This window comes from Festucalex cinctus, chromosome 10 (assembly GCF_051991245.1).
Source record: "Festucalex cinctus isolate MCC-2025b chromosome 10, RoL_Fcin_1.0, whole genome shotgun sequence".
Classification (NCBI taxonomy): Eukaryota; Metazoa; Chordata; class Actinopteri; order Syngnathiformes; family Syngnathidae; genus Festucalex; species Festucalex cinctus.
In genome coordinates this window covers 10318867-10607224 of record NC_135420.1, presented here as the reverse complement: position 1 = coordinate 10607224, position 288358 = coordinate 10318867, and the positions used below count along the sequence as shown (strand labels likewise).

The 288358-nt window shown below is 40.5% G+C and overlaps 9 protein-coding genes and 2 long non-coding RNA genes across 28 annotated transcripts in view; 6 read left to right on the top strand and 5 right to left on the bottom strand.

The window, feature by feature from the left end:
• rfx2 (regulatory factor X, 2 (influences HLA class II expression)) overlaps positions 1-28195 on the top strand; it is a 36104-nt gene extending 7909 nt beyond the window's left edge. For 2 of the 10 annotated variants that reach the window (XM_077534922.1, XM_077534925.1), the window contains exons 2-18: positions 6628-6739; positions 7004-7093; positions 8472-8554; positions 8778-9045; positions 10030-10104; positions 12434-12615; positions 12758-12877; positions 12995-13113; positions 13192-13310; positions 24512-24624; positions 24704-24855; positions 24920-25017; positions 25086-25235; positions 25309-25517; positions 26650-26803; positions 26892-26934; positions 26999-28195. In XM_077534922.1, the coding sequence (XP_077391048.1) occupies positions 6628-6739; positions 7004-7093; positions 8472-8554; positions 8778-9045; positions 10030-10104; positions 12434-12615; positions 12758-12877; positions 12995-13113; positions 13192-13310; positions 24512-24624; positions 24704-24855; positions 24920-25017; positions 25086-25235; positions 25309-25517; positions 26650-26803; positions 26892-26934; positions 26999-27114 (2203 nt within the window). In that variant the 3' untranslated portion in view covers positions 27115-28195. The remainder of the gene's footprint in view (positions 1-6627; positions 6740-7003; positions 7094-8471; positions 8555-8777; positions 9046-10029; positions 10105-12433; positions 12616-12757; positions 12878-12994; positions 13114-13191; positions 13311-24511; positions 24625-24703; positions 24856-24919; positions 25018-25085; positions 25236-25308; positions 25518-26649; positions 26804-26891; positions 26935-26998) is intronic. The other 8 variants (XM_077534923.1, XM_077534926.1, XM_077534928.1 and 5 more) reach the window with 5 other exon arrangements.
• Positions 28196-28242: 47 nt separating this feature from the next.
• fcho1 (FCH and mu domain containing endocytic adaptor 1) lies at positions 28243-67538 on the bottom strand. Its single transcript, XM_077534932.1, has 28 exons — positions 67380-67538; positions 64344-64428; positions 58012-58061; positions 53398-53489; positions 51405-51479; positions 50659-50800; positions 50414-50566; positions 50158-50262; positions 49304-49402; positions 49059-49155; positions 48725-48842; positions 48539-48563; positions 48145-48205; positions 46316-46497; positions 46127-46151; positions 44643-44693; positions 43863-43914; positions 36622-36746; positions 35485-36546; positions 34781-34887; positions 34231-34426; positions 33978-34092; positions 33710-33865; positions 32969-33101; positions 31076-31272; positions 29063-29127; positions 28703-28870; positions 28243-28632 (listed from the first exon to the last, which is right to left on the bottom strand). Exons 2-28 carry the CDS (start codon positions 64384-64386, stop codon positions 28604-28606), a joined length of 3723 nt encoding a protein of 1240 aa, XP_077391058.1. The 5' UTR covers positions 64387-64428; positions 67380-67538; the 3' UTR covers positions 28243-28603.
• LOC144027424 (uncharacterized) lies at positions 46955-47515 on the top strand. The gene is made up of 2 exons (XR_013285461.1): positions 46955-47087; positions 47302-47515. It is a non-coding gene; the product is annotated as an uncharacterized LOC144027424 (long non-coding RNA).
• A 4954-nt stretch (positions 67539-72492) lies between the features above and the next one.
• On the top strand, positions 72493-80798 carry prg4b (proteoglycan 4b). Of its 3 annotated transcripts, XM_077533219.1 has the most exons (16): positions 72493-72602; positions 72691-72769; positions 72951-73073; positions 74373-74495; positions 74757-74840; positions 74961-75020; positions 75829-75888; positions 75964-76167; positions 76359-76991; positions 77034-77849; positions 78201-78287; positions 78688-78824; positions 78952-79108; positions 79187-79294; positions 79840-79968; positions 80325-80798. In XM_077533219.1, exons 2-16 carry the CDS (start codon positions 72703-72705, stop codon positions 80432-80434), a joined length of 2898 nt encoding a protein of 965 aa, XP_077389345.1. In that variant the 5' UTR covers positions 72493-72602; positions 72691-72702; the 3' UTR covers positions 80435-80798. The 3 variants fall into 3 exon arrangements, with proteins under 3 accessions (XP_077389345.1, XP_077389344.1, XP_077389346.1); XM_077533218.1 differs by having other exon boundaries at positions 72494-72602; positions 76359-77849; XM_077533220.1 differs by lacking the exon at positions 74757-74840 and having other exon boundaries at positions 72496-72602; positions 76359-77849.
• tprb (translocated promoter region b, nuclear basket protein) lies at positions 80470-115704 on the bottom strand. 5 transcript variants are annotated; one of them, XM_077533212.1, is made up of 51 exons: positions 115538-115704; positions 115168-115272; positions 115005-115078; positions 114828-114924; positions 114563-114666; positions 114289-114453; positions 114114-114206; positions 112886-112966; positions 112697-112784; positions 112441-112581; positions 112161-112264; positions 111705-111902; positions 110956-111063; positions 110634-110860; positions 109200-109363; positions 108912-109054; positions 108108-108256; positions 106478-106640; positions 106268-106402; positions 106051-106191; positions 105290-105455; positions 104922-105088; positions 104615-104767; positions 104379-104495; positions 104035-104238; positions 103752-103939; positions 102778-102925; positions 102471-102608; positions 100886-101017; positions 100296-100426; positions 99864-100074; positions 99651-99791; positions 99333-99522; positions 98790-99004; positions 98618-98691; positions 98292-98488; positions 97870-98160; positions 96516-96676; positions 96031-96111; positions 95593-95775; positions 87377-87526; positions 86085-86178; positions 85660-85769; positions 85337-85411; positions 85164-85255; positions 83872-83969; positions 83700-83798; positions 83476-83626; positions 82154-82281; positions 81986-82072; positions 80470-80646 (listed from the first exon to the last, which is right to left on the bottom strand). In XM_077533212.1, exons 1-51 carry the CDS (start codon positions 115686-115688, stop codon positions 80597-80599), a joined length of 7053 nt encoding a protein of 2350 aa, XP_077389338.1. In that variant the 5' UTR covers positions 115689-115704; the 3' UTR covers positions 80470-80596. The 5 variants fall into 5 exon arrangements, with proteins under 5 accessions (XP_077389338.1, XP_077389339.1, XP_077389340.1 ...); XM_077533213.1 differs by having other exon boundaries at positions 83872-83966; XM_077533214.1 differs by having other exon boundaries at positions 85164-85252.
• Positions 115705-124474: 8770 nt separating this feature from the next.
• On the bottom strand, positions 124475-128703 carry pdcb (phosducin b). The gene is made up of 4 exons (XM_077533525.1): positions 128536-128703; positions 127518-127564; positions 127111-127259; positions 124475-125592 (listed from the first exon to the last, which is right to left on the bottom strand). Exons 2-4 carry the CDS (start codon positions 127558-127560, stop codon positions 125077-125079), a joined length of 708 nt encoding a protein of 235 aa, XP_077389651.1. The 5' UTR covers positions 127561-127564; positions 128536-128703; the 3' UTR covers positions 124475-125076.
• A 13965-nt stretch (positions 128704-142668) lies between these two features.
• ptgs2b (prostaglandin-endoperoxide synthase 2b) lies at positions 142669-147392 on the bottom strand. Its single transcript, XM_077533523.1, has 10 exons — positions 147169-147392; positions 146968-147084; positions 146724-146867; positions 146506-146649; positions 145985-146166; positions 145818-145901; positions 145490-145736; positions 144544-144830; positions 144311-144458; positions 142669-143790 (listed from the first exon to the last, which is right to left on the bottom strand). Exons 1-10 carry the CDS (start codon positions 147227-147229, stop codon positions 143378-143380), a joined length of 1827 nt encoding a protein of 608 aa, XP_077389649.1. The 5' UTR covers positions 147230-147392; the 3' UTR covers positions 142669-143377.
• Positions 147393-147649: 257 nt separating this feature from the next.
• Positions 147650-173159, top strand: pla2g4ab (phospholipase A2, group IVAb (cytosolic, calcium-dependent)). Of its 3 annotated transcripts, XM_077533520.1 has the most exons (20): positions 147650-147678; positions 147756-148070; positions 150084-150185; positions 151441-151522; positions 151983-152131; positions 152287-152400; positions 152518-152555; positions 152844-152988; positions 153969-154105; positions 156238-156460; positions 156539-156653; positions 158649-158786; positions 158878-158967; positions 164682-164747; positions 165182-165312; positions 165394-165505; positions 165729-165913; positions 167427-167616; positions 169080-169237; positions 171452-173159. In XM_077533520.1, the coding sequence occupies exons 3-20, from the start codon at positions 150168-150170 to the stop codon at positions 171608-171610; spliced, it is 2250 nt and encodes a 749-aa protein (XP_077389646.1). In that variant the 5' UTR covers positions 147650-147678; positions 147756-148070; positions 150084-150167; the 3' UTR covers positions 171611-173159. The 3 variants fall into 3 exon arrangements, with proteins under 3 accessions (XP_077389646.1, XP_077389647.1, XP_077389648.1); XM_077533521.1 differs by lacking the exon at positions 147650-147678 and having other exon boundaries at positions 147751-148070; XM_077533522.1 differs by lacking the exons at positions 147650-147678; positions 147756-148070 and having other exon boundaries at positions 148714-150185.
• Positions 173160-181163: 8004 nt separating this feature from the next.
• arpc5b (actin related protein 2/3 complex, subunit 5B) lies at positions 181164-183675 on the top strand. Its single transcript, XM_077533559.1, has 4 exons — positions 181164-181437; positions 182116-182187; positions 182268-182444; positions 182527-183675. The coding sequence occupies exons 1-4, from the start codon at positions 181297-181299 to the stop codon at positions 182587-182589; spliced, it is 453 nt and encodes a 150-aa protein (XP_077389685.1). The 5' UTR covers positions 181164-181296; the 3' UTR covers positions 182590-183675.
• hmcn1 (hemicentin 1) lies at positions 182868-275551 on the bottom strand. Its single transcript, XM_077533558.1, has 107 exons — positions 275046-275551; positions 255979-256049; positions 254500-254658; positions 254290-254412; positions 253134-253305; positions 252775-252881; positions 249253-249373; positions 248894-249157; positions 248636-248780; positions 248345-248466; positions 246835-247104; positions 243697-243838; positions 243487-243614; positions 243260-243373; positions 242207-242365; positions 241425-241616; positions 241253-241348; positions 239262-239389; positions 239030-239174; positions 236331-236443; positions 235597-235756; positions 235335-235494; positions 234968-235095; positions 234407-234658; positions 234210-234305; positions 232340-232534; positions 232140-232270; positions 231600-231747; positions 231151-231277; positions 230907-231061; positions 230539-230817; positions 230075-230356; positions 229118-229226; positions 228853-229022; positions 228491-228645; positions 227919-228042; positions 227594-227695; positions 225534-225710; positions 225227-225378; positions 224848-224971; positions 221791-221966; positions 221308-221404; positions 220972-221094; positions 219460-219615; positions 218698-218979; positions 218453-218620; positions 218110-218223; positions 217935-218021; positions 216706-216897; positions 216450-216623; positions 216229-216342; positions 215070-215215; positions 214844-214994; positions 214408-214605; positions 214217-214330; positions 213951-214138; positions 212869-212965; positions 212629-212790; positions 212418-212531; positions 212118-212320; positions 211118-211199; positions 210902-211033; positions 210243-210392; positions 210003-210162; positions 209792-209916; positions 209521-209704; positions 208655-208752; positions 208298-208576; positions 208018-208214; positions 207243-207324; positions 206957-207093; positions 206729-206870; positions 206273-206417; positions 206041-206168; positions 205802-205958; positions 203766-203887; positions 203500-203664; positions 203254-203361; positions 203039-203176; positions 202358-202492; positions 200606-200875; positions 200335-200525; positions 200046-200259; positions 198030-198164; positions 197759-197949; positions 197564-197645; positions 197209-197478; positions 196962-197132; positions 196714-196884; positions 195051-195221; positions 194773-194943; positions 194524-194694; positions 194256-194426; positions 193996-194142; positions 193781-193918; positions 193528-193649; positions 191589-191826; positions 191351-191413; positions 191147-191266; positions 190928-191062; positions 190719-190832; positions 188837-188962; positions 188637-188765; positions 187532-187867; positions 185082-185201; positions 184854-184980; positions 182868-184782 (listed from the first exon to the last, which is right to left on the bottom strand). Exons 1-107 carry the CDS (start codon positions 275299-275301, stop codon positions 184416-184418), a joined length of 16836 nt encoding a protein of 5611 aa, XP_077389684.1. The 5' UTR covers positions 275302-275551; the 3' UTR covers positions 182868-184415.
• An 11743-nt stretch (positions 275552-287294) lies between these two features.
• Positions 287295-288083, top strand: LOC144027741 (uncharacterized). The gene is made up of 3 exons (XR_013285530.1): positions 287295-287415; positions 287537-287595; positions 287677-288083. It is a non-coding gene; the product is annotated as an uncharacterized LOC144027741 (long non-coding RNA).
• The last annotated feature ends 275 nt before the right edge of the window (positions 288084-288358 follow it).

Genomic DNA, 288358 nt, shown 5'->3' with positions numbered 1-288358 from the left:
TCCAAAGACATGCTTGGCAGGTTAATTGGGCGCTCCGAATTGTCCCTAGGTGTGCTTGTGAGTGTGAGTGGTTGTTCGTCTCTGTGTGCCCTGCGATTGGCTGGCAACCAGTTCAGGGTGTACTCCGCCTACTTCCCGAAGCCAGCTGGGATAGGCTCCAGCACCCCCGCGACCCTTGTAAGGAAGATGCGATTAAGAAAATGGATGGATGGATGGATGTTTTATGGGATAGGAAAATCCTCGTACACTAAAAATGCTTTGAGTAAATAGTGTGAATTTTACTCTTTTAGTAGTGGGACCAAAGAGACTGTAAAATTTATTCTACAGAATTTACTGCGTTCTGTGCGCCACTGCTAGTCTAAACAACATTCTGATTCTGAATAATATTGCATTTATGGAATATAAAATAAGCTTCAAAATCGACCTGTTTTTACTCATCTCAGGGGGCGGCCATTTTGACACTTGCTGTTGACTGAAGATGACAATGACTACGTTTGCATGTAGTCAATATTTGGCTTTGGGTCAAAATTTGTTTTCAGATCATTTGGGATAACTTGTTTACATGCGTGAGCTGACAGAGTTACATCTGTGCTCAATTGGACGGCATTACGCAAATAGACGTAATTTCCTCTTTTAACACTCTGTCTACGGTCAATAAAAGGCACTAAATTTGACACTCACCACGCTAAATAAAGTAGACAGTTTCTTCCTCGCGTCAAAACTGCTCTTCTATGCTGCGTTGGCATGTTTGTTTGCCTCTGCTTGAGTATTTCGGGTGGGTGGCACGCCAGAAGCACAGACTTTATGTACATGCACTGTACGTATGTGTGTACAGTTACACACTGTGACATTTTCACCATAGAGACGGAAAATAACCTGAAAACGCGCGGAGAAATCAATGTATTGAAGTTGCGAGTGGGACGGCACTGCACATACAAGTAATTCCTGGACTCCAAAAGCCAAGATTCCTTGCGAACAGACATGCGCCGGCAGCAAACAAATGCCCTGTTCAGTCGGGAACAAATATTCCAGTTACAAAAGGAGTATCCCAGGGATGTTATTTGTGTTTTTGCACATTAACATGGCCTTTATAAGCCGGAATATTGCCAATATTCAGGTTTTGAACGTACTCATTCATCACATTGCTTAAATTACCTGGCAATGACCGATCACGGCAAACCTGTTTTCTGGGTTTTGGTCAGTGTATAAGTATATTTTAATTATTACCCCAAAGAGCATTTCAATGGCCGACAATTATAAGTGTTTTTTTTGTAATTCGCAGGCCGGCTTGGTCTGAATCTGCCGTGACTGGTAGGGGCCCGCAAAAACTACAACTTGTAAGGGACAGGCAATTTATCAAGTGTTGGTTTCTGACTGAGAATGGATTAAAAATGTATTTGTGAGATGTGATGATTGAAATGGACAGTATGTTGACTTTTTTATCATTTTGTGCTTTTTGGCCATCTGGAACATCTGGTGAGCAGCAACATGTGGTGGTAATGTTCTGTCAATTTAATCTTGGATTCAATTTGCTTGACACAATTACATTTTCTATTGAATTATCATTCATAAGTAAGTTAGCAAGTATGTCATCAAAAATATTAGTGTGAGTTAAAAACAAGTGATTGCACTTTTTTTTTTCAGCCCACTTTCAGGTGTGCCCCTCTTCAGGCTTCATCCCAACATGCGTAGTAGTGAGAAGGAGGTGGGCGGGGTGTAGTGGCTTGACAGGGTAGTTATAGAAATCTGGAAAGGGTTAGAAGCGGTACAGCGTTGGGGGAGGAAGTTGCTCGCGTAGAGTTTGGGCAAACGCACCGTTTCCATAGCAACGGTTTGATCTGGCTGTGACTGTCAGGCCTGCAGTGTGCATGGTGATGGAGTGGACAGGTTGCTGATGACCTGAGGTGGGGAGGTGAGAGTAGAAGATTGGGGGGTGGGGGGTTTAGATCAGACTGACTCTCCCCTGCCATCTGCATCCCTTCGAGCCACTGTGATTTGATTAGCCACAAATTAATGAGACGGCTTGAAGACCAGCCTCTTTTGTGCAAATCTCCATCATCTTAATGCAGGCTTTTGTGTCAGCGTGTGCACGTGTCATTTCATGAAATCAAAGTGTTCACTTGCAAGGCCCAGCTGTAATCTGCTTGACATAGAAAGTTAGTGATTGAACACATGGAATTCCCAAATATAGAATATCCTCAGCAGCAACCTGTTGCTCATGTGCATTGTGCTTGTACTAAACGTGTCTGTCTCTTTATGTCCCCCCATTGATGTCTGTATTCAAATTCAACAAGTGTCTGTTCCTGTTTAAACAAAAACAACAAACTTCTCAAACGGTTTGACTATTCTGTCTTGGTGCAAGTCACTTTGGAGAGATCTGACTTGGCTTCAGTTAGTTTTCAGTTGGCACGAATGTAAAACAACCTCGAAGAATAGGCTGTTTTACACTTGATTACTTAAACATTCCTCCTTCCTGCCTCCGACCACCACAGAGCGCTCCTCATCCTGTCCTCTTCAATCAAGTCTAAAGCAGCACCAAGTCTACACATTTTTTAATAATAGCACCACAGGAATAGCTCCGTGTCTCCCTGTGTCTGAAATTAATAGCTTACATAGTGTTTATTGTTGTAAGTTTCTACTTAGTGTGAGATAGACGGATCAGGTGGGGGGATGGCATTGTTTGGTTTGGGAAGTATTCTGTTGGTTGCATAGCAACAGGCTCCTGGAAACGGGAGTGGACGTTGTTGCCCCTGGCAACGGTTGTTGCTCTGCAAACAATGTGAGCCAGTGCAAACACGAGCCAAGACTGTGAGCGCCTTCATTTAATTGAACATCTGTATGTGTTTTTCTCTGATTGAGTCCTGTTCAAGTTTGAACTGTCAGAGGCACATGTTTTAATCCTGCCTGCATTAGAGGCTGCAGAATTGGCGACCTTTTGTAATCCTTACAAAATACTTCTTTTTTAAAAGCAGTTTTTAAAACTCTCAAAAGGCAATTGTTTTGTTTTAATTTGTCATCTAGCATTGGCATGAACACGTCTCACAAACCTGTCATGAAAAGCTGCTGGTGTGGAAGAGAATGAAATGTGTTGGTCTGGAGGCGTTGAGGCCTCGCCCCAAACAGCAGGCAGGCCATCCACAGGAGCATTTTGCAGTCATGTTCTCCATCTCCAGCATGCAGGAGATACTAGGGGGGAAGTTTGCATGACTTTTCACCTGTGACACCCTCCCCTGTGATTTGATTTTCCTTTTTTTAAATGCAACACTTCATTCATTATACAGTACTGTACTGTACTTATTAAATCTGGCACTTTAATGAGCATGCACTTTTTAAATGCATGAAATAAGCCAATCTGCTTTTCAGGCTTTAGTGATTTTACTGTAATTTAAAATCAGTTTTGAAGATCTATAGCGGGATATTTGTTGCAAGTATAATTTAGAACCTGATTTACATTCTTTTGGAAAATTAAATTCTTTATGATTCTAAACAAGAAGTGCAGTACTGTTGAGTAAAAAAATTAGTGTAAAATTGCAAATTGACGAGTTGGACAAACTGTGTTGTTTGAAAATTAACACACATGCGCACACATGCACACACTGATATTTCAACATACTCTTTCAGTCTATTAGTCATGGCTTGTTCTTGCGGAAAAGCCAGTGGTGGCACACCCACATTATGTATTGTTTTCGATCTTGAAGACAACATACTTCCCCTCTGCTGACTCCTCACTATTGCAAAGTGCTCTGCTCCGATTCTGTGGATTATCACTGGCATGGTCACTTTGTTTTTAGGGCCACCTTGTTGATTATTATAGCTTCTACACTACAGTGTCATTAATAATAACCCCCTCCCCCAATTTAAGAGAGCAGACAATACTCTTTTTGTTTTTTTTTGTTTTTTTTTGTTTTTTTTTGTTTTTTGAATTATTTATTTATTTATTTTTTCCATATTTCACACATACCATTTCACTTTCTTTTTTTTTCATTGTATATATGTGATTTTGGCATGTCCCATACACTGCTCTGCTAATTACAGTGTAGGGCTGAGCTTGAAATAATAACCAAATAAATTAGTAACAAAGTAAATAAATAATGCTAATAATAATAATAATAATAATAATACTGTCATAATAATAATAATACTAATAATAAAATAATGGCCAGAAAAATATATAACTGCTTTTCCTGCTGTGCTCATCTTGGCCTCTTGGAGTAGTGTGTTCCCATGCATGCATGGAATACACACATTAAACAAAGAGTAGAAGAAGAAAGTTGTAAAGCTTTATTAATAAACTCAATTTTTTTCAAAGATTAATAATAAGATCAACACTATTATCAAAAATGAAATATATTAATAGCATGTATGTTGCCCATACTTAAAATAGCTTTTTTTCTGGTCATACATCTGGTTTGGAAGTGTGTGGTCCTATGTGGCCCCCGAATTTCACTGATGAGAAATTGTGGCCCCCTCCAGCATTTAAGTTGCCCATCCCTGACCTACACAAAACACATTCTCCAACCGATCTTACTGTCTTTGATACTGCTCATTAAATGAAAGCATCCCACCCCAGAGCATCTTCATTGCCTTCCTCCCCCACTCAGCTCTTTGCAGTCACACTCCAAAGTTCTTGTGCAAGAAAGGCGGAGGTTGGTTGGTGGGGGTAGGGGTGAACGGGGAGGGAGGAGAGGTTTGAGTGGGGGGTGGTTGCCATGGAGTCTTCACCATGGCAACCAAAAATACGTTTGCAAAGCATTGAGGAATTTCCTCACATCAGCTGGATTATTTGGGCCCTTTGAGAGTATTTCTGTTCCAAACAAGCACTGGATATCATCAGGACCCTCTTTGGCCCTGCAGATCCGTTGTCATTTTCATCCCTTTCATTATACTTTTTGTGAGGGAAAGTTGTTGTTTTTTTTCCCACTTCCATTTGTCATTTGGATCATCTCATAGCCCCCTTTGCTCACATTTTTTCTCACTTTTCCTTTTTTTTTTTTTCAGTGGGCATTTGTGTCACTGTGTTTTCTGTCTTTACTTTTTCTATGCAGTGCACATTATTATACAAAAGAAAGTTGAGTGGCTCCTCTTGGTTTGGTCAGCAGCCAAGTCTTTTTTTTTTTTTTTTTTTAACTTCCCTCAAGGAACTTTAATTTTTACTGTAAAATACCTGCCTGAGTGTGTACTGTCTGCAGATTAAAAAAAACAAAAAACAAAAAAACATTCTATAATAGTTGGGCTGCTTCGTTTGCTAGTGATTAAGGCTAAAGGTTAGCCTCATTATATCAGCCAAAAGTGGTGAAACGCAAACTCCCCTCAAGACGTTTTTGTTAAAGCCAAGTGTTTGTACGTGGGTTGTGTAGAGTGGATGAAGATACCTGTCAATAGGCTTCACTGATGCACGATCAGGATTTATGGGACTGACGAGCGGCTTAAAATAAATAAAATAACAGATACGATCACAAGATGGACTGATGGACCAATATTTCTATTTAAATAACTTGTTTGTTTTCTGTATAGAGGGTGTTGTTTACTGAGCATCAACAAAGGTGTTCCAAGCATTTTGGCGAATGTTTATCAATCATTGTCATTCACCAACGAAGAAAAGAAGCAAGGCAACTTTATTTATATTTTGAATTAAAAATACAACAGTGCAAGAACAAGAGTTGGGAAAGTTTTATTCTAAAAATGCTCGAAATAAGTGGTTTTGCATCGCAGTTGGTGTGTCAAAATGAGCATTTTGTGCCTCATCAAAATGCAAGGAATAGAATAGCAATACTGTGAGTAGCAACAATTTTTAAGATGTTGGACCACCCGTCCACATTTCATCAATAAATACAATAAAATCAACACAATCTTGTTAAAAAAAAAAAAGAAGAAGAAAAAAACAACCACATCACATCCATGATGAACAGTCATCTATCCTTGTTGATTTCCGTTGTTCGGATACTATCGAAATGGCAAACACAGTGCTACTTATGGCACTCCAGCTAGCAAGCAATGAGCTTTGCCTGGCTAAATGCGTTACGAAGTCGCTTCTAATTCAATAATCATCCCCTCCTTGGCAGTGAATAAGCTACACTCCTAACAAGTATCGTTTTCACAAAGTGATGACGAGACAAACAGAAGACAGAGAAGCCATCCTAATTGCTAAACTAAAATTAATGTGAATATTTATAGGCAGGGGTGAACAAGTGCACTTTTCCCAGAATTCTGGCTGGAACCATTTTAAAGTGGAGTGCGTCCAACTACGAACAGCAAAAGAGCTTCAAGTTCGATGTTGTGTTTTTTCCTCCCCAAAGAAGAAAAAAGCTCTTAGCTTTGTACTTGTAGCACATAGATTGGTGTTTTGTGCATAAAAAAAGAAACAGAATTGGGTCAAAATGACCCAAGAAACAGACCCAAGTAGTTGGACTGTTTCATTTTTGACCCAAATTGGATTACTCTTGAGCAAACTGTTTTTGGAGTGCCCCTATCAGGGGAAACACGGCTAGTGCTTGCCAGAAAGCCTGGAAAGCAATGGCTGGAGTGACTAGTCACATGTTTACAGTTGAAAATTGAATCTTTCATGAATTCTTGTTTCTCCAAATCCCTTTTCTCTTCCCTTGCTTGATCCTGGCCTCCCTACAAAAGCAGCATGCAGAGCTCCGAGGGCAGCTCCGACACTTCGCCCAGCGTGGCGGCGCTGCGGACGTCGTCATCAGCCCAGGCCCCCGTGGTACAGCCTGTCCCAGCCTCCCAACAGGTAGGATGCTCGTAGCACAAGCCGGCTGGCTGGACCTGTTTATTTTTTGCAGAATACAGTACGACATGTTGGAAGCCAGACTATAGTGCTTTTTGTTGTTGTAAATGATCTAAAAACGCCCCTCCATAAATAGGAATGTTTTGTTTTTTTTCCATAGTGTTTCCAAGTTTTAAGAAATGGAATCTGTTGGCGACAATATGGCTGTGTGTGTCATAATGCAACATGCATACTTTTGTAATGGAGATATGTCTTGTATCTACACAGAGAGCGCTGGTACAAACCACAGGCTCAGTTCAGAAGGGAGGACAAGTACAGCAGCTTTCAGTAACCAGGGCTCAACAGGTGCCTCCACAGGTACACAGTGCTGTACATACATATACAGTGCTGTGAACGTAGACATATCCACACTTAAGCTTCTGATAGCGAGCCTTATTTTCTTGCAAGGCCACAAATATATATGCATCATTTGTTGACAAAGTATTATTATTTATATCAAATTGAGGTCAGAATTTGCATTCAGGTTAAACAAGTTAGACTGTGAGGACGACATTGAGCACATATATTGTTCTGATAATGGCCTTGCAGTCAATCATTAGCTGAAAGCTGCTGATTGAAAGCTGAATGCTTACTCTAGCTTTCTTTGCTCACAAGTGTCTTTCTCTGGCTGAGCCTGGCCCACTGCCCGTGTCTTTGCACCATGCATTGGTTCTTGGGAATCTGTTGGGATAGTTGTGTTATTACGAGGGTCTTGGCATGCTGGCTGCACAATTCTATTGCTGTCATTTTTGTCCACATTACCTACACTAAGAGAGATGACATCGGGCTTAGCTGCACATATTTGCTCACGTTGTGTCAATTACAACTGTAACTGAGTTTTCTAACTTTTGTTATTAGCTTTTCACACCCGAGTGCCTAAATATTTCCCACCAGAGCTACGTACTTGCATGGACGCCGACTTACTAGCTTCACTGTCACGTCTTCTGTCTATGAGGCAACAAACAGCCTTCTTTTTCTTTTGGGAATGAACGTCATTGTTTGGACACCAATTGGAGAGCTGCTTTGAAGTTTAAATAATAACCACTTCATTTACTTTTCAATTTTAAAGTTGTTTTTTTTATTTTTATTTTTTTATTGACACTTTCATACAGAAGCGTGGAACTGCCAATGTGAAATTATTATTATTTTGACTGGCAAATAGCACTTTTCCCCATAATACTGTATCCCCCCCCGCCACCCGCATTTGTCCTACATTACCAATATGTTAGAAAATTCAGTTAAGTATTTTTTATTCAGATATTTTCTGATTTATTATTATGTCTGCAGTGCATGATTTTCTTAAAATATTTTTTCCCATAATGCCACGGGGTGGGTATCTATGGAAAAAAAAAAGTAATTTTTCGCGATTAGCCTACAAATATGTTCAAATGTACTTGCAAAAATGTTTGTAGGCTACGTATTTAAATACTTTTTCAAACGTATTTGCCAATCAAAAATGTTTACTCCACATCAACAGTTCCAAGCTTCCGTAATTTCATGCAAGAACCCAAACAAGCTTTCTTTTGGTGACAGACTATAAATTCAATAACAAAAAATGGATAGACTTTCTCACTGAATATGTTTATAATTGGCTAAAAGCACACAGCGGGTGCTTGACACTTTCCACTATAGTTTGTAAAAAAAAAAAATCCGGTGTAAAATTGCTCTGCTTTGATTTTGTGTTCATTGTTTGTAGGTGCAGCAGTCACAACATGTCTATCCATCCCAGGTGCACTATGTGGGGGAAGGTGGAGAGGCTGTTTATACAAATGGAACAATGTAAGTATTATTGCATCACTTCACATTTACAGTCAGTGCTGTTACACATCAAACAAAGTACCGTAAATGCTAGCAAGCATACATGATGGCACTGTATTGAGTATAAACATTCATTCTCATGTTAACTTGATAATCTCCACTAGAAAGAGTATCGGGTTTTACAATTTTCATTGTGAGCGGATGGATGTCCTTGCTGCATGCTAACCACAGTGATTCCTCCCAGTCGCACGGCCTACTACAACCCGGAGGCTCAGTTGTACGGACAGAGCAGCGGGGGGTCGTACTTTGACTCGCAGGCCGGCGGAGCCCACGTCGCCACGGTGGTCTCCTCCGCCAGTGGTGGGGTGCCACCTCATAGCATGGTGGGCATCGCCATGGACGTCAGCAGCAGCCATATCATCTCCAGCGGCAGCACCTATTTGATCCACGGAGGAAACATGGAAGGAAGCCGCAACCATATATCGCACTCCTCTCGTTCCTCTTCAGCCATGGTGAGCAACGTGTCATCAGCTTTCCTGCACCACTCTGTCCGTACCAGTGCGATAATAACATGAAAATGTGAGCATGTAATATGACACATTTATTATTTCTTTTTTATTTTATTTATTTTTATTTTTATTTATTATTGTTTATTTATTCATTTATTCTTACCTCTATTAGATTTGGACAGCTAGATTGAGCAATATACATTAACTCGAGAAAGTCCCCCAATGTTACAGCAGCTCGAGTTGGGCCGTCCCGCACAGCCTGTAAAATCGGGACACTGGCTTGAATAATTCAGCCATGCCTTGTTTCAGAGGTTTTCACAGGCACTTGAGCGCCCTGCGAAACAAAGCAACCCCTGGGGCTCATTACCATTTGGCCAGGAGCCCTCGGGAGCATTCTTAGGGCTTGGAACGATGCCTCCTCTTTTTTTTTTTTTTCTTTTTTTTTTTTCTTTCTTCTGTCTCCAGTTGGCTGCAGTTACGCGTCTTTTCTTCGGGACTTGATTTCTTCCTCCAGCTCAAATGAATGTCGCTATCACTTTACCAATCCAAGATAAAATCACTTCATGCACTCTGTAAATAGTTCCATACAGTATGTCAGTGTGTTTGGGGGTTCCAAAGGCATTGTTTGGTAAGTTGTGTGGTACTTGGGGGTGGCACTGCTGACCTATTGTCTCTGGGCTCAATGTGACCTGTGCCCCTGTTTGTGGGTCTTATTTGCATACATTAGAGTTTCTGACTGGCAGCCAGAGCCAACTAAACTCTTAGGTCCCTTGATTTGCATGCTTTTGTTTGGCAATAATGGTTTTGGCGGCAACACTGACTGATTTGAATGGAAATGCAGATCTCTGGCTGCTTGCTAACAGTCTTATTTCCCTGTTTTAATGTACTCCTGCTTATTTCTGACTTTTTTTTATCTTTCTCTTTTGCCTCCTCCCCCTCTTGTGTCCAACTTTCTTTTTTTTTTTTGCATGCTCCTTCTTTCTTTAGCTTGAAATGGCGATTGAAAACCTTCAAAAGTCTGACGGAATTGCAAGTCACAAAAGCAGCCTGCTCAACAGCCATGTAAGTCCATCTGGAAGTTTCTTTGAAATGGACATGAGAACTTGTGAGGGGGGTGAAATCTGTGGCTGATCCTGTAGGCGGTGTGTTTTTACTTGCGTTTGCGAAGTTGAACACGCCACCTACTGCTATGGCTTGACTGACAGCACTTTCCCCACTGACATGCGTTATTGTTCCAATATTATTCATCCCTGATTTGCTTTCATTTGCTGTCGCTTTCCAAAATCCTTTCTACTACACTCTGCATGGATTTACTGTATGTACCTAAATATTTGTGTTTGATGTGAAAGAATGATACACTCAAGCTCAGAACAAACAGCCTGTTGTGGTTCTTTATGATGAAGCATGCTTAGACAACTTGGATACGTTTAGCCGATCATTAAATGGGTGTGTTCCATTGCACCAGTTTGTCTGTCCTTTCACAGATAAATCACAATGGCAGAAATGTTGTTTTGTGATGTACTACTATGCAAGAAGAAATCTTAGCAATTAAATAAAAATACACACAATCCAGGAAATATTTTGGCTGAATAAGATAGTTACCAGAGTAGTAACTTCAGTTAAATTGAAAATGTTTTCACTCTTTTAGGGTGTTTTAATTAAACAGCCCATCAATTAACACTCAAGTGGTGTTTACATACCAAGTAACCAAAAAAAAAACCGCAAAATTTTAGCCAAACAGATTTTAATGAAACTTGGTGTACTTGTTAATAAGATGGTACAAGACTCAATTTCAAATTTGAGGTCAATTGGGGCAGGGGTTTTGGGAGCTATGGCCTGCTGAATTTTAATATTTTCATCAAAAATGGGTTCATCATTCTTTGAATCCTTTCATCTCGGGAGCTTCTGGGTCATTTAGGAGATAGGTGCATATTTTAGTCACCTTTTGACCTTTTGTTTTAGATGACCTTGTGAGGGGTTTGAAATCTGTGGCCCATCCTGTTGTCTGCAACCTGCGGCTCTGCAGACACATTTGGCTCTTTGGTCCCTCTCCTGTGGCTCCTTGTGGATCTCTCAAAATAAAACACACATATTTATCTTTATTTTTTAGATAAAATATTCTTTAAATGAAATAATTATGTAGATAAAAAAAAGTCAATAATTAAATATTCAAAAATGTCATAGTCCAAATTTTTAAGTTGTCAGAAAAAAATGAGACGAAAAAGTAGATGAAAAAGTTTTTAGAATTACCTAAAAATGTCCAAAAGGAAAGAGGAAAAGCAGAAAATTACCATAAAATGTCCATGAAATTGCCCAAACAGACTAAACATCCATCCATCCATCCATCCATCCATCCATTTTCTTGACCGCTTATTCCTCACAAGGGTCGCGGGGGGTGCTGGAGCCTATCTCAGCTGGCTTTGGGCAGTAGGCGGAGTACACCCTGGACTGGTTGCCAGCAAATCACAGCAGTCCAAACATTTATTTAAAAAAAAAAATGCAAAAAAGAAAACGTTTAAAAAGTAACAGTACAATGTCAAAAAAAGAAGAAATCCCAAAAATTACTATAAAATGTCCACAACATTGACCAAAAAAAGTCAGAAAAATTATTTAAGAAAAGGCAGGCAAGAAAATGTGTAAAATATCCAAAAACAAGAAAGAATAAAAAAAATTACCATAAAATGTCTACAAAATTGAATGTCAGAAAATTGATAGCAAAAAAGGCAGGAAAAAAAAATGTCATTAGCCATAAAAAAATACCATGTCAATAAAATTGGGAAAATGTAAATGTAAGTGGACGCTGCATATTTTTCTGTGATGGTGTATCTCAAATTAGCAGTCTTGGGCCCTCAGTTCATTAGAATAACACTAACACTGTTTCCTTCATCACAATCTTCAAATGTTTTGTGGCTCCCGGAAGATTTTTGGTTGTTTATTTGATCTAAAATGGCTCTTTTGACAATAAAAGTAGACTATACCAATTTTTTCATGAAATGTAATCTCTCATATGTTATCAAAAACATAAAAGTTGTACAGATGTAATTTTTTTTAAAGTATTCATACCCTCAGACTTTCAATCAATAGTCAATCAATATTCAACTTCCAATGCAGATTAACAATCCTTTTCCTGTTCCTGTTTTCCTGTTCTTGTTTTAATTCCTGTTTTGCGAAGATTGATCCAGAGATTGATCCTGAGAAAGGGTTAAAAGGAAGGTGGCCATGCCCCTTTATGACAAAAATGTCACAATTCTGCGACACATAACTCTCAAACGAACAGCCCCAATTCAACATGATGGCAGAAGATCGGGGTCAAAGATCTATCAATCACAAAAGAACATTTGCACATTTTGCTCCATCAGCTGATTGCGATTTTTCTCTTTTTTTCATTTAGCTCCAGTGGCTGCTGGACAACTACGAGACGGCGGAGGGTGTGAGCCTGCCCCGGTGCTCCCTCTATAACCATTACTTGCGCCATTGCCAGGAGCAGAAACTGGATCCAGTCAACGCCGCCTCCTTTGGCAAGCTCATTCGCTCCGTTTTCATGGGCCTTAGAACCCGGCGACTCGGAACCAGGTACGACTAACTTTTGATTTTGCCAAAGCTTCCGATAACAGTAATCAAGTAGCGATGTAACGATGATGCTTGTAGACATTAGTGAAGTGCTAATGACCGTGATTACGCTGATGACATGCTTTGGGGCTTTTGACTCTTCCAGAGGCAACTCCAAGTATCATTATTATGGCATCCGGGTGAAGCCAGACTCGCCACTAAACCGGCTGCAAGAGGACACCCAGTACATGGCCATGAGGCAGCAGCCTGTCCACCAGAAACAAAGGTCGCCATTCTTAGCTCCATCCTTCTCATGCAGCAGTGTCTGCTTCATTTTATTCGGGGATTCTGTTTGTTTCTGATTCTGTTCATTTCATATTAAACTGACGTCCGACCTGTGTAGGTTCAAACCTCTGCAGAAGGTGGACGGAATGCCTGACAACCTGTGCGTGAACTCTCATTGTAACAACACTCCGGAACAATCGGTTGCAGCTCAGAGCCAACACCATCAGCAGTACATAGGTCAGCGCGTGAGAAGATGTGATCATTATTAGGTTGGAAAAACAAGTGATCACATGACAGTATGTGTGCTTCATGCAGACACCGCCCACAGCTTGCCCGAGTTTCCCACTCCTGACGTGGGCACACAACCTCTGCCAGAGCGCATCAGCATGGACGACATCAAGAAGCTGCAGACCCTCTACAGAGACCATTGCGAGGTAGGTGGCAGCCAGTGGCAAGCATTAAGTCATTCATTGCCATTGACGGAAAAAGACGTCAAATGATGCATTTTTGCTGGGCTGGGCTGTTAAAAGGATACTTGACACATTGAGCCATTTTCAGCAGTAAAAAGTTCATATTTTGTCTTACTGTGGTAACGTAATTATTTTTCATGTACAATTAATACCTTTAAAAAATATTTTTTCTACATGCTGTCGACTGATGATGACATCACCTGTGTTGTGGAAGTAGTTCTATTTCGTCCCTCCCGACCGCCAGAAGGCGGTGCTTTAAGCACTGAATGTTCCTTTCGCGCATGCGCAGTTCGAGTAATGCATACCAAATTAGTCACCTGTGACCCCTGGGTGACCCTAGAAGGGTATAAGTTCCGGTGTCACCCAAGGTTCGTTTCCTCTTTTCTTCTCGCGTGGCGTATGCATACGACACATTTTCAAAGAGTGTAAGAATTGGGATTTGTATTTATCCTCTTGACCGCGCCGCTTGGAGCCTTGTGACCGGATCGGTCGGAGCTGCGTAGTTCGCCCTCCAAAGGCTGCGGCGACGGTGTTTTTCTTTCCTTCGTTCGTGACCCGACGTGGTCGCGTATTCTAACCTCCCGTGGGGTAAGGTTATTGACTACTTGTTGTCTACTTTGCCGTCTAATTTCCGCGTTTACTGCGGTGTTTTGAGTTTTTTGTGTGGCTAGCCTCGCGTTAGCGCCCTGGCTACCACGGCTCGTGGTTTACCCCATTTTTTCCTCCGCTGGCTTTGGCAGCGTTAGCGCTTCTCTCGGTTTATTAGCGCCGCTTTCTCCGACGGTGTTGCCGTTTGGTTGTTGCTTTTCTTTTTGTGCCTTTGCTGGTGAGGGCAGCGTCAGCGTCCCCGCTCCCAGCTTACGGCGTCGCGCTTCTCGCTCGATTGTTTGTCTTACTTACTTTTGTGCGTGCCCCGCCTGCGGTGCGCACCTGGCTTCAGCTGTGCAGGTGGCGTTCGCGCCCCTTCTCTCAGCTTGTCGCCGCTTTCGCGACTGCTGTCTGCCCTTCCCGCCCGTCGGCCGCTCCGTGTGCGTCTGCTGCGCAGGTGGCGTTCGCGCGCCTTCCCTCAGCTTATCGCTACTATTGACAACTGGCTGTCTGCCCCCGCCCTCCGTCGGCTGCTCGGTGTGCGTCTGCTGTGCAGGTGGCGTTCGCGCCCCCTTCCCTCGGCTTATCGCTGCTTTACCGGCTTACTGTTTGCCCCGACCCACGCGTCGGCTGCTCGGTGTGGGTCTGCTGTGCAGGTGGCGCTCGCGCCCCCTTCCCTCAGCTTCCCGCTCATCGCTGTTTGGGCCTCTTTGTGTTCACAATGGAGGACTCCCGTTGCTGCGTGGACTGTGGTATCCTCTTTGAGGCCTCCGATGTCCTGGACGATCGCTGCCCGAGGTGTCTTGTTTCTGACCGTGCCGGTGATGGCCGGGCCTGCAGTCCTGGTGTCAGTGACCCCAGTCCACTGGGTCATCTGTCGTCCTCCCAACCGAGGCGCCGGAAACGTCTCGGTGTGTCCTCTGCTGTACATGCCCCCCCCAGGAAAAGGGCGGCGCAGCGACGACTCGCTTCGGAGGTTGGGCACCTTCAGGCTGAACTGGCAGAGGTGAGATCTCTTCTGCAGGACCGTCACCCTCCCACACTTACGGGGGGGCCGGGACCACCTGCCCTGCCCATGCCGCGACCATCCACCCCGCCCATGCCAGTGCTTCCTCCTGAGGAGGACGCCATTTCCTTGGCAGCTTCGGCTTCCTTTTTTCATGACGACGACCGTGACCCGGGGTCTGTGGTTTTGGGACCAAACTCTCCAGCGTCCGCTCAGAGTTCGTCCAGTGAGGCGGGGGATGGTTCTATACGGGCTGTCCTGCGCAATGCCTTGGACCTCCTGCATTTGGAGGTGCCTCCACAGGCTCAATCGGCGTCTGAGAGCGCTTTCTTCCGGCGCAGGCACCCTTCCTCGGCCTTTTCTGTCCCCGCATCTGAGGACTATCTGAGGGAACTGCATGCTTGCTGGAGGGATCCTGGGGCTCTCTCCCGCCCTTCGGCTGATGGCCGTGATTTAGCATCGATGCACGATGCTGCTAGTGTTGGCTTGGACCGGATGCCTGCTGTGGAGCCAGCTGTCGCATCCCTCATTGTGTCCCCGGAGGAGACCCTTCGGCCATCTGTGCGATGTCCTCGACCCCAATGTCGTGTGACTGACGACCTTCTCACACGGGCCTATGGCGCTGGTGCACGTGCTGGTCGCATTGGGAACTCTTTGGCTCACCTCATGCTTGCTCTCTCTACATCCCTGCAAGCGGACAGCGTGGAGGCTGCTGTGTCCTTCAGTGATGCAGCCCTCCAGGCTTTTGCCCTCATGACTAGGGAACACGGCCGACTCATGTCCTTCCTAGTGCAGGCGCGCCGCCAGGTGTGGCTAGCGCAGTCCCCCTTGTCGGAGGCCTCTAGGAGGGCCCTCCGTGGTGTTCCTGTGGAGCCGGGGGAGCTTTTTGGTTCTGCCGCTGTGTGTGCACTGGAAAGGACGGTTAAGGCTCATGAGACCAGGAAGCAGCTTTCCAGCCTCAATAGGGCCCTGCCTCCCCAACAGGGTAGGCCTGGGGCACGCTCTGCTTTTCATCGCTTTCCTCAGCCCTGGCCTGCCGAGGCTTATGGCACCCGGCGACCCCCGCAGAGGCCCGCCGAGGACTTTTGCTCCTCCGCCCGCTTGCCTTCAGGGCAACCACGGGCTGCAGGCCCCACCCGCCGTCCCTCTCGGGCCCCTAGGGGCCGGAGGGCCAGGGACTGAGGCCTTGGGGCCGGCCGTCGGACATTTTTCCCACCAGCAGCTCAGCTACTGGGCTGCTCGTGCCTCGGACCCATGGGTGGTCTCCATCTTGACACACGGGTACGAGCTGCAGTTCCGACGCCGGCCTCCTGCTTCCTGTCGGGTCAGGGTGACTCATCGCCGACCCGGCAAAAGCCTCAGCTCTGGACCAGGAGCTGTCCGCCCTCCTGGCCAAGGACACGATCGAGGCCGTGGACCCCCTGGCACAGCCCGGGGGCTTCTACTCGACGTACTTCCTTGTCCCACAGAAGACCGGTGGATACCGACCGATACTGGACCTGAGGGGGCTCAACAGACATCTCAAGGTATTGCCATTCCACATGCTAACCACGAACGACGTCTTGCAGTCGCTCGCCCAGGGGGAGTGGTTCACGTCTATAGACATGAAGGACGCCTACTTCCACGTCCCCATCGCACCTCGACACCGTTGGGTCTGCTGACACTGCGCCCACTACAGAGGTGGCTGAACGGCTTCCACTTGGACGCCAAGTGACACCGCCACCGGAGGCTCAGGGTGTCCCGTCGGTGCCTCCTCGCCCTGGCACCTTGGAGGGAGAGGGCTTTTCTATTGAGCGGCGTCCCGCTGGGTGTGGTCCCGGCCTGCCGCGAAACAGTCACCACGGATGCCAGCCTCACGGGCTGGGGTGCTGTCTGGCAGCACAGGACGGCTCAGGGAAGTTGGTCTGTGCGCGACAGGGTCGATCACATCAATGTGCTGGAGCTTCGGGCGGTGCACTTGGCACTCATGCACTTGTTGCCATACCTGAGCGGACGGCATGTTCTCATACGGTCGGACAACACCACGACCGTGTTTCACATAAACCATCGGGGCGGCGTCAGGTCCGCCCGTCTGTTGGAGACTTCCCAGCACCTTCTCAGGTGGGCTGCTCCCCGTCTGGCCAGTCTTTTTTTTTTTTTTTTTTTTTTTGAAGAGCTCAGAATTGTTCATTCGGTAGTCTTACCGATTCAACGTCTTGTCATCATTGCTCTTTTTTTTTTTTTTTTTTTTTTTGTGTGTATGTGTGCGTGCGTTTGCGTGCGTGCGTGCGTGCGTTTGCGTGCGTTTGCGTGCGTGCGTGTGCGTGCGTGCAAATACGTATAAATTTATACTCATTCATTCACCTAAAACCTTATAAATATCCCATTACCCTTCGCCTTAACCAGGTACTTCAGAATCTTGCCAGAGTCGTGAGATTTAAATGGTCAGGAGACCAGAGAAAAGGTCAGAAAAAAAAAGAAATAAAGAGAAAAGAAAGGTAAATCAAAGTGACATCCAGCACCGACCAAACACTTCCTGCCTTCCCCATGATTACAAAATCAAAGTCTTACGCCAACCCCGGAAGCCTCTAAATTCCAGCAAATTTAGCGAGATCTCAAGAGCCCAGAGGAAAAACTAAAGAGAGGAAGGAGGGAAGGATCGATAAGGCAGAGTGAGATCAATAGAAGCCAGTACATCCAATCCATCAAAGTGAAGTCCAGCACCAACAAGACCCCTCCTGCGTGGTTACAAAACCGGAGTCTTATGCCAACCCCAGAAACCTCATACTTCTAATAAATTAAGATCTCAAGTGACCAGAGGAAAAACTAAAGAGAGGAAGAAGGGAAGGATAGATAAAGCAAAGTGAGAACCACAGACACCAGCACCAACTGATTCAAGGGGCTGTGGGAGGGAGAGGGTACTTCTGTTGAGTTTCAGTAGATGCTGGTGCGACGGATCTGGCATGCATAAGGACCACCACCAAAGAAAGAAGCCGTCAACCGCGGTCCAGCAAAGCGAGCACCCCCCCCCCCCCCCCCCCGGAATCCCCAGGCCGCGGCAGCACCAAGGCCACCCCCAAGCCACCCGAGCGGACACCGGTCGGCGAGCCGACCCAGACACCCGGAACACCCCCGCCCCAGCCCCGGCCCACACCCCCGAGCCCAAGGCCGCAGAACGAGGCCCAGCGGGCCCCCACAGCGCCCCACCGGTCCCCAGCCCCCATCCCCCCACGACCCCCCCGCACCCCACCCAAACCCGCCATCCACCACGACCCAGGCCCCACCACCCCCGACCCCCAAACCCCCGAACACACCCCGACCCCCAGCACCCAACCCCCCACCCACCCATACCTCCACCCCCCCCCCCCCCAAACAAGCCGCCCCCCCCCGACGGCCGCCACCCCCCCCCCGCGAACCCGGCCCCCCGCGAGAACCCCCCACCCCCCCCCCGGAAACCGGCACCGGGCAGCAGCGCAGAGAGGGAAGATGTGCCCACCCCACCTCCAGCCGCGCGAGATTTGCACAGCGGCGGGAGGGGGGAAGCAGAGGAGGAAGCACCAGGGGAGAAGGCGGGACACCAGAACACCGAGCCCGGTGGGGAGAGGCCCCGGTCGTCACACCAGAGTACAAGTGACACCTAACCCTGTTACTGAGTCCGCCAGCTCGCCGACTGGCGAGCTCTACCCTTACACCGTGGATGTGGCCCCACCCAGTGTATATACAAGTGTGTGCGTGTGGTGCATTAAAATTGGGAGCAGGTGAGTCGGAGCAGAGGGAAAAAATTTCCCCTACTCCGACACACCCGTATCCCCCCCCAAAAAATGAATATGTATATGTGTGGTGCATTAAAAAAGGGAATGGAGGGACAAAGTGGTGGGGCAGGGACACAAATGGGGGGGACCACAGCGCTGCCAGGCACTGCAGTCCATCCCCTCTGATGGCTCCCCGCCCCAACTCACCCCTCCCCTTGGACGTGAGGTGCATTAAAATTGGAGGGGAGTTGAAGGGTGAAGACGGTGTTTCCACCCTTCCCCACCCCACCAAGAAATGTGTTGTGTGCCCTATGTGTATATTTACAAAGTGTATAGTGCAAGCTAGTGAAGTGAGTAAGAGGAGCGACCAGCGGGGCCTCACCCAACCCGGCGGGTGTAGGTGGCACGCCCGCCCCCCAGCACCCCCACCCCCCGTCTGGCCAGTCTACGGGCCACCTATCTGCCGGGGGTTCGGAACCAGCTCGCGGACTCTCTCTCCCGTCGGGGTCCTCCTCCGGGAGAGTGGCGCCTCCACCCAGAGGTGGTGCGCATGATTTGGAGCAGCTTCGGCACGGCGGAGGTCGATCTCTTTGCCTCCGAGGACTCGACCCACTGCCCACTTTGGTTTTCCTTGAGCGAGGCCACCAGCCCTCTCGGTCTGGATGCACTGGCGCAGCCGTGGCCAGAGTGCCTTCTCTACGCCTTTCCGCCGCTCCCTCTGATATTGCTGACGCTTCAGAGAGTTCTTCAGGAGGGGCACACGCTGTTGCTGGTGGCCCCCCTTCTGGCCGGCCCGGACGTGGTTCCCCCTGCTCCGTCAACTGTGCTCCGGCGAGCCGTGGCGTCTCCCCGACAGGGAGGACCTGTTGTCTCAACAGGGAGGTCGGGTTTGGCATCCCGACCCTCGGCGCCTTCGCTGGTGTGTTTGGCCACTGAGGGGCCCCAACCGCTGCTGACCGGCTGTACAGAGTCTGTCACGCGGACCATTCTTAATGCGAGGGCACCGTCCACTCGGCTACAGTATGCCAACAGGTGGAAGTTGTTTGTGGCGTGGTGCGGAGAACGCGGGGTGGACCCTATTCGTATTCCATCCCCACCATCCTGGATTTCTTGCAGTCCCTCCTGGATAAGGGCAGGTCTCAGTCGACTCTGAAGGTGTATGTGGCAGCTATTTCTGCACGGCATGTTGGTGCTGATGGCGGCTCCGTGGGGCACCATGAGCTGGTGTCCTTGTTCCTCAGAGGGGCTCTGCGTCTTCGTCCCCGCCCGGCTCCTCGGGTTCCAGCGTGGGATCTGCAGTTGGTGCTGGACGGCCTGTGCAGGCCTCCCTTCGAGCCCCTGGCGGGGGCGGACCTTCTGTGGGTGTCGCGCAAGACTGCACTCTTGCTCGCCGTTGCCTCCGCCAAGCGCGTCAGCGACCTACACGCTTTATCGGTTAGCCCTGAATGCCTGCGATGGCACCAGGATGGCGCCGGCGTCACTCTGTGGCCGAACACTGCCTTCATTCCCAAGGTGTAGTCTGGCTCTCGTTCTAACCAGCCTCTACGGCTTAAACGTTATGTACCCACTCCTGCTGGTGGCGGGGACAGGCCGGAGCTCTTGTGTCCGGTGAGAGCCTTGCAGTGTTACATTGACGCTACGGCGGGCATTCGTACGTCTGCCCAGCTTTTTGTTTGTTATGGTGGTCCTACCAAGGGCTCCGCTCTCTCCAAGCAGCGCTTGTCTCACTGGGTCGTGGATGCCATTCGCCATTCCTACCTGCTGTCGGGCCGCCCCCTGCCGTCAGGGGTACGCTGTCACTCCACCAGGAGCGTTGCCACGTCTTGGGCTGCCCTGAGGGGTGTTTCCCTGGAGGATATCTGTGCTGCTGCCTCATGGGCGACGCCTTGCACCTTCTCCAGGTTTTATAGCGTGGATGTCGCCTCTCCCCATCCGCTTGGCGTGATCTTGGGTCCTGCTGGGGCTTCTCAGTGAGGTTTGTGTCTGAAATCCCTCGCGACTACGCCGGTATTAGTCATTCAGTGCTTAAAGCACCGCCTTCTGGCGGTCGGGAGGGACGAAATAGAACGAAAGTTACAACTGTAACTACGGTTCTATGAGTCCCGGACTACCGCCAGGGCGTCCTGTCGCTCGGAATCCTCGTGTTCACGCGAGAAGATTCCGTAGGAAACGAACCTTGGGTGACACCGGAACTTCTACCCTTCTAGGGTCACCCAGGGGTCAAAGGTGACTAATTTGGTATGCATTACTCGAACTGCGCATGCGCGAAAGGAACATTCAGTGCTTAAAGCACCGCCTTCTGGCGGTCGTCCGGGACTCATAGAACCGTAGTTACAGTTGTAACTTTCGGTAACAACCAAACATGGCTCAGTTTGCCGTACAACCCCAGAAAACAGGTCAACCATGATTGGTCGTTACCTACTTCCTCAGCACAAGTGATGTCATCATCAGTCGACAGCAACAGAAAAAAAAAGGTTTTAAAGATATTAATTGTACATGAAAAATAATGAAGTTATAAAATTAATAACCCTTTAAATATATATTTTTTATTTTTGCATTAGTAGCACTTCTGATTTTATAGTTTTTTTGTGTGTAAATAAATAACTACATAGTCATTAATTCATACCTTAACATTCCATAGCACATTCATAGGGTTCTCATTTCATCTAGATCAGTCCAGAACATTTTACATCAAGTACCATCGAGAAAAATACTATATAATATAAATATATATAAAAGAAAATTAGGTTCAAGTGCAGTATTTTTCCCTAAAAGGTGTATTTAATATAATAGTTAAAATTTTAACTATTATCACATAATGGCCGGTGTGAACATTAACACTGTGCTTTTAAATATGGAAAATAACTCTCTACTTAATTTATTAAATTAAATTAATTATTAAATTAATTAGTATTAAACACCGATCCCCTTTAAAAAATAAAATAAAATACTAATCACTGTACGAATACGAAGTATGAAAATAAACACCAATCACTGGTTAACAAACAGTAATTAGTGTAAAAAATGCTTTTATAATAAACTTTAATGCAAAATTTAAATGAATCCAATTAGTTGATTAATCAGTTGAATAATCGATAGATTGATTGATTCTAAAAATATTTGATAATGACAAGTTGACAACACTAAATTGTACCTAAATAAATATTTGAAAACACTTCTAAAAAATTAATTGCAAAAGATACAAGTTACAATGGAATTTATTTGACAAATGTACTGTACTGGATAAAAAAAAAAAAAAAAAAAAAAAGGTTAAACCATGAGCCAGGTTTACATGGCATGTATTCTCTTTAGAATGAATCCGAATGACCAAATGGAATGAAAATGTTCCATATACTGTAGATGTAATCGCCTCAATTGGAATGAAAAGGCCAAATCTGAATAGAATCATCCAATCATGGAATCACAGGAATATACAGTATGCTCTGTCTTGACATAAATGCGTTGTGAAGTCATTGTTTCTGAACTTTAAAAGTTTCTCCTGTCCCCATTTTTCGACTATAATTTTTTGGGCATTTCTTCAACTAAATCTAGAATAAATGTAAAATGATTTAGATGGTAAAATTATGACTAAATGTAAAATAAATTTGACTCAACCGATATCTGTAAACATTAACACTTAACACATGCTTGATTGAATAACACAATAAAAATGATGCTGAATTTACACTTGCAAAGGCCGATAGTAGCATTATTATATTACATATTATATTATTTAGACTGTGTTCTAGTAAATAAGTGGCCTTGACCAGGTGCTTGCTTTATTAGCTTTGTCCAACATCATATGATTGCATAATTCACTTAAGCGCTTCAATCATGAATTTGCGAATTAGCTTCCACCATAGGATGAAAAGGGAAATAATAAGAAACATTACAATCAGGGGGTCTTAACAGACAGCCGCTTGTGTGATTAAAGCAGCCAAGTGCTTTATCGCATTATCGCCGGCCTCCCTTGTCCATCCTCCCCATGCTCCCTTTGTTCCAGCCTCCTTTTCATCCACGAGCACCTTTCAAGACATGCCAATTAACCTTTCTGCGCGCTGGCTGGACATCTCGGTGTCTTTGTGGCGGCCTCCCCGCGGGCCTTTGTGTCGCCTCGTCGGCGGACGGGCTCGCGGACGGCCTTCCGCCTTTGTCTGCCACTCTCGCAGCGCCTCCGTGTGTTTATTGTTCACGCTGCTGACTTGGTTCCCTTCATTTGGAGCCAAGCGTGACCTGTTATCTCATTAGCTGAGCCTGCTCCTTATCCGCCTTGAAAGTTCCTTGCACTATAAATGCTCATTTGAAATCATATTCGAGACAGATTGACCGCAGTTGAAATGAATGACAATGAAGCGTGAAGAGTTTGAGTGACATTAGCATCTATGCAACAGGGCATATTGAATGCATGCCCATGAATGTGATCATGTGTAATTTCTCCACAGTATGATTTTTTTATTTTTTTTTTAAAGGCATGCTGTTTTTCCTGTGAGGCCAAAAACTGTGCGCTTGTTCAAATGGGGATGGGGAATTCTCCTTTTTGTTTTGGAGTTCTGTGTTTGACCTGTTGCTGGGGGCAACCATAAACAAGGTTGCCATGGCGACAGCTAAGTAGACTCGAAAACATAGCTTGTGATCGAAGCCTACACTGCTGTGTAAAAAGATCCAGCGGCAAGCAGGCACAGGGAGAGCGAGAGAGAGAGACTCTTAACAGTCATTGTACTGTTGCCAATGTCTTAACACAAGATTTGTTGTTGAACTAACAGCTCAGCAAAAAGATTGCTTTATCTATTCCTCTTTACTTGATCTATCCAAGTGTTATTTGTTTGTCCTATTTAAGCTAAGGAAACTAGCAGGGTTATTATCGCTTTGGAATTTTCATGACAATTACTTTTTATTTCATTTTTGTTTTTTAAATTCAGTTGGTTTGAAGTATTTTTCAGGGTAAAGTTTGTGTTTTCAGAAATACTGTTTTAGTATTAGTTTTCGTTTTTTTTCATTGTGTATGTCTTGAGTGTATGATTGGGAAAAAAAAAACGTATTGTGTAGGAATAACGTGTTTTTTTTTGTTTTGTTTTTTTAATTGGACATTTTTTAAAATAATCCACCCACAAATCAAATACAATGCTACAATGTAACACTTTGAATTACAAAAAGTGTGGTCCATAATACTGCTTGTTAAGGTTATTAAATTAATTAAGCTAGGATGCTTGGTGTGTCAAGTTGTCAACTTCTAAAGTGGATTTGTGGCTTCAATACGTGTTAAGAAGTATTACATCTGTTTGTAGAGTGCAGTATTTATTTGTTTTTTTTAATTTTAATCAAACACGCAAAATCGTCACCTGGGATTATCGCCATCTGGAGGCGCTTTTATTATTGGCTGCTGCTTGACGTCACTTCTGTGCGACACTTTTTAACACTTACACTGTTAATATCGAAATAAATAACATTTAAAATGTAGTTTGTTCTCGTTTTTTTTTTTTTTTACATTTAGTTAACGATGTGGTTATTTCGGTTATTTTCGTTTCATAAAAATAACCTGTACTCATTTTTGCGTTCAAGTAGCAAAAACGACACGGTTGAGATGACGTCAGTACGTCGCCATGTGGCACAGAAAAGTGCGGAAATCTATCTCAAATTTGAAGCGGAGATGAAACCTAAATGTGACCTTTTGGGGATGGTGCATATGATTGATGTGCCGCGTTCCCGCTGGCTCGCACTGGAACCAGCCGGGACCCACAGCGAGCGGGAGCTGCCTGCAGGATCTGTGTTGTGTGTCTGGTTGCCATGGCTCAACCTCTCAACGTTCCCCCCGCCCCTGCCCTCCCCTTCCCTCCCCGCAGGCAACACTGGATGTGGTGATGAACCTCCAGTTCCACTACATCGAGAAACTCTGGCAGACCTTTTGGTACTCAACAGCACCATCTAGTGACGGGAGCACCACCATTCCTAATAGGTCAGACAATAAGGCTAGTAACTAAGATGTTTTTTTTTTTTTTTGTATTATTATGATTTTTAATGTGATTTCTATGCAGTGATGATGAACTGGAAGGTGTGCTGCCCAGAGAGAAGCTGTTGAATCTTTGTAAATACGAACCAGTGCGACTATGGATGAGAAGCTGCGATCACATCCTCTACCAAGCCTTGGTGGAGATCCTCATCCCAGATGTGCTGCGCCCTGTTCCCAGTCAGTATATTCTGTCAATCAAGATGGATCTTGCACATTTACAACCCAGCTTGTTTCCCTGCAGGCACTCTCACTCAGGCCATCAGGAACTTTGCCAAGAGTCTGGAGGGATGGCTGACGAACGCCATGACCAGCTTCCCTCAAGAAATCATCCGCATCAAGGTGACGCTTTTTTACTTCCAAAAGGTGTATCCTGATACCTGTAACGTGACGACATTGTTGTCATATAGGTGGCGGTGGTGAGTGCCTTTGCGCAGACGCTGAGACGTTACACCAGCTTGAACCACCTGGCCCAGGCAGCGCGCGCCGTCCTCCAGAACACCTCGCAGATCAACCAGATGCTCTCCGACCTCAACCGGGTCGACTTCGCCAACGTCCAGGTTGCCGACGGCTCCTCGACGGGGCGGCGGGTGACGCGCGGCGGCCTCCTGCTGACCGCTCGTGTGTTAACAGGAGCAGGCGTCGTGGGTGTGCCAGTGCGACGAGAGCGTGGTGCAGCGTCTGGAGCAGGACTTCAAAGTCACCCTGCAGCAGCAGAGTTCTCTGGACCAGTGGGCCACTTGGCTGGACAACGTGGTCACGCAGGTCCTCAAGCCCCACCAGGGCAACCCAAGTTTCCCCAAGGCGGCGCGGCAATTTCTGCTCAAATGGTCCTTCTACAGGTACGCCACGCTTTTGGTTATGGAGGACCAAAAATGACAACATAAAATAAAAATGGATTTCAAAAATATAATTCAAAATTTAAATACAATAAAATATGAATGAAATGCCTAAAAAAAAAGGAAAAATAAATACAAAAATAAATGTGGAAATAAATATGAAATATATAAATATAATTAAATGTCAATCTCATTTATTTCATGCTGCAGAGAGCCTGAAATGTGTGATGTAGTGTTATTCAAATGAGGGGGCGGTCCTAAGTTTGTCTTGGGTTGAACTATTTGCCTGTTGGTTGATCGACTCGGCAAGTGGGAATTCACATACGAAAGAAACAATGGACCTTGTTTACAGGAACGTTTGTGAAGTTGTTGAGCAATTCAAGTCGCATGTTGATGACAGTGGCAGTGATCATTTCGTCGACGAAAAATATCTGTCATAATTTTTGTCACAAAAATAAAATGAAAACTGAAATAGAAGCCATTCATTGAGACTATAACGATAACTAAAATTGACTGACAATGACTAAAACCAAAAAATTAACACAGCGACGATAATTCACACAATCCAATCAGAAAGAATGAAAATGAATGAATGGTAATGCCTGGGATTGGCTGGCAACCAGTCCAGGGTGTCCCCCGCCGACTGCCCAAAGCCAGCTGAGATAGGCTCCAGCACCCCCCGCGACTCTTGTGAGGAATAAGCGGGTCAAGAAAATGGATGGATGGATGAATGATAATGTTCAGACATGTTTACATTGATTGTGCAGCTATAAGATTAATCTCAAGCAAGTATGCACTTTTTTTTTAATTTATTTGAAAGCTAAGTTATACTTTTGTCAGTTCAACATGTTTCATTGAAACTATTAATAAAGACACAGTTGTGCTAAATATGTCTTGCGTGTTAAACTAGTTACAAATAGGTGTGTTGTAATTTTCAGTATAAAAGTTGCAACTAAAATTGCTCTTTATTTCCGTCGACTAAAATTGGATTAAAACTAAGATACTAAAGATGACTAAATTATGACAAAAACTTTATCAAAAGACTGACTAAAACTAAATAATTTTTTGTCAAAGTTAACACTGGACACCAAAAATGTTAAATTATGAAATGATCAAAATGCCCCCTTCCACACAGCTCCATGGTGATTCGAGACCTGACTCTGCGCAGCGCCGCCAGTTTCGGTTCCTTCCACCTGATCCGCCTGCTGTACGACGAGTACATGTTCTACCTGGTGGAGCACCGCGTGGCGCAGGCCACCGGGGAGACGCCCATCGCAGTCATGGGGGAGGTAAAGGAAACTTGGCTCCGTCAACGACCTCACTTTCACACTCAACCGCCCTCTTTTTTTTTTTTTTTTTCTCTCTCTTCCATTTCAGTTCAGTGACTTGAGCTCTATGATGCCGTCACTCATGGAAAAAGGTAAATAAGAAAATGAAATCAAAATGCATATGATTACAATGAATCTTTTGCACTCCTCCGTCAGACGCGTCCTTCTCGGACGAGATGAGCGACCTGGGTAGCGATGCGGACGTGTCCCGGAGCGAGCCGGCTGTCAAGCGGGAGCGCATTGAAATGAGCCACCCTCTGCAGGAGATGTGAGGCCGGCCCGCAAAGAAGCTACGCCCCTTCCCGCCCGTGTACATTTGTCAGCCGTGATGTCAGTCCTCAACGTTAGCAGTGCTGCCTTTTTTTCCCCTCCTAGGAAGCAATCTCAACTCATAACATCTTTTTTTTTTTTTTTGGTTTTGTGCAACTGTGAATGAGTTTGTGCAGTCCCATTTTTTTTTAGGCCGTGTGCTGTGCTCATATGTTCTGTTTGGCTTCAATTAGCCGTGCCATGGTGTCATTTGGAGTGCCTTAGATTGCTAACTTGGAACTCATCAGTCCAGATGTCAGCTGTGCCTCGACCGCACTATGAATGTATCGTCTGCAAACCTCATTCAAACCACCCTGTATGTGTGCCTCCGCTGCACCTCGCAGCTCACACAGGAAGAAAAAAAAAAGAAAAAGAAAAAAAAAAGACTAACATGCAAACTGTCAGTTTTGGTAACCAAAGGGCGAGTTACTGTGGTTTACCTCACTAGATTTCTCGGGTGTGTTCCAGTGGCTAACGGGAATGGAATTGTGGGAGGTTGGTGGAAATAGTTATTGACCTGTCGTAGCAAACCAGCAGCCCCACAAGGAGGCCGTTCAGGATTACATTACAAGTACAGAGCACCTTTAGCAGAGGATTACCATTGGACTAAATTATATATTCACAGTATATCTTTATATGATGTAGAAGTGTGTTCTGTAACTGATTAGACTTTGCGTGTGCTTCATTTGTCCTGAGATGACCTATTCTTTGTCGATTGAAGATTCGGCCCTCCACCCTTATACTTATATAAAGCTTTTTGAGATGTGTGCCTGTCTGTCATTTGCCTTCAAGTGCATTCGAGAAAGCTCGTTTCTGAGTGTTCTTTGGAATGTTTTGGAAGACTGTTTTAGATCTTTGGCCCATTTTTTTTTTTTTTTAAACTAGATTTGGGTCCTCTTACCAATATACTGAACCGTTATTTTGTGTATTTTTAAACCACCACTTTATCTAGCCCAAGGAAAACATGGTGGTTGGTAAATGGGTTAATTGAATTGTATTTTGTACTTGGTCACAATGTGTAATAAATAACTGGCGTAAACCAAAGACTTGCACATGGATTTTTTTTCCCTTATTTTACCTCCTTTATCAAATATCGCAAATCCTTTTTTTTTATAGAGCAAACAGCACATATACAAACGTTTTTTTTAAGGTAGAGAAGATATAACAACAACCCTGTTTAATCATTAAAGATATGCCAGTGAGTCCTACTCTTTAACGTCATTCAAAACATGAATTCTTAACACTCAGTAGTTGCTTCCCTGTACACCAACAAGTCAGCTGTAACATTTAACTTAGTTTGCAGTCCAGTAGTACAAATGGAGAACACGAGAACCAACACAAATGAAAACAAAAAGACTTGGTCCGAACCATAGCAGCAGATAAACTCTCCTAACTAAGTGCTTGTGGTCCTTCAACACTGCTACATCGAAGTTGAACCTCCAACAATGGTCACTACAAAGTGCAGCCGGCCATGTACTTTCCTGTCGGGGACACAGCAAAAGCGACCAAATAAGTCCCATTAAGCGTCAAATGTAACATTGACATCATCACCTGTGGCGAATCTCTTCTTGAGGAGTGACATGCGGTAGCGGCTGCCGACCAGCTCGACGTCCATGCCCGACAGAGAGGCCCCGGAGCCCACGAACTGAACGGCCAAGCTGGGCGGGGGCCCGCGGGGGACCTCCAAACACTGCCAGCTGGCACACAGGGTCCCCGAGCCTGCGAGACAACCCGACATGGCGTGCAATACGGTCAGATATGATCAAGGGGGCTTTTTATGGATGAAATTTGAGCAGAGAAACAAAAGAAAACATGCCGATGGGCCAAATGTCAAGCTGTTGAATTTCCTCCCTTTTGGTTCCCGTCCTTGTTCAACGGCAGAGGGGAAAAATAAATAAAAGCGTCTCTGACCTTTGCTGTGGTTGGTGGGCGAGAGGTTGGCGAGCTTCCACAGCAGACGTTTTTCCTCGGCGTTCCTGCACAGGCACAAAAACACTGGCTGACTTTCTGACCTTCTGATGGCGTGGTGTCATCCGCCGACGCTTATTTTTAGCTTGCAGAGGAGCCCTCAAAACAAACACGCTCACACTTAAGGGTCAGCATGTTGACGCTTAGCGACGCCAGCTGGGATTCGGCCACTTCCTCCTCACTACTGCCAAGAATTCATTTTTAATATTTTGCAGGAATGTGCAGTTGAGTCAACCAGGGACTGCCTACCAATAAGACTGATTGGTGTTTTATTAAAGTCTGCATTTAAGTCGAATGCAGTTGATGAAAGTGGTGCAACAAACGGAATTTCGGGGTTCTAGGACACATCACAGCATGTGATGGTAATCCTGCAGATTGAATTCTGCTCTCATTCTGGTGCAGGGCAGCTGAAAGAACCACATTTCATTTTTAATGGGCCAGCTCAATTTTAATGAGGTGAGAAATGAAAAAGTAAAGTATGTGAACAAGTTACTTTTATGAATAAAATCATCACTCTTGTTTTTATCTATGATGTCATGGTAATAATCAATTAATGGAATAAAATAAATGCAAAACTGTTAATAAAAAAAAAAAATCACATTTTTAAAATGATTAATTAGTTTAATTAACCATAAAATCCTGTGTATAAATTAAAAAAAAAAAAACAAAAAAAAAAAAACAACCTTAAAAGCATTTTCCCCCCCTCTGTACTTGTGTATAATACAACATTTTATTATTATATTTTTAACATGTGCCAAACATAATTTAATAATTGGAGTAATTTTGGGCTGCTGCGTCTGAAAATGAGAGTTTCTGTGAATTGGCTCTAGTTTTACAGATATTTATTTTAAAGAGGAAGTCAACCCCCCCACCAAATTCAGAACATAATATGCGTTAGTGGAATATGAGTGAAGCAGCAAATTCAAGCAATTTTTATCAATATCAGAAGGTCGCCATTTTGCCACTTGCTGTCGCGTGAAAATGATATCAGTTGCTCAGCTTCAGAAAACCGGTGAGCTGTGATTGGTCGTTGTCTGAGCCCTGAGCAAATGTGATGTCATCTTCAGTTGACAGCAAGTGGCCAAAAATGGCCGCCCCCTGAGATAGATAAATATGGCTGAATTTTGTTGCATAACTCGTATTCCACAAATGTAATATTAATCAGAATGCCATGTTCAGACTAGTGAGGTCACATATACTTTACTGTACTGTATTTATTTTAATTTATTTAATTCAAACTCCGGTGTAATATCCTTATTGATTGATTGAATTATTATTATTATTTCAATCTCTGATGTAATAACCTTATTTATTGATTGATTGAATTGTTTTTTATTTTATTATCTGTTCTTATTGCTGCTGGAAACATAAATTTCCCAGAGGGAGCCATCCCAAAGGGGTCAATAAAGTCTAAGTCTAAGTCTAAAACATTATTGTCAAGAAATGCTTAAGGTTGACTTCCCGTTTAAGATTTAACAATTAAAATTTAATGGATATTTTAGAAATTTTGTTTTTGTTTTGTATGCCTTTTTCTACAATATATAGGCACGTATAAACATATATAAATGTATTTATTTATTTAAATTTTGATGAATCTGTGTAATGCGGTGGCATGACATATGGGAAAAAAAATGTTATCTTATTCATAGGATTTTACAGTACTTGTGAGATAAAGGTAATATTCTGCCTCCCCCTGTGTTCAATTATACTTTACCTCTCTGACAGTGTTGATGCAAAACAGATCATTATTACCTTACAAGGTTACTTTGGAAATCAGGGGTGGGCAATTAATTTACCAAAGGGGCTCCATGAGAACCTGGGAGTGCCAAAAATTATTTGACACAATTTGAATTAGTTCACACAACTTTTTTTTTTTTTTGCTAGAGCAGTTAATGGGCTCAAGCGTACGGCAGTAATCCGCTCAGAAACACACTCAGGTAGAATTTGTGGGCTCACCAGGAGGCAGGCGGTTGACACTGCAGGTCGGCCGCAGTGTGGTCCAGTTGCAGCAGCACCTGGACAGCGGTGAGCTGAGTGGACGGCGCCGTGACGGGACAGCAGTGGTAGTCCAGAGACACCCGCGTCACCGTGCCACTGCGCTGGCACTCTGCCGACAGCAGAAGAGGAGCCCGGGCTGGATCCTGAGAGGACATCTGCACGCACATTCAACACAACATTACTATTATAGGGCCTTAAAAGTACTTCATGCAAATATACTGTTTCCTCGCTTATCACAAGTGTTACGTTCCAAGAACCACCCGTGATAATGGAAATCTGCTTTAATTAAATAAAATAAAATAAAAAAAAAATCCGTTAACTATATATATATATATAATTTTTTTTTCATTTTGGTATGATTTTTACTTTATTATAAATGCTTTTTTATTCAACATATGTTCTTTTTTCATTTACATTCATTTTTTACATTAAAAGTATACACATTTTTTATTTACTTATTACAGTATACAGCACAGTACATATTTATTTCATTTATGTTTTTTTTTGTTTTGGTATGATGTTTAGTTTATTATGAATGCTTTTTCATTCACCATTTATTTTGTTTTTTCATTTATAGTATTTTTTTTCAATTAAAAGTATGTTTTTTTTTTTTTTTACTTTTATACAGCACAGTATATAATTTATTTATTATATATGTTTTTTAGTATTGGTATGATTTTTAGTTTATTATGAATGTTTTTTCATTCATCATTTGTTTTTTTTCCATTTAGTAATTTTTTCATTAAAAGTATGTTTTTTTTATTTACTTATTACAGTATACAGCACAATATATCTTTTTTTTTTATTTATGTTTTTGCATTTTTGTATGATTTTTAGTTTATTATGAATACTTTTTCATTGATCATTTGGGTTTTTTTCAATTTACAGTCATTTTTTTCCCATTAAAAGCACTGTTTTTTAATTTACTTATTATACAGCACAGTATATATAATTTTTCATTTATTATATATGTTTTTTAGTTTTGGTATAACTTTTCGTTTATGATGAATGCTTTTTCATTCATCATTTATGATTTTTTTTTCATTTAGTCCTTTTTTTCCCATTAAAAGTATGTTGCTTTTTTAAATTTACTTATACAGCACATGATATATATTTTTTCATTTATTAAATTTTTTGTGTTGGTATGATTTTTAGTTTATTAAGAATGCTTCTTCATTCATCATTTTTTTCCCCATTTACAGTCTTTTTTTTTTTTAATTAAAAGTATGTTTTGTTTTTTAATTTACATAAAGCACTTTTTTATTTATTTATTATATTTTTTGTTTTGGTATGATTTTTAGTTTATTATGAATGCTTTTTCATTCATCATTTGTTTTGTGTTTTTTTCATTTACAGTCATTTTTTTTCCATTAAAAGTAAGGTTGTTGTTTTTTTATTTACTTATACACCACATTATATATTTGTTTCAACTATTATATATTTTTTTTGTTTTGGTATGATTTTTAGTTTATTATGAATGCTTTTTCATTCAGCATTTGTTTTTTTTTCCATTTACAGTCATTTTTTTTTCCATTAAAATTATGTTTGTTTTTTTAATTTTCTATCTCTGGAATGCAATGTCATGGAGTGATGGGACAGACACCGTTGGAAAGGTCTCGTCCCCGGTTGGACGTAGGGTTCGAGAGATACGGCCGTGCAAAGACCAACAAAATAAACAAATCAAATAGCCCGTTTATACATTTAAAAAAAGTTTAAACATGAACCCGCGATAAACAAGGGAACACTGTGTACATTTAAATGCTACGAGACATGAGATAGGAACAACATGGTGGCCAATGAGTGTGCAGTACACAGTAGGATTGGATGGAATATCAGATTGCCGCTCGTGACCTGATACTTGAGCAGTCCAACGTTGTAGTAAGAGGCCTGCGGGTTGAGTTCAGCTTCCCGCTGCAAGCACACCTGCAGCGCCTGCATGTTGAACCAGAAGTCTCGGGCGTCCGGGTCACTCTGAGACGGATCACTGTGTGCAGATACAGACTGTTTGTATTGAGCTGCACGATATGACAGAAAGCAGATACTGTAATTCCTTGACTATTACGGGTTATTATTTTTGAGCTGGATTATTATTCTGTTTTGTTCATGTTTACAATATTGACAATGAAGTGATCGACCACAGGAGACTGGTTACTTGTAAAGTAGATCTTAGGTAAAAAAAAAATAAAAAATAAAAAAAAAAGGTTAGGCACCTCTACTCTAAGGAGTAGAATTGCCCTGAATGTAATATAATACTTTTGTTTAGTGACGCTCTATGAATTATGTTGAACGTGACAAAGGCTTTGATCATTCATGTCATCCTTGAAAACGTTCTATTTCATCAGATTCCGTCATGTTTCATTGTAATTACATACACCAGCAACCCATTGAAAAGAACTACAAATCTGCTGGCCATAGTTAGTGGGTGTTTTTGATTTCACAACTCATTGACCAGGCAGCGCTGAATTTAGACGTTGCACTTCCCATTGATGTATGAAAAAAAAATGTAGCTGACGCCATTTAACATTTATGGCGGCATACATCGTGATTTTACTAATCGATTTTTGTGGTCAAGGAGTTAAAACGCTAAATGACCTGAAGAGAAGCTTCTGATTGGGTAAGAAATGGTCGATTCTGGAAATGTTGACCAGTCGGAAGCTGAGCACAGGGATGTTGGGGTTTGCTGTGAAAGCACGGGTGATGCCTGCTGGGAAGGACATGGTCAGGTCGCCTGTGATCTTCACAAGACACCTAGAGGAACAACAAAATGTTTTTTTTTTTTGTTTTTTGTTTTTTTTAAATAAGTGTCAAATGTAACAGCAGAGAAGATGTAAGATTCACATCATCTTCAATGAATGCTCACTGATTGTGTTGTCCCCCCTTGAAGTACGCGTTGATGTACTCGGTGATGGCCGCTGCCACGGGCCAAGCGTCCTGGATGCTGAGGGAAAGAGGACTGGGGCCTCGGGAGAGGTGCACTTAAAATGATGTAGAGTCACATAAAGTACGTCATGGTAAAAGGAGTTTATAGGAACACTTGGCGGAATACATTTTCTTAGTGAAAGTCAAACAATAAGCATTTAATCAAACCCAAATATGGAAAGTGAACATCTTACATTGTCTTGGTGGGTGGTCCTGGAGCGGGTAGGGCAAAGGTGAGGCTTGTCCCACCCTAGCAGGGCTGGGGGCTCGGTTCTGCCCTCCCCATTCAATGTCCCTGGATTGAGGCCCCCACTCACTGGGGCTGGAGGAAGATGAGGAGGTGAGGGAGGGGCTGGGTTCCGGCAAAGGCGAGGAACACAGCGACCGTGACTGAGATGAGAGGATAAGAAAGGGTCCACATTTAGCGGGACTTGAATGCTACACGGGGCCTGTAACAATGGACTACAATATAAAGAGATCCAATGCAATAACATCAAATGTGTCGACTGCACAAGCACAATGATGAACATTGTTTTGTTACCTGTATAATTCTCTGACAGTGACAATGAAATCATTAGTATCTTTATAAATGTTTTAGAGCAATGTGAATGTCCTGTTTCAATAAATTACAGGTTTAAAAAAAATAATAATAAAAAATAATAATAAAAAAAAATAAAAAATAAAAAAAAGGATCCTGCTGTATATGACCAAAACACTTGTTCCTAAAAGACACATTACACTTACTCTGTCAGTACCGCCGAGTCGACCTGAGCTCCTTTTGGTCCTGTTTGCCCTGGAAAGGGCAGCTGTGACCACATCAGCTGATTCGTGTCTAAAGTTGTGTTTGGTACCTTACAAAGACACACAAAGAGACTGAGTCTCAATTCATACATACAATGAAATAGCAGTACATTTGTCTTTAAATGGGAAGTGAAACCCGCAAAAATGGCTTGACAGTAATATGTTGTATGCAGCATGGTATTCTGGTTAATATTGCATTAGTGGAATATGAGTTAAGCAGCAAAATCCAGTGGTTTTTATTAACATCAGAAGATGGCCATTGTGCCACTTGCTGTGAAAATGACATCACAGTTGCTCAGGTAACAACCAATCACAGCGCAGCTTCAGAAAACAGGTGATCTATGATTGGTTGTTGCCTGAGCCCTGAGCAACTGTGATGTCATCTTCAGTCAACAGCAAGTGACAAAATGGCTGCCCCGAGATGGATAAAAATGGTGGATTTAATTGATATTCCACAAATGTAATATTAAATCAGAATGTCAGAATGTTTAGACTAGTGGCATATAACATATTATTGTCAAGAAATGTTTAAGGTTGACTTCCTCTTTAAAATTGGAATTCCTTTTTTTATAGTAAAACAGTGGCTTTTTGCTTCAATTTCAGTACAATATATGTGATTTGATATAGGTCCAGGAAACCCATCATACCCTTGTGAGCGATGCTGCTGCACGGTAGTGGGGTGTTGATGTCCAGGCAGTCTTGGTCTTTGTCCGTGGAGAAGCACAGATCCTCCTGCGGGCCAGAATGTCTGGTGAGTGGGGGAGCGTTTCGACGAGGTTCGCTCTCTGACGCTCGATGTTTTCTCCTCTCTCCTACAGAATCTCCCTTTCCTACTCCTGCTTCACTTGGTTTGGAAATGCTCGGCTGTCCAGAGGAGCCCTCGCTAAACGGGTTATGAACAGAATTCCAATGCATGACTTCCTTCTTTGGCTGGGATTGGGCAAAGGATGCCGCCTTGTTATCAAATGGGAGCCTGTTGTTGTTGGTGCCGCTAGCATTGCTATGTGGGGTTACTCCTCCTGCTGCAGCCAGTGATGTCTGGTGGGTGGGGCTGCCAATCATGGTGATTGCAAAGGGGTCATCGGAAGAGACAGGCGGCGGTAGGCTTCGGTCTCGTTTTCTGTCTCTGTTTTTACGATTCGACGAGGTTGATGAGGACGAGGAGGAAGAAGGGGGCGGGAGCGTCTTGGTGTCGGCGACAGGCATGGAGAACGGATCCCCTCGCACGTCAGTAGCTCGCCCTTCCTTGGTTGGGCGTGGAGGTTGGCGTGGCCAGGCGTCCCCCAGGCTTAAGGTCTCCTTTGTGGCGCTTCCGTCGAAAGCGGCGAAGAACGGATCCTCGGGGTGATGTCGGCAGTTCCACGCTGTCGACTCCATTTCCGATGAGGGGAAGGACTGCTGGAAAGCGGGGAAGCGCACGGAGGAGGAGTCGGTGTCTGACCTGAGCCGAGAGGAACGGGACGTGCCGATGGACCAGGCGGTCACGGGGTCATCCGGACTTTGAGCAGGGGAGGGGTCACGAAAGACTGAGAGGAAAGGGTCAGTGGGTCGCCCACGTGATTGTGTTGGTTCTTTGCTTTGCGGAAGAGGAGGCCACGCTGCCCAGCCGACTGGCTCAGGGGAGGGGCCAAGTGGCTGAAGGGACGGCGAGTCTAGACCTGAGTCCTCAATGTTTTCCGGCGAGGAAGAGTCTGATGAAAAGGCAGCATCTGATGCAAAATAAATAAATAAATCCCAGCAGTTAATATAAGTAAATGACCAAAAATGTTTATTATTACACTTACATTCAGAGGCACCAAAGGAACTTTGTTGTTGGAGCTGCTCCCGACCACTAAAGCTTTTGAATTTGAAGGCTGTTTCAAGAGGCGGTCCAAACAGACTGTCGGTACCAGATGCTGTCGAACTCAACCTGTTAAAGAGAAAATCATTCAGTAACAGTTAAGACTCTGAAGTGCCTTTAAAAAGGTGAAGTTCAAGACTAAATGTTTATTTACAATAACATGTTCAATGCTTCCCCATTAACCTAAACAAGACTAGAGATCGACCGATAATCGGTCGGGCCGATAATCGGGGCCGATATTTGACATATTGGTACATATCGGTATCGGTCTGTTTTATTAATCTGACGGCCGATATGAGCGATCCATTTAAAACTCCGTCTTTTCGCTTCGAATGCAGCCCAGAGCGTCTCTGTCTGTTATGGAGTCCAACTCCAGCAATGTAACGCCCATAGCAGCATTTGATTGGTTAGCCGTGCAAGAGCCAGAACCAATCAGTAGTGTATGCCTGTATCACAGTAGCCAATCACACACGCACCCACGTACACAACGCGACAGACACATGCTTCGAAGGTAAGTTAAAAGAGAAGAGACTCCGCCGATCGTTTCACCATGATAAGCTAAACACATTGAATTATGTTGTGTATTAAATGCACTATATGAATGGAGCTGCATTGCCTTGCATTGAATCCCCGCTAGCTAACAGTGGTGTGTTCAGCTTAGCATGTAGGCTAACACCCAGTAGCTAATTCGCTACTTGAACTACTCGGGGAGGGAATCACACACATTTTCACTTAATTAAGTAAATAATGTTTGTTAGAAAGGTTCCAAATATTAACAGTTGTCATTATTATATTGTCTAGTTCCATGTTAAGAGTAGAGTAACGTCATTATATTTACCTCTCGTGACGCACACATTGCATTCTGGGTCACGTCCATTACTTGTTGCATAGCGGTTATTATGCAGTGAGATGCCACAATGACACTAAATAGCGTTTAGTTACTTTATATTGTGTTTATTTGTCGCACTGGTTTGCCATTGTGTGCCTTAAGCTTCGACGTCGATTTGATTGACAGCTCGTTGTGCACCTCGTTAAAGTCCGCTCCGTAACAAATTAAGTGTCTCAAACACCGTTTAACTACACGAACGTGTCCTCTTCCGTATGTTTGGCATTAGTAGAGAAGTGCACTAAAGTATAGTGTGCTTATTTGCTCGTTTTGTCTCTCTTTTCACGTCATGTCTGCCGTCATTTGGGACATTATCCTCTCAATGGATGCCACTAATATGTAACATCTACGGCCGTACACGGCTGCAATTAATGTTCAGTGATGTAATTTCGTTACGTGCATCATACTTTGAATAATGAGCTCATGTTTGGTGTGTTGTATAACTTTCTCGTGTGTTAGTAACTATTCATGTGGACAGCTAAGATAGTGCTTGTTAATGTGAATTAGCAATGTTGCAGCCCAGTTATTACTTAGACAAGTACATCTGTGCCATTAAGTGATACAGTACAGTACAGTAGTGAGAGAATAGTGTGCCCATATACACACACGTGTCTATAAGTGTAAAACACATTAAACAGCAGAAACTGGCAGCGGTCCACCGCAACAATGTCTGTTTAACCAAGTTATTCTTACTATTATTATAACCAAGTTATTTTACTCAACCCTTTTTCTGCGTTGATTGGGGCATCCTAAGTGGCAGTAAACTACATGATGAAGTGTCTTTTGACAGTTCTCTTGTAGAGAGGAGTAGCATGATATTGCTGTTCTCGATTTAAGATCCTCAGCTTATCAAAACTGTCTATATGGTAACAATAACAATAATCATAATAAGGTCTACAAGAACTGTATGGTGTTCAGGGATGAATAGTTTTTCTCATGGAATTTTTTTATTTATTTTTGCTGTAGTAATAAGTAATGCCACAGCTGATGCACATTTTGAATGACAGGGTTCCTCCTATTACTTCAAAATATAAAAATATAACATTTATAGAATAAAACTACAAGTATCCCAAATGCTATAAAAGGTAATGTCACATTGGCCCCCACATTTAACTCCCCCCGCCACCAACGTCTTATTGCAGATAGAAGGATGTAAAATGAAAAGTGTAGTGTGAGAATCCATTGTAAAGAACGGTTAGGGTTTGCATTATTCAAAAATTTGGTGCCAACATTTTAACTTTTACTGCAAATGAATATCGGCTTCAAATATCGGTTATCTGCCTCCTTGACTACCGATAATCGGAATCGGTATCGGCCCTGAAAAAAGCATATCGGTCGATCTCTAAACAAGACATTTATTGCGTTTGTGGATAGGTTAAATTAACGACCGCTACGGCTCACCTGTTTTCTGGGTTTGGTCATGTGATGTTTGAAAGCTGAGTCGTTAGGCACTGTGATGTCGTTTTCGGTCAACAGTAAGTTGAAAATTAAGATTGTTCAATAAAGTTTGTTTAAAAAAAAAAAAAAAAAGGGCAAAATGGCCGCCCACTGAGATGGATAAAAACAGGTGGATTTTTTTTGCTTCATTCATATTCTACATACACAATATCAATTATAATACTAGGGGTGTTAAAAAAAAATCGATTAGGCAATATATCGCGATACTACAGCACGCAATTCTCGAATCGATTCAATATGCAGCCGAATCGATTTTTTAACATCCATTTTTGATGGAAAAATATTCAACAAAATGTCTAACTTTCACACCTTAAGCATGGAAGAATGTTATATTAATGGAATGGAACATTAAGCCTGAATATTTTATTTCAACGCTGTTCAAACATGAAAAATGTCAGTGGCTTACAGTTATAAGACTGAAGTTTCAGATCAATAAATAATAAATTTTCATACAAATCTTACAGTGCCCCTCCGTGAGCCGGCACCTTAACGTGGTGGAGGGGTTTGCGTGTTCCAATGATCCTAGGAGCTATGTTGTCTGGGGCTTTATGCCCCTGGTAGGGTCACCCATGGCAAACAGGTCCTAGGTGAGGGGCCAGACTAAGAACGGCTCAGAAGACCCTTATGATGACAAATATCTTTGGAGAAGCGTTTCCCTCGCCCGGACGCGGGTCACCGGGGCCCCCCTCTGGAGCCAGGCCTGGAGGCGGGGCTCGCTGGCGAGCGCCTGGTGGCCGGGCCTGCACCCATGGGGCCCGGCCGGGCATAGCCCGAAGAGGCAACGTGGGTCCCCCTTCCCACGGGCTCACCACCGGTGGGAGGGGCCAAAGGGGTCGGGTGCAGTGTAGGCTGGGTGGCAGCCAAGGGAGGAGACCTTGGCGGACCGACCCCCGGCTACAGAAACTGGCTCTTGGGACATGGAATGTCACCTCTCTGGCAGGGAAGGAGCCCGAGCTGGTGTGCGAGGCCGAGAAGTTCCGACTAGACATAGTCGGACTCGCCTCCACACACAGCTTGGGCTCTGGTACCAGTCCTCTTGAGAGGGGTTGGACTCTCTTCCACTCTGGAGTTCCCCATGGTGTGAGGCGCAGAGCAGGTGTGGGCATACTTATTGCCCCCCGGCTCGGCGCCTGTACGTTGGGGTTTACCCCGGTGGACGAGAGGGTAGCCTCCCTCCGCCTTCGGGTGGGGGGACGGGTCCTGACTGTTGTTTGTGCATATGCACCAAACAGCAGCTCAGAGTACCCACCCTTTTTGGAGTCCTTGGAGGGTGTGCTGGAGAGCGCTCCCTCTGGGGACTCCCTCGTCCTGCTGGGGGACTTCAACGCTCACGTGGGGAATGACAGTGAGACCTGGGGGGGCGTGATTGGGAGGAACGGCCCCCCTGATCGGAACCCGAGCGGTGTTCTGTTATTGGACTTCTGTGCTCGTCACGGTTTGTCCATAACGAACACCATGTTCAAGCATAAGGGTGTCCATATGTGCACTTGGCACCAGGACACCCTAGGCCGCAGTTCGATGATCGACTTTGTAGTCGTGTCATCGGATTTGCGGCCGCATGTTTTGGACACTCGGGTGAAGAGAGGGGCGGAGCTGTCAACTGATCACCACCTGGTGGTGTGTTGGCTCCGATGGTGGGGGAAGATGCCAGTCCGACCTGGCAGACCCAAACATATTGTGAGGGTTTGCTGGGAACGTCTGGCGGAATCCCCTGTCAGAAAGAGTTTCAATGCCCACCTCCGGCAGGGCTTCTCCCTTGTTTCGGGGGAGGCGGGGGACATTGAGTCCGAATGGGCCATGTTCCGCGCCTCCATTGTTGAGGCGGCCGATCGGAGCTGTGGCCGTAAGGTGGTCGGTGCCTGTCGTGGCGGCAATCCTCGAACCCGCTGGTGGACACCAGCGGTAAGAGATGCCGTCAAGCTGAAGAAGGAGTCCTATCGGGCCTTTTTGGCCTGTCGGACTCCGGAGGCAGCTGACGGGTACCGGATGGCCAAGCGGAACGCGGCTTCGGCGGTTGCTGAGGCAAAAACTCGGACATGGGAGAAATTCGGTGAGGCCATGGAAAACGACTTCCGGACGGCTTCGAGGAAATTCTGGTCCACCATCCGGCGTCTCAGGAGGGGAAAGCAGTGCACCGTTAACACTGTGTATAGTGGCAATGGGGTGCTGCTGACCTCGACTCGGGACGTCGTGAAGCGGTGGGGGGAATACTTCGAAGACCTCCTCAATTCCACCAACACGTCTCCTCTTGAGGAAGCAGAGTCTGGGGACTCTGGGGTGGGCTCTCCTATCTCTGGGGTCGAAGTCACTGAGGTGGTTGGAAAGCTCCTCGGTGGCAGGGCCCCGGGGGTGGATGAGATCCGCCCGGAGTTCCTAAAGACTCTGGATGTTGTGGGGCTGTCGTGGTTGACACGCCTCTACAACATCGCGTGGACATCGGGGACAGTGCCTCTGGATTGGCAGACCGGGGTGGTGGTCCCCCTTTTTAAGAAGGGGGACCGGAGGGTGTGTTCCAACTACAGAGGGATCACACTCCTCAGCCTTCCTGGTAAGGTCTATTCAGGGGTGCTGGAGAGGAGGGTCCGTCGGGAGGTCGAATCTCGGATTCAGGAGGAGCAGTGTGGTTTTCGTCCTGGCCGTGGAACAGTGGACCAGCTCTACACCCTCCGCAGGATCCTCGAGGGTGCGTGGGAGTTCGCTCAACCAGTCCACATGTGTTTTGTGGATTTGGAGAAGGCGTTCGACCGTGTCCCTCGGGGAGTTCTGTGGGGGGTGCTTCGGGAGTACGGGGTGCCGGACCCCTTGATACGGGCTGTTCGGTCCCTGTACGACCGTTGCCAGAGTTTGGTCCGCATTGCCGGCAGTAAGTCGGATTCGTTTCCGGTGAGGGTTGGACTCCGCCAAGGTTGCCCTTTGTCACCGATTCTGTTCATAACTTTTATGGACAGAATTTCTAGGCGCAGCCGAGGCGTGGAGGGGTTCCGGTTTGGTGGCCTCAACATTGCATCTCTGCTCTTTGCAGATGATGTGGTGCTGTTGGCTTCATCAGGCCGGGGCCTTCAGCTCTCACTGGAGCGGTTCGCAGCCGAGTGTGAAGCGGCTGGGATGAGGATCAGCACCTCCAAATCCGAGACCATGGTCCTCAGTCGGAAAAGGGTGGAGTGTCGTCTTCAGGTCGGGGATGAGATCCTGCCCCAAGTGGAGGAGTTCAAGTATCTTGGGGTCTTGTTCACGAGTGAGGGTAGGATGGAGCGGGAGATCGACAGGCGGATCGGTGCAGCGTCTGCAGTGATGCGGACTCTGTATCGGTCCGTCGTGGTGAAGAAAGAGCTGAGCCAAAAGGCAAAGCTCTCGATTTACCGGTCGATCTACGTTCCAACCCTCACCTATGGTCACGAGCTGTGGGTCGTGACCGAAAGAACGAGATCCCGGATACAAGCGGCCGAAATGAGTTTCCTCCGCAGGGTGTCCGGGCTCTCCCTTAGAGATAGGGTGAGAAGCTCGGTCATCCGGGAGGGACTCAGAGTCGAGCCGCTGCTCCTCCGCGTTGAGAGGAGCCAGCTGAGGTGGCTCGGGCATCTGGTTCGGATGCCTCCTGGACGCCTCCCTGGGGAGGTGTTCCGGGCATGTCCCACCGGTGGGAGGCCCCGGGGACGACCCAGGACACGCTGGAGAGACTATGTCTCTCGGCTGGCCTGGGAACGCCTTGGGATCCCACCGGAGGAGCTGGTTGAAGTGGCTGGGGAGAGGGAAGTCTGGGTTTCCCTCCTGAAGCTGCTGCCCCCGCGACCCGACCCCGGATAAGCGGAAGAAGATGGATGGATGGATGGATCTTACAGTGTACATGTATAAGTTTACTGAATGATATTTTTTAAATCGGAGTAAAAAAATCGCAATAATCCACTTGTAAATTCATATCGGGATTAATCGGTTATCGAATCGAATCGTGATACGGATCGAATCGTCAGGTACTAGGCAATTCACACCCCTATATAATACAGTGTTTAGAGTACAATGAATTTATTGTAAATAAGAATTTTGATTTGAGGTCCCCTTTAGGAAACGCCGAAGGTTGAGTGTTCTTGCCAGAGATGAAAAAAGTACTGACATTCTCTGCTCGAATAAAAATACAATTACTTGTGTAAAAAACAACTTTGGTAAATGTACTCATTCAAATAATTACTCAAGTAAAAGTACAAAAGTACAGGCTGTGAAATGTATTTGGGGAAAAATAAAATGTATTTTTACCGTATGTTCCTCCTCCGTTAATTTGAAAGATATAGCTCGTGGAGCAAAAATGGGGCTACGTCGGCTAATTGCTTGCATCCTTTTTACAGGTTGTTCTAATCTAGCCAATTGTACATCATGTGACCGTGTCGTAGAGCCAATCACAAGCTGAGATGTAGGGGATTATGTGCAACGCTTCATACGACTGGCGGAGCCAGGAGACATTGACGGCTGTTTTTTTCTTCCAGGTCAAGTATTTTAATCCCGTTCATGCATTTAAAAACAAAAGTAACGACCTTGGTTTGAAAATGTATCGAGTAAAAAGTACACATACTTATGTTAATGTAACGGAAAAAAGTAAAAAGTAGTCTAAAAAATAAATACTCAGAAAAGTACAAAGTACTGAAAAAAACTACTCAAGTAAAGCAATGAAGTATGTATTGTTTAATCATGTTGTTCAAATTTGTCCATACCTACTTTGTTGATTTAAATCGTAAATAGAGTCAAATCTCGAGATTTCAGTGTGGTGTTACTATGAACACCAATTCATTGGTGACACATTTAAGAACGCCAAAACAGGTCAAGACATAAGACAGGAGACAAGAGTATCTCACCTGCCATGAACAGGACTGGAAGTTGACCTGCGAAGGCCTTCCTGATCACCATCTATAATGATAACACACTGTGTGACTCAGCTGCATACATGTTCAGAGCACTGAAGGGATGCCAGAGACGTCGACTAGTAAAACTAGACATGTTCTCCGTTAAAGAAATACCAGCAATTAGCCAGATCACTATTAACACCAACCACAGCTGTTCCCGTCATCACGATTGTCATCATTGCTTCATCATTAATCTCGTCAGTTCTTGATTTAAATGAACGCCTCGCTGCGACTGGAGTGCAGCAGCTTCATGAAATCCCAACCTGCAGCCAAATCTGTTGGCAGCTAGCGAATCGTGTTGCTCAGCAAACATATTTTGGCGCGAGAGCAGAAGGCGGCTGTGACTGTTGGAAGGTGGTCCGTGCAAGGTCAGCCAGTTGGCTGCACAAACTCATCTCTACAGTGATGCTTCAGGAGGTTTAGTGAGCACTTTAATTCGCAGTAAATCAGGGCTCAAACTAACACTGTACTTTCAATGATTATCAAAACTAAGTATGCCTTTCCTGAAAAGGTTTATTACTCTAACATTGATTGTAAAAGTAAACCAAATTTAAAAAGATGTTCCTTTACAACAAAATGGTACCAGTACATACCCTATATAGACACATATTTAATTTATTGTAGAAAGACAGAGTAGATTAATTTAGGTGTTTTTTCGCAAATATTTAGAAAGCTAACAACAAAATACATAACAGAGAAACAGACTGAAAGAAAAAATAAATAAATAAAAACCTTGAGGGGAGGTGCCTTCATCATCCGTACGTCCAGCTGTACTCGAGTTTCCTGTCAAGACAAACATGCAGATGCAAGCCTGCAGCATTCTGTTATCTAACCTCTGATACATACTGTATACAACACTCCCCTTCAAATGTGTTGGGATGGTGAGAGAAAATTATTTTTTTCTCAAGACTGGAAAAATCTGATTCATCAAGATGAATATGAAAAAATATAGCAAAATATGATGATGATGATGATAATGATGATGATAATAATAATAATATTATTATTACCAACAACAACAACAACAATAATAATAATAATACAATGAAATCAAATCTCAAAGTTCTACAATGGATACAGTACAAAAAAAATAAAATAAAACAAATTTATGAGGGTTTTTTTGCAGCTATTTGCATTTGGATCTGATACACAACTTAATAGACAGAACCTTTGATCTGTACTAGGTTGAACAATTAATCGTATTCAAACCAATGTCCCAATGTAGTAGAATGCAATTTTCAAATCAAAATTGGGCTGAAATGTAGGAAGAAAGAAAATTTGATTCATTTCAGTAAGTAACTTGGTAGTGTTTATTTTATTTATATAGTGTCTACATACGTTCAGTGATACAGACGTGCAGTCCAGATGTTTACACATTGAAGTGATAAAACCACAGATTTGTCAGCAGAATTGTTGTTATTTTAATTTAGTGACATTGTCGTAATGTACGCTTAAAAGACTGCACGTCAAAAATGTTTATTACGTTAACTCTAAATTAAGTAGATAGTTAAATTTTTACATGAACACATGCGTCAGTTGCCTTTATTTTAGCGTAAGCCTAACCTACAAAAACTGAAACATTTAGATTAAATATTTTTTATTGTAAATAAGAGATTTTTTGCTTGTGTTTGTTTTAAAAAAAAAAAAAAAAAAAAAAAGATGTACGTACATTAAAAGAGCACCTTGAAAAAATAATTGGACTTTAAATCGCAGCATTGAGCAAAAAATAAATCACAATTACAGTTTTTTTTTTTTTTTTTTTAATTGTTCAGCCCTAATTTGTACCTTTGAAATTATTGAAGGGAGAAGTATTCATCAGGCCAAGACCTAAACCCCTATAAAGAATGCATTGCACCAGCTAAAGAGGAAACTGATGGGAGTAAGCCCACAATCAGACTGCGGTAAAAACAATTTTTGGTGATATTAAATGGGTTAAATTTGCGGCAGGGCTTGCAACTAAATTTTCTGTAATTTATAATTCCAATCTCTTTAATATTAGCACAACCAGATGTTAATAATACCTGGAATTAAAAGCTGAACTGTTGCTTTGCAAACCCAATATTTTTAATCTATCACAAAAATAAAAGACTGGCTACACTGTTCCAAATCCTTTGCAGGGGACTATATCATACATTTTAACATTTTTTCAGCAGTAATGTTGGGACTGTATAAAACCAATAAAAAAAAATAAATAAAAAAATAAATAAAAACCTTACTGGAAAGATGCCTTTTGACATTTGCCTGAAAGACAAAGAGGAAAATTAGAAGTCCAGTGTTTGTATTGTTGTCAGACATAAAATCTATACATTTTGGAACATTTTATTTTAATAGTGTCATAGACTTATTCTCTTATTCAAATGCACGATATGAACTTAGACCACAAATATATACTACAGTATACCGACCCCTCTGTTTGGTGGCAGGGTAAGAGTCCCCACAGTAGCTTTTAGCTCCTTTTCGCAAGCGGCGGCACTGCTGCGGTTGCTGTTGACCACCGGTCTGATCTGGATTTGGAACTTTTTTGGCTCCTCATCATCAAAGTCTGAGTCACTGGAGTAGAAGTTGCTATCTTTCTCTTTAGAGCAACGTGACAAGAACAGTCAAGGAGAATGCTCAATAACCCATACTGTGATGTTGTTTGGTCCATGTGACGTAGACTAAATAATTAAAAAAAATTATAATCTGAAAGTATTCACAGAGTATAATGACTGTTGAGCACATAATATATTACGAAAGAGAACTTGTAGGCTCAATTTATATTGCCCATGTTACTGTATTGGTAGAGAGGCCTTGGAGAGAAGAAATAAATAACATTCTCTGCAAGTTTGATTAAAGCAGAGCACAGAGAAGATGCACAAATACAGAGAGGTCATAAAACAGGTGCAGATGAGTAATTGAGGCGATGGCACATCAGAGGGTGTGTTGGAGATTGTTTTTCTCAAAGTACCAACCACTTCCTGCCTCTATTTTCACTCCTTGTCACATGAGGCTGTAAAGTGTCTCATGAGAAAAGGGGACAGTGACAAAGGCAGCAGTTGTTATCTTGAGACTGTCAGGACAAGGGATCGCTTGCAATGGTAAACGAATGGGGACGCCCGGGCACGAGTCAGTTTGAGTACATTGTCAATGCTGGTGGGAAGCTTTTCGTTGTGAATTCCTAATCAGAGTTAACTGAAGGTAATGCACACATTCATTTGCGTTAGTTTGACTGTTGTTGATGTTTTGTTTGAATGCTAAGTAGGAATGTAATTAGGGATGTGGGAAGAAGCCAGCGTGATAATAACAACAAAAACAATAATAATGCATCAGATTTATATAGCACGGCAAAGAAACCTTCTGTTAATAAAGTAAACAATAATAATTTATGTTTTTATTTTATTTTTTTTTAAAGTGTACCAACAATTTTGGCAACGTGTATGAGGAGAAGAAACAAAGACAGGAAGACTGGAGCTGAGATTTGTCCCCTTAATCTAAGAAGATGGATACTTACTGACCACTATTCCACCGTGCTGCCAAATAGGGGAGTACAAACCACAAGTTGCAACTCTCTGTATGTGTATGCTGACATACCAAAGGAATAAATTAATAAACTACGGTACTTCCAATTAATACTGTCTATTACTTCATACTCATCATCCATCCATTCACTCTACCGCTTATCCTCAACTCGGGTCACGTGTGTGCTGGAGCCTATCCTAGCAGACTTGGGGCAAGAATCAACAAATCCCAGGGCACATAGACAACCATTCACGCTCACACTCACACCTTAGGAAAATTCAATTCAATTAACCTAGAATGCATGCTTTTGGAATGAGGGAGGAAAGCGGAGTACGTACAAAAAAAGCCACACAAGCATGGGGAGAACATACAAACACCATGTAGGTGCCAGAATTGGATTTCGTGCCAAAACCTCTGACCTGTGAAGTGGATGTACTAACCAGTCTAACCGTGCCACACGATACAGTACATACAGTGCTGTGCAGATACACACCAAGTAGCTCTGAATGGGATTTGATCATCGATTTGTAAAATACTTTCATAATGAACACGTTTGCCAAGCTGCTTAATTTCAAATGCTTTTGCAGAAAAACATTTGATTACCAAATTTACCAGCACTCATAAAATTAATTCTTGTCTCTCTCTGCCTTAAATTTTGTAAATAGAAAAAGTTCAACATCTAGTATCATTAGTTCATTCACTTCATTGCATATTATTTTGAGCAGAAAAAGGATATCATTCTGAGTGCTGTCGGCTCGAATGACAAATCCTTCGTCATCTACATCAAAGGGTGAATTCTGCAAAACAGCATGATAAAAAATATAATCAAGCACTTCATATTTATTAATGATGATTATAATTAACTGTTTCATCACATTGATATTTAATATTCACAAGATCAGAAGACGTTTCTCAGTATGTGTGTGTTTTGTTTTGTTTTTTGGTTCAAACCCTTTGGTTTTGAAGGCTGGATGTTTTATACATGCATTGAAAAATTGTATCCGCCTTCATCATTTAATCTGTCCATCCCTGCTATAAAAAGAATGAGAGTTTTAGCAGTCAGACTAGATTGATATTATTGTCAGAGGCAGCTGCTGAGGCAGCTTCTGTGAATAAGGTGGAATACTAACCGGTATCTCTGTCACAGCGGAATCCCTACAAAACAAACACACGGCCATCAATTTGCTTTAATTATTCAGTAAAACAAATTAAAGCCAGCAGCAAAAACAAGAAACCATTAAACAAGAAAAGGTCAAGTTGTGTGTGTGCGCGTGTGTGTATGTGTGCATGCGTGGGGTCCATCTGTTCATACTCACGTGGAGTCTGGCTCCTTGTCTCTCTTGCCCAGTCCGGGGATCCTGAAGGCTTTTGCCCGACTCTTCTTCCCACCCTCGGATACTATAGCAGTCAAGTACTCCTCAAAACAAGCTACAGCTGAAGCACACACACAAACATTTGTCAGCGGCCCATTTATTTGGTATTCCCATATACAGTCAACAAAGTACGACACTGCTTAAATCCTTCTTGTATATGTTAGCTACACTAAAGCTCAAGGTGTGTATTTACTCCCATTTTATTTTGCTTGTATGAATTACTCTGACATGTTAACAATGTGGTCTTGGAAGCTGAATTTGTTCATAATATTAGTACCTGGCCTCTCTTTGCCGGTGCCCTTCAGCTCAGCAAATTTCTGGATGAGGTTATTGATGCCAATGTTTTCGACATTTTGCTTGAATTCCTCATGTACCTTCAGCAAAGCAGAAAGTGATTATCATGTTGCAAAAAAAAAAAAAAAATCATGAATAATCTGCAATATTAGTTAGGAGATGTTATCAGTGTTGCAGTCCAACATAATATGTGGCTAAATATGTCTGTTAGTGACCTATCAAACATACCTGTCCAACTTGTACATGGGTGTCTTCAATGGAATGGGAATAACATTTAATTAACTGCTTCATCTGTTGCAAATGGGCCTCCTCGATTTCCTGAAACCTCTACATAAACATATATGTCACGTTAGTCTTGTTCCTACTATAATAGCTTATTCGGCGTGCAGAGATCTTATTTTGAAAAATCTTCTGATTTTCACCATTGTGTTACCATTGAAACCAAGGCCTGTTGAAATGTCTCTATTAGCCAGAAAACAGTATGTACTGCAGGAATTTCTGCAATTAGGTTACTTATTATTGATTTTCATAGCACCATGAGGTATAATAATAATAATAATAATAATACTAATAATAATAATAATAACAAAGTTTATGTTAAACTTATGTCAGCTATAATAAAATGAGAGAAAAAAAGAAAGAAAAACGTATCCACAAAGAAATGCTACGTACATACAAAACAGATTTCCCCCCGTACTGTATCAGTATTAAGCAGAAGAGAGTATAAACAATCACGTTGTATAATGATCATGCAATTGCAGCATGAAATCATTTGTAATGTAAACTAGAGAGGCAGTCATTACAGTTTGATTACTTCCATGGAGATTGGAGATAGTAGCGGTAGTTATCACAGCAGTGTGGAGGTAGTGATTAACATAACAAGGGTGCAGGATGTATGCTTATGTGGGTTTAAGTTTCGATTGTTAGAGGGAAGACACAAAGTTAACTGAAGCTAAAGGCCATATGAATCGGGAGGTATGGTCGGGACTGAGCCCAAATAGGCTGTAATGGTGAGTGGCAGCCTAAAAAATATATAAAAAACAAAAAAAAAAAAAAACAGAACTCTTGGAATCATAGTTTACCTGAGCAGAAACGTTCATCTTCTGTTCAAACTCTCCTCCCACTCGATTGTGCTTTTCAATGCACAGTGCAAATGATTCTGCTGCTTTCTTAGATTTCAGCTCAGCCTAGAGAGGGGGAAATGTTTATTTTCTTAATTATTTCAACATTAAAGTTCATTCAAAAATTAATAATGTCATCAAATGCAAATGCAAAAAAAAAATAATTCTTTCCATAATGCTTACAAGTGCTTCTAAAAAATAATTAGTATTAGCTAACTTTTTCCTGCTCCTTCTGTGGAGCTCCCTCCTTCCTAAGCCGCTCCAGCTCCAAACATTTGGCATGGTAACCCTCTTTGGACTTCTGAAGGTGGCCACTCTGGACTTGCAGCGCCTGCACCGCCTCTACAGTCCCCATCATGTCCTCTTTTATCTAAATAACATGCATGCACACACGCATGGCATGAAAGACAGAACTTCTGAATGGTGGGTACAAAATGAGACAAAATGTTCCCAAACATATACCTTGCGGTGAATTTTGACCTGCTCATCACCGTACTTGTTGATGTCCCGAATGAGATCGTTCATCTTTCTCATGAGCTCAAGATGGCAGAGAGAGAGTTTGTCAGAAGACACCCTGAACACATCCCACATAGGTGCAAACGTCCTAGGGTAAAACACACAGGCACAATCCGTTTACCGCAAGTAGAAAATTCCACTACTTCTAGTATACAACAAGAGAGGCTACTTGTAATATTTCTGAGGTCACGGGTCCCTTGATTTTTGACCAGCACATTGAAATTAGACCATTCTTGTAAAGTGTCTGCGTCACGTAATTCAAACCTATCCCACTGGACTTCCTGAGATGATGACGACAACTAATATGTGGTGGTCACAGTGACCATCACCATCACCTTTGAAATACACAATTTAAATATACAGAGCGATTACTCCTTCACTACAAAAAGGATGGACAAACATTTTCCTGCACAGAAGAAGAACATATACAGTGCAGTGTTTATATATATATATATATATATATATATATATGACAATATGTGAGTGCCTGGATTATTTAAACAGTACACAGAGAATAGAAATTATTAAAATAAATAAATAAAAAAGAACAAGCAATGAATGTGATTGTGAACATTTGGTTGCGCAGATGGTACTCATTCATATCTTATACACAGAGCCATGTCACTATTTATAATAAAGGATCAACACCCTTCCAAAGTTACGCAATTTATTGACAATCTTTATCCACTCACCCTTGTGGGCTTCCATTGCTGGCCATTTTAGCCAGTTTGCTCATAGATTTAGAGTAGGTCTCCTCGATGGCAGCTCTGGAAAAAAACAACAAACATCAGCAGAATAATACACAAAGGTTCTTAAGGTAGCCATGGAACACTGAACATGGCAGCACATTTCAGCCCTATCTATAGGAAGATCCTCAGTGACGTCATTGTTTATGTTTCACGCATTGCATCACGGGAGCTGGGTGGCAGAAACAGCGTGCTCTACATGTAGTTCGATGGTTTTGCACATTTGGAGGCGAACTAAGAGTGGTTCATTCTTGTTGTGCCATCAATGGGCTATATGCCACGGAAGAGGCGGGACTTCCGGGATTTCACACATCAGCTTTGTTTCCGGTTCACGACGAACCCGTCGATGGGTGAGAGTGTGTAGTGTGTCTGTCTCCGAAGCACTTCAGAGAGCTGATGCGGTTAGGGGGCGCAGGGATGTGGGTGCGAGTGTTGGAACGTGGCCAGCAGTGGCCGGCAAAGGCACTGATGTGTGAAACCCGAAGTCGGAAGTCCGTGGCATCTACCCCATTGTGCGCCCGTTGGGGGCCTGGCCAAAAGTTTTTTCATATTCCCACTGAAAGGGGCCGCAAAAAAAGAAATGGCTGCAAGCGAAGAGGGTAAACCTGGAGGCTCAAAGCCTGGATTACGTCTGATGTTGACAGGGTTTGTGATAGAACTGTCAAAATTAATCGATAAGTAATCAATTATCAAATTAATCAACAACTATTTTAATAATTGAGTAATCGTTTGGAAAAAAAAAAGTAATTTAAAATTGAAAAAAAAACAAAAACAAACTTAATTGAATCCAATTAATTTCAACATGCCACTCGTTTAAGCAACTCCACAAGAAGAACTCAGGTTAGTGAAGAAAGCTTTTTTTTTTCTTTTCTTTTTTTTTATATATATAAAAACCTATACTACGTGGAAAGTCACCGCGGGTGGGCACGGAACATATCAGCTGTGAAAAGTGAGGGAACACCATTTTTCAGACTTTAAATTAAAACAAAAGGCATACTCATTATTGTTAACTATCACAGAACAAAGAGGCGCAAGATCATGGACAACACTTCTAACATCAGCTATTAATTTTTATCATCAGTTGTCAAAAGGTCAAATTAATGGCTTTCTTATTTTTCAGTTGGATTTACTACAGAGCAGTCCAAAATACACCATTGTTGACAGATGGCAGCAACAACAACAGAAAATTGGTCCAGCAGGTCTTTTCTTATCTTAAATATGTGGTTCTCTTATTAGAAAAGACTTTTGGGAATGCAGAGGCAGATGAAGATGGATGTACTTTATCAGCAACACAGACTCGCTGATCCTGTGGGATCGCACACTATTCAATGCCTGACAGCTGATTTGTTGCCTGCCTCAGCAGATAAGTGAATTTACCCTTGCAAGGAATGTGTTCCGGCCCTCAGAATCAATGTCAGGATTATATCACTCGCCGTGAGAAAACATGCTGTGTTCCACCTCCTCAGAGGTTCATTACTGGTATCAATTGAATCACAGCTAACTGCTAATTGTCACATTACATTACATATTATGAATGATACACTGCTGCTTGACCTCCGTTTTGGTTTTACTTAGAACTTTTTTTTCCCCCCTCATAAAAATACTGGAAATTTAATTTAATCTGCACCAAGGTCAAACTGTCGCCATGTATTTTGTTAACTGTAAAGTGTATAATATATATCCCTGGCGTATTACATCATGTTGCTGTCTCGTGAGGTTAAGAGTGTGTGTCCGCACCACTCTCTGAACAAAGACATAAATCATGAACAACTTGTGAAGATAAAAGCATGAAATTCAGGTAGGTTTATATACAGCAGCAGAACATTTCACACAATGCTGGCAGAATCTCGTCTACCACTCTAAGTACACAAGAGCGCAGAGAACCTCATCACTCGCATCACTTACCTCACAGATATTCACAAATACGCACAAACCTTACCTCTCACGAACAAACTCAGAGAGTTCCTTGGTTGCCAGCTGGCCATGCTTCATGTTGTGGTAAAGTACATCAAAGCCGGCATTTTTTTCGCCCTGCCAAGGCACAAATAACACAAATAGCCTGTTAAAACCCTGCTAGCAATCAAGAAATCAGTATGACGCTAGAAGAGCTCATGTGCTGAACTGTACATCTGTTTATGCATTGACTGACGATGGACGAAGATGCAGTTTGAAAGCGCTATCTAAATAAAGATGACTTGACTAAAGATGTTTTATTGATGGAGTCAAAACTTGAAACTGTACAAATCAACACCTTATTTAATTTACTTGCACAATCGAGTGAAGTTCCAAAGACCTATATTAGTTTAACTAAAAGTCCCTGTAGTGTCTGAAAAGCCACATTTTCAAAAAGCTCAGTCCTCTGTGCCCGTAAGACACACAACATCTCAAGTCTTAAAATACCCTGTTGTATAAGAACAGACCAATTCCCAGGTACCAGGGGAATGCCAAGGAAGGCTTGACCACATACACACAGCCTGGGGTACTTGTTAAAACAAACAGTTGAGCACTTTTGGAAAGTCTGTGTGCAAACCAGCAGGTTTGTCACTTTGAGGAGTTATCAGCGACTGCATGAAAGAACAGGTACAGAGCAACTTCTAAGATGGTTCATTATCAGTAACCACCTCCTTACCAAACTCCTTTCAAACAATGGCTACTAATAAAAGTCCTTATAACCAATCAATTATGCGTGAACACTATTAATTAAAAAGATCGCATGGCATCGAAGCTATGCAAATGATTAGTGTCTAAAATGGGGACAATATATACTACGGTACTAAAATTACATGTTATATGAATAATGTGAATAATGCTATTTCAACTCAGTCATAATCATTAATAGCGAAGAATTAATAAAGTAAAATGGAGAAGAGATCGGTGACTAGTATTTGATTGCTAGTATTTGTCCTGTTCATACAGTTGGCAGTCTTCTGCTATTGCAACCTGAAACTCACAACAGATAGGTGAGCTGCCACTCAAACACAACGGCACACACACTCCACAGCACCTGTTCACTGCTGCTCACATCCTAATGCCTGTCAGCTGAACATTCAGAATTAATTATCATTAACAGCAAAAATATATTTTTTTAAATAAATGTGAGCACCTACGCTTTGAGTAATGCAGCACAATATTTGAAAAGGCAAATGTATTCAGATATAAACTCAAGGCGTTGTTGCTTTGCCTATTAATAACAGCCTCTTAACAGTTGATATGATCACTGCTTATTAGTAATGAATGATTTTTGTGAGAAAACAGCTTAAAGCAATTTTTTTTCCCCTGTTGTTTGGGGTAACTCCTTTCATCCTTTGTAAGTAGGCAACTTCAACTTTGCCACTGATTTCACTTTCAAATAACTTATACAGTTTAAAGGAGAAGTCAAGTCCAAATTTTTCTTTACATAATATGTTCTATGTGCCCCCACTACTCTTAACACAGCATTCTGATAAATATTGTGCGTGTAAAAATGTGACTAAAGCGACAAAATCCGCCCATTTTTATCCATCTTGGGGGACTGCCATTTTGCCACTTGGTGATGACTGAAAATGACATCAAAAAGTACCTAAGGGCTCAGGTAACGACCAATTACGGCTCACCTGCATGGTGGGATTAGTCATGACTTATGACTCATGTGACATTTGTAACTTGAGCCAAGGCACTGTAATATCATTTTCAGTTGAAAACAAGTGGCAAAATGGCTGCCCCCTGAGATGCATAAAAATGGATGGATTTTGCTGCTCAATTCAGATTCCACAAATGCAGTATTAATTACAATACTGTGCTAACTAGTGAGGGCACGTAAAATATATTATTGTAAAGAACATTGTTGACCTAACTTTCCTTTTAAGTTATTCATTTGCAGAGGGGATGCAATGTGTACATTTTTAATAGGCAAGCCAAATGGCTTGTCCATCCATCCATCTCTCCATCCATTAGTTCATCAGAATGGAAAGTTGTGATTAAGCCACTGTTTCTTCAGCACAGCTTTATTTTCAGGATTTGTTTATGACAATGAACCCAGATGCTAAATCATTCCTTGGCTAGGGGTTTAATTTAAGTGTCATGGTTCATTTGTGAGGTAGACAAAAGAGCCTGCAGTTGTGCTTCATAATATTGCTCACAATCCCAGATGGATATCTCAAAACTACACATGCTTTAAAAAAAAATAAAATAAAATAATAATAATAATAATAATAATCTTGACAATAGTTGTTAGAGCTCTAGAAAGCTCAATGTGCAGCATATCAAAAACAATCATTTAAAGGCGTCAAATTATTGCACATAGCAATATGAAGGCCAGATCCCAACCTTCAAGTGCCGCAATGCAATACTAGGGGGGGTTATGGTTCGGGCGCCATCAAAACTGACCAATCACTCAAATTATAGGTTTGACAATGACAACAGTGTTTTGTTTATATAAGAATGATAAATTACTTCCTAGTTTACTTTGATTTTCACTCAATTTGGTCTAACACAAAATTTAAAAGACACAATTATTATTGTAACAACAATGTAACAATAATTATCCATTATTGTGTGGATGTGTGAGCGCTCCTGTGTGTGGGCATGTATTATTGAATTAGTCCCTGAGGCTCAGACTCTAACAGTTAGTCAGAGTCTAACTGCTCTCAATGGTAATTAATTATTACATGAAACCTGGGGAAAACTCTGCGCCATAGAGTACATTCCCCCAATCTGTAGTTTACACACAACATGTATATAACTGGGATCCTTACAGTCACCGTGGTTTACTGTATTCAACATTTAAAATGACTAAAAATTTGAGATGGCTAAACATTGAGTCCTTGACACATGCTTGCTCTCCAATATACTCCCAAGAAATGATCTATTGACCTATGATCTACTTTTTGGTTGCATATTAATACAAAGATTGGCCAGTTCCACTTCTGAAATAACTTTTTTTTTTTTTTTTTTTTTTTTTTGGGGGGGGGGGGGGGGGGGTATCAAATCGCTAAATGGTGGTGGGTAAGAGATCCCAATTCGAAATTTCCAGGTACAATTGCAAACACTAAAACACTAATATCTAGCCACAGTCCTTTTCAAATAGTAGGGCGGGCCATGGGGGTGTGCGTGACCCCAGGGAACCTATTTATTTATTTATATATTTATTCATTTATTTTTATGTCTCAATAGATTAAAGTGTAATTGCACATAAACTACAGTAGTGGGTTAGATTAGTAGGTTATTATTTAGTTATTTACTTACTTATGATAGTGATTATTTATTTTGTTTAACCTGTCTTTATTGCATGATTGATTTTTACGCAATGTACAGCACTTTTTATACAGAAATGCTTGTTTTAAAGAGCTTTATAAATAAAATTTAGTATTAGCTCCTCTTCAGAGGTGTACTTATGGTATTAAGAGACAATTATAGTTGTGGCGGAGAGTTGGGGGCGCGAAATATTTTCTTCTTTTATAATGACAAAGATCATAGCACACAGCACACACCTCACATATCTTTGATCTGGAATGGAAGTTATACTAAGTCGTAGGTCTGCACTCGCTAAAGCCTCATTTCATTACTATGGCATGTTGGTTTCAAATATAAGTTTGATTGTGAAAAGAAGCCAAATGACAAATCACAATTTGTTGCTCAATAACAGGGGCAGAAATTCAAATTATGTAGCACTAAAAAGACAACCAAACTATAGAAAGCCAAATACAGTAAAACTGCAAAAATATGTAATGAATTCAGTATCTCTATTGCCTTACCCCGGGTTTTCACCGGATGCGGTTGCGGTGCGGTGCGTCTTGACTGCGTGCTACGGACGGGTCAATTTTTTTGTCAATCCACACCGGCTCCGCACAGCTGCGGTCAGGCAGCTCCGTCGCCGCCCACTTCCCAACGTGTCTCGCGGGACCGCGCTCGCGCGATCATGTGGCATTTCACAACGACAAACATACAGAAAGTCTGTGCTCAACAGAGAAGCAGAAAGAGAGGTGGACTTCTTTTGATTTAACCTTTTCTTCTTCTTCTGCTATGAGATTCCATGCAGCATCCTTTTTTTGGTTGTCCTTATAAAAAGGATGTGCCGTGTCATATATTATTTTGTGGTTTTCCACCTCCAATATAAACCTCTCCTCGTCCATGTTCGCTGGTGTCTAAACCGTGAATGAGCACATGGCCCGGCGACGCCCACGTCACGTTTTGCTGAAAAGCTTGCGAAATAGGAGCTGGCGAGTGTTTTATTCTGAGAGGTAACCGGAAATTTATTTTGAAACTGCGTCGGTCTTCCTGTCCCGCTCGATGTGTTTTGTGCTAGCTTGCCATTTGCCGGAGGCCTACCGCTGCGGCGTCCGGCAAAAATAGAAAATAGGTCTATCCTTGCGGAAGGCCTGCGGCACACCGCAGCTGAGACGCAGTCGACACGCAACGCACCCGCAAGCGGTGTAAACTGCACCATTCGAATGAATGGAATCTAATTGCTTGCGTCGCCGGACCGCACCGCAACCGCACCGCAACCGCATCCGGTGAAAACCCGGGGTTAGTAAATTGTGTGTATTTGGATTATTGTAGTTATTGAGACACTTACCCAGAAGTTGTTCTGAAAGGAAGCCATCGTCACTCGACAGTCACCATGGTCTGAAATAGAAACGGAAATGATGTATATTTATTAGGACTTTAGTCCATGTTTTGACAGTTCATCTTGTCTTCATTATATATGAAGATACAGTTCTTTGATTCCTTCATATTAGCTATCTGACAAAGTGCAATACATGAAACCCCGACCTAGCCAAAGTTTATTCATCGTTTGTTTTTTCCTGTGGAACTTACCACATTCTAGTAGTCACTAAAAAGTCACCTATTTGTGTGCTTTGTGCACTTTCTTTGACACTAAAATGCTACAAGATGGGACCATAGCCCTGACTAATAATGAAATAGTAACTCACATCAAGGAACTACGTTCAAGTGATACAGCTCACCTTAACATCTTTGTATGTTGGTATGAAAGTTACAGGAGCGTCTTCGCCTCACATGGATGTACACACACAGTTGTAAGAATGAGTTTCAAAATGGAACTCTTTTGGAATCATTGTTTGTGATAAGGGGACATCAATTACTGCAGCACTTTGAACAGCAGGGCTTTCCTGTGTCATAAAAGCTGTGATCTGACCAAGAAAATACAAGGCTTAGGATAGCAATATCTTCTTGAAAACACACGAGAAAGACCTGTTCAGTGTAGGAAGGATGCTCCTGGGCAGTGGGAATAACAGATTTCTAAAAGACTTCAGAAGAAAATCTCAAAGGATGACTGGGAGTGAAGGAAAAAGGCTGAGAGCAGGAGTAATTGGAGGCATGGTGGAAGAGAAAGACCCACCAAGGAGGTGACTGATGAGTGGGTAGTTACTATACTTGTGTGGTTCAAACTTTTGTAATCCTGATTGAAATTGAACATAAAAAACGTATCTTCCACCTGGTTCTGTTTATTCTATGGCTATTAAAATTCCTGATTCATCCACCGGAATGCCAAGCAACACGCAACGCTGTCCCAAACACGGCAAACTTACAAAATTAGACTTGCCCTGGCACAAAAATTAAGATTTGCCCGTTTTTACGATGAGCGCACGGGTACTTGTCTATGAAAATTGGGCCAAACATACAAATGACACTGTAGAGTGAATTTATACATAAAAACAGCACAGCCACTTACCTACTGTATTCAACATGTGCTTTGTACAAATCCGTGTATTCAGTGACATACAGTAAACAAACGAACGGAATCATCACAAAGACGTTTGATGTTTGAATTTTACAAGTTCTGTTAAGTGTGCTCAAGTATAGTGTTGTTACCTTTGTTTCTTCTTTGCTTTGTAATTAAGTTCTTCAGAAATTGACTTGCCAGGTTGTGTGGTTATTCCTCTGACATTATAGCAATATGCTGTATTATCATTTTATTTGATTATGTAAATAGTTAACGCAGTACCTCCAAAATCTCAAAGACTGTATTTTGTATGATCTTGCTCAAAATGATGCCGATCATGTGGATGATGAAACAGCTACAACAATTTTTGGATGACAAAAGTTTGTCCCTGTTGATGCAAGAGGTAGCAGATGATGTCAGAAAGGCACTGCATTGAGAAACTATATTCCATAATGCCCCCAACAACTAGGTCCTAGGGGTTACAACAAACCCCTTCAGACGGAGACATTCCAAACGATTATCTGCTGACAGAGCACAGCCAAACTTGGACTGTCTACCACCACACAGATTGCCACCATGAAAAAATTAAGTCTAGGGCAGATGGTAGAATGAATAAAATCCTCACAACCTGGAAAACACAAGTAGCCAACTGATTTACAAACAAAACACACGGAGCATCTTATCAACCCAATGTATTGTGAACACGTTTTATTTTACCCTCTCAGAAACCTGGGTACTCGCAGATGTCTCAAACAAAGAGCTGGTCAAACAAATTCACACATCCTGATCATCTACATGGTCTCCTCCTTCTGTAGGTTAACACTGCTATGAGGTTGAACAGGTGTTACTCTGGTGCTACAGAGCAAGCTCATCCTACACAAGAGAAAGAGCAAAATTGGGTTCATTCATTGCAATGACGTTGCTGAGCAAATAGTAAGCCATTAAAAGTATAAAACAAAAAAAACAAAAAAACGTGTAATAAGGATGCATATGTCCAAATAAATATGGCTAAATACGAGAGGGAGATGAAACTGTGATCGATTTTTTTTTTTTTTTTTTTTTTTTTAAAGCATCCAAAATCTTGACAGTCACATTGGTTCAGTGTAGGGGTGTTAAAAAAAAAATCGATTCGGCGATATATCGCGATACTACATCGCGCGATTCAATAATCGGCAGAATCGATTTTTTTTTTTTTTTTTTTTTTTTAGGATTCACACCTTGAGCATGGAAGAATGTTATATGAACGGAACATTAAGCCTTAATATTTTATTTTAATGCTGTTCAAACATGAAACAGATTACAACCTCTATAAGACTGAAATTTCAGATAAATAAATAATACATTTTCATATAAATCTTACACTCTACAAGCTTAGTGATTAGTATTTTCTAAATTTGAATGAAAAAAATCGCAACAATCGACTGATAAATTCGTATCGGGATTAATCGGTATCGAATCGAATCGTGACCTGTGAATCATGATACGAATCGAATCGTCAGGTACTAGGCAATTCACACCCCTAGTTCAGTGGTTTTGTTTTTAATGATGAGCCCGCAACTTCTGACATGACAGTATGCTGGCTCCTTTCTTTGATGATTTTGCATTCTCTTGTCCTGCCCAAGATAATTAAACACTACTAATTACAGTTAAGTGGAAACTTTCATTACGCATTGACTCATCTGTCATTCAAGTTGGTAAAGCATGGAGACGACACTGTATCGTGTCAGGCCTTATTTCTCAGTGAGATACAATTTTCTAACATGCATACAAGTGGAAGAGATGCTGGATTACTACAATCTCACACCTATGATGCCTCACGAAGAGTTTTGCTGGCTGCCAAGTTGGCAGTCCGGGCTTTTAGTTCAGCAATCAACATGCTCCTCTTCCAGGCCAATGGCCTGGTGACACTGTGAGTTCGAACCCTGAGTGAGTGTGTGATGGACTGCGCAGGAAGTCCACCGTTCCGCAAGAACGGAATAGCTGTGGCAGCTTTGCTACATCCACATGGCACACAGAGGTATGAATAGTTGTTGGGGAATTGCAGTTCAGTTCACTGTGTATGTTGCCTTGAAGTGTAGCCCTCACTTCCAAGTACGAGACAACTGATGTCTGGTTGGTTTGATATAATGCTCCCATTTGTTACTCAATTTAGCCCGTAACGCTGTTAGGTAGCATGTCGTGTTCTCTCCTTTTTTGGTTCACATACGAACAAAACAGTGTTGTAAGTTGCAGCGATTTTTTTTTTTTTTATTAATTAATCAAGTATCCTTCAATCCATCCATCCATCCATCCATCCATCCAACTAAATATTGAGTCTAAGAGTGCCTAATCTCTTGGTATGGAAAATTTGCACTCTGCATGGAAATGGCAAAGAGACATTATGCTAATGTAAACCATACAAATAGCTCTGTAAATATTAACAATGCTAAACAAAAATAGTAACAAGTGTGTCACTTTCCCTGTTCCCTTTCTTTAGGATAGATAGCATGATTTAAATAGTAGTTATTGTTTTAATAAGCCGCCATTATGATGTTGTAATTGGGAAATAAAAAGTGGGGGCTAAAAAACAGAGAAAAAAAAAATATTCGGTTATATTAAAATCAATGACATATCTACACATATTGATGATAAACCTTAACCAGATGTACCGTAAACCTTAGTTCATCCATGAGGTCGTGGATTGAGGGGATGGGCACCGAGGGAAAATAATGAGCACTGGGGGAAATAATGAGCACCAAACAAGAACCATGCCAAAATGTTTATATGCACCCCAGCCTATATGTTTATTTGCCAATACAATTTCCGCATAGCTGATAGAGCGTTTTTTCTTTTGAATTCCATCCATGTCCATCCTCTCTAATGCCCATTAAGATGTAATTTCTATAAGTATATGTATGTTCATAAGGTTTATATTAATGCTTAGAGTGCTTAATTAGTGTGCTGCCACCAACATTCTACATTTATTTGCAAACTAAATTTGGATGGCGGTATGATAACTTTTTCGTTTCTCCATTACGGTATTTCATGCATATACCAGTACTTATTTTACACATTAGCCTGCGTTCATCGACTGAGAAAAATAGAAATGTTGTTATTACTAACACTAAGTGTATTAATAATGTCTATTTTGGTGAATGCAGTACTGGCAATACAGCAATGCTTAACACATAAAGACAAATCAAACATTATTACCTGTATTTAATGACAAGGCAAAAATTAGCAAAGTAAAGAAAAGCCATTAAACTGGTTAAAAAATATCCAACTTTTACTGCGTAAGAGAGGAACTATGGGGGGGGTAAAAAAAAATAAAAATAAAAATCAAAGTGATTAACATAGGCCAGGCAGACTCCCCATTGTCCTAACCTGAATGTAGTTTTGTCAATACAGCACTACTGCAGTCTGTGACCATGTGCCAGGCAGGCATTGATTGCATGAGCAGCTGCATGAGAATACATTACTGTGCCACAGAAAATACTCTTCACAATCTAACAAGGAGGTCCACACAGCCTCTCAGTAAATTAAGACCATGTTCACACTCAACATTAATATAATGACTCACATTGGTTATTTTTTGTGTCTTTTGCCTGAAATATGTGTGATACTTTTAGAACTGTATAAGAAATAAGCGATTAAGAAAATGGCTGGATGGATGATTACATTAGCACTAGTGACATATGGAGATGACAGGAAATCAAAGGAGAGCGATTCAAGAAGTAGTAGACACTCATTGAACGGAGGCGAATTAATGCATGGACAAAGCTGTTTGAATGAATTATAGAAATCTACATTGAAACTTTGAAAGCCACTTGTACACAGTGTTTTCATTTCAAATATTGGCTGTATTATATTTTGTTTTTACTATTTTGTACGAGAGTGCTAACATTTGATTCTGATTTGAGATTAGCACATTAATGTTAATCTAATTCATGTGTTTGTGATTGCTATTTATTTGAATAATTTAGTTGCTCTAATCTAAGACTACTTTACTAACCAATTAAAAATTATTAATTTAACTTATTAAATTATTAATAATTAAAAATATGTTACCCTTTATTTTATATTATAATATATACCCTACTGTGAAGGGACACAATTGATACCGTGATATGAATTTTGGGCCGTATCGCCCAGCACGTGCATGCACGCCAAATATGGTCTCTTTCTGTTTAGTCAGGCAGCCAAAAAATAAAAAAATAAAATAAAAAAAAAAGTTGATTGTTGTACTCAATAGGGGTGTAAAAAAAAAATCGATTCGGCGCTATATCGCGATACTACATCGCGCGATTCTCGAATCGATTCAATAATCGGCAGAATCGATTTTTCGATTTTTTTTTTTAAGGATTCACACCTTGAGCATGGAAGAATGTTATATGAACGGAACATTAAGCCTTAATATTTTATTTTAATGCTGTTCAAACATGAAACAGATTACAACCTCTATAAGACTGAAATTTCAGATAAATAAATAATACATTTTCATATAAATCTTACACTCTACAAGCTTACTGATTAGTATTTTCTAAATTTGAATGAAAAAAATCGCAACAATCGACTTATAAATTCGTATCGGGATTAATCGGTATCGAATCGAATCGTGACCTGTGAATCGTGATACGAATCGAATCGTCAGGTACTAGGCAATTCACACCCCTAGTACTCAATGAGGCAACAAATGAACTACTAACCCAGAAACCAGAGCCAGGACCAGATTGCCCCAGGATCCTTCCATCTGTGGAGGAGAGGCACCTTGGCTGGACACATTCACAGCCTCAAGCACAGTTCATGGTCGTCTTTCATGAGGGGCTGAAACAGTATTTCTTAACAGGACCGTGTACACCAACCTGCATGTCTACACATTTGAGGGCTGCCGCACAACGGCAATTGGAAATAAACTACATTAAAGAAAACAGTCCTAAATTCATCGACTAAGGTCAATCTTCTATGCATAGCTGTAACAATAAGCATGTGCACAATCATTATTGCTTTCCGTCTATTTAGTAACCTTGCCAGCAAGCTGAATATTTGTGAGTCCACAAACTCCGGATAATACATCTTGTACCGCTCCCGGTGATACGTTTGCAGCCGACATTTTCTTTAGGTCGGACCAATCGGGCGTTGTTTAGGGCGGGACCAAACCAATAAGCGCTGATGGTGGGGGAAACAAACAAACCTAACAGACGAATGGATGCTGCAATTAATTCTATTCTCGCAGAATTACTCACCATTTCCTTGTTGAATTTGAACAGCGAGAGGCGCTTCTTGCATTTTTATCTGGTGGAGATGTTCGTGCTTTCACCTTCCCCCTCCCTAAGACGAGACGAAGACGACATTTTCATCAGTTGCCTTGATTGGTCAAAACAAATGCGCAAAGATGCCGCATTGTCCATCCATCCATCCATCCATCCATTTTCTTGACCGCTTATTCCTCACAAGGGTCGCGGGGGCTGCTGGCGCCTATCTCAGCTGGCTCTGGGCAGTAGGCGGGGGACACCCTGGACTGGTTGCCAGCCAATCGCAGGGCACACAGAGACGAACAACCATCCGCACTCACACGCACACCTAGGGACAATTCGGAGCGCCCAATTAACCTGCCATGCATGTCTTTGGAATGTGGGAGGAGACCGGAGTACCCGGAGAAGACCCACGCGGGCACGGGGAGAACATGCAAACTCCACCCAGGAAGGTCCGAGCCTGGACTCGAACCGGAGACCTCAGAACTGGGAAGCGGACGTGCTAACCACTCGACTACCGTGCCACCCGCCGCATTGTCCAATCAGCTCAAATTGTTTTACAGCAAGTCCCTCCTTTCCCGAACGGATCTGCCAAGTTAAGTCCCAGATTGATAATGTGAAGAACTCCCTTGAGTGAATCACAATTATCCATCTGTCTTGTGAGGTTATCTATTTAGATCAATTCATCAGGTGTCAACAAGTCCATTCAAATAATCTAAATGTAAAACAGGGAGATCTAAGTATTCACCTCCTCCTTTCATTTTTCTCCAAGTGCTGCTGATGCTGTGGGGACACAAATGGCTGCATGCAGTACATTGTGGAGGAAATTTGTATTTGACATGTCCTCGTTTTCTCCCCGCATCACAGTACTCCTCAGTCATCATTTTTCCTCATTTTTCTATTTGACACGTTCTTGCCACTGGCTGTGTTATTAGTTAGTAGCTTGGTGTCACAGCTACTATTTTCAACAGTTCAGCTCGACAGCTGCACCAGATACGTCAAGCGATCTACTGTGATTCTGATCGTGAAAAGGTTGGAATAGTTGCAAAAAAGAAAAAGAAAGTATCATTGTGAATCCCTTTGGAATTGATTAAACTTCTGCATATATCGGTCATGAAATGCTGTCGTCTTAATGTCAACCATCCATCCATCCATCCATCCATCTACCCCCTACCGCTTATCCTGGTTGGGTCGCGGGGGTAACAGTTTGCGCAGGGAAGCCCAGACTTCCTTCTCCCCAGCCACTTCAACCAGCTCCTCCGGCGGGATCCCAAGGCCTTTCCAAGCTAGCCGAGAGACATAGCCTCTCCAGTGTGACCTGGGTCATCCCCGGGGCCTCCCGCTGGTGGGACATGCCTGGAACACCTCTCCAGGGAGGCGTCCAAGAAGCATCCGAACCAGATGCCAGAGCCACCTCAACTGTCTCCTCTCAACGCGGAGAAGCAGCGGCCCGGCACGACTCTGAGTCCCTATCTCTAAGGGAGAGCCCGGACACCCTGCGGAGGAAACTCATTTCAACCGCTTGTAACCGGGATCTTGTTCTTTCGGTCACAACCCACAGCTGGTGACAATAGGTGAGGGTCGGAACGTACATCGACCAGTAAATTGAGAGCTTCGCCTTTTTGACTCAGCTTCTTCTTGACCACAACAGATACAGAGTCCGCATCACTGCAGATGCTGCACCAATCTGCCTCTCGATCTCCTGCTCCATTCGGCCCTCACTTGTGAACAAGACCCCAAGATACTTGAACTCCTCCACTTGGGGCAGGATCTCATCCCCGACCCGGATAGGGCACTCCACCCTTTTCCAACTGAGGACCAAGGTCTCGGAGATGGAGGTGCTGATCTTAATGTAAATCCTAAAAATCAAACTAACATCACCTTAACTACATGCTTTCATATTTGTATTAAAAATGACATGTAAACATTCACAGCATAGGGAGGCAAAAATCAAGTGAATCCTTGGATTTAATAACTGGTCTCATTTGCCAGCAATAATCTCACCCAAACTACCTGTAAATTGCTGATCAGACATGTATGGGTATGCTTAGCCAGCTAATGAGCATTAAATTAACCGGTTAATCAAACAGTCAATAAAGCCCATCTAAGCAGTACAGGTTTCCCCGCAGTGTTTTATTAGCCCGGTTGCCCACCAGACTTTGCATTGTGCACGGTTTCTGAACTGATTGGGATTAATAGATTAAGACGCGGGCTTTTCTGAAACAATATACGAGTTGAGTATTACTTTTCCAAAAAATGATATAAAATGATTGAAAAAAATCTATCAAACTATGACTATGGATATCCAAGACCAACAAACATTTTAGGGCCTGGCTGCGCATGCAGGCAGCCCAGAAACCCAATATTGAATTTTTAACCTTTTGAGTAGCATTTGCAAGTTAGTATCAATTTGTTCAAGAAGAGTGACAAAAAAAAAAATCATTGAAAGTGAAACTATTTGTCCAAAGCCATGGATGACACTTGTTGAAGTAGACTTAAATCAATAAAACATCATAGAGGAGAAAATAAATATAGTAGTTTTAGTAACACTGCCACTAGCGTGAAAAGTATTAATCAACTGTGTAAATTTAGGAATTTACATCATGAGATCACATCTGGTCAGCTATAAAAGTTTGGAGGTGGGGGGAGGGAGCTATTAAAACGACGCAATTCATACTCATGCTGACTTAAAGTAGAAAATAGCATTAAGTTTATCTAATTGCTACAACACCCCGACAATTCAAATATCTCTACACCTCAACACAAAAATACATGTTTTTCTATTACGTTAAATAACAAAACTTTAAACTGTGGTTCCATACATTTTGTAAACTAATACTCGAGTTTGTCAGGTGAACTGCAGTACAGTGCAGTGCACCTTTCCTGGGTTAGCTTGTGTCAAACAACGGCGTCAACTAGAGTGTTGTCACAGCCATACATGACCAAACCGCACGACGCCTTCATAAATAAAATATCATTAACGGTGTTTGAACAGACAGAAAATTGGAATAAAGGCTAATTCATGACCTGTGTAGACTTCTCCGGAGACGTTTATAGAGCATAGTCCTGCCCCAGTGTGTCAGCAGCCTCCATCCGACAGTCTCGTAGGTAACCCTGCCGCCACCGTGCTTGTTGTAGTAGAAATGAGCGACCCTTCCCAGGGTGCACTCCCGCTCACCCCCTGCACGACGACGATTGGCTACCTAGCCCATCACTCAGAGAAAACTGTCAAGTAGGCATAGCAACCGTATAGAGGCGTGTTTAAGAGTGAATAGCAGCATTTTATTGGTTGATTAATTCATATGACACCACTCCCTCTCCTTCCACCCTCCCAAAACTTGTCGCAGCGAAGAAACAAGTGTTAATAGTAATTTGATAGCGGCTTTTTGCAGTAACTTAAAAATATTGCCAATGTACTACGTGAGCTAAATTTCACTTCACACACTGTACTCGCATTGATTGGATGCTATTTGGCCCTCTTTTTCCCCCTTTTTTTTTTAATTTAACTCCTGTCACTTTCTGTACTGAAGGCCAACACAAACCAAATTTGCAAGCAACGGCACCCCCACCTGGATGATGACACCAAGTACATCAACATCACTAAAATTCTCCTCATTGTGGCCCTATTTTAAGTTTTAGAAAATATCGTAGCACGCCACATGTCACAAAGTTAAAACTGTCGTCAAATACGTGGGAGTTCATGTTAACTCCCATGGTGTAATTTTTATGTTTTCGGAATTAAGTGGTGTCCAGAGTAGGTGTTATTTCACAGTGTTGACGAATACAGCATTGTTCTAAAAGTGTGCAGATTGTCTACTAGTGAGGACTAACAGCATACTACTAGCACATGGACTTGTATGTAGCTACTTTCTGATTGACTGGCAACCAGTACACCAGCCGACCCTTGCCCAAGGCTCCAACTCACCCGTGACGCTTTTATGATGCTCAAATGCTATAGAAAATAGATGGGTGGATTTGAAAATTAATTTATTAGAATGCCACATTTTGCATCTACAGTACTTGTTGAACTTTACACAGTATATTCAAATGCAGTGGAGACTGTGAATGAATTATACTGTAAATTAATTGTAATCTCACTCATCCCAGGGGAAATTAACTACCTGAATAGAATCACATTAGCTCCAAGATAGGAATACAGTTTTCACTCAGATGAGGATTCATTTTTTTGTATATTTCTTGAAGCAATTCTTTAACCATTCCCCTATCGACTGTTTTTGGGTCATCATTTCTTTGTCTTCGACCTTGTGCCTCCTGTGTGTGACACTTGTGTGATTTGTCTGTAACAATAGCTCTTGCACTTCATTGTCCATGTTATCCCCAGCTCCTCGGTTGCATTCAACCTCCCAGTCTTTTCTTGCCGTTCCTCTGTGGCATTCAACAAGTCTGTCTTTTTCCTCCCCTGTTGCTTTGTGGTGCTCAACATCTTTATCCCTTTCATTATTTGTTTCTTTGCTGTGTTCATCGGGTTGGCCAGCACTGGTTTGGACATCCGCCATGTTGTTGGTGGCGGGTCTGAGAGAGTAAAACAAGCTGGACTCCTCCACTTGAGGCAGACCTTTCTGTCTCTCCAATTCCTTTTGTGCCTGAGTGGCTGCAACCGCCTCCATAATCATATGGCGCGGAATGGCGACCCTGCGTTGTTGAAGCTTAAAATCTAAATCTCTTTTCCGTTGTTCAATCTGTTGTTGAAAATAGTCGTCTTTGGAAGTAAAGTTCTGAGTTGCGAGCAATGCAATATTGCTCTTTTGAGTCACTCCAGTTACTTTCATCTTATCCCAAGCTGATACAAGGGTTTCCTCCTCCCGAGGTCCATCAGTGGCTTCATGTACAGAAAGTGCTGCTGAGGTTGAGGCTTTCTCCTCATCCGACGCTTGAGGTGCAGCAGTTGGTTCCTCCATCTCTTTCTCTTCCTCCTCCTGCGATATATCAGCGGTTTCTCCCTCAATCATCTCTTCTTGAGGTATACCGGTGGTATCCTCCTCTTCCCAGGGTGCATAAATGGTACTGGTTCACTCCTGATGTTTTTCAGTTGCCTCATCCGCCATGGGCGCATCAGCCATATTGAGCTCCATATGTCCTACAGACAACTGTTACAGTATATTCTGCTCCAAAGATGCTACATGCAGTTCAGCAACAGATGAAGCTACTTTCGAATATGGGGCTCTTTTATGTGGTGTAACCTTGCACGGAGAGCCATAAAAATTCACACAGTCCAGTCTTCTTCTAACGTAAACGGAATAAATAACGCCCTTAGCCTCTGTCTATCCCGATGACGTCATAAAAACGACAAAACGTCCGCGCCCGCTAGCCTTGATATACAACAAACAGGGAGGTTGACGAAGGTGCAGCACGCTCTTTGCACGCTCACATAGCAGGGGGGAGGGGGGTCACAAACAATAAAATCATTAAATGAAGGTGCTGCTAGAATACCAAGCAAGTGTAACACTAAGATATTCTTATTATTTCAGGAGACTGGGTAAAGGCAATAGATTAAAGTTTGTGACGTTTACTGGCGTCTTCCCTGCTAAATAAAACCGAGCGAGCCTTGTGCGAGGTGCAGCACCTCTCTCTCTCTCTCTCTCTCTCTCTCTCTCTCTCTCTCTCTCTCTCTCTCTCTCTCTCTCTCTCTCTCGTTCAGGACAAAAAAACTTCAGCATGTAAACTAAATAAAATGTATATTTCATAAAACAAGTAAATAAAATATACATTGGCAAACAACGTGTGACAAGCACAGACTAACGTGAAATGATCACCAGTGAGCAAACAAATACAACTGTCGACATAAGTAATTACCTTCTTTGGGCATTTACACACAATCATTTACATACAACAATAAACGTGAGGGAAACAATACAAGCAAATTGTTGGTTGACTGCACTAGTCACTAACAACAAAAAACTAACAAAACATTGGCTTCGATTTTGTATTAGGTGCGTTCATTGACCACCGTCAAAATAGGACATGTATAACTCAAGGAAAAAACATTCAGAATCAAACGAATTAAACACGACAACAAGCCCATAAATATTAACAAACAAGCTAGTAGGGCCTAATGCTGTGTGCTATTGATATGGGCCTAGTCGACTGCGCCTTATGTTGTGGCGCCTTTGATTATATTTGATAGTTGAATTAAGACTAATTAACTAACAAGTGTGATCATTTGCAGAAGATGATTTGATTGATTTAACTATATTGTTTTTATCATACATTTGCTAAGTTTCATAATCATTCATTCAGAGGGACTGTTTTAGAAGCATAGGTTTGAATTGTATGGCACAGTTCTCCTCTGCTCTCCTCGCTAGCGTGTTAGAAGGTATTAAGGTGTCTTTCTCTCCTTTTTGTGTCTGTGTGAAATTATTATAAAAGTGTCAGTATATTGATGAACCTGACATTATTAAAATTAAACAAATATGTGTCTTAGTGTGGTGTCAACGACAAAAGTTACACGTAAAGATTCTCGGTGGGGTAAACAGGCTATGTGTAATTATGTAAAAGCTGAGCCGAATGAAAAGTAATTATCTAGCGTGTGACCACAAGAGAGCGCACTGCACCCACTGTTAAACTTTTCCACCCTCCATGAGAGGATCTCATGAGTGGAATTAATGAAGACTTTAGAATGGATTGGAATCGACTTTTGTATTTTTGTGTCGTTGGCCTATATCGTGAGGTAATTATGTCCAATGTATTCTTAACTTACTGTCACAATATCAATGACAATTACAACAAACAAGTTCACACTCACATGCACACCTGTGGGACAATTTGTAGAGTCTTTATTATTAAATGTGAGAGGAAGCCAGGGGAACTTGGTTAACATCTATCCTGCGACCATGGTGGTGGTTTGACCTCCACACACTATTGAGTCTCAAGGCATTATTTTAATATTATAATAATTTAAAAAAGGGGCAATGAATCAGAAAAGTTGAGCCAGTTCATGTATTCCAGTAAATAGGCCTGTGCAGTTTCATGTACGGTATTTTCATAATTTGAATAATAATTTATATAATATATAATATAATTTATAAATAATAATTTATAATAATTTCATTGAAGAACTTAATAATAGGACTTGAATTAACTGGATTTTATTTAACTTAAGTTAAAAGCATGTCAGGAGGGGGAAAAAAAAAACGATTAAGAAAAAGGTCACTTGAATAGCTGAACATTTATGATGAAGCACCTCTCACGTCAAGGACACATCTGTCGAGGAAGGACGCATCTGCACTCATGAAGACATAAATCTTTGATTGATGGATAATGATATGAATCAATGACTATCATAATCAATGTATATGACTGATGCCATTAGTAGGAATCGATGATGATGGGTTACTAATAAGCCACCCCTTCTTTCGGATATTCTGAGAATGATGTGATCGATGTAACCTGTTGTAATAATGTGTCCGAAAGGAAAAATAAATAAAGCCAAACAAACAAGTTCCATCACATTGGATAGGTAGCTTCACTGTAGCAATGGTCGGCCTATTGGTCGGGTGATGAGTGGTGCCTGCCTGGTTTTCCTCCAAACATGATGCCTGGCATTCACGCCAGAGAATTCAATCTTTGTCTCATCAGACGAGAGAATTTTGTTTCTCATGCATCTGACAGTCCTTCAGGTGTCTTTTGGCAAACTCCAGGGAGGCTGTCTTGTGCCATTTAACTTGGAGTGGCTTTGTCTGATCACTTACCAATACCAAACAGGTCTGGTTGAGTGTTTTAGAGATGGTAAGGTTCTCCTCTCTCCACAGAGGACATCTAGAGCTCTGACAGAGTAACAATTGGGTTCTCAAGCTCAATTTTCAGTGGCAAAGGCTGTGAATACTTTCATACATGTGCTGTCTTATTTTATTTAATGTTTCGTAAATAAAGGGGAGAAACTTGTGTGTCGAATTTGATTTGAAAATGAATGCATTCCATTTTGAACTGAGGCTGTAACATAAAATGTGGGAAAAGTGAAGTGCTGTGAATTTTTCGGATTCACTCTATGTGTGGCACATTACAAAGTTGGTGTTTTCAGAAGTCTGCCTGGCACAGATGTGTGTCGGCGTACTTCCAGGTGTTTGTGAGGAAACGCTCCGTCTGAACGAGAAGACCCTCCCTGTGGCTTGTGAGGTCATTTCGACTACAGACCGGATCTGCCAATTATGGCGAAGTTAGCCGGCCTCTCTCAGCCTTTAAAAGCAGCACAAGTCCAAAGTTAAGCAGGATTTACATAGCGCCTTATGCTTGGTAGGTTTTGTGTGCAGGAGTTCCAATCATGTCTGCTACAAAAATATAAAGAAAAAAACCTTTCATTAATTGATGTGCTTACTTTCAGGTATACAAGAGAATGTCTCCAACTCCTCTGTGTTCACTTCTTCTGCTGGCTTGTGCCTTGACTCCAATTCTCAGCCAAAGTGAGTATAATGCTTTAGTTAGATGGTGACTTTTAGCTGCATAACTGTGAGTAAACAAATAATGAATGACGCGTGTTTATTGTACTCATTTGTGTTTACTATTGTGGCAATTATTTACCACAGGTCCTCTGTGTGTCATTTTTTCTCTCTGTTTTCCCATAATTCAATGCTCTCTTATCAGAAACAGACAGTTGCAGGGGAAGATGTGGTACCGGGTACTACCGAGGTTACCTGTGCCAATGTGATTATAACTGCATGGGGTATGGCGAATGCTGCCTCGACTTTGAATCTGAATGCACCACAAGTGAGTGAATACTGTGTTTCACGTTTTACTTGAGTAATGTTGGACTCACATTAATAGTTTCACTGAGAGGTAAAGTAAGTGGATATTTAATCAAACCCTCAGTGTTGAACAGAAGAAGCAATAATTCATTTATAAGCTTTAAATACATATTCAGATTTACTCTCACTGGCACTTGCAAAGTACAACCAGAAAAAAAAAAAAAATTTCAACACTCTAAACTGTGTTTTATTGGGATGGACCACATTTTTTCATTATTACGACTGGACACTTCCTAAATGATATTTTAGTTATGGAGTAGGACAAAATAAGAGCATATGTGTGAAAAACCGGCTCTTCATTCAAAATTTCCAAATGTATAAAAGACTCCTAATCCAACAACAAAGGGTTTAAAGAACCAACAAATTGATCACCTTATGTATTTTCCCCCCAGTGCAGGGCCCTTGCATAAAATAAATATTCAAGCAGGGCAATAACTCATTTTGTGTATTTTTTTTTTCACAAAAAAAATCAACTCACTCAAAACTTTAATATTATTGAGGTAATGTTTGTTCTGCATGTCATTCCAAATCCACAAAAAAATTATTAGGCTGGCTACTGACTTTGTAGTAGGCTATAGGGCAGTATAAGACCTGGTGTCTGCCATCTAGCGGTGAATGGCAATATTGCAACTAAAAAGTAGACTCACTACCCGCATATTCACAGTTTAGCACGCATGGATTTGCAGATTGATAGATTTTTTTTAACCAATATTTTTTCACTTTTGAATTTTTCCTGTTTTTTTCTTCTGGGATTTATTTCATCCATTTCCCTCCATGCTTTAGGGAAAATATACATTGAATGTTCATCAGTGTTTTTTGATGATTTTTTTTTTTGTTCAGTTTTCAGAAATAAAATTAATAAAAAATATTTTGGGGGGTGAAATTAAACCAACAACGAGAGGCCCATGGTCCACCAGTTGCCCATCTTTTGGGGGTGGCATGGCTCAGTGGTAGAGTGGTACTCTCCCAACTCAGAGCTTGTGGGTTCGATCCCCCACCATTGTGACCATGTGGAAGTGTCCTTGAGCAAGATACTTAACCCCCAGTTGCTCCTGATACAGCACCATCAGTCTTGAAGTGCTTTAAGGACATTAACAGGTGGAAAAGCGGAATACAGCTTAAAGACAATTTGCCATCTCTGACGCAAAAGTGTCCAATATTTCCCTTATGTTTCTCAAGAAAAAAAATCTTGCTTTTTATGTATTAGTCATTTCCTGTAGCTCACTTTGCAGTTGTGTCACATTGCATTTATCTGCTGCAGAGAACTCCTGTCGAGGTCGATGTGGGGAATCATTTAAGAGAGGCCGACTGTGTAGCTGTGACTCTGATTGTGTTAAATTCAAGCAGTGTTGTCCAGATTACAAGATCCACTGTGATGCAGAAGGTAAGCTTTGTCCGGCATATTCAGCATGATCAGGGTAGTGCTTCTGATACAAACATGCAGCAGAAAATACAGTGCTAGTCATATAAATGACTTTGATATAAATTAACTTGCACGGACAACACAAAGTAGGAGAGGCAGAAATGGTAGAAATTGTAGTGTAGTACAAAGTAGCCCTGCATGACAACAACACGCATGCAGCATGCAGGAATCTATACCAACACATTGGGTTGATGCTATTTTCTGTCTTAACAATTGCCACAGAGGAAAACAATGGAGCATCCAATGCATCAGCACCAGGGACGAGTAGTTCATGTGATGATAATGTAGATGATAAAAACCCCAAAGGTATATTTACCTTGACAAAAGGCTTGATTTTAACAAAATATATACCATATGTGTTCTGTAATATTTTATAGTATTGCATATGGTGATCCCGCTAATATTTATCCATCAATATTCCTACAGAGGAAACTGGAAATGAAGCTGAAAAGCCATCTGAAGCACTCAGTGGGGGAAACAATGAAGGTAATTATTCTACCTCACAGTTCGGAGATTTGGGGTTTTAATGTCTTCAATATGTGAACGTTGTATGTTTTCCTTTTGTTTGGGTTTTCATAGAGTATCCGTTTTCCTCACACACATATCTATGAAAACATTCATGCTTCTTTGACTGCTGTACAGTCTCTCTCAACTAGGATAAAGTCAAAAGTCAACTAGGATAGATGGAAAATTTCTAGTTGACCTATGACCCGAATGAAGAAAAGATCCATAGACAATGGATGGATCCACGGCCCTCCAAAATAGCTCAAGCTCATCTGTTTTTAATATGAGCTAGACTTAATTATCAAAACAATGTTTGTGACCAATTGTAGTTCTATTGCTGTGGTTTGGTCACCATGCAGAAAGCCAAGAAGCACAAGCTTGAGTGGCCAACAGTAACACAAGAGAGCAGTTCTGACATAGTGTGGGAGGCTAATGGGCACAGCTTCACGCCCAAGAGAGGAAAACCAAAAGAGGATGGTAAGACTTAGGCTTCATGGCCAAAAGTAATTATCACACACCTAACAATCTGATAACTGGGTATTTACCAATCAGGTATGGGGCCGACCACAAACACTATGGAGGAATCGCCCGAATTTCCCACAGACGTACTTCAAAGTCCTGTAAAAGAATTCTCAGAAGAGTGAATCAAGTCCATATGTTCTTCCATGTTTTTCTCCCATAGATATAATAGCTTGGGAGTGTTCCTTAGTATGACTGTCTTTTGAAAGTAATCATTCATGTGTAGGCGTGCAGACATCTGTATCGTTTGTTTCATATTTTCCCATGACAGATAATAATGAAGTTCCGCTGGTGAGTCCAACATCGTTTCCACAAGATGATGCCAACGATGGTGAGTTATGAGAAACAAATGACATCTTTCACTTGTAATCTCTCATGACATTGACATTGTAGCTGTGTTTTCCAGAGGAAAGTCAGACGCCAGAGAGCGCTAGTGGGTATGGGTCATCTGAAGCTGAGCCACTGGATGCGGTCTCCACTCAGGACACTTTGATCACAGACACTCCACAGGCAAGCACAGAGACAGTTCCATTGGCGACAACACCAGAAGATGAGGTCAAGTCAACCACCATTGACATGGCTGATGGAATAGCCTCCACTGAGAGAACAGGTGTGTAAAGATTCCGGTAGGACGGGTTGTAACTTGAGGTTTATTTTGATCTTTAAAGAGGTAGACAAGATGGATTTGGATACTGGACACAAGTAAACCATTGAAAGTTACATGTCAGGGGGTACCAATGTAAATACTCTCACAATAGACAGGTCATTCACATTAATCCGCTGTTCCGACTGTTTTACCAGACTCGGGAACAACATCCCCACAAGTTACCACGGCAGCTGAACAAGTTTCCAACCAACCCAGTCCGACTTCAGAACCCCAACCAGAACCTTCACCCACTGCTACCACTACAATGCAGGAGACAGCATCCCAGGCACAGACTGATTCTCAGACTGAAACTGCTTCTGAAAAAACAGATGGCACACCTTCATTTTCCACTGCAGTTCCTAACGTAGCTGCAACTTCAGAACCCACAAAGGAGCTGTCCACAACCTTAGCCCCACAAGATCCCTCACAAGAGTCTTCCACATCTTCAGTAGCATCGCCAGAACCTTCACAAGAGTCTTCTACATCTTCAGTACCACCACCAGAACCCTCACAAGAGTCTTCCACATCTTCAGTACCATCACCGGAACCTTCACAAGAGTCTTCCACATCTTCGGTACCATCACCAGAACCCTCACAAGAATCTTCCACATCTTCAGTACCATCACCGGAACCTTCACAAGAGTCTTCCACATCACCGGAACCTTCACAAGAGTCTTCTACATCTTCAGTACCATCACCAGAACCTTCACAAGAGTCTTCCACATCTTCAGTACCATCACCAGAACCTTCACAAGAGTCTTCCACATCTTCAGTACCACCACCGGAACCTTCACAAGAATCTTCCACATCTTCAGTACCATCACCGGAACCCTCACAAGAGTCTTCCACATCTTCAGTACCATCACCGGAACCATCACAAGAGTCTTCCACATCACCGGAACCTTCACAAGAGTCTTCCACATCTTCAGTACCATCACCAGAACCCTCACAAGAGTCTTCCACATCTTCAGTATCATCGCCAGAACCCTCACAAGAGTCTTCCACATCATCGGAACCTTCACAACAGTCTTCCACATCTTCAGTACCATCACCAGAACCTTCACAAGAGTCTTCCACATCTTCAGTACCATCACCAGAACCTTCACAAGAGTCTTCCACATCTTCACTACCACCACCAGAACCGACACAAGAGCCTTCTTCACCTGCAGTGCCCTCACAAGAGTCGTCTACAACTTCAGCCCCCCAAAACACAACACAAGAGTCCTCAAGAGATGCAGAAAGCTCTGAAGCACCTATCCTCCCTGAGTTGGCGACGACAGCCACACCAACCACTTCAGTTGTTACAACAGGCCACCCTACTTCTTCGCCAGACCCGCAGAATTCCTCCGCTAGTATTTCTCCGGTGGGATCAGACCTAGACGTCACGACGACCGTTAATCCTTTGTTCACAGATGCGTCACAAGGTGATTCTTCAGATGAGGTTACACCAGCAGAACCATCCACCGATCCAGTCACAGAAACCCAGAAACCTACCTCACCTGAATCCACACCAAAACCTCAGGATAAGCCAAACCCTTCTGGTCCACTGATTACAACAGTCTCTGTGGATAAACCTGTTCTCAAACCTGGGATTAAGCCAGTAGATGCAGTGCTGACTGTGGATAGCTCCAGAGACTACCAAGCAGGTAAACAATTACTTTGAATATCAGGACAATATTCTACAAAAGAAACTCTAAGAATTGTAATGAATTACAGATTTTCTAGTTGAAGTTCAAATGTTACCTGAGGGATTTTCAGAGGTGGGGCTCTACCCATGACCTTTGCCACAATATTTTGTTTCCCATGGAGTACACAATTGAGTGTTACAACTAAGTATTTTTGGTTTCCCCACAGTGAGTGGAATTAACAGTTAAACTATTAAAGGAAAAAAAAGTGAAACATAAATAACCCACCACCTTCAGATTAAGTTGTGGTTGTAATATTTATTTTCATTTTCCCCACAGTGATGTTTTTATTAAAGATGTCTTTATTTCCAGATGACAGCAATGACACAAACTTGTGCAATGGGCGTCCTGCCAATGCCATCACCACCCTGAGGAACGGCACAATAGCGATTTTCAGAGGTGGGTGCCAGAAATTATTTTTAATGAGAAAAACATGACAAAAAGTACACGTTAAGTCACCGTGGTTCTGAAAATATAATTTATTGTGACAATGGGACACTCTTGCATCTCAAGCCATGACATTAACATTATTGCATCACCACTTGCATGCTCATGAAGACAAACCTTTTATGTAATATTAGACATTAAACAACATCTTGATTTAGCTAAATAGTAGCTGAAGATTTGTGAATTACATTTTTCAATGATTCATATCCTTGACACTTGTCAAGATCATTGGAGCGCCTAGCATAACAAACAGCATTCTAATCAGGAGAATAAGTTTTAAGACAACACATTCTTGAATATTTAACATAGTTTTCACATGCAGTCTAATATGTGTTCATGTTCTGATCTACAGGGCACTACTTTTGGTTGTTGGACAGAAACAGGGTGCCAGGTCCAGCCCGTGACATCACACAAGCGTGGGGCGTTCCATCCCCCATTGATACTGTGTTCACCCGTTGTAACTGTCAAGGGAAAACATACATTTTTAAGGTTATTTGTGTGACTCCCCGCAATCATCTTTTATAAAAAAATAAAGAAATAAAAAATAAAAAACACAGCCCCCACGCATTTGGAAGCATTAGACATTTCAATGAAACCAATTTCATGTGGTTTGCAGGGAAACCAGTACTGGAGATTTGAGAATAATAACCTGGACCCAGGATATCCAAAGGTTGTTGAGACGGGCTTTGATGGACTTCAAGGTCGCATCACAGCTGCTCTGTCTGTGCCCCAGTATCGTCGGAGAAGAGAATCTGTGTATTTCTTCAAGACAGGTGATTCATGTCAATTATTACTTAAAACATTTGTTTTTTATATTATACTGAACTCTTGATAACTGTTTATTCTTCCAGGTGGAACGGTGCAGAAATATTCATACCAGTTTGGCACCACTCCGTCATGCAACAAGAAACCCAGTTATGCTATTTACACAGTCCGTAACCGAGTGGCGCGACAAACGGGTAGGAATAAAAACTACACAATTCTGAGGGTTTGAGATGTTTTGATATAACTACAGTGGCAAAATTGCACTTCAGTTAGGGTTTGTCACCCCAACAATCTGGCATGTGGTAGCTTTTTTTTTTTTTTTTTTTTTTTTTTTAAAATGATTTTATCACACTTTGTTAATGTATAATTTAACACGAGGTTTTTTTTTTCAGGATATGTTCAGTTAACATCTGATCAAATCTGAGGAATTTCTCTTGCATTAGATCAGTAAGGTGTGCCTAATGTTTTGGCCAAGGAGTGGATTTCAGGCTGTTTTGATTGAAATTGCGTAGTAAATGTCACAGTGGGTGCGAGCATAACAATAATACTCGGTGAACTTGCACAGGTCACTTTTGAGTTTCAACATAGCTTTCTGGAAAATGAGTCATGCCTGAAACTTAGAGGGACAACATGATCCTGTGAGATTTAACACATGGGAAAGGGCCTCAGCACCATTTACGAGAAACCTGAGGACTGAAATGTTAACGAGTTGTTTTTGACAAAGCTGATTTGTTTCCAGTTTCACTTTTGGGACCGACAATCAACATCCGGACGGCCTGGCGAGGATTCCCCACCACCATCACATCTGCTGTTTCTGTCCCCAGTTACAGGGAACCAGAGGGCTACAAATACTATGTCTTCTCTAGAAGTAAGTAAGAGTAGAGCATCACCAAAAAAAAAAACACAAAAAAAAAACACACACATTTTAAACTCATTTGTGAGGAGTGTAGAAAGGGGACGTGTTTGGGTGTGCCAGACACAGTGGGTGTTTAAAAAAAAAAAAAAGAAAAAAAAAAGTTTATTGCAGTTCTGACCGCAGTCAAAGTTCCATTACAGTGCAAGTAAAGCTTATAAGGCTGTAGTAATGTGAATAGCAATGTTTTAGGTTTTTTTTTTTTTTTTTTTTTTTTTTTTTTTTTTTTAAGTTGTATGGCACATTCCAAAAGTTACAGGAATTTCCCAGTGACAGAACCAAAAACAAATTCATGTTTTTGTGTCTTGCAGCTAAATCCTACAATATTAGGATTGACGGGGACCGACCCGTTGTCACTTCTCCGAGAGAGAACCCATCTGCTCAGAACAACAACCTCATCAATTGCCCCAAAACACTCTGATGACAACAGAAAGCATTCAGATTCTTTCACGTGGGACTGGTTGAAAACCTTTAATTTGATTTTTCAGAAAGCACAATTACTTCAGCATAAACTGGAATCAAAATTAAGAGATAAAAAAGAAGACTGACTCAAGGAGAATGTCAGGATTTCTGTGTGAGAGCTTCATCTAGCGATGCGTCTTCCATGGATTCCTCGCGAAGGAAATGCTTGACCTGTTGAAACATGACATACAGCGGCTGAATAAACTGCATCTCAAGTCTACAAATAAACACAATTATAAAAAGCATGCAAAGAAATATTGTTAGAATCATTACACTTTCTGTAACTGTATATTTAATATGCAATAAATATTGTCCAGTTGGAAGCATGGTTCTTTTCTTAATGATTTTTCTACATTTTGATGATTATAGCTAACAAAACCCTCAGATTTTCCATTAAGAAATGTAAATTGCATAAATAATACAAATTATTGATGTAGAAATCAAGTAAGAAAAGGTCTGAAATAAATTTGCTTATTTACATAGATCAGGGCCGTCCAAACTTTTTAATTTGAGGGCCACATACAGAAAATCAGAGGGACGCAAGGGCCACATAATGTTATGAAGAGAAATTGTTTAGTCCTAAAAATTGTACAAATAATTTATTCGTGCTTTTGTATATTTAGAAAAATACTACAGTATATAAACCAATTTATTTGTAATTTTATTAATAATATGTATGTATTATTAATTATTATTATTATAATTATTATTATTAATGTAATATTTGTATAGTTTTGGAATTTTTCATTTTAGTGAGTTTTTATTAGTTTTCAGGGTGGTGCTGTTAGTTTTCTTTAGTTTAGTTCTTCAAAATGTTTTAGTTTAATTTGTTAGTTTCCGTTTTTATTTTTTTTATGTGCATTAATTGTGAGAAATATTTAAAAAACATCACGGGAGCAACGTCATCTGAAGGTGCTTTTCTATTGGCTCCTGCTACTTGACGTCACTTCTGTGTGACATACTTTCAAACGTCATTATTCCTGTTTATATCAAAATAAATCTACTAAATATCACATTTAAAATCATACCCAAAGGCTCATGCATTAAATTAATTACCAAAGACTAAAACGAAGGACGTTTGCTATAATTATAGTTTTAGTTAGTTTTGTAAACATAAAATGTGGTTTCAGTTAGTTTTCATTTTTTTTAAAAAGCATTTTCATTTTTATTTTATTTCAGTAACAAAATAGTTTTTTGAATTTTAGTTTTTTCATTAGTTTTAGTGAACTAAAATAACCTTGAATGGCACCTGTTTTTCGATACCCTCCCTTCTTACTTTGACCATCTCCAAACATTTTTGTTTTGTTCATTTTATTTGAACTGAGTCAAATGCCATTTTTAGCATATGTCGCGGGCCACTGAAAAATGGATGGCGGGCCGTAGTTTGGACACCTCTGAGATAGATGTAATTTGCATACCCACATTTTGTAATCTACAGCTTTATATCTATTTAGAAAATATCGAGATTTTAATATTTGTCCCAACAGGATTGAAAGATCTATAATGCTACCTCCTCTCTTTGCGCGCCCAGCGCGGGTCCCTGGCCAACGTTGCAGCTGTCTGCTGGGTGCAGCCCTGGTTGGAGCACTGCTGGTGTCTGCCATGAATCATTCAAAAGGACAGTTGGACCTCCATGTCATAAGAATGTCAGGTGATGATGTGAGGAGACCAAGTGTACCTGCAGAGCTGGATGATGGCTCCTGGCTGGTAGACGGCAGGCTGGCTGTGTCGGAAGGCTGACTGGGCTCCACCAAATCATCTTGAGACATCACAGCATCCACCGAACTCTCAGCACTGGGCCTGGAACTAACATGTGAAATACATCTTCATCTTTAACATCTTTCATTTTAGTTGAAGACATTTTAATATGATCAAGGGTTTTCTAGTCCCAAATTAGCAGGTTCCTAGAGAGACTTGCCGGAAGTGTAAAAACAAAAAACAAAAAACAACAACAACAAAAAAAAAACGCACCATCAATCATTTTGCACATAATAGTCTGTACAGGGTCATCGGGCATCGGTCAAGTAAAAATAAGAAACTCAGATAATGTGGTTGCTCAAGTGGGCACAGTCTCATAACTGATTATGTGACTGTGTTCACTGTTCAGAAATAACCAATCACATTCAAATTCTTGTTAAATGCTGGTAAGCACAGAGCTGCCAACAGGTGAAGCGTTTCTGATTAACCACAAATAGAGTTCAGCTGTTCCAGTCATCTTTTCAGATGGTCCTTTTCCTCTTTGGCCCGTGATCCCCCCCCCAAAAAATAAATAAATATGTGGACTCGTCAGACCACAGCACAGCCTTACACTGCTCCTTTTGTACCCAATCATGACACTCACCGGTTTCCAATTAACTAGTTCACTTGTGGAATGTACCAAACTTTTTTTTTTTTACATTCCTCAAGCCAATCAAGATCAGGGTGTGCATATTTATACAACTACATTATTGTCCTTTTTTTTTTTTTTTCACTCAAAACATGTAATTTTTTTTCCCACAGCTGTACGGGTTATCGGTCAAATTAGTAGCAAAGAAGATGTAAATTATTTATCTCTATCATTTATTTTCTTTTACACTACAAAAGCCCAGCATTATAACAGGGGTGTGTGGACTTCTTATAAACACTGTAGGCTACTTAGTAAATATTCTAAAGTTTTTTTTTTTGGTTTTGTTTTTTTAAAGGTGTACCATAAAAACAGCACTGCTGTCTTATAAAATTGACAGTAATAAAAAAACAAAAACAAAAAAAAAACGTCATTTATCTGGCAGTCGAGTTGATATGAAAATCATTCATTGACTAGGCAGTCACTTAGCCAAGAGCAACTGGACTTATTTATTTTCTCAAGCACTTCAGAGAACTTGATGCAACATTCAATTTAACTTTGAAAACTCAACAATGAAGCATTTAAGCACTAGTTGAAATGTACTGTTTAACCATACTCTCATTTGTCTAATAGGATAACATCAAAGCCAACAATCATCAGCACAGACGCCGTCTTACTTATCAGGGTCTGACTCCAGGAAGACGTCATCTCTCTCCTCGCTTGTACTGGCTGTGCCGAGCGCAAGAAGGCCGGGAGTGGATGTGCTGACCATGGGAACCGACTGAGAGGCCTGCTCTGCCACGTCCGATAAAACCACCTCAGAGAAGGCTACCAGTCAGAGAAAGGTCAGTGTATCTGCATCAATTCTTTGAGCGTGTATCAGTATTCCAATGAGAACTACCTGGGGCCGCTACTTGTAACGGTGTGGTGGGAACACTGCGTCCGCCAGATTCTTCTTCGTGAGATGTGAGGAACAAAGGGCTGTCAAACATCCCGAGACCTGAAGAGGGTCACAATCACGTGAAATGTTTTGCTAATTAAAGTGGGTTCACAACTGGGTGGTGAGGGCGTACCTCCTTGCGCTGCAAGCTGGCCGAGATCGGAGCTGGTCTGTGGCACTTCATCTGATTGTCCAAAACGGAAGGTCCTCGCAGCCACTTGGGGAGAACTGCTGAAGGAAACACTTGAGTTACCACGGGGGCATTTGGGGAAGAAGCATGAGGAGACCAAAGTGCATTGAACCCACAGATTGTTGATTGCATTTTAAACTCAAAAGAAGAAAAATTCCAGGTGGAGCAGGGTCTTATCAGCTCACAGTTCCAAATGGGTTTGTGACCCCTGCCCTACAGCACTTTTCCCCAACTTTTAGGTACCCATTTCAGAATCTGCGCAGTCAAAAAAGTTCGCAGCAGTGCACATTTTCTGAATTAAGCACATGGAAGAATATGTCCCAAATTGACTTGATGTCTTAAGCCCAATTCACACTGGCTGCGGAAAGGACGCCGTGCATTTTCCGTACGGCTTCTGCAAGGACTGCAATTCACACCACGTGCGTTGCGTGTCCGGAAATCTGCTCCCGACAGACCACAAGATCACGTGGGGTTTACAATGGAGAGTTGAGTTCACCTAATAACAACCATGTATATAGAGTCCTATTTGTAAACAATCGCCACGCTTGCCTGTTGTCACATCAATATGCTTTTTGGACATTATTTCTAGTTCTACCATGGGTAAGTACGTTTTGTATTTAAATTGTGTCATTTTGTCATGTTTATTCTGAGCTCATTTTTTGTCTTAAATGTCCGACTCATGTCATGCTATGTAGCTAGCTAGCTAGCTAGCTAGCTACATAGCATGGCATGAGAACAAAAACTACCATACTTTTAATGGGGAAAAAAAAACGATGAATGAAAAAGCATTCATAATCTAAAAATCATACCAAAATGAAAAAACAATATATGTGTATATATATGTGTGTGTGTGTGTATATATATATATATATATATATATATATATATATATATGATTAATAGGATTAAAAATATATATAACAAAACAAAAATATATCATTAATGGTATTTTTTTTTTTTTATTAACGCGGATTTCCATTATCGCGGGTAGTTTGGAACATGACACCCGCGATAAATGAAGGAACACAGTAACCACAAATCTTTTTGGTTGGGTGCCAATTACCCTGGTATTTTTGCTCATCGTTCCAGGGCTTGGATGGTCCCTTTCCCCACCATTATCATACAGCATTTAGCAACTGTTGGACTATTCTGTGATTATTAATCAACATTAAAGACTTCTCAGTTTTTAACAGAAATATAATTCCTAGAATTAATAAAAAGGTATGAAGACTTACTGAACAGCCTGGTCAAAACTATCAGAGCGGTGCGGCACCACTAGTGTGGGAGCGCTGGGTACCATCCGGTCCTCTTCATCAATGAGGTGCTGCTGCAAAGAGGACCGGGTCGTTAAATTGTGTTCTGTTATGTGCTGTGTGCACATCAATCAAATATTGCAGACGTGACTTACAGCACTGCTCGGAACCCCAGACAGCTGAGGGACCCTGCCCACCGACTGGCGACGAGCAGGGATGCGCTGGGACATCTAAAGAAACACCAAGGTATATTTTTACACTTCAGGTTAATGATGGAATGATGGAATGTGTTTTCTTAGGGGTTCAAAAACATCATGCGATGTCTAGCAGCAGTAAAAATGTAATAAAAATGGATCTAGGGTGTATATCTTGTATTATGATGTAAAAAACGTAATGAAGGAATATGATATTAAAAGAAAGCACTGGTGCAACAATGACAAGTAGCCCTTGTCAGTAATTTGTGCTATGTTCTACATACCTGAGAGGAGGGTAGTGGATGTGTTGGTCTCCTTGGTGATTGGGGCATACGTATACCAGAGCTTGTGATGGGCTGCTCAGTAGAGAAGGCCTCCATTGACGTGGCCTCAACTGAAACATTTGGAAGCGTGATCATGTTAGCGGCGTGGAGTGTCTTTCATTGCATTATGTTACAGTAGTCTGGTAAAGAATCCCCATTGAGATATTGGAGATTTGGTTTTTAAGGTGGAACATTATGAAAAGGACAACTGGGGAAAAGAGGACAGTTTTTAAGTCACCATCTCCTTCAGACAGACAACATTACTACGCTTAAAGTCATGGTGAAGCATCCGATAATTAATTAGATGACCGGACAGGTTGTGAGAACATTGGGCGAGCCTAAGGTGGAGCTACACGTGTGCATTAATAAGATTTCCTGGATCTTACAGCTGGCCGTCTGGGAATCTGCTGGTCTCTGGGTGGAGTCGGACGCCCCCAAACTCTCCTCTGTCTCTGTCCCCGGGTCGGTTACGTCAGCTCCCTGAGAAGACGAATGGGAGATTGGGGGGGGGGGGGGGGGAGTTATTGTAAGAAGAAAACTCCATGAGCACAAATTCAAACAAGTTCCAACAATATCAAAAACTAACTTTAAAGGGAAGTAAAATAGACAAATTGACAGAAATTGGTTTTAAAACCCTCAACACAACCAGAAAGCTAAACAAAATTTTTCACTTTAGACAAAGACGTAGGCTGTGAAACAGTAGAGTGGGGACCCTTAACAGTGGCAAGAATACTAAAAAATAAAACTACTGCTAGGGAACTCTCAAATAAGCCTCAAACATCTCAAAGTTGATTTAAAAGCATAAAAGAAATAAGCTTCTTCACAGGTTTAAAGGCCTTCACTAACTTCTATTTTATTACCGTTTTTTTAGGGCTGGGTTTAAAAAGTCAAATAATCAAAATCAAACTTGATTTTCCTTTCCGAGCCTCATATCGATTCATAAAATCAGGAATTGATTTTAATATCTTTTTCCCATAATTTCATAAGAAAATAGAATTTAAGGCCAATTTCTTTTTGTATCTTACTGTTTTCTTGAAATTTAATGTTCACAAGAATGTAAATGTATTTTCTTTACTTTCTTCTGCATTTAGCAGCCAAACTACACGACCACTGGTCACTAGATTGATTACAAATGTGCAAACATTTTTTTTTTTTTTTTTAAATCAACCCCCGTGTAGTTCCCCCACGAACAAAAGCCTGCAAGTGTTTGGTTGTAAGTTAACCTGACTTCGTGCCAGCTTCAGCCATTTAAACCAGCTGGCAATGTTTTTCTTTCCAGCAAAGGTTGTTAACAGTCAAACTTTTATTATATAACACCCGAGTTACACAAAAACAACATGGATAGTAGTTTTCAGATCATCAGGCTACTTTCACTCAAGCAGATTAAAAGTGACACAACTAACTGGCACTGTGCAGACACTGACTCATCATGAACACAAGAGCCAAGTATATGGTAAACTAGTGAATTAAACACACCGAGACAGCAACTTATGACACAGACGTAAAACTCGGCTGGGATAAAAGTGGAAAAATTTAGTTGTCGAGCTGGAATGAGCCTCGGATCTGTGAGGGAAGGGTTAACATGTCTACTGGAAATGAAACGTGTGTGTGTGTGTGTGTGTGTGTGTGTGTGTGTGTGTGTGTCACGGCGGGTATATGACACGTGCGGAAAACAAACCTCTGTGTCATCTCCTTCGTAGGCCTCATTGCCTTCTTCGATCCCCTCGTTACTCTCCTCTCCGTCTTCTCCCATCCCCCCGTCGTCTTCTTCCTCCTCTTCCTCAACCTCCTCTTCATCATCTTCCTCCTCATCGCCCTCATCGTAGTCCTATAGAAGATAAACCAGTGGAGACGCTTGAGCCTGTATCATTTGACTTGGGGGGAATAGTCACGAGTCAATGACTGACAGTATAACGAGTTCAAGGATTCTAAGGAAATGTTTTTTTTTAACCAACATACTAATTCTTAAGGGAAGTCAACCTAAAAAATATTCTTGACATGCAGTCCCAACTAATCTAAATACGGTACTCTGGTTAATATTGCGGCAGTATAACACGAGTTAAGCAGCAAAATCCAGCAGTTTTTAGCAATATCAGAAGGCGGCCATTTTGCAATTTGCTGTCGAATGAAAATGAAGGTCAGCTCTCAGGTAATATCCAGTCACAGCTCATCTTCAGAAAACAGGTGATCTGTAATCGGTCGTTGCCTGAGCTCTGAGTAACTGTGATGTCATCTTCTGTCGACACGAGGCAAAAATAGCGCTGCCTGAGATGGATAGAAACGACTGGACTTTGCTGCATATCTCGTATTCTACAAATCTAATATTAATCAAAATGTCATGTTTAGACTAGTGAGGTCACCTATAACATATTATTGTCAAGTTTAAGGTTGACTTCACAGAGCACGGTTGGGGAATAATAATCGGGGTAACATTAAATTCATCGTCGTCGTCGTCATCATCATCATCAGGTGCCTTGCCGACTAGCGTGGGCGATCATGGGCCTCTTCACTCTGCCCTGCGCTGCAGCGATGGTGTCTATCATTCTTGCTGTTCCCAGCCTTGTCGTCAACCTGTCCAGGATCTTTTCCCTCTGTCTGCCTCTGCTTCTTTCCATCAAACTTGCCTGTTATGTGTCCAATGGAGTTTGCCTGTCGTCTTTGTATATTCGTCACAAGCTGGCGACTGTAACTTGCTTCGACAAGTACTTCTTTTCATTTGGTTTCCTAGCTGTCCATGGGAGACGCAGCATTCATTTTATGAACCACATCTTTGTCGCCTCAATTGTTCTATCCAGCGGTCTATTGATTGTCCATGCTTCGCACCCGTACAATAAGACTGGCTCAATGTGACTTTTCAGTACTTTCCTTCTTGTTTCCAGTGACAGCTGTTTCATTTTGTGGAAGGTTGTTTTTGCTTGGTCGTTGCGGTTTTAACTTCAGTGTGACATCTCCCCATCTGGTGATATAATGGTCCTCCAGTACTTAAGGATTTACACTGGCTCCCTGTCAGCTGTAGAATCGATTTTAAAGTTCTGCTACTCGTCTATAAATCACTAAATGGTTTGGGTCCTGAATATATCCAAGAAATGCTGATTGAGTACAAACCCAGCAGGGCTCTGAGATCCACAGACTTGGGCCAACTAGTGGAACCCAGAGTTCGAAGCAAACATGGTGAAGCTGCATTTAGCTATTATGCTGCACATAGATGGAATAGGCTACCAACAGAAGTGAAGTCAGCCCCGAGTGTAAATGCTTTCAAATCCAGGTTAAAAACTTTGCTTTTTTCTTATACCTTTGATTAGGGACTTTTAAACAGCTTTAATTAAGTGTTTGTTTTTTGTTTTTTTTCCTCTGAATGTTAACTACTGTTTTTTGATGCTTATGTGTTGTCTTTCCTTGTGTAAAGCACATTGAGTTGCCTTGTGTATGAAATGTGCTATACAAATAAACTTGCCTTGCCTTGCCTAAATATTTAAAATGTACTTGCTTGAGGTTTGTACCATTGATTTTAAATTTGCAGCTTGCAGCTCCTTTTGTGAGCAGTAGTTCTATTTCGTCCCTCCCGACCGCCAGAAGGCGGTGCTTTAAGCACTGAATGTTCCTTTCGCGCATGCGCAGTTCGAGTAATGCATACCAAATTAGTCACCTGTGACCCCTTGGTGACCCTAGAAGGGTATAAGTTCCGGTGTCACCCAAGGTTCGTTTCCTCTTTTCTTCTCGCGTGGCGTATGCATACGACACATTTTCGAAGAGTGTAAGAATTGGGATTTGTATTTATCCTCTTGACCGCGCCGCTTGGAGCCTTGTGACCGGATCGGTCGGAGCTGCGTAGTTCGCCCTCCAAAGGCTGCGGCGACGGTGTTTTTCTTTCCTTCGTTCGTGACCCGACGTGGTCGCGTATTCTAACCTCCCGTGGGGTAAGGTTATTGACTACTTGTTGTCTACTTTGCCGTCTAATTTCCGCGTCTACTGCGGTGTTTTGAGTTTTTTGTGTGGCTAGCCTCGCGTTAGCGCCCTGGCTACCACGGCTCGTGGTTTACCCTATTTTTTCCTCCGCTGCCTTTGGCAGCGTTAGCGCTTCTCTCGGTTTATTAGCGCCGCTTTCTCCGACGGTGTTGCCGTTTGGTTGTTGCTTTTCTTTTTGTGCCTTTGCTGGTGAGGGCAGCGTCAGCGTCCCCGCTCCCAGCTTACGGCGTCGCGCTTCTCGCTCGATTGTTTGTCTTACTTACTTTTGTGCGTGCCCCGCCTGCGGTGCGCACCTGGCTTCAGCTGTACAGGTGGCGTTCGCGCCCCTTCTCTCAGCTTGTCGCCGCTTTCGCGACTGCTGTCTGCCCCTCCCGCCCGTCGGCCGCTCCGTGTGCGTCTGCTGCGCAGGTGGCGTTCGCGCGCCTTCCCTCAGCTTATCGCTACTGTTAACGACTAACTGTCTTCCCCGGCCCTCCGTCGGCTTCTCGGTGTACGTCTGCTGCGCAGGTGGCGTTCGCGCGCCTTCCCTCAGCTTATCGCTACTATTGACAACTGGCTGTCTGCCCCCGCCCTCCGTCGGCTGCTCGGTGTGCGTCTGCTGTGCAGGTGGCGTTCGCGCCCCCTTCCCTCGGCTTATCGCTGCTTTACCGGCTTACTGTTTGCCCCGACCCACGCGTCGGCTGCTCGGTGTGGGTCTGCTGTGCAGGTGGCGCTCGCGCCCCCTTCCCTCAGCTTCCCGCTCATCGCTGTTTGGGCCTCTTTGTGTTCACAATGGAGGACTCCCGTTGCTGCGTGGACTGTGGTATCCTCTTTGAGGCCTCCGATGTCCTGGACGATCGCTGCCCGAGGTGTCTTGTTTCTGACCGTGCCGGTGATGGCCGGGCCTGCAGTCCTGGTGTCAGTGACCCCAGTCCACTGGGTCATCTGTCGTCCTCCCAACCGAGGCGCCGGAAACGTCTCGGTGTGTCCTCTGCTGTACATGCCCCCCCCAGGAAAAGGGCGGCGCAGCGACGACTCGCTTCGGAGGTTGGGCACCTTCAGGCTGAACTGGAAGAGGTGAGATCTCTTCTGCAGGACCGTCACCCTCCCACACTTACGGGGGGGCCGGGACCACCTGCCCTGCCCATGCCGCGACCATCCACCCCGCCCATGCCAGTGCTTCCTCCTGAGGAGGACGCCATTTCCTTGGCAGCTTCGGCTTCCTTTTTTCATGACGACGACCGTGACCCGGGGTCTGTGGTGGGACCAAACTCTCCAGCGTCCGCTCAGAGTTCGTCCAGTGAGGCGGGGGATGGTTCTATACGGGCTGTCCTGCGCAATGCCTTGGACCTCCTGCATTTGGAGGTGCCTCCACAGGCTCAATCGGCGTCTGAGAGCGCTTTCTTCTGGCGCAGGCGCCCTTCCTCGGCCTTTTCTGTCCCCGCATCTGAGGACTATCTGCGGGAACTGCATGCTTGCTGGAGGGATCCTGGGGCTCTCTCCCGCCCTTTGGCTGATGGCCGTGATTTAGCATCGATGCACGATGCTGCTAGTGTTGGCTTGGACCGGATGCCTGCTGTGGAGCCAGCTGTCGCCATCCCTCATTGTGTCCCCGGAGGAGACCCTTCGGCCATCTGTGCGATGTCCTCGACCCCAATGTCGTGTGACTGACGACCTTCTCACACGGGCCTATGGCGCTGGTGCACGTGCTGGTCGCATTGGGAACTCTTTGGCTTACCTCATGCTTGCTCTCTCTACATCCCTGCAAGCGGACGGCGTGGAGGCTGCTGTGTCCTTCAGTGATGCAGCCCTCCAGGCTTTTGCCCTCATGACTAGGGAACACGGCCGACTCATGTCCTTCCTAGTGCAGGCGCGCCGCCAGGTGTGGCTAGCGCAGTCCCCCTTGTCGGAGGCCTCTAGGAGGGCCCTCCGTGGTGTTCCTGTGGAGCCGGGGGAGCTTTTTGGTTCTGCCGCTGTGGGTGCACTGGAAAGGACGGTTAAGGCTCATAAGACCAGGAAGCAGCTTTCCAGCCTCAATAGGACCCTGCCTCCCCAACAGGGTAGGCCTGGGGCACGCTCTGCTTTTCATCGCTTTCCTCAGCCCCGGCCTGCCGAGGCTTATGGCACCCGGCGACCCCCGCAGAGGCCCGCTGGGGACTTTCGCTCCTCTGCCCGCTTGCCTTCAGGGCAACCACGGGCTGCAGGCCCCACCCACCGTCCCTCTCGGGCCCCTAGGGGCCGGAGGGCCAGGGACTGTGGCCTTGGGGCCGGCCGTCAGACATTTTTCCCACCAGCAGCTCAGTTACTGGCCTGCTCGTGCCTCGGACCCATGGGTGGTCTCCATCTTGACCCACGGGTACGAGCTGCAGTTCTGACGCCGGCCTCCTGCTTCCTGTCGGGTCAGGGTGACTCATCGCCGACCCGGCAAAAGCCTCAGCTCTGGACCAGGAGCTGTCCGCCCTCCTGGCCAAGGACGCGATCGAGGCCGTGGACCCCCTGGCACAGCCCGGGGGCTTCTACTCGACATACTTCCTTGTCCCAAAGAAGACCGGTGCTCCCTCGCTCCTCGGGTCTTCACTCGGTTTGTGGAGGCTGCTCTGGCGCCCCTGCAGTCTGTGGGCATGAAGGTGCTGCCGTACCTCGACGACTGGCTCCTCTGCGCGCCGTCGCGGGCTCAGGTGATCCAGGACACCTCCGATCTCCTGTCTCATGTGGCCCGGTTGGGTATCAGGGTCAATTTGCCCAAGTCCTCTCTGGTCCCCTCTCAGCGGACGGACTTCATTGGTGTGACGTTGGACACCACGGTTATGAGAGCCCACCCATCTCCTCACCGAGTCGACGATGTTCTTCGCCTCCTTGCGCTCTTTCGAGGGGGCAGGCTGTTGCCTTACGTCGCCTGCTTGCGGCTTTTGGGCAAGCTGACGTCCATGACGGCTGTGGTCCCATTGGGTCTGCTGACACTGCGCCCACTACAGAGGTGGCTGAACGGCTTCCACTTGGATGCCAAGTGGCACCGCCACCGGAGGCTCAGGGTGTCCCGTCGGTGCCTCCTCGCCCTGGCACCTTGGAGGGAGAGGGCTTTTCTATTGAGCGGAGTCCCGCTGGGTGTGGCCCCGGCCCGCCGCGAAACAATCACCACGGATGCCAGCCTCACGGGCTGGGGTGCTGTCTGGCAGCACAGGACGGCTCAGGGAAGTTGGTCTGTGCGCGACAGGGTCGATCACATCAATGTGCTGGAGCTTCGGGCGGTGTACTTGGCACTCATGCACTTCTTGCCATACCTGAGCGGACGGCATGTTCTCATACGGTCGGACAACACCACGACCGTGTTTCAAATAAACCGTCAGGGCGGCGTCAGGTCCGCCCGTCTGTTGGAGACCTCCCAGCACCTTCTCAGGTGGGCTGCTCCCCGTCTGGCCAGTCTACGGGCCACCTATCTGCCGGGGGTTCGGAACCAGCTCGCGGACTCTCTCTCCCGTCGGGGTCCTCCTCCGGGAGAGTGGCGCCTCCACCCAGAGGTGGTGCGCATGATTTGGAGCAGCTTCGGCACGGCGGAGGTCGATCTCTTTGCCTCCGAGGACTCAACCCACTGCCCACTTTGGTTTTCCCTGAGCGAGGCCACCAGCCCTCTGGGTCTGGATGCACTGGCGCAGCCGTGGCCGGAGTGCCTTCTCTACGCCTTTCCGCCGCTCCCTCTGATATGGCTGACGCTTCAGAGGGTTCTTCAGGAGGGGCACACGCTGTTGCTGATGGCCCCCTTCTGGCCGGCCCGGACGTGGTTCCCCCTGCTCCGTCAACTGTGCTCCGGCGAGCCGTGGCGTCTCCCCGACAGGGAGGACCTGTTGTCTCAACAGGGAGGTCGGGGTTGGCATCCCGACCCTCGGCGCCTTCGCGTATGTGTTTGGCCACTGAGGGGCCCCAACCGCTGCTGACCGGCTGTACAGAGTCTGTCACGCGGACCATTCTTAATGCGAGGGCACCGTCCACTCGGCAACAGTATGCCAACAGGTGGAAGTTGTTTGTGACGTGGTGCGGAGAACGCGGGGTGGACCCTGTTTCGTGTTCCATCCCCACCATCCTGGATTTCTTGCAGTCCCTCCTGGATAAGGGCAGGTCTCAGTCGACTCTGAAGGTGTATGTGGCAGCTATTTCTGCCCGGCATGTTGGTGCTGATGGCGGCTCCGTGGGGCGCCATGAGCTGGTGTCCTTGTTCCTCAGAGGGGCTCTGCGTCTTTGTCCCCGCCCGGCTCCTCGGGTTCCGGCGTGGGATCTGCAGTTGGTGCTGGACGGCCTGTGCAGGCCTCCCTTCGAGCCCCTGGCGGGGGCGGACCTTCAATGGGTGTCGCGCAAGACTGCACTCTTGCTCGCCGTTGCCTCCGCCAAGCGCGTCAGCGACCTACACGCTTTATCGGTTAGCCCTGAATGCCTGCGATGGCACCCGGATGGCGCCGGCGTCACTCTGTGGCCGAACACTGCCTTCATTCCCAAGGTGTTGTCTGGCTCTCGTTCTAACCAGCCTCTACGGCTTAAACGTTATGTACCCACTCCTGCTGATGGCGGGGACAGGCCGGAGCTCTTGTGTCCGGTGAGAGCCTTGCAGTGTTACATTGACGCTACGGCGGACATTCGTACGTCTGCCCAGCTTTTTGTTTGTTATGGTGGTCCTACCAAGGGCTCCGCTCTCTCCAAGCAGCGCTTGTCTCACTGGGTCGGGGATGCCATTCGCCATTCCTACCTGCTGTCTGGCCGCCCCCTGCCGTCAGGGGTGCGCTGTCACTCCACCAGGAGCGTTGCCACGTCTTGGGCCGCCCTGAGGGGTGTTTCCCTGGAGGATATCTGTGCTGCTGCCTCATGGGCGACGCCTTGCACCTTCTCCAGGTTTTATAGCGTGGATGTCGCCTCTCCCCATCCGCTTGGCGTGATCTTGGGTCCTGCTGGGGCTTCTCAGTGAGGTTTGTGTCTGAGATCCCTCGCGACTACGCCGGTATTAGTCATTCAGTGCTTAAAGCACCGCCTTCTGGCGGTCGGGAGGGACGGAATAGAACGAAAGTTACAACTGTAACTACGGTTCTATGAGTCCCGGACGACCGCCAGGGCGTCCTGTCGCTCGGAATCCTCGTGTTCACGCGAGAAGATTCCGTAGGAAACGAACCTTGGGTGACACCGGAACTTATACCCTTCTAGGGTCACCAAGGGGTCACAGGTGACTAATTTGGTATGCATTACTCGAACTGCGCATGCGCGAAAGGAACATTCAGTGCTTAAAGCACCGCCTTCTGGCGGTCGTCCGGGACTCATAGAACCGTAGTTACAGTTGTAACTTTCGTTTGATGACAGTCTGGCATCACCTGCTCTACCGGACGAGGCAATTCTTAGTCCTTCCCTTTACATCCTCTTCATTCTTGTGTTGTGTTGGTCCATAACGATATTAGGGAATGGTACGGCAGTAGTTTCCCCTTGGTTTCTGTCGGTTTGTGAACAGACTCTCCGCTAGCCTTTGTTCAAAATAACTATCCCACAAGGCAGCGGGGTTTTTATCGGGTTGTCTCCCTAGCCTTTTGACCTTCCGGTGATAACCCACAAGGCAGTGGGGGGCAGTTGGCAGGTTTAGGCGCCTCCCGCTCGCCTGACAGTCCCCTCAATGAGCAGAGACAGGTGTGCCATCACACTGTCTGTCTCACCTCGCTCTCCAAGACTGTCGCAAATTAAATTACAGGATGAAAAACAAAAGGTTAAACGTACAGTGCATGTCTTTGAAATAATATAAATTAAAAATATATGTACTTTTATTATTTTTTTTAACTTGCTGCAATTATTCTAAACAACTGTATATGTTTTGGACTGTTAAACATAACACACAAAACTGAGCTGAGATTCAATACAAGGGGGCAAGAACACAAACCAATGATCCCACTGTCTCAACGAACCATTTTTTTTTTCCAACTTTACCTGCTCATCATCCTCTTCGTCCCCATCTTCTGGGTTTTCGTCACTCTCTGTGTCAGTTACTATTACTATTACTTCTAGCTGCTGCTCTGGAGTTTCACTCTGTGCAAGAGCGACTTCTTGCTGCATGGTGGTAGATTGAGAGGCTGCGCTCTCATCTTCATCCAGCGTCGCAAGCTCTTCAGTCTAAAAGGACAAACAACCAATGCTGTTTACAATATCAAAACTAATTGTATAAGTAGGTTATTCTAGTAACTCCTTTTAACATAATGTGATGAGTGGTATTTCAACTAAAGTATGTTATTGGTATGCAGACAAGTTTATGGAACATAATGCAGGTCGCCATTCATCTTCTGTCATTTGTTATATGACTGAATGTGAATGGGAAAATAGACCTGCACTTTATTGATCGATCATTATTTGTGTTGCATGTTGGCAAACCTGGCTGGCTTCTACACCCTCTTGACTGTCTGTTGGTACCACCCCCTCAGCCTCAGCGCTGTCATCAGCCATCATTTCCTCCTGAGAGAGCCATATGACAGTGTACCAGTGTCTTTTATACAATTACAAATAAATTATAGTGTTCTCTGGTTTATCGCAGGTGTTACGTTCCTAATACTACACACAATAATGGAAATCTGGGTTAATATAAAAAAAACAAACAAAAAACAACAACAACTAAAAAACATTATATACATCTTTTCTATATTTATGTACCCGGTCGGATGTAGGGTTCGAGAAATACAGCCGCGCAAAGACAAAAACAAAACAAAACAAAACAAAAAGAACGTTGTTTAAAAATAGAAAAACAAAACATAAAAGCACACTTTAAAAAAAATCCATGAAACAGCAAGGCCGCGAAAGATAAACAATAAACGAGGGAACACTGTACCAATAAACATGTGCAAGCTGGGCAACATCCTCACCTCTGGACCCACTCTCTGGATAATACGCATTTTTTTTGGAATGGGAGCTCTGGAGGTGTCCTCCAGTGGGGCATCAGTATCTGTGACCACAGTGCTGCTACTTTCATCCTCTTCACGGGGTCTTTTAGACAATGAGGAAGACGATCCTGGTGTTGCTGAAACTAGACACAGAGTAGCTTTTATTTATACAAATGTTAGGTTAACTTAGCCATTGTTCATCTGCACTGCCTATTTGCAATACATGTCTCCTAATAACATATTGCATGGCCTAAAGTGAGAAAAATCTCCATTCCTGTTCCCCCCCTTTCTGCGGTACACTCTTAAAAACTGCTACGTCAAAAACAATCCAATTTGGGTAAAATATTGGACTGGCCTGCTTAACTTGGTTCAATTTGACCCAATTTTATTATTTTATTTATTTGTACATAACCAATTTTTTTTTTTTTGTATAAAACAACTTATTTAGGGGGCTTGTTTTGTTTAATGCAACCCAAAGTTGGATAAAATTGACCAAGTTACTGGGTCGGTCAAATTTTTTACCAAGCAATAAGAGTGTACAGTAATGATTCCTGGTACCTTGGGAACTAATCGCCAACTCTTCCACGCTTACTAGGTGACCAAAACATATTGTTTGATTTTACATGAATCAATAGGGCCATTGGCCTATCCAGAAAAAGAATAGAATTTTCAGTTTATCACCTAGCTGTTTGGTTTTTTTTTTTTAAACAAAGTACAAATAAAAGTAAACGTTATCGCTTTGCATAGATTTACCTACACTGATGAATTGGGTTACTGTGCTGAACAAATTAAAGTTGTCAAAGTGATGGTCCATGGAAGAAAAAGTTTGTGGACCCCTGATTTACATGAAGAACCAAACCCCTTATTTGTGGCCTGAACTCATCTATTTAAATTCTATTAACTTTTGATCAACTTTACTATGAATTTTTCACAAGGTCTTTTTAAATCAGAATTTATATCAAATCGGTGAACTTGAATCTATGTTAGGTAGGTTAGACTTTCACTAGACTCACTGCTTTATTTTTGAAAACAACATAAATTTACACGTGTAAATGAGTGTCCACATGTGCTTCCACTGATGGGATAATATAACCTGGTGACAAAACAGAATGTGGCAGCCCAGCTCATATTAGCAGCAGGTACAGACAGCATGTACTCAAAAACAGTAACTGTTGAGTAAAATGATCATAACTGCCTATACAGGCAATGTGGAATTGAGTCGTCTTGTTTAAAAATAAAAAACTCATAGCGGAATTCCCGACCTACGCTGGAGTACTTTAAGTTATGCATATTTTACTTTTGCACTCAAAAAATTAAAATGATTTTCTTTCCTCACCAGTTCCAAATACAGCCGAAGTGGAGGATGTTGAAGGCCATTCCACCTGCGAGCTCGGTGTTGCCTCAATTATTACAGGTGGCAGCTCCTGATTGACTGGCTCTGCATGGGTGACGCTCTGCTGTTGCGTTGGCTGGACGAAGGCTGTGGCTTGTGTCTGGGTTTGCTGCACAGTCAGCATGGGACTGGCTAAGGTGGTCTGTATGTTGGGGCTTGCCGAGCGCACAGAACCACTAGCACTCCCGTACACAGTCACATGCTCCACTGGTGGACCCTCTGTAGTCTGCATGGCTGCAGCATAAGTTAGATTATAAGCGGTCCAAAAGATGGACGGATCGAATAGCACAAAACTATAGAGTGGCTCCAAACATTATTTTACTGAGGATGTTTAATCTTCCACATGCCATTTGTTTAAAACTTACCTTCTTGGGTCTCGACCTGCGTTGTGGGCATGACAGTAGCGGTGGGTGTGGGAGTAGGCACAGTGGCTGGGGTGATCATGGGCCTGATGCTTGCCCTTGGAGTAGGTTTGTTCCCTGGGTTGACAGCTTGCTTGCTGCCTGTGGCTACTACAGGTGTTGGCTTTATGTTGGCAGTTGGTGGCTCCGAAGTACTGGCACTGAGAGCAAATGGAGGCACACTGTCAGTTCACACCTGTATAACCTAGTTGGACTGAATAAATGGTTTTCATTGGGAGAAATCACTAGCTTTTTTTTTTTTTTTTTGGGGCAATTTTTGTGCATCATACCTGCCCCTGTCTGCAGCCGGGGTTGACTTAAGACTGATCTGTCTCTGTTCTGTGCTTCTCTGCTGCTCCTGAGGCTAGAACCATGACAGACCAAGTCACATTTTTTTTAATTTTATTTCATTTTTCCACAAAACAGAAATTTTCCATTGAAAATCTTGGCGTGGACACTCACTTTGCTTGGACCTGCCTCAGCAGGCTCATCTCTTTGCTCTTGTCTCTCTTGCTGACCTCGCAGTTCTCTCAGTTCTCTCTCCTGTCGATTAAACCGCCCCTCGTACTGAGACTTCACAGCGTTTACACGCACATCTAACTCCTCATTTAGCTGCTTTTGCTCTTCTAATCGATGCTTTATCTCTTCATTTTCCTTCTGCAGCTCGTCTTTGGCGCCTAGACATGATGAGAAAATTTGAAAATTCAAATCAACACAAACGAAAAACAACTACATCGAGTGCAACTCAAGACAGTGACGGAGAGAAAAATTGTATGAAGGCTCGTGCATTTGCTGGGCTTTTAGTGTCTGATTTGAGGACTTAGTGTTTGTGTTTTACTGTTGTACAGTTCCATATTGATATTAGTTAAGCACACAAATACACCATGTAGAACAACACTACTTTTTTTTTTTACTTTGAGATTTGTACAAAGATGAAAACTGTATTACAAACAAAATATCATCATCATGCTCACAATTGTAACTAGTGGTGGGATTCTCTCTTACTTGTGAGCTGGCTGATCCTTTGCTTGGCAAAAACAATAGCCTTCCTGGTCTTCTCCACCTTGTCTGCCATCTGCTGTTTCAGTGTGTCCTCTTTCTCCTGCAGCTCCTGCCTTAGTCTTCCTAGCTCAGTCTGAAGCCTGGATGAGTGTTCCTGAGCATTGCGCACCTCCAATTCACGCTCTGCAACCACCTTTACAAAGAAAAAACGACAACATAAAAAGGGAGAACATGTGTGGAGTGCAATTTTAGCAACTACAAATTTATGGCCGTAGATTGTTTCACAATCAAGACCAATAAAGAGCATATTTGATGGCTAGCCTTGTTAATGTTCTCCAGCTGTCCCTCAAGGTCTTTAATCTTGGTGTCAGCTTGGCTCAGAGAGTCTTTAAATCCCTGCAGTTCCTGAACTGAGGCTTGACGAGCCTCTTCTTTGGATGGGCCTGCAGCCTCAGCTACAATCTAGAAGTACAGTACAATATTTAATCAGAGTATCAACTATATAAGACAGCATATAATGTGGGGCACACATACCTTGTCGTGTTCCACTTTGAGCTCATCATACTGAGTCTTGTAGCGGCGTCCAAGCTTTCTGACCTGGGTAATCGTCTTTATCTTCTCCTGGATTTCAAGACTCTTTGTAACAATCTCTTCTTTGAGCAAATTTCTCTCATCTGTTATCTTGCTCAAATTATCAAGCAGGTTTTGTATTTGGCTTTGCTGGGATGCTGTGAGATTGCTATTCCTAAAGAAAGATGGTCATAGAACAGAATTAATTGTTATTGAAGGCCAGTTACCTAAGGGACGCCGCACATTGAGTGAAAATTAAAAATAGTGAAGTTCGGGGGAACGTGCCAGACCGTGAGTATGGTGGTGTCCACTGTATTCCTCAAAGAGTGAATAGCACATTCACTCTCTCTCACGCACACACAAGACAAAAGCTATCATTACAATTATAGTACTCACCTGGCAACTTCTGATTTGATCCTGTTGTTCTCTTCAATGAGCTGCTGGATGCGTTTAAGGTGCAATTCTTTCTCTGAATGTAGACGCTTGTACTCGTCTGGATCTGCATCTTTCTGCTGACTCACCAAATGCTAAAAAAATAAATACATATTGTAAAGCAAGGTCAATAAAAACAGCTAAACATACATTAGCCATTAGCTAATAATGAACCATGTCTAGTAATCACTTATTTTCATACATTAACTTTTGGACTGCTGAGGAAAAAAAAAAGGGACCTTATGGTTTATTATTATTTTTTCAAAATCTCAAAATCAACAACAGCAAAAATAAATACTGTCAATAAAACACAGTTCGGCTCCATGCATATGAAGGTAAAGGTTGCAGATTTGTAGCTACAGCTGCCCCCTGGAGGGCAGAAATGTCTCTGAATTGCCAAAAGTAAAGGCCGAAGCTGTTTAACACTGCCACAGATTTTTTTTGTGCTGTCTTCACATTTGTTAGAATACTTACAGCTGGTAGGAAGGCCCATTGGCTAGATTTTGTGTATGGCACCATTGAGGTGAGGGCAGTTAGTCTGTCTTTCCACTAACCTGTGTGCGACCCTTCCAGCGCTTGATCTCCTCATCCAGTATTTTTTTCTCCATTTGTAGCATCCCACTCTTCTCACTTAGTTCAGTGTTTGCCTGTTTCAGTGGCAAAACATCTGACTCCAATTTTTGCACCTGGAAGATAAATTAGGTGATTAATTTGAATGAATATTGGAGGATAAAGGCATTAACATGCCTCAAGACCTTTTAATGTCTGTGTGTCTGGTCAATTTTCACTTAAGTGTAATTGAATATTTAAATATCGAAAATCAAGTGGGCGGTATTATCCATAAGTTTATGGGGGGGAAGAAAATTCCGTTTGCTTAACCGGATCCTCGGAGTTGTGAAAAACATGTACTTTTATTAACAAATATTATTTAATATTTGGTGATTTTGACACAATTCCCCTACAGAACTAAGGACTGTTTGGTATGTCCCACACGTGTTTGTGGTGTTGCTGGACTTCTGGGTTGATTCCTTGTCTATATCCTCAGAGCCTAGTGTATTTTTAACAAGTATGTACAGTAAAGTGGTCTGTGATACATCTCTTACGACTCCCTTTTTTAAGCTCAACAATAGGCCCGTTTCCAACGCAGGAACTTAGGGGTAAATTTACGGCCCCAGCTCGTATGTGCGCGTCTCCACTGCAGCAGCCTTCACAACCGGAACAGGAACTTACAGGGACGAGCGGAGGTCCAACTCAAGGGTAGGTACGCCGTCGGTTCGATAAACTCCTGATCGTCCTTCGGCGCTGATTGGTTACAAATTATTTAGTATAAGAATATGTTACTTTCATGTGCGACGATGATGCATTCTTGGCTAAAGGCTCTTCCACCAAAATAATTATCCTAATAATCCTTTGCCTATTTTCTTTCCACTCTAGTGGTCTGTTAGCCGTCTCAAATTCTTCATCGAGACGCCATCTCGTCGCACTCAAACCATCCATCCACGCCAAGTAAGCAAAAATAAAAAGCAACCGTCTGTTTTCCTCTTTCCTAATTGTTCTGATTTTTCGCAGCGTGCTTGGGTGACGTCACGGGAGAAACCGTCGATCGAAACTCGTGAAGTCGCTAGTCGTCCTTTTCGAATTCATCATCTAGACGCCATCTCCTCTCATTCAAACCATTCATCCATGTACATAAAATGGCAACCGTCTCACATTTTAATTTTTCTTCGTTGTTCTGATTTTTGTGCCATGCTTGTGTAACAATTGCACGGCGATGACGTGTCGATCAAAAGTCATGATGTCGCAAAACTGCGTCGTATTCCGCAGTGGAGAGACAGCCATGAGCAGGCCGGCTGAGAGGTCGGTGTCTGTGTAAGTCCCTACCCACCCCCTATACACTCAACGTCCTGAAATGGAAAATGGGGCTAATAACAATTTTCGCTGTTCACCAAGAATCATCGTTGAGACGGCAATTATCCCGTTTTGGTGCACGGAAGGTGTAAACAACTGGGAAAAAAAACTGTGCACAAAAAAAAAAAGAAAAAAAAAAGACTGAGCACAAGACGAGTACGGTCGTATAATATTTGAGGGCGTGTTATTCTTGAGAAATTACAGTTAATACACACACACAACACAATTTACCTTAGCTTGTGTTTGCTGCAGTTCTTTCTCCAATTTATCCTTTTCCTCTCGCAGTATCTTGTTTGTCTCCATTAAGATGCTCATAGTTTCTGTCTTCTTCATCAGCTCATCATGGTGCGCCAAGGTCTTCGCCGTTACCTGACGCACAAGAGCATTTAATATTTTTAAGTTAATCAGAATATGGTTTTCATTAATTAACTTCATAAAATTCAAAGAGCATGTGACAAAATGTTCTATATTTTCACAGGTTAGGACACACTCATTCAATAATAGTTTGATCAAATGTAACCCAACTTTGGCTACCTACCTGCATCCTCCCTCGAGCAGCACTCAAGCTGTCCTGAACCTCTTTTAGCTCTTGTTCCAGATGTTCAACCCTTAGACGGTAACGCAAAGTCTCCCCTTGAGCAAACTCAAAACGAGACTCTGCAATCTCCTTTTCTCGACGCACAAACCTATGACACACACATATTGGTAAAACGTAATTGTATAGTGCCTTTACATTTTCGGATTATTCAAATCCGCTTATGTTGCCTGAATCAAACATTTAATCACATGTACTTTTTAAAAGCAATTTTCAACAGGCTCAGACACGCATGTAGAAAAAGTTGCCACTCGGGGTACAGTATTTTGTTCAATAGTTAAATAAGTACTATTTTGTTTTGACTAACTTTAGCAAACACCTGACTAGAAGTGTCAAAATTAATCGACAAGTAATTGATTATTAAATGAATCGACAATCATTTTAATAGAGTAATCATGATTATTGTTTAGAGCCAATGTTTAACTTAAAATTGCCAAATCCTGGTATTTCAGCCTCTCAAAATTACTCTAATTTCTATAGTCGCTCATGAAAGCAGACATATTATCTTTTGTTTTAATCAAAATAAGACATTTGCTAAAATCTACTTTTACTTTGGAACAATGACCAAACCAGTAACTGAATCAGGTTAAAAAATAAAGAGTACAACATTAAGCCCTCCCGTGCGATATTGCTCAATTGTTGCTTAGTTATTCTTTTTAATCTTTAAACAATACCGAAAAACAATAACTGGATCATAAACAATCAGTAAAAAAAATAATACATACATAGTAATACAATCTAATAGAAAATTAGATTTGATCAAATTTAATGAAATTACAATAGATTCTAAAAATAATTGATAGTGACAGCCCTCCACTTGAACAATGACACCAAATTTAACTTCATGAAAATTCAAAAGGACTGACCTAACTTATTTTGTAGTGCAAACATTTTTTTTTCCTGTGAAAACATGCTACCTTAGAATCTCAAGGACTTGTTCTTGTGATTTGCCTTCTTCAGACAGGGAGATGTTAAGTGGATTCTCACTGGCAGCACGCTGCAAATTCTCAGCCATCTTGCTACTCATTGCCTGAATCTGTTCATGCAAGAGAACGTTCTGCCTCTGCAACTCATCAAAGCGGCTTTCTATTTTGGACATCTCCTCCTGTGAGATTACAGAATGGAATGAATGAACGGAAAGACATTTAATAGGACTCACTTGTAATCCAATATAACCTATGAAATTGTCCAAAAAACAACCTTGAGGATCTTCTCCTGCTCCCCCCAAGAGATCTTGGCCTCCATTAGCTCAGCATTGGCACTTTGAGCTCTTTCCTCGAGCTGATGTCTGAGCTCAACTGCTTGCAGGGCCTGAGCCTTGGCATTTTGCATTGCCTTCACATCTGCAGCATGCAACATCATCTCCTGCTCATACTTGTCTTGTGCTTCGGCTGCCAGTTTAGCCTTAAATATTTGATAGAAAACTACATTCAGATTGTATAAAAAAATATATATATATATTACGTTGAAGGGATTATAACATGGGGGAAAAAAACAAACAAAAAAAACACATCCGCAGGCAAATAAACATGGTGGCTATTTACCTGTTCTTGGCAGTCTTGTAAAGCTTGCAGCTGTTGGGACTCAGCAGCTGACAAGCGCTGTAGTGCCATCTGGTGTTCCGCCTGGGCGCTGCTCAGGTTCCTTTTGAGCGTATCCATCTGATAGCAAGGTTGGGATGAAGAGATTTTTATTTTTATTTTTTTAATTAAAAACCCTTTTTGGGGCAGATACATTAAAAATGTGCAATTTAGAAGAGTTTAAAAGGAAAATTGATTACCTGCTCATTCAAGGAGAGCATAGCATTCATATTTTGTTCTTCCATATTACGTTTCTCTTTCTCGGCTTCCAGAAGCTTCTCCTCAAGCCTGCGATGTTGCTCCTCAGCCTCCTTCACATGAGTTTCGATGGAGGCATGAGCTTGCTCCATTACCTGCACATTACAAATATGATCCAAAAACGAAACTTAATATGTTTTAAAAAGAAAAACAGCACACCAAGTTTGCGTCATTTTTATCTGAGACAAAAGTCTGCAATTATGTATAACAACATGAAGGGTGCATGACTTTATTTTAAGTGTACTTCACCTGTTTCTCTTTGTTCAGGGATTCCTCCAGACTCTGAGCCATGGCTCGGTACTGCTCCATGCTGGAAGTGGCTGCTTTAAGGTTGTCTGCCAGCTGCTCTGCTCGTGTTTCAGCCTGCAGCAAGCGAGCCTGAAGATCCTCCCGTTCTTGATTTGAAACTTGCAAGACTGAGAAAAGGAAGAATTTAATAAAATTGTTCAAACATTCACTCTTATGTGAATCTGGTATCAACATGGATGACTACAACCAACAACAAGGGAATATTTGGCACATAAATGGGACAGATGAACATTGCAAATCAACAATTTCCTTGGATTTGTAATAGTAACAGAAATAATCAGTATGTGTTCATGTTTCTTTATTCCAACCTCTAGTTTTGGGCGTGGTGGGGGAGCCCAGGATGTGACGTTCACTGCTACCTTGCTGTACCCTGAGGGAGTCGAGTTCCACCTCGGCAGCATTCAGCAGATCTTTTGTCTTCTGGTGTAAAGTCACTTGCGTCTCCAGTTGCCGCTTTACTTCCATCACTTGGATCTTAGCAGAGGAACGAGAATTATTTTATGGATATTGTTTTTCTGCCCTCAATTCAGTGTTTTATAACTGTGGAGTCTACGGCTAGGTATCGATTCAAGTTTCCTGAATCGATTCAATTTCAATTCACAAGAGTTTAGTTTAATTAGATTTTTTTTTCACTCTCACTCACACATGTAAGCTTGCGTGAATGAGTGAGTGAGAAAAAAAAACCCTGCGCGTGTTGTCAAGTTGCCGCGGGAGTGACGTCATGCAGCCGACAAATACGCCCGGGCCCGTCTGCGACATGCCCCCTGCCACCCCCCGCTCTGCAATTGGCTGGAGGGGTAAGCAACTGTCTGTCCACAGAAACGTCCTGCTGTTGACAAAACAAACACAAAATGGCAAAATACAGGCTGGGGGGTGGGGGTTTAGGAAAAAATCCCCGCCACACATTAACAGAAGCCCAGAGGTGTAGAGTGAGAAGGAGTTCATGTGTATAAATCCTGTATTTATAATCGTACATTTTCCTGAGTAAAAACGGAAGACCGTGCCTTTCATGTAAACAAAAAATGTGTGGTGGCCAACAGCAAATAGGTCAAATAAATTGATTTCCTACTTCTTGGTTTCTACTCAGCAAATAGCGCTGCTCCACCTCATTCTCCAACCTCTTCTGTAGCTGAGAGATCTCTCGCTCTTGCTTCTCTATCTGGCCGTTAAGACGCTGACGTGTATCAGCATCTGAACGCTCTAGTGTAGCCTATAAAAAAAAACAATATTTCACGTTGGAAACTTAAGAGTTTTGTGAACATTTCAGTGAGGGGAAAAACAATCACCTGAATAGCCTGAAGGTTGGTCATCAAAACATTCTGACTCTGTTGTTGGCTAAGGATCATATCCTTCTCTTGACTCAACCGAGACTCAACCAGTTTCAACATGTCTCTCTCTTTACGTAGACCCTCAGAAAGACCCTAAGAAGGAAGAGGACTGCAGTTAAATTATTTCCATTTTCAATGTCCATAGCAGCAATTTATCTTAGAGAATACCTCTGCCATTGAAAGTTTTTCCTGTGCCTCTTTTAGATCCTCATTTAATGTGTTGATGGTTTGCTCATGCTTCTGTGTGGCAGAGGCCAATTTCTGCTCCTTCTCTCTGAGGGAAGCAATCTCTTTCCTGTATCCCTCAACATTGTCCTGCAGCATTTCATACCTGTCATTGTTCAAAGAAAGCTTTTTACTCCTAACGAATCAAAAACGCAAAAATTCAACTTCAGCATAATATAAGCTTGGGAAAAACATGTTATAATTTGGCTCATGTCAAACATTCACAAAGCCTTTAAGTTTTGTTGTCAATGAGCACTTTGAGATTCTTTTGGATTAAGTTAATTAAAAATTAAGTGATCAGAATTAACATTAAATGACTAAGCTTTACCGGTATGTCAAATTCAAATTAGGGCTGGGCGATATGGCCAAAAAATAAAATCTCGATTTTTTGCAGTCATTCAGGACGATTACGATTTTAACCTAATAAATCCAACTAACGTTTACTTAAAGGTTTCATTTATTAAAAAATAATTCCTGTGCTAAATGTTCAGACACCAGTAACGTATACTGATTCTAGATCAGTTTTAAGGCAAAATTACATCACATAAAAGCATTTGGATGTAACAGAACATAAGAACAATGTCAACAAACAATTTCTGTTTTCAGGAGTGCCTGGTCAACCTGTTTTTTTTTTTTTTAACACAATTGAACCTCAAATAGAGCACAATTTCACAGTTTCAAAACACTACAAACACGTTGACAATGTTGCACAATGTTGTTACTGAAATAACTTGAAATTGGCTAAGTGCCAATAAATATAATAATAATGTTCTGAAAAAATAATTTCTTCATTTTTGTGGTTCAATTGTTCTTTAAAACAAATGAATTAAATTGTCTTGGACAAAAAATATAGTACCCTTAACTTGATATTTTGTGGTATTTGACTTTAGATATTCCTTGCCGATTAATTAAAGGGAAACTTCACTTATTTATCCCATTATAGTAATAAAAAGTTAATATTTTGTCTATAATTAATTTGATACTTTCATTATTTTTCACGTACAATTATTACCTTTTAAAAACACATTTTGCAACTTGCTGTCGACTGAAAATGACATCATCCAGAAGACAAAATTCGATTTCACGATTTAGCAAATTTTCAAAAATCCGATTTTTTAAAATGCCGATGTATCGAATTAATTCGATTTATTGCCCAGCCCTAATTCAAATTGTAAAGCCACTAAGACGACATAACTGGGAATTTGAGAAACGTGTCTGTCATAACAGAGGGCTCTAGCATTCGCCGGTTATATAGTGTTAACTCATAAATATCCAAAATACTGCAGAAATTGTTTTGATATTTTCAAAGGTTGAAGTTGACCTGAATAGAGATGTGCATGTGAATTTCAGTGATGATTCATAGCATTTTTGTGTCATTAAGAGACGTTTAGCTTTTGTACATTTACACTTCTGCTCATAAGTTCAAACAGCTTTCAAACAATTGTCAATTGTACATGATGACATTCAGCCAGTTACGAGAATCAAATAATGGTTTGGTTCTCCCTTAGAGGTTCAACATGTAATTCAAAGATACAGCCCAGTAAATGGTCCTGCTTTTGAAGATGGAACAGACCTCTTTGATGCAAACTCCAACTGTGTTGCTGTTTTAGCATTCTGGGAGCGGAGGTCTGAAAGTTGTTCCAGGAGTTTGTCATTCTGCTCGGTCAGTGCTTTGTCACTCTCTGTCCGTTCCTTTTTATATGAGGAAAACACCTCCTGCAACTGCATACGCAAGAAAAAGTTTATCTATGAATATAGCTCAGGAGTATTATGGTCAGCAGCCTATATAGATCAGCACAATAATCAGCAAATTTGAGCACAGTTTCTGTGATGAAACCAAATTGTGCCGTGTTTGGATGGATTTCACTCATTTCAATTATTTTGCATTTATTGTGTCATTAAAAAAACAAAAAACAAAAAAAACTACAGTTTTCAAGAGGAAATACTTAAGTTTACATGCACTTAATACGTTGTCATTGTTACACACAAATTCCTTGTTTTTGTTTTGTACTTTTGTACCCCATATGCATCAATGGGTTACATGCAAATTCTTATTTTCAGAAGTTTTAATACTAAAAAATAAATAAATAAATAAATAAAAATAAATAAATAAATAAAGTTGTTTGCCACAAATGGAGGGGTTACAGTTTTCAAAATTGTCCAAATGTACTCCAACTTGTGTATTTTTACTTGTTATTGAATCACTAAGTATTTAAATTTAAATCAAATCAATGCAACCTTCAGAATTAAAATCTAATTCAATCACAACCTAAACAAAACAAATTGTGAGGTTCTTATGCACACTGCCAGCCCAAATCTCAACACCACCTCCACCCAGCTCTGTGTATAAAAAAATACAATGGCAACATTGACATACCTGTCGCAAGGCTGCCTTGGCCTCCAATGCTTCAGCAGAGTCAGTTGCCATGGAGACGAGCGCAGTGGGTGTCGCGGTGGTGGGAGTGGCTGCAGGTGAACGCCGGGGAGTGGACGTGAGAGTAAGCTCCTCTGGTGATGTACCTTAAACAGAAAATTGAGCTATAATATACAGAACCCTTAACATTTCGTTAGATTTGAATGCATTTTCTTTGCGTGGAAGATCATATTTAACATGTAGCATTTTTTTACAAATAAAATGTTGATGATCTGCATTGTCAAGTGGTACCTTGCTGAGGGAAGCTGACACCCGTTGCCTGTGCCAACAGCACACGGTACATGTCCCTTTGCCTCATGATGGACTCTGTCATCTTTACTTGCTGGCTGCGTTGCTCCCTCAGAGACTCCACCTCGGCCAGAGTGGTCTCCAAACTGCGCTCCACCTCATTGAGCCTGTGACAGCCCAACCTGATTAATCCAATTCTTCATATCACACAATCTGGATTTACATTACATTGTTCAAGTGACAATTCCATTTTGTTTTGCTATCAAGTGGTACAATTCAGACATGTCTGCAGATACAGCAGCATAAAGAGGTGTTTGGGTCTGGGGACGGAGGGTTTGGAATGCATGAAATCACTAAACATCACTTCAGAAAGCATCACCTATTAAATATGATAGAAATATCATACGCTGAGGTCCATGAATGAGGGGTATTGAAATTGCAAACAGTGGCCAGTGGAGCAATGCTGAGGTGACCCAAGTTGAAAACAATGTGAGGAAGAGCAGGCCAACTAAATGTACCAACTAATGTATAATGTAAATCTTTTTACTATTATTCACTCGTTTTCTTCTGTGTTGTTAAAGCCCGGTATTGTTTTGTAATAAGTTGTTTACCTTTCATTATGAACAGTAGGGGTGTCATCGAATCGTGTGTCCTCTCTTCTATTTCGATGCTCGAAATCGTGACGTAATTTCGATCGATTTCGATAAAAAATCGAAATCGTGACACCCTTAATGAACAGCTGCACATGTGGGTTGTTTCATTGATTGAGTAAATAGGGGTCACATAAATGTTGGCTATTGGTTACTTGAAAAATACATTTTGACAGTGAGGCAAAAATTGCATAGAGGAACTAAGTTAAAATTCGACACTTAGACATGCAGTGTAAAAGTAGTGTGTAATAAGTGATCTTTAGACGTTGCTATGTCATAGAATGGAGCAAAGTGCATGCATTTCGAAGCACACACACGGCAGTGGTTCAGAGACCACACTATGCAAGCCTGCCAGCTATTCTTATTTTGTGTGAGCGAACAAGCATCTCGGCGAGCGACAGCGACTTGGCAGCCAGTGTGAAGCCCAGCTAGCCGGATTCAGCCTGGAGCAGCTCACAAGAGTGGCAAGCGGGAATTGGTCTGAATCTTTAAGCCATAGACTGGAGTGGCTAACAAGAGCGGCTAGCTGGAGAACCTAATAAAAAAAAAAAAAACCTAGTAAAAGCTTGCAAAAGCAAAGCAGAAGGTGACAAGCGATGGGAGCCCGAGTCACTGGACTCAGCGACGACCACCTGCAGGACCCAGCTGTAGAAGGCAAGCGGTGGTTGACCCATTTTCACAACAATGGCAAAAATTAAGGAAAAGTGGAATCCTATGTGATAACTGCTGAAAAAATTGAGTTTCCACTGAATATTACACACAGAACAAATAAATATAATTAGCATACTTGTACCCAGAGGTTTCCAACTCTTCTTTCTCTTGGGCATCACTAAGATCTCTGAGGGCCACCAGAAGACGCTGGTTCTGCTTCTGTAGCTCTTCCACACTCCGGAAGGTCACCAGGTGCCGACTAATCACTTCTGAGGTACTGCTGACATCTGTAGAGCTCAACTGCTCATCAATTAACACGTGGTTTCCTCGGGCCTGCTCAAGCTCAATAAGGAGCACGCGCACCTTGGGGAGGTTGGAGGGGGGGAAAAAAAAAAAAAAGTTCACATCATCCTGATTCTACAATACAGGGCAATATTGTTCGAATCAGAAGAACCTACCTGCTGAGTCATATCTGCAATCTGCATTTCACACCTTTTACTGTCCCTTTCGGCAACAGAGCAACGCTTATTGGCTTCGTCAGTCTCATTCTGCAGGCGGTGCACTTCCTGCAACACACACGCATGAGCAAACATTGAAAGCTGCTTACATTGGTTAAAATGCTACTACAACTGAAAAAGTAGGATGGTACAGTGTTGTAAAACCTTCCAGGCAAATTTACACATACAAATAAAAGGGGAATAATAAAAATCTAAAATATGCCTCATTTAAGCGCAAATTCAAGCACCGCTCAAGATAACTTTAAGCTATTTAACAACACATCACAGCTTGCTATGGTATTTTAAACATTTTACATATTGCACCTAATTGAGAAAGAGATGGCACATTGCAGTAGAAAAAGACAAGGAAAATAAGCCATTTGTCAAAGTAGTCCTTGCCTGCTTGGCAGAGCTCATAAAGCTGATAAAAGAGTTACATCTATAGAAATAACTTGATCGTTGTTGATTTTACCACAGTGTAGAAGAGAGAGAGAGAGAGAGAAAAAAAAAAATCATAATACAGGTCAGCAGTCAATCAGTTGAACTAAGTCTTGAATGCCAGATAGAGACTTATTTGCTAGCCGACTTTATGGTCAGATAGAACACTTTGAATTTCAAGCACATGTATAAAAACTAAAGCACCTCTCGATTAAAGTAAACTTTTCACATCTGCACTTGGGGAGCACTGGACCATACAAAAGACCACTTACCTTGACAGCCTTCTCGAGCTTGGCTGAAAGACTGGCCACGGATTTCTGCATGCGCTCATGCTCATCCTGTTGCCGTTTAAGAATGGGAGCCTTTGCCTCCACTTCTTGCACTATGTCATCGAGATACTTGTTGATCCGCTTGTTCTCCAGACGCTCCAACTGCAGCTGCTCCTGGCTTTCTAGATAGGCAGTATATAACTACAAAAAACACAACTGTCAGAAGACAAGTCAAAATACCCCACAGTGAGAACAAAAAAAAATTCAAATGTAAATTCTGAAACACTTAATGAACGTATCCAATGGTAGCACCAGTTAGGAAAAACATAAGCTTTAGCACTGCATTGTTTATCAGAGTCCCTAAATCGCGTGCTTCTTCAATCCTTCAACAGTAAAATCACGCAAGCACCATTAGTGCCAATAATATTAATTTGAGAATTGAGATTTCATGACACACACCTCAGTGAGCTTCATTCCAGGTTTAATCTTTGCCACAGCAGCGGCTGTCGGAGACACCGATGACATGTGCGCCTCAGTGAGTGCAGATGTGGTGCCAACTGGACCTGGACACACAAAATGGGGAAAACAAGAAATACAATGAATGAATAAGAAAAGAAAAATAAATTTTAGGACAGGTCTGTTTTTGTTAGGTCACTGATGGTTAATAAAATGTAAGCTGGTTTACTATCAAGGCCTAAAAACCATTACACAACCAAAGGTACAACAGAACGCAAACTACCTCTTAATTTCAAGTTAGAAAGGAGCTGATTGGCATTGTCCAGTTCCTTCTCAAGCATGCGGATCCTCTCCTTTAGCTCGGAAACAGCCTTGTCCTTAGCAGCATTGGCCACTTGCAAATTCTCTTCGAGAGCTTTGTTGGCTGTAGCAAAGGGAGAAAACAGAAGACCAAGGGCGTTTATAAGGTACTCAAAGACAAAGTATCAATAATCTTCCTTTGTGAACAAATGTGAAATCATTGAGTTGCAGCCTCATACCTTCCCCTGCCTCTTGCAGCAGTTTATGCAACTCCTGTACAGCTCGACTCAGCTCTTCTCCTTTGGCATCAGAATCAGCTGCTGCTCCCTGTAGCCACAATAACTCATTTGCATCTACTACACTTCTATTTGAATCAATCAAAACGCAAACATTGAGGTCTTGTTGGAATACGCTCTCACACAACATACCTTGTATAAATTGGAGAGCTTAACGTTAGCATTCAGCTCATTTCGGAACTTTTCCTCTATAGTGGTCTGCTGCTCCTTGGCCTTAAATGAACAAACATCGTAAAATTAATTCTGTACTCGTCTGACTCTAAATTCCACTTGAAAAAAGATTCAGCACCCAAGAAGTTCCAAACAAGCTTCAAAATGGGCCTCCTTAACACGCATTTTAGCACAAAACCTAGCTTATTAACATTCACTGCCTTTTACAAATATACTTGTCAATTATATTTTTTTTGAATGGGGATAGATGGGGGAGAATCTGATTATGCTCCACTGTAAATGTCAAACTTGGAAACAACTTTACTGATGCCCATCCACAAGTAGATGATATCATTGCCCATTTTTATATGAAATAAACACAGTTTGAGAGTCCATGGGACCAATGGCTGCATTTTGTGCAACCTTACCTACATTTTTCTACTGTCAATTATAAAAGAATGGTACAATGCAGAAAGTAGAGAGTCTATTCTGTAATTTGGTAGATTCAGTTTAATTATTGAAAATAATATTGTGTGGGTATTGAAAATTTTGAAATTTTCTAAAATGACTGAAATGAGTGAGTGAAATTAGTTAACGATTCTTCAGCACTTCCCTGGCTTTTCCCCAGAAATTCACCAATGTCATCAATGGTGACTATGGCCTTCAATCAACCAATCTTCTTCCTATCATCATGCTGGACACTGGACACCCACTTTTTTGTCTGTGGTGTAGCCTATTTCAGCTTCCTTTTGCACATTTTGCAACTTTCAACGTTTACTGCCGGGGTACGTTTGGAAATTCACTTTAGCATCACTGACAGTGTGTGTGTTTGAGGAGGCAGAGCGCACTTCCCTCCCACCAATTTCCGAATGCAGCCTATGTTATAAAGTAATCAGTAGCTGCTTGAATGAACTGGGCTCCGGCACTCCTTTTTGGGGGCATTATGAATGACCAAACGGCACATTTGAACAACGCACCAAGTTTTCAAACAGTCGGAGTAAATCAGTGAATCAGCAGTGCGAGCGTATTTCAGAACACACCTGATTAGGGAACGGGAATTTTGGGTGCGATTGCAAGCTCTACTGTACTTGGTCTCATTCATTGTAAAATAAATTTCTCAAAAAAACAAACAAAACAAACAAAACAAAAAAACAACCTATAGTTCGAGTTTGGTCATTTCCTTGAATTACATCAAGTAGGTTGCACATACTTCTTTCAGTTTGTGGATTAGGTCATCTTTCTGTTTTTGGTGGTTTTCATTCAATGTTTTCAGACTGGCCACTTGTTCCTGGACTCTGTTCAACTACAAAATACACAGACCATAAATTCATTAAATGGATATGAAGTTATTACGGTTAGTATATCAATGAAGGAAAGAAACATACCTCATCTATTTTATTCTGCAGGCTGCATTTCAGATCCAGGATTTCTTTACCCTTCTGTCGGGAAAGGCTCAAAAGTTCTTCACTCTTGGCCTTCAACTCCACATTCAGCCAAGATGTTTGTTCATGCAGCAGCTTTTTTTCTTGTTCCATACGCTTCTCCTTGTACTGAAATGGCAAACCATCACAAATCATGTTAGTTTAGTGTATGCACACCAAATTATACAATTTTTTTGTGGCAGAATAACAAATATGAAGCAAATATACAATAACTTACTTTGATGTTGACTTCTGCTGCTTCAAGTTCCTCTAACCTCAGTTGCTGAGACATTTTGGAGGCACTGACCTCCACCAATTTATCATTCATTAGCCTCAAGTCATCTAGAGGGACAATTGTGAGAGTGGGGGGGTTGCATGTTTATATGTTGGCAATACACTAGAGGAAAAATTAAAGTTGAACAGCACCCAGCCTGGGAAGTTTCCATTTTACCTGTGAGACTCTAATAAGGTTAGAAAAGATGGATGGATTAAGGCGCCCGTACCATTTAAATGTTCCAATTCCAAGTTTCTCCTCTCAAGTGTCCGCACAAGTTCAAGCTTTTGTGCCTCCAGTTCTTGCTTGGCATTTGAAAGCAGAGTCTAAAGGGGAAGTGAATGAGACAATCTCAATTACTTGGTTATCTTCAAAATCCAAATAGTTCACCTACTAAATTAATTACCTGCTCTGAAAGTGACTTCTCTTGAGCATTTTCATACTGCTGGTTCTTCTCACTTACAGTTTTGAGCTCATCCGCTACGCAATAAGTCAAAAACAACATACATGGTTAGCATAAACTAGCGTCAAGGGACATGATAAATTGAGATTGCATAGTTCACTGTTACCAATTTTCTCCAACTCCTCTTTAAGTTTACTGTGCTCTCGTGTCTCTCTCAGTAAGTCTTCCTGACACTGAGCCAGCTGTTTCACCTTGTCGAAGAAATGTTGCTCTGGGAGATAAGAGGGAATCGAAAACACTTGTTTACGTTATTGCTAACTATGCAAAGTAGCTTAACTAAAACAACATGCGATATGGCGACTGGTAATTGGTTACTAAATAAACTGCACTGTAGAAAACCGCATGAGCTAGATTTAAGTGGAATTAAAAGAGAATTGTGTACCGGGGTTATTGATCTGTTTATCAACTGCGTGCATGGTGAGCAATGCCGAAGATTTTAGCACTACTAGCTCGTGAATATATGGCACATATCTTACCACTGTCAACTCTGAACTGCTCCCGCTGGGCTTTGAGAGTGTCGATTTCATAATGCTGATCCGACAGGATCTTCTCGAGTTTGTTAAATGTCTCTTTTGACAATTCAGACAGCTCGGAACTATCAAAGTCTTGCAGCAAGAGTGCCGCCATTTTTCGAGAGCGAAACGCGCAGGCGTCAACATAAACCTAACTGGTGCATTATGGGAGACGTTTCTTTACGCGCAAATGACAAATTCTTGAAATTGAATTACAATAAAAAACAAAAACAAAAAACAAAACAAAAACAAAAACCCACACAATTATCAGAAGCCCATTACATTAATTTTGGGTTCTCTGTGAGGGTTGCCGTTTTCATTAGAAGATAGATGCTGATTCACCAGCAGATGGTAGTAGAATTGTACAGATGGTGTTGTATGTACAGTGCAGCGGTATGTTTCAAGGGGAAAAATACATTTAAAAAAATCTAGATGTAGTAACTTTACAAATGACACTAGACCAAAAAAAAACAAACTGTAAATGGCAAACAGTAAAAAAAACAAAAAAAACAAAAACATAACAAACAAACAAACAAACAAACAAACAAACAAACAAACACAACAGTAGATATCATTCTAAATGCTCCATAGACTAGTTTAGTGAAAATAAGTGTCTTGGAAATTTGATTTAAAAAATTGAAATAATGAAATACTGTATAAAAAAAGGGCGGCACGGTGCACGAGTGGTTGGCACTTACGCCTCCCAGTTCTGAGGACTCCGGTTCGAGTCCAGGCTCCAGCCTTCCTGGGTGGAATGTGCATGTTCTCCCCGTGCCCGCGTGGGTCTTCTCCCGGTACTCCAGTCTCCTCCCACATTCCAAAGACATGCATGGCAGGTTAATTGGGCGCTCCGAATTGTCCCTAGGTGTGCTTGTGTGCGTGGATGGTTGTTCGTCTCTGTGTGCCCTCCGATTGGCTGGCAACCAATCCAGGGTGTCCCCCGCCTACTGCCCAGAGCCAGCTGAGATAGGCGCCAGCACCCCCCGCGACCCTTGTGAGGAATAAGCAGTCAAGAAAATGGATGGATGTACAAAAAAGTCGCCAAATACATAAAATGAGGTTCCAAAATTGTGAAAGTGGTAGCGCTTGTTTAGACTCTCAAACGATGTGAGTGTGTCCACTAGAGGGTAGCACATGAGTAGATTTCAACTCATTTCCCATCCCAATCCCAATGCAAAAAAAATAAAAAAATCCCGTCTCGTCCCAAATCCTGGGACGCTTTAAAAAAAAAAAAAAAAAAAAAGTCTCAAGTCTCAACCCACTTGGGGTGGGAACCTCTGGGTACCTCACGATACGATACGATATGCGATACAAGGCTCATGATAACGATTATCTCTAGATGACGATACCGCAATTATCGATTGGTCAGGTAATACATCCAAGATAAACTACGATAAAACTACTATTCACACTGGGTAATTTGGTGCATAAAAAAAAAAAAAAAAAAAAAAAACTACAAATGTCTTCTTAACAGAAATTTATGTCTTTCTTAAACACTCTTGTCATGCAACATGTCAGTCAGTCACATAGTCAACTTTTTCATTTTATAAACTGTGACACAATTTTTTGTGTAACATTGCAAAAGTAAATAAATAAATGAATAAATAATTAAATCAATATTAATATTCCTCAGAAATTGCGTGTTTCAAAAAGTACACATTACGTAAACATAAAATTTGTTTTAAAACTTTAAAATTTAAGATACAATGCATATTTTTCCTAGACATGTATGCAAAACTGAGTCAGTTGCTGGACAGCTTGCTGTCATTGATTTTGTGTTGATTCTTTTTTGTGTGTGTTGATTAGGGGCAGACAAAACAAGTTTTACTTCTTTCTGTCCCCTTTCATTTCTTTTATTTTAAAGAGTGAAATAAAGTGATTTGATTGAGATAAATGTCTTCCACAAGTAAGTCTTCTTCAAGTGAGTCTTCTTCACCTGAAGACTTCCGTACATTTCCCCACCACTCTTTGAGGCGCTCCTCCCAGCGACCCGCCAAGTAATTGCTCAATAAGTAATGAACAATGGAGTCGTTATGGCTAAGCAAGTGGTTTGAGAAGATACAGTATGATGAGAAATAATGAGTTATACTGTTTTACTTTAATTTGAAAACATTTTTGGCAAGATTTTCTAACGACGGTATTACTCAAAAACGTTCCCCAGAAACGAATGATATTTTTTCCTGACATGAAAAAAAAAACAAAAAAAAAATCTCCAGCACCTATAATTTGATTTTCAAATTTTTTTATATATTGTACTTTGGTTGAAGTGGCAATTCCACCAAGATTCAGCGTTTTGACATACTGTCATCCTTTGGAAATGTTGCCACGTTGTTTGTACATATTTGAGCCGCATGGGCCTACATATAATCTGCCTAAGCCTCCAATGGCTGGAAATTACTCCGCTGTGTTACCAAAAAGCTTTCCATGCCATGACGACTGACAAGAGGAACTAACCACCAGCTAACTTGCGATCTAACGGGCTTCTGGGGCAAATTATCTCAAGGCTGCAGCCTCATTCACAGTATAAATAAGACTCAAATAAAACAGACAGATTGTTAAAACATTGACATATTTTTATGATGGTCAAAGAGAACTTAATTTCCAAGAATACAGTCAGACCCGTCACCAGGAAGAAATTGTAGAAATTGTAATTACCTTTTTTTTGGGGGGGGGGCACACTTTATCAACCTAAATCTAATGTTCATCAGGTTGAACAGCGGCATTGTGACAACTGCAAAAGTGTTCAGAAATATTTTCTGTCACTTAAAAGCGGCAGTTCGTTCTGAAATCTAAAAGACAAACTGAAAAAAAAATGTGTCGTTCATTTTGCATTTATTCAACTCAAAAGTTCATTTGAAACAAATCCACTCTTCACTTCTGTAAACAACTATGTCAGAATGAATGACTCTGTGACCCAGCCCCTTCTATCTGGAATTGGCTAGCAGTTGCCTTCATTTGCGTGTTGGATTAGGGCTGTACGATATGGACAAAATTTCCTTTCATTTTTGCCAGACATCTCTATTCTTTGATCTTTGACTCAGCATGAGACTTCACATCATTTTACTTTTTTTATGGTGCCTTCTGTATTTTGTGTTATTTTATTTCTATACTTGTACAGATTTTTAGTATTTTATTTGCGTGTATACTTATCTACTTATATTTACTCTAATTAATTTTATTTTGTGTTATTTTATTTCACTTGTGTCTACTAAAAGACTAATTTCTATTCCATGCACAGCACTTTGTATGCAGCAATGGCTGTTTTAAAGTGATTTAGAAATAAGGTTGAGTTATGTCGATGATATACAGAAACAAAATATGGGTTCAGTGAAAAACTAAGCAGAATATCAATCCAAAAGGATGTGTAAAGTGCTGTTTTTTTTTTAATGAGAACTTAGTGACAGTCATCAACATGAACAAACTTGGCAATAAAAAAAGAGAATTCAACTCACATTGTACTGCAACTGCTTTAGTGATAAATAATTTTATGCTCCTTAGTTGTTGTTGTGTATGTGTGACTGCTTGGGTCTGTTAACAGCATACTGTGTATTGCTACAATTCATCCGTGCTGTGTGGCTTGACTAATTAAAATAAAAGTTTGACACTCACTTGTAAACGTAACCAGTGGACTCAGGATTCCCATTGATGTCAACTGTGTCATCCTGGATCTAGGTTTGGCATTTGGTGGCTTCGATTAAAGCGGCACGACGTGCTCACTGCTCAGTCTTTGTCCCAGCGCCAGCCGGCAAATGCGCACTATCTACCCGGAAGTAGATTTGGCTAAGGCACGTCTGCAGAGCGCGCGTCTCCCCCCACCCCACCCCATCCCTCCTGATCCTGATTGTCATTGGCTCGCTTAGTTGTCAATCACAGCCAAACTTGAAAGGAGGTATGTGGTTGGCTGGCACGCCATGCTTTACTTGAACCAGAAGGCGCAAGTTTACGTGACTGATAGGACGAATAGTTGGTGAGTCATCTTGCTTGGGCGGGCACGGCTGACTGACAGGGCGGGCACGGACCCCCAAGGCCCGCCCATGGCGACGGGTCCGAATACAGTCATTTGAATTCCTCATTCATTTTAATGCCAGGGGTACCAGTGTCATGTGCCTTCTCTCGCATAGTGGGCATGCTGGTGTATCCAACAAACCCCAGCAGTTTAGGTTGGATGGGCTAAGAAGTACATCATAGATAGCACGTTGCAATTTTCCTCTCCACCAGAGGGCGCAACGAAAAAGTAGAATACTAGTTTTCGTCGCATAATTGGTCAGGGGTTGTGTACTGAGAAGATAAAACATAGTGAGCTGACATGAGTGCCAGTTATCTGTTTTGCACAACCTAAAGTAATTTTTTTCAGCTTCATATATTTTAAAACAGGCGTCATACATAGACAAATTCTAGCAGCAAATCATGTGGACTCGTTAGAGGAGGGATTCAGGCATCTTGTCATGCCTTGAACTAGAGCCAACATGGTAGTTTGGGACAACTTGTCTCAGTCATTTTGGGGTTTGTTGTCACATATGCAAAGAATGGGCCAATGAAAAATGCACCTTTGGCATCTCTGTTTGCGTATGCCAGAATTGTTCTTCAGATGATGAGTCTGAAGAGTGAATAATTTAGTTTCCTAGGTTTTGTTTCATTGTTTAAAAACATATTTTCCAGTTGGTGGAATTACAGTATCCCCATATGTCAGGACTGGTGTATGTTTCATAATGAATCATCCATCCATTGACCAAAATGCTTTATTTATTTATTTATTTTTATTCAATTTAATCTTAAATTTCCAGTTTAAGGGGCGCAAAACAGACATTTGAGATTGAGAGCTATGACCTACATGCCAACAGTTCCTAAGGAGTTTAATTTATTTTATAATATTTTATTTCGAAGTTTGCTTAATGATTAGAGTAAATTGTCAAGATCAATGATAAACAATTTATCTGGATGTAAAAACAAACAAACACAACAAAACAGGAGAACAAGGATTATTTTGTCTTTGTTTTATTAAGCATAATTATGCAAAATCCAAAGTGACATCTAAGAAAATGGATGGATGGATGCTTGCCTCAGTGAAATACTAGTGGTACAGAAGATTATAGGGTTTTTCTTTATCATCCATTACAGTAAAAATGTGAACGTGAGAGAAATCAAGGGAGAGGTTTGTCTCCAGGCAACAAACATATTTCGTACAAACTTTATGAAGATACAATTAAGGTGTTGACAGAAATCAAGAAGGGTGGTGACACAAGCTGCCTCCCATGAGTGTATCATGCTGATAATGACATTCCATGGATTTTAATGGTACAGTGGTGGTACTGATGCATGCTTCACATTTCAGCCACAACAGAAATTTGTACCAACAAGATGAAGGAGTAACATTAGCCTTGCGTGAATAACACAGGTGAGGTCGGGCAAAAGGTGAATGTATGGGTGTTCCAGATTGAGCTCTACACGTGTTATGTTGTTGGAGGGACATGCAGAGCCTCCACTCTCCTGCATGTGAAGAGCAAAAAAAACAAAAAACAAACAAACCTAATAATAGTTACATTAACTTGTTTTTCATTTTAGTTCTTTCGTATGCTCTTTACTGTAATGGCGTGTGCCCTACCTCACACAAAGTATGAGGAGACACTGCTGTTTAAAACAAACAAACAAACAAACAAACAAACAAACAAACAAACAAACAAACAAACAAACAAACAAACAAACAGACAGACAAACTATATTCTATGCAGCCCCACTAGTCTAAATATGGTATTATGGTTAATATTGTGTTAGTGGAATATGAGTTAAGCAGCAAAATCCAGAAGTTTTTTTTTTTTAATTTTTTTAAATCAATATCAGGCGCGAGTGAAAATGACATCACAGTTGCTCAGGTCTTAGGTAACAACCAATCACAGCTCAGCTTCAGATAACAGGTTACCTGTGATTGGCCCTTGCCTAAGCCCTGAGCAACTGCGATGTCATCTGCAGTTGACAGCAAGTGGCAAAATGGCCGCCCGCTAAAGTGGATAAAACGGCTGGATTGTACTGCATAACTCATATTCCACAAATGTAATATTAATCAGAATGTTATGTTTAGACCAGTGAGGTCGCATATACATAACATATTATTGTCAAGAAATGTTTAAGGTTGACTTTGCTTTTACTAAAGTGTTGTGTTGCATGTGTTCAGATGTCTTACCTCTTACTCGTGTAGCAGCTGAACTGTAGCAACTTTTTCTTCAAAAGGAGAAATATTTATTGCAGCAATTCACGCAATAATCACTATCATTCACTTTATATGTGATTAGTGGTTCTATGTTCATTCTTGATGAAAGCCAGTAAACACATCACAGTTATGTAATATCCTTGATGCTCATTGTCCATATTTGGTGAGAGTGAGTAACCATCTGTGCTATATAGCACACTGATGACATCATCACCGTGACATTTTTTTTATGTGGGTGAACTAGAGCGTGCCAGCTAGGCTCGCACAAGTCCAAACACAAAAGGCAAAAACATTCTTTAATGAGTGAATCTGTATAATCAATTGGAAAAGTATAATAATGTCTGGTACGGGGGTGATGGTCATGTGATCATTGGAGAGGCAAACATTCCGGCAGGCATTAATTGGACAGTAGAATGAGTCAACCCGTGATGTGTTTTTCTAGAAAAACAAAACAAAACATTATCTTTCCTCATTGAATGCATGATTCATTCTTTGCGTAAACTGCGTGTGGGTAAAAAGGGGATCTTTGAAATTAGTTCTTCAATCACTTATTCAATTTTGACATCTTGCACGGGTTTGTCTTTTCTATATCCTTGATTCTGTTAGGGGTCATGTCAGGACCTGGAGTCCAAACGATGATCACTAGTTAGTCACAGGGCAAATGTGAATGGGCCATAGGGTGGCAACGGATTTCACAACAACAACAACAACAAAGTCAGCTATGTGAATCACTGCACTTCTGCTGCTGTGTCATAGTATCAGATCAGTAAATGTCATTTCCCCCTGGGTGGTATTGGCACCCGTTTTGGGCTGTTTGATGGTTCTGACCAGGCTATTTCAAAATAAAATAAAATACTACCCACGAGTTATTAAATTCTCATTACTGTACAATTGAAAGATCACTTTGGATGGAAGACCTACAACTTCTCATTTAATGAAATCTGACATTTGCTTTATTTATGTGGGAGATGTGATTTAGTTTGTTCTTTTAATGTAATTTTATCTTATTTATGTACATCCATTCTTTAAGACAGGTCGAGTCAGAGACCAGTTGGCTGACAAGTTCCAACACCTCAAGAAAGTCTTGGTTTAAAAATAATCTAATAAATCTTGGGCATGTGAGGTGTTATCAGCTTGAGGCTATGCAAGCCGTGTCAGATGTGGTCGCGTGAAAACACCGACTCATGTACATCTTCAAAGAAATATTTGTAACTGGCAAAATTCAAACGGCTGCAAACTAATTAGGAATCAAGTGCTATTTCACAGGCAATAGGTAATAGCATTACATAATCTTTTGGCATAAATCCACATAAGTAGATAATATAATAATTGGCACAACCACAAAAGGCAGAATATGGTGACGTGCATTTGGTGATTTATTTTCAAGCAAAAGGAGAAATCCGGCTATGGTAGTTTGCTTGTTTTTGCAGAAGATGCATAAATGTAATATGCTTTGTTAATATGGCAATGCTTCAATTAAATTTGTTATTTGGTGTGTGACAGTCTTTACTGAAAACTGACGCAAATAAATGCCTTACTATTTCAATATCATTTATCATTATTTCTTTGGGTGATGATTGACTATGTTCATTTTAAGCCATAATAAACATCAACGGAGGTGGATTAGGAGAGTCTAGACTTTGGCACGAGTAAAGGGACAGCTGTTAACAAAGCATTATGTTAACCTCATTTGCTAAATCCTCTCAAAATCTCCAAGGATAGAAACAATGACGAAATTGTACAGGACTTCAGTATTACACATTGTTGGAAGAATGTCAAAATAGATAGCCCGAATGCCAGTTTGAATCTCGACCAAAAGAAAAAACAGATTATTAGTGACCCTGACTAGAGATAAAATGTAATAAATGCTTAAACCTTCCATTAATCTATTTTCTATACTGCTATTCCAGCTGACTTTGGGGGAGAGGGGGTACACCCTGACTGCTCAACATCCATTCACAGGGCACATGTAAACAAATAACCATTCAGTCGCATTCACACCTGGGGACATTTAAACATGCATGTTTTTGTAATGAGGGAGAGTACTCAGAGAGAGAGAGAGAGAGATGTACCTCAACATTTTACAAAATACCACAATGTTATATTTTCTGTACATAGTGCCCCTGAAAGAATGTCGGTGGAGTAAATAAACCAAAAAGGAAATTTCATGTTGTTTTATTGTTTTGAATTATGGTAAAATTATAATTATCCACATATATGCTGTACTGTAATCATTCACATACTGTGATGATGACAATGTTATGCAGATCATGCTACTAAATATTGTACTATATACACAACATACTTTACATTCCATTAGATTCATATCTCATTTATCCTGATGTTTACAACCATATCCATTTCCACACTTCTTTGGTTCAGTTGTACCAGAAACAGCCCTTTGGTTAACTAGCAAAACAATTGGAAGGACCGTATAGTACAAATTCAGGATTTAGAAATCAATCCTGTCAAGTACTTTCAAATATTGCATTATCTCCATTAAGTGTAATATGTCAAATATTCTAACACCCCCCCCCCCCCCACGCTTCCCCCCAAAAGATTAGCATTACCATATTGATTAATGTTAGATTAACATAAAATGGATTTAACTTTGTTTGGGCGATGGTGCTATTATATTTTAAACACAAATTCCATATAAACTAGACTAAGTGCAATTTCTGGAGAAATTGTGTGGGAATGCTGAAAGCTGAATGCTGATAGCTGAATGCTAAGATGTGAATGCATGTGGAATGCTTATGAAGTAAATTGAGAGATAAATTATGAAATGATGACCTCCTGGTTACTGGACAATGCATTTTACCAACAAACACCTGGTAATGATGATAAGTTATATGTATGGAAGTGGGCATGGAAAGCGACACTTAGAAATAGTTCAATGTCTATCCCATTGAAAAGGAATGGGGAAAAGTTGATATTTAACGTTAAATTGTGCGAATACTGTACATAATGTGGAATCAGATGATGTATACCCCGCGAGGTGTGAATTTTTGAAGCTAGTTGAAATTTGAACAGTGTAAGTCAGAAGTATTATGTGGGAGTTGTTACATGGCAAAAACGTGTGGAGAATAAAAATCAAAATTACATACGTGGGAATGCTTCAGCATTCCCACAATTAAGCCAAACCAGATTTGAGAAACCTTCACTAATGAGATGTTAAGCAGCCTCTCAAACACGGATTTAGTTATTTTAGGATATACAAATAATGCTCATTAACGCTACATACAACAACACAACCAAACAACTTTTTTTTGGTTCCCCAGCAGCCACAAATTATTGTTTACTCCACATCATTCTCCTCTTCATCATCCATCACCGGCATTTCTTTCTCTGGCAACAAACCGTAACTGTTGAGGAAGGCCTCGACATCTGTAGCAAAGAACTCCTCGTTTAAATGCTGCGTGCAGGCCAAGAAGTTCCCGAGCAGTTCGCCTGCCTTGTACACCAAAAGCGTAGGCAACACCTCATCTGAGAATCTCTCAGCAGCACCTGAGGAAACGGCGTCAATTCTGCAGAATTTAACCGTGGGATAATCTGTGGCCAGACAGTCGAGGCAGTTGTTGAGCTCTTCGCAGCCTTTGACTCCAATCTTGTAGATGTGCACGACGACGACTGTGCTGTGATGTTCCTTCTCGATGACTTCAAGGAACGCCTCCCCGCTGTCCAGGTCGTGCACGCCTTCAAACTTCGGGCCAAAGCTGAGCTTGTCGTGCATTTCCTGCATGCATCGCTTTCTGTATTTCTTAAGACAGCCCTCATCTTCTTCCTTAAGCAGTTCATATTCTTGCACACTCATCTGAAAATGATTTGAAATGCATTTTTACATGGAAAAACTAGCATGACCACACTAGAATAATTTTCAGATGTATAGGGCAACAGCAATTAAACACAAGTACAAACACGCATGATTCATTGAAAAATAGATGCAGCGATGTTGATAAACAAAATTTGTGGGGAATGCCAATTATCCCCCAATGCATAATTAAGAAATTAATACTGACTATATGGTTTGTTACTATTTTACAAACCTACACAGAAGAGAACACATCCATTTCTCACTACTCGTTTAAGCTTTTTTTCATCACCGCGCCACATGCTGGAACTGACGGGGAGTTACCTGACTTACACTTAACCACTTGCATAATGATCAGATGCCCCTAAAGGGAAAGTGACGCAATTTTTTTCTTTACAATAATATATTGGATGTGCACCCACTATTCTAAATACTCGCTGTCGACTGAAAAATTGCATCACAAGTGGCAAAATGGCCGCCCCCTGTGATGGATAAAAACAGGTGGGTTTTGCTGCTTAACTCATACTCCACAAATTCAATATTAATCATAATACTGTGTTTTGACTAGTGGATCTTCATGGAATATACTGTATTATTATAAAGAAAATTTTGGGGTTAACTTCCCCTTTAGTATTAACTTTTTCATTCTGTTTGACAGCAGCCTTCTGAAGTGGTACATTGCAGTTTAAGGATGTAACGATATCCAAACATCACGATACGATATTATCACAATATGAAGGTCACGATACGATAATTGTCACGGTATTGTGGGGAGGTTGGCAATACACAAAAAGGTCACAATGTTGTAAAAAAATGAGCTCATATGAAAAAAAAAATATATATTGTGCTTTTGTACGTTACAGCAATGCATATAAACAACCTACAATCTCTAATAACACTTATTATTGAGGCACTTGGTTATGCAAGCACATATTGAGTTCCTCCACATATTGACTGGGTTCACAAGCATCTTCATCTGATCAATAACGTGAATTTTAAACACAGAAGGGCCAAAACATGCCTTATGAAAATTAAACTGCACTAAAAAAAACTAGCCACAGAGGGTGCTAAACTGCACAAATGGAAATCAACCTGACTTTTTTATGTGCTGCTTTTAATATCGTGACATGACGACGAATGATATTGTGGCAGTTTTAGACTTGGACTTAGACTTAGACTTAGACTTGACTTTATTGATCCCTTTGAGATGGCTCCCTCTGGGAAATTTACATGTCCAGCAGCAATGAGAACAGATAATAAAATAAAAAATAATTCAATCAATAAATAAATAAGGTTATTACACCAGAGATTGAATTAATAATAATAATAATAATAATAATAATAATAATAATAATAATAATAATAATAATAATAATAATAATAAAATGTAATATTGCCGTTCTCATTACATCCCTATTGCTGATATTATAAATATGGGCAAAACTCTTAGGTTGGATTTTGATTTTTGGCTTTAAAAATGATATCTTTGAAGCTGTTCAAACTAAGCAAAAAAATATATACCTTGCGATTGAGATTTGCCCGTGAATCGTCCTTTTTCCGATGAGGGGACGACATTTGTCTGAGCAGTTCCCGTTTTGCAGGTGGCAGGTTTTCCTGCTCCATGCTCTCCAGCTTAAATCTCCTCCAGTCATTGATAACACCTTTGGGACCTTTTGAAATATTGAGCATTTTCAAAATTTACTTACATGACACATCTGTTTTCTGTATTAAATTGAAACAATGTGGTATTTAATTAAGAGGTGAAGGCTTTGTGTCAATCTCAAGAAAGCAGACTAATTGTAGTGCAGAGGGGAAACAAATCACTTTACTTGGCTGTTATATGGGCTACCTGTAAACAATGTCTACACAAAGCCCACAATGTTTTAAAATAAAATATACAGTAATGGTTTAAACACTGTTTCACTCACCCGTGTGGGTTGCTGTTTCTTCCAAGTCAATCTGGTCACACATGTTTCTGTGTAAAGCAGAAGTGGGGGAGTTGAATTTAAATTATGAGATGCTGGTTGGCACGATAATCGCTACCAGTATGCAAGATCATATTGCAAGAGTGATTAGATCATTTTATAAAACTCCAGATTTGTTTACACAGTGATTCCCATGATATTTAATTAAATTAATGCTGTCTAAGAGGATTAGTTGACTGTAGCGGGTCTCTCGGTGGCTTTGTTAGTCCTTATAGATACTGTTTTTAAAAAGAATGTACAGTATGTGCAATAATTTTTTAAAACGAATAAGAAGAATGTATGCGTGCATTTTACGTGAATGATGTATTGAATGATATTAAATGTAAGTCACCATGCCGTTATACAGCATGCTACTATGTGAAGTATGAAATTGTAGTTGCATTATGCCAATGTTGCCAACACTTTTGTTTATGTCTTGTCATCGACTTGGTGGAGCTTAGGTTTTCCTGTCACAATTAGACCAGCGCATTGATTTCCACAATTAAAACCTCACTGGTCAATCACATGTTTCAATTAGTATCATCCTTGGGCTGATGGTCTTTGTCACTGGGTGAGATTTGTCTTCATTAGTTCTAGCTGGAACATGTGCCCAAATCGCATATGAATGTTTCATTGTTTAATTTCCGGATGTGTTTGAAAGAGAAAATGACACAGTGAGTTCTTTGAGGAAAGATGGACCCATGACACAGGAGCATAATAAACTGTTCTTTGTTCTTAGATTTTGTTGGATACTGTACTTTCGAACTAATTGTACATAATTGGTTATTTAAATCTCTGTATGATACTCAAGATAAGTCAACTTTAAGATATAAAGTGCTTGAATAATTGAGAGGAAAATAGCATTAATGCCCCCAGAATTACTGTTTAAAAACAAACATATAGGCATACTGTTAAATACGAAGCATGTACAATAAGCCAAGCATGAATAATCTAAGTTGTACAATAATAATAATTTTCTTACCTTTCACGATACAGTATCTTGAGTTGGTGCACTAAGTAACTTCACACTGGTCTGCGCTTGATTCACTTCACAGAATTGTCTGTTGCCGCTTGGCATGTGTTTTTGCGTGCATGCGTAGCTTCTATCCAGCCAATGAGCAGGGTCTAATGGAGATTTTTAAAAAGAAGCTATAGACCTAACGGAAATAGATCCTAAGAGGATTTCACTTCAGGAATTAGAAGCCTCTACTTGATACAGGCCCAACTACCCAAGATAGAGAGAGAGAGAGAGAGAGAGAGAGAGAGAGAGAGAGAGAGAGAGAGAGAGAGATAGAGAGAGAGAGAGAGAGAGAGATTATTAATTAATATTATCCCCTCAATGCGGCAGCTGAATTGCTGTTGCCTTTCTGTCTTCCCCTCTTGACACATCACATTCTAAAAGAGAACAAATCACAAGAGTTGACTGAAGCAGGAACCATATTTCTTCAAGTTTTAAATGAATGTCTTGTTTGTAATTCAGTGAAGTGTCCCCCAGGCATTCCAACATTCACACGAAATAAACACATGACGGGAAGCTTGCAAAACAAAATGCACCTCTAGCTCGGGATGCTTCATCGCGGCTTATCAACACAAAAAACACACTGTTGTCCCTGAGCTGCATCTAATGGTTTTGATTCGCTCATGTAACTAACTGCGCTAACCAACATATTCGACGGCTCTCATTATGATGCTGTACAGTGCTACTGAATAAGCATACATTTTATCTTCGCAAAATATTTGAGATTTGATATTGTTATGCTGTGCAAGTTATCAAAATGATGTGGGTGGTTGATGTAATGTACTGCCATCTTTGTTTTCACCTTTGACCACACACATTCACTGTAAAGAGAGAGTCACAATAGTGGATTTGTGAAAGAAAATTCTACAATGACTCATTTTGCTTGGATTAAATTCATTTAGCAAAATAAGATTTAGTCAAATGCTGAATCATCAAACGTTTTCTGATTCACGCTGTGGAATTGTTTGACTTCTGTGTCGTCTTCCTGTCCTTTTGTGTCCTGTATTTATTGGCTTAAAGGATTAGCGGACTTTTTAAATTCAAGCACACAGAGCGCATGTCAGGTGGGGTTTTCATCATCTCATTCTCTCACTAAGCACTGGATGCTTAAAATGGAATACAGTACAGCAGATTATTTAGAAGAGTATTTTCAAGACCTGCCAATATAATCAGCCTGGCACTTACTTTTTTTTAAATCAATCTCTCTACACCAGTGAAAATCAGACTTTGCCAGATAGTTAGATAAATATATATATATAAAAAACAAAAAAAAACAAAAAAACAAAACATGCACTTAAAATTAGCATTTATTATTTTTTGGGTGAATGATATTCAGAATATTTGTTCATGTCAAATTATTAGTTTTCTTTCCCCCCATTTTAAATTATGTAAGTAATTAAATATTTAGAAAAAGAGGAAGATGAGCGTGTGCAGTGGATAAAACATTTTGAAGACGTCCTCATAACATTAAATGTTGAAAAAATTAACACATAACTGGTGCTCTTTAAATTTGGTGGGCAAAAAATGTTGATAAAAAAAGCCTTTTTAATTAAACAATTCATCGGGATTTATCAAAATTCTGATTAAAAATGTAATTATTTGACAGCTCTTAAATATGTATATATTATTTTAAAAACTGTCATTCATAATGAGACATAGTGGTATCAATTACGTATAGGCCTAATAAAGTCCAACCCCCAAGATACAAATTTTGTACAAAATTTGCTCATCCCTCATATAAACCATAGTTTTATGTTGGACAGTACTGTTTTTTTTTTTGTTTTTTTTTAAAGGTGACGTGTGATGGAAAATGTACTTTTAATTGCTTTTATCAAACAAACAAAATTATCTTTAACAAAAAAAAAAAAAGTTTTTAATTAACTTCATAGGAATATGAGAACTTTTCTCCCCTGGTTCCAATTACTCGTATCTACCTATTTATTCATCTTAAAAAAAAAAAAAAAAAAAAAAAAATCGGACTAATTATTCCTTGCAAAGCATTTAAGTAAAACCATATATTGTAGGTCTGTAATTTTCCTCTGACCTGTTGTAGATGTTTTTTTCCCCCCCTCTTCTGATACATTTATCACCCTTGTGAGTGCAAAGGATTGAGATCCTTCCAATGTTTTGACAACTCCGGGCTACTGCGGTGTTATGGGAGACTGTCCAAAATTCCATTCAGCTTCACAGGACTTTCTCATAGTCTGACTCAGGAGTTTTCACCCTTTGGATCTCACATACACAGCACAGAGAAAAGACATTTGTGTCTCTTCATGGTATATTTGACTTAATCTGCATATCATTTCAAATAAATTTAATGTTTGTTATTATTATTATTATTATTATTATTATTATTATTATTATTATTATTATTATTATTATTATTATTATTATTATTATTTTACAAATCTATGCTATTGGTTAGTCCACATGTATGTGTAATTAATTAAATTAATTAATTAATTAATTAATTAAAAAATGGGCTTGTTCTCTTTCATGATGCAATGTTTATACATGCCATTTTTGGGGTCTCCTGAAAAGTGAAGATTTTGGAGGTACGAGGATTCCGCCCGACACCAGCAATATGAAAGTGCCTGGATGTCATTAATAAAATGTTCGGGGGCGTTGCCCTCTTGCCCAGATGAGTTGGCTTGAAAGGGATGAAAATGAAATAAATCATAAACATGAAAATGAAAACGAAATATTATAATAAAACTACTTCAAAATATAACTTATCTGATTTAAGATGACCAGGATAAAAAAAAAAAAGAAACAGTATGTGGTTATTGATGAGTAAAATTGATTAGTTTATATCTGGCTTCTGAAACCATGATGTAACTTGGGTAAAATAAAAAATAAATACAAAATGTTGATTAAATATATATGCCATCTTGATTCTTTTGCTGCCTAGCAACAAGGGTATCATAAACATGACTTGTTGTATCATGTATATGAATCTAATCTTTTTTTCTATATCAGCTGTGAGCAGAAGGCATGTGTGCATGAATGAGCATGTCAGAACAGGTCACATGCATGCACAATTCCAGATTGTATCATCCAAAATATTTTTTGGGAACTTGGATTACAGTCAGAGACAAATTTTAGTCATTGCCTCTTCCTCCACTCTATTCTAGTTTATGTACATTATTTTCATTTTCAATATAAAATTTACATTGTAAAGAAAATGATGGAAACTTTATGACCTGTTTGAATTTCATTGCACATATATGATTAACCGTTTTACTAACCCTTACAGAGTCCCTTTGTTTTTAGTTCATCATTGCGAACAATTAATTAACATTGTTCAACCAAAAGAAATACAGCATTACTTGACAGCCTTGTTTGATTGCTTGAATATTCAGTGAACATGTGACGCCTTGTTTTCTGTCACTTTATCCACGCAGTCCACTTGGAGGAGCTATAGGAGCACAAAAACAAAGTACATTATAGAGGATTGTACTCATGCACAAAGCATGATGACGTGAAAACTGTCAGGGGGGCCTCATAAAAAAACGGATTTTTAACCTGTGGCACTGAAGTGGTGGATCCCAAATGAGTATTTTTTTCACAGGGCCTCAAATCCCTGGCGGCGCTTCTGCATGGTTGTAAGAAATTAAAGTTCAAATTGGCCTCAATACTCTCGTCTCTTGAAATAGATTAGGTTTTTTTGTTTTTTTTTTGTTAAAATGACTGTTCTCACAACTATAGATTACAGCGATGTACTTTAGATCATTTTAAGGAAAATCTCCTCCACAAGATAGACATCGTATTCCACGCTGCCATTCACTTTTCACTAGTTAATCTATGAAACAGTCATTGGCAAGACCCTATTTCTATTATATTTCTATTCTACACAATATCTTCACTTTCTGTTCACCTTGAATTCATTCTCTATTCCAGAAGTTTTCTTAAGCTCTTAGTTCCCAAAGTCTGCTCTACTTTTTTTTTTTTTTTCCCAAACTTCTGCCTCAAATGACTGGACTACAACAAAACAAAAAATAAAAATGAAATTCACCTCATTCATCCCAATATCATTGCTTAAAAAGTTATTGAGGGATAATATTTTTAGCCTATTATCAACCTTCAATTCATCATATACTATGATGTAATTTAATGTATTGTGTAAATATGTTGCTATGTCACATTTCGCAGCTTGTTGGAAATGTTTTGATTTGTATTGATTGTATTTCACTTGTATTGATTGTATTTATTTGTATAACATTGGTGTTGTATTGGACAGACTGTGGGCAGTGGGGTAAAAATAAATTCAGTTTTTAATTTTTGTGACCATCGTTTGCAAAGCTATTGACTTTCGCATGCGCAGATGTTGCACATTAGCGAGTACCATTCTGCTAAAGAATCAGTTGCATGGCTTCAGACTGCCCCTAAATGTTGGCATTTTGCCCCTAAAATTTAAGACAAGATTTTTTTAATTTTTAATTTTTAATCTTTAATCTAATCTCGCATGTATGACCAATATTAGCTGATTTTTTATTTATTTATTTATTTTTATTTTATTTTTTTTTTTTGTATTCTTGAATATTTTTTAATTCACGAGTATTTTAAGTGGTCCTAAATACTGATCACACATTCCACTTACCAATTCTCATTTCATTTAAAAAAAAAAGAAAAAAGAAAAAAAAGAAGAAGAAGAATTGGCACATAGGTATTATAAAAACAAATTATTGTTAAATAATTAACACTTAGTACATGCGACTATCCTATAGGGTTGAACTCTCTCAGACAGTCCATGTCTGAACTATCCACCCATAACTACAATTATTTAAATATTAGTGTTTATCATGCCCAGTATTTGAAGAAGGAAATAGTCTAAAGTCTAAACCAATCGTTCGCTCCCACATAAACTTCCTGCCAAGAGTTCGCTGCTCGTGGACTTCACTTCCTCTTCTGTCAATGTGTTCGAGTCTGGCTCTGGACATTTGCACGTTTCCCTGTAGTCACTATGGAATCTCATGACTCAATAACCATTGACAATTTCTTTCATTCATTAGTTCTTATTGTTTAGGAAACGCCCGCCATTACAGAGTGACAGTTTAGTAAATGGTAACCTAAAGCTCTTCAACCAATTACATAAAATCCACCAGTTCATTATAATATCTTTCCAGTGAGATAGCTTTCATTTCCTGTTAACTCCACTCAAGGAGGAAGTAGACATAGCAATAAAACAAAAAAAAAAGTTGGACCTTGTAAGTCTGCCTTATGGTCAGTAATTTACAGACTTTATATTTTTGTTCAGATTTTAAACAAAAATAAATAAATAATAATTTTCTCATATAATTTGAAAAAAAAAAATGCATTTAATGTGATTCAAACAACACTACCATCAAATTGAAATCTTTACTGTTTACATATTTTATGACCAAGCAAACACTAACATGAAACACAAAATTTGTGAACATATATTAGTAATTTCAAAGTATTTTCAAAGTGTTGGTTTGTTACTATTAGGGTTGGGAATCTTTGACTGTCTCACGATTCGATTCGATTACGATTTTTTTGGGTCTACGATTCGATTCAGAATCGATTTTCGATTCTCGATTCAAACGATTTTCGATTCAAATTTATTTGATTGACAAATGATTTCTGCTTCAGTTTACAGATATGCACAAAATTGTCATGATGTACTCCAGTCTGCTTTGCAAGACAAAATGACAAATAGAGACATTAAAGTGTCTTTTTTTTTGTTTAAACATTTATTAATTTTGTATTGTAAGTGCCTTTTTCCACAAAAACATCATGTGGGCTGCAACTGCCTTTTCCCCTTCTTCTTCTTCACTTCTAATTTAAATAAAATCAATTTTTGGATATTAATATCGATTCGATTCGATTAATAAGTGAGAATCTCGATTGTTTTATGAATCGATTTTTTGGCACATCCCTCGTTACTATTACTACAGTGAGGTGCTTATGGAAATAGTCACAAGAGCAACAGATGACTACTGTAAATAATAAATTGTTTAGAAAAGTCTCCAATTAAGTAAACTGTTTATGTTTCTTGTTTGGGTAATGCTTGCTATAAACAGAATTGGCCAGCTGGTTTAGACAATTTTATTTAAGACTTGTTGGCAGTGTAACTGAATGAATTTCTAGAAGCAATGTTATGTTTATCTGAAGTAACAAGTCTAACAATCTCAAGTGCTGTCTTTCACAGTGAATAATGACATCAACACACACATACACTATTTGTATTAAACAACAGAAAGATGTTCAGCTTTGCATGAATGGTATTTCTTTACTTGTCCCATGATATGTTGTGGCAACACTACAGAATGTCATGGAAACATTTGGTCAGGTTGCAGGTGATGTCAACTAGTAATTCTCATTGTTACTGTCCATACAGCATCCTTGTTCCCGTTTTTACAATGTGATGGATGGAATTTGAATTTGAATTTAACATCAATAACCAAGAAACAACTTGACCTTCAATCTAACATACCGATTCTACTAACAGAAAAAAATTGCAACCATCCGGACAACATCCATCCATCCATCCATCCATCCATCCATCCATCCATCCATCCATCCATCCATCCATCCATCCACTGACTCATGTCCCATCAGTTTCATTTTTAAAAGTGCTCTATAAATACACTCGTGTTGAGTAAGTATATTGGCATCAGTTACAAAAGTCACGGTGTTTCTTTATTCAGCTATAGCTGTTGCAATGCAGCCAGTCACTGCTGTTCCGTTGGTGAGTATAGCAGTGTTTCGAAAGCGATATATACAGTTGGAATGCAGACAAGCAATAGTGGAAGAAGTAAGCAAACAGATATGGCAGATATTCAAGGCGTGTCAAGGTTACCGGATATTACTAACGTGGGAAAACTAGGGAGACACCAAATAGCTGACATTCTCAAGTCATTTGTGATCATGTTCATAGTTTCAAGAAAGTGGAACACAAAGCATAATGCCAAGTATGCAACGATGTGGCTATTCTTTATTAAATGAGTAAAACAAATACAGTCAAGTGCATTTATATTTATATACTGTAGCGCCAAAGCACTTCACGTATGATCAGAGCAGGTCGAGAACCACACTAAGTACATAAAACCAAATGAACCCCTTAAGAGAAAGCGATATGGTGAGGAAAAGACTCTCTCAAAAGTAGAAACCTTAAACAGAACAGAGACGCTGTCGTTATCTTTTTCTGTTGAATAGATTATATTTATTTTTTCATTTCTGTCATGTTTCCTTGTTTGTCTCCTGTCTGTCTTGCTCGTTAGGCTTTGTTTCCACCTGCTGTGGTTAGCCGGGCCCCTTCTAAAAAAAATAAATAAATCAGCTCCAGCCAAAAACTTATTGTCCAGGTGTTGTCTCATCACTTTTCTTGTATTAATGAGGTCGTCTGGTCTACTTCACCAACTGGTTTCACTGTAATGCAGTGGTGTCCAAACTACAGCCCGGGAGTGGCCCCCGATATATACTAAAATTGGCATTTGACTCAGTTCAAATAAAATAAACAAAACAAAAATGTTTGGAGATGGTCAAAGAAAGAAAGGGAGGGTATCGAAAAACTGGTGCCATTAAAAGGTTATATTAGTTAACTAAAATTAATTAAAAAAAAACTAAAACTAAAATAAAAAAAATATATTGTTAAGAAATAAAATAAAAACGGCAATGCTTTTAAAAAAAGGAAAACTAAATGAAACTACATTTTATGTTTACAAAACTAACTAAAACTAACTATAATTATAGCAAACGTCCGTTGTTTTAGTCTTTGGTAATTAATTTAATGCATGAGCCTTTGGGGATGATTTTAAATGTGATTTTTAGTAGATTTATTTTGATATAAACGGGAATAATGACGTTTGAAAGTATGTCACACAGAAGTGACATTATCGAGCAGCAGCCAATAGAAAAGCACCTTCAGATGACGTTGCGATTATGGTGTTTTTTAAATATTGTGCACAAGTAATACACTTGTTTTTTATTTTTTATTTTATTTTATTTTTTTAATAATACTAATACTGAAACTAACAAACTAAACTAAAACTAAGCATTTTTAAAATAACTAAACTAATAAAAACTAACAGGACCACCCTGAAAACTAATAAAAACTAACTAAAATGAAAAATTCCAAAATCATAATAACCCTACTGCCATATTACAAATAAATTGGTTTATATACTGTAGCATTTTTCTAAATATGCAAAAGCACAAATGAATTATTTGTACAAGTTTTAGGACTAAACACAATTTCTCTTAATAACATTATGTGGCCCTTGCGTCTGATTTTCTGTATGTGGCCCTCAAATGAAAAAGTTTGGACACCCCTGCTGAATGTCACAAAGGCGACCCCCATGGAGACACAGATCGTTAATGGCAAAACATAATTTACACGATTATAAAGCTCATTTTTTCTTTATTTATTATTAGATACATTTAGTTATTTGAAATAACTTAGTAACTTCATTTTTCGCAACATGATTTGTACTGACTTTGTGGACCAGAACATTAGAACAACAAACACTTTATCGGAATCGGCCATCTTTGTTGTTTACATTCGCTTCAAAAGCATCGAGGTGGGAACTGGGACAATCCAAGTGGGATAAATATTACTCCCCACCTTTCTTGAATACAGTATTATTCTCTGGTTTCTTTCAATCGTGGTCGGTTCATTACTTGTTCATGTAAGTTGTCACGTCCCCATGTCATAAGGACATGAGTGACTGGAAGTCAAATGCAACAGACAACAGACATATAGTTGTGAGCCAGGTCATCCCCATCAGTGACCTCTTCGACACAAAATATTGTTGAAAGCCTTCCTTCAATTTTCAGTTTCTGGTTTACTGCCCCAGTACTTAGAAGATTCAGAAGATGGGATCTTCTACCTTCCATCATTTGGATACTTGAAACCATGTTTACGTTAGTACTTTTCCACAAAAATTACATAGAAAAACAGATGACACACACCAATGACTAATTTTGATCACAAACATGTCATAGCTTCTCACGGTCACGTTAGCCCAAGAAACCTTAAAGAAGTGATTAGTGTGAGTGTGAAACCAATGTGATTTATGAAGCAATGATATCATAGACAATGACATCTTTCCCTAGGCAGAGGGAATACTGCCAGAGACTTCACATAGAAACCTGAAAAACACACGCAGGCATGTACGCACACACGCAATAGGGATAGTAAGAACAATAGTCACATATCATATTACAGTTTGTACAGACTATTTAATTGAGTTTTAGCAATCAAATTAAAATTCAATGAAGAATATTTCTAAGTAGATTAAAGGTCAATAAGTGTATAAACAAGCATCATAGAATAGTGTTGCTCAACCTTTTCAGAAAAGATCATTTAACTTTAAAAAAGCAAGTACCTGAAAATCACCTACTCTAACCTAATAACTAGGATGGACCACTTTTGATGATTTGGTAATGACAGCTGAACAATTTGGACATTTGATCTTTATTCCCATAAAGATCCAAAATGTACTGCAAGAGTCCAGAACCCTATTTGTTATTTGTAAGACGTTTTTATTCTTCTTTTTCCCTTGCAATCTTGGTTCATCCATGTTCATCAGCTATGCTGAAATATTATAACATCACTGTAAACTATTATAACGTTTAGGAATGACTACACTTAACACAGAGACCACTTAAAGCTGAATTAAAAAATGTTATTTACGAGATTATGTTTTTGTAGCCGCACAAGTCAAAACATGGTATTCTGTTTAATATTGCATTTGTGGAATATGAGTTAAGCAGCAAAATGCACCCATTTCTCAGCCCATCTCAGGGGGCGGCCATTTTGCCACTTGCTGTCACCTGAAAATGACATGCTCATGTAAAATTTAATCACAGCTCACATGTTTTCTGAATCTGAGCTGTGATTGGTTGTTGTCTGAGCTCTGAGCAACTGTGATGTCATTTTCATTTGACAGCAAGTGGCAAAATGGCCGCCCCCTGAGATGGATAAAAACGGGTGAATTTTGCTGCTTGACTCATACTTCTCAAACACAATATAAATCTGAATGTCATATTTAGACTAGTGGGGGCACATACAACATATTGGAAAGAGAATTTTGTTGACTTTCCTTTAAGGTTTCTTGTGGCTCACACATTATGATACACTGGTATAAAACATTGACCTAGGTCAACGTTTAAGTGTTTTATTGAGTCATTCCAGTGTGTATGTAATGAAGCAAAAATAGTGTTACGGGATGTGGTGTAATAGTGGTTAAGGGGTAAATTGGTCATCTTACATCCCTTCAGTCCATGGTGACCAGTTCTTCATGTTGTCATCATTGCAAATTTCCTCAAAGTGGGACCACAATAGAATCAGCCAGGAATTTCATTTTGCGAAGATCCTGGGAGACATATTGAATGGATGACCTTAGTATGACTTGACCTTATTTGATGATTTGACGTGGCTTGATCAACAAACAGTTGAGAGAAATTATGTATCACGCAATTTGGATGGGTGACTGCCAGAGCTACTAGTGTGCACGGCAGCTGGCATGAACTCACAACAGATTCGAGCCCGTACCTGCAAGGCATCACGTAACTCCCTTTTTGGCTCATTCTCCCCATGCCTAATCTGGGTTCGGTGTTCCAGAGAACGAAAACACACACTGAAGTTTTCTGATCACTTCCCACACTGAACTCAAAGCCTGCTTATCCTGATTGCCCCAACACAAAGCGAGACGTGTTTCTCTTGCCCACTCTCCTGGACCAAAACCTGAGCGTGCCACACATTGCTGCGTAATGGAATAATAACACTCCTTGAGCAAGTGACAGTCTGGATACCGAACAATGCAGAAACAATTAGGTCATTTTCATGCCGTGATGGAGCATGAAGTATTTGTGAAAGGGAATCCTACGCGGACATAGGCGGAGGAGGCAAGGTAGTTCAAATGACAACTGATGCACATGACTTGATTAAAGTAATTTCCTGGGGCTTCTGTGACTGGTTGTGTTTTTTCTCCAAACTAATGACCCAGAGTGAACGGGAAAAAGTCAAAATGTTGTCTGTCTTGATGGGAAAACGTGGCTGTCATTGTTTGTGTTTAAAGGCAAGTTGATTGTGTGTGGCCTGACTCACAATTCAGTGCCATGTCAACATTGTTTCTACTTTATTTGATTTGGAGCGCAACCCAAGAAAAATAATTGTTCTTCTGTTGCCAGCCTCTTTTGCTGACAAATGATTTCCTCTCATGATCAAATTCATCATGTTCAGTAAAAAAGATTCATCAGCTTTCCTGGCGAAACATTTGTCTAAACATGGACATTTTCGGTAATGTTCATGAAAGCCATGAAACTCTTTGACCGCCAAAAACGTTGAATAACAATTAGTAAAATCACAATGTAAGCAGCCATAAACGTTAAATGTCGTCAACCACTTTTTTTTTTTTTTTTTTTTTTAATCAATGGGAAGTGCAACGTCTAAGTGCAGCGTTGCCTGGTCAATAGGTTGTGGAATCAAAAACACTCACTAACTATGGCCAGTAGATGGCAGACTTGTATCGCTTTTCAATGGGCTGCCTGTGTATGGAATTACAGTGAAACATGACTGAATCTGTTGAAATCTCTTGAAATAGAATGTTTTCAAGGATGACGTGAATGATCAAAGCCTTTATCACATTAAACCTAATTCACAGAGCGTCACAAAGCCAAAAAAAATTAGTGTCAAAGTCACTGTTGTGAAGAAAATGTATCTTTTCACAAACAGCTTGTTTTCTCCTTATCTTTTCAATTTTTGCTCAATGTCACTCAAATGACCTATTTTCAAATACTGATTACTAAAGAACGGAATAAGGTAGAAACATACTTTTTCTTCTAATGAAAGAATGGTATGCAATCTTTCATGTGGTACCCACGTTGTGTATGCAGTAAAAGCACACAAAATTCTGGATGCCTTGAAAGATGAGTTAAAATGCTGGAAATCAGCTTGTGTCTCACCCAGGTGTGTCTTGTTGCGTCAATCAGTGTGAGTGTATATAGTCTGCTGTTTGTTGACTAGTCTGTGTGGGTGCATTGTTGATGTTATGTCGCTGGCATGGGTCATTTGTGCCTGGTTTTCAGATTTCTTTGTTCTTGTTTTGTTTATCCAGTTCCTGGAGTATCTTTTTCTTTTTGTCTTATTAAACAACCACTTTTTGAGTACATCTGCCTCCTCACTGTGCCTCCTTGCACTTGGGTCCTCAATCTCGCCTCAAAGCGTGACAAAATATGACTTGGAAAACCTTTAAAAAAAAAAAAATCATTTTTTAAATTGTTCGATTTAAATTGTTTTTGCAAATATTCTCTCATTTTGAATTTGATGTCTGCGACTCGTTGCCAAAAACCTATGACAGAGAGACATGTTTACTACTGTTACATCACCTATCCTTTTAAGACTCAAGTAACCACTTGGGAACTGAGGACAGTAATTGTTGAAGCTTTGTAGCTTTCTGATTCTTCCTTCTTATACAACTTGAGTTGCTCAACATTCTGGGGTTTCCACACATTTTCAATGGGAGATAGGCCAGGACTGCTGGCAGGCTAGCCTACTCGCACATTTTTACGACAAGGCCACTCTCTTAATATTACAGCTGCAGAATGGGGCTTGGCATTGTCTTACTGAAATAAGCATGGACATCCCTGAAAAAGCTTGGATGTCAGCATATGTTACTCCAAAACCTGCATGTAGCATTCAACATTAAGTGTGTCTTCACAGATGTGGAACTAATGCCATGGGCACGAACACATACCCATACTATCACAGATGCTGGCTTTTGAAATTTCAGCTGATAACATTTTGGATTGTCCTTTCCCTCTTTGGTCGAGAGGACACAAATACCATGATTTCCAAAAACAATTTGAAAGGTGGACTCGTCAGACCACAGCAGAATTTTCCTCTTTATGTCAGTTCATCTCAGATGAGCTGTTTTTAAATGAACTGCTACCCTGGTGATTGAAGGTCATGGGCATTTGTTGTTGGTTTTCAGTCTTGCCACTTACATGCATGAGATTTCTCCATATTCTCTTAATCTTTTGGTTTGGTTTGGTTTTATTTGTTCATATTTCCTTTCGGACAGCATTGTGACAACAAAACATTTCATCATACGATTACAACATATAATAACAGAAAAGAAAAAGGGCTGGCGGGAAGAAGCTGAAGCTTATGAATTCCCGACCCCATGCTATACTAGGACGCAAAAGAGTCAAGCAAACTATTAGTTAAAAGTCAGCAAGGATAATAAATTTCTGTCAGTCCTTCATTCCGATAGTGTTAGTTAATCCATTTGATTGAGTTCGGAGTCATTAGTTTCAGTCCAATAAGTTGTTAATACTTCAATCAGTTCATCTTCACCAATAATATATGTTAATCACGTGTAGGTTTGTGTTCCAGGCAGTTGATTCGTTCCTGTAGCTTGTTGATCACATTTTAATTGGGCTCCATGTAGATTGATTCAGTCCAGTAGCTTTGGACAACTGAGCAAAATGACAGCCATGCGTCCGACCACATCGTCAGTCAGATCCATCTTCATCACGGTTCCGGTTCGTTCGCTGTTTCACGTCGCAGTTTTCTCTCCAGATCAAGCAACTTTGTGGCCATGTCTCTTCTCATTCTGTTCATGTTCATGTTCTGTTCATTCTTTTGATGATATTATGGACAGTAAATGATGAAATCCCGAAATTTCTTGCAATTGTACATTGAGAAATGTTCTTACACTGTTGGACTATGTACTCACACAATTGTTCTCAAAGTGGTGAACTTGCATCCATTCTGCTTGTGAACAACTGAGCCTTTTGGGGATGCCCCTTTTTTACCCAATCATGACACACACCTGTTTTTGATTAACCACTTCCGGAATGCTCCAAACCAGTGTTTTTTGAGCACTCCTCAATGTTCCCAATCTTTTGGTGCCTCGTTTCATGTACAGCACTTCGTATACAGCAATGCTTGTTTTAAAGTGCTTTTTAAATAAAGTTGAATTGAAGCAACATTAGCAAGAGACGTGAACTAAAACTCCCTGAAAGAGATGCAATATGTGACACTGATATTGGGAGGGGGCTATACCACTCTAAGTAATTATTATCAATATTGCATGCAAAAGAAATTGCCAAACATTTCAATCAAAATAAATTCAAATTTTATTTGTATAGCACTTTTTATACATTAAAAAAAAAGCAAACCAAAGTGCTTTACAGAAATAAAATGAAAAAATTGAAAGAAAAGGCAACAAATCCACAGAAACCCACCGTTCCCATCCACACAGGTAAACACATACAACATTCCCCCACATATACACACAACACATATTAAGTGACAGTGTAGCGACATGGCATTTGGCCATGGGTATATCCGAAATATAATTTAACGATCAGAAATACTTAACACTTATTACAATCAAATGAGCCACTGTGGATGTTACAATTAAAGTGCCCCTATTTTACTGTCTACAGTAGTGGTCCAGATCTTACGAACTAACATGCATTGCGTGACAGTAAAACAGAAGAAAATACATAATCACAACTGGAATAAAAGCAGCTTTAAAAAAACAAAAACAACAACAACAACAACAACAAAAACATGGTAACAAAACTTACACTATGATGGAATCGTAAACTAGCTTTCAAGTATCAGGTTGCAGTCACTGAGGTCTTTCATTTTACAATAACTTATACAAGTACATGTTCCTTTCATAAATAAAAATAGGCATACAACAATATAGAAAACTCCATACAAAAAGTCTGTTTACATAAAATTTCTTCCATTTTAAATAGAATAAATATTTTTAAATAAATAAATAAATATTAAAATGTATTAATAATAAAATAAAATAAAACTTTAGAGCTCAGTAGTCCTTTTTTTCAAAATGACTGTAGGGTTCATGTCGCCATCGCGTGAGGGGGATGTGCTGGAGTTGATGACGACGGAGCCGGTATCTTTGATGTCAGGTACGTGAAATGATGCCACTGGACAGGGCCCCCGCACATTATTGCACACAAGCTTCTGCAGAGATGCCGTATTGACAATGTCAAATCCGACACTTCCTCCAAAGGTGCTGGGCTTCCAGTATTCTGGGGAGCAGATGGGGTTTCCCATCAAGCCTTTGAGTGAGAACGGGGCTCCCATCTCCACCATGGTTTCCCCGAAGATTGCATTGGGTCTGGGTTTTTCCACAAGTAGGCCTGGGTAGAGCTCTACAGCGTCGACATCTCCGTACATCTCCTCTAGCACTGCTGCCATTTCTTTTTCCCCTGAAGGAGGAGGAAGGAGGAATTTTTTTTATCAATCTAGTTTATTCAAGAATATCTGCCTGGATACACATATTTACAGAAGCGAGAGGTAAATTTAGCTAGCATAGGGTGACGTGGTTAACATGTCTGCTTCAAAATTTTTCCTGGTTACCTTCCCACATTCCTAAAATATACATGAGAAAACTAAATTGCTGACAGGTGTGAATGGCTCTTTGGCTACACGTGCTCTGCCATTGTCCAAACATACTTATATTACACGTGCACCTTTTTACAGTTTTCTTTCTGTCTTAAATAAGAGTCTTCGTTTACTGGGATGAAAATCTGTTTACACTATCTCAATTTGAGATTAACATCTAGACGAGTAACGGATGGAACTACTGTACATGACCTGACCCTTCAAAGATGAGGTAATCCTGTAGTACTTTCTTCTTCTAACTATGCAGAAATAATGTCACGTTACTTAAGATTCCTGTTGCTTCAACAGGAATAATACAGTATGACAAACTGTATGAAATCTCACCTGTCAAATCTTCAAAAGACTTGTACGGAGCCATAGAGAATCTTTTCCTGTAGGCGTTCAAAGACTGGTAACGCATTTGTCTGCTGTCTTTTATGGACTTAATAGTCACATACAGAATCGGTGCGGGGACATTCCGACCACCAGCAACCTAAAAAATAGTAACAGAAAAGCTGTTATACATAAAGGATCATCACTGTCAATCTTTATGTGGCTAAAAATCTTATTAACCTTACCCGCCCAGCTATCTGCTTGCTGAAAGACTCCACCAGGTTGGCAATGCCATGCTCAGTCACGACAGACGTGTTGAAGACAAACTCTTTATAGTTGTAGTTTTTCTCCTCGATGTGGAAGGATTCGGGCATCAGCGGGTGCCAGTGGTACAGTGTGTTAAACTCAGATGCAATGCGGTTCTGGTACTGGAAACGCTGGCTGAACAGCAGCTCGGGATCAAATTTCAACTTGAAGTTATAGCCACTCAGATGCTGCACGTAGTCCTCGATCACAATCTTGATGGTTTCTCCTGTTGGGCAAATAATCGATTCAGTATTATAGAATTAAACCAGTGAATTGAGGTAACGATGGGACTTTTAACAGTGAGGAAATGTTCCCCTTTGTGAGGTAATTCTGGTTTCATAATGTGAATGTTAAAACCCCCAGTGCATGTATAACTTCCACTTTTGAAAATTTCCTATAGTAACTAACATCAACAGTTGAATCTGTCTGAATGATGTTTTTTTTTAATTTTTTTTTTATTTTCTTGACAATAATATTTTCTATGTAGCCCAACTAGTGAAAACATGGTATTCTCTTTAATATCATGTTTTTGGAATATGAACAAAGCAGAAAAATCCACCCATTTTTATCCATTTCAGGGGCGGCCATTTTGCCACTTGCCATCGACTGAAAATCACATCACAGTTGCTCAGGGCTCAGTTAACGACCAATGATAGCTCAGCTTCAAAACAGGTGAGCTTTGATTGGTTGTTGTCATCTTCAGCTGAAAGCAATTAGCAAAATGACTACCCCGTGAGATAGATAAAAACAGTTGTTGTTTGCTGCTTCATTCATATTCCACAAACACAATACTAATCAGTATTTCATGTTTAGACAGAAACATTTTTTTTTGATTGACTTCCTCTTTAAAGTGACCTTACAACATTTTATTCCTCATCAACTCACCTATCAGAATGAGCCGCGAGGTCTGAAAGAGTCTTTCATCATCCCAGTAGGGGTGGACTTGCTTCAAAACGTCGCACACTCGGTTGTGTTCGCGGAGCCAAATGGTGGCATACATCATGAGACCAGGGACCAGGCCGAAAGCCTCGTGGCCCACGGCAAAGCGGTGAGAGTCGGGGACATGAGGAGGGTAGTGCATATCAACGCCCACATCCTTGACTGTGGGAGGGTACATCTCGCCGTCCAGCATCTGCGGTTATATGCAGGTAAACGTGAGACACTCGTGTCGTCTGAAAGGGACAAGAGAGTGACGCATTATCGCCACATGTACCTGATATTTAAGTTTTCCGTCTTTGAAGAGCCTCAGTTTGTTTTGCCTCTCCAGATTGTCTCCATATATGTGACTAAGGTCCACCTGAAAACAAAATACATGAATATTTAGTATAGTGAAATTTAAACAAATATTGTCCCCGAGACAAACGAAAAGTGTTGTCTTACCCCGTGACCTTTTGCCAGTGTGAAAGCAGGACCTCTCTTCATGTCCGATTTAAAGAACTGGTGTGTAAAGTGCTGTGCGAAGAACGCAAACATCAGGCTGGTGCCCTGTGGGTCAGGGATGAACTGCCTCCTCATCAGTAGCGTCTCTGCAAGAAGTTTTGCATCCGGGAGCTCCTTTTTACCTGGATGAACAATTGCAACATGGGACAAAGTCAGTCAAAGAAGATTGGACTCATCAGTAAGTGGAATTGAAGTGTTGTTTTTTTTTATCAGCAAAACTGACAACTTGAAATTAAGTGAGGACAACCACAGTTGAGCTTTACTTCATATTTAAACTTGTTGAAAGAACGTCACTAGGCCATTTTTTTTTTTTTTTTTTTGTATCCGCCCCCCACCAAAAGCCTGCCAAGCCAGACAAATTCCCATTTTACAAGATTACTTCCTCTGAGGTAATGGGACTCAGTTGCTGAGTATTCAGGAATCTAAGAAAACAGGTTTTGAGGCTGGGAGAGTACACTCACCTGCTACTCCCATAGGGGTTGGGCAATCCTGCGGCACCGGTGGGAGGGCTCTCGTATAGTACGAAAGGTTGGAATAAGCTTCCCAGTTTTTGTAACCGTAATCCGCATTGTAGGTTGGGGGGCTGTCAATCATGTGGGAGCGAGCTGGAAAAAATGAATGGCTATTAGCTTTGCTTAAATGATTACGATGTCTCCTTGTGTTCCGCTCAGTAACTTACATGTCAACACATATTTCATGATCGCATTTCTGAGAAATGAGATGTTGTTGATGATGTTCCAGAAGCCCTTGAAGTGGGTGAGAAGATAGTGGACTGTGTTGGGGGTGGGCTTCAGGAGAAGTTTTATCCGGGTTAGGAATTCCGCTGTAAAGATCCGACAGAAACTTTACTCACTCGGCAATATATATATATATATATATATATATATTGATAACTCCAAGTAGATTAGATTATATGTACTCACGTGTTGTGCAGTTTGGACCATAATATCCAGTTCGCGTACAGTCACATTCATAAGCATCATATCCGAGGGCTGTACAAACACCTCTGTTCTGGCATGGCTCTGAGCAGCACAGGTTACCTGAGAAACATCAGGAGGAACAGTCATTCATAAAATCCACAGCAACACAATAGATGAATTGGACCAATTAGACTTATGACTTACCTCCCTCACACACAAGACAACCAAGAGACAAGAGGACAAGCGTTAAAGTGGATTTGTTCATACTCCAAAGACTTCGCGTGAACTTTTTTTCCTTCTCGGTCGCACTGCTCTCCACCTCTGTTGTTCCTCCCTCAGAGTTGAACGTTTGAACGTCCCATCCTGCCCACGGGAGCACCTTTATAGCTTGAGAGTGACGTCATTTGCCGACAGCTCTCTCACACACACAAACACAGACGTGGAAGTCATAGTTTTTTCCTTATACAAACGCCATTGATTTTCAATTGTTTGGCGTTGAGTCATCTCAACGCATACCATCGCCCTCCCCTTCACTATAATTGAATAGATGAGAATAACAAAGGTACATATGTTTTTCTTGTTTCTCAAAATTAATGTGGAATATTTTCAGTGTTGTTTTATCCTGATAATAAATGGAGGCGCCTGTGATTGTAGCACTTTCGGTGGAGAAAACTAGAAATGTTTGACACTTCCGCGTGGTGTACAAGTCGGAAGGTGATATTACAAACCGTGAAACGCTCACCAGCTTCATGCTTGAAGTGCTGAATTGATTTTTTTTTTTTTTTTGACAGCAGATTCGCGCCCCCAAGTGGACGCAGAAGCTAGGACGCACCGTGCGCACTCGGAGCGGAGAAACGAGCTTCCTCTGCCGAAACTCAGCTTTTTTTTTTTTGTCTCATGTTGAGGAAATTAGCGTCTCTATTTTACTATTAATGTTCTACGTGGTGCTAACTGGAGCTAACGTGTCGCTGCTTCTCCTGCAACTGGCCACAAAGTGTAGCGAGGCGCCGCCTCCCTCCACGACTCTGGTGGAATGATAGTCTCTCGATCGGCATGATACTTCTTTTTTCAGGATTTGTGAGTTGAAACATTACATCTTCATAAAGGTATGTCTTCTTTGTTTTCTCTCAAACACAAGTTTTTAGCATAATGACTAAGGCGCGCATTGGGAGAAGTGCGTTTTGTGGCTTTAACTACCCTTTCGCAATTTCGATAACGAGGAAACCAAAGAGCCGATGTTAACTTAAAAAAATAAAATAAAATCAGCCCAATACTCAACTATTGTTGCAGTGATCTGTTTTATGAACGCAGATGACTTAAGGGGAAGTATGCACGTCGTTTTTCTTTGACGTGTCTAATAAGTATTTGTAAACTAATAATGAACCATTTATTCCTATCTATATAGTCTTACAATTTAATCATCTGTCCAAGGAAAAAGAATCAGGAAGAACCTGTTAAGAGTGGCCTGCAACAAGCGTGCGAGTGAGGCACTAGTATTTGTACCGTAGGCTATTGGGAAATGCCCAGTGGTTGTTGTATGAAATCTTTTGGTCATTCAGTGCTAATTCAATTATTAATTCATGAATTCATGAATAAATTAATTAATTCAATCCAATTTCATTGAAATTTAGCCAAATTAAAACAAAGTTGCTGAACAACAACAACATATATAAACATACAACAAAACAAGTTGGTGAAGGTAATTAATCTTTCACTAACAAGAAGACACCTTTGACTGAACAAATATTTGCAAATATTCGCTATGGGGCGGCACTCTGTCTCGACTGTTGGGTTAAAGTGACAAAAGATGGAGTGGGCAATTATATTATATTATATTAATTAATTATGTTAATGTTAGCAGCACCAAGTGTATAAACATGAGCAATTATGACGAACGAATACTAATGTAATGATGCGTGGTCGGAAATGGCTGGAGTATTGGATTATCAATCAATCAATCAATCAATTGACTCATGATTAGAAAACATACAGTATAGTACACAGTAAACAAAACAAAACATTTAAAAAGGCAACAATATCAGTGAAAATATCATATGAAATTTGGAGAACCATTCAATCGACACATAAAATTATACATCAGATTCCTCGGCGTGAAACGTATTGACTCCTGAACTATACAGTTCACTTGCCCCGCACACCTTGCATGGTTCTCTAAGCAATATGCAAAAGTAGTCATTATAGGCAATGTTAATGTTAAGCTTATGAATGCTAGACTTTTTAAATTTTATCCACAAGCAGATTACAGATGAGTACAGTATGTTCTAAACAAGGTTGTCTTGACATTTAATTGAGCACCAGTGAAATTTCTTAAACATGTTAGCTTGCGCTTATAACTTGCGGCGCTGTCCATAGATATCATCACTATTAGATGTTTGATCTGTGATGACCTGTCCCAGATATTTTTATCAATTCAATGAGACAAAACTGGTATCACTTCATCGTAATTGAATTTTTTAAGTACAGCTGCAAATACAGTATTTTGAAGTGATCCAAGTATAAAAGTGATGCAGTGGACAGACGACTATGAACACAGTGTGTCCTCAAGTTCTTCCCTACCCACCACATGTATAATAATTACATTTTATGTCACTTTATATTACATCACTGCGGAAAGGTGTACTGTATACCCAGAGAGTCAAACAGTAGCTTCATGTTTTTGAAAAGTGTATTGTGCATCAGTGCTAGTTTCTGTTCTCTCTCGCATGACGACTTTGGCTTATGTTGGCCCACGCACGGGCACACGCACACAGAGCCCAGCATGCGCCCATTGTATGCTGCAGAACAAGGCCATGATGAGCTGGCACTTGTAGAATTTGGACCAGCGAGGCAAACTACGTGACGGGTTGGATGACCACAGAATTTTCCTACGTGCTCCCAGGCTCATCGCCGATGGCAACCTTTTGCTGAACAGATGAGAAAACACTGGATGAGCTCTCCTGTTTTCATTACACAGATAAACATCACATACAGTAACATACACCATATACACAACTATGCTTTCAACTGTTTTAATCTGGGTCCTGCTGTCAAATCTAAAGTCTTCAACAAACTGCCGTATTATGTACTAAAACATTGAACGGATGTGCTTCAATTTACAGGCTCTAACAGTGTAAACTGAGGACGAAGATGTTCTTCTCCTGAATTCCCATCTTGATAAAGGCTTCTACCACTGACACGAAACCATGGCATCGAATATAATTGTACGTATTAACGTTTCATTTGTGCCTCAGTCAATTCAGTCAGATCACCTGTAGCAGGTGTTTGCATCTTGATGAAAGGCAATTAGGCAAAAACAAATCCCTACTCTGTCACACAGTAAAATCATCCCCCATTTATCGTGGGGTCTATATGAAAATATGCAAAGCAGATGAATAACCTTTTTTTTTCGACAATTTTACCCCACCTGCATGTGTTTTACTTACAAGTTTAAACTTGATATTACAAGAACGTGTTAAAATCTATAATCAGTTTTCATTCCTTCACTTGAACAGTTCCCGAAATAAGAGTGCTTGCATTAAGCTTTTACTACATCAAACAAAATAGAATTAAGGTTGTACATGCAGTATATATAGAAACCATAAAAGGTTCAAATAATCGTATAATTTCGCCAAATGAAAGTCAGCTAGATTTACATTAAGCTAAGCAATCTGCTCTGCCTCTTCTTGCTCCTTTTTCCAGTACTGACAGTATATTGTGGCACAATTCTTAAAATTGGACCTGCCTATATAGTATGTACTGTAAACAAAACAAAAAACATTAACAAAAATATTACTTAAAAATCAGAGGAGTGCAATCAGTTCTGTTAAAAAAAAAAGTAGAGATTAAACAACTGCTCTTAATCAAGCAGTGCATTTTGTTTACTTTTTATATGAGATAAACTACTAAGTTAAGACTGCTTTAAAAGATTTATATTGGTGAATATAGTGGAAACACTGAGGTCAAACCATTCTTGGAAGTGGTTGGACCTTATTTTTTACGGAGCAAATCTGATCAAGGGAAAAATCGTCTCCTTCAATAATTGTACAGGCATTGATTTAAATATAATATTAGCATTTAAACAACTTCAAATTCTTATCTAAACATCAGTTATTGACGCTGGATTGTCTTTTGGAAATATGTTTAATAATGAAGTCCTCGGGGATTTTTTATCCATCCATCCATCCATCTTCTTCAGTTTATCCAAGGTCAGGTCATCAGCTTGATGAGGGAAGCTCAGACTTATATTCAGACACAGTTATTTTTATATTTGACATTTACTATTTTATGTGTAAACACGGAAAGGTAGTCAATATCCCCCAATCTGTTGCCCAATAGTTTCTGTTCTGTGTGATATTTTTAACTGAACGCTCCAGGGAAATTTTTGTAAATGACTTTTTTTCCCCTTCTAATCTGATTTTTAAGATATTCCACTTGCCAAGGTGGTGACATTAAATTGACACTGATGCTGTCTTTCAGGTGGAACAACAATTTTCCCACAAGTTCACAGTGACAGTCATTCGAGCCGAGAGTGTCACTAAGGGAGCACTTGGGGACTTGTGTGAGTCTGCTATCTGTTTACATGAAATTACAATAACACTCATTCTGCAACATATTGAGATACAGTATATTCAGTACCTCGTATATTGTGGACCACCGACCATAAAAACAAGTAAAGACCATCCAGCAACATGATGTGATCTTGTGAAGGCCTTTCAATTTTAGTACAGGAACTTAATGATTCCTGAAATGAAGGAATTTCAGCAGAATCCACCTTTTTATACCTACATTTGAGACTTTTTTTTTTTCTGTTCAGCAATGCAAGTAAATAATTATAACTTTACATGTCAATCAAGAAATTACAATGTGCTTTACTATACTGTTCAGAAATTGATGGCTCACATTGATATTTATAGTTTGATACAAAGCATATTTTTGGTTTGGCTGCTTGTATACTAATATTATATAAATCAAAACAAGAACATTTTAGTTTAAAAGTGTCTTTTTTTACGTGTGTGCAGTGGACACACCAGATCCATATGTGGAGCTGTTCATCAAGACAGCCCCAGAAAGCAGGAAGAAGACCAAGCACATAGACAACAACATCAATCCAAAATGGGACGAGACATTTCATTTCATATTAGACCCCAACCTGCAGAACGTCCTTGAGGTTGGACTTTTGTCTGAAACATTCTTGTTAATACTGTTAAGATAACCTTTGTTGGTATGAGAGCATCATTCATATACTTTGATTGTCAGCATACACCAGTTTAGCAAAACAATGCTGGTTAGAAACTGGTCTCATGAACTGTTGATTTTACTCAGATAACATTAATGGACGCCAATTATGTAATGGACGAGACCCTTGGGACGGCTTCCTTTGACATCTCCAAACTCAAAGTGGGCCACAAACAGAAAGAGACCTTCCTCATTGGCAAAGTGAGCCACAACACATTACATTGACACGTTCGTAATTCTCTGCAAGCATTGTTGCATTTTGATTTGAATAAAACTTGTTAAAGTTGTCTTGAACGTTCTTTGTGATTGTTTTGATAGGCAACCAAGGTCTACTTAGAGATGTTCCTCGAGATATGGTATGTTATTGAAACATCAGTTGTATTCATTGTGCTCATCTTCATAGTTATCTGCTGAATTGTATAGATTACAACTTTGTCACCATGTCAGGTATTTTATGACAGAATAAATCATTCATAAGAGGAGAATTCCTGGGATTTATTTACAATATTCCCAGAATTAATTTGAGGGAATGGTCAAGTTTAGAAACTGTTGAAAGTTGAATGAAGAAAGAGGTTCAGACAATCATTAGCTTATCACCACAACAAAGGCTTTTGTTTGTAAAATTCACGTCTCTTTGCCTCCAGCACCAAATTGGACCTACGGTTCAGCCTGGCCCTGTGTGACAAAGAGAAGCAGTTCCGACATTCTCGCAGAGAACGAGTGATGCTGGGCATCAAGAAGCTACTGGACATGGAGAAGCCCCGATTCCTTCCCAGCTCACCGGAAGAGGTGGGAATGTGTTAAGATAAACGACAAAACCCATAAAAGTCTCTTAAAGGGAACATCACCAAGAACGTGATTTCCACATAACACCTTTGTGGCGTGATGACATGCACAAAGGGAGAGTTGACAGAAAGAAGGGCTGTGCAAAGAAGTGTAGTAATAATAATGACATGTACGGCCCTCACAGAAAAGCTAAAATCATTCATGTACATCATGTTCATTATTTTTTCATAAACATTACATGGCAATCTAAACATCCTCTGTGGGAAATATGTGTCTCGATACTTAAGGGACTGAACTCAGATCAGCTATAAATCTTGATGTTGCTACACTCTAGCATTACAACACAACATAACTACTGTACCATATCTTAGGCCTATGTATTTTGTTATTTTATTTTTGTAATTTAGTGTGGAGTCGCGTGGAGGCTGCTACATGTCCTTGCTTGATATGTGGTGTCTTGTACTAAGATAATACTTATCAAGCCATTTATCACTATTTTGGAGATCAAATTCATTCACCTAATGTAGAAAAATCAAAGCCAAAACCCCTTTATTTATTGCTAATTGTCATATCAAAATATCAGCCACACAGAAACTGATAAACATATTCCTGTTGCTTGAACTTAGTTTCATTTTCTCCACTCATGTGGATTTTGCGTGATGCCCTTGAGGCTGCTTGTAATCTCCAACCAGGCCTTGTCATGTTCACCATGTACAGGAAGTTCTTGAGGAATGAGATAACCAGTCGCTGTCTTCACTTTTAACATGTCACAATGTTGCATCTTTTTTTCTGTTCGCTTCCTGGAATAATGTCTGAATCTCCAGTGTCTTTTCAAACATCTGCTAATGACATAACCACACACTGACACAGTGGAATATATCTGAAGGAACTTCAACTGGTTGCAAAGGCAGAGAAGGGAAATTTGAAGACTAAATTTTGAGGCTCATACGTATGCAAACTGACTCCTCTTGTGTGTGCGACAGGTACCAGTTATTGCCATCTCAGGTTCAGGAGGCGGTTTTCGTGCCATGGTCGGCTACTCGGGGGTGATGAAGGCCCTGTTTGAGTCTGGAGTCTTAGATTGTACCACCTATATTGCTGGTCTCTCCGGATCCACCTGGTAGGTAGTTCCTAGGTGGCACATTTGTCAATAACAAGCTCACGTCTAAAAATGAAAAACTCTGCCACAGTTTGGCTTCAGCCCCAGGTGCTCCTACTCAACCGCTCGTTTACCTGCCAGTTGAGTAGAAGCACCTGTGATAGGATTTTTACTTTCTGGACCAAGATTTGCCACCTCTGCTATTTTCACCATGTAGTATCGTAAAAACAAAACAAAAACAAAACACATCCAAATATTCAAAGAAGTAAACATTTCACTGCACAGCTTCTGCAAAACAAGAATATAGATGGAATACTTCTGTGACATTTTTGAGTGTTCAAAAGTGTTTATATATTTGTTCTCAAGCCATTTTCACCACTTCAAATTGGTTAATATTGCATAAATATAACAAAAAAAAATTGGGGACATCCACATAAACCACTGCATCTTTCAAATCTGATGACATTTTTTGACCTAAATGTCTATTTTCCAAAATCTGAAAACAAGCTTAAAGCAATGCTCGACTCATGAAGCCATTTTCAGCAGTAAGAAGACATTTTGTCTGTAATTAATATGATAATTTTCATGAATAATTAATAGGGATGTAACGATAAGGGCAATATCGTGATGTCAAAACTGCCACAATATCGTCGTCGTCATGTTCACAATATTTAAAAGGAACACGTTAAAAAAAAGTCATGTTGATTTCCATTTGTGCAGTTCTAGCACCCTCTCGTGGCTAGTTTATTAGTGCTATTTAATTTTCATTAGGGATGTTTTGGCCTTCTATGTTTAAAATCTATGCTACATGTCAGATGAAGGGGAACCTAATTTGCTTGTTAAGCGATCAATGTGTGCTTGCATTAGCAAGTAATTGCCTCAATATTATTTTTAGAGATTGTAGGTGGTTTATATGCATTGCTGCTATGTACAAGAGCACAATATTGTGCTTTTTTTTTCTTTTTACAATATTGTGATCTTTTTTAAATATTGCCAACCCCACCACAATATCGTGTTAATGATCATATTGTGACGTTCATATCGTGATATCGTATCATGATGTTTGGATATCGTTACATCCCTAATAATTAATACTTTTAAAAACCTATTTTGCCACTTGCTGTCGACTGAGGATGACATCACCTGTGCTCCGGAAGTAGGCAACAACCAATCACGGCTCAGTTTGTTGACCAAACCTAGAAAACAGGTGAGCCGTGATTGGTTGTTACCTATTTCCTCAACACGCGTGATGTCATCTTCAGTCGACATTGTTATGGTGAGGATGTGGTGGGACCCAAAGGCGGAGAAACATGACAGGTTGTGGACTGACAGGAATGAGAATAACTTTATTGACTGGGCATGACGTGGACAGACTTGGCATGACAAGAAGACCTGAATTGATGTGAAGAAACCTGACCAGACATAGAGAACTAGACCAGACAAATAGAAACTTGACCAGACGTTGATAAACTTGACCAGACGCAGCCAGCAACCTAGCAAGACAATATACTACAATGCTCCCACACCCACGTGAAACAAACACCACTCCCTTATACCAACACTAACGAACCACTAACAATAGACAGCTGGGAAACACAGCGGGCAGAGAGAACCAATTAGTAACACACACAGGTGGACCTACTCAGACATAAACGAGGCAGGGGAAACACAGCAAGCACACCAAACAATCTCACCAAAATAAAAAAAAACTCAACCCAAACAAAACTGAACCATGACAGACAGCAAGTGAAAAATGTGTTTTAATGGTATTAATTGTACATGAAAAATAATGAAGTTATCAAATTAATTCTGGACAAAATATTATCTTTTTATACTGCTGATAAAAGCTCCATGAGTCAAGTATCCCTTTAAAATTACTAATGGGTCTGTTTTGTGGGGGATCTTCTTCTGTGCACATCATTTTAAACTCCAAAACAGTAAAATAAGTGGTAGTGTTCGGACCATTATAGAGGACCTTTTAAGACTCTCTTCTGTCTGGCCGTTCATATTTCAAAATACACAATTTCTCAATTTCTGAAACCTGTTATTCTGTCATTGGGATTCTTCGTCAATGTTAGATGACTTATCACAATGAAACTCTTTTGCAACTTCCATTTCAGTAAGTGACCCTCTACTCAATCCCCTCTGTTCAGGTACATGTCCACACTCTACTCGCACCCTGAGTTTCCAAACAAGGGCCCAAAAGAGATAAACAAGGAACTAATGAACAGAGTCAGCAGTAATCCATTGAGGCTTTTGCTACCCCAACATATAACCAACTACATCCAAGCTCTTTGGACCAAGAAGGCCTCTGGACAGCCAGTTACCTTCACTGATGTCTTCGGTATGCTCATAGGGGAAACACTCATACCCGCGGTAAGAGTTACATGAAATGTGTTTGATTTCATTTTCATTTTGTCCTGTAGTATATCTGATGTTCTCATTCTCCTTTAGAGGATGGAAATCAAGTTAAGTGACATTCAGGAGAAAATAAACCAGGGGCAATGCCCTCTTCCTCTCTTCACCTGTCTGCATGTCAAGCCAGATGTTTCTGAGCTCATGTTTGCAGGTAATTATTGTTTTTTATGGTTTTTTTTTACCTGAGCAATTACATATATATTCCTGAACTATCCAGCATTTTCCATTTTATTAAACTAGAGTCTGCTACTGTCTTACATAATTATTTGGCCATACCAGAGTAAAGTGATTACCGGATTTGCCTTGTTGTCAATATAACTCCACTGTTTGTTTCCTCATATATCGTAATTATGACCTTTAAACAATTTTCTTCTAAAGCGAGACTAGCACGCATCGTCTATTTGGTCTCGACTCTTCCTCTGACACAAAATCTTGCCTTAGAAAAATACCTCGGTGTCAAAGGATGGCTTAAGTATTAGCAATTTTCAATAGCAATAATTAGTATAATAATTATGTCAGTGTATGTTTGCGTGCATCGAAGTGTCTATTTATAGTCTCGTGCCTGGAGTGCTTGTTGCTGTTCCATCTACTCTATGTGGTACAAGTCTGAACAAATATATCATGACAAGCAGTGTTGTAAGCCTCAGCCGACTTTCATGTAACTTGTATGGGATAACCCTCTTTGTTGGCCCTGGGGCCCATATCGACCTCCTCCTTGTTTGAAAGAGACAAACATAAGATATTAAGCCAGCCCTCGTCAATTGCCCACTATTATGAAGAATATTAACAATTAATTTCTCACACTTACCCAATTGAGGGCGATAGGTGAGCGAGAGCCTAACCCAGCTGACTTCAGGCAAGAAGCAAGCTACACCCCGGACTGGTCACCTCTTGATCACAAGGCAAACCATTTACATTTACATTCACACCTGTAGACATTTAAAATTCTTCAGGTATAAGGACATGGTTTTGGAATGCGAAGAAGCCGAAGAAGTATCGGTATCAGAAGAGTTTCTTAGTCTGGCTTCCTCCCACATTCCACAATCATGCATAATGTGTTAATTGAAGACTATTTCTGTATGTGCTATGTGATTGACGGCCAGCCAGTCCAGGGTGTTGGCTTCCATTCATCCAAAATCATGTGAGAGGATCCAGTGCACCGATGTCCCTGAACAGGATTAGCGCAAGAAAATGCATGGATGTCTGGTTTGTTAAGAGCATCCGGACCGGCTGCCTTTCCACAATTGATACATCTTATTACGACATAAATCTATTCCAATGTCAAATTTGACCCTAGCGATGACCTCTCTCCTTCCTCTACTTGCGGAAAATGTATTTTGTTTAGGAATGAATACAAACCATGGTCCGTCAACCTTGCATCTATTTCAAATGTTTACAATTTTTCATAAATAATCAAAATTCCTCATTTATAAATAAAGGATCCAGGTAGTTGACAAATATAAGACTATGTATAAAAATAGGGACATCAGATATTTATAAAATTTTCTAATATTGCTCCGTTTCCCCATCAAAAGGTCGAAATGGGCTGCTGATGGTACATTGCAATGAATTGGTGGTTCTCAATACACCAAACTGTCGTATTGTTTTGTACTACTCGGCCTGTTCATTTGAGAACATAAATCAAATACTGTGTAATTTATGCACGCTGGTACAATGCATTTCAATGAACAATTATGTATGAATATTTTGATTTGAAACCTTTTTTTTTTTTTCTCCGTTTTTTTTTTGTAATTGTTGAATTGATTAATTGGGCTCTATTTATTCATTCATTCATTCATTCATTCATTTATTTATTTTTATGGCACATGTGGGAATGCTGTTGCTTCATGATTTTAATGCAGATTTTCATTGCGTCTGTTTTGGAATTCGGTTCACCATTCTGAACTTACTTTACATTGACATGCGCCCGGCACATCTGACATTTTGGTAACAGGAAGATGTCTAAAACGTATGCCTGTTGGAACTGCGTATAAGTTTTTGTGGACATAGTCTGGAATTATTATGAATTTGATACCAACACTAAGTCTAACCCGCCCCTTTACAGAGTTATACAGCTTGCCACGCTACACTTTCCGTTGTGCACGAAAATAGAGCCCTTGGTCTTACACTGAGATTTTACTTGCAGACTGGGTGGAGTTCAGCCCTTATGAAATTGGAATGGCAAAGTATGGCACCTTCATGACACCTGACTTGTTTGGAAGCAAATTCTTCATGGGAACAGTTGTCAAGAAATGCGAACAAAACCCTCTTCACTTTCTAATGGGTGAGGAAAGAGTGACTAAGACGTACTCTTTGTCCATTAATTTGCATTAAAAAAATATGTAGCTTGAATATACGTTTTTGGACTTTGGCAGGTGTATGGGGCAGCGCCTTCTCCATTCTTTTCAACAGAGTGCTTGGGGTCAAAGACACAGCTGGAGGCTCGACTATGGAGGAGGAGTTAGGTAAGAACTTCCCGCTTGTTGGGTCTGGTCCGTACAGGTTTATTGTTAACCTTCTCCTAGTTACAGTTCCATACTGTCCATTTGTTTTTATGTTAAAATCCAAATCGCTGTGATGTTCAAATGTCAGCCAATGTACATTACACCTATCTTATTTTCAACAATTCACATTTTTGTGTTTTTTCTCAAAGCAACTTTCAACCAGTTTTATTCACTGCTAATCAGTAAAACAAATTTCCAGTAGTGGCATGCAATAGTTGTTTTCAATAAAGTAGGACTGTGCAATTAATTAAAATTAAATTAAAACTTCAATTATTACACTCCACGACTACAAAATTAGCATAATTGTAAATAAAGATTATTAATACTCATTTTTGAGTTGTTTAAATGTATACATTTGTACATTAAAAAAAATAATAATAATTTAATACATTTTGTTTCATCCAATAGGAATTTTATTTGTCTTAATAATTATTTTTTTTTATTTGTTTTTTACGTTTAAACATTTTATTGTTTTGTACCAAAAAAACATCCTACTGCAAAGTGCACATGCTGCCAACACAAATAAATAAATACATATTATTATAAATATATATTATTATAAATTCTGTTTGGTCCAAAAGGAACACATAATTATAGTGTTTTGGTCTTTTTTTCAATTGGTCTTAATATTTTTAAATGTTTAAACATTTTCTTGTTTTGCACCAAAAAGTAAATAATCATTTGAACTATTTTTTTCCATAATCAAGCAGCCCTACAATAAAGTAAAGAAAATAATTTAAGGGAACGTAAAAAAAACAAAAAAAACATTGCAGCTTTCTTCCTAATCTAATGAGAACCAAGACAACAGTGGCATCAAATATTCTGGCTTTGCAAAGATCGCAATCTTCCTACAACGATAACAATATTTAGTTGTAAAGATGCTAATTCAACAATGTTTATTATTCAGATTTTAGTGTTCTATAATTGCACTGCATAATACTGAGAATAGTTTCTGATGGCATAATGATAATCATCCCATTTCCATGCCTGATGTGTACGTCCACTTCTCATCCATTGACTGTGTGAACGTGACTGTGAATGGTTTTCCGTCTGTGGTCTATGATTGACTGCCGACTAATCCAGGGTGTAGTCTGCCTTTCACCCACACTCGGCTCCAGATCCCCATGACCCTGATCTTGTCTTTTATTAGCCATTCAGAGCTGGACTTCCTGGTATGTACGCTTGAGCTTGAGGGCACAAACTGACGGTTGGCAGCCCCAGACATCACACTGCCACCACCGTGTTTGACTGTTGCCATGATGCTTCAAATCTTTTTATTCGATGCTGTGTTATTTTTATGGAAGGTATCGGGCTGCACACCTACCAAAATGTTCAGCTTTTGTCTTGCCAGTCCATTGACTATTCCTATCAAAAATCTTGGGTATCATCAAGACATTTCTCGGAAAATTCAAGATGAAAGTTTGTGTTTCTTTTTGTCACCAGTGGTTTTTGCCTTGGAAGTCTCCCATGTTTGCTTTTAGTGTCTTTGAGTCATGACCACTGACCACAAATGAGACCAGTGAGGTCTGTGGTTCTTTGGCTGTCGTTCTGGATGCTTTTGTGACCTCCTGGATTGTCGTTGCGCTGTTGGAGAAATTTGGGATGGTTGACCACTTCTGGGAAGGTTCACCACTCAATTTTCTCCATTTGTTGATGTTTGCTTTGATCATGGTTTCTGAAATCCCAAAAGCCTTGGAAATGGCTTTTTAAAGTTTTCCAGACTGATAGATTTCAGTCAGTCAGTTACTTTTTCCATGGGGCTAGAAAGGTTTGGATTCCTGCGCTTTAATGGATAAAAGCATCAATTAGTACCTAAATTGTGCATTTTATCGGTTTGTCTTTGTGAGTTTGTAAAATTAACTTGATGGTCTGAAACGAAATGAAAGTGTGCCGAATAAAATTAAAGAAAAAAAAAAAGTCAGAAATCAGGAAAGAGGCAAAAAAATATTCGCTGCAAGGTGTATATGAAAAATGCATATTCCCTGTGGCACAATGTTTTGAAGTAAACAAAATGTTCATCACCTTTCTTCTTCATCTGAATGCATTATTCAATCTAAAGTCGTAACTGCATTGTTTAATTTGACAACACCTTTTTTGGATGTATTTTGTTATTTTATCAAATCAAATCAAACTTTATTTGTATAGCACCTTTCATAAATTAAAATGTAACTCAAAGTGTTGAGTAATTAAAACATTAATTCATGTAAGTATCCCCACACCTTTATGCTAGGTTTAAATCCCGGGTTACAACTAATGAGCGTCACAATAACAAACTAAAAACTGAAAATCAGAAGGAAGTTTTACATTTAGTGTCAGGAGGTTATCTCAGGCGTTTGAGATCTTTTTCAGATTTTCCTTACGGCAATGTCAAACGTGTTTAAAGTCTTTTAGTCTTTGAAGTGAGGTGACACAACCAACAAACAAATGGATGAGCGCTAACATAACCGGATGACTAAAGAATCTAGTACTAGTCTTGTAAGTGGTGACCCTTAAAAATTCACAGTTTTGTAAAATCATAATTTTCAATCTGAGACTAGGCTGAGACTAAAATATCTACAAAGTGTCATTAAAATGCAAACAGTTGTGAGATACACTTTTCCAAATCTTCTCAAAGTCTTGTGGACAAATATTTAAAAAATAATAATAAATCCAGATTAAACTGATCCAGATTTGGAACTTGAAATACCCAACACAGGCAGAATTGGATTTCCAAATCTGGATTTGAATTTTCAAGGTTAAATATGGTTTGAAATCCCCAATTTGGGATCAGATCTGGGTTCAATCTAATCCACTAGGAGGGTTATGTTTGAAATACAGTACCTGATATACAGGTTACATTAGATGGCTGTGTGTGTGCATGTGTAATGAGAGTCTTTGTCTGTTGTTCCCACAACAGTTAGGAGGTGTCATCTTCCAGGGAATTTTCTGATGTTTGTTTAGGTCAAATGCATTTGTTTAGATGACCTTTGCATGTACAGACACAAAGCATTGATTGTGCCAAACTGGTGGAAAGTCCTCCACCCTGTTGAAGAATGCATTTGTTTTTTGCTTGTATTACGTTTCTGACCTGGTCTATTTTTGGGTGTGATATAGAATTGTCAGAGAAATGACAAATCCTTTGGGCGCAGTGTTGATGTGTTGAACAATAAGAACCTGATTTACTAAAGATTTTCGTGTGCAAGCTTGATGCTCACAAAAACAAAATAGAAAGCTGATCTACACAATCGGGATTGCGCCTGCTGTCTAATTGCGGCACAGTTCATTTGCGGATTCTGGCAGGGATATAAGCAAGTATGCGCAATGTGGTTTATCAAATCTGAGATAGGTTGCGATGGCTGATTTGATATCTTTTCCACCTGTGAAAGGGGAAGTGCAAACAGCAGCACTCTGGATAACCACAACGAGGAGGCGCAGGCAAAATGTGAGGTAATGGACAACAGGTCTGTTTCAGCTGTGCAAATGCTAAAATTTTGGAGCTTCTGAGTGATCGAAGGTCTGACTTGAAACCAGTCACAAGAAGGAGTCATGCATTATCCCCTATGACAAAACTCTTTGGGGTAGATTCACTAAAGGTTTGCGTCGCCTTTGCACTTCGCTAACTGGTAAAAATGGAGCAATCCGGGAGCGCCTAATTCACTAAAAACACGCGCAGATGGGGAAATCCGTCACAAAGTGTGCTGCCAACCAGATTGCGATATTTGTGCATATGTAAATGAGGTAATTTGCATACATTTAACGCAAAATATGCCCATTCCAATGCAAATGAGACTCATTGATATACAGCGTCTAATTCACTAACGCCAGCGCAAATAGCCACATGATGCAAATAACGTTTATGGAAAGAATGTATAAACCTGCCGCACCCTCGATCCCGGGATCATGACAGCAGTGCATGGCACGGTGCACCGTCCCTCTCTGGCTGATCACGCAGAGAGGAGAGAGAAAGGGAGCTGGGGGGGTATTTCTATGTTTTGTTTGTTTGTTTGTTTGTTTGTTTTTTTAGGACATAACCCGTGCTGATCGGCATAGGCGGGGGTCCGGGGGTGGGTGGGGAATGCGACATTTCACGATAATTTTTACGTGCATACTTTACGGCCACGCCAACCTCTGAAAATATATTTGTAAAAAACGATCGCACCAATACCTTGTACTTTATGAATGAATGACGTTGTTGTCGTCCTCTCTGCTCTGTATAGCTTAATGTCGCTATGAACGCTTACTTTCGGTCCAACCTCGCTTTCTGATAATAAATAATCTTTCTCGCAACTGTTACTATAACAACCATGTTCTTGGCGCAAATCCATTGCCATGTGCGGTAAATCAGGCGCAAATTTGCTCACAGCTGTCAGAATTTGTGGCCATGTTTGCGCCGGTATATAGAGCAATATCCTTAGTGAATAGGTTGGTAACTGGGCGCAGACTGCAGGTGCAATTGTGGTGCAATATTTTGCGCAATTAGCGGACACAGCGCATTCTTAGTGAATCTTACCTTTTATTTCCTTACGTCTCGGTCATTTCAGCACACTTTGACAATTGTTGCTTGTCTCTCCCAACCCAGTCTTTCAGATTAGCTGTTTCAAAAGCTATGTTACTTAGGATGGTCTGATCCATTTGCCGGACTAAACATTGCTTTTATGTCTTCCCCAACATTATCAAAGAGATATATATTTCCTGTAAAAAGGTAATGTTTGTTTTCCTCTTCTACTAACACTTTCATTTCCATTTTATTCAGACTTCATTTTGCTGCGTGCTATTCCAAATGTTTCAATCAATCAATCAATCAACTTTATTTGTATAGCACATTTAAAAATCCACAAGGGAACCAAAGTGCTGCACATAAAATAAGAAAATAAAACCAGATAAAATATAAAAACATACTTAGAAATCACAAAACACATAAAATAATATAAACAGATTCATGCCAGTCTACTGCTTGTAAATATCAGTAATACTATGTGCTGAAGGCCAGAGAAAAATAGTATGCTTTTAAACGTGATTTCAAAACCAAGAGTGAAGTGGCCTGTCTAACATACAGTGGTAATTGATTCCACAACCTGGGAGCAGCAGTCGCGAACGCTCTGTCACCCCTAAGCTTCCGCCTTGTTTTCGGAACTACCAGAAACAACTGGTCAGCTGATCTTAGTAATCGGGGTGGGCTATAAGGGTGAAGCAACTCAGATAAATAGGGAGGTGCAAGATTATTCAAACATTTAAAAACAAACAACAGAAGCTTAAAATTAATTTGATAGTGCACAGGGAGCCAATGCAGTGATGCTAAGATAGGAGTAATATGCTCACGTCTACGTGTCTGAGTAAGCAGACGAGCAGCAGAGTTTTGTATAAGTTGCAGACGGGCAAGAGCAGTCTTGCTAATGCCTACATACAAAGAATTACAATAATCAAGACGAGTTGTAATAAAAGCATGAATCAATCTTTCCAAGTCCAGTCTTGATAAAATTGGTTTCACCTTAGCTATCTGTCGAAGCTGATAAAAACTTTTCTGTACAACAGAACTAATCTGCTTCTCAAATTTAAAATCAGGGTCAAACTTAACACCCAAATTCATGACACAGTCCCTGAGATAAGGTGCTAGTGGACCAAGGTCCACACTAGCAGAGGAAGAGCTACTTGGTCCAAACAACATCACTTCAGATGTTTCCTATCTTGTTTTACAGAGCAGATTAAACCGCAACACATTGTTGGAGAAGACAGCATGGACAATGAGGATGAACCCCGCAAAGGTGAACTTCAACTTGTGAACAGACTCTGTTAACATATTAAGATGTATATTTACTAGCAAAGCGGAAATCCTGACCATGTGTTTATCTGCGGAAAACTTTCCATTTGCATGTATTACGCGCAATGCCAAAGTCCAAAGGATCAACATAGTTCCTTCTGTAATGATGTGTGATGAGGAAATAATGTATATAGGAATCAGGGAAGGGAAGTAAGGAGATTTTTTTTTTTTCCCTCTCTAAATTCTCAAATCGTTCCTTTTGATACCCCCCAACTCCGAAACTGAAGGTGCTGATAGTAAAACTGAATCAATCATTGTAAAATGTGCAAAACTTACAAGAACAGAACAACAGTAATTACTGTACATTTACTGAGGTAAAGTATGTCTCCTCTGGGTGTGCTAGCTAAATTCACTTTCTCATAACATAACGATGTTCAGGTGGCACAGAGAACCAGGAGGCAGAAGACGAATATCATCGCACTGCTCAAGCCAGCTGGGTTCAAAGGATGTTCACGTCACTCTTTAGTGACTCAGCCTTGTTCAATACCAGAGAGGGTCGTGCCGGCAAGGTGACCAAAATCAAAATATGATCGTCATTAGGCCCATATACAAATTGAAATGTAACCTTGTCGCTTCCCTCATTTGACCAGGTGCATAACTTCATGTTGGGTCTGAACTTGAACACCAGCATCCCTTTCTCTCCCGTCAGTGGAGTCATCTGCTCTGCACGTACTCCGGAGGAGGAGGTGGATGCTGTCACAGGTAATGTCGATAAGGACAATCATCGTCATTATTTTACCATTTAGCATAGCTTTATGCTTTTTAACTGGATTATTTTTAGCATGTTTAATTAACATAAGGTCACCAATATCGAGGCCTTTGCAACTTTCATTTTTAAATGTTTAGTGTTTCCATGCCAACACATCTGCTACTCTTATAGTAGGCATGTATTCCAGTCGTGTTTGTGTAAATTGTGCCTTCTTAGACCCAGATGAGTTTGACCGAATCTATGAGCCTCTGGACGTGAAGAGTAAGAAGATCCACGTGGTGGACAGCGGCCTGACTTACAACCTTCCCTACCCGCTCATCCTGCGGCCCCAACGTAGCGTCGATCTCATCATCTCCTTTGATTTCTCTGCACGGCCGAGTGACTCCAGCCCCCCGTTTAAGGTCTGACTCCACTATGTGTCAAGAAAGATTCATACTAGAGATGTAACAGTACATTTGGACATATAATATGAGAAGCCACATGAACATAGACAGAAGCGGTTTGTGCTATATAGCAATATGCTATTGTAGCCGGAAACAAAAACAGTACAGCTGAGCTGCTAGCTAGCGGACATGTTGGGTAGCGCTATGCATTTGGCAATACACAACACTAGCTAGCCACACACTATAGTATAATACAATAACCAATTGCAGTACAGCTCAGCCGCACAGTAATAAAAAAAAAAAAAGTCCTAAAATAACAGAATTTCAATTGCAGATTTTTCCCGTTTTTAAACGATCATTTAATTTTCAAAAATAGACTTATGCTGAAAATAAAATAACATGAAATCACTATAATTGTGAAATCACAATATTTCTGTTCTTTTACAGTGAAAGGCATTAGAAATACATATATTTATTGTTAAAATATATTCACAGGTGAATCTTAATTTCGCAAATATTTGTCTGTTATTTAAGCATGTGTTCTACTGTAAAATGCAACTTTAAAACTCTGAAATGGAAAAGAAAAGAAATGAAAGACATTTAAAATGACCAAGAAATTAATAGTAAAAATTAGTAATTTGACACTAAATTCTTTGTTAATTTACTAATATTTTTGATTGAAAATAAAAACAATTACTGTAATGTCCTAGCTCAGGGGTGTCAAACGTATGGCCGTAATTATTAGGCAAACTCTTTCCATAAAATCATGAAAAAAAATCAACTAACAGCAGGGCATTTCTGTAATTTTAAGCATTACTGTTCATAATACATTTACTTACTATATTTCTAGGTAATTTAAATGTTTTGTGATAATATTTCTAATTAAATATTAAAATAAACCTGAAAATAAGGCAAAATTTTGCTAAAACTACAAACTGTATTTTAATTATGGGGGAAAAATGTATTTTTATGAGAAGTAATTAAGACTAAGTTTGGTATTTCACTATATTTTTTTGGTGCTCCATCTGTTTGTTTGTTTTTTTAAACAGTGTAGTAGACATCTGCGTTATGTCAGTGCATTGTTCCCTCAATTTAACGCGGTTCACTTTACGCGGTCTTGCTGTTTTGCTGATTTTTATTAGTAGAATTTTGCATGCATTTTTTTCAGTAATGTACCTATTTTATAAAATTTATGAAGATATGAATATTGAGAATGTTTAAACGAGATAAATGTGAAAAAATGTAAACACCTCAATGAGAAAAAAAGTGTATAAACTGTGTGGTGAGGGGTTTTAGAGCCTTAAACATTTATAATAAATGTAAAACATGAAGCTAATTACTTCGCGGATTTCATTTATTTCGTGTAATTTTTTTTAACCTAACCCCAGCGGAAAACAAGGGAACACTGTACTTATGTGTTCCATAAGGCTAGCTAGCCACACACTATGGTACTCCTGCTGTTCTTTTTTTAATGTACCATTGCACCCCAAATTGATAAGACCACATTATTATTTTTAAATGTACACATTAGGAGCTCCTGTTGGCTGAAAAGTGGGCTCGAATGAACAAGCTTCCATTCCCGAAAATCGATCCAAAAGTCTTCGACCGAGAGGGCCTCAAGGAATGCTACGTGTTCAAGCCCAAAAAAGGCGAAAAGAACTGCCCGACTGTCATCCACTTTGTCCTGGTGAATATCAACTTCAGGACGTTTAAAGCGCCTGGTAAGAGCGTACATATGGCGAGCTTTCCACAGCATCTGTGCAAAGAAAAACATTCTAACTCCATTCCGTTATAGCATTTTACCGTAATGGCACATGAGGCGTGGCTTCCTTGAAGTTACGCGATAATTTTAGAGGAAAGGTAATTATTTCTCGCCAGCCAGTTGTGCCCCATTGCTCACTATTCAAACGTGTGCGCTCAGTGCCGCTGTGGTTATCGATGGAAATTATGCGTGTTTAAGCCCACATACATTTTGCCGTCTGGAATTGCCTGCGCACACAGACAGAAGCAGCGGCGGTCCATGTGTGCTTTATGAGCTGTTTGTGAGAATGATGGTTCCTTGAGGAGCCAGGTGCGGGTGGGGAATCTGTCAGTGCAGTGGGAGAGTTATGTGTAAACAGGCCATATGTCATTATACATCCTCACACCTCATCTCCGTCTCATCCCCTCTCTAGTGCCTCTTTATGTTCAGTCAGCCATGTGCCCACATACTTCCGCAGCCTGTTTATGGAAGTTACGTAATTCTTTTTTTTTTTCTCTTACCAACAGCAAATTCCATAAATGGACTTCCAGTTTGTAGTGAAGGACGCTATCCAGACAGAATGCTGAATCAGTTTCCAATTGGTTGCTTCAATTTTCCCAACTGCAAATTTTTTCCTGCATATTGCTTTTTGTCTGAGAATTTTCTTCAAAAAGTCGCAGATGTGTCATGCGCCAATTTATTTCGCACATGGATGCGTCTGTCCTATAATGGCAGCAGTAAGAATATACTTCTGGTTGTCCAATCCATCGATGGGGACATACAAACAAATAACCGTTCACTCACATTCACATTTACGGATCAGTTTTGATTCTTGAATTCAAGACAAGTAAATTTAAATAAATAAAAGGAGATCTGGGTCAACTTTGTGGTTCATTAACAAAAATTAAAATAAATAATCCTTCAGTGGGCAGAACTATAGCCTAATGGTTAGCACATAAAGATTGAATCTCACATGGATTTTCATCAGATACCAAAAACATGCCTTTTTTGTTAAATGCAGCCTGTAAATTGTCAAATGTGGACGTGCATGATTGTTTGTTGATACTGGCTGCCTCTCGCCCAAAGTTAGCTGGACTAACTAGCTCATCCGCAGCTTGAATGAGAATGCTATTAAAAATGAATTTATGGATATACCCGTCAGCTTTCCATTAGGTACACCTGTACCATCTAGTGAGATTTTATACAATAACTTGTGTCCCAAATAGGGATATTAATTTAATAATCTGTTCATAATGTGGTTCGAGACCTGCAATGCATCACATTGAGAATTTTCCAAAATTTTGCTGTTCTTGTTTAGCAAAGTATTAAGATATTACAATTGAATAAAAAACAAAAACAACAAAAAAAACGACTGCAGTTCAATTCTGTGATTTAGCTCAGTTTGTCGCTCCTGATGTACCCATTTTGATTGTATGACGGTAGGTGTTCCAAGAGAGACCGAGAAGGAGAAAGAGTTTGCAGACTTCGACATCTTTGACGACCCCGAGTCGCCGTTCTCCACGTTCAATTTTCAGTACTCCAACGAGGCTTACACTCGACTCCACGACCTCATGGAGTTCAACACCCTCAACAACTTGGAGGTCAGTCTGGCTTTTGCTGGCTTCGAATTGTACATTTTATTTATTTATTCATTTATTTTACAAAATGTCTGTTCATATACTTTCTGAAACCATCAAATATCAATGCATCAAGTTCCATGAGCTGCATGAGTAGCCGTTATTCAATGTGGTCATTGGGAATATTTTGCATATTTGCATTGTCACCAATGTTGCAACATTAAAACTTTCTATGGTTACTACACGTTTCATCAAGTGCAAGTGCATCACTATGAGAGGGCATCCTGACTTTCACTGACTGTAAATGAGTCACTTCCGGGCTGAATGAGCACTCACATGTGGCGCAATGACCATCACTTAAAAATCCACACTTTCCTCATTTAAAGCAACAGTTGGGATTCAATTTTTCATATTCCCATGCTCCCTCAATAGTTGTGACGTGTACTTGACGTTTAAGCCTCTGTGAGAAGTCCACATCTTGATAACCTTGCGTCAAACAGTGATACTTCCTTTTGTAAATGAAAAGCTGACCAAGTGAAGATATGGTTGTTTGGCTGTTTTTGGCTGTTGACCAGACATTGGCTGCCAGACAGATGTGCGATAAAGATAAGCCTGTGACGTATAAGCTTGTGTGAAAACACAGGAAGCATTTTAATGTTTCAGCTCAACTTTATTTCTAGAGTGCTTTGAAAAAAAACAAACAAACAAACAAACACACAAAAAAACGCCTGTGGTCCAATTCCCCATAAGAGGAAAAGATGAGCTCCCTTTACATTAGAGTCACAGAGCTCTCGTTTCACAGTTTAATAACATATTGTGAAATGTTGTTAGTAGATGAGAGAGGGGAACATGGCTCCACTAACTGGTATGAGCATAGATAGACAACAAGCCCCTTTTGAGTTCTGTGCGTCTGGCGACGCTAAACTAGCATTGTGTTATGTGTATATTTACCAAGCAAACTGAAAACAAACGATACTGGTGTATACAGCAATGGAAAAATTAAGACAGTGCCATATGTGGGTCCCAAACCCCCCAATTTTTGTTCATTTTAATGTCTGGTGCCACTAAAATTGTATCAAACGTGTATCCATTAACTAGTATGAGCATAGGTAAAGCCCCTTTTGAGCGGCGTGCTGTTAGCGACGCAAAGCTAGCATTCCGTGTGGTCGGCAATAAAACTTAAAACAAACGATGCTGGCACATACAGCCATGGAAAATTATGAGAGTGCCGTTTGTTTTTTTGTGTGTGTGTTTTTTCCCCCCTCAATTTCTTGTTTATTTTAATGTCTGTTGCCACTAAAAGTGTATGAAGTGACTATAATTGACTAATAAAACGAAACAAAACAGAATTCCTAAAAGCACAGTTTTTGGCAGTATAATGCCATAGCTATTTATGTAATTGGTTATTATCACAAAAACTTTTGGAAAATGTCTCGATCAGCTCTTAAATTAAACTCTTTTTGTTGTCATTGACATGTTGGTCCAAACAAATGTGCGTTTCTTTACTTGTACTGTAACTAGGCATTTAAAATGAAGAGGAAACTGAAGAAACAAGGGTGGTCTCATATTTTTTTTCTTACCTGTAGTTTTGCCATACAATTACAACATGGGACCTGGGAATAACATTGGTAAAATAAATTATTATTATTATTATCATCATCATCAAATGTTCTGTATTAATACTAGTGTGACCAGACGTCACAGTCCAGTTTTGAGTCCCATCCTGGCATCTCAATTAATTAAAAAATAAAAATAAATGAAGTCCAGTCAGCAAGCCAGTTGTTTGGGCCATGTGTATATCAAGCTCACTGTTTTCATTGCGGGACTGGCAAGCAAACTGTCAACCAAGATAGCATTTAGCATTAGGTAAAGTATAACTCAACCACTGGCCACCAGATTGACTTGCAATTAAATTTGTTATAAATACTTCCTGGTGAGAATTTCTTGTATATTTGATTTGATTCACTGAAATTGTAGTGTTTAATTTGAGCATTCTGGTCACCCTAATACCGCAATCTTATTTAAACCAGTTGAGAAATGAGCAATGACTGATGGGAATATTGTCCCTCATAACATGGCCAAACACGTAGGCAGATTTGTTATTTACAGTGAAATGAACATTGGTCATAAGTAGTGAAATGAAAGTCTAATTGTGCATCAAAAAACCACAATGTTGCTATGACACAAAACTTTACTATTGTTACTATTGGAGCTAATCTCTCCATTTGCCCCCTGTAGGTGATTAAAGACGCCATCAAAGATCGCATCGTGTCTCGGAAGGAGAATCCTTCAAACCTGGCGTTGCCCTTTTCCCTCAGTGAGATCCCCAAGAAGAGGCTTCTCAAGAGAAATCTTCACGCCAAACCCTGGAATCGCCATGGAAACAATGACCAGTAGCCTGCTCCAAGAAGAATTCTTTGGATTGACTTTTTGTTCCCATTTCGATTAAACCCGTTTTCTTTTTGGAAAATGATGATGACTTTGCTGTGTCATACTGCTGAACTGGACCGAAAAGGGATTTATAAAGAACTGTGAGGATTACTGGTCAGAAACACACTGACATTTTTCACCTGGCTTCATTTGCACATATTGGGAAAACTGTTCACGGATCAGAACCAGCTGATATTTAGTTCCCCCCTGGCTGAGACTGGATGGCAACCTTTGCATCATATTTTTATTCTTTCTGTGCTTAAGAAACAACTAATCTAACAGTCCTGCATCTTTGACTTAGTATCGTGTTTACTTGAGTAAAATCGTTCCACACCTCACCTACACGATGATATCAAATTTGACTCTTGAATGCACTGTAAGAACTAAGCGTGTACTGTACCTGTTTGTTGGCTGAACTTCTTATCAGCTTCATCATGCCTTAACAATATACAACTTTTTTTTTTTCCCCCCACCAGCGGAATGACTCGTCTAAACATGTAATCCTGACTGAAATCATGCAAGCGGAGCTTGTAACCATTTGTTTGATGGTAACTTCTAAACAAGTCAAGTGCTACCCCTCAAACATTTCAATGTTGTTTACTCACCTACAGGGAGGGAGCGGGGAGTGCCTCATATTAAAGGGCCACTGTACAAAAACAACACCTGTTACCATAGAAACGTCCTCACCACTTCTCTCTACATGAGGACGAAAGGTGTGTTTATTATCCTGACTATGTTGTTTCAGGCTACTGTTTCAGATAAAGCCTAATCTTTGTCTTCCGGCGGCCATTTCCTCAATCTGACTGGCTTTTTTGCGCTCCTCAAAGTGGTGCCCGAGTCAGATGAAGAAGGGAAGGCGAGGCTGTGAGATGGCATCGTAAATTAGTGGAATTTTACACACTACACCTCCAGCAGTGGAAGTCTGGAATCTTTTGACACATTACACCTCTACCTGCAGGGGGTCAAAGGCTGCACACGCAACGCGGTGGAATTTTACACTGAAATGCTTCAGACCGCTGATGTACTCGTGTTGCGGCACTCTGCTTTGGAAGATGTCCAGAAAACAAAATGACAATGACAAACGTGTTGTTCGCAAAACGTTCACTAAATGTGTTGTATTGGAATTGTTTCACTTTTTACTTTTGCTTGAGTTGCATTTTTTTTAAATGCTAAATGAAGATGAGTGTGAAAGGGGAATATTCTAGAGAGGTTTTTACTGGCAATTATGTTTTTTGTTTTTTTTTAAATACGTATTTCAGAATTCGCAGTTATGTGTAAACAAATGGTCTTTTCACATACTGTACACAAGATGACTGGTAATCACTTATTAGGTCAGCCTATTAGAATTTGTTAATTATTATGAATCTTTACATTGTAAAATGAAAAAGGCAAATTATTTACAATAGGTATATTTTGAAGTATTAGGTGTACAGAATTGCATCAACTGGTATGGATGCTGAATGACAACTGTGTTTAATGGAATTAAACAAAATAAATATAATTTTAAAAAATTGAATGCCCGCCTTTGAAATATTTTTGCTGAGAGTCCATATCAATATAACTTTGCTGCATAAAAAAGCATCATGTTTTCATCTATCCTTTGCGAACTATGACAAACAAGGAAATTAATCTCAAACAGCAAGTAGTAATATTGTGCAATAATTGTAAATAAAAGTAAAAGTGAGTCCTACTTTGAAAAAAAAATCCACATTTAAACTAACTGGACAGTTAAACTTGTTCAAGCAGCATTTCTGTACACATTGATGAACATTAATATCGCGTACATATTGTGAGAAATCATTTTTAATAGTAACATGTAATGTTCTTTTAGTAGCGTGTATCGAACTGGTAGACCTTCACATTAATCAGTAGTAAAATAGCTATCAGTTGACTACTGTTTACACTGGCAGCAACTGCATGATACCTCAGTTGCAATATTTACAAACGATCACGACATTATTAACTAATTTAAAAAATGAAATGCTGAGAGAATACAACAAATGTTTGATGGAATTTCAGTAATTTTCTTCAAGCTTTGAATTTCCAATTATTTCTGTTTGCCCTGTGTTATTTTATAAAAATACAAAGGTTAACTAGAGCTGCGAGCAGCTATAAAGGGCCCTCGCAGCCCGGGCCACGTTGGGGTACTTGCACGTTGGGGTACTTGCACATTGGGGTACTGGCACATTGGAAGCAGAATTTCTTTGAAAATAGCATGATAAACATGTGGATTTTTTTTTTTTTTGCCAGGTGTGATGAGTGTGTCAAGCTCAATGGGTTTTGGTGATTGTTAAGATCTGCAAAAATCAGCGTCTTTTTTTATTTTTAGGCAATGAGTTGCCCTGATTGGTATTTTTTGTAAAAGTGTATATATACATCATCACTCGTTGTACTCATTGCACAATGTTACTTTTATTGTCCAAAGGGGCAATCAAAAATGAATAAAACAAAATGGAAACGTACATACGTTTGGATCGGTGTGAAGCCAGTGAACAATTTGAGTGGTGGAAACTAAAAAAATATTCATAAATGACTTAGTTATCACACTTAGAATGAGTTTACATTTTTTGTACAAAATACCATATGTGTTGTTGTTGTTTTTTTTTTATATATTATGCCTCAAGGGCTAGGTGGCGCTGTATTTATAACTGAATGTTGTCATAGAGATACCTTCAGGCCTTGAATATAAGCATACATGTCAAGTGTGGGATTTTTTTTGGAGCATGTACCTGGGAGTTATTAAGCATAGCCTTCATTCACGATATTGCTTTTAATGTCCACAGAGGCTATCAAAAATAAATAAAAATATATATATGTTTGGAAAAGTCTGATGCCAGTGAACATTTTGAGTGGTGGAAACTAAAAGAATATTCAGAAATGACTTAGTTATCACACACATCTATACACACATCATCGCTCGTACTGATTGCACAATGTTGCTTTTATTGTCCATAGAGGCGATCAAAAAATAAATAAAACTAAATAAAAAATACGTATGTTTGGATCGGTCTGATGCCAGTGAACATATTGAGTGGTGGAAAGTAAAAGAATATTCATAAATGACTTAGTTATCACACTTACAATGAGTTTACAATTTTTGCAAAAATACCGTAAGTGAGGCATTTTTTTTTTATGCCTCAAGGACTAGGTGGCGCTGTATTTATAACTGAATTTTGTCATAGAGATACCTTCAGGCCTTGACTATAAATATACATTTCAAGTATGGGATTTTTTGGAGCATGTACCTGGGAGTTATTAAGCATAGCCTTCATTCACGATATTGCTTTTAATGTCCATAGAGGCTATCAAAAATACATAAAACTAAATAACAAAAATATGTATGTTTGGTTAGGTCTGATGCCAGGGAATATTTTGAGTGGTGGAAAGTAAAAGAACATTCATAAATGACTTCGTGATCACACTGAGAATGAGTTTACAATTTTTGTAAAAATACCGTAAGTGGGGTATTTTTTTTTCATGCCTCAAGGGCTAGGTGGCGCTGCATATATAACTGAATGTTGTCATAGAGATAGCTTCAGGCCTTGACTATAAACATACATGTCAAGTCTGGGATTTTTTGGAGCATGGTACCGGAGAGCTATTAAGCATATCATTTTTCATTGCGAAACACAAATTTTGATGCCCCGCCCTCATCATATAGTATTTAGAAAAGTCAAGATTTTTCTCCCTGTCGTTGGCTCAGGTCTTGACATAGCCCAGGTCAAGTCTGAAGTCAGTCAGATGAAACGTGTAGGAGAAGTGGGCAAAAGTATGCCCCCTGTAAATGTGCTAAAATCGTAAAAAATGGGACATTCAAAAATTCGTAGCTCACTTCCTGTTCATTTTAGCATATGGGTCCAAGAGACTTTTTTGTAGGTCTTGGGCTCCCTCATACACCTAAAAATTTTCGTAGATCTTGCTTAAACGTACAACCGGGGCTGCTTCATTAAAATTTTCTAGGGGGCGCTATTGAGTCATTTTTGTAAAAATAGCACAATCCAGGATAAAATATCGCTCATTTTGCCAGGCCAGATGTGTGTGCCAAGTTTCATGCGTTTCTGTGCCGGTTTAGGCCCTCAAAATTGGTGTTGTTTTCTTGACGAACAGCGCTTCGCGAAAAATCACAAACTTCGTGTTGTGACATCATGAAGGCCGAAACCCTCATCTGAGCAAATATGAGGTAGGTCCAGTTAACGTGTTTGGAGAAAAACGTAGAAGAAACATCGTAAGAAAAAAAATTGCCACTAGGTGGCGCTATCAGTTAGATGAAATATAAGTCAGTAGATGTCTTTAGGGCTGGACTCTCATCAAATGTGTGAAATTTTGAGAAGATAGGATCATCTCGGTCAAGTTAATGCAGCTTTTATTTTCACGAAAAATCTTCAGACTTTGCGTCACCGTAGCGGCCACGCCCTTTGGCGAATAGTTACAATATTCGGTGTGGGGCATGATCAACATATTAAGGCTTGTCTGACCAATTTTCAACTGGATCCCTTCAAAGAGCTTGGCACAGTAGCTAAAAACGTAAAGTATTACATTTATTGTTACCACTAGGTGGTGCTATATATAGAACAGAATTGTATCATATAGATGTCTTCAGGCCGTGACTATTAAGTTGCATGAGAAGTTTTAGATTTTTTGGAGCTTGTACATGGGAGTTATTCAGCATTTTGTCTTTCTGGACAAATGAAATTTTAAAGGCAATATTTTATGCCCCGCCCCCGTCATATAGTATTTAAAAAAGTCAAGATATTTTGCCCAGTTGTTGTCTCAGGTCTTGAGATGATACACGGCAAGTTTGAAGTCAACTGGCTGAAAAATATTTGCAAAGGGGGAAAAAGTATGACCACAGTGAATGTGCCAAAATGGGCCAAAATTGGACATTCAAAAATTCATAGCTCACTTCCTGTACATTTTAGGAAATGGCTTCCACTGACTTTTTTGTGCGTCTCGGGGTGCTACACGTGCCTGGCAATTTTCGTAGCTCTAGGTCAAACGGGCCGGGATTGGTTTTTATTTTTCTACGCTAGGGGGCGCTATAGAGTCGCATTGTTATGGCAACGACATAATATCAAATTTTTCGCCGGGCCCGAAGAGACTGCAAAGTTTGGTGAGTTTTCGTAAATGTTTAGGCCCTCAAAAATGCGATCGTTTACGGAGAAGAAGAATAATTCTTACAAAAACAAGAGGGACCTCGCAGCGGTCGCTGCTCGGGCCCTAATAATGATCTAAATATTGTTCTCAGAACAACAAACCATAGTTACAGTAACCTCCAAAAATCTCGAAACCACCTAGAATGTCCCACCCAACACATGTCATTACATTACTCCGTTTAATAAGCTGAAATTCTCTTCATGTGGGAAAACTAATTAAGTGCTTAAGACACTTTAAATGGGAGTTCTTCCCTTCCTCTTGCACGGAGACCATCTGGAAGGCTTGCAGACACGGGCAACTTTTAGCTCTTCATCTGTCAACTCATTTGTCTAACCTGGAATGCACCTTACACGAGAGGAAATGATGATGATGATGGGCATGCTGCATTCCTTCGGGGCTTTCACGTGAAGGTCATGTATGTGCCTGTTTCCTCACTTTTTGATGTGCTGACTCACGCGCAAAACACGGGCTGGGGCACTCCTCAATACCTTCACGGAGGAGGGAGGACACTCATGACCCACGCACGCAACACGATATGTGTGTCCCTGCTCTATGATTAAATCCGATACTTTGTGTCGCAAATACACATAATATTAACTTTTACTCCCCCTGCTGCAGGAAGACAAAAGTCTAGACAGAGCAGATAAGGAAATTAATAATTCTCCCCTGCACAAGATATGTGGGGAATAAAACAGTTAGCTTCCGTGACTGTTGCCATAGCAACAGTACAAGCGTCCCAGTAGTCTAAATCTGAAGGTTTTGTTGGATCAAAAGCATGTATTTGTGGCTTCTGTGTTATGTTAATGACTCCTTGAGAATTTGTGAAAGTTCACTAGCTGGCTGAAGTTCAAGGTGGAAAGTTCCCCCCCACTTCCTGCTCTGACAAACAGCAGTTTCACGCAGAACAGGAAAATCCTCAAAACCGTGGCGCAGTGACGAGGAGCTTTCAGGAATCACCAGTAAGTGACCACCCACCTGCAGTCAGAAAAACAAATATTTCCACACCGTGAATCAGCATGCAGACGCATACGCACACACAGTCAACTGCTAAGATGGAAATGTACGTTACTAAAAGGATGTATAGATCTGTTTATATATTCACAAAAGCAGCGCTGCAACTACTGTAGCCGTTATAAAGCATGCTACTTAACTCAAATGAATGAGCTAACCTAATGTTGTTTTACTTTAGGAAGGAAAGAAATACAGCCAACTTGACAACAAACAAAAGTCTGCAATTGAAGAGCAAGCAAGCAAAAATGTATTTCATCTCACCATATCATGACTTTGGTTCTGGACTCACAGAAGTCTAGACTGCCAGGCCGGGCGGTATTTGGCAGCCTCGTTTGGACGTCCGACCCTCCGAATTCGCGCTAGGCTAGGCGCCGCGCTCCATTTCTGGACGCCCTTGTCCAGACTCTAAAGTGGCATCGCCTCCTTTTTCCACGTTAAAGACTGTTGTGTTCCCAATAATAACTTATTAACACATTCACTGCCAGCCCAGCAAAAATGCATTGCATCATTTGACGTCTTTTTCCGTCAAAGGCAGTGAATAGGTTAACTATCTCTACTTCCAAAATATCTCGGCGCCCTTTCCTCGTTTCCGCACGCACTGTGTGGAAAAATGCAGTGGCACTCTGTGGCGCCGCCCAACTCCACATTTAATAAAGTTCTAAAAAATTTAAATTAAAATAACATATTTTCGACGAATCCTGATCGGGAGACGACGCCCAATTCTGATCGAGTCGGCAACCACGTGAGGCCCGATTTCCGATCACGTGATCGGATCAGGGTATCCCTAAATCATAGTGAAAATATCCATTTAATCCCAGTCAATTAATATTATATAGGGCTACACGATATTGGAAAATCATTGCATAGAGTTCCTGAATATAGCGATATCGATTCGGGGTGTGAATTGCCTAGCACCTGACGATTTGATTCATATCACGATTCATAGGTCACGATTTCATTCGATTTCGATTAATCCTGATATGAATCTGTAAAGTCGATTATTGTGATATTTAGAAAATACTATACTTTTATACACTAGCGATTTTATACGTATCACGATTCGATTTGATACAGATTAATACTGATACAAATCTGTAAGTAAATTATTGTGATTTTTTTTCTTTTTTTTTAAACTCAAATTTAGAAAATACTTATCAGTAAACTTGTACATATACATTGATCCTTATCACGATTTGATTTGATACCGATTAATACCAATACGAATCTGTAACTTGATTATTGCGATTTTTTTAAAACTCAAATTTAGAAAGTACTAATCAGTAAACATGTACATATACACTGGCGATTCAATCTGTATCACAATTCATAGGTCACGATTCGATTTGATACCGATACAAATCTGTAAGTCGATTATTGTTTTGTTTTATTTTAACTTAAATTTAGAAAATACTAATTAGTAAACTTGAACATATACACTAGCGATTCGATCCGTATCACGATTTGATTTGATACCGATTAATACCGATACGAATCTGTAAGTCGATTATTGCGATTTTTTTTTTAAAACTCAAATTTAGAAAGTACTAATCAGTAAACATGTACATATATACTGGCGATTCCATCCGTATCACGATTCATAGGTCACGATTCGATGATTTGATACCAATACGAATCTGTAAGTCGATTATTGCTTTTTTTTTTCTTTTACTCAAATTTAGAAAGTACTAATCAGTAAATATGTACATATACACTGGAGATTCGATCCGTATGTTTTGTTGAATAGTTTTACATCAAAACTGGATGTTTAGAAATAGATTCGGCCGCCTATTGAATCGATTCGAGAATTGCGTGCTGTAATATCGCGATATATTGCCGAATCTGCAACTGGTTTTTCAAAGTCTTTCTCCTTAGGGTACACGTATACACCGAAAACCAAAGTATTTTTAACGTAAAAATTGGGTTCGCCAATTTAAAAATGTAGTGTATGAATGCTGACGAACATTCACACATACAGTACGTTATTCAACACCCCAAACTCTAAACTAAACTATTATTCCAGCAATTTTCACCTTACTACTCCGTCCATATTTTTCAACATTTCAGACCATTCATACACTCCAGCATACGATATTGCCTCATTCAAATTCCCACTTTTCCCAGAAATAAACATTTTTACTAAAAAAACAAAACAAAACAAAAAAAACCTCATTCCAACTTCAAACTGTTCAGATCATCCAGGACATTTTGTGAACTATTTTTCACATTCTAATAGTTCACATAGTCAGCAAATTCCACACCTTTTACACTAAAATTCCCAAATTTTCACAAAACCCCCACCCTTCGTTCCACATTTCCTGACCAATTGAAAGCATTCCAAAGTGTTGAGCTCATTCAAAACATCTTTGGAACTGCTTTTCACATTCCAATTATTCCCACATTACAGAAATTACACACTTTCATAATAGAATTCCAAATTAAGCAATATTGTACAAATTTACGTCCTCCTTTTACATTTCTGAATGATCCAAAATAGCCAAACTTCAAATTAGCTAATTCAGGACTCTTTTCATTACGTTCACCAAATCCACACATTTTCCACAATTAAATTTCCAAAATTTGGAGATATTTTATATATTTGTTTCCTTTTTTCACATTTCCTGACCAAGTCAAACAAGTCTCGCACCAAAATTCAAAAATTCGAATAATTTCACAGAATTTCAGTTTAGCTTTTCAGCATTCAAATGCAATTTCAATGGAAATTGCATTCATAAGATGAGAGTTGAGTTAATTGCCTCAACTTCAAACTGGATTTCTTCTTTTTAACTATATTGAAATATGGATATTACTGTAACTATAATAATAATCCTTAATATTTGCAATTACTTGTAATGCAAATCACCTCATGCAACTCTCAGCAGTTTTTCTTCTTTTTTTTTTTTTTAATCCATGAATTTCTTCCCACCTCCACTGTGCAATATGCAGAACCACTTTACCTGTTTGTGCAAGTAGTGTACCATGATTTTGTACTAGTTAATGTTCTTGTTCTTCCACAATTTGCCATGATATATTTTATTGTGCTTTATTTTGTACATTTGAATTGCCTCCTGCCATGCAGCAAACAGAGCATTGCTCCCAGTTTTGTTGTAAATCTGATGTACAATGACAATAAAGACATTCTATTCTATTCTATTCTATTCTGAATGTTGTCGTTTTTTTAAACATTTATTTATCAACATAAACACATCATAGAACAATGGGGTCAAACGAAAAGGTTGTTGCCGTCGTTATAGGGCACGTCTTATAAGGTGTGCTTGCCCTCTAGCGGCCACGGTTGAGACTGCTTGCAATTTCACGAGTTGGTCGCACGGCGGCGATCGCGTACAATGCGGAACCAAAAGCCACACAAGGAAGGAGAGGACGTCAGGAAGCTTCCTGCTTGTCAGTTGACTGCGAAAAGGCCGGAAATTAAGCTTTCACGTTAGCGTTCTTTGATTCTCATTAGTTGACATTTTTTTCCCATTCCCGAAATGTCGAAGAGCGTCATGTCCGCCCGCTTCAGGCGAGTGGACGTGGATGAGTACGACGAGAACAAATTTGTGGACGAGGAGGACGGAGGAGAGAACCAGCTGGGTCCCGACGAGGCGGAGGTGGACTCCCTCATCAGACAATATCCTTTACGTTATTGTTCCGCTTTGTGCTAGAACGTGAAGCATAGGGTGGAAAATGTTAATTTCGTATTTCATGGTGAAATGCTGTCTAACGTGCAGTGTATGCTTGGGCGGGTGTTTCTTGCTAATCGGGCGTTTACAATGCGGCCAGTCACTGCCCAGACTTGCCTGACAGTCACATTCCAGGGATTTCTGCCCCATTAAACAAGGCTGCTATTGGTTAGTAGGCTCGAAGTGAGTCCCCACATTTTATATACTTCTCGCGTTTATATCACTCAGTCTTGATATACGAGTGAATACTACTTTTAATTAAATAAATAAATAAATAAATAAACCGTGCATTTGTGCGCGTACCGAAATGCTGCTTCAAAGCAAGCGTCCGTTTGTAATGATTGGATGGAAGACCTTATAAGGTATAAAAGTGCAACACTTCCTCATTTTAAGAGTCTTGCCCCGCCCACCTCATCTTTCAGCCTATCAGATGGGAGAATCTTTTCTTTTAAGTTTTTCAACCATTTTTATTATGATTTAACACAAAACCAGCCTTTCCAAATGTACTCTTATTTTAGCACATCAATGAAGAAAACGTTTTCCAGCTAGTTTTTTGGTCACTGTATTTAAACATGTTTATTTTTTTTCTTATTAATATGTGTCATAACCTTAACCGGACCCTGCACAGGAGACAACATGGCAGCTCTACACGCGGTCCTCAAGAACCCACCAATCAACACCAAGAACCAGAATGTCAAGGTGGGGTTCGGCTTCCATCTACCATTTTGTCCTCCAGTCCAATGTTTACATCTTCCCACGTCTGTCCAATCTGTCACCAGGACCGCGCGGAGGGTCTGGTGCTGAAGGTGCTCAGCGCCTTTAAGAGCAGTGACATCGAGAAAGGAGTTCAGTCTCTCGACAAGAACGGCGTGGACCTGCTGATGAAATACATCTACAAAGGCTTCGAGAGGCCATCGGAAAACAGCAGCGCTGTCCTCCTGCAGTGGCACGAAAAGGTACCGACCGTTTTGCTTCATTCAGAAACACAAATGTACCCTAAACTGTCACATCAATAAATCCCTTTTTGTGCGTTTGCAGGCGCTGACCTACGGCGGTGCAGGCTGTATTGTGCGAGTGCTGACGGCGAGGAAGACGGTCTAAATGTGGAGCAAATGTTTGACAGACACACGATGTAACAGATGGAATATGGACTACAAGGAAAATCAGAGTGAAGATTGGAAAGGTGAAGGGATTGTATCAGATGAAAAATCTTATCCGGGTCATATTAGGTTCGAAAATAATTTGGGCACATTTATCTTCTCATGCTCAGTCATGTTGGTCACTAAGTGCACACACGCAGCCCCTGTTTCGGTTTATTGGGTGCTTTTCAAATAGGACTAATAACCCTCAGAGTAGTTTTTTTTTTTTTTTTCTCTCCCCAATTTCAAACTGGAATATAGATTTTTTCCTTTGTGTTGCAACCGCATCAAGACCAAATCCCAACTATAAATTTAAAAGATTTTGAGTCAAATCAGCAATCTGGGTTAATGAGCGAGACCAATAATAGGTGATGCAAATTTGGGTTGTATGTTCAAAAATTGTTGGGGCGTTGCAGTGAGGATTTCCGTACCCGTCTTTTTTTGTATATTTTGTGTGTTCTGTACCTAAGTTCAAATATAATGCACATTGATTTTGTCATTCTCATCATTATCCCAAACATTTTGTATAACCAGGGGAAACTTGTTGAGGTTTTGTCTGCCTTATGAGGTGGAGCTTATCTGTTGCCAAATGAAACAATTAGATAACATTTCAGCTGATTTCAATGACTTAGATGCCCTTGTGTACTAGAGAAAATATCAGAAAAAAAAGATAGTAACTCATTTCCTCCACAGTTTTAATTTCGCTGCTTTATTTCAAATCACTGTTGGAAGTTTCTTCATTGTTCCACCAAAGCTTCGCTACAGTTGACTTTATTTTCATTCTCAGAAATTGAGTCAGTTTTGACTTCGGTAGTTATGCTTCCCAAATTGCTAGATGTCTTTTCTAATGCAGTATAGGCTGTTTTGACATGATCAGAAGAACTATTCGATTGTCTTCTGCTTCATGTATTTCTCGTCGTTGCAGGGTGAGGAAATAAGGAGACATACCAAACTGATGTATAAAAAAAAAAACTGCCTTACGGAATATTCCTTTTTTTATGTTTGTGCTTTTTTTTTTTGACAAAAATAATAAATGGTATGAATGCTGGTGGAATTTGTTTTTGTTTTTGTTCCCCTTGCAGCCATCCACGTTATGTAACCACAAGGTCGCCATGCTGTCACTTACTCTCAAAACAGTTAACATTAACTGCACTGTGATGCAATTTTTATTAAAAAAAAAAAAAAAATCCAGTATAATAGCAATACATGTAACAAAAAATGTACAAGTAAAAAAAAAAAAAAAAAGTACATCTCTGCATCAATCGGTGGATGATGCAGCGTGACAGTGGTGAATGAGTTGCTACCTGAGGGTGCTTTTGTTCCATGCAGTCACACTTTATAACAAAAACAACTTCTCCATAATGTAATTATGTTCAAGACCTTTCCAGTAAAAACGTTTGACTATTTGAACAAAAGCCATTATTCTTCATTTTATCAAGATGTTTTGGATGATTTTATTCTTGTGGGGACAGTTTGGCTGTTCTGACATGACTTGTTCCCGACCTCAAGCACACTAAACAGAGTTGGATGCACTAGAGCAGGTACTGGTGGCCTTTCATTGTCATGGGTGGGTGTCCCAATACTTTTGACCATTACATGAACATACCTTTGTGCGCATTGTGTGTTTACAAACAAGGGCACGAATTAAAACCAATAAATAGTCAGGACTCGTTTTGGATTCAAATCCACTTCGACAAGTCAATGTTCTTATTTCATTCTCTCAATGTATCCCAGTGGTGTTGCATGAGGAGGATGCACCTTTTTAGTCCGGTGTCATTTAAAGTGCTCTCAGTACGGATACGCCGAGACGGCGATGTAGACGATGAAGGTGGTCTGGTACTCGATGCCTCCGTCTTCGCTGTAGGACAGAGCTCGCACCTTCATGCGGTACGTGTGAGGCTCTCGTAAGGGTCGCGTAGTGAACAGCACCCCCTTGAGCTTCTCATCCCGAATGGCGAACGGTAACGTGACGTCCTCGTCCACCACGAGGAAGGTGGTCCGAGGGTGCATGACCCCGTCCTGCGTGTAGGCCACCAGCCTGATGAGGTCTTGGTTGGCGGCGATGCCGAACGGAAGCGACAGGAGCTTGTACTCGAGAGCGTAAGGGCTCAGGGCGCATTCGAGGTCATTTGGAGGGCAGTTCTTCAGACAGAACCTGAAACACAAATCGCACACATTTTTGTAATCCATCTAGATCTCATATATACAGTGTGTACGTGTATTTACCCTGTGGTGGGCTCTCTCTGGTAGTTAGGTGGGCAAGGTGTGTCAATGCATTGGTAACTTCCTCTCATGTTGAAGCATATGCGGTTGACTCCACATTGGATGTTCTGCTCAAGACACTCGTCTATATCTGGAAATTCAACAAACAACTTACAACCAAATATTTTATACACTACAGTGAGGTAGCCCTGAAACTGGTTATTATCAGCCATTGAACCTTATGACTCTCACCTTGGCATGTCTTGCCGTTGGTCATCAGGTGGTAACCAGTTGGGCAACGACACCTGTGGCTTCCTGGTGTGTTCACGCACTCATGCTGGCACGAATCCCTCACCTCACACTCGTTGATATCTGGCACATATCACACAACACAAGTGGTGCATCAAGACGGGGAGTGGAACATATACTGTATTGCGCTTTTACTGTATAGAAGAGGAATGGGCAACTTAGATTCTGTATTTTTCATCAACACCCTAACTTGATTTATGTCAAAAATGCTATTTTAGATTAGGACAAAATATGTGCATATCTTTTGACAATAATATGCTCTATGCAGCCACACTAGTCTAAATGCAGTATTTTGGTTAATATTGCATTGGTGGAATAGGAATTAAGCAGCAAAATCCAGCAGTTTTAATCACTTGCTGTCGACTGAAAATGACATCACAGTTCCAGTCTCAGGTAACAACCAATCACTGCTCAGCTTCAGAAAACAAGTGAGCTGTGATTGGTCGTTGCCTGCGCCATGAGCAACTGTGATGTCATCTTCAGTTGACAGCAAGCGGCAAAATGGCTGCCCCTGAGATAGTTAAAAACAGCTGGATTTTGCTGCATAACTCATTCTACAAATGCAATATTAATCAGAATGTCATGTTTAGACTAATGAGGTCACATATAAGATACTCTTGTCAAGAAATATTTAAGGTTGACTTCCCCTTTAAGCACGGCACATACTGTAACTGTTGAACAAAACAACATTGCAAGAACACATCTCCCAATTTTATTCATTTATTTATTTTTTTAACAAAACTCAACTAAATTTTTTATTATTTGAAGTCCAATGTTTTGCCCTATCCTGCACATCATTCTAAATATATATATATATATATATATATATATATATATATATATATATATATATATATATATATATATATATATATATATATATATGTATGTGTGTATATATGTATGTGTGTATATATATATATATGTATATGTATATATTAGGGGTGTGAATTGCCTCGTACCTGACGATTCGATCCGTATCCCGATTCATAGGTCACGATTCGATTCGATACCGATTAATCCCAATACAAATTTACAAGTCGATTGTTGCGATATTTTTACTCAAATTTAGAAAATACCATTCAGTTAACTTATACATGTACACTTTAAGATTTGTATGAAAATGTATTATTACCTTATAACTGTGAGCCACTTTATGTAACAAACACCTTTAACAACATTTTTCATGTTTGAACAGCATTGAAATAAAATATTAAGGCTAAATGTTCCATTAATAAAACATTCTTCCATGCTTAAGGTGTGAAAGTTAGACGTTTTGTTGAATATTTTTCCATCAAAAATGGATGTTAAAAAAATCGATTCGGCTGCCGATTGAATCGATTCGAGAATTGCGTGCTGTAGTATCGCGATATATTGCCGAATCGATTTTTTTAACACCCCTAGTATATATATATATATATATATATATATATATATATAATATTATATTATATTTCTATTTTATATTTTATATTTAGCCTATTCATGTTGTGATCCAGGGCAGTACAAGACCCAGTGTCACCACAACTAAGCCATATCTGCCATCTCGTAGTGATTTGACAAATTTGAGGATTTTTTTTTTCCTTTTTTCTTTTTCCAATATTGTTTCACAATTTGGATTTTATGCCTTTTCCCCACTTTTTTCCATAATTTCCAGTTTTCACTTAAAACGTTTATTGAATTTACATCAGCGTTTTTTTGAATAATACATTTTTTTTTTAAAGAAAAAAAAAATCACTTTTATTTATTTATATTTATTTTATTTTTATTTATTTATTTATTTTGAATTAATCAAGGAGCCCCCCAGAATGTAGTTGGCCTGCTGGCCAATTGCCCATCCCTGGTGTAGATAAATACGGTAGCCAAAATCCTAAACGCACCTCTTATGATGATGCAGCAAAATGTTATATCATTTCAAACCAGTGCTGCATGAAGCTCATTAGAAGCAAACGGCTTTTTTTTTTTTGCTTTTTTTTTTTGGTGCCCTGGAAAAATATTTTATTGATGGAGTATGGTGCAAACGTAACTTTTACATAACAAACAGCCAATATTTGCACCAAAAAAAGGTATTGTTGACTTATTTTGTGTGTGGGTGAAGGGGGGTGTCATACCACTCCATTCAATGTTTAGGCATTTGAGTGTGTTTATATATATATATATATATATATATATATATATATATAAAAAATAAAACCAATAATTGACTCTATTTAATGCAAACATCTTCCACGTCAATATTGTCATGTAAGCTTTTATTTTGGAATCTGTATTGGTGAGTGAGGTGAGGTGAAGACAAGAGAGTGTTAAATGAATTTCCTGTTGAAGAATTATAACCATTATAATAAAACCGCACTGTGTTTCTCTCCGTAACCCTGCCAACTCTCTAGCGTTACCTAAGCAGCGTCCATCCTTGGACACAAACCCCTCCTGACAAGCTTCGGGGCCCTGATTTATCGGAGCTCCTCTTGGGCTCCGGGCCCCGTGGCGTCCCCTCGTGTCGGCGTTGTAGGAGTGATAGGCCACGTTGTGGTAGAGGCGCTCAGGAAAAGTCTGGGATGTTCGGAAGCCGTAAGAGTAACTCTCAGAAGTTGGCAGGCGCTCAAGCCCGGCGCAGGACTTGCCGTCCCCCAGCAGGTGGCGCCCCGGTGGGCAGGTGCACCTCAAGCTCCCTGGAGTGTTGACACACTGGTGGGCACAGGGCTGCGGAAGCCGCTCACATTCATTTATATCTGCCCTCCACACAAAGAAAGACCAGCACCAGGAGGAGAGAAAAAGCAGGAAAGGAGAAGGAGGTCATGTGGAGACGGATGAGAGGAAAAAAAAATGACGAGGACAGAAATAAAAGAAATGTAAGGAGAGATGAGGATGGGGGAGGAAAGCGGATACATCAGTTACCCCACTGTAATCTCAAATGAAAAATGTTGTTTGGAAGCTAAGACCTTCAAATTATAAAAAACAAAACGTCAAATTTGCAACAATGTGATTGAAATGAAATTTGATGACAGCTACAAGACACGACAGGTTAATGATGTCACATGCAGGAATGTGCTGTTATGAAGCAGAGTTGGGAAAGTTCAGAGTAAAAGAGTGATGACAGAAAGGGTGACAGCAACGTAAATGAAAAGGTGCTGGTCTTGGGTTGGAGCCATCAACTGTCTTCTTCTTTAACTCTTTCCATGTCCGATCTCTTTTACGTCAAAGCAAAAAAGGCCCATGCATTGCATCTCTCAACCTTTTGTGATGCTGAATTCATTACTGGATAGGCAGTTTGCAGCACTTGAGTTGTTTAAGCAAGCAGTGATGTTCGAACAAGATGGCAGATAGCAAAAGAAATGTGTTTACAGCTCACAACAAACACAAGCAATGAGCACGTCCTATTAAAAAAAAAAAGATTGATTCATCCTTCTAAAATACATAAATTCAGCCCAACATGTTTGCACATGAGCAAGTCAAAGTGAGCTGCTCAATGACATTTGAAGGCTCCATGTGTATACGTACCAACACAGGGCCTGCCCACTCCCTGAGATCGGTATCCGCGTGGACACGTGCAGCGGTAACTCCCTCTGGTGTTTTCACAAATCTGGTTGTATCTGCACTGATGGCTGCCATCTTGGCACTCGTCAATATCTACAATATATAGAGTGGTGTAAGTCAAACGACATTATGTCTTACATGCACGATGAACACACAATACTGACCTACACATGTCCCGTTGGCACCCTTGGTCATACCACCGGGGCACAGGTCGATGCAGTTATACCCACCGCGGGTATTTTTACACTGCTGGTCTGAGCGGCAAACCCGCTGTCTGCATTCATTTATATCTGCAAAGACATTTGGGAAAAGGAAACATCAGTTCTGGAATAATACCGGGAAGTCAAGTCAAACATTTTCTTGAAAATAATATAAAATATGTGCCCCCATTAGTCTAAACACAGCATTGTGGAATATGAATTAACCAGAAAAATAAATCTATCTCCGGGGGCGGCCATTTTGCCACTTGATGTCGACTGAAAATGACATCATACTTTGCGCCTAACGGCCAATTGCGATTCGCCTGCTTTCTGATTTTGGTCATGTGACAATAGCAAGCTGAGCTGTGAATGGTCATGTGATGTCATATAATTCATATTCGACAACATTAATCAGAATACCGTGTTGAGACTAGTGGGGATAGAGCAGTGATTCTCAAATGTAGGTAGGGCAAAATGTAATCCTACGGGAAGGTGAGATGTTAAAAAACATTTCAAACGTTGCATCCATGCAAAAACTCATCCATTCATCCATTTTCTTGACCTCTTCTTTCTCACAAGGGTTGCCAGCCAATCACAGGGCACAGAGAGCAAAAATCCTTTAAAAATAATTATTAAATTATGTAAATATTTAGTCAAAACGATGACCCAATTATCGCTACATTAGCAATTTCTTTTTGAGAACAGATCTTTGCTTTGACCCCAAAGGAGGTCAGTTAGGGAAGATCATTTTAATGTGCACAAATCTTATTTATAAAGAATTTAATTCTCTTTCTTTTTGTTTTAGTTATATCTTTTTATTTCCAAACAGTTCAAGAGACCACTATACAAATAAAGTTCCAAATTTTGATAAATCAAACAATGATGACACAACACTATATGAAGTTTTTTTCTGTTATTCAACCAAAAATGCTTTGTGCTTGTTAGGAGGCATTTAATATTTCACAGTGGGTACATCATTGAAAAAAGGTTGAAAATTTCTAATTACTGTATAGTGAAATCCCGCCTATGGTATAGTTAGATATTCAAGAATTCATGCTTTACTGTAGGACCCAAACTCGACTATACTCAGTTTTTGTGCCTTTTTGCGAAAGCAAAAAGTTGGCACCAAAGCCCTGTCTGATAGGAAAGTAGTAATTGGTGTCAAGGAAGTATGTTGAAATGATGCATCTCGACTGTGAGGCAAACATCTTGGTATTTGGGGGAGGAGTTAAGTGCTGTCTGGCTTGTTAGCAGGGATGTAACGATATCCAAACATCACGATATGATATTATCACGATATTATGGCGATAGTTGGCGATATTTAAAAAGGTTTCCCTTCATCTGACATGTAGCATAGATTTTAAACATAGAAGGCCAAAACATCCCTAATGAAAATTAAATTGCACTAATAAACTAGCCACTAGAGGGTGCTAGAACTGCACAAATGGAAATCAACCTGACTTTTTTAACAGATGTGTTCCTTTTAAATATTGTGAACATGACAAGGACGATATTGTGGCAGTTTTAATATCACGATATCGCGATATTATTGGCCTTATCGTTACATCCGTACTTGTTAGTGGACGTTACGGCGTCTTTGCTGAATGTACACATGCACTTCTGGTGCTTTTTTTTTTTAAACTACTCATCCTAAACTATTGATGTTTAAATTATATTAAAGTGATTTGGATATTGATTAGCTTATGTATAGCACTATACATACAGTACAGTACTGAACTAACAAATTAATCACCGAATAGGTGTGTAAACAGACAGCTACAGGTAAATAAATTGCTGTTAGGATACTTGATTGAAGCAATGCAATTTTTTTTAAACGCACGCTTACCAACACAGCGTCGGTTCCTGAGCTGAAATCCAGGCTCACAGGCGCAACGATAACTACCAATGGTGTTCACGCAGTGTTGATTGCATGGATTGGACTCCTGGCACTCGTTTATATCTGAGCAAAAAAAAATATGAAAGATGTATGAAGTACACCCCTCACTGGGAAGAAGCAGAATGCAAAGAATCGATGTGTCTAATGTGTTATTGTACCCGTGCAGACGTGGCCATCAGCCGTTCTCCTGAACCCGCGGCCGCAGCGCATAACGCAGTGGTATGATCCAATAGTGTTTTCACAATCCTGTCCGTCATGACACACGTTGGCACCCAGCAAACACTCGTCAATATCTGGTGGGGACGAACGTTTGGGTTGCGACACACTCTGAGATGACAACAATAAACATTCAATGCGTATGTGTGAGTGTTATATACCTTGACAGGTCCTGCCATCAGCTGAAATGGTGAGACCCCGGGGACAAGAGCAGTAGTAGGTGCCCATAGCGTTGTGGCATGCGTGAGAACAGGGGTTTCCCACTTCACACTCATTCTCATCTGCAGCACATAAACAATGATGTAAATGATTTTATTGTTAAATTCCATATCTAAAGAGTCAATGATGATGCCAAGAATAGCCACCTGCACAGTATGGCCCTGCAGAAACCAAAGTAAACCCATGAGGACACTGGTTGCTGCGATCACCTGGAATGAAAAACATGGGATTTATTTTCTATCATGAAGGAGAGAAATCCATGCATCAATGTAAAGAACCAAAACTAAGAAAATCTATAATAGGTCAGAGACTGGGTCAATTCATCCCTTGATGCAGAATATAAATAAGACAGTCTTGACTGTCAATCAAGGTCATTTGTCATACCCTTGCTGATATGAGCTTGGATGCTATATTCCAGCACCTCGTCCACGGTGTGATACTGAGCGCTGATGGCTGTCGCATGAAGTGTCTGCACTAAGTAGGGCATCTTTCCCCTGGACACGTCGTAGGAGATGGTGTGGTTCCAGGAATACGGCACGCTCTCCCTGTCAATGCTGAACATGCGTGTGGACAACGCGTACAGCTGGCCTGGTCCTGTCTGGATGTAGTCTTCTGTGTAGTCCTGACAGGAACACAGCATATCTTCATTTCTCCGAAAACAGGGGTGTCCATTTTTTTTAATGCAAAAACATTGGATGGATTATTATTGCTAATAATAATAATAATAATAATAATAATAATAATTAAATATTTTTTTTATTTTGAATGTATTAATTCATTATTAAATTATTAATTCATAATTAAAATAATGATTGGATAATAATAATAATAATAATAATAATAATAACAATAATAACAATAATTGAATGCAAAAAATGGAATGGACGCAAGGAACATTGACATTCTTCATCGCACCCAAACAGGCAAATGACACAGGCCTTGTCAAATCTTAATTCTTGTTTAGAATTATTTTTAACAATAATAATAATAATAATAATAATAATAATAATAATAATAATAATGATGATAATAATTATTATTATTTCATAAATTTTTAAGTAAAATATTATAATAATAATAATAATAATAATAATAATAATAATAATAGAAATTTATCATTATGAATTAATTTTTTTTTTTACATTTTTAATGTATGAATTAATTCATCATTAATAATAAAAATAATGATTTAATAATAATAATAGTACTACTACTACTACTACTACTAATAATAATAATAATAATAATGTCAAATTTTTTTTATGCAAAAAATTGGATGGATGCAAGGAACATTGACATTCTTCACCGCACCCAAACAGGCAAATGACACAAGCCTTGTCAAATCTTAATTTCTGTGTATTATTATTATAATTATTATTATTATTATTATTATCTTTTATTTTTAATGTATTAATTAATTAATAATAATTACAATAATGACTTAATAACAACAACAACAACAACAACAATAATAATAACAATAATAATAATAATATTAATAGTAATAATAATAATAATAATAATAATAATAATATCCAGGGTATTCAAGGTCACTGTACCAACATACAGTAGGTGAAAGAAAACATACAGTATAATAAAAATAAGATAACAAAAAATGGTGAATGATATGGGTAATGTGGAAGTAAATAAGCAATCTGGAATATGTATGTTTTGAGTTGGGGTGTTAAAAAAAATTTATTCGGCAATATATCACGATATTACAGCGCACAATTCTCATATTGATTCAATATACGGCCGAATCGATTTTTAAACATCTCTTTTTATTGGATATATTCAACACAATGTCTTACTTAAGGCACTTTAAGATGGAATAATGTTATATTAACGGATCATTAAGCCTTAGATTTGATTTCAATGCTGTTCATACATGACAGATTACAACCTGTTAAATACAGTGGCTCACAGTTATACTGGAAGCCTAAAGTGCCAGATAAATACCGGTAAATACATTTTCATACAAATCTTACAGTGTACATGTACACGTTTATTGATTAGTATTCTCTAAATTTGAGTAAAAAAAAAAAAAAAAAAGTGACATAGTATCGGCATTAATCGGTATCGAATCGAATTGTGACCTATAAATCGTGATACGGATCGAATCACTAGGTACTAGGTAATTCACACTGCTAGTTTTGAGTATGTGCCACTCAAAAAATGGACAGTGGGCTGCAAATGGCCCCTGAGCTGTAGTTAGGACACCCCTGCCTTACAACTTCATTTGATGTCATCAAATTGATGATAGAAATTTTTTTTATAACTAATGATAATACATTGGCATGTGTGTGTAATGTAATGTGTGTACCTTGATGCTGATATCAACATGTGAAGGCAGTTGGAGAATTTGTCCGTTCACGACTATGTCCAGTAACAACGTTCCATCAGAGTCTAACCCCCGGGCAATGTGAGTCATCCTTAGAATCTCACCTATGTTTGAGAAGAAGGATCTTGAAAGTTCAAGTTCTTAATCACCGTAATTATTACAATTATTTGGGGTAGACCCTGAATGATCTCCCGCCAATGATAATTCTCACATTTACACCGATGCATATATCTACCTGTAGCAAATTCCACCTGTGTTTCTCGTCTGAAGATAGCTCCGGTTAATGTGTACCCGTTGACAGCCTCCCCTACTTCTTTCGCAGTGGTCCAGTAGATGGGATTCAGGATGGAAATAAGCTTCCTCATTGAAGGCCCTTGAATGAAAGTTAGAGGAGAGAGGCATTTCATTTGGCAGGTCCCAAGTAATGACAATTTTGTTTGTATAACTGACCTAATGATCTCGGAATATTCGAAATAGATGCTTTGATGAGTTTGCCACCAGATGTTGTGTCAATGACGGTGGCATTCAGTATGGCTATGCCAAACTCAATATCATTGATAGTCCCTATAATGCTTCCTCGCGCCATCTGTGGCCCACCTGACAAAGACATACAATACTTAAAAAGGCTTTTGGTTCGTCATTGCAACAAGATGCAATGTGATATACATATGTATGTGATATAATGTGATATACATATACAGATGTCTTACCTGGACAGGCCTCAATGTTACACCTGGACAGTTGGGAGGAGTCTCCCGGGCACAAGCGGCCATTGTTACTTGGTGATGGGTTATTACAGAGACGCACGCGTGTCCTTTCTCCGCCCCCACAGGAAGCAGAGCATTCTCCCCAAGGCTGCCAGGGTCCCCAGTTGCCATCAACTGCAGTAATACAAAATGCATTCACATGAACAACATCTCGATTGTTTATAATACTTTTCAGTACACAGCATATTCAAGTGCAGTTACAAACACGCACCAGGACACATGGCTGTGTTACATCTTTGTATTTGCGCATCCGCTCCTGCGCACGTTCTGCCGCCATTGGCCGGCCTGGGGTTGTCACATGTCCTGTAGCGCCTCATCTGCCCTCCGTTACATGTCTTGCTGCAACTTCCCCAGCTGCTCCACGGACCCCAGTTCCCATTGACTGATATCCAGAACACATGAAAGGATAAATAAGTAAAGCACAAGACTGTTGTCACGCATAACAACGTAGCAAAACTACCTGGGCAGGGCTCGATATTACAAAAATCAACGTGCACGTCGTTGCCTTCACACTGCCTGCCACCGTATTGTGGGCTGGGGCTGGCACAGAGGCGTGTTCTCTGTCTGGTGCCGCCCCCGCAGGAAACGCTGCAGGCTCCCCAGCTCACCCACGACGACCACTTCCCATCCACTAGTGAATAGAAACATTTGTTCAGTTAGCCACAGTAAATGGCTGGAAAAGGATTTCACTATTTTACAATTTTCATTATTGTATGCAGTAAAGCAAAGCGTGCTCACCAGGACATGGTCTCTCCTTGCACACTTGTGTTTGTGTGTCTGTGCCCTCACACGGTGACCCATCAAATGCAGGCGGCGGGTTGTTGCACAGGCGGATTCTTGACTGCATACCCTTTCCGCAGGTCTCACTGCACGGGCTCCAAGGAAGCCAAGGCCCCCAGCCACCTGACACTGCGTCAGTGAAAACAGTCGCTATTTTCGCCGATTTTTTACAGCTTGTTTTTTATTTTGTTTAACAGTGTGCTTTATTATTTATTTTTTTTATGTCTGTGCGGCCATATCTCTCAAACCCTACGTCCGACCGGGAACATACATCTGCAGATTCGTCTCAACGAGACCTTTCCAACGGTGTCTGTCCCGTCGCTCTATGACATCGCATGCCGGAGATAGAAAATATATACTGTGCTTATGCTGTAAAAGTAAATAAAAAAAATAATAAAAAAAACACTTTTAATGGAAAAAAATGACTGTAAATGGAAAAAAACGATGAATGAAAAAGTAATTAATAAAGTAAAAATCATACCAATTGAGGAAAAACATGTAATAAATGAGAAAAATATATTCAATTAATGGGCATTTAAAAAAAATAAATAACGCGGATTTCCATTATCGTGGGTAGTTTTTGGAACATAACACACGCGATAAACGAGGTAACACTGTACTCTAAAGTCCTATCTACACTTTGAGACAACTGATATTGGCATGAAAAAAAAATGTGAAAACTGAGTATTATTAACGTTGCAAAAGCAGAATTTTGAGCTCCCAACAATCATTAGCTCTTTGACTGCCGAACTTTATCCAAAAAACAACCCCGACAATGCCGGCCGATTTCAAGCATGAACTTATCTTTTGAGGCAAACAGAATATTCTTCTTTTACTACATGTACAACGTGGGTACCACATGAAAGCTCACATTCCATTCTTTCATTAGAAGAAAAAGTATGTTTCTACCTTATTCCGTTCTTTAGTAATCACCATTTGAAAATAGGTAATTTGAGTGACGTCAAGGGGAAAATTGAGAAAAAGAGAAAACAAGCTTTTTGTGAAGAGATACATTTTGTGCACAACAGTGACTTTGACACTAATATTTTTTGTTTAGTGACACTCTGTGAAATCGATTTAATGTGACACAGGCTTTGATTATTCACGCAATCCTCGCAAATGTTCTATTTCATGATGGCAGTTATGTTTCATTGTAATTTGCCACATAGAGAGCCCATTGAAAAGAGATACAATGCTGCCATCTGCTGGCCACAGTTAGTGGGTGTTTTTGATTCCACAAGGCCAATAACAAGGCCCAAAAAAAAAGTAAACTTAGCGACGTCAATTAACGTTTATGGCGGCATTATTAGGGTTTTAGCATACGTCATTAAACGTTTTTGGCAGTCAAAGAGTTAGAATGTGGCGACCCACAAGTGACATGACTTGACCTCCTTGTCTTTGTTATTTAACTCATCGCCCCAATTGGTGACCCCGAGGGGCGAACATTTGCGACACAAGTGAATGTTGATTTCATATCAAGGTTCGTTCAACGTTCACCTCATGTTCAAACTTGCCTTGCTTCAAGAAAAACCTGATACAACTCCAGGCGAACATTTAGCGAACGTTAGCTAACGTGGAACAAAACTTTTCACTGGGATTACGGTCTTATTTGTTGTTTTACCTGGGCAAGGTCGAACACTGCACATGATGACCTCAACGGCCCTCCCCTCACACGGCCTGCCGCCATGCTGAACTGGCGGGTTACTGCAAGTCCGCACCCTCGTTCTGTTACCATGACCACATGTCCGAGAGCACTCCTCCCACGAAGACCACTCTGACCAGTTACCGTCAACTACAGATTGAAATGTACAAATTTCTCAAGTCCTGCATGGAGCAACCACCATCACCTGCAGTTGACAGTAACCCTACCCGGACACGGTTTCCCGTGACAACTGCGTGTCTCTGTGTCTGATCCTGCACAGTGTTGTCCGCCATTGGCAGGAAGAGGATTGTTACATTGTCTCTGCCTCTTTTGCGAACCAATCCCGCATGTTGAACTGCAAGGGCCCCATTCCGCCCACTCAGAGTAGCCTCCGTGAACTGGAAAAAAACAAAAACAAAATGTAATTATCAGCTTTTTGCATATATGTACGCCTACGAGTATTACAGGACTTACCTCGAACAGTTAGCCCAACCCGAACCAGTACTGATCCAAGTAAGTTTCTTGCCACACATTCATATTCAGCTGTGTCCTCCTTCTGAGCACTATTTACCCTAAGTGACCCATTAGATAAAGAGGAGAAGTGGTTGCTGCCCAAAAGAGGGCGCCCTTGGCGTGACCATTCAATCACTGGGGTAGGCTCCCCCTCCGCCTGGCAGTTGAGGACCAATGTAGTGCCAGCGTCCACCACTGTTGTTACAGGCTCGACTATAATGGTGGGCGCACCTGGAAAATAACACGGATGCAAGTGATTTTCAGCTCACATGATTCTATTGGTCAGTCCTGAAAATGATTTTCACACAAAACTTACTCTGCAAAGTCAGCGTCACACTTCTTTCCACAACACCGGCATCATTTGTCGCCACGCAAAAATAGTTGCCTGCATCTTCAACCTGTGAAAAATTCAATTCAAACCCACACAAGCAATTTGTCAAAAACGAAATGCACTTCAACTGAGGAAATGTTAAATTGTATTCGACACGCACGATCTAAAGTGCTTTCCTACCACGGTGCCATAGATGGCCAGAGAACCGTTGTCCAGCTGACGGACGCGCTTGCTGATGGGTATGTTTATTCCATTTTTGCTCCACTGGATGGTGGGAAGCGGGTCTCCCCGGACGTCACAGTTCAGGACGGCATTGCCGCCAAGAGGTTCAATACGGTTGGAGTGAAGGTCCCCATCGATGATGGGAGGCTCTGAAATGTAAAACGAGTGGAAAAAAGTAATGGTAAAGTTTTAAGATGTAATCGTAAAAGGAGGATGAATGTCGTCTTACCTTTGACGTAGACAAAACCCAACGACTTGATGCTTCCAACGGCGTTTTCTGCCACACAGGTATACGTGCCAGCATCTTCCTTACTCACTCTCTCTATCACCAACTCACTGTGGCCACTCATGTGATCATAGTGAACTACAGCATCAGTGCATCAGAAGCAACGAGAGAAAATCGTCAAAACTCAATGAAAATGAAAACTTTATAAAAGTAAAACATGAACCATTCATCTAAGCTCATTATTTTTGATTTTTATTTCAACACATATTTGATCAAGTGTAAACACTCTGAAAAAAAAGACTATATTCGGTCCCAGTTTAAACAGAGTAAACGTTATACTTGGAAGAGAGTAAAATATTATTTAAAAAAAACAAAAAACAACAACAACAACAAAAAAAACCTCAACAATTGAGGAACAATCACAGAACCTTCAGGTTGGGAGACAGCCAACCTAACCACTGACCCATAGCTCAAGTGGTAGAGTGGCTGTCTTCCATGCTTAAGGTTGTGGGATTGTTCCTCAAACCTTGAGCCTTTTATCGTTGTTATTTTTAGAATTTTACTCTCTTCCAAGTGTAGAAGTTTACTCTGTTTAGAGTGGGACCAAATATAGTCTTTTTAGAATAAAATGTACTGTGTAGGTCAGGGGTGTCAAACTTATATTAGCAGGGGGTCATATGGAGGAAAATATATTTGCAAGTGGGCCGGATTGGTAAAATCATTGTATATAATTTTTTTAAAACACTGTCGTCAATTACACGCAGATTTTCGCTATTTGTGGGCCAGCCCTAAATTGCGGGGCGCAACTGTCAAAATATTGTCCCAAAAAAATAACACAAATGCAAATGGGTGCAACACTTTGTCCGTATGAGTGCCAGGCGTGTTATATCTCCCTATTTTGCATACACCTGTATATTGCTCACTGAATACATTGTGTCGTTAATGAAGTTATAAGAACGTTAATCCTTGTCATACATGTAGTTGAATGTGTGTCTTATTCAGCACGTTTGTGTTTGATTTATGTTTTTATTTATCTATTTTTTTTAACTTTAAATTGTGTTTAAAATAATGACATTCAGAGCAATTCCGTGTACAAGTTGCATTGCTCATCTGAGGCTTGCTTGTGAAATTACGAATTTAGATGCGTTGATTGTGGCCGGCTGATTAATTGGTCCGACATTACTCTTTTTTTTTTTTTTTTTTTTTTTTTTTACTTTACAAAATCATCTTGCAGGCCGGATTAAACCCCATTGCGGGCTTGATCCGGCCCACGGTCCTTACCCTGGTGTAGGTGGGAAAAATAAAATAAGTGTTGAAACATCAGGCTATCACACAAACAGGAACACTAGAAAAATACAGTTGACCCCGCTGGCAATAAAGATGGGGCCTGATTGTGAAAAGTGAAAATCCAAATTTAATTGACGCCGATTATAACTGCATTAAAAAAGTTAAATGTTGAAAAATATAGAATAGTTGAGTATGCGGGTGCCAGAACACATGCAGAGGTCCATTGTATATGAATTTGCAGTTATAACCGCTGCCATTGTTCTTGGAAAAATTTAGAATGCGGGAATTTTAAACCATTCACCCAGAATAGTATTGAGAACGTCAGGGGTCACTGTCCACTGATCTCTATATATTACTGGATAGTCCATACACGCCGTGCAAGCTTTTAAACAGCATGTACATGTCTAATACAGATTAGACATGTACAGCTCGTAGGCTCTTAGTATAGGGCCAGGGGCGCGGAGGGCTGTGGCGGGGTGGTCACAATTTTTTAAGAAGTGGACGGTATGTGCTGCTTTGAAGACCCCCTTTTTCTTTCATCACTCAGTTCCTTAGACCCCAATATTAGATTTGTCAGAGGCACCTTTTGTTGAATTACAGCATTCTGTTGCTGCCTTCATGAGTCGAAATGCGTTTATGATCTTTATTCTCAATTTTTTTTTAACTGATTAAAAAAAAATGAATTAAAAAAAAAATCTTATATGGTGTAATTTTGCTAATCAATGGATGCACCTGGAATGATGTTGTTGTTGAAGACCCATGTGATCCTGGGGAGGGGGATCCCACTGACTGCACAGTCCAGCAGGAGGCGCTCGCCCTTGTTGAGGGAGACATCTCCAAGCAACTCGGTGAAGACAGGGTGGGTGTGAACAGACAAGCTCACTGTCTGACTGTCGTGACCCACTTCGTTGGTGGCAACACATGTGTAACTACCTGCATCACCAGGCTGATGTCGTTGGTGAAAAAGGAGGGAGGATATTATATTTCACACGAGAAAACAAGACAGAGTTGTAGTCCTCACCTGAGCTGTATCAATAACAAGCTCCCCAGAGGGCAAAATGGTGTACTCTCCTAATCCCACTCCTAAAAGTACACCGTCTTTCTCCCAGGACAAGGTCGGCTGTGGGACTCCCTTCGCCACACATGCCAGCTGGGCCTGATTACTTTCCACCACAACTACTTCTTGTTTGAAGTCAAGAATGGAGGGAGGGACTGCAAAGGAGACATTAATTAATGATGATTCGATTAATATAATAGAAGACAATATGCTGCTTGTATTTATGAAAACTCACTCTGCACAGTCAAGCTCATTTCCAGGCTGGTGGTTCCCGCAGTATTGGCAGCGGTGCAAGTGTATCTTCCCGTATCGCCCGGCTGGACGAACGCGATCTGGAGGGAGCCTGAAGCGAGCACCCGCTGACGTACAGATTCCGCCAGGGGCTGCCCGTCTTGGTGCCATGTGATAGAAGGCGGGGGGACGCCATCCGATTGACACTGCAGAGTCACGGAAGAGTCCAGAGGGGCCAGGTACTTTTGGGGTCCGGAGCTGATGACTGGAGGTACTGGGGAGGGTAATGATAATATCAGATGTGTGTATAGCGGGGTTATTAATAGTTTGGGAATATTCGCTTTAGTTAGTTTTTATTTTGTTTGTTAAATTTAGTTGTTTTTTTCAGGGGGGTTCTGTTAGTTTTTCTTTGTTTTAGTTATCTAAAAAATGTTTAGTTTTAGTATTAGTTTTCATTTTAGGAAAATGTGTATAACTTGAGTGCAATATTTAATAATAAACACCACGGTAAAATGAAAAAAGTAACATTTCTTACATAGTGTTTTGGCATTTGGAGTTAAATGGAAAAGCAGGCGAGGTGACTCATTCGAGCCAAAAATCAAGCACGCAAAATTTGTCGCTATGGAGAGATGTCATCTGAAGGTGCTTTTCTATTGGCTGCTCCTTGATGACGTCACTTCTGTGTGACACACTTTCAAATGTCCTTATTCCGGTTAATATTGAAATAAATATACTTAAAATCACATTTTTTATTTATTTATTTATTATTTATTTTAAAATTAATTACCAAAGATGAACTATAATTACAGCAAACATGTCCTTTGTTTTAGTTTGTTAGTTTTGTAAACATTTTTGTAAAATGTAGTTTTAGTTTTAGTCCTCATTTTTTAAAAAGCATTTTCGTTTTTATATTATTTCATTCACGATTTTTTTTTTAAAGGGACATTCAGTGATCTCTTGCACCATCTAGTGGTGAACTAATTCATTCATTTAAAAAAAAAAAAACGACTTTTTATGTCAATAGTATGCGAAAAAAATATGTTGTACTGCATACACATCCATCCATCCATTTTCTAAACATATACATTTTTTAAATATATCTAATCGTAGGTCTACTTATCACTAATTATATTATATGGCTGTAGTCTCACCTTACTAGAGCTGCCATCTTCCTGCTACGAATGCCCAAAGAACAACTTTGCAAATGTAGTTAGCCCGGGTGGTATTGCATCGAGTGTAGGACCCAATGGGTTGACCGCAGCTTACCTTCCACAGCTGGGGCCTGCAGGTGGTCGTCACTAACTCCCGTGATTTGGGCCCGTCGCTCGTCACTTTCTGTTTGCCCTTGCAAGATTTTACTAGCTTTTTTTTGTTGTTGTTTTATTACAAGTAGCGCCTCCCGCTAGCCGCTCGTTATCTGCTCCGACTTATCCCGGCTCGCACGGACTTTCGCCGTCGCTCGCCGGGCTTCTCAACTGCTGCCAAGTCGCCGTCGCTCGCCGGGATGATCGTTTGCTCACGCAAAATCAGAATTGGTGGTAGGCTTGCAAAATATGGTCTCTCTGAGCCACCGTAGTCTTCTAATGCTATTCTTTGACCACTAGATGGCACTAGGGATCACTGAATGTCTAATTTAATTTGGTTATTTCGTTCTGTATTTGTTACTTACACTCTTCTATTTTTTTTCCACAGTTAAATGAATAAAGAAATAAATTTGTACATGTGTTTACAAAGAACTTGAGCTGCTGAAACTTACCTTGTACTCTGAGTTTGGTCTTTCCCAAAGCAGTACCCGCTGGGTTTTGAGCCACACATATATAAGTTCCAGAATTGGAGACGGACGCCTTGGTGATCTGAAGGCTTCCGTTAGGTAGCACTGTGAAACTTCCACCTATGGGAAAACATGAAACATTTCTTGACCAGGTGATCACACGTGATTAACTAATTTGCTCCCAATAACGTGTAAATATGTTTTTTTTATGTTTTAAGTGTCCCAAAGACGTATTTATACGTTTTTTTGTTTTTTTTTAATGCTAGAGCAAACATAAGGCTTTGATGCAGCCTCTCAACTGCAAAGAACGGTTGCAGAAATGGTAGTTATTACACAAACGGCCAGCAGATGTCAGCAGAGCAGGGGGCCTTACAATTTTAAATAGATTTGTGAAAACTGATGAAATTTAGCTCTCTTCTAATGCTAATTGCTGCAAAACGGAAACAGATAGAAACATACTTTTTTTCCTGATGAAAGAAGAGACTTTAATCTTTCTTTTGATAGGTCCCATGCTCTTATAGCAATAGGACACAATATTCTGTGGGCCTTTCAAAATCAGTCAAAATCTAGTAAAACTGCCGGGAGCGAACGGGATTGCTTCTGTGAACATGGCTGGGAGTGAATGAGTGAATGAGAGACACACAAATAGGTGAGGTGGTGGCGGACCTGTGGTATGTATGTTGATGCCCTCCTTCTGCCAAGTAATTGTCGGCCCAGGTGAGCCCGTGGCCTTGCAGGGCAGCACAATGGGATTATTGAGGATCACCTCCAGGGTGGATAGGTGGGAATGAATCACTGGAGGCTCTATGGAAATAGATGGAAAAGATGAACAAGCCATGTGATAAGATGCAAGCAAAGCTAATATGCTCAAAACATCTTACCCTGTACAGTGAGCTGCACGTGGCGATGAGTAACGCCTGCAGCATTCTTAGCTGTGCATGAATAGCGTCCTGCATGACTGAGCTCAGCTGAGCTTATTTCTACTTGACCTGAACACAGTGTCACATATCAATTCAGTCTGATTAAGCATTGCTTAATCACCATATATATATTCACCATATATTCATATAAGGGAAAATATGAAGACTGTTGCAAATGCATACCAACAAAACCATGACAACACTGACCTGTGTGCAAGATCCTGTATCCTTGCCCCTGCTTGAGCATCTTGATGCCATCTTTGCTCCAATGAATTGTGGGATCAGGGACGCCTGAGGCAGTACAGGCAATGACCACTGGGGACAATCTAGTTATTACGAGGTCTGTAGGTTCATCAGCTACTGATGGAGGGACTAGAAAGACAACAGCAGTTTTATGTCTACTTAAATTCACCCAACAATATTGTTCAGACGTTAATAAACATAAAGATGGAAGGAGTCATGATGCCACTCACCTTGGACGGTTAGATTGATGGATCTGGCATCTTCCCCTGCCTCGTTGGAGACAACACACTCATACAGAGCTGTGTCCTCCACTGAGGGTGCGATCACTACCAGAGAACCCGATGAGAGCAACCTACAAATGTCAAAACAGGAAGGAAATTTGGTATGCACGATTTTTTTTTCCGTTGAACCTATCTGCTGTTATTCTCTGAAAAACTTGGCTAGTCGCTGAAGGCCCTGTTTTATTTATTTAACTTATTATTAGTTGTCAAACGATTACTATACATTTGTTAACCAGATTAATTACATCTTAGAGTTTTGATTAATCGCTTCATTAAAAAGGCTTTTTAATCAACATTTTTTTCTTGCCAAATTTAAAGAGCACATGTTGTGTGTTCTTTCTACATTTAATTTCATGAGGATGTCTTCAAAAAAATTCTCCCCTTTTTCTAATCAGTTAATTACGTATTTGCATAATTTAAAATGGGGAAAAAATTACCCCAATAGTTTGACAAAAGCAAATATTCTGAATGTCATATGCAAACATTTATTTAAATAATTTTACTTCATGCATGTAGTTATGTTTATTGCTCAAACACAAGCAGTATTTGAGCATTAACGTAACAATCCGCTGTCAGCTAAAGGATCATCTGCGGACAAAATTAATAGTGTGATTAATATGCAGGGCGGCACGGTAGTCGAGTGGTTAGCACGTCCGCTTCCCAGTTCTAAGGTCTCCGGTTCGAGTCCAGGCTCGGACCTTCCTGGGTGGCGTTTGCATGTTCACCCCGTGCCCGCGTGGGTCTTCTCCGGGTACTCCGGTCTCCTCCCACATTCCAAAGACATGCATGGCAGGTTAATTGGGCGCTCCGAATTGTCCCTGCGTGTGAGTGTGGATGGTTATTCGTCTCTGTGTGCCCTGCGATTGGTTGGCAACCAGTCCAGGGTGTCCCCCGCCTACTGCCCAGAGCCAGCTGAGATAGGCGCCAGCAGCCCCCGCGACCCTTGTGAGGAATAAGCGGTCAAGAAAATGGATGGATTAATATGCATTAATACATGATTAATGTGATAATTTTTTTGTGATGAATTCAGGAGTTAACACTTTAACTTTGACATAACTACTTATTATTTATGTCATGGTTCGGGTTGGGTTTTGATTTGCTTTTTATTTTTGCTTTTGTCAGGGTTTGAGTTTTGAGTTGGTTTTATTTGAGTTTGTCATGTTCCTTTAAGTTTCTCTTATGATCTGTTATGTTCTGCTTTCCTTGTGTGTCTCCCATTGTCTCAGCAAGCATTGTACTGCCCACCTGTGTTTGCCTGACTTCCTCGTGTGCCAACCTATCAGCACCCTCTGCCACTTGTGTCTTGCCCAGCTGTGTCTCGTGTCAATTAGCGTGTGTGAATTTAGTCTCTTGTCTCCCTTCTGTCTGTGTTGACTCATTGTTGCTTTCCTCCTGTCATGCTGCCAGTTATTTGCCCCGTGTCTTGCTACGTTTGTCTTTTGTAGTTTGTGTTTGTTTTGTTTAATTAAACTTGTTTTGTTTTTTTTAAACTTCACCTCTACCTACTCGACCTGCATTTGGGTCCACAACCACACCTTAAACACGACAATTTAACTTGTATGTCAAGAAACTATCTATCCATCCATTTTCTTGACCGCTTACTCCTCACAAGGGTCGTCGGGGGGTGGAGCCTATCCCAGCTGGCTTCAAGCAGTAGGCAGGGTACACCCTGAACTGGTCGCCAGCCAATCAATCGCAGGTCAAGAAACTACTGCATGTTAAAGTTAATTAAGGGGCTTAATATAGTGCTTTGTCACCATCTGGTGGACGCTTTGGGAAATTATAAAATTGTTTTTAGGGGCTGTCAATTACAGATTTAGCCCTTATCCCTCTTGAATAGCAGGAGAACACCGTATTGTTCGAATGTAATTTGTAAAAAGCATCATCACATTGTATAGTATGTAATTTTTATTTTTATTTGGTAAGACTGGCCTTGGTTGAATTATCCAATAATAAAAGAGAGCGGTAGAAAAACCTGAATCAACCTGTACATATTCTGGTTCTGGTCAGTATTGATTGCTCGTCCGTTTTTCATCCAGATGACTGAAGGCTTGGGTATGCCGCTGGCCTCACAAGCGAGGGTTGTCTGAACGTTGACCGTAACCGTCACATTGGTGCGTCCTTCAAGAATAGAAGGAGGTACTGAAAAAACAGAGCATACAAAAATGTTTTAGTTTTTTGTTTACTAGCTTATTGATGATGTCTTTGCATGTTTATTTCACACCATATACTTCAAGGTCTACTCTCTTGCGTTGCGTCCCAGCCGAGTTTGTTGCCATACACAAATAGCGGCCGGTGTCGGTCACCTGTGCAGAGTGGATGTGTAACGAGCCATCATCCATAAACGTGTACCTGCACAGACATGAATGAAAAAGGAGCAAATTTTCATGAGGATTCAAAATGCAAAAATCACCACTTGAAGGGTAACTTTTGAGTTAGAGAAATTGTTTCTGTACCTGGGGTTATTTCCAGCCAATATGGCTCCATGTTTCCTCCATGTGACCCGAGGTGCTGGCACACCACTTACAATGCACTCAAGAACAGCTGGATTATTATTATGAACAGACATTGTCTGAGGGCCATCTTTGATTGTTGGGGGCACTGAAGGGACAAATTGTTATTCTTTTTGTTTTAAAGTCTTATGATACAGTTTCTTTGAATCATTCTTCTACTAATACATGACATCAACACGTTCTTCCAGGTGGCAAAAGGCAAAGCATTCTCCGATTGCACCGCAAGTAAACAAACCCTTACATGTCATTTGACAAAAGCAGAGCAATGTAGTGCCAGCGTCTACCACTGTTTCAGTTCACATTAGTTGGAGTCACTTGCGTTCTACCACCCGGAAGCATGCTGGCATGTCTTGTTTACAAACATTCTAAATTGGTCTATACGTTAATAACTACTTTTACCATTGACAATCAGGTTAAACTCGCGTGTGGTCTTGCCAACGATGTTACTGGCCACGCAGGTATACTGAGCCTTGTCACTCAGCCCAGCCATGTTGATTTGTAAATAGCGGCCCTCTGAGAGAACACGCACACGTGCAGACACCTACACAATGGTCAAAAGTCATTAACGCGCAGAACTCAGGAGAAGTCATTGCACCAAATGGAAAAAAAATGTCAGATTTTCTTGACCTGCAATGGTTGTCCATCTTTGAGCCAGCTTAGAGTTGGAGGTGGAACAGCATCAGACTTGCATTCCAGAGTCACCTGTCTGTTCTGCAGCACTGATACATCCTGAGGAGAACTCTCTCCTGCAATGTTAGGGGGGACTAATACAAAACAAACAAACAAACAAACAAACAAACAAACAAACAAACAAACAAACAAACAAACAAACAAAGCTAAGTTTAAACATTTGACAGCCCAATTGAAGGGTCACGGTACCATCATTTACACTGTATCATCCTTTTTTACTCACCATGCACTCGCACTAAGAATTCTTTGTCATCATCGCCCGCTGGACTGTTGGCTAAGCAGCTGTATCTGCCAGTATCCTCCAACTGAATTAACATTTGAACATATGTTTTATGTTATTAACTCATTTGCTTCCAAAAACATAGACACACGTTCTATTTTAAATGTATTGTGTCCCAAAGACGTATTTATAGGTTTTTATGCTTTCTTTATGTTAGAGCATACAGAAGGCTTTTATGCAGCCTCTCAACTGCAAAGAACGGTTGAAAAAAAAAAAAAGGTAGTTATTACACAGCAGGTGACAGCAGAGTATAAGAGATCAAACAGGCCATGTTGGAAAAAAAGCTCAAACTCACAATTCCAATTAGATTTGCGAATAATGATGAAACTTAGCTATATTCTAATGCTAATTGCTGCAAAACGGAAACAGATAGAAATATACTTTTTTTTCCCCGATGAAAGAAGAGACTTTAATCTTTCGTTAGGTTCCATGTTTTTATAGCACTAGAATGCAATATTCTGTGGGCCTTGCAAAATCAGTCAAAATCCAGTAAAACAGCTGGGAGAAAGAATTGCAATTTTTCTCAATCATGACATGCAGTAGATGTATGTAAAATCAGTCAAAATTCAGTAAAACAGCCGGGAGCAAAGGAGGTTGCTTCAGTGAAAATGGCTGGGAGTCAATGAGTTAAACACAGAACGTATTGTGGCATGTATGTTATGAATAGTTTAGACTGACCCAAGCAGATTGCTTGTTAAAGAAAAACAGAATTTGTGACCTGTGCTGAGGCCACGCGGAGAACTTTTCCTCCTTGAAGTAGTCGCAGGCTGTCTGTTTGTGGGAGTGGACGTCCATCCTTCAGCCACGTCAAGGAGGGTGGAGGAATTCCCGACGCATCGCATTGAAGCTCCAGTATATTATTAACCACCACAGAAACTTCTGTTGGTACACCAGATCCCTTGATTTGTGGAGGTTCTAAAAAGAAAAGTTCAGACCCATCACCACCACAAATCCAATGTTGGAGAGAGATGTTATGTGCTGCTCTGATTTCCACATACCAAGAACTTTCAAGTTAAAGTGACGGCTTGCTTGACCCGCTGTGTTGCTGGCGATACAGGTGTAGTGTCCCGTGTCGCTGACTTGAGCCTGGAGGAACTGCAGCGTAGTATTTTGGCTCAGTAGCCTCAGTTGGGTGTCATATGAGAGATGTTTCCCCTCTTTGAGCCAGGCCACAGATGGGGCTGGGGTCCCATCCGCTAAACAAATGAGGGAAGCCAGGTTTCCTTGAACTACAGTCACGGCCTCCGTGCTCCCGGCTCCATCCAAGACTGGGGGGACTGAGAGAAAAAAAATTGTTCACAGAATAAATCAAATCGAACAATGCGGTGTAAGACTATAAAACATGTCAGACTCACCATTCACATGAAGGTTGTAATGTCTGTTGTCAACTCCTGCTCTATTTGATGCGACGCAGGTGTAGGTGCCACCATCAGACACTTGGGTGCGTGTAATCCTGGTTGGCACATCAACATGTAAGAATACTGATGCAGTCTGAATTTTTGCAGAAAAATGAAAAATAGGCCTCACACTGTTCCAAGAACAATGTGGGATTTAGTAAAGTACCAATGGATGTCTGTATGACAACTCCACAGAATATTCATACATCTACTGCATGTCATGATTGAGAAAAATTGCAATTCTTTCTCCCAGCTGTTTTACTGGATTTTGACTGATTTTGCAAGGCCCACAAAATATTGTGTTCTATTGCTATAAAAACATGGAACCTACCAAAAGAAATATTAGAGTCTTTTCTTTCTTCAGGAAAAAAAAAATATATTACTACCTGTTTCTGTTTTGCAGCAATTAGAATATAGCTAAGTTTCATCATTATTCACAAATCTGTTTAAAACGGTGGGGAAAAGAGCTTTTTGCAACAAGATCCTGATTGATCTCTTATATTCTGCTGCCACCTGCTGGCCATTTTGGTAATTACTACCATTGCTTCAAACATTCTCTTCAGTTCAGATGCTGCATCAAACCTTCTGCATGCTCCAGCATAAAAAAAAAAAAAAACGTATACATGCATCTTTGGGAGCATGGTAATATTTAAAATACAAGGTATATATACGTTATTGGGAGTTAATAATTGACTTTGATTCACCAATATATTCATACTTTTTTAGGGATGGGCAAGGATCAATAGTAGGTATCGGCATCGGCATATTTAAAATGATCTGTTGTTTTTTTCTTTGTTTTTCGTTGTTTTTGTCGACAAACTTACCGGAGCACCTGGCCAGCAGAGAGAAGACGAATGTGTGAAGACACAGGAAGGGGAAGGCCATTTCTGAGCCAATTAAGCTGTGGCGGAGGAGATCCTGTTGCCACACACTCGATGTTGACCGAGTTTTCGAGAATTGTGGTCAGTTCCTCGACTTTTTGAATGTTGCTCTCAATCACAGGAGGCACTGAGGGAGGAAGTGGAGATATAGGTGATCAACAGAAAAGCAAGTCCATTTGGACCAAGTAGCATTCAATTTTTGTACTTGACCAACCATATATATTCAAATTGAATATCCTGTCTTCTTCTCCTGCACTGTTGGAGGCTACGCAGGTGTACTTGCCACTGTCAGATGTTTGGGTCGCAGTCACGGTGAGAATGCTGCCATCTGGACTGATCCTAAGCAACCCCACGTTAATATCATAAGCATAGCATAGAAGCGATATCAATACAGTATGGAGTATATTTTTTCTGGAGCGATGTACCTGAAGTCCTTATTTCCCACATTGTTGATGACTTGTCCATCTTTTAACCACTGGATGGTTGGCGTCGGGGAACCCTGGACATGACATTCCAGCTGTATGCTTTCATTTAGCAGGACCCCGATCTCATTGGGTAACTCTGAATCGATGATACTAGGGGGGACTTAAGAGATTATTGTTAGTGTTAGATCGAGTCAAGTGGATGCACAATTAACAACAATTAACGTCCAAGCCCCAATTTACCTTGTATGGTGAGATGGTATTTTTTCTGCGCTTTGCCTAACACATTGAAGGCCAAGCAAGTATAAGTGCCACTGTCAGACATTTGTGACCGTGCAATCTGAAGCTTGCTGCCTCCGGAGAAGATGTGCATCTCCAAAGAAACTGAGCTCGCTAAACAAATCACAGTCATGTCATTCAAAGTTCTTTTTCTAAACAACCTAAAAGCCTGTTTAACTCATTCACTGCCTTTGACAAGTATACTTGTCAATTGTATTTTTTAGAGCGGTGCTAAATGGGGGCGAATCTGAGCATGCTCCACTGTAAATATCAAACTTGGAAACAATTTTACTGATGCCCAACCACCGGTAGATGACATCATTGCCCCATTTTATAGGAAATAAACACAGTTTCAGAGTCCATGGGAGAAATGGCTGTATTTTGGCAAACCTACATTTTTCTGCTGTCAATTATAAAAGAACGGGACGGGACAAAAAGTAGGGAGTCTATTCTGTTATTTGGTAGATTCGGTTTATATATAATTATTGAATGTAATATAACGTGAGTATTGGAAATGTAAACATTTTCTATAATGACTGGCAGTGAATGAGTTAAACATGAACCTGCTTATTCACAAATATATAAAACAAGGTTCCTGAATTTCTTCGCAAGGTCATGTTTACCTATTGGTTGTCCATTCTTCAGCCACGTGAGATTGGGAGGAGGGATTCCTGTAGCATCACACGCAAAGGTGACTGGGTTACTGATGGTTTCCACAACCTTTTCCTCAGCTGGGCCATCAATACGAGGAGGAACTACAAGTGACAGCAAAATAAGTGTTTATGGGAGAATATGCCAAGTAATGCATATCAAATAAATGATCATCTGAACCTGAATACCGTAAATATTCAGATGGAAGTTCTTGTCCATCTGACCAGCAACATTAGTGGCCTTGCATACATATTGCCCAGTATCAGAAACCTGAAAATAAAATGACAATAATTAGGAAAATGTAAAAATTAATATTCTAATGCAATTACATTTATGTTTTTATATATTAATTTTAAAAGTGAAGTCAACCCAAACCAATAATATATTCTATGCACCCCCACTAAAGTCTAAATGTGGTATTCGTTTGTGGAATATGAAATAAGTAGGGAAATCCACTCATTTCGATCCATCTCAGTGGGCGGCCATTTTACCACTTGCATGTCGACTGAAAATGACATCACAGTTGCTCAGGGCTCCCGTAATAACCAATCACTGAGATGAGCTTGCAAATGTCACATGACCAAACTCAGAAAACAGGTGAATCGTGACGTGATTGGTCGTGACCTGAGCAACAAGTGGTAAAATGACCACCCCCTGAGATGGATATGTGGATAGGTGGATTTTGCTGCTTAATTCATATTCCACAAAAGCAATATTAATCAGAATATCATGTTTACTGTATTCTTCGGCTTTTGGCGCACCACGAGACTTAGCATTGTTTCGGTGCTGTGTCTGCTGTATTTTCTGTTATGAATTTGATGTTTGTTTATTTTCTTACCTACTTCTTGTTATTAATAATTTATTGATGTAAATTGTATTTGGTTACTTGCAGTTTGTTTTGTTCTTTTACTTATCTTTACTGCATGACTGATTTCTGTTCCATGTACAGCACTTTGAATACAGCAATTCTTGTTTTAAAGTCCTCTATAAATAAAGTTGAGTTGAGTAGTCGGGCGACATACAACATATTGTCAACTTAAAAAAACTATTTGTAGCATAACAAATGTAATGTTTCCAAACAGACAGGAAGATGCTTCAGCCAGCAAAGAAACAGGTTAAAAAAAGACACACAACTTGACAAATGATTAAAGATGTTCAAAACGACAAAAGAACAAAAATGAGTCTCACCTCTGAGGCTCTGATCTGAAGCATCTGCCCCCCAGCCAGAATGTGCAAGTTGACAGACTCTGTCAACATCCTTCCATTCTTGTACCAGGTGATGGTGGGAGGAGGCACTGCATTGGATTCACACTCCAGAGTCACTGACTCACCCGCCAGCACATTCACAACCATGGGAGAATCCCCATTATTATCCCGGATACTTGGAGGAACTGAGAGGCCGAGGAGAGTGAAGCATTTTTACTCTCATATTTGATGCTTTCTTTCTTACAGTCAGTGTACTATACCGTACATAGAGGGAGGACTAACCAAAAACTGTGAGGTAGATGCTCTTGTAAGCCTCTCCTGCTGCATTCATGGCAACACAACTGTACTTTCCGCCATCTGATACTTTTGTTTTCATGATTTGTAAAGTACGACCACCTGCAAGCACAAATTAAGCTGCTCAAAGTTAAGAATCCACGTAATGAACTATTACAGACTAGTGTAGTATTTCTCCATGACGTGAAATTTAACCTACCCGGCATGATGAGTGTATTAGTGTTGGCCTGAATTGGACCCCTGTCATTGAACCAACTCAATGTAGGAGGGGGGAAACCAATGGCTTCACATGACAAGGACACAAAGTTGTTCACCACGACTGTCACATTTTCGTGATTCAGGCCTAAAATAGTAGGAGGGACTAAAAGAAGAAAGAGAGTGACATAAGAGTTACAAAACTAATGGAAGACATCTACAGTTTTCATTTTCTTTGTCTTACCATGCACATTGAGATTAAAAGATTTTTCAACACTTCCAGCCACATTGTCAGCTACGCATACGTAGCGTCCTGTGTCAGACACTTGAGCTGTCAACACCTGGCGGTTCATACACAAACACAGAGCACATGGTATTAGATGGAAGCATTAATTAGACGCCGACGCTTACAAATAAAATGGAGTACACAATTTTTGTTGAGTTAGGTTTGGGTGCAGAATCCAAAAATGATCTCATCTCTAATCAGCTCTTCTTACTACAGTTTTACTACAGCTAATTAGCAGATTTTTTTTTTTTTTTTAGAAGTTTATCTGGAGGATAAACTGTGAAGAAGAAAAACTTGACGTGCTCGGCAAAAACTGACTGCATTGTTATAATCAGCATGACAATTTTAATTTTAATCAGCATAAAAATCTAACTCAACAGAATTAAAAAACAAAAAAAAGTTCCCTATTATTATTACTAGGCATGTCAGGTGATTAAAATTTTAATAGTAATTAATCACACTACTTAAATAGTTAACTCATGATTAATAGTAAATTTTATATCTGTTCTAAATGTACAATAAGTTTTCATACACTTGTTAACATAAAAGTGGGAAAAAATCTTAACTCCCTTCATTTAGTCATTGATACAGTAATTTCATAATAATTAATAAAACTGAGTTAAAATTTAAAAGACCTATGTTGAGTTGTGTTGAGGTCATTTGTCTGCCACTAGATGGCATAATTGCATTTGTAAGACATTGGTGAAAGCTCAGCGCATTTTACTTTTCATATTCAGAGCTATCTATTCTTTAACATTAAATTCTGCATATTTTTAAAATGGTAAAATACAAGTATATATATATATGGATTATTATTACATTGATCACTGCTAAATTTTGACGTGGATGACGTTCTACTGCGTTGCGACTGGAATTACCCCAGTACAGGCTTTCCAAGTAAGGGGCGGTTATTAATCGCGTGATAAAAAAAATTAGTGGTGTTAAAGGAACTTCAAATTAAGTTAAAATTAACACACTAATTTTGACACCCCTAATTATTACCATCATTAGATATACAGCAACATTCACAGACATGCTACCTGAAGCGTTCTGCCATTGGACAGAATCCTCTGAGGTCCGTCAGGGCTGACTGGCTCGCTGTCCTTAAACCAGGTGATCTTGGGGGCGGGGTTTCCATCCACGTGGCATTCCAACAAAGTTGTTTTATTGGCCAAGACTGTGACCTCATCAGGTAACTCATTGTGTAAACCTCGTATAGTGGGGGGCACTGATATGACACACAAACAAACAGTAGTTTCAAAATACTGAATTCAGTCCAAACTCACATAATACGAATAGTACTCACGTAATACTCTGACATCATACTGAATTGAATCTTCTCCTGCTTCATTGACAGCCACACATGTATATCTGCCCGAGTCCTCCGCCTGAGTCCTGGGGATCTGTAACACTCTTCCTCCTGAGTAAAGCACTGACATGTTGGCATGAACTTGCTCGTTCTTTTGTTACACTTTCTTTCGGTGGTTTCTGTCTCACCTGGCATGATCAGAATGTTGTCATTGGAAGTCAGCGGCTGGCCATCTTTGTACCAAGTGAGTGTAGGAGGCGGCACAGCATTGGTCTCACAATATAAAGAGATTGGATTATTGAGTATAACATCACGAGCATCCACTCCAAAGCCGGACGGGGACAGTGCATCGCCAGTTCCGGCGGGTCTGTTGAAACTGGGAGGAACTGAGGAAAAAGGTGAGAAGCAGAAAAATGTACTGTATATCTTTTCAAAGAGATTGTGTAAGTGTGGTATTTTAATCATGGAATAGTTTTAGAATGAATCATGAGGAATCTAGTTTCATGAGATTGAATGTATGCTTTAAAATCTGATAAAAACAAAAATGCTATACAGCAATGATAAAAAACCCAAAATAATTCACTGTTGGTCTCAGGCACATTATCATGAGTCGACCCAGTTCACCTTGTATATTTACATCAAAGTCCTTCTCGTCCTCTCCAGCTACATTAGTGGCTATGCAAGTGTAACGGCCAGTGTCGGACACCTGAGCATGTCTGATCTGAACAATCCGACCGTTAGCTGTGATGGACACGTGCTCATCTGCCCGCAGAATCTATAAAGTGAGAGAAAAGGGAGTTTAATTTACAGACATACAGTAAATCCGTACAGTCAAAAGGAGATTGTGTACCTTTCCGTCCATGTACCACTGCAATGCTGGGGGAGGAAAGGCCTGAGCTGCACACTCCAGGGTAAGTGTGCTGTTGACCTTGATCTTGACTTCTTTAGGGGCTAGTCCTTGACCTGGCATATCATTTTTATCTATTTGTGGAGGAACTGGGATCAACGAAGAGAAAAAAAAATGCAGAGTATTTAAATGAGGAGCTGTGAGACAGTTGTAATGAAAAGGTACAATGTAAAAAAGTCTGTAAAATTAACAGTGAATTTCTGTAAAATTGTCATAACCTGTAAAAAACAAACAAACAATGAAGCATTGTGTAATTTAGATGAATATGTTGTAAAACTCTGAACCAAACAACTGTTGATTGACAGTAAGAAAATGTTAAAAAATGGATAAAATGTTTTGGGGGGAGAATTCACAAATTAAACACAGATAAGCTGTAAAACAAAAAACATTGGGATACAGTTTAAATGACATCACAGCAGTGTTACAATAACCCTTTTTTTTTATCAGTAGGTTCTTTGGTACATTTTGTTTATGCCAAAAGAAACATGCATTCTACAAAGTCATATTACAGATAAGAATATTTAGATATACAGTAAAACCATGTGAACATAAAGGTTAAACTAAATGTATTATGTTCATTTAAAATGTATATACTGGAAACCTAATTATTAATTTATCAGTACACAAAATGTTGAATTGTTGTGATTGTATTGTATTGCTGTTAATGTTTTATGTATTGTATTGTTGTTATCAATGTGTTATGTTATGTTTGTTTTGTTGTTTCTCCACAGCACTTTGTAACAGCTATGGTTGTTTGAAAGTGCTTTAATAAATAAAGATGACTTGACTTGACTTAAAAAAAAAAAAAATGTTATTTTATAGAAAAAAAACTGGGAGCTGTGGTTACCAGAATAATTCTTTGTTGTTGTTTACATTTGCATTGTATTTTTTTTAGACTTAGACTTAGACTTGACTTTATTGATCCCTTTGGGATGGCTCCTTCTGGGAAATTTACATGTCCAGCAGCAATGAGAACAGATAATAAAATAAAAAATAATTGAATTTCTCTGGCAACCACATCTGCCAGTTTCTTTTCCCCGTAAAAACTACAGATTATTATTATTTTTTAACAGTGTACAACGTACTTCTGGTGTGAACTCACCATATACTTTGACATCATAGTGCTTTACTGTCTCTCCAGCATCATTAGTGGCAACACACGTGTACTGCCCAGCATCCTCTTCTTTTGCACTAAGAATCTGCAGAGTTCGGCCACCTGGGATAAAGAAAGGAAGTTCAGAATGTGAATGTGTACAATGTTCAGGTTATGTAACAATAGATTAGAAGTATCAAACTTTGGAAGAATGAAAGGTAGACTTGGACCTGGAAGAACTCTGGCGCTATGGCTGGACTCGAACAATATGCCATTTTTGAGCCAGGTAATCAATGCAGGAGGGTATGACTGAACTTCACACACCAGTGAGGTGGGGCTGCTCAAGGTAACCGCCACCTCTTCTGCCGAACCATCCTGCCCTGACCCAGCAATGGTGGGAGAAACTGACGAGAACAGAAGAAAGAACATGGCGACATTTTAATTCAGTAACTGACTGATCCTCTGTGTGAATTCCTTTCTATGTACCCAGGACATTGAGGTTGAAATGGCGGCTGCGATCCCCTGCGGTGTTCGATGCAAGGCAGCTGTATCTGCCAGTGTCGGACACTTGCACAGCAGAAATTAGGAGGTAACGGCCATGAGACAGGACATTGTGGCGTTTGTCAGGCAGTAATTGTTTCCCATCCTTTAGCCATGTAATTTCTGGAATGGGGTTACCTAAAACAAAAAGTAACACTAAGATTTTAGTATTACAGAGCTAAGTGAGGTGATGTATGAGGTGTGAACTGGTGTGACAAAAGATGTATTTCAAAACCAAACTATAAACCTGATATTTTCCACTTCAATGTGGGCCAAATGATTAACCAGAAAATGATCATGTGAATTTTGCTTCGTTCAGTGCGTGAGAAGAGGCTAGACCTGTTCCAGCAGCTCCTTGCCAAGAAGAATGTTGCCACTCTGAATAATCTCCCGTGCACCAGACCTGACTGCGTGATTTTATTTATTTATTTATTTTTTGCTTCTTTCTAAAAAGGATCATCAAGGAGACCCATTTTGAACAGGATGATATCAAAATGGCCGTGACGATGCAAAGGATCCTTCCAGGGCTGCATGAAGTTGTCGCAGAGAAGGGTGAGAAAGACGCCAGAGTTTACTTTAACATATAACAACAGAAGCAATCCCCTTCGCTCCCGGCTGTTTTACTGGATTTTGACTGAATTTGCAAGGCCCACAGAATTTTGTGTTCTATTATTATATCTACACGGAACTTACCAAAAGAAAAAATAAAGTCTCTTCTTTCATCAGGAAAAAAAGTAATTTTCTATCTTTTTCCGTTTTGCAGCAATTAGCATTTAAATATAGCTAAGTTTCATCAATATTCACAAATGTATTTAGAATTTTGTGTACGTTAATTGAGCTTTTTTTTTCAACTTGACCCTGGTTGATCTCCTATGCTCTGCTCCCACCTGCTGGCCGTGAGTAATAACTATCATTTGTTCAACTGTTCTTTGCAGTCGAGAGGCTGCATCAAAGCCTTCTGTATGCTCTAGCATTAAAAAAAACAAAAAAAAAAAAAAAAAACAAAAAAAAAAAAAAACTTATAAATATGTCTTTGGGATACTTAAAACATTTAAGATAGAATGTATTTATACGTTTTTGGGAGCAGAGTTATGAGTTAAAGGGAAAATTTGACGTTTTTAGTTTGGATTTAAAATGTATCTTTTCTGACACAAATCTGAAATAATGTCCTTTACCTGAGGCCTCACAGGTCAGCGTAATATTGTGCCTCTCCTTCACTTTTGTGTCTGTAACACTTCCTTCATCTACAACACTTGGTGGAACTGGTTGTGATGAGGTAAAAATGTGTTTAAAAATCATTCATATCTCCATGTGAATAAAAAAAAAATATTCACACTACTATTCACTTACCAAGGATGTTAAGGTCAAAATTTTTCTTTGCTTCTCCAGCATCGTTCGATGCGATGCAAGTATACCTCCCAGCGTCCTCAACTGCAGCATGCATTAGACGCAGGCTACGCCCACCTAGACAATAAACACTAAAATTAATTAGCATTTGTCACCCAGCAACGTTTAGACATTTTTCACTTAAAACATTCTTGAATAGTACACAATATCTTGAAATTGAAGTCTGTCCACTGTAAATCATCTACAAATTGGGCTGTCAGGCTTTCATTGACTTCTATGATAAGGTTTAAGACTCCAAACTGAGTATCATCAGACAATTCAAGTTACATTACTAAATGAAGTGTACCTGAGAGAACACGAACAGAACTGGTCCCTCTGATTGGTCGACCATCCTTCAGCCAGGTGATGGCAGGAAGAGGAATACCAGAAGCCTCACAGCTCAGAGCCACGGGATTCTTCACAACAACACTGACATTCTCTGGGAACTGAACTTCACCAATGATAGTTGGAGGGACTGCAAAACGTAGAGTGAAAAAAAGTCAACAAAAGCACACTGCAATTAGACGACACAAAATAGGGCTTACTTCATACCATGCACACTGATGTCATACTTGCTGTCTACCTGTCCTGCCACATTAACAGCAATACAGGTGTAGCGTCCCGTGTCTGAAATTTTAGCATCTTTAATTTGAAGCAGCCTTCCCTCATTAAGAAGCTTAGCACCGTGCAGGCCTGTGATGGGCCGTCCATCTTTCAGCCAGGTGACCGCTGGCCTTGGCACGCCATCTGCAGCACACTGTAACGTCACATCGCCTCCTTTCGTCACGACGACGCCATCAGAGTCACCCTCGCTATGTCGGATGGAAGGGCGGACTAAAGTGAGAAGAGCAAATCAGTTGTTACATATATGTCCGTTTAAATATACATGTTTATAGGAGGCAACCTGTGGCTTCTCATGCAGTTAATACAGTGCCTTGCAAAAGTATTAACCCCCAATGAACATTTTGACCTACATATCAGGCTTCAAACAAAGATATATAATTACATACACGTTGACTATTTATCATCATAGGTCACAATTAGATTATTTAGAATTTATCGAAGGAGAACAAATGCACCAGCACTGATTTTGTTGGGGGGAATGTTGACACTTGCTCGCAGGGCACTTGTGATTTTACTTTTGCAAGGAACTGTACATACTGTACAATATTAAATAAACAGATATTTCAGTTCCGGGTTTTTCATGTTTCAACCATTATTTTATTGGACTGGGACAAATTACGGACACAATAAAAGAATTTGTCTTGACTGAAGCAATAAATGCATGCCTCAGATCAGTTAGTGTGTACAAACCATAAACCTGCAGGCTGTATTCCTTGGATGTGCTGCCGGCTTCACTGGAAGCTGTGCAAACATAGGAAGCTGCGTCTGCCCTCTCAGCATTGGAAATCTGCAGCTGACGACCTCCTGACAAAACCCTGAGCCGCTCGTCAGACTGGAGCACCGCACCTGGAACGCAAGCAGTATGAAACGTGAGAATCTTCACAAATGCCTTTGAATGTTGCATAGATGGTTACAATTGTTGGGGTAAATACATGTCAAGGGGGAAATAATCACCTACAAAGTGTACGATATCTTCCATATATAATTATTAACTCAGTCACTCCCAACCATTTTCACTGAAGCAACCCACAAAATTTGTGTTCTATTGCTATAAAAACATGGAACCTACCAAAAGAAAGATTATAGTCTTCTTTCATCAGGGAAAAAAAATAAAAAAATTCTGTTTCCGCAGCAATCAGCATTAGAATATAGCTAGGTTTCATCATTAGTAACAAATCTGTTTAGAACTGTGGGGAATTCAGCTTGTTTTAACATGGCCCTAGTTGATCTCTTATACTCTGCTGTCACCTCCTGGCCGTTTTTGTAACTACCATTGCGTCAACCGTTCTCTGCAGTATGCTGCATCAAAGCCTTCGGTATGCTCTAGCAGAAAAAAACAAACAAACAAACCCGACACCATGGCGATGTACATTTTTAATGAAAAATTAGGTGTTCAGCTGGTTTGATTTGTATGTGGAAGTAAAACGCCCCCGGCGAGCAGACTGCAATCTGCTGTTTTAGCTATGCGTTTGACGCAAGCCAATTCTTCAATAAACATTTGGAACAAAATGGCTCCTTGCTGCAAAAAATCGTAGAGGAGGAGGGGAGGAAAGAGAAAATGAGAGGAAAGGAGGAGGGGAAAAAATTGGCTGGTTTCGAACCAGTGACTTGCTGCTTACACAAACACTCTACTAGTTGTTCAGTTAGGTGCAACAGCACAAATGTTTTACTTGTTCTTTACACAAGTGTCAGCCAGAAGGGATTTTAAGACAGCCAATTGTAATTGCACTTTGGCATTGCAAATGTGAAGGATAATTGATTGCTTTGAATTCATTTGGACAGAATGTTTACTGATAAGGGCTACTTTTATCACTATCCTATGGAGTTCTCAGAGAAAGTGTACGTGCGTTTAGTCCTCAGAGGCGGTGCGGGGGTGGATCCGCACTTTATGATGTCATAAAGTGAGCACTCGCCCGTTTTCTCACGTTGGGAATGGCTGGTGCTTGGAGAGCAGAATAACCTAGAATTTCTCAGGGAGGGGCAAATGGAGGAAAACACCATTTCCGTCATGTTTTTGGTGAGGAATTAGCATTTTAACATGGCTAAAAGCTACAAAAAATTTATTTTTCATGATGTGTCCCTTGAAAACATTTAAAATAGAACATATTTATACATTTTGGGGAGCAAACGAGTTAATGGCAAGTGCCAAAAAAAAGCAAAAAAAAAAAAAAAATTATATTATCTGTTAAACATCAAACCTACCATCTTTCCTCCAGTTTAGACTGGGAGGTGGTATTCCACTGGATTCACACACCAGTGTGATGAGACTTCCTTCAATCACTGTGAGTGGTGACACCTCTTCTGAGCCTCGAATACTTGGAGAAACTGTAGAAGTGATAAGTCACCAAAAAAAGGCACTCAGTATTTAACAAAATAGTTCTCACTCTAAAGGAAAATGGCACACACACTCCATAATTTTGCTATGAGAAGGATGATTTGCACTGCGCCGATCTGCATAAAACCAGTTAAATACATTGTTTGGATCCTTTAATATATGTTTTCCAGCAACACATACAGACAAAAAAAAAGAGAACTCACCCCATACAATCAAATTATAGTTCTTCTCTGTCTTGCCAGCAATGTTAGTAGCCTCACATGTATACCTGCCAGAGTCCTGCACCTGAGCACTGTCAACCTAGCAACCAGAGAAACAGTTAGCTATATTGTACATTATATTATAGGCACAAATATTGAGAGTTGCAACCTGACATTTACACCTTACATGCATTGCTAAAGTACAGAAATTGAGAATTTGCCCTTCCCGACACTCTTCTGGAAAGACTTTCCACAAGCTTTTCGAGTGTGTATCTATGGTAATATTTTTGTCAATTCATCCTGAAGAACATTTCTGAGGACATGAGAAATGGCCTCACGTACAATATCTAGCTCATTTTAAAAGTGTTTGCTCACATGTTAATCCACACCAAACCAATTGATTAAGGTTTGACCAGATAGTACACACAGTATTAAACAAAATGTGGACGCGAGCAGTTGACTATTTATTATTTGTCTCTTTCCTACCTTGAGCAAACTCCCATCTGCTGAGCGAGTCAGACCAAGTTTCCTGAAAAGTGGGCGGCCATCTTTGCGCCACGCCAGAGTGGGTGGGGGAATGGCATCACTCAGACAGTGCAGCTCCACAGGACTACCGAGCATCACGGTGGCATTCATTTCCTCACCCTTGATATTGGGCGGCACTGGGGAAGATATGTGGGTACATTTTCAAAGGAAAATGCCTGATACAGGAGATTAGATCATTAAATGCACGTAAGCACATATTGTTACGCAAAACTAAGCTTTATGAAGCTTATGAAGGCAGGAAAAAAATATATTGAATTCCACTCTGCTTCATCTATCCTTCTTTCCTTCCTTTCTTTAGTTTTTCCTCTGGTCTTTTGAGATCTCCCTAATCTGTTGGAATGTAGAGGTTTCTGGGGTTGGTGAAAGATTCTGATTCTGGTCAACACTAAGTGGCAGGTGGTGTCTGGTTGGTGCTGGATTTAACTTTGCTTCATCATTCTTTCCTTTGATTCTTCCTCTGGTCTCCTGACCTTCTGAACTTCATGATTCTGGCAGAACTCTTAAGTATCCGGTTACGGTGAAGCGTATGGGATTTTTATTAGGTTTTCAGGTGAATTAATGAGCACAAAATCGCACGCACACACACAAAAAAGAGCAATGATGATGACATGTTAAATGGGTAAGAAAGTAATAAAATATCGGATTCCATGAAAACAGTTTATAAAGTTTTATACAGTACAGACATACACGTTTATTTTGTATTACAATTTACTGTTATCTCAGGGCATGACCTTACTTGAGGCATGATCTTTTAAATGTGGGCATCTGGTCTATATCTTGTGCCACACTTACAGCAATAAACTTATTCGACTATTGTCTGTGTATTTACAGTCAGGGCAGCCTCTTTACTATAGTAATCATACATAATCCAACATCCCGCGTGAAAACATCCATTTCTAGATGTCAGTTTCTGTTATATGATGACATTTTTAACCATTTAAGCACTGTAGTCTTTTCTAATGACTTTAACTTACTCATTACTTTTTCTACATCCATTATTTCTCTCTATTTGTATTAAGTCACTGGGGAAGGATTCAAACAGGCCCTCAACTCATTATTTGGCCAGAAGCAGGAAGCTGCTGTAGAATGGTAGCAATTACCACAGCAAATCTGCCTTTATTTCAAGCTCTTCTAGATCTTTCAGAGGAAACACACACCGTGTGGATGTTTGCATTACGCATACATTCAGTGTCTGTTTAAACAGACATGGGAGGGACATACACCCCCCCCACACACACACGTGTGGCCTCCATGATTCCCTAAACCGTATGCTTATGTTGCCAAAGTGACATCCGCTTTGATTGGACGTGTATACCCCATCATGTTCAGCTCCCTGCAGGAAGCTGACAATGTTTATTGAAAAGCTAAGCTTATTCTGGCCACACTTCCTCTCAATACACATGCTTTTCAAGACCCCTGTGATACGCCCCCAGCATATCTGTCGGTCTGGTGGAAGACAAAGTGCAGTCTGATGTCAGTAGCAATTTGTCAGTAAAAAAAAAAAAAAAAGAATGGAAGGTTGGAAAAGGAACAGTGGAACAAGCAGCGCTGATGCTTGCTCCTCTGTATTTGCCAAGACGTTTTATATCATTTATCATCATCAAACATTTTTTACTGATATTTTGAATACTTTAACATAGCACATTTCTGGCTCAAAATGTATCAGAGCAGATCAATGTCAGATGCTCATACTTGTAGACAGGCTAACTCTCCAAATATCCACCACCAACACCACATTTACAAAACCACACAGCTTTATAATTAATGTAGTTCGTCAATCACTCTCTTGACGTAATTGTGCTGGTTAACGGCAAGACATTTTCAAATTGACATTTGATGTTATGGCTGTGATATTTTCTCTACATTTCGGCACTGTGCCACTTCGCACATTCAAGATGTCTGAAGCTGCAATGAATTTTTGATTTTGTTGTTAATTGTCATCAAAATACACTTTTCCCCACTGTTTAATGCATAACAGTCAAAATGAGTCTGCGACCTCGTTCAGTTTGTCAATTGTAGTGTTAATTTTATCCACCATTTTTAAATTTAGTCTCAGTTTTAGTCTAGTTTCAATCACACATTTTTTTTCCAGTTTTTATAGTAGTTATCCAACCTCATCCCATTTTTATTTAGTCGACTGTATTTTTAGTATACTATAAACCTAGCATTTTAGTATTTATTTTAGTCCAAGCAAACATAATTTTATTTGTCTAGTTGACCGTTTTAGCCTAGTTTTAGTCAGGGCAATGACTTTACCCTTATATATGTTTTTTTGGTCAGCAGATTCTGTTGAATATTTCGGATCTAAAACTACTTCACATACAATTTTCTCTCATCTTTTTGATGACGAACAACGTCACGCACAATTACAGTATATCAACAAGTGGCTGCTATAGCGCCATGCTACGAGCTAGTAAGTTAGCGGTCGTATTAATATTATTGTTGAAATGTTATAGCCATTAGCGTTTTTCTTTTTTGTTTTTTATTATTTTTTACAAAATCATTTAATTTCCATCTCGTTTTTGTTCATGAACTGAAATGTCCATATATTTTAGTCTAGTTTTTATTAAGTGAAGTATATTTTCATCTCGTCTTCTTTAGTCGACGAAAATGCATGTTGATTTAGTCTCAGTTATTGTTTATTAATGAGGCTTTTAGTTCAGTCTAGTCTAGTTTTAGTCTGGTGAAAAATGTGTGTTGACGAAATTCTTTTTGTTTAGTTTTTGTTGACAAAATTAACACTAGTCAATTGCATGCAACAGCGGTTTGAAATGAAAATCCGATTTAGCTGCCTATTGTGACATAAATACACTATGCTAAGCTAAAACTTTGCATCACCTACTAACCAGAGTTGAGGAATAAATGGCTTCAAGATGGATTAAGATTTCTAGGTGCCACCACTATACGAACCAAACTTTGATGGACACTGTTAAGTAAGAAACGCTGGGTGAATATGAACGAGGAACATATTAAACAACCAATAAATGGTGGACTCACCGTAAACCCTCAAATTATAATCTCGCTGTTGCTCTCCTCCAGCGTTGACAGCAACACAGGTATACCTGCCCATGTCACTCACCTGTGCACTGCTCAGAGACAACACCTTGCCACCAGACAAGACCTGAGGAACAGCAACAGGTAATGAGTGCCTCTGTCTGAATATGTATGAATTCATGGGTTAATAATTTAACAATGTATTACTTTTATTCATACTGTATGATGCACCACAATTAACCCTCCCAGTTCTAATACATATTAAGCATTTATAGCCGTCTTTGGTAGTGAATGAGAGCAATTTGTGAATTGACCGCAACCAAGTTTTGTGTCATGTGATCTTGTTTAAACATAAAACATACAAAAAAACAACAACAACAACCTGTATGCCATGGGATACACTTGTTACAGGGCTGCCATCTTTAAGCCAGGTGAGACTTGGTAAGGGCACTCCAGTAGCCTCACATTCCAGTCTGCCAGGCTCGTTCACTACTATGGTTACCGTACCACCTCGGCTAGAGATGACTGGAGGCACTGCATTAAAAAAAAAAAAAAAAAATCAGTTAGTATTTTTTTTTTTATAGCTTTACTGCATAACAGTCCATAACAGCAGTCTGAAATTCTTCCTCACACAAGCAGACATAGGATCAAACAACATCTGCTGTAATTGGCAAAAAAGAGGCACTGACCGAACACCTGCAAGCTGTGGGACTTCTCTGAAACTCCAGCCAAGTTGATTGCTACACATCTGTATATCCCGGCATCAGATAACTGAGCTCTTTCAATCTCCAACACCTGGCCACGTTTCAGCATGGTGACCCCAGCTGCACTTATCACAGGTCGACCGTCTTTGTACCATGTTATTGCTGTGACACAAAAGAGCTTGTGTGAATATTAAGACTGATGATATTGTGTATCCGCCTTATTTATTGTATGAATGAGTACGTCTACATGTACAAAGTAAATAATGGAAATGCAGATTATTTTTTACTCTAAACAGAATCTATGTGGTCCCACTCTAAACAAAGAAAAATTTACACTTGGAATAGAGTAAAATATTACCAAAAAAAAAAAAAAAAAAAGTCACACAAGGCAGTAACAAACCCACAACCTTTTGGATATAAGCAAACAGTGGCATAGCTCAGGTGATAGAGTGGCGGTCTCCCAAGCTGAAGGTTGTGTGTTCGTTCTTCAGCCCTCGTGTAACTCTTTTTTTCTTTGAATAAACTAGTAAAATTCAGTCAAAATCTCTTCTTGCAAAATTTACTAAGAATTTCTGAGTGAAAAAAAATCGACTGAATATTTTACTCTCTTCCAAGTGTAAATTTTACTCTGTTTAGAGAGGGGCCAAATAGAATCTGTTTAGAGTAAAAATTATTTTACAGAATTTATTGTGTAAGCCGATTTGAAAAATGCTACGACAGAAAATGTTTTAATTAGGCACGCTTGACACCACATTTTTTCAGACCAAAACCAGTACGAGTAGTCATACCGATACCAAAGTACCAATGCCAATAGCACTTTTGATACATAAAATTTCCCCCCCAAAAAACTATGAAAAATAATTTTAAAGAAAAAAAATATATATCCTAATATAGCATTTTCCTTAAAGTTGCATTTATTTATTTTTCTATTCTAATTTCTAATTTGTAGTTCCTGATCTTAAAATGGCCACAACTGGGCGGCTGATGCTTGTATCAGCTGCCGTCGAAAATATGTCTGAGACATCGGCCCGATACGATACCTTGTATCGGTACTCGCCCATCCCTAGATTTACGGTAATGTCACATAACAGAATCCCTATTTCCAATGTGTTTGAGTATGGTTGCTGCTGGTTTTGCCAACATATGGTGGGAAGATATGCGTGTATCATTACCAACAGCACAATAGTCCTCGATTTATATTTATCAAGTATTGACAGTATTTCAGAGTTTCCACAGTCAATTTTACAGGGTATTTTAATTTTAATATTTTAGTTAAATTTTAGCTATAAAGTCAAAGACAATACTGAGAAACGAATAATTGGTGAAAAGGAATGTGCAAGAACCGATATCGGTATTGAGATGATACCCGACCTTATTTCAAGGTAATGTTACTTGCAATTGTCGCCAACTTGTGGCTGAACGAGAAATTAGAAATCAGAAGAAAAGAAAATTGCCATTAATTTAATTCAATTTGTAAGAAAATGCTTCTGTAAAATTGTCTGTCACTGTTTTTTTGTGGTGGGGTTTTTATGTTTGTGTAGGGATTTTTTTTTGTATCAAAAGTACTAGTGGTATTGGTACTTGGTTTTGGTATGTGGAGGCTAAAGTTGAGTACTTGTATCAGCATCAGTCTGAAAAAATGTAGTACCAAATATCCCTTGTAGAAACTGACCAAAATAGTTTGGCACCTTGATTTCAAGGGCTAAATTATATCTCAAAGATTGCAGAAGTTGCGCAATATGACATTTTTACATTTTACTATTTCACAGACCCCGGTAGATCTGGAATGCAACATTAGGTCCAAAATACAAACATATCCCTAGAAGTCTTCCATTATGCTGGAATGTGAGTGCTTATCTGTACAGTACACGCTACAGTGCATGGAAAGAATGGCAGTGGTAACAGAATGAAGTCACCCTTAGGGAGTCATCTGAGATCAATTTTCTGCTGATACATTCATGGAAAGGCCAAGGCTACAGCACGGGTCAGTAGAAAATGTGCCTTTGAACTGGAGAGGAAGACAGGAGGACGTTAGTGAGTCTCACCAGGTACTGGACTGCCTGCCGCCTTGCACTCAAGCTCAGTAGAAAAGCCTGACAGGATGGTCTGGTTGACAATTTCCCCAGAGGCTGAGATCGTGGGGGGCACTGCGAAACACACACACACACACACACACACACCCACACACACACACACACACACACACACACACACACACACACACACACACACACACACACACACACACACACACACACACACAGTTAAATACCGTATAGGAACGATGCAACAGATGAGTGAAGAGGAATGCGTGACAACAAACGGGAGGAAGCAAGATGTGGAGGAGTCAACGCTAAATTGTTCCGTTACCATGGACACTCAGTCGGATGTTTTTTTGAGCTTCACCAGCAGCATTTGTGGCCAGACAGGTGTATTTCCCAGAATCCTCTTCTCTTGCCCCTGTGACCTTTAGCACTCTGCCTGCTGACTCCAGCTTGTGAGAAAAAAAAACATGCGCACAGACACACAACATAGATGTCTAATTACAGTTCAGGTTAAATTGGAAGTTTCACAGTTTGCTCTAGATTTCAGAGAGATAAAGACTTTCTTCTTTGAGCCAACATACAGCTACTTGAAAAAGTATTCATAATGTTTGAACATTTTCCACATTTTAATCTAATCATGATTTAACCTCCTCCATAACTTTATCCCTTTATATTTTTACTAATTCAGTGACTTCTGAGGACAAATAATTGTACTCAAAGTTTGTATAAAGTCACAAAATGTGAAAAAGTTAAAAAAAGTTCAAGAGAGTATTAATACTTTTTCAAAGCAGTATATATACAGGGTATATCATTCCGTTCACTCTCCCCTTTAAACACACATAGACCACATTTTGTTTTTAAATAAACTATATGTCATACTCAAAATAATCAATCAACCTTAAAGTGCTCCTGTGATGTATCAACAGGTCGACCATCTTTAAGCCAGGTAATGGTGGGCGCAGGGATGCCACTGGAGATGCACTCCAGATTGACTGCTTTGTGCAGAACAACCGCACGCTCAGCAGTGCCAGTGGAACGAATCGATGGAGGAACTGGAATAGTTCAGAAGGTAGACTCATTGTCTATTTTGTAGAACAGGGGAATAGGCAAAATGGCAGTTGGATAAAGTAAGAAAAGAAAGAGAATGGAAATATTCATCCAAACATTTCCTGCAGCTTGCATTTAGAGTGCATATGTATATAAAATATTTAATACACGACTGTGAAAATCATTTATTCCCATTTGAAGTAAACCATTACCTTGCACAACAACATTGAAGTCCTTCTCATGGTCTCCTCCCTCATTGGTGGCCACACATTGAAAGCGGCCTGTGTCAGAGACCTGAGCGCGGGGGATAATCAGTCGCCCTCCATTGGCTGAAAGTCGCAGCCCCTCGCCATGTCTGACTAGTTGCCCATCTTTATACCACCTGAGGATGGAGATCTTTATTATGACTTTGCTGATTCTGAGTAACAGGTGTAAAAAAAATGAAAATAAATAACAATTAAAAATCTACGGTCTTACTTTATGGCAGGGGCAGGTGTCCCAGTGGCGTGGCAATCCAGCTCCAGAGGGCTGTTGATTATGACGGTGCTGTCAGTCACCTCATCTCCTCCATCAATTAGAGGCGGCACTAAGGGGAATATATATATATATATTTTTTTACACTCCATGACCAAAACTGCCAAAATGAAAAATAAATATATGACTAAATAAATTTAAAAATGTTTATATATATATATATATATATAGTTATAGTATAGTTGATTTTTTTGTTTGAATTTATAATTAATTTTTGTGTTTAATTTTTGATAATTTTTTTTACATTATGTATTATTATATTATTTTTACTTTTATTTATTTTTATTTTTTATTTAATCATTTATTTATTTTTATTTTTGTCAGTTTTGGTCATCCATACACATCCTCTGGTATTCGTAAACAAGAGTTATTTTACACAAGACTACATCAGTTACACATTTGCAAAGCCACTGTAACAAAGGGGTGTTAGTTTCACAGGTGGAACCCAAACACAGAATATATATATTAAAACAATGAGCAATACATAGGACACACAAAGGTGTTTAAACGGACTTGGGAAGGATTTGAATCTTGATGCAAGGCACTTACATCATATGGCCAAAAAACAGCCCAAAAGCCTCTCCCTTGCTGATATGCCGGGAGAAGCTCTTTGTGCATGTATTTTGATTGATTCTGTTTGATTCTAGCGTTTGTAGAAACTGAATTAAGCAACAAAATCCACCTGTCCATCACATGGCCATTTTGCCACTTGTTGTCAACTAAAAATGAAATTACAGTTGCTCAAAGCTCAGGTGAAACCAATCACGGCTGAGCTTGCAAACGCCACATGACCAGACTTGTGAGCCTGATTGGTTAATAGCTGAGCTCTGAACACATTTGTGCATAATAAATAAATAAATAAATAAATAAATAAATGTTCACACAGATATTGGTACATACCCAAGACTCTGACATCGTACATGACTTCTGTCTCCCCAGCAACGCTCGTTGCCACACAAACATAGCGTCCTGAGTCCGACACTGTGGCTGACAGGATTTTTATTGTCCTCCCTTGGTCAAGGACGAGGACACTGCCTCCATCTTGGACTGGAACTCCGTCCTTCAGCCAGGTAAGGGAAGGGGTGGGGTAGCCAGCAGCCTCACACTCCAAGGTGAGAGGCTTATTGAGAACCACCTTTCTCTCCGAAGAGCCGCTCTGTCCTCCTGCTATGGAAGGAGGCACTGCGGGTGGACGAATGAGAGATTGCAGGAAAGGGCTCAGATTGTCTAATCTTCGATTTCAACTTCAGATTTATCAAATCAGAGTGTACAATTACTTTAAATTTCACTCTCACACTCATTCAAAGTGTAAGAGTATGGTTAAAATAAAACTGAAGTAACTGAATAAAATATTGATTTCTTACAGTAGACATCAAGCTCAAAGCTCTTTTCAGTGCTTCCAGACACACTGGTCACCTTGCAGGTGTACTGGCCAGCATCTGACACCTGCACCTGATGGATCTTCAGGTAACGACCCTGCTCGATGTACTGAGACTGGCGGCTAGACAGGATGGCCTCTCCTTTTCGGTACCAGGTGATGATGGGGAGTGGCACTCCTCGTGCCTCACACTCAAGCGTGACGACAGTGTCCAGCAGGGCGGTAACTTGTGTTGTTTGGTTACCACCTCTGATGGACGGGGGAACTTGGAAGAGAAACAAGTAAAAATGCCATTCTTAAAGTCATATTTGATTTTGTCCTGCAATCTCATGAAAATTCGAGTCAAACACTCACCAAACACGCTGAGATTGAAGTCCTTGGACTGTTTGCCAGCTGTGTTCATGACACTACATTGATACCTCGCCTGATCTCCGAGACGAGCACTTTTTATTCTTAAAACTTGACCATGATCGATAACTTCTAAGTTTGGATCCCCAAGAAATACCATCCTGGAAACACGACATAGCAGAAAATGAATGGGAATGATTAAAGGAGGATTCCATTCATTTTGACCATTATAATATTACTGGGTACTAACTTTCGGTCCTTGTACCACTGAATTGTGGGAAATGGCACTCCTTTCACCTTGCAGTCCAACCTGATCTCCTGTTTGAGAATTCCAGATATATCTTGGGGAGAGTTGGACCCTGCAATGGTTGGTGGGACTGTGACAAAGAGGAAATATGGTTAATGAATCATCTATTTCTCTAATCTCTATCCTGAAGAAATTGAGCCTACACCATTGGCTTATATTGATATCAAATGCGCTGACACCTTCAAAACCATTCACAAGAACACAGAACCTGAAATACATGTTTTTGTATTGTGGGAGAAACTTGATGTAGGTGCAGACTAAAAGGCCAAAAAGAGCAAAACTATGCACAAACCAAGACAGTTTTCATCCTGGAGCATCTTGCTAATCAATCAATTTAATAAGGAAGAAAGTATATTTTTATATACAATGTATATTTATGTATGTATACTCACCCAATACATCCACAAAGAAGTATTTTTCTGCGCTTCCAGCAATGTTGATGGCTTTACAAGTGTAGTTGCCTGCATCTGCCATGGCTGCCTTCAGTAGTTTTAAGGTCTTCCCCTTATCAACAATCTGAATGCTGTCACTAGCCTCTACCTATTGAACAACATAATGCGTTATTAAACACACGACATTAGAAAAGTACAAAAGGACAAGCCATTAACTGCCTCTACTTCTCTCAGGGAGTCGGTCATTTATACAACTACTCGATATTGTTCTGTTTTTTATGTCAAAAATACCAAATAGTACCAAATTTGGCTTTGAAACATTTTAATACTGTGAATTAATTGAATTGAACTTGTCCAAATGGCTGAGCAGTTAAGACGATGAAATACAAACCCAGTGTGCATGTTCAAATCCTGCCAACAGCATCAATTTTCTAACTGATGGAATTTCAATACAAGTCTGGTGATAACAGTGAAAACCTAAAAAACTCTGGAGGCCCAAATTTGAATATGACTTAGTTTGTACATGTTAATTTTACTTACAACAACTCCATCTTTGTACCAGGTGATAACTGGGGTCGGGCTTCCTGTTATATCGCAGGCCAAATTGGTGGGCTGGCTCTGAACTACAGACACGTTTCCTGATGCGTCCCTGTCACGGAATGTTGGGGGCACTGGGAAGCATTAGATTTGATTATAGGATGGGTTTTAGTAGTACTGAGCACATTAATCGGTTTAGTCACCATTGACTTTGAGCTGGTACTTCCTCTCTGTGGACCCAGCATCATTAGCGGCAGCACAGACATACTCCCCGTCATCCAGAGGTGACAAAGATGCCAGAATCAAGAGTGTGCCATCCTCCAGGATAGACACACCGGGCTCATTACCAGTAAGCTCCTGGCCATTACGCAACCATTGAATCACTGGCTTGGGAAGGCCTGTGCCAACAAGGGGAGAAAAAAAGTATTGTACTGCATTGTTGTGAAAAGCAGAGGTTACAGTACTTAAGATATTTTTAAAAGTAATGTAAGTATACCTTCAAAAATGTCAATGATCAGTAAATTATGAATAGGTATTTTCAAATTGTACTCAAGTAAGAATAGCGTTACTTTAAAATAATATTACTCAAGTAAATGTGCATGGCAGGTTAATTGGGCGCTCTGAATTGTCCTTAGGTGTGTTTGTGAGTGTGGTTGCGTATTCGTCTCTGTGTGTAAATTGGCTGGCAACCAGTTCAGGGTGTACCCCATCTACTGCCTGAAGCTGGCTGGGATAGGCTCCAGCACCCCCGCGACCTTGTGAGGAGTAAGCGGTTAAGGAACTGGATGGATGGATGAAGTAAAAGTAAAAAGTAGTCATAAAAAAAAAACACTCAAGTACAAGTGAAAAAGTATTCACTGAAAAGAATAGTCAAGTACTGAGTAACTGTTTGAACGTGAAGTCTGATTTACATTTAACTCATTTGCTCCCAAAAACGTATAAATACGTTCTATTATAAATAATACCAATTTCCCAAAGACGTATTTATACGTTTTTATGTTTTTTTGTTTTATGCTAGAGCATACAGAAGGCTTTGATGCAGCTTCTGAACTGAAGCGAATGCTTGAAGCAATGGTAGTTATTACAAAAACAGCCAGTAGGTGACAGCAGTGTATAAGAGATCAACCAGGGCCATGTTGCAAAAAGCTATTTTCCCCACTGTTTTAAACATTTTGTGAATAAAGATGACATTTATCTATATTTCTAATGCTAATTGCTGCAAAATGGAAACAGAAATATATTTTTTTCCTGATGAAAGAAGAGACCCTAATCTATCTTTTGGTAGGTTCCATGTTTTTATAGCAATTTAGCAACTTCCGATTTCCGGGTTTTCACACATCAGCTTTGTTTCCAGTTCCGGTTTGCAACGTGTGGGCCATGTCCCAATATTTACACTTTTGGACTTTGTGCCCCTCGGTTGCACGTTCCCGTCGAGAGGTACAAGTGTGTAAGTGAGTTTGTCTCAGTTGTCCGAAGCATTTCAGAGAGCAGAGACCTCCTGCGGTTGGGGGGCGCAGGGGAGGGGGTGCGAGTGTTGGAAAGCGCTGATGTGTGAAAACCCGGAAGTCGGAAGTCCGTGGCATCTACTCCATATAACACAATAGTCTGTTGGCCTTGCATAATCAATCAAAATCCAGTAAAACAGCCGGGAGTGAAGAGGGTTGCTTCAGTGAAATTGGCTGTGAGTGAATGAGTTAAAAACAATCTCATCGGACAGACAAAAAAAATATGTGCAAATGCTGGCATCTTAAAATCGTAAAATTAAAGAACTAACTTTTTGAATTTTTGAAACGGTGCAAGCAGACACATTAGGCCAAGCATGCACAATCCATTCACAAATTTTGGTCTAAAGACCAGAGGTGGCAGTTTCTTAAAGCGAAAGCACCCAGATGTCATCTTTCAGTTGACTCTTTAGTCTTCTTCACACATCTATTCAAGTAAAAGTAAAAAGTATTGTGCGGTAAAACTACTCTTAGAAGTCAATTTTTTTTTTAAAGTTACTCAAGTAACAGAGTAAATGTAACTCATTACTACCCACCTCTGGGTATATTAATTACAGTGATGTACTCGTACCTTTGGCAGGGCAGGGAAAGGCAATCCGTTGGTTTGCAACTCTCTCCTGTAGCGGACTATTGAATGGGGGCTCCAATACTTCCACCACTGGGGGAACTGAAAAGTCACACATGGACAGTCATACATCACAAGAACTGCAGCATTTGTAAATACAATTTGAATACAATATCCTCATGATAAACATATTTGAAAGCAACCTTGGATTAGCAGTTGAACTTGAGCTTCATCGCTGCCTGCAATGTTGGTTGCTGTACATGTGTAAGTTCCTTCATCGTCGAGTCCCACTGGGCCCAAAGTGAGCCTGCCATCAGGTGACACAGGATATGTCCTGCCATCCTTTGTCCAGGAAAGGGTGGGCTTCGGTATACCTTGCGCTATACACAGAAGCTCGACAAGATAACCCATCTGGACTTTCATGACCTTGGGGCCAGCCTGGATACTCGGGGGCACTGATGGGTAGAGGTCAACATCAAAACTTTGTCACATCTGAACTTTTATGCTGCTTAATAAGTCAACTAGTCAACTAATTCGAATTTAAAAAAATAATGATAGCCATTTTTCAGCCTTAACTGTCTCCACACTTCTGGGAAGAACTACTGAACCCCTTTAACTAATTAATGGATTTTTATCATTTCGAGGTATGCCCTACTACCTGAATATTAATTCAAATAAATTAGAAACCGAGAAGCTGCAAATTAAAATCTGCACCTTGTGATTATTTGTTAGTTTTGTAGTTAAAAGCGTTAATGCGAACTTACCCAGAACACTCAGTTCAATGGACTGTGTTAGATTGCCAGCAATGTTGGAGGCAATGCATACATAGAGTCCACTGTCTGACACTTTGGTCTCTAAGATTTTCAGTGACCCTGAGGGGAGCTGATTGTGCCTGGAAGAAAAAATGCAGTTACTATAAGTATTACTTAGTGTATTGGTTCCATATTTTACATAACTATGTTCTACTATTTCCACATATCAGTACTGTATATTAAGCACATGTGATCTGACAACAACCTCATTTTATTTCACAATACATCTGAATTGCATCACCAAAAATATATTATATCCTAGCGAGGTTTGGGACTCTTAAAAAACAATATTGTGTGTGGTCATAAACACATGTTGTACCTTGGAGAGTAAGGAGAGATGAGCTGCCTCTCCTTGGCCCAGCTAATGGAGGGTGGGGGGACACTGTGGACCTCACATAGTAAAACTGCATCCTCGCCCTCTATCACTGACATACTTGTTGGGTCAGAGGAACCTCTGGCAACATTGGACCTCGGGCGGACTGGAGGCGAAAATGATAAAAAGGAAAATGGGTTTGTGAATCAATAATGCACACAGCACAGTTGAAATTAATTAAGCCTCTCTTTTTTTGCATAAGCATTACCATAGACAGTAAGCTGAACTTTTCTCGAGGTGTGACCAGCAGCGTTGGCAGCTGTGCAAAGGAACTCTCCCGTCTCATTTCCAGAGGGTGAGGCAATGAGCAAGCTGCCGTCAGAGTTCAAGGAGAAGGCTGGACCTCCCAAGTTTACAAGCACCCCACCCTTCAAAAAAGATCGCAAAGGGTGAATGGAAGAAGCCGTTGCTCAAGTTGCTAAAACTACAATTTAAAAATGTGTCACACAATCAAATGAACCAAAGCACAAAGCTAGTGTGCTTTATGTTTCATTGATGACATTGTATTTCAAGTGTGGGGCATGCAGTAGCAGGGAAGAGCATCTTGTGTTCATTTAACTCATTTTTCAGTTTCAGGGTATTGCGTTACATTTCAGACACCACAAAAAAAAGCACATGTCAGTGTGGCATGGACTGTACAAGTCAGTTCACACGGGTAGTTTAATGGTGCAACACATGGGGAACAAACAAACGTGGCCTCACACAGACACACAAGCGTTTAACCATCATGCAATATTAAAATTCCAGAGTCGATTTGCAGCGTAACATGAATTCCAGGCATGTGACACTAAACAACCCCTGGAATACTTCAGCTGTATCTTGAGATACTGAACACTGCAGACAGGAAAGTTACAGTATTTTCTATATATGGTGCCTTAAATTATTCTGCTGAACAAAATATAATGCAGTATAACAAAAGAAAATGATAATACCGTTACAGACCTTAGACCAGGTGATCTCTGGTGTAGGTATCCCACTGGCACGGCAGGGCAGAGAGATGGGTGCCCTCTCAATAGTGCTGAACACTTGAGGCCCATGTTGAATGGATGGAATCACTAACCGCAAAAACAAAGTAGGTCATTGCAATCATTTGGTGGATCAACCATTTTAACATTACTATGATGTCTTGCATCTCAGAAGCGTCTGGAGAATGTCTTTCCTTCACTCAAGACATACTATTGGCAAAGGTAATGAATTTTTCCTCTCTCTACCTTGTTACTATCCCGTAATCTCAACCTGCTTTACTTTGCTGCAGTCACAGACCACATTTATTCAGACTACTAAAATCTAAAATGTTTTTTGAGAAACAAAATTAAATAAATTTGACTGACGAAAAGGGTGTGATGTGCATAAGACAGGCCTAAGCAATTAGGGCATACTTTAGCGTTTATCTTTGATGACTCAAAAATTTGTCTGGCCAACATTCTTTTAAACATCTCACTCTTTTTTGGGTGGGGGAAACTTTGGGAATTGCCACAAGTGTTACAGTGGAACTAACAACAAATCAACTAGAAAAGCCCCTAAATGCATTGCGGGTGTTATTAATGACATCAATACAAGCTGCGCTACTGTGCAATGACTATTGCACATGTCTATTGTATATGACAGGTGTTGTTGGAAAATTTTGTTGAGTGTCTTAATTACCGGGGCATACACTGTAAAATCTAATTGTATATCTTACTTAAAAAGTGACCATTACTCATTACATCTTATTCTGTTGAGGCTCCTCAATTAAAGTAAGTACTTTGAGGCAAGTAAACAAACTTGTCAGCAGCAAGTTACCTTAAGTTTGAAATATGAGTGAGCAGGAAGAGTCTGCACAACCCAGAAAAACTTAGCAGATTTCAACAAAATTTGAACTCTCTTGATTACACAAGTGCAGGTGACCACTTACGCCATGCCTTGAATGAGCTGTTGATGTTGTCATGTTCCATGCTTGCACACTGTACTCTCAGTCTTGCCTTATTGTTGTAATTCCAGTTTGAGGCTGACATGCGGTTGCGCCCATATTGTTCTTTGTAAGTTCTTGAAGAGTTTTGTTGTAATTTGCCTTGTTGCCATTTTGGATTGGCTCGGGTGCATTTACGGTTCCATGTATTTGTTGCGTGCATTTTTTTGTTATTTAAATTTTCTCTTGCCATTGCAAGCTCTTTTCGTTGGACTTTTGCCTGTGTGCTTAGTTTTTGTTGTAAATAAATCATTTTCGTAAATTCACGTGTCCGTTTTTTTACGTTACAGATTTACCAGTCCATGTATGTTGCTACTAGGGGTGTGAATTGCCTAGTACCTGACGATTCAATTCGTATCACGATTCATAGGTCACGATTCGATTCCAGACGATTAATCCCGATACGAATTTATAAATCAATTGCTGCAATTTTTTTTAATTCAAACTTAGAAAATACTAATCAGTAAACTTGTACAGTGTAAGATTTGTATGAAAATGTATTATTTATTTATCTGAAACTTCAGTCTTATACAGGTTGTAATCTGTTTCATGTTTGAACAGCATTTAAATAAAATATTAAGGCTTTATGCTTTATGTACCATTAATATAACATTCTTTCATGCTTAAGGTGTGACCCCTAAGACGTTTTGGTGAATATTTTTCCATCAAAAATGGATGTTTAAAAATCGATTCGGGAATTGCGCGATGTAATATTGCGATATATTGCCGAATCGATTTTTTTAACACCCCTAGTTGCTACCCTCACCTATTGTCACAAGCTGTGGGTGATGACCGAAAGAACAAAACCCCTCGGGACTCGGAGTTGAGCCGGTGTTCCTCAACATTAAGATGAGCCAGCTTAGGTGGCTCGGGCATGGAAGAATATGGATGGATGGCATTGCTGTAGCCCTCCATGGTATTGGTCGAAAATTGGCCTTGAAAAAGTCTGATAACGAAGAGACGGGGGAGGGAACCCATCTCCCTCAGCACAGGCAATTAAATACACAAAGGTCAATGCCAACTGATGAGCTATTTCCAGGCAAAAGAAAAACATGTTGGCTTTTATCACAACTCCCAAAGGTTTAGAAGAATGTGTGACTTTAAAGTATTACGGCCTTCAACATCTTGCATGCATGCATCCATCCATCCATTTTCTATACTGCTGATCCTAATCAGGGTCACAGGGGAGCTGGGTCATTAAGCGCATTCACACTGCACTTGGTTTGCCCGTCACTAACTGTGGAGCAGGATGGAGCAGGTATGATGGCTTGTACATATTTGGCACTGGCTGAGAAGTAACTAAAAAAGATTTAGCCGGGTGATATTTCCCATTGGTTTTCATGTCAAGTAGGCTGCAGCTCAGCAATATGTATTTGTTACCATTTCAATGGATAACCCTGGATTTGCTTTAATAATGGTTAGGTGGTGACAAGCAGCAGCTAAAAGCAGACTATGACTATGACAGATTCTAATGGCATGGCAGGATCCGGGGGAGTTTAGGCTAGTCAGTGTGTTACAGGCTGAGCAGGGAACAGTTACATTGTTACCACGTCAAAGTAAAAACCCTGTCAGGTAACAATCTTGTTTTACTTTGCTGGTTGAGTAAGAAGGGCCTGTGGCTAAAGCCAATCTATGGCAGTGTTTTTTGTCTTATATACTGAATCCATGGCCATCTTTGGTGTATATATACTACCGTGGACGTTGACAGTTGTGGTGTGGTTCGTGGCCCCAACAAGGCTCTCAGCCAAGCAGGTGTAGTCACCAGCATCATCCAGCTGAACTCGCTCAATGTGCAGACTGCCATCCCTCCGTACAGTCACATACTCATCTGAAGTCACCTGAAAAATGGCAGATTTATACCATATGCATAACAACTTTTACACTTCCGTTTACCTGCTATTTATTCAGGTTTCTTTTGTACTTACAAGGCCATAGTTGTGCAGCCACTGTCTCTCAGGTAGTGGATTGCCAGCCAACAGTACACAAGGTAAAGTCAACTGCTGGTCCTTGATCACACTGATCACAGCTGGACTCATTGCAATGACAGGTGGCACTGCAGATGACATTCAAGCAACCATGGGTTGCTTTGGTAAATAGTAGTTGACCATTCATCATGAAAAAGTGCATTCATTCTGTAACCCCACTTTGATTTTGAAATCTTTGGTCATTAGTGTGACGAAAAAGAGTTTGTATATATAGTGAGAAGAAAGAAATAATGATTGGTTGCTGTAAACACAAACCGATGTAAACATTATGTGCATTTAGAACAGTTGCTCTAAGTATGGACACTCACCCTTTGTTTCAAGTTTCAAGAAAGTTTGTAAACTCTTCTGCATAAATTGCTCACCAAATGTCCTCTGATTTTCATTTTAGTCACAATAAATAAATAGCACTCACACAAAAAAATATGTTCCCATGTTTTTGCTGAACACAACACGTAAACATCACTGCGTAGTTTTGGAAAACGTACAGTATGTGAACTTTGGCTTGGTTGAGCTTCCTTTGGGAGCAATGACCTCAACCAAACGTTCCAGTAGTTTCAGACCAGACCTGCCCAATGGTCAGAAGGAAATTTGGGCCATTCCTCTTTATGAAAGAGTTTCACTTCAACTTTTGAGGTCATGCTACATCATCTCAATCAGGCTGAGGTCAGGACTGTGGCTGTCTAACTCCAGAAGTGATATGTTCTTCCGTTGAAACCTTTCAGCTGTTGATATACTTCTGTCCTTTTGGGTTGTAGTCCTATTGCATCATCCGTCTTCTCTTCAGCTTCGCTTGGCAGACTTAAGTTTCCAATCATAGACAGTTTGTCTTACCGTGGACATACGTTTGCGAGACTTTCCAGCTCCCTGGAATTTAACCATTCTTTTTTTGTAGGTCTTCTGAGAACCCTTTTGTCTGATATGCTTTATAGGCAATGCTTCTTGGAAATAGAAAACTCAAAACTTTTTTTTTTTTTTTTTTTATGAGGCAGGGCAGCTTTAACCAACACCTCCACGTCACATTTATTGAACTGTACATTAGGGTGACTACTGACTCCGATTAGCTCTTGGGGAAGTCATTGGACGAGCGGTTCACATATTTTTCTACCAGGCACTGTGAATGTTTACATGGTGTGACCAATAAAACATGACGACACAGTAGTTTGTGCGGTATTTGTTCAAGTAGACAGTGTTTATCTATTGTTTTAACTTAGATGAAGATGAGATCCCGTTTTATGAACAATTTATGCAGAAATCTACGTAGTTTGAAAGGGTTCACATACTTTTTCTTGCAACTTCACACAGCACCGCTCATTGTGTACGTTAATGTAAACTTGATCTAACACAACTGTTTGGGGATTGTATGTAATTACATTATCAACAATGACATAATTTGTGGAAAAACTGATATATACAAAAGGGTGCAGAAGGAAGACTGAGATAATTCCTTGGCAGTAAATACTCACACACAAACAAATACACACATTGTGGACACCGATTATTCAGACAGACTACATATGTTTTCATTATTCATATATAAAAATAAATGATGGTGCTCAGGTTTCCTTTTGCCTGTGTTTGTGTGTATACGTTTGAATGTAACAATATTAACAGGTGTAAATTAAAAAAAAATAATAAATGCCATCAAAGTTGGCCTGTACATTTTGACCTTTGGCCTACATATAAGAGCTTGGAGTGTTTACCCAGCAGGGGAACAGTTGTTAATAACAAGGTACATGTGTTCAAGCACTAATGAAGTAGCACGTGTCAATGCTCAATGCGACACAAAGAAAAATTCTGGCACTCATTTTGTTGGTGTTCTTTTTTGTTTTTAGATCTTGTGCTGTGATAACTGTGAACTTTGTACAGTCAGACAAATGAATCAAATAAAAAAGTTACAGTATGGACATATTTCATATTAAACTTGTACATACCCAGTCCTGTAACAGTGATGCTTGCTTGGGTTTGGATCTTGCCAAAATGGTTGTAGGCCTCACAGACATATTCTGTCTCATCCTCAACCCACAAGTCTGACATCGGAAAGAAACTGTCATGTTTAAACCCAAATAATGTCGTTCACATACAGCTTGTAAATGTGAAACTCACTGGTGATATGAAGACCTCCCTTGTCTTGAGTAATGATGCTATGTCCGTGGCGTTTAATGAAAAGGGGCAAACCGTCCAGTCTCCTCCAGGTGACTTGTGGTTCTGGATAGCCTTGGGCTTGGCATGGCAGAGTCAGATTGGAACCGATGTCGACCGCCACGTTTAATGGCTCTTGGATGAACTTTGGTGCATCTGCAATGAAGTTGATGAAGACAAGAGGTCATTAAATTTCATCTGTGTAATGCGTGCATGCAACCAAGCTGCCCATTAAATAGGGATTATACACTGACGCATCAAAGATCTGCCCGAGTGACTGATGTGTCAGTTATATGCAATAACGCCCTCATTTAAAAAAAAGAAAAAGAATTGTGAACATGTGCAAAAAATCCAAGTATAGCTTTTATCTGTCTTTAAAAGCATCGACCACACATCTAATGAAAATATAAACCAGTCATATTGTGCTCTTGATCTGACAAAATGGCGTACTCACTGCCAGGACAAAAAAAGCTTTAGTATGCTCCTTCTCACACGAATAGTTTGACTGATCTATCACACATCTCAATCTTTTGCTAGCCAACCCAGCACCATTTCTTTTGCCTGTCCAAACAAATAATTATCTTTGAGAAGAAAACTGAGATTGCTGAAAAAGACATTCACCATTCTGGAAATATGAATGCCAAAGTGTGCTACTTGCATAGTACTTTAGATCTACATTTATATCTTTCATTCTGCATTTATTTGATGCTCGGACAAAACAAACAAAAAAACAATGTTAGACATACCTCCAACATCAAGTGTAACCTTTCCTGTTGAGGTGCCAGCAGGGTTGGAAGCCACACAAGTGTAGTCTCCAGCATCAACTTCCTTGGTATTCGCAATGGATAATGTACCTGCCAGTGCATCTATTTCCAATGAAGATGTTGATTGTAATTGGACATCACCTGGAGAGAAGAAGAGATACTTGTTACTAGAAATAGGCCGATATTTTTTTTTCAGGGCTGATACCGATGCCTATTATTAGTAGTCAGGGAGGGCGATAACCGATATTTGATGCCGATATTCATTTTGAGTAAAAACAGGTGGAAAAAAAACATTGGCAATCTCGACTTTGTTGTAATGTCTTAATCCATTAAGACCGGGAGCGTGCGACCGCATTTCTCCCATTAAAGCCGGGAGAGCGGATATGTCATTTTGTTTTGTTTTGACCAATTACTGGTCTCTTAGTCGATGAAATGCATCAGAATATAAACTAGTGGGTGACACGAGCCTTGTAGCATGTCCTGGAATTTTATTCGAGCATTTATGGTTGACGCAGATTTGCGGGAGTTATGAAATAAATGACGCAATTGACGACGGTGTGGGAGAAATTCAAATCAGTGAAACGAGTCTGTTCAAAAATATGTTTGTAGACAATGAGGATGCTGAAAATTTTGACAACTTTGTAATGGAATGGACGAATAATTACCACTCAATCCCCCGAGGTTATTACATCTGCGCTCCAGTGTTGAAGGTAAATACATGTAGAGTTATATACCCGTAGATGCGACATTTTTTGTTGTTGAAGAAGGTTCCCTAGGTCAGCAGCATCTCTTATAAAGTTAACTGAAAATTTAAATCAATCGCTCTCTGAGATTTAAATGATTTTAGATTTACCTTTTATTGGCCGTCAGATTTTTTATTATTTTTTTAAAGGCAGATATTCGTCAAAATGCCCAATATTGGAGCCGATAATCATCCAGGCCAATTATTGGTCTGTCACTACTTATTACACAGCTTTACTTTCTGCTCCAAATATTTTTGTTTGATCTAAAATGCAATCCACATTGTTTTGTTACCTTTGTACCACCAGATTTCTGGCTGAGGGATTCCAGAAGCAGAACAGGCCATCACAGTGATTTCTCCAATACCAGTGAGAATCTCATCAACTGCCACTGCCACCACAGGCGATTCTACAGATAAAGCCGTTAACAATGTGGCATTTGCGTATGGTTAATGTATTCATTCTTAAAATAAATATTTCTAATATGTGTATATTCAGGAAATGTTTGAGTGTATCAGTCACCGATGTAAACGAGGATGGAAACCATGGCGTCAGTTCCCGCTGGGTTGCTGGCCAAGCAGCCATAAACACCTTCATCCATCTTCTCCATGTTTCTTATTGATAGTGTGCCATCCGCTGTCATTCTGTGTCTGAACAAAATTAGATTTTACAACGTAAAATAGAGCCAATAAAATGTCAAAGATTTTCAAAAGAATATTGCAGTGAAAGTACCTGCTTGATGCCATCATAAACATGCCATTGTGCGTCCAGACCAGGAGGGGTGTCGGGTAGCCGCTGGCCGAGCATCTGATCTTCACTTCGTCTCCTGTTGTAAACGTCTGGTTCCGAGGCGCCACTGAGACACTAGGCACCTCTAAAAGAAAAATGAGTTTCATTATTTATATAATCATGTCTACTAGTCAAAAAGCAGTATTGTATGGTATCTAGTTCAGACCCTCGTAAATTCAATCAAACTCAGAGTTGTTCCAACTAACAGCCTTCCACAATCTCCTCATGTTGTCTCCAGACCTGGTAAATTGTGGAATCTTCTGAAATGAGCCAATCGATTCATGATGTGTCCTTCATCCCTTTAAGGGTGTGTTCCACTCTAACTGCCAAATTCAGTCATTGAACACCGCTTGTAGAAAGTTCAGTGTGGGAAACTGTGCTTCCAGCAAACATCACAATTCAAGTGTGCATCAAAGATGTGAGAATGTGATTTATTGCTTTTACATAGCAAGTACATGTAAGTACAGGGTCATTTCTTGCAGTCAAACTAGGCCATCCTCTTGCTTGCCTTTTTAAGTGTATGAAGTCACCGTGTCCACAGATGGCAAGGACATTTGGAGTAAAGATACATTCTTTTGACCTAACTTTGCATTATTGTATTTTTTTAAACATGCCTCTTTGCTGAGCTTCCACTTAACAGTCATGCACACATCCACTCCCTGCCTTTTTTTTCAGTAGGTTTCTTTACTTAAAATTTGTCATTATCCTCCTAACATCATCCACTACACTGACTCTATGTAAACTAGCCTTGGCTGTTGTTTTTGCCATCTATACTACATAGTTAGAGATTCTTTCCATTTTGTCTTTTGTGATCAACTTCCACATTCTGGATAGGAGTGTGTGTGTGTGTGTGTGTGTGGGGGGGGGGGGGGGGGGGGGGCACAATTCGTTTATATGGGGTCTATCCCAGATAACTCAATTGAATAAATACTGGTACCACCATCAACGTACTTGATGTTATTGATGTCAGTGTCATCTTGCCACCACGAAAAGAAGAACATACAACATCCACACCGGATGTCCGGAGCCAAGATTCAAACCCCCAACCTCAGAAAAGTGACCACATGTCCACTGTGTCACCCAATTGTATAGATTGTACATAATATGTATAACCTCAACAGTAAGTCCACGCAATCACGTGTTTTGTCAGCTTAATGTGAGTCTACTATCATGTCAACAATATTCTGTCAAAGTGTTGTGGGTCACCAGACCTGACCCTCTTCAAAGTGAGGGAAATGACTAGGATAGCAAAGACCAGGGGGTAATTACAATACCTCAGAGCTTGCTGACAGCTGTTTGAGGGAGTGAGTGGAAGATGAGGATAACACACACACAATAGATCAAAATCTTTGTTTAAAAAATAACAAAAGAAGGAGACGACCTCATATAAAACCATTCATAAAAAGGTAGGTAGGTATAAAGTCATAAAGGTTAATCATCAAAAGATGGCAAAAACTGTAGAAGGAGAAATTTTTGGTAGCACCATATGGCCCGTGAATTAACTTCTCATGAGACTGATGGTTGTCTAACAAAGTAAACACAATAGAGAGTGCTCGTCAGAACAGATTGTTTCTCTCTTGTTCTTTCTTGGCCCACTGATTCTCTGTAACAGGCTTTGGCAGAGATTATCCGTTTTTGGCAGATCTAATATCTGTATTGCATTAACATTTTCTGGCAGGCACTGATGTGCCACTGATACTTTCTGTCATTACTGCAACAACTAGCTCCTGATTGTTGAAATGTGAAGAACAGAACAATCTAGAAATGTAAAATCCTTACTTTGGAGTTGCCAAAGAAGGCATAAATCCTTTCACCTGTCCAATAAAGTATTAGAGTGAATTATGAGCCAAAGAAGGAAGTAGGGCAGGTGTACTGAAGATAGGATCAGAGGTTGGGTTTTTGCAACAAGGTGTGATGTCAGGCAGTTTAAATCACACAGACAACTTTGGCAAGCATCCATTGTCTGTTGCTTACATTATCAGGGATTGGGCTAGGCCAGGGATCAGCAACCTTTACTGTCAAAAGAGCCATTTTAGACCAAAAAAAACAAACAAAAAATCAGTCCGGAGCAACAAAACATTTGAACATAGTGATGAACGGAATAGTGTGATTGTGTTAGCCTAATGTACCGAGGGCCCAACAGCTAAGTAGCACTATACAGCACTATAACAGAAAAATATGCAATATCCAATACTTTGAGATTAATTTTCTTCTACCTTTCGTTTTTGGGGTCTCTTCTTCTTCTTTTTTTTGTAATTTTTCAGACTTCGTTTCTGCTTTTCTGTGAAATTTCTTACATTGTTGGCAATTTTATGGACATAATATGGTAATTAGCTGTCTCTTCTTTTTGGAGCATTTTTTTTTTTCTACATTTTTTTGCTATCAATTTTTTTGGGGCAATTTTGCAGACATTTTATGGTAATTTCTTCTTTTGTTTTTGGACATTTTAAAGTTACTTTTTGAATATTTTCTTTTCTGCTCTTTTTTTTTTTTTAAATTCAGTTCTCTGACACTAAAGAGCCACGTGTGGCTCCAGAGCTGCAGGTTGCAGCCCCCTGAGCTAGACTGCTTAGCTACATTCTAACCTAAATTCTTAAGCATACAAAAACTGTACATTGAACAATTTTATACTTCCATCTTTGTGGGAACAGAATGGGAAAGTGGACAATAACATCGGTCACTCAATCAGATGATATGAGTGATAACCAATGACGGTGTTTGGGAATAAGACTTTTGTGGTCAGGTCCATCTAAAAAAAATTACATACTTGACCCTGATGACCTCAAACCTGTCAAAAATATTCTGGATTAACCAGAATAGAGATTGTGAGGTAGGCTCACCTAAGCATCAAAGAGACCTCTGAACCTCTTTTCCTATTTCCACCCGTGAGCACTTTCATATTATAAGGCAACACCATTGCAAATAGAAACACAGAGATCATGGCATTTAATTAAAGACATGTACACAAAAAAATAAAATAAAATAAATCATCCACAATGTCCTTGAACACATGAATACTTACGTTGAATACGCTATTTTTACATAACAAAAAGCAGACATTGATATTTAAACACTCCTTACCTTGCACAATGAGATTGACTCGCTCTGCTGTCGTCCCTCCTTCATTGACAGCAATACACTCATACCAGCCTGAGTGATCTGGCGTTACAGAAGATACTTGAAGTGAAAGGTTAGACAAGATGTGGACCCGACGGTCCAGACGGGCATCAAGACCCTCTCTCAGCCAAGTCAGGTTGAAGTTGACTGTGCTGTCAACGTGGCAGGTGAGGATAGCTTGGGATCCCGGTGAAACTGTTACGTTGCCTTGAACTGTGATAGCCGGAGGTGGCTCTGCATAACGAGGACAGCATAATAGGAGTTTATATTAAGAAGTACGAAATAAAAAGGGTTAATACAATAACTACAGTTACTTATGTGGTTGTAACTAGGGATGCACGATAATGTCGGTGGCCGATAATTATCAGCATTTATCAACCAATTTGAAGTCAAACAGATAAAACAGATAATAAAGAAATCCACCGATAATAATAGACATGCCACGTTGGTCCATCCGTTGTATTTGTGGCTCAAGTTGTGCGCAAATCTTCAACCCCTCCCCTCTCCTATGGTAGTGTTGCATATTTGTGATGTCATGATGCGTGCAACCTCATATTGACAGATGCATCATGGTGACATGGCAGTCGCCAGAGTTGGCTTTCTTTACCGTGTCTCCACAAAATGTTACCCTTGTAGTTTTTTGTTACATTTTTAAAACATGACTGTTTTGTTTTGGCAAAATCAAATTGAGTAACTGGTTGTCTTTGAAGCAGAGATAATAAAATCCTCCCTTCACCCTCTCTTTTTATTTGGTTTTCACGCCCCTAGTTACATGGGTGTTCCAACCTTAAAAATGCAAATACAAAAGATAGTTGGAACACAGTGTTGAGTGGAAGATTGCCGAGTCTGTGTGGTCAAGTTTGCAATCATTCGACTTGTAGGAGGACTCGAAAGTACATTTGTATTCAAGTTAATTTTGGAAACAATTATCGGCTAACTTATCGGTTATCGACATCTGCACTTTCTAAATTATTCGTTTATCGGTATCGGTTGAAAATAGTATTATCGGGCATCCCTCGTTGTAACGTTAACAAATGTGAAAATGTTCAAGGGGTAGGCTATGATGACTTTTGTAAGGCACTGAAGGTTTCAGAGTTCCAACTGTTTTCCCTACATTATCCTCGGCCTCCTTTGAGGTGAGTTTGGGGGAGTTTCAAAAACAGAATGGAATGTTTAGAAAGCAACATTGAGACAAAAATTACTTTAGTGACTGTGCTGGGACTCGTGGTGTCATATCTGTTCCTCTGTAATGTAAATTATAAGGCTCCACAGAAGATTTCTGAATAATGAGAAATGTGTTTCGATTGTTTAATGTCACAACTGAAAGCACATGGCTCACATGGTTTCATCGTGACAATATTTTCTGTTAGCTAGTTTTACTATCTGAAATGCAGATTCAAAAACAACATTCCAATTTCATTATTTCTCTGAATGAAGAAACAAAAACTTGTGACGTGTGCAAATATGCTCTTACCTGATACATCCAGGAAGGTGCGAGCTCGTCCTGTCCCAGCGCTGTTGACAGCAATGCACTCATAGTAGCCTTCATCCTTTGAAGTCACCACTTCTATTTCCCATGATGCCGTGTCAGACTCCCTAGAATTAAGCAAGTCTCAGAACTTTAGCATATCCAGCAATACAGTGCAGTACATTCCAGTAAAGCTTAGGTTAGCTGGAGGATAAACGCTGACAACGGGAATTCACTTTTTTTCCCCCGTTTTTTTAATTTAATATGTTTCATGTCCTCAACAAAGTCACTGCTAACCTGAATAGTTGATCCACCCCAAGTCGTTTTCCATCATTGCTGAAGCGTAGAGTGAAGGGAATCAGGCTTTCCACTTGACATCTAACAGCCCCTTTCTGGAGATAATAACCATGGGTAATTGCTGGCATCAAAACTTTTGGGGCATCTAACAAGAGAGACACCAGAAAGCACCATTAACACTCCATAAAGTCAATAGTAAATGTTAAATGGACTTCTCTTTATATAGCGCTTTAACTATGTACAACCTGCATAACTGACCTGGTATAATACTTGAGAAGGACACACTTGAGACTCTCTGGAAAACAAAACCATCCCGGTCATATCCTGTCACCCTGAGAAAGAACGCTTCATTTGGCGGAATGAAATCAGTGACGTTCCAGAGGCTGTATGGTTGTCGTTCGGGGTAGTAACGGATTGGCAGAGTTTTAATAACTTTGCCTGTTATAGCCAAGAGCTCAAGCCTATCAGCCCGAGCGGGTGGTGAAAGCCCAGTTGTGTTCAGCAGGATGTGTGTGGGAATACCTGGGAAGTTAATAAAAAATATACTTGAATTGTAACTATCAAAAACTTGTGAGATGATGACACAACATTGAGAATAATGGATGAAAGACACTAACCTTGAACTGGACGACTGATCGTCTTTTTGAAATCCATTGTCGGCTTTCGGGAGAAGCCAGCTCGGAAGTCTATGCTGCTAAGACCTGAGATACGAACTGAGTGTCTTCCTTCGCTAGAAGTCTACAATTAAAAGAGGACATGGAAACATAACCAAGATTAATATTGAGTCTGACTCATGAAATAATGACTGTGTTTTAGCCCTTCAACATTCTTAGTTAGTTGCTTTCAAATAATAATTTAAGACAGCCTGTGAGTTTTAGCCTCCATGCTAGCAGCTACACAAGTTTAACTAATGCTAAAAGCCTAGCTGTTGTTTTAGCCTTCTTGTTAGCTACTTTCCCATTAATTTGTTTGCCTTCCCATGGATTTGAGCCTACTTACTAACTACTTCCAGGCAGTGTGTGCATGTTTTTCATGGGGTTTTGTCCCTTTTGAGTAATGCTAAAACACTCCACTCCACCCTGTCCATTTCCTCCGATCAAGCAATTCTTCACTAAATGTAATTGACTGTACTTGGCTTTTCATGTCCTTAATTGTCTCAAGTTGTGGCGCTCGGTATGTTTGTGTCTGTTAATATGTGTATCGAATTATGGTTGGGATCTGCTCTTACTAGTACTAATTGTCTGTCTGGATTGCACTACAAATATTTGCCGTTAACCATTTTTAACAGTTGTTGGTGTTGCTTTTTTTAATGACAGACAGAACACATATGACCTCTATTCTGGAACAGTCTTTTGTGTGCCTGCAAGTGTAGACAAGCCAATAAGTCTGACTGCGTGACATTCAAACATCTTACACCTGATCTTATACGACCTCCCCAATTTGAAAATGACCCAATCAGTCGGGCATTCATACTTGAATTAGACACACACAAGCACTATAATCAAATGCCTCTAATGGCTCAAATGGTCTTCTTCTTTGATGCCTGGCCCACATGGAGACCAAGTAATTACTATGAAAGTATAGGTTAGGGAAAGGTAAGGTAAAACACCTTGGAGGTATCACAGCCTTGGCAGTGGGTGCATTCTAACTGTCATGAGAATTTGCCCAACATTGAGAAGAACGCATGAAGGTAGTCTACTTTAGGATGATTTAAAAATCTAAAAAAATAATGCTAGTCCACACAGTAGGTACTCGTGCTGTACATAAGGGACGATAACATCTACTGAGTGAAGTTGTAAAGAATCCCACAAGAACAAAATGGATCATATACATTACTCTTTGACTGCCAAAGACGTTTCATGATGATTAGTAAAATTCCAATGAATGGAATGCGATCTTTCATTTCGTAGCCACATTGTATATGTAGTAAAGGCAAACAATATTCTTTTTGCCTTGAAAGATGAGTTAAAACGCTCAAAAGCGGATGGCACTGTGGATTTTTTTGTTTTGTTTTTATAACGCCTCGCAGTCAAAGAGTTATTTAAGAAAATCTATGTAAAAGTGACCAGTTTTACAGTGAATAAAAATAGTACTAACGGCCGTAGTGAAAAGAAAACTATAATGAACTACAACTGGGCTAAAAACCTTCGCCCGCTCCAGTGTAAAATATCTAATTAAGAACAGATTAAAAAGGATCCAATTTCTTCGCAAATACAATCCATGGCCAGAGCATTGGACTGCTTTATCACAGACTATGAGCATTACTGAAACCCAGAATGGCAACGAGTGACATCTCCGTAAAGTCCTGTGTGTTTCCACAGTTCTTTTGGATGTTCTGCAAAACATACGAGAAGGCCTATTTTTAGGCTTGAAAGATCTGTGGAGGAGTTGAATTTGGAAACGGTCTACATTGTCAACACCATGAACAAGAAAGCAGGATTTTTGGGCGGGAGGGGGTAAGCAATAAACAGGAAGTTGAGAACACAGAAGGATACAGTAAGTGATTAGATGAGACAGAAGCCTTTGAATGAAAGACATCAGTGTGAGTATTCTTCCATCAAAGTTCCGCAAAATCTAAGGAAAATGTCACACATCACAAGGTAAAAAGGTCTTCCAGATGTAACATGTACGTTTAATATTCTCTCTACTCCAAAACTTTCCATGTTTGAAATATTAAGAAAAAGTTGGAAATACAGACGCCTGCCTGTCTGCCTTCCTGTGTGAGAAAGGGAAGGACCTTGTTCGACATGATATACTGGAAGTGAGACATGAGAGCTGGGCCATTACACTGAGCATGATGAGTCAAAAGGGAATTACATTTTATGAGGATTATTGTTCTGGGCATCTGATCATTACATCAGAATTTTGTCTTTTAGTACTCTTTAGTACTTTGATTTGTTTGGAAACATACCCAGAACTTTGATTTGCTATTTGTGACGTCAGCGCTGTCATGTTTGTATATTTTTAAATGATCTTTTCTGTTATGTTTACTATACATCTAAATGACAACATATTGAATGCCCTCTAATAATGTCTGCCTGTCAGTGATCAACAGATGCACCAATCATACTCATTTCTGAATCTATTCATTGACTGAAAACATTTCCATTATTGGCTAATGCAAAGTTGTCTGAATTTGGTAATGACTTCTCTCTTCACCATCTTTGCTTTTATTCAAAATATTGAGAGGCATTTTAAGGACAATTCTGGTGGAAAATGGGGATTGATGTTATAAAACTTACCACTGGTAAACTTTGTGTCCACAGAAAAGGTTGGGAACCAGTGACCTAGATTGTACCTTGTAAAACAGAATTGGACTCTTCACGCATTACACATTTCTGTGGACACAGTAGTGCTGGAATAGAAAAGCCCGGCACATAAAATTGTCCAAAAAAAAAGTCTTGGTACGCTAAAGCAGTAAGATTTAGGAGCAACAAAAGAGCTCATTATTTATGAATTCACTGGCCATGATGGGTGTTCCAATGAGCCAATGCACAGCCTTCCTTATGTAAAACTAAAACAGTGAACTTGAAGAAAATGTTTCACTGGAGCACTTGAGTCATTTGGGATGAATCTTAAGTGATGCCACAGTCCTTCGGCTCCCAGTAAATCAAGAGAGCACTGACACTGACAATGAAGTTATGAGGCTAAGTGTCACAGCAGAGAATAAATGGCCCCTTCCACAAATCACTCAGGTAAAAATGCTTGTCATTTTCCAACATCTGGTGTTGACACTATACTGTAGTGAAATGTGTGTCCCATATGGGATGACTTTGATAGAAGGGTGTCATTAATTTCAAGTATGCAAGGTTATGGTGCTACATGTCTGCCCAAAAAAAAACAAAAAAATGTTTCACCATACTGCCCCTCAATCTACCTGGACTGCTTGCAGAAAACATGCACATCAAATTGGTTATCATGCACTGTATCTGGAAACACTGAAATATTAGTGCCATAATTCAATTTAAGAACCTTTCTCAAAGGCCCAGATTTACAACAGCTGATTTGTGACCTCAATCAAAGGTTACACTGCTGAACCGTTTGGTGTAACTCTTTTTAAAAGACAGTTTAGGGCTGGGAATTGTTGGTAGAAGTCTGCAATTTCATTCACATTGCCAGGTAGAGACTGGAGCTTATACCTTGATAGACCACAACCCGGTCTGTGGGTCCTTGATGTTGACAACTTTTGCAGAGTTGGGAATGTGTAACAGCTCAGTCAGACCGTCACTCTTCCCCACGATCCTCCCTGGAGGTAAAACATCAACATGGGGTGATAATTCGCCCTTTCCACAGATGCAGCCAACATCAATTCATTTTCAAAGCCTACTCTTGCATGACTAAATATGGCATTTACAAAAAGTTATATTTGGTTCTAATTATCTCTACATGTCCTGTGTAATAAGAATGTCTCTTATGTCGCTGATTCCCACTCTGCCACAGTTGAGTTAAGGTAAATGCAACCTTGTAGACATCTGAACAATTGTAACAGTTAACCTACCCTGTGGGTTTATAATCTGGATGTCTGGTGTGGGGCCACTGAGGGAAACAGTGACTTCCTTGAGACTGGGGTCAAAGGGGATCAGCCAGGTGTTGATGACGCGAGTGAAGTGATCAGTTGACAACAGGTGGACTTTTGAGGACTGCACCGCTTCCTCCACCCATTTTAAAACCTGTGACATAAATAATGTCGCCATTAGTTGTTGACAGGAAATCTGAAGGTCCAGGTCCAGAAAGTATAAACCCTGCCAGTTTGGCTTTAGCCCCTGATGCTAGTTAGCTAGCATAGTTAGTAAGCTACCTAGCTTACACCCTAAAAGGTAAACAAGCACCATGAGAGCTAGCTACCCTAAAAGGTAAATAAGCACCATGGGGGCTAGCTAGCTAGCTAGCTAGCTAGCACATGGAGCTAAAATCAAACTGTGGAAGGGTTTCAACTTTCTGGACCTGGATTTGCCACCTCAGGTACACAGTGATAATTATCAAGAGCAGTGTCTCAACCCCGGTCCTTGGGGCATACTATCTAGCCTGTTTTCCATGTCTCCTGATTCCAACGCAGGTGAGGATCGTTATCAAGCTGCTCCAGAGCTTGCTGATGAGCCGGCATTGGAATCGCCTGCGTTGGGACTAGGATTGAGAAACACTGATCTATAATATCTACAATCTATGTGTCAATCTTATTCAGACCAAATACCCTATAACTGAGCCTAAATCAACAGCAGTAAGCTATTGTGCTCCATTTCCAATCAATTGCTTCAATACATCATTTAACAACAATTAATAGCACACTTCGGCTGAATAACAAAAGATCCATTCATCAGTTAGGCTATGTCCAATTCTAGTAACAATCCAAAGACATTTTGAGTGAATTCAAATAATTTGTAAAGACTGACACTAACAACATTCCTAATGAATTATGTTTTGAACTGTATTCCAGTTCCACGAAAGACACATACATAATGAGAAGTTGTAAATTGTCTGCTACTTTTTAAAATCTGCAGCTTTACCATGACTGAGTGGTTTTATCACCGTGGCCAAGGCATGTCTTTGTGAATCAAAATATTTTCCCCATGACTCAGACAACTTGAAACTTGCACTTCAAAGTTAAGAGCAGTACAGAAATACACTCCTCCATTTTTGTTTAGTAACACTCTTACCTCATTGACCTGTTTCTTGTCTAGATGGAAGACCTGTCCAGAGCTGGTGGAGGCAATTTCCTCATATGCCTTGTAGCCAATGTGAGTTCTGTCATCACAGTCCCCCGTCAGGACAAACACAACCTAAAGGCACACAATAGAAAAGTAAACCAGTCTAAATTATCACATTATATGTATTATTAAACAAATAATACTAATAATCTGCTAAACCTGGGACTGTTTCTGTTGAATGAGTTGAAGGACATCATAGGTGAGCTTGTAATCTTTGGAGCGGGCATCTGTAAAAACGTAAATGAAGGATCCGGGCAGTGAGATCTCCAGGGCAATTTTTATAGCACCAATGCTCATCTCTGGACAGTCACCACCACCCTGGCAATGAAAACAATCATTAGCACATTAAAAATTTAATTAGCTAGGTATACAGAAATACTAATATATAGTATGATCAACCAAAAATACTGATGGAGATAAATTAAATAGTGTACCACTTTGTTGGAGAAGAATCACAAAACATCAGTCATGACACTTTTGATTCAATTATACTATTATCATATGCCAACACACTAAAAACTGACAGCATGTCTTCAGTTTACATTGTGGTTCAAAACATTTCAAATGTCCACAGTAATCATGTATGGTAAATTAATGACTAGATCTACCCATCCATTACATACATCTTGCATGTTATCATACAGCTGAAAATATGCAAGTTTTGATTAAATTAGATATAACCGTTAAACTGAGGATTCAACACAATCTGTAATTGTTGCTATTGATCGTCAATGTGTGTATTGCTTGTCCTGTTCGTGGTGGGGCATTGACCAGTTGGTATGTGAACCACAACCTTGCCTAAAGTCCAATCATTCGACTCAAGAATTTTGACTGATATAGGGTACTAATTAAATTACTAAAATTCTATGGTCTTGTAACCTCAAAGTTGGTGAGGCGTGCAGTCAGTAGTCACGTAACTGAGTGATACCAAGAAAAAAACAAACAAAGCAAGTAGATTAGAAAAGCATGTGATTGCCCTTTTTTGTTGTTATTCTTTGGTCAATATCTGTGTCTGGCTGCCTGCTGGGGTCAAACAGAAACATCCTCCGCAGGATTTCAAGGATGCAGTCATCAGAAATCTCACTAATGGCCCAAAATGTGGGTTACATTTTCTCTATTGGCATATCCAAATAACTTATGAATCATTCATTTCTATCAACAAATCTTGATTGGGCAATGTCTGTCAAATGTACACTTGAAAGTTGAAAAGAAACATCTTTGGTCAAGTGGAAGGGGAAGAGAGGACGAGACATGCTAGTGAAACAAGCAGAAAGCGAAAGGAAACTGGATCGTTTCCATGCTCCACGCGACACTCAAAAAACAGATGAGCACAAACTCATGCCAAGGATGCACAGACAATAGCCAACAACTTTCTTTGAGATACTCTAAGGGAGCCCAGATTTCATTCATTTGCAATGTCCACAATAAGAAATAATAAGGTATTTTTGTTGATGAATACTGATCAAAATCCCCCTGGCTAGACTAATGGTGTAAAGTGACTCCACATACGGCAAACCTTGTTAGGTTTCATTGTCCATACTTAATAAATGTTTCACCATTAGTTGTCTTGACATGACCTCAATTTGCTGCCAGTCCAAGAACCCAAACCTCTTTAAACCTGATGCCTGCTCAACCCACCTGAACATACAGCTCCCGCAGCTCATCCTGGAATTTCTTTGGATCTGTTGTGATTGTAACGGGTCCAATTTCTGCACACACACAAAAAAATGTTTATTACAAAATGTAAAACTAAGATCATTAAATTCTCTTAGATCATTTTGACACACACCAGATGAATCAAATTTTTTGTCTTCAAATCAGTCAAGCCTTTTTCTATCACTTATCGTGTTTTGGGTCAGGGGTGAGGTGGAGTATTTATCATTTGACTTTAGGCAAGAGGCACGATACACCCTGGACTTGTTCCTAGTTAATGACACAGTACAATGAAAAACACTCGACTCAACATGTGACGAGATTATGACTATTTTGCGGGTTTAACTTTGTATACATCTAGATGAAAAACATTTAAATTTATGTAGTGTCATTTCTGACCAAGGTTTGACCCTTGGAAAGCCTTGAGTCTGCAGTGTTGTGTTGGTAGTCACTTCGGTTTCACAGCTTCCTTTTTTTTCTATCCATTAATGAGCTGCTAAGCTCTTCCTAAGTCAAAGTGAGTGACTTCAGCCACTGCAGCTGTGCTGTGGAATGAACTTGACGAAGGTTAAAAAGAACACACGTAGACAAAGGAGCCACTTTGCGGTTTCCCTGTACCCAGATGATAACAACAAATTAAAGCCCCCTATAAACCAGGGGTGTCAAACTCGTATTAGCTCAGGGGCCGCAGGGAGGAAAATATTACTAAGTGGGCCGAATTGGTAAGATAATGGTATGTAACTTAAAAACAATTGCAGTGAATTATACGCAGATTTCTTAGATTTTTGGGCCAGTCCTAAATTACGGAGCTCAACTATAATCTATTGTTTAAAAAAATAACACAAATGCAAATGAAACGCGGCAGCACTTTGCCTGTATGAGTTTCGGACGTGTTAAGATTCTTCTATTTGTTTTCAAATCTCTCAATGGTCTTGTCCCCCCTTATCTCGCCGAGCTCTTGCACCCCTACACACCTGCCCGGTGCCTCAGGTCAGCAGACCAGACTCAATTGGAGGTACAGAGGGCTAAGCGGAGACATAGAGGAGATCGTGCCTTTGCTGTTGCCGGTCCCTCCCTTTGGAACGACCTACCATTAAATATTAGGCAATCCCCCTCGTTATCCTCTTTTAAAACACGTCTTAAAACACATCTGTATTCTTTGGCTTTTGGTGCACCATGAGACTTGTTCTTGGTGTCTTGTGGTGTGTATGAGTTTGATGTTTAGTCTACTTATTTATGTATTTATCTATTTATTCACTCCTTCTTATTTATTTGCTGATGTAAAATGTATTTACTTGTAAAAAAAAAACAAAAAACAAACCTGTATTCGCACTTCAAAATGTTTGCTCTGTTCTTGTTTGTGCAAAACCGATGTTTGTTTATGTACAGCACTTTGTATACAACAGTGCCTGTTCTTAAAGCGCTTTATAAATAAAGTTGAGTTGAGTTGTAAAATTTATTTGAAAATTATATTTAACGTCAATAGCTTATGTGTGCAAACATCCCTTATATGTTCTCATCTAGATCAAATGTATCACATTTTCATGACGCAAATTAGCGGTGCATGACAACATGCGGGATGGGAGATGCCTGACTACAATCCTGGCTGGAGAGAAAAGGGAAGGAAATAGATTCAATGTTGTCTCCAAGATGACAAAGAACAAATCATTGACATGAATAAGGCTAAGTGAATGAACTCAGAGTGAAAGAATGCTGACAAAATTGTCAAGAACAGAGGAAAAAAATGATCAGCATAGGATCAGACAGGGAGAAATGAAGATCAGCACCTCTTCCTTTTGTCTTAGTTTGCTGGTGATTCAAGTTGACGTACGTGAAGTACCAGCCAATGATCTAAGCTTCAGGTATTCTTACAGCATCCATCTGTAATGCCATGAATGCAGCCCACATTTGCACATCTCGTGAAAGATTAAACACTCAAATAGTATGTAATCTAACAGTGGGCAAATGTCCAATTACAATCTCATTTTCACTTCAGTCGAGCAATCAGACGAAAAGGCTACACCCTTAAAAACAGCTGTGTCAAAGGTTTGATTGACACACAAACTAGGGTCAATTTTAATCAATTTTGGGTTGTTTGTACAAAACATTCCAGGAAGTTGAGTCAAATTGACACAAATTAGTGGATCGGTGCAATATTTTACCCAATTTGGGTTGTTTTTGAACCAGCAGTTTTAAGACTGATGCCACAATTCCAAGTTCAATTCACATCCTTCCATCTATCCATCCATTTTCTTAGCCGCGTAGTCCTCACAAGGGTCGCGGGGGTGCTGGAGCCTATCCCAGATGGCTTTGGGTAGTAGGCAGGGTACACCCTGAACTGGTTGCCAGCTAATTGCAGGGCACACAGAGACGAACAACCATCCGCACTCACAAGCACATCCAGAGCCAATCCAGAGCGCCCAATTAACCTACCACGCATGTCTTTGGAATGTGGGAGGAGACCAGAGTGCCCGGAGAAGACCCACGCAGGCACGGGGAGAACATGCAAACTCCACCCAGGAAGGCCGAAGCCTGGACTCGAGCTCAAGTCCTCAGTACTGGGAGGCGGACGTGCTAACCAGTCATCCACTGTGCCGCCCCGTTCAATTTACAGTTCACTCTAAATACAACTGGGTCAAAAATAAGGATAAAGTAGGATAGAAAAATAAATGAATAAACAAAATCCTAATATTTTGGGTTGTTTTGTGATCTATTAATTTTAACAACCAAAATAAATTAAAAAAAAGAAAAATGCAATCCAATTTTTTTGGTTGTTTTGTGTGATATTCATTTTACCCAACTTTTTGGTCTAATAAATAACCCAAAATGCTGCGTCGTCCCTTTTTGACATAATTTTTGATATTTTTAACCCAGATTTTAGAGTGTAATTTGGTTGGAATCGCATTTATAAGTCGAGCAGCCACACGTCTTTTATCTTTTGTCCTCTAAATGGGACCTTTATAAAATGTTTCTGTCAATCATTGAACATAGCACCAGTGATAAACCATCTGCATTTCATAATTGTACAATGGCAACAACTTCAATGGCAATTGACTGCAGGTTCTGCTGTAGTAGTGCGAGAAAGGGCGATCAGGATTTTTATTTATTTATTTATTTTTTTACATTTAAGCCCCACACTCTCATGTTCAGTTCACAACAAGTAGCTATTACAGCACTTAAAAGGCAACAGAGCCTATAAACACACACTGTGCATTATGCTGACTCAGGGTGAATTGTGACTGAAAAAGAGTGGCTATCAGTGACCATCACCTATGGGGTGTAATTCATTCCATCGACCCCACTGTGAGAGAACACATGTGGAACTGCATGAACACTGTTTAGCATGCATTAGTGAGCATGCAGCGTAAGATGTACACATGTTCACTGCTGCTTTTAGACCGAGTTAGGGTCCAAGCCCTTGCCATTTATAAAATAGTAAAATCTCTACCATGTACTATAGACATGGACAATACATTCCACATCTTTTCTATTCACTGCCTAGTACCTAGCATGTTAGCCAACCGGAGCTGACATTTAATGACTTTTAGCCAGCAGTGACTGAGATGACATCAGGTTTTTATTTTGAACTACTATAAAATGAGCATGTGTGGGAAAAGTTCGCCAAAATGGAGAAGGACCACCATGTTTTTGGGCCGCTTATTGTGGCACCACTCCACTCAATACAACGGAGGTATCGCATAATGTGGGGCATCGATCCTACACTAACATTTGAGTTGAAAAGATAAGAAAAAAAATAATCCACACATACACAAACTCGTCTGAAATGAAAAATAAAGAACCAACATACAACAGATAAAACAAGACTTGTTCTAGAGAGTGATGACAGCTGTTAAACCAATGCAGCTCACATTTGACTAGCTTACAATTCTTGGACAGCAAAGAAGAGTGTGACCTCACCCCAAGGGATGTCTTAATTGTGTGCTCTGTAAATTGTGTGTACATTTAAGGGATTTAGTTACATAATTCTCAGTCAGTGTCCCAGTACAATCGACAAATTTGTGGTTTCGTTCAAACTTCATTTGACACCGTTGTCCAGATGCGAGGACACTAAACTGCAATGTGGTAAACAGTAACATCCCAAATAAAGCTGCAAGATATCTGTCAACACGAACCAGGCATGTTGTACTTCCACTCAGTCTGTATTGTCTCTAAACACAATTCAAAGGGGATAAAAGCATAATCCTCTCCCTCTGAGGTAGCTAAATTGTTCAGCTTGAGGCAATGGAATGTATTAATGTTGGACCTGTTGCAGCTCTACATAAGCATTGCTGAATGTTGGAAGTCGAACAAATATACAAATATTCCTTATTGTCAACAAAAGATTTAAGTCAATTGATCCTAAGAAATTACACTCATCAATTTGTGCTGGGGCAAGTCTAGTTTAGTGTGTTTGTGAATTTTGTTGATGCGCTACGCTTCACTGGGCGTTCCGTTGGATGGAATTCGACCTGTGCAAAGTCAACGAAAATCCCAAAAGCACAGTTGGACTGCGCTTTGCGTTAGGGAACGAAAATAGAGCCCAAGGAGGAATACGTTTTCAGACCCTGTCTGACCCTCGTCTCCACGGTTGACCATTGACCTGTATGTCTGTTCAACCATGAACTTGAACTCCAAAAGGTAAACACACATCTGGATCACATTATCATAATGGAAAATCGCGTTCAATTAACGGCCCTTCCAATTTTAATCAATATCATCATTCTGACAATACTTTGATGACTTTTCTGACCATAAAAGGGTTGAAGAGGCATGACTATGCTGCTCTGATTGGTTCCAGATGAAATTTCTTGGAAACAGGCAAATATAGATTTCTCCCTTGGCTTTCTCTTAAAATGAATATGAATTTAGTTTTATTAATCTTCGCAGAACTGTAAGGCACACATGAGCAGATGCAATATATAATCGTACTCAGAATCCAAGAAGAAAAAAAATCTATCAAGCCATAAAAAGTTCACAGAATGTTGATGACCTCAGGTCTTTGTGATAGTGTCGTTCCCTACTCAGCATAACTTCATTAGCTTTTCCAACCATTTATTCATCATAAAGACAAATGCGATGGTGAAAACAACAGCTCAATAAACCGCCTGTCCTCTGTGTTGTTCGTCAGCAAAGAGGTCAGACAGATGTTCTATTCATCACCTTGGCGACATGCTTTGGTTGAGGATTGCAAATGACAAAAGTATCTTAGCTGTTTGATTATTAAATTTCTAAAAGCTTCTCACTGAAAGGTCACAAGTGTAGAGAAATTATGCGATTGAGCCTGAACACTTCTGTGGCAGGATTCTATGAATCATTTGATTCATTTAATTGCCCAAATTGCTTACGTTGAGTGCAGACTCTACACTAAGCGGCAACATGCAACCACAAATCTGCAAATCTCATGACTGAGCACTTAATAACGAGTGCATTCAGCAATGACTGAGTACATAAACTCGTCTTGTTTGTATTAAAAAGCAAAGCGTAATTATGCATGCTAAAACTGACGAAGAAACCCAAGATGCAGCAGATTAGCAGAGTAGACCACACACAGATGCTTATTAGGAGATTTCCAGCTTGTGTTCCAGAGCTTACTAAAGCAACTTTGGGCTTTGCCCAGGTCTGGTGTAAAAAAATACAACGATTATAGGTATTAGCCTTTCATTATTGTCCGTATCATGCAAAGAATTAAAATGTGGTCCAATTCACGCTGTTTTGTGGATATACCTTTGATAGTTGCATAATATTCTTACATATATACATACATATATATATATTTTTTTAGAGGGGCCGCAATATTCTGAGAAAAAAAAATCGATTTAATTTACAAACAAATTTACGAGAAATAAACTTATAAATTTGTGACTTTTATAAAAAACAAAAACAAAAACAAAAACTTACAATTTGCTTGAAAAAAAACATCAGAAAATTGCGAGAAATGCACATAGCGTAATCGGATGTTTGTGCCAATAACTTTAGGTCAGGTTTTATCAAATAAGGAGAGCAGAGATGAACCATATCATGTTAAGCATTCACATTTTGAAGCGTTGGGTACTGCCAGTGATGACGACACTTCGCTTTGCAAAGGTCCATACCCTGAGGATCAGGCATTTAAGTTAATTTGTTAAATACATATTTACTTGTACATTTATGTTTCAATAAGTATTATTTACACATTCATATATTTTGGTATTTCTTTGTACAAGTAGCTAAGTTGATGTGTTGAATCTGTCAGGGTTCATGAGGGGTTGTTGACCCAAGTGGAGGGAGGCAAGGCGAGGCGTGGCAGGGGTGCTCTTCATCATGATTTAATTTAAACATAAACAAACAAAGTACAACACAAAATATAAAGTACAAACCAAAAATGGGAATAAATTTTCTACCGATAGTCACAAACTAAACAGGCAGGAAGGTGCAGGAAAAAGGGTGTGACATACAATAAGGCAAAAAACTCGGCAGCACGACAGGGTGAAAATGACGATGACTCGACACAGACAGAGGGGAGACAAGAGACTAAATACACACACTAATTGACACAACGAGACACAGCTGGGAAAGACACAAGTGGCAGAGGGTTCTGATAGGTTGACACTTAGGGCTGCACGATATTGGAAAAACATGCGATATGCGATATACTTGCTGAACATAGCGATATCGATATTATTGCGATATTTAACATGTACCTAAAGAAATTTCATTTTTATTACCTAATGAAAGAAAAACATTTTTCATGTGGCAAAATACGCAACCTTGATGTAATCTTAGTTAATAAATTGTAATTATGTCTTGAAAATGTTCAACTATTGAATGGCGATGCACATTTTAGTAAGCATCTGACTGGTCAAATTCATAAAAAAAGCATAAAATTCCATATAAAACTTACTGCATGCCTTTGCGATATGCATATTGCAAGGGCCAATATCGCGATATCGATATTTTTTCGATATATTGTGCAGCCCTAGTTGACACACGAGGAAGTCAGGCAAACACAGGTGGGCGGGACAATGCTTAACAAGACAATGGGAGACACAAGGAAAGCAGAACATAACAGAAATCTAAAGGAACATGATGACAAACTCAAAACTAGAAACCCGACAAATGCAAAAAAACAAAAAAAAACAAACCAAAACCCAACCCAAACAATGACAGAATCTGCTGTTCTGTCATTCACTTGTATTTACCGGTACCTAAAGTATGCTAGCTTCTGATTAGTTAGTGTTAGTCAGCTGATAACGGGTCAGGGAGTTTTATCGCTCTCGTTGCTGTGTATGACAAGTAAAGTTTAAGAAAAGTTGTTTTTTTCTCGCAAATTTGCCAATTTATGATGTCACAAATTTGAGAATTTATTTCCCATAAATTTGTGATTTCTTTTCTCAAAATATTACTCCACCTCTAAAAAGAATTATTTATATGTGGACCTAATACACCGTTGTATCTTAACAATTAGTACATAGCTGTAAAAATAAATAAATAAATAAATAAATTACACGTTATATTTAGTGCTGTCAAACAATTTACATTTTTTAAGTAATTAATCGCACGATTTTCCATAATCACGATCAATCATGATTAATCACATTTTTCTACTTTTGCTTCAAAGCTTGTAACAGATATTTGAGTAAAATCTTGGCAATAATGTCAAATCATCAAACAGAAAGTATATTTAGAATCAAATAAATTGTTTGAGCTTCAAATAGAATACTTCTGTAAAATACATCGGTTACACAAAACTATCAAAATGGATTCAAACAAACAATTCTCAGAACTTCTTGCTTACAGGTTTAGTTCTGCTCACGAGCACTACACTCCAGCAGCATTATAACTTGAGCAGGGAATTTTGCTCTGAAATGATACGCCAAAGGCTACTACCTACATGTTTATTCATTTTCCCACCAGTGACTCCACCAAGTTTGGCTAAACACTGAGTTAACTGAGTTGTTTTTTTGTTTTTTGTTTTTAAATGCTTTAATAAATTTAATCTCCAGAGTTAACACTTTTGACAGCCCTAATTATATTACCTGAAGTATTCATGTAAACACTGACGTAAGCGTAAGGTGGTGGTGGTTTCTACCACTCAAGCAAAGAGATGGGATGTCATGATACATGACTTCTCCCCCACACATCACCGAAGCATGGACCGGAGGCCACAGGCAGCGTGACCTTCACCCCTGCAGCCTGTAACTCCTCCAGCACGTGTTGCCTTGACTCATGTTTTATAAAGCATACAGGCATTCTTGTCAATCAGGCTACATTTCTGCATGCTTCAGCACCACACAGTTGGAGTTGTGGCTAACAAAGACAGGAGTGAAATAAGAGGTCTACGACGGAATTACACATGCAAGACAGATGTCAAATTGACATTACATCAGGTAGTGCAAGATGAAGGGTTTTAAACTAGGGAGCAATTTCGATTGCAAAAAACAAAATGTTTCTTTTATGAATGTGTCTCAACACTAATCTGCACTGGTGAAATTAACTGTGAAAATGCTGATTGGAGGAAAGCCTTCACTGAACAGTATACAGTTTTAAGATTGAGGCATAACTTTGCCTGTTACACTGTTGTCGGCAAGGGGACACTGAACATGAATTTCAGGAGGGTGTTTCAGGCAGGTAATTATAATAGAGGAGAGGCATGTATGAGTCTGTAAACTCTGTTTTCACATTGCTCAACGTGGTGCAAATCATCTCCCATATTTATTTTGTTAAAGCAATGACCTTAAAAGTGGGAAATAAAAAGTTGCTCCCTATGAGGAAAACAGTGGCAGCTATGATGAAAATCACCCGACACGCCTCGGGTGGTCAGCCCTGACAAATAGACCGAGTGGCTGGTTAGGGTGTGCAGGACACATGGTAACACTTAAATCAACGGTCAGATAAACATGTCTGGCCCTTGGCAAAACATCCCTCAAACAAATCAATTAAGGGTCATTGGTTCAATTGAATTCTGACATCTAAACACTTTATTTTGTTACACTTAACAAAATTAAATTGTTCATGTAGATTGTCCAATTTCCTCACTGCATCTCGTTCCACATTGGGCTCTATGTTTGTAGATAGTTCACCTCGGCACAAATGCGTTTGGATCTTGATTTTTGTATCGTCACAATTTCACAAGGCTTTCCAATTTGTCAGACTTGTCTCAGCTGGGTGGGCCAGCAGAAGCATCCTGGTGATGTGCCTGGTAGGGTGACAATTTAGTGACAGAAATTTAGCAAAGTCGCACCTCTATCATGGATGGTGTCATACAAGATATTAGCATTTCACACGAGATTTCAGCATACTTCCTACACAAGGGATTTTACAGATCTTTTATCTGTTATCTATGTCTTTGTTTTTTTATTTTTCCAAAATTAGGGATGCACGATAATGCTATTTTCAACTAGTCCTACTATAAGTGTAGCGTACAAATACATTGAAACATTGTGTAAAGCACCATGAAGCTGAATTGTATTCATAACTCTGCTTCCAAGACAACCAGTAACTCATTTTGAGTTTGCCAAAACAAAACAGTCATGTTTAACAAAAAAACAAAACGCAAGGGTGTCATGGTTTGGGTTAGGTTTTGGTTTGTTTTTTGCTTTTGTCGGGGTTCGAGTTTTGAGTTGATTTTGTTTGTCATCATGTTCTTTTATGTTTCTGTTATGATCTCTTGTGTTCTGCTTTCCTTGTGTGTCTCCCATTGTCTTTCCAAGCATTGTCCTGTCCACCTGTGTTTGCCCGACTTCCTCATGTGTCAACCTATCAGAAGCCTCTGCCCCTTGTGTCTTGCCCAGCTGTGTCTCGTTGTGTCAATTAGTGTGTGTGTGTATTAAGTCTCTTGTCTCCCATCTGTCTGTGTCGATTCATTGTCATTTTCATCCCGTCCTGCTGCCAGTTCTGTTCCACGCCTTATCTCGTTTTACCCTGTTGGACTTTGTTGTTTTGGTTTCTTAGTTTGTAGATCCTTTTTGCCTCCTAGTTTTTGTTTATTAAACATTTTTTGACCGCATTCTTTGCCTCCTCACCCTGCTTCCATGCATTTGGGTCCACCACCACACCCCTGACTGTGAAAGAGGGTAACATTTTGGGGAGACACAGTAAAGAAAGCCCACACTAGCGACTGCCATCTCGCCATGATGCATCTTCTGTCAACACGAGGTCGTGCGTATTATGACGTCACAAATATGCAACACTATCATAAGAGAGGGGAGGGGTTGAGGAGTTGGGCACAACCACAACTGTATTATTATCGGCAGATAATTATCAGCCAATTTCTTTATTATGTGGTTTATCTGTTTGATGTCAAATTGGTCAAAAATTGCCGATAATTATCGTCTACCGATATTATCGTGCATCCCTAGTTACAACTTATGTATGTCATCCATCAAGCATGGCTGAGAATTAGCAGTTGCGTTTAAGTGTTTTGAGAGTAACAGTTTGACCTTGGAACACATTACAATCCAAACAAATCAGGTTGACCAGTGCCCCATGACGGATTGTGTTTGACCTCAGACTTTCATAAATTTAGGAATGCAATTTAAGATGAAGAAGAATGTGGGGGTTGTGTTATGTAAATATCAGAAGATAAGCAGTAGCAGGCATCAATTACGATAGCAAGTGGCAATGTGCAAGTGTACAAGACAATAGCATGCATTGGAATGGAAAATTTTTAGGTTTTTGAGTGAATATGTTATATAGACCATGAAAACAGCTTCTTATTTTAATGTTAATTGCTGATTATTTCAATCAAGTAGAATGAAAAGGACAAAGATGGGAACATAACTTGTCAGGGGCACTTGAGCCTTGAGCACCATTTGAGCTTGGTACAGAACATAATATTCACAATGTAAAGAAACTCTGGAAGGATTTAATTTTTGTTTATCGGTCATGTTTTTGCAGTGCATACAACTACAAAAGTATTGGAAGAGTGAAGCTGACTTATTAATTTTTGCCTTTGGACATTTGGGTTCCATGCATCCATCCATTTTCTTGACCGCTTATTCCTCACAAGGGTCGCGGGGGCTGCTGGCGCCTATCTCAGCTGGCTCTGGGCAGTAGGCGGGGGACACCCTGGACTGGTTGCCAACCAATCGCAGGGCACACAGAGACGAACAACCATCCACACTCACACGCACACCTAGGGACAATTCGGAGCGCCCAATTAACCTGCCATGCACGTCTTTGGAATGTGGGAGGAGACCGGAGTACCCGGAGAAGACCCACACGGGCACGGGGAGAACATGCAAACTCCACCCAGGAAGGTCCAAGCCTGGACTCGAACCGGAGACCTCAGAACTGGGAAGCGGACGTGCTAACCACTCGACTACCGTGCCGCCCACATTTGGGTTTAAGGTAAAAATTAATATTAGACAATAATCAACATTTGACATTTTATTTGAAGTTATTTACAGCTGGATCTGCTACACAAGTGAAGAAAAAGAACATTTTGTTTGAACCCATCCAAATTTCATTCAAGCAAAAGTATGAACATGTGACTGGTAGTGTTGATTAGTGTACATTGATTAGTCATAATTTGAATGTTATTGAATGACTATACTCAGGTTTGGCTTGTCTGTCAAGACTACCTAAACTAGATAGAGGCTTCTGTTGTTACTCGACTTCTATGACTGCCTCACAAATGTTCTCGTACAAATCTAATGGAACAAAGTCAAAGTAGGATAGACGCATTCCTGTAGGCCTCGGGTATGTGTTTCCTTCTTAAATAATAGGGGAACAACCCTTGAGCACTAATTACAAAGCTAAATGGAGTAGAAAGCTATTGTGTTAAGAGCACCTAGAGGCACTTTGGACAAGGCCGCCCCCATCCTCAAAATGTAAGTCAATTCAAATATACTGTAGCAGGTTAAAAGACAAAGATTGCAGTTACCCACACCCCTCTGTTCTCCTAAAGCTCCTCATCTATCTTTTGACATTCCTGTCTAATTGCATCATTATTGACTGTGTCCAGCCAAAAACAGGCTCCTTGTAATCTTACGTGCATAGGCGGGGCACCTCAGACATAACACAAAGGTAAAAGGGGATAGTGGACAGTGAACACCAACAAAAGGAGTTCTGAAATGAGCACCTTTGATCAGCTAAACCATCATTTAATCGCTCCACGCTTTGATAAGCCTCTAGAGCTGGTAGAGTCAGGTCAGGTCATCAACTTTAGCAGAACCAATCTCCATGATGCACCGCTTAAACAAACAAACCATCAGTTGTGAATAGCAGAATAACAGATGATTAAGGGCTAATGCAAGTTTTCTCGCAGCTTTGCCACACTCACCTCATTTTGATACATGATTTAACAATAACAGCCATTTTGTCTGGTTCATTTAATTGTAAAAACGCCACAAAAAAAAAAAAAAAAAAAAAAAAAAAAAAAAAAAAAAGCAAAACACCCACAAAGAGAATCCTTTGAGGCTTTTCTGGTCTATCACATGGTTCTCTACATGAAGTTTTGTGCAACTTTAGAAGCATATTTTACTCTTGAGATTTTTCGTTGGAAAAAAAAAATAATAATTGTTCCACCGCAGGGCCTTTTGACCTTGAAGTTTCCATTGTGATCTGATATTCATAAGCACAAGGTTGTATTTGCAGTTAAACAACACACAATCAAAGTATTTGAAGATTACACATGGTGTTCCCCAAGGATCTGTGCTGGGTCCTAAACTATTTATACTGTATATAAATGATATTTGTTGTGTTTCAAAAATACTGAAAAGTGTTTTATTTGCTGATGACACAACTCTTTACTGTTCAGGAGACAACCTGAAGCAGCTTCTGACTACTGTGGAGTATGAATTGAATACAATGAAAAATTGGTTTGACATGAATAAATTATCATTACATTTAAATAAAACCAAGTTCATAGTTTTTGGCACCAGAGAAATTACTCATCAAGTTAAAATTATGGTGAATTCAATTGAAATAGCGAGAGTGTATGAAAATAAATTCCTTGGGGTAGTTATTGATGATAAATTATGTTGGAAGCCACACATAGAAAATGTCAAAAGGAAAATGTCAAAAATCCTAGGGATACTTTCTAAAACAAAGGATGTCTTGAATACAAAATCATTATATACATTATATTGTTCATTATTATTACCATATTTGACCTATTGTGTGGAAATCTGGGGAAACGCATATAAAACAAATACCGACCTTGTCTTTAAATTGCAAAAGCGTGCCATAAGAATTATTAATCGATCAAAATTTAGAGAACCAACACATTCACTATTTATTAAACTAAATATCATGAAATTTTATGACTTGGTTGATTTTAAAATAGCACAAATAATGTACAAAGTATATAATAATCTACTCTGCCACAGTATTCAGAAGCTATTTGAAATTAGACACAGTCCCTATGAGATAAGGGGTATAAGTGTCTATAAAAAACCTAAAACGAGAACAAATATTAAGCTAAGGTGTGTTTCTGTAAGAGGTGTAAATTTGTGGAACAATTTTGGTAATGAGCTGAAAAGATGCAAGTCACTTGCTGAGTTTAAAAAAATGTTTAAAAGAAAAGTTCAAGAGCATTATTTAAATCTGACATAAGCTAGTAAAATTGTAGTAATGTAGTTTATTTATTTATTTATTTTCCAATGTACCAGAATGAGTGTAATGAAAATTGTATATGTGAGTATGTGGATGTATTATCGTTTATTTCTATTAATTTTATGTATATACGCTACATGAGCAGGATCATGTATTTTCTTTTATTGAAATATAACCTATTGTATTATAAATGAAATAAGTTAAAAAATATAATGAATAAGGGGTAGGACTAGAAGTTTTCAAGTTCTTCCTACTCCCTTTTGAACATGCAGATTATTATTGACTGATTTTATGTTTCTTTTATGTTAAAATTTTATTTTCTGCTGTCTCTCTGTTTGTGTGTTTATGATGTATGTTCAATAAAATCAATCAATCAATCAATCAATCAAAGTGTACCATATTTTCCGCACTATAAGGCACACCTAAGAGTCTTCAATTTTTTTCAAAAGCTGACCATGCGCCTTATAATCCAGTGCGCCTTATATATGGATCAATATTGAGCCGCAACAGGTCTCGCTGTCAAGACGCTATCGGTGACCCTGCATGATCGGTCACGGGCATGCGCAGAAGATCCTGCCATCTTGGATCGCTAGCTAATACTAGTACTTTAGCTCAGAGAAAATAATAAAACAGCAGGAGTGAATGGAGTTGTCAGAAAGCTGGTTTGTAATCTATTTATAAAGTTTGACTGACCTATCTGACTGTTTTGTTGACATTCCCTTTAGCGCAGCACCATCTAATGGATGCATAAAGTAACCCCAGCCTCTACTGTAGCGCCTTATATATGGAATTTTTTTTTAAATATTTCCTTCATTGAAGGTGCACCACCAAGGTGCATCTTATAATGCGGTGTGCCTTATATATGGAAAAAGTTTTAAAATATGTCATTCATTGAAGGTGCACCTTATAATGCGGTGCGCCTTATATATGGAAAAAGTTTTAAAATATGTCATTCATTGAAGGTGCGTCTTATAATGCGGTGCGCCTTAAAGTGCGGAAAATACGGTATATAAATTACTTGCGACCGAGAAACCGACAGTGATTAAAGTTAATTGTAAAAAATTGGAAAAGGCGTTTTTTAGAACCACCAAAAAGATGAGACAATGAATATACAAATATATAATGTATGTCACAACCTTGACTAAGTCAGGTAAAATACGAAGCCAATATGTTCACTGAATTTAAACGTAAACCTATCTGCCTAATTTGCTTAAAGACGCTATCCGCAGGGCCCTAGACATAGGCAAACGAGGCGGTCACCTAGGGCTCCATCTAATGGAGGAGGCGCCAAATTGGAGGGCATGAAATACAAAAAAGATAAATATAGTTTTCCCCCTGAGGTTTTCTAAAATAGAATTAATTATACAGCATATATATAATATTTTTTCTTGTTTTGTTTCTTTTATGACTGCTAGTCCAAATAAATGGCACAGAGTTCATGACCTGACACCCTGAACCTGACGTGCTGCTGCTGTTTACAGTGAAAGGTAGGGAAAGGGGTCGCGCATCATCTCAGAGTGTTAGCGCTATTGAGAGATGGATGGCACGCTTGTGTTGTCTGTACATCAAAAACTTTTACAATGAAAAGGTCCAAGCCCTCAGGTGCTGCATTAAGAAAGAGGCGAAAGAAAAAGGAGGGAAAAACAGGCCCAATGTGTATGTCAGTCAATCATCGTCGATAAAAATAAACATGAAAATAACGTTGGCTTCTTAGCTTGCTTGTAATTTGTTTCCTCCACCATTACTTCCATGCTACTCTGTGCACCAAAGCGAAGAAATGTTTTAAAATAACGCAGTCAGTCCGGTCTAGAAACCTGCAAATAGATTTGTATAAATCATTGTTTCACATAATCACATTAATTTACGCAAGATAAGAATTGTGTGCTGCTTTAATGTAAATAAATATGTCAATTTTTCGAAGTCTTGGGTTAAACCACGCCCACTTCCGGTTTATGCCACGCCCATTCCAAATACAAATACAGATAATGGTTAAACTAGGGCTGGGAATAAAAGTCGACCAAGTTGGTTGGGTCGACCAGAAAAAGTGGTCGACGCAAAAATGCATGAGACGAACCTATTTCAATAATTAAAAAAAAAAACATATTTGCGGCATCTGGACGTTGCCGGGAGGCCCAGAACGAATAATTTGGTTCCACATGGACACTTATTGCTGACGGACTCCGATTCACCACTACTAACTAAGATACTTCTTAGGGTTAGTTTGTGGTCTCTTTAGAATGAAATGGTATAAAATTCACATCGCTACATGTCTTACGTTTGTAACAAAACAATCCGCGTCAAAATAGCTAAATAAATAAGAGCTGTAATTTATTGGCGCCGGCTAGACTCACGTAAGATGGCGGGTGGCCCTACGTGCATCAGCCAATGATAGGTCCTACTACACAATGCATATGCTGCACTCCAACTTCAAGTTTTTGCAAAAGGAACTTACATAATTATTGTGTTTCTATTTTTTTTATGTTTTTTCTTGTTTTGTACCAAAAAAACAAATAACCGTATAAATAATTGCTGCGGTTGGCTGGCAACCAATTCAGGGTGTACCCCACCTACTCCCCGAAGCCAGCTGGAATAGGCTCCAGCACCCCCCGCGAACCCTTGTGAGGAGCAAGCGGTTATGAAAATGGATGGATGGTATGAATAATTGTGATTTAAATTATTGCCAAAATAATCGTGATTATTTTTTTCATAATCGAGCAGCCCTAATTACAGCATAGATTTCAAAAGTACACACACTAGTCAAGCAAAATACCAAAACAAAGATAGCTTCATCCATGCATGCAGTGGGCACGAAAATAGGGCCAACACCCAAAGTAAAAATGATTTTTTAAGATTTTTAAATTCAGAATTTGCAGGTAATACATCAAAGGCTTTGTGGCAAACAGTGTTCAGAAAATGTATTCGCTTAGGAATGACAAATAAGAAGAACAGACAGACTTGCTCGAGATTGATTGGAATAAAAAGGAGGTAGAAATGTGTCAAATTGCGGAATCTGATTTATTTATTTTTTTAAGTAGCGCGGAACTGAATACTAATAGTGGTATCTTTCAACAGATTCATTAGAGCATGTCGTGGAAAATACGCAAGACTGGCCTCAGTAAAATAACCTGTAAAGTATCATTTTGCTTTCTCACTCAGCAGGATGCAAAGGTTGGGGGGTTGGGGGTTGGGGGGTTTCCTGGCTCAACCAAATATCCAGGCATCCTCTCGACACTCGCTTGACACACACACACTAAAGCACACGACACAGGGTGAGTAAAACACAAACACACACTTGGATGTTTACTGTGTCACAGCTCTGGCCTCTGATTAAAGGGAGCCAACTCAAACAGGAGGGCCGGTTTTATCATACTGGGCCAGCAGAGGTAAGGCATCTAAATCTAACGGACACAGTTTCTAATAATAAAAAAGATTCTTCGAGAAAGCAAAATGAAAATATATGGTCAAGGAAGGACAACACAGACACTCGGGAAGAACATTTGGAGAAATGTTCTGCTACTTTGGCTTGCAATGCCTTGTGCGCTTCATCCTCCAGTTCCCTGAAGGGTTTGGAGAACACATTCGCACATCCTCGTAAAAGCTTTCAGAAAGAAATAGATGTCATATGGTAGACAAACACGGAGACAACAATAGAGCTTTTGTGTGATTAGACTTTTCCTGGTGAGGGGAGCAGTTGCTTAGAATTAAGCCTTATTACACTACTGCTGCCTCTTTTTATTATCCGCTAATGATCTGACATTTTTGCCTTTCCCCAGAGGCATGAAATAATTAATTCATCATTTGTGTACACTGTGCATAGTTTCTCCCAGAAGATAATTATTATTCTAGGCAACAGCTGCCTGCTTACACAAATGATTGCAAAAATGAGCTGAAAAAGAATCTGTGACATGCGGAAATTTATCAGAGGAAAACAAACATCTGGAATAGGAATCCCTCGTTTTCACTGCACTAATCTCCCGGCTCTCTTAGGATGCCTTTGTCTCTGTGAAAAGCATTAAGAATAAAGCCTTCAATACGCTATTTGAGATACTGTTGGATATTTGAGAAGAACTGTGTTTGCCCATTGATCACATTTATCAAAAATAACCAGAGATGGGCAGGTAGATTAGTTCCTTTTGCTGCTTTGTTTGTTGCTTGGCATTAAATGAAATAAAGCTACTGTATTTTCAGTCATCCAAATATAAACAGTGGATATTATAATATTAAATGATACACATTATGAAAAATGTACTTTTTCATTGCTTATACAAAAAAACCTGGGTCTCCAGAATGACTGTCCACTCATCAACCAAGTAATATTTTGTTTTCCATTTCTGAAAGTCAGTGAGCAAGCCGTTTGAACTTTTACCCCACTTTTGTGAAGCAGTGGGACTAATTTGCATAATAAACACCTCCACACCAAATTTCTCTGCCCATGACTGACAGATAGGTTGGTTGAAGATCCAGAGCCACTTTCAAGCAATTGCCAGATTACACTGACTGACATTGTTCAGATGATGGACAGTTGGACACCTTCAACTTCTTACATCCAGATCTACACAATAGACATAAACCCCAATGATGCAGAAAATCTTCAAAATGTTTTGCCATTTCCACAGACGATGGATGCGTGTCTTAATTTGGCTCAACTAGATTATTGGGGTACGATGCAAATGGGCTGGTTGTACCCAAAAATATACGACTTTTATACCCTTGAATCATGGGACGGCTTTTTTTTTGTGGCTCTTGAAAGTTATGAAATTGAATACACATTTTAGTCTAGCCCAATAATGAGCCTAATGAGGTACATTAGTTCAGTGAGGGGAGTGGGGACAGATCCCTATTTCTGAGAGAGCATTATCCAGCGCTCACTTTGTAAAGGGATGGAGGGATGTTGAGTCATTATTTGCTATCTATGAAAAGCCATTTGAGTATTTATTCAATAACATTAATATCCATCAGTGCACTAGTAGTACAGCTTCTTGTTTCTTACTAGTAGAGTATTTTCCACATTGTGTTCGACTTCCATTTCTGGACACTAAACAACCGTCATACTGCTGTACTAGAAGCAGCTACTAGCAGCTAGCCATAGCTTACAGTAGGCTGTGTCACTACTAGTGCAATATTGTCAAACTAGTTAAATGTAGTTGTCCTTGAAAGTTGTCACCCTAGTGAGGAGGTTGGGGGGGGGGGGGGGGGGGGGGGGGCGGCATTGGTCAGAAATACACACAGGAGTCACAAGCTGCTCCGAATGATAGCGCACCTTGGGTGATGATAATCATTAAGCTACATTGCAAAGCTAAAGTACACTAAAGCTGGTGGAATGCTAATGATAGTGACGGCCAAGCTGAACATCTGTGAGCAGACACCAAACCTCATCTGGAGGTGTGAGCAACACTGGGCGTTCAATGGGCGGATTGTGAGCAAACTATTAGATTTCCCACTTCTCTCTTTTCCAAATAATAAACCAAACAGCCTTTAAATGCAAGAAGCGCTAAGGAAAATGAGCTTTATCAGACCTGGGTCATGGAAGGGGACCAGAGCGAAGTTGTAGAGCGGTCGATTAGGTCTACTCAAGGATGTCTCCAGAATCTTGGACGCCCCCTCTATAACTTGGACAAGGTCGTCGTACATGGAGCCGGTCACGTCAAACACGAATGCGAGGGTGGATGCGCCCTCCGGGATGTCCTCTTCTGCGGCTTTGGTGCCCGCGTCCTGCCCGAATGACAGAGCCACAGAGAGGGCAAAGAAGAACAACTCGAAATGGGTGCCCATTCCAGATCCAAAATATCTTCTCAAAAAATAAAAATTATAATAATAAAATAAAAATAAAAAATCAAAGACCAACTATTAGTCTTGTTAACAGGGCACAGCCATTGCCTGTTTAAGATGGCTTGAAAAGGATTTGCCAAATAAAAGTATTGCTCATTGATGCAGCTTTGGTGCGCCGCAGCGCCTCCGTGACTCCTCGGAATGTTTTTACGCAGAGACCCGCGGCGGTTCTTCCTCGCCTTAAGTGCCTTCTCATAGGCTCCAGTCTGCGTCTGCTATGGTGAGAGAAGTGTGCAGGGTCAGTGGTCCTCCCTGAACTCTTAAAGACCACCTCTCAGCTGAGCACAGATCCTCAAGGCGCACACGAGCTCGAGTGCTGTGATTGGACGCGCACTTTTTAGAGCCACGGTGTTGGTGGAGGTTAGTTTGTACACTATTAAAACAAGTACTGTACACACGATTATCACGTGTTACGTTTTCTTATTTGCGATCTGAAAGCATTTAACTGTCAACACCACCTGATCAAAACAATGTAATATCAACTAATGCTAGGCCTATATGATTTAAGTACAGTATATGAATATTACACAGTCACAGAGTGTTGCAGTACACACATACAGGACATTAAAGACATACAAACCTTTTACAATTCTTAAAAGAGCTATATGATACCACCGTGGCGGTAAATCAGAGGGATGCTTTTTATTTTTTCTTATATTAGATCTGGCGCCATCTAGTGGTCGTAATTGAACACGTACAGTCATAAATTTTGCTTCATTAACTTTCTACTCAAGTCTCATGTTTGTATTTTACTTTGATTTCATAACGTTTATAAATTTGTATTCCGCAGTTATAATTATTTATCAAAATAACGATTAAAAAGTCAAAGGAAGAAAGAAAGAAAAAGAGAAGAACATTGTATGTTGACTTTGTGCACTAATTGCATTTAACTGTTGTAAAATTGTTTTTACACAAAAGAAATATGGACAGCATTAGCACATTTTCCCTGCAGTTCTGAGATTTGGGGTTAGAATCTCGGCACCTGCCCTCCTCTGTGGAGTTTGCATGTTGACCAAGGTTTTCTGTAGTTACTCCAGCGTTTATCCACATTCCAAAACGCTGCATTCAAACTGTAGGTGTCAGTTTGAATGTGAATTGTTGCTCGTCTATGTGTCCTGAAATTAGCAGGTGACCAACGCAAGGGTTTACCCCCACCTCTCGCTCAAAGGCTGCATCTCACCCATGATCCTAATGATGACATCGCTATTTGCATTTGTGCATGCAGTGTATTTAAAATTCCCATTGAATATGGGCTGTTTATTATATGTTCTGTAAAGCGCTTTATTACAGCTGCAGCTGTTGTGAAAGTACTATAAGTAAAGATGAGTTTACAAATAAAGATCTGTGCATGTGTACTGTAAAGTACAGCACAGTACAGCACATGAGCTCCTCTGACCCCGGAGTGCAAAAAGCACCACCTGACAGAAGCTCTTTCACCTTTAAAAACCAGAAAGGTTAGCTTTGTGAGCGGCCTTGTGTCATCATCACAAGTTACGTCCTGGCCTTGCACAATGAATGGAACAGCCAACTGAGCAGTGCCTCTGAACAGACAAACGCAACAGAACCGGTTGAGAGTTGAACCTGATGTAGCAGCCGTGAAAAGATTGGTAAATTTCACACATGTAAGAAATTGCTCGTAGTAGTTTATAATGGTAAACGTGCCTATGTTGTGTGTGTGGAGTGTGAAAAATACAAAAGTAATTAGTATTGATAGATCATGTAATATACTGTTATTGTAATTCTGTTAATATAATGGCCAATTATTACCTTGCTCTGCTACAACATGACTGTTTTTAAATGTTATTATAAATACTAGTGTTGTTCCGACACCGATACTGGTATCGGCAGAGGTGCCGATACTGCATAAAAACAGTGGTACGTAGCGGTATCGGTGACTACTCACAAGTAACATGCCGATACCATTAATTCCAATGCTAATATAGGATTTTGGATGCAGCATCTTGTGTCTTGCTCGTGCACAACATTCACTGATATGTGACATGTTCACTGCATGCCGATCTAAGATATCCTATTGGCCCTTGAATGCTCTGAACCAATGGCAGGACAGCTTTTTCATGTTGAGGAAAAAAAACCTTAAGTATCGGTATGGTATCGGTATCGGCCGATACTGCAAAGCTGGGTATCGGTATCGGGAGCCAAAAAATGGTATCGGAACAACACTAATAAATACATTTTGTTACAATTTGACTGGAATATGTTATGCATTCTCCTGTCTCACACGGAGGTCCAAAAGGTAAAATTTAAAACTATTTTGTAGCATAGTCACTGAAATTCTGTAGCAAACCTTTGTGACAACTATCATTTTTTTCATGAATGTAGAATAGTAAAAGCAATAAAGTGCACGATTTGTTTTATAAGTAGAAATGGTGTCAAAAGCAGCTTGCCTCTGATGTGTGTGACAGGAGGCCATAAATCATCAGGATAGAGGCAAGGCTGTAAGGCAAGCTGGGTGGACCATTATGGAGAGTCTGAGGGAAGAATTTGAACCAATCATGATGTGGCCGAAACTCTGAAAGAGTTGTGCGTAAACATCTTGCAAGACACGCCTCAGGAAGTGTCAATGCCTAGGTTTGGCGTCCACCCTCAGATGAGTCTGTGTCGCATGCCTTTTCAATTTCACAGCAGCAGTCAGGCAGGGAGTCCTTTCTTTTATCAGGGAAGTGGATAACAATCTGTAGTTCTGTCAAGTTCAGATCGGAACTTTCACCGTTTTTTAATTTTTTTTATCTTGAACACTCGCTATTCTAATTATAAAATCCAGGAGACTGCATATCCTCAGTTGAACTATTTACTGGATGCCAGAAAGCTCGAGTACACAGCTGTGGAGCCTTTTCTGATGAATGCGGAAGAAGGTCTGATCTATTTAAAGTGGTCTCTACTCTTAGGGGGTGGCTCGGCCTAGCCCATACGAAAATGTGTGACCTGATGGTCTTAAATGGTTTCAATTGGATAAGTGCGCCAAAGTGGAGATAAATAGGAAGACAACCAAGCCAGGACAGGTCACACGGTCTAGCTTAAGAGACCTATTCTAACAGTTCTCTGCAACAATGATGGACGGATATAGTGCTGAAATGTACAACTGCAAATGAGTTCCAATTCAAGACAGTTGATTACATGATAAAATTGTAGCTATTGGAACGGCAAGGCCAATTCTTTTGTTGTTGTTGTATTCTGAAGACATTTGGGTTTGGGGTCAAAAGAATTCCAACTTTTATTTTATGGCATTTAAGTCTAGATTTGTGCTCATTAGGTTAAGGTCAGATGATTGACTTGGCCAGGAAGACCTTACACTTTTTACCACCTGATGAAGTTCTTTGATGTGGAGGCGGTTTGTTGTGGGTTTTAATTTGATTTATACATTTATTTTGAACATGCACAAAAATAAGAATACACCAGAAGTAGCCATGCAAGCCCAAACCATGACATTATCTCCACCATTCTTCACAGATGAGTTTGTGTCTTTTGGATCATAAGCAGATCTTTTTTTTTTTTTTCATACTTTGGCCTATCCATCACTTTGGTAGAGGTTAATCTTGGTTTTTGTTCCAAAACTTTTGAGGGACGACGAGTACCGGCTGGCCAAGCAGAACGCAGCTTCAGCAGTCACTGAGGCAAATTCTGGTGCACCTTCCGGTGTCAGGAGGGGGAAGGAGTGCACCATTAACACTATGTATAGTGGAGATGGGGTGCTGCTGACCTCGACTTGGGACGTTGTGAGTCTGTTGGGAAAATACTTTGAAAACCAGCTCAATTCCACCAACACGCCTTCCTTTGAGAAAACAGAGTCTGGGGATTCTGAGGTGGACTCTCCTGTCTCTGAGGTCATAAAGCTCCTTGTTGGCAAAACCCAAGGGGTGGATGAGATTTCCCCCGAATTCCCAAAGGCTCTGGATGTTGTCGGACTGACCTGGTTAAAACGCCTGGACATCGGGGACAACGGCTCGGGATTGGCAGACCAGGTTGAAGAAGGGGTGCTGGACGGTTTGTTCCAACTATGGAGGGATCTCACCGGCAGGAGCCCCGGGGACGACCCAGGACACGCTGGAGAGACTTTCTCTCAGCTGGCCTGGGAACACTTTGAGATTGGAGGAGCTAGATGAAGTGGCTGGGGAGAGTGAAGTCTGGGCTTCCCTGCTAAAGCTGTTGCCCCCACGACCTCACTCCGGATGGATGGATTGATTGATTGATTGATTGATTGATTGATTGATTGAAACAAAATGTGCTCTGTCCTCAGTTATCACATTTAGAAATACCATGAAATAAAAATTTGTTGGTGCTGGATTTCACTTTGATGGATTGGATGTACTTGTTATGTGCCGTGAGGCAAAGCAAGGCCAGGACCCAGGATGCAGAGTGAGAGACAAAGTCCACAGTTTATTGTTCACAAAAGTACCAACAGAAAATCACCTTGCTCAGGGAAAAAGTTCTAGAAAACAAAGTATCAACCAAAAATCACCTTGTTCAGGGATGAAGAAACACTAAAGCGCAAAGTAGCAACATAAAACACTAGGGACCAAAGTAGCAACAGAAAGAGCCGTCTTAATAGACCGGTAGAACGAGAAACAAAAAACCACTACAAGCCGGAGACCAGGGACTAGAACACAACAAGGGTGTGGCAGGAGGAGACAAGCAAACATAGCAGGTATGGCAAGGGAATGTTCCGGCACAGAACCAAAGGAGGGGCTGGTTAAATAGATTGTTGGCTCATCAGGCTGATGAGCCCCAGGTGCGGGAGCAGGCCTCTGCCTGCGAGGTTGGCGCCGCCTCCTGCCACACTCCGGAACTGCTTAGAGAGACAACAGAACCATCACAGTACCCCCCCCCTAAGGAACGCCACCCGGCGTTCGACCAGGCTTATCAGGGTTACGGGCATAGAACTCACGCAGCAGTTGCGGGTCCAAAATGAGGGCACGTGAGATCCAGGAGCGGTCCTCCGGGCCGTACCCCTCCCAGTCGACGAGATACTGGAACCCCCTGCCCCGCCTGCGGACATCAAGGATGCGATTCACGGTGTATGCAGGGTGTCCATCAATGATCCGGGGAGGAGGCGGCGGTGGGGCGGGTGGCTGGAGGGGGCTATCCACGACCGGTTTCAGAAGGGACACGTGGAAAACGGGGTGGATCCTGAGGGATGACGGTAGCCGGAGTCGGACAGCATTCGGGTTGATGATCTTGTCAATGGGAAAAGGGCCAATGAAGCGTGGAGCCATTTTGCGGGAGTCCACTTGAAGGGGCAGGTCACGTGCGGAAAGCCAGACACGCTGTCCCAGCTGGTAGTCGGGGGCTGGGGTTCTCCTCCGGTCAGCCAGACGTCGGTTGCGCTCCGCTGTCCTGGACAGCGCTGCTCGAGCCTCCCTCCAGACTCGTCTGGCACGGCGGAAGTGGGCATGGATGGACGGGACGGCAACCTCGGACTCCTGGCTGGGAAACAGAGGGGGTTGGTAGCCCGAGGTCACCTTAAATGGGGACATGCCTGTGGCAGTGCTGATCAGTGTGTTATGCGCGTATTCCACCCATGGGAGGTGCGCGGACCAGGAGGCAGGAAGGCGTGAGGCTACGCAGCGCAGAGCTGTTTCCAGGTCTTGATTTGCACGCTCCGTCTGACCGTTGGTTTGGGGGTGGTAGCCGGAGGAGAGACTGGGAGAGATCCCCAGTGCCCGACAGAAAGCCTTCCAGACTTGAGAGGTGAATTGTGGACCCCTGTCCGACACGATGTCTGTGGGGATTCCGTGGAGCCTGAATACATGTTGGACCAATAGGTTAGCAGTTTCCAAGGCGGTGGGGAGTTTTGGGAGGGGGACATAATGAACCGACTTGGAGAATCTGTCGACGATGGTAAGGATTGTGTCATTGCCCTCGGATGGGGGAAGTCCCGTGACGAAATCCACCGCGATATGCGACCATGGCCGAGAGGGGATGGGCAAGGGGCGTAATAGGCCTGCCGGGGCTTGATGAGAAGGTTTATTGCGGGCGCAAACTGAGCATGACGCAACAAAAGCCCGAACATCGGCAGCCATGGTTGGCCACCAGAAGCGCTGTTGGATCAGGGAGAGTGTCCGGTGGATCCCAGGGTGGCAAGCGATTCTTGAGGTATGCCCCCAGAGGAGCACAGGAGTCCTGGCGGCAGGTGGCACGAACAGTCTCCCTGGAGGACATTCATTTGGAACTGGTTGGTTGTCAAGTGCCTCCTGAACTTTCTTCTCCACTCGCCACCGCATCGCCCCGACCACACACTCAGGGGAGAGGATCGTGCTTGAGTCCCTCTCTTCCTCTCCAGAGGCGAACTGCCGGGAGAGGGCGTCAGGTTTCAGGTTTCGGGAGCCGGGGCGGTAGGTGAGGGTGAAGTTGAAGCGTCCGAGGAAGAGAGCCCAACGAGCTTGACGAGAGTTCAATCGTTTGGCAGTGCGAAGATAGGACAAGTTCTTGTGGTCCGTCCAAACAATGAAGGGATGAGCGGCACCCTCCAGCCAATGCCGCCACTCTTGGAGGGCTAGGACCACTGCCAGGAGTTCGCGGTTGCCCACATCATAGTTGCGCTCCGCCGGGGAAAGCCGACGGGAGAAGTAAGCACAGGGGTGTAGTTTTTGGTCCGCAGGCAGGCGCTGAGAGAGGACGGCCCCCACTCCCGAATCTGACGCATCCACCTCTACCACAAACTGCTGCTCGGGATCTGGGTGGGCGAGAACAGGGGCATTAACAAACAGTTCTTTCAGACGGTTAAAAGCACATTGAGCATCAGCAGACCACACGAAGCGAAGTTTGTTTGAGGTCAAATGCGTGAGAGGAGCAGCTATACTACTATAGTTTCGGATAAATCTCCTATAGAAGTTAGCGAACCCAAGGAAACGTTGTAGCTGCTTCCGATTGGTAGGCAGAGGCCAATCTTTAACCGCTTCGATTTTAGAGGGATCGGCCCTGAGCCGCCCCTTTTCTATCACATAGCCCAGGAACTTAACAGTGGAAACATGAAATTCACATTTCTCAGCTTTAACATACAGTTTGTTTTCTAGTAACCTCCTCAGGACATCTCTTACGTGCCCCACATGCTCTTCATGTGATCGAGAAAAGATGAGAATATCGTCTAGATATGCAAAAACATTCTTATCTAGCAGGTCTCTGAGTACATCATTCACAAATGACTGGAATGTTGCTGGAGCGTTTGTGAGCCCAAAGGGCATGACCAAATACTCAAAATGTCCCAAATGGGTATTGAAGGCAGTTTTCCACTCGTCGCCGTCGCGTATCCTTACCAGGTGGTAGGCGTTTCGGAGGTCCAATTTGGTGAACACCATTGCATTGTGGAGAGGGCTGAATGCAGCGTCCAGGAGCGGCAGAGGGTACTTGTTCTTAACTGTGATGGTGTTTAAGCCAGTGTAGTCAATGCAAGGGCGCAGAGTTTTATCCTTCTTTTCCACAAAGAAAAACCCTGCGCCTAGTGGAGATGAAGACGGTCTTATAAGTCCTGCAGCTAATGATTCGGTGATGTATTTTTCCATTGCTTCCCGTTCGGGTTTGGTTAAGTTGTATAGTCTGTGTGTTGGGAGTGGAGCCCCAGGGAGCAGTTCTATAACACAGTCATAGGGTCTATGTGGGGGAAGGGAGCACGCCAAGTCTTTTCTGAAAACTGCCTCTAAATCGTGGTATTCACTGGGGATGTTACTTAGGTCAATATCTTTTGAGTAGTGGGGAGAGTTAGGACCCCTGGCAGGTAGGGCTGACTTTAGACAGTGGGCATGGCAATAGTTGCTCCAGTTCCGAATCGTACCTGTGGACCAGTCTATGTGGGGGTTATGCAGCTTCAACCAGGGAATCCCTAGAATTGCGGTGTTGAGGGGGGAGGAAATCACATAGAACTCAATTACTTCCTGATGGTTACTAGAGAGTGTCAGATTAATGGGTGTGGTTCTGTGTGTAACCCTTTCTAGAAGCCTCCCATCGACTGCAAGAACTTTCTTGGGGGAGGTCAGTGGAGTCAGGGAAAGATTGTTGTTTTTAACATAGTCAATGTCTATGAAGTTGTCATCGGCTCCTGAGTCTATCAGCACCTGGACAGGTAACGAGCAAAGTGTCGTGTGAATCATACCTGGTACCTGTATTTGGGAGGACGAGGGGGAAGATATTCGGCTCACCAGTGCCTCCCTTCCTACTGGTGAGCCCCGGCTTTTGGCAACTCGGGGCAGCTTGCCAAGAAGTGGCACCCCTGGCCGCAGTACAGGCACAGTCGGCTCCTCATGCGTCGCTGTCGTTCGACAGGGGTGAGTCGAGCCCTGCCCAACTCCATGGGCTCGTCGCGAGGTGTCGTGCTGGAATGGAGTTCAGGAGCGGTGCTCGGAGATGAGGCGGTGGAGTTCCCCATGACGGTTGAGCTGGACGGTGAGAAAGTCGACGAGCGACGAGCCATGTCCATCTTCCTCTCCCGCCGTCTCTCCCTGAGCCGATTGTCTATCCGTGTTGCTAATGTAATAAGGTCATTTAGTGAGTTACATTCATCCCTTAAAGCCAACTCATCTTTTATCTCCCCAGCGAGCCCCTTTTGAAAAATTGTTTGTAGCTCAGAGTCCCCCCATCCGCTACTGGCTGCCAGAACCTGGAAAGTTAATGCATATTGAGAGACAGAGTGGCTACCTTGACGCAGATCCAGCAACTGGCCAACTGCTTCCTTGCCTCGCACCGGGTGATCAAAAATGCGTTTCATTTCTCCGGTAAACTGTTCATAATCATTTAGCACTGCCGATCCTTGTTCTGTGATTGTCAAGGCCCAAGCGGCCGCTTGTCCTGATAACAGACTCATAATGAAGGCGATTTTTGACTGGGCAGTAGCATAAGTACCGGGTTGCTGGTTAAACACTAATCTACATTGTAGCAAAAACTGAGCACATGTGCCTAAGTCTCCAGAATACCTAGCAGGAATCGGAATAAATGGCTCTCTGGGAGAAGACGGCTGGGAGGCTGGAGGGGTTGCCGCCGATGGAGGGGGCGAGCAACCAGAGGAGCTGGACGACGGCAGTTGGTGACTCATGGCTGCCATCTGCTTGTTCAGCTGGTCCACACTGGTGGTGAGTTGCTGTAGATGGTCCATCACTTGTTGCAGGGTTGATTGGTGTTGTCCAACAAGTGCTCCTTGTGCCGAAAGCGCACTCCTTAAGCGCTCTGACTCTGCTGGGTCCATTATGGCCGGAACATTCTGTTATGTGCCGTGAGGCAAAGCAAGGCCAGGACCCAGGATGCAGAGTGAGAGACAAAGTCCACAGTTTATTGTTCACAAAAGTACCAACAGAAAATCACCTTGCTCAGGGAAAAAGTTCTAGAAAACAAAGTATCAACCAAAAATCACCTTGTTCAGGGATGAAGAAACACTAAAGCGCAAAGTAGCAACATAAAACACTAGGGACCAAAGTAGCAACAGAAAGAGCCGTCTTAATAGACCGGTAGAACGAGAAACAAAAAACCACTACAAGCCGGAGACCAGGGACTAGAACACAACAAGGGTGTGGCAGGAGGAGACAAGCAAACATAGCAGGTATGGCAAGGGAATGTTCCGGCACAGAACCAAAGGAGGGGCTGGTTAAATAGATTGTTGGCTCATCAGGCTGATGAGCCCCAGGTGCGGGAGCAGGCCTCTGCCTGCGAGGTTGGCGCCGCCTCCTGCCACACTCCGGAACTGCTTAGAGAGACAACAGAACCATCACAGTACTGGCTTCTATGGATCTCACTCTGCCTTATCGATCCTTCCCTCCTTCCTCTCTTTAGTTTTTCCTCTGGTCTCTTGAGATCTCGCTAAATTTGCTGGAATTTAGAGGCCTCCGGGGTTGGAGTCAGACTTTGATTTTGTAATCATGGGGAAGGCAGGAAGTGTTTGGTCGGTGCTGGATTTCACTTTGATTTATCTTTCTTTTCTCTTTATTTTTTTCTGACCTTTTCTCTGGTCTCCTGACCATTTAAACTTCACGACTCTGGCAAGATTCTGAAGTACCTGGTTAAGGCGAAGGGTAATGGGATATTTATAAGGCTTTAGGTGAATTAATGAGTATAAATTTATACGTATTTGCACGCACACGCACGCACGCACGCACGCACGCAAACGCACGCACGCACGCACACACAAAAAAAAAGAAAAAAAAGAAAAAAGAGCAACGATGATAAGACGTTGAATCGGTAAGACTACCGAATGAACAATTCTGAGCTCTTTAAAAAAAATAAAAAATAAAAAAATACCATGAAATACAAGCTGGAATTCTAAACTTTTGTCTCATCCTACTCATCTTTTATCCGAAAGCATCTTTTTTTCTGAAAACCAAATACTACAGTATTCAACAAAAACAAAGGACTTGACATTGCTGTTTCTATACTTTTTAAGGTACACTGTATTTCAGTTCCGCAATACAAATTAGAGAAGGATGCAGAAGTATATTTTGCAATTATGTAACATCTCTCAATAGGATACCATGCAGTTGCAGACAACAGCAAATTCCACCCACAATAACAAACATATGATAAACTGGATCCACATTATATACTTCAATTTTGTACATTTGTGTTATATTCCTGTGTATTCAGTTCAATTCCTGTCCATCTTTAAACATTCGTTAATACTATTTTACTGCCAGGTCATACACAACCGTGTTGTAAATTCTACTTATAATAATAAACCTCCCAGAAATCATATCCCGACAATTCAGTGGCTGCTTGCAGCGGTTTTCCAACATCAGGCTGAGTGCACAACTTTCCAAGTGAACATGACATCAACAATATAGTTCTGCATTTAAGTATGGATATACAGATTTCTTTGTCCGCCCTTTTCTCCAATAAGTTCTCTGGCGCCCCCAAGGGGAACAGTAAGGAGAAAAGATGCTGGCATTTTGGGCTGATTAATTGATTCTGTTCTGTTCCATGGCTCCAGTATACAAACCGCCCAGTGTCTCCACCAGCTGAAGATGCAACAATGCATACTGTAAGCACACTGTAAGTAACATACAGTGTGTGACAGACAAACACACAAACACTGTCATCACTACTGAGGATTCACTGTCCTTTCCATATATTATGGTGTATTTTTGCATAGGAACATGGTGAATGAGATTGCACATCTTCCTCTGGATGCTCCTTGTCCATACATCTCCAAAGCAACGTAATACTGTTGTATTTTGATTGACAGCACAATATACAGTTGGTCTGTTGTGTATTGGTTCATTTAACTGTTCCCATTTTTTGTTAGAAAACGGAGGCACCGAGGCCAACAAGATGTCGACGAGTCTCACATTAAAAAACCTCCCAATGCCTTCATGTGTTACCTCAAAGAGCAGCGGCCAAAGGTCAAAGCCCAAATGAACTTGAAGGACAGTGCGGCGTTGCACACGTACCTCGGTCAGATTGTATGTTGATTCAACTTGTTAACATGCATTTTTGTTAGCGGAGCGTTTGTGTATGTGCTGACACTATTAACGTGTCCACAGTGGTCATCCCTGAGTCAAGAGGAACAGGCAAAATATTATGAGATGGCGCTTGCAGAGAAAAAGATCCATGCTCAGCTGTATCCCGACTGGTCAAATGAGGACAGGAATGTGAGTTCAGACTTTTCACTGCCAACACATACTTTAGGGTTTGATCTAATTTATGGTCTAATTTCTTGTAGTAGTAATGAACACAGAGGAAAAAATTTTGGAAGAGAAGCCCATAATGGTCCTCACTCCGAGTCCCCATAAAGGTTCAAGTGATGCAAATGTTCCCTTTGGTATGGACATACCTTGGGGTCATACAAATACAATTATAAACCAGTGGAAATGAATGAATATAATCCAATTCATCTATCTATATCCCATGTGTCGAGATCCGGTCCTTGAGGGCCGAAGCACTGCATGTTTTCTAGGCTTCTCTACTCCCAACGCACCTGATTCAAGGATCAGGATAATTATCAGGCTCCTGCAGAGCTTGCTGATGAGCTTAAATATGAATCAGCTGTGTTGAAAATGGGAGGCCTCGAAAACCTGTAGGGCTGCGGCCCTCGAGGGATTCAGTTTGACATCACTGATCTATGTTGTAAGTTATTGCATGTTTGAACGCCCCATGGGAATGCTTAAGGAGTGCATGGGTTCTCCCTTTTACTGTACAAATTCCACTTGTGTAATTATTATTTTTTTTTTGTATTCTATGATTCCAGATCAAAAACATACTAGTGTTCCCACTAAAGGTGCAACAATGCATACTGTGAGAACCCAGGTAAGTGGCACACAAAAACGCATGCACAAATACTTCCTGCCTGTTTGTCTTTCTACGAATATGTACTGTATTTGTCTGCAGACATGGTGAATGAGATTGCAGATCTTTCTCCATGTGCTCCTGATCCATTGCACAAACCCAGAGTAATACTGTTTTGAATTTATTAACAGCATAGTATAGAGTAGATCAGGATAGGCCCCAAGACCACATGAGGTGTCCGAGGGCCCGTACTAGGAAAAAAAAATAGCTCACCAGTGATGAGATATTATTTCCTAAGAATGTTGTACAAGTGATCTTTTGAAAACTTAAATATTTGCAGAAACATACAGAAATAAAGTGAAGCATATTGATATTTGTTTCTATCCATCCATTTTCAATATTTCTTATCCTCACTGAGGATGCAGCTGACTTTGGGTTAGAGGTGGAGAAACAGGTTAAGTCAAGTCAAGTCATCTTTTTTTATATAGTGTAACTACAAAAGATTTCTAACAACCGGTGAAACCAAGGTTGTACATTTTGGCCATAACTCCAATAGGTATGTTTGGAGCAAATATAACACTGCTTATCTTTCAAATAAATAATACCTACAATTAAAGATGTTGGCGGCAGCAGCATCATGATTTGTTTAGTTTTTTTCCCTTCAACCGGAACTGTGAAGGTGGAGGGAATTGAGAACAGTTCCAAACAGTCACTGTCAGCACAAACCTTCACACTTCTGCTACAAAGCAAAAAAAATAAAATAAAATCAGGAAAAGTGTATATG

Bases quoted from the DNA above. Each gene is read 5' to 3' on its own strand.
- fcho1 (XM_077534932.1), bottom strand. From the start codon at position 64,386: ATGCAAGAAGCGCCTCTCGCTGTTCAAATTCAACAAGGAAATG. The intron at 44,694-46,126 runs GTAAGGTTTTTA...TTGTCTTGACAG, and splicing joins TGTCAAAAGGCATCTTTCCA to GAAACTCGAGTACAGCTGGA. The intron at 43,915-44,642 runs GTTTTTATTTAT...TTATCATTATAG, and splicing joins TGAAGGCACCTCCCCTCAAG to ATGGTGATCAGGAAGGCCTT.
- prg4b (XM_077533218.1), top strand. From the start codon at position 72,703: ATGTCTCCAACTCCTCTGTGTTCACTTCTTCTGCTGGCTTGTGCCTTG. The intron at 78,825-78,951 runs GTTATTTGTGTG...TGTGGTTTGCAG, and splicing joins GGAAAACATACATTTTTAAG to GGAAACCAGTACTGGAGATT. The intron at 79,109-79,186 runs GTGATTCATGTC...TTATTCTTCCAG, and splicing joins TGTGTATTTCTTCAAGACAG to GTGGAACGGTGCAGAAATAT.
- tprb (XM_077533212.1), bottom strand. From the start codon at position 115,688: ATGGCGGCACTCTTGCTGCAAGACTTTGATAGTTCCGAGCTGTCTGAA. The intron at 104,768-104,921 runs GTGAAGTACACT...TGTAATGTGCAG, and splicing joins CCCTGAACAAAGAGAAACAG to GTAATGGAGCAAGCTCATGC. The intron at 87,527-95,592 runs GTAAAGTTGGAA...TATCTTCTATAG, and splicing joins ACGAAGAGGATGATGAGCAG to GACTACGATGAGGGCGATGA.
- pdcb (XM_077533525.1), bottom strand. From the start codon at position 127,560: ATGTGTGACCAGATTGACTTGGAAGAAACAGCAACCCACACGG. The intron at 127,260-127,517 runs GTGAGTGAAACA...ATATTTCAAAAG, and splicing joins AGAAACAGCAACCCACACGG to GTCCCAAAGGTGTTATCAAT. The intron at 125,593-127,110 runs GTATATATTTTT...AATCATTTTCAG, and splicing joins GGGCAAATCTCAATCGCAAG to ATGAGTGTGCAAGAATATGA.
- ptgs2b (XM_077533523.1), bottom strand. From the start codon at position 147,229: ATGAACAAATCCACTTTAACGCTTGTCCTCTTGTCTCTTGGTTGTCTT. The intron at 146,650-146,723 runs GTAAGTTACTGA...CATTTTTTCCAG, and splicing joins CATGAAATATGTGTTGACAT to CTCGCTCCCACATGATTGAC. The intron at 145,902-145,984 runs GTAAGACAACAC...TTTTGTTTTCAG, and splicing joins CACTGGCAAAAGGTCACGGG to GTGGACCTTAGTCACATATA.
- pla2g4ab (XM_077533520.1), top strand. The intron at 165,313-165,393 runs GTGACCAAAATC...TCATTTGACCAG, and splicing joins GAGAGGGTCGTGCCGGCAAG to GTGCATAACTTCATGTTGGG. The intron at 165,914-167,426 runs GTCTGACTCCAC...TGTACACATTAG, and splicing joins ACTCCAGCCCCCCGTTTAAG to GAGCTCCTGTTGGCTGAAAA.
- arpc5b (XM_077533559.1), top strand. From the start codon at position 181,297: ATGTCGAAGAGCGTCATGTCCGCCCGCTTCAGGCGAGTGGACGTGGAT. The intron at 181,438-182,115 runs TATCCTTTACGT...GGACCCTGCACA, and splicing joins TGGACTCCCTCATCAGACAA to GGAGACAACATGGCAGCTCT. The intron at 182,188-182,267 runs GTGGGGTTCGGC...ATCTGTCACCAG, and splicing joins CCAAGAACCAGAATGTCAAG to GACCGCGCGGAGGGTCTGGT.
- hmcn1 (XM_077533558.1), bottom strand. From the start codon at position 275,301: ATGGGCACCCATTTCGAGTTGTTCTTCTTTGCCCTCTCTGTGGCTCTG. The intron at 249,374-252,774 runs GTATAAGCTCCA...TTTTAATTGTAG, and splicing joins CCGGGTTGTGGTCTATCAAG to ACTTCTAGCGAAGGAAGACA. The intron at 218,621-218,697 runs GTATGAAGTAAG...TACGTTTTGCAG, and splicing joins GTATGACATCAGTGTGCATG to TCCCTCCAACTATCATTGGT.